This window comes from Ursus americanus, chromosome 15 (genome assembly GCF_024610735.1).
Source record: "Ursus americanus isolate L20-20 chromosome 15, mUrsAme1.1.p, whole genome shotgun sequence".
Taxonomy (NCBI): domain Eukaryota; kingdom Metazoa; phylum Chordata; class Mammalia; order Carnivora; family Ursidae; genus Ursus; species Ursus americanus.
In genome coordinates, this window is record NC_142141.1 from 64,530,734 (window position 1) to 64,745,120 (window position 214,387).

At 55.3% G+C, this 214,387-nt stretch overlaps 3 protein-coding genes across 7 annotated transcripts; 1 reads left to right on the plus strand and 2 right to left on the minus strand.

The window, feature by feature from the left end:
• The first annotated feature begins 61,435 nt into the window (after nucleotides 1-61,435).
• On the plus strand, nucleotides 61,436-110,397 carry SLC9A3 (solute carrier family 9 member A3). Of its 3 annotated transcripts, XM_045808025.2 has the most exons (17): nucleotides 61,438-61,825; nucleotides 90,539-90,841; nucleotides 94,381-94,541; nucleotides 96,429-96,507; nucleotides 97,129-97,306; nucleotides 97,956-98,176; nucleotides 99,037-99,239; nucleotides 99,666-99,755; nucleotides 99,878-99,948; nucleotides 100,978-101,107; nucleotides 103,161-103,276; nucleotides 103,804-103,933; nucleotides 104,193-104,369; nucleotides 104,619-104,691; nucleotides 105,268-105,381; nucleotides 105,722-105,965; nucleotides 107,585-107,672. In XM_045808025.2, the coding sequence occupies exons 1-17, from the start codon at nucleotides 61,612-61,614 to the stop codon at nucleotides 107,586-107,588; spliced, it is 2,508 nt and encodes an 835-aa protein (XP_045663981.2). In that variant the 5' UTR covers nucleotides 61,438-61,611; the 3' UTR covers nucleotides 107,589-107,672. The 3 variants fall into 3 exon arrangements, with proteins under 3 accessions (XP_087724130.1, XP_045663982.2, XP_045663981.2); XM_087868004.1 differs by lacking the exon at nucleotides 105,722-105,965 and having other exon boundaries at nucleotides 61,436-61,825; nucleotides 107,585-110,397; XM_045808026.2 differs by lacking the exon at nucleotides 107,585-107,672 and having other exon boundaries at nucleotides 61,437-61,825; nucleotides 105,722-105,969.
• A 2,556-nt stretch (nucleotides 110,398-112,953) lies between these two features.
• On the minus strand, nucleotides 112,954-134,132 carry EXOC3 (exocyst complex component 3). Of its 3 annotated transcripts, none has more exons than XM_045808027.2 (14): nucleotides 134,075-134,132; nucleotides 133,229-133,286; nucleotides 132,149-132,339; nucleotides 130,376-130,595; nucleotides 124,058-124,739; nucleotides 121,895-122,012; nucleotides 120,938-121,063; nucleotides 119,736-119,836; nucleotides 118,014-118,124; nucleotides 117,770-117,920; nucleotides 116,309-116,431; nucleotides 114,731-114,892; nucleotides 114,294-114,421; nucleotides 112,954-113,454 (listed from the first exon to the last, which is right to left on the minus strand). In XM_045808027.2, the coding sequence occupies exons 3-14, from the start codon at nucleotides 132,290-132,292 to the stop codon at nucleotides 113,283-113,285; spliced, it is 2,238 nt and encodes a 745-aa protein (XP_045663983.2). In that variant the 5' UTR covers nucleotides 132,293-132,339; nucleotides 133,229-133,286; nucleotides 134,075-134,132; the 3' UTR covers nucleotides 112,954-113,282. The 3 variants fall into 3 exon arrangements, with proteins under 3 accessions (XP_045663983.2, XP_045663985.2, XP_045663986.2); XM_045808029.2 differs by lacking the exon at nucleotides 134,075-134,132 and adding an exon at nucleotides 133,757-134,000; XM_045808030.2 differs by lacking the exon at nucleotides 134,075-134,132 and adding an exon at nucleotides 133,617-133,756.
• A 5,072-nt stretch (nucleotides 134,133-139,204) lies between these two features.
• Nucleotides 139,205-214,059, minus strand: AHRR (aryl hydrocarbon receptor repressor). The gene is made up of 10 exons (XM_045808054.2): nucleotides 213,919-214,059; nucleotides 206,293-206,474; nucleotides 186,978-187,093; nucleotides 162,458-162,547; nucleotides 155,820-155,949; nucleotides 151,111-151,244; nucleotides 147,627-147,826; nucleotides 144,076-144,137; nucleotides 143,777-143,915; nucleotides 139,205-142,950 (listed from the first exon to the last, which is right to left on the minus strand). The coding sequence occupies exons 1-10, from the start codon at nucleotides 213,981-213,983 to the stop codon at nucleotides 141,891-141,893; spliced, it is 2,178 nt and encodes a 725-aa protein (XP_045664010.2). The 5' UTR covers nucleotides 213,984-214,059; the 3' UTR covers nucleotides 139,205-141,890.
• Between the last annotated feature and the right edge of the window lie 328 nt (nucleotides 214,060-214,387).

A 214,387-nucleotide genomic window follows, 5' to 3' on the forward strand; every position in this document is an offset into this window, starting at 1 on the left:
TCCACCTGTCCCCATTTGTTTATGGTAATAAATCTAGTGGGATATTAGCTTGAAGTTCCTTCTGAAGTGCTTTGCGGCAAGCCAGGAGCGTTGGCGCCCGGAGCTGGCACCATGCAACCGCTGAGCAGGAAGAATGCAGTGAAGGGGAGCAGGAGTCAGGGCCGAGCCTCAGCCCCTGGCTCAGGTAGCCCCCACCCTCACCCCCACCCCAAGGTGCTCCGTGGCACCTTCTCCTGGGTCCTGTCACATCTGACTGCACTGGACTGGGTCTTCGACAGGTATGTGAGGGAACACACCCCTGTCCCAGCTCAGCACCTGCCCATCCAGACAACCCCAAGGTGCTGCCTTTCAACCCTGGGGGTGCCTTTATCTAGCTCCTCATGTGGTCCCAACCACCCAGGGAACCTAAACCCTGAAGACGTGCTTGTGGTTGGTGCAGGGGCTTCATGGAGAAGCTTCATGGAGAAGGTGGCCATGCACTGGACACAGCGGTGGAGGATCCCCCTGTGCACCGAGCTCGCCACTGCATGCAGCCCTCCACAGCTTTCTAGAACATTCCAGGGAGGCTTCTGGGCCTCTCAGTCTCAATCCCCAAACTGTAGGCAGCAACCACAAGGTCATTCATCCCTAGAGACAAGGCCAGAGAAGGAGACAGTAACCTGAGGCTGGGTCCATGTCCAGTTGGCTGGGCAGCTTGAGGGGTCCTGTGGGGTGCTGGTGGCCTGAGACATGGACTTTTCCTGCACTATGACGGCCCTTGCCAGGAAAGGGGTGGGGGCTGGACAAGACCTGCAATGTGCTTAAGAGGAACATAGGGGGCGCCTGGCGGCTCAGTCGTTAAGCGTCTGCCTTCTGCTCAGGTCATGATCCCAGCATTCTGGGACTGAGCCCCACATTGCATCCATTGCATCGGGCTCCCTGCTCAGCGGGAACCTGCTTCTCCCTCTCCCACTCCCCCTGCTTGTGTTCCCTCTCTTGTTGCCTCTCTCTCTGTCAAATAAATAAATCAAATCTTAAAAAAAAAAAAAAAGGAACATAGGGCTGTTCCCCATTTTTCCCAAGAGAAGGGAGCTCATCCCAGCCCTGGGAGCTGGCGTGGCTGAGGGGTGCTCACTGTGTGCTCCTGGGGCGTGCTGTCAGCTGCTCTGGGGTGTCCCCTCTCCATCCTGTGATGGGAGCTAGCACCACGTTATTTCACAGGCGAGGAAACAGAGTGGCCTGTTTGGAGATCGAAATCGGACTAGAGCACAGCCTCGGCACGCATGCTTCTGCACCAGACCCACCCCACGCAGGGGCTCCTGTAGGACGAAGAGGAGCCACGTGCCAGTCTCTCCCGAGTCCACGACAGCCCCACACACGCTCGCTCATGTGCAAACGCACACTCGCAGTCACACACCCTCCCATGCATAGCTTTCCCCAGCTGGGCGGCAGAACCCCCACCCCCTCGCCCCGGGTGAAGCGCGTGCCCGCAAACGCACCTCATGCAAAGACTTTGTGGAAAAGGCCTGCAGACCGCTGCTGCTCCAGGTTTCTTCACGGCCACTTTGGGAGGGAGGGAGGGAGGCACACCCGGCCCAGCAGGGCAGGGTCCTCCCCACCTCCCAGCCACTCTTCCTGCTGGAGAAGCACCTGACCGAGGGCCATGGCTGGTGCACCCTCACCAATGAACACAGGAGCCCAGGCCCTGGGGAACTTCCAACAGCAGGAGCGGCATTGCCACCTGCAAACTGTCAGTACACCCTTTAGCCAACTACTCTCCCCTCCGTGTGAAACGAGCACTGTTTTAAGGTAAATAGTTGTGGTTATGAAGTGTGGTTTGGGGGGCTCCCGTGAGCATCCTAACCTCGTACCTGGCAAATCTACACACGGAGAATGGGGTGGTGCTGCCTCTTCTCTGTCTGGCGCAGTGTAGTCAGCAACGTGGACGAGGAGGTGGGGGTGCTCCAGGCAGGCTACTGGGACAGGCTGTGGTGGCCTCGACCCCAGGCCGGGAGCAAGTCCAGCTGTGTGGACTCCGCGTGTCTTTTGTCAGTGCTCAGTGCACATGGTCCTGCCCCTCATTTCTGGGAAGGCGAGATTTCAGAATGGGTGGTGCCAGGCCTCTGCTGGGGGGACTGCAGCTCTAGGGGACCTCTCTTGGGGGAGTGGGGTCCTGGTCCCTGTGGCAGGAGTCCTCGATGGCACTCAGCCTGGAGACTGACCCTCATGGGTTATCAGTACAGTGAGTGTCTCCGGACCCCGGGGCCAGGATGCCAGTGTCTGTATGAAAGGGAAAGGAAGGTGGAAGGGGTGAGTGGGCCCACCCCCGGGAGCGTGGGGGCAGGGCTTTGTTTCACCCGTGAGTGTCGGTGAACATTTCATCTAGTTCAGGTGTCAGATCAGATGCAAGGCCCGAAGGAAACACAACCAGTATCCCCGAGGCGGGGCGAGCTCAGCATTGCTGGTCAGCAACCAGACCTCTGTCCTGATGCTCGGCCCCAGCTCAGCTCCCACGAGCCCAGCCATGCTTCATTCCTGTCCGTGTCCAGCTGGGGAGCCCTGCTTCCACACCCCACCCACGGAGCCCAGGGAGCATCCCCCAGGCCAAGCATCTCCGTCCACTGGGTGGGCGCCCCGTGTCCCTGAGCCACCCCTGCACCGGCCAGGGCTGCAGCCGTGGAAAGAGGAAAAGGGGCCGCCGTTTCCTACAGTTGCCAACACCTAAAAACTAAGATTTCTCAGGAAGAAGGGGGCTCCCAATTCCTTCTGGAAGTGGGGACAGAGGACAACTGGGTCTGTGTGCACTGCAGCAATCACCCCCCAGGGAAGGCCCGCAAGCCCCTCAGGCCTCTGAGCCATGACCCTCCCCCGGAGGCCAGGGGCCCTGCCCACCATCTGGGACAGCCAGGTCTACTCCCGGGACACTGCACCCCATATCCACCATGCACCTAGCATCTTCCAAGTGGGAGCTGCCCCTGTGCCCACCCCCTGCCTCCCCTCCCACTATGTACCCACCTGCTTAACCACCAGGAAGAGATGCAGGGCAGAGTGAGGGACAGATCTCACGTGTAACCCCACCTCCATCAGGCCTGGGGACCTACAGCCTGCTCCCCACCTCTGAGCCTCTAGTGAGCACAGGGCTCAGGGCCCCTTTGGACCAGCAGAGTGTTGGTCACACAGCACCCCCCCATCCTGGTCCTTGGCCCAGGAGCCGAGGTCAGTCAGCCCTAATGGCCCCAGACAGCGGCCACCCTCAGCCTGCGCTGGTCCCTGTAGATCCCTGCACCACCCTGCCTGCTGCAGGACGCGGTTCCCTGTTGGGTTCAGAGCCATCACAGAGCAGAGCTCGGCAGACACAAGGAGAAAGGTCAGGTGCTGCCACCTTCTGTGGCTCGTGGATCGCGTCCACCGTAACGTGGGCCACACGGAGAGCAGGAGCACTGGGTGTGAGAGACACGTGTTTCCGCTGGGCAGTGCAGCTGGTGGCAGGGACTGTCTCCCTTGCTGAGCAGCAGGCCAGCCAGCCTGTGAACCAGCAGGTGCCGTGGCGGGCCCACGAGCTTGTGTGGCCAGGGCACGCTGCTCTCTGAACCCCAGATTTCCCCAGCTCTAAAATCATCAGCAGGGTTTGGAGGGAATCCGTGGTTCCCTGCCTCTTCATTTTGCCTGTTTGCATCACCGACGACAGAGAAGCTGTCTTCATCTCTCACAGCTACGGTGGGACACTTGGCTGCCGAGATGGAAGCATGAGACTGCAGTGGCCTTTGGGGTCAAGTTCTGATTTTCTGGAACAAAGAGTAAATGTCGGTGGCACAGTCATGCCCCTTCTCCTTGCCTCGAACACGGTCGTGATGGCTGGGTCGGCAACAGTTATTTTGGGTCAATGAGGGGAAAATGGCAACGCAGAGGTGCTGACCGAGTTCTAGCCTCCTGGCTAAGGGAGAAGACTGGTGCACCGTGACTGGCTACCGCCAGGTGCGTGCCCACCTACTGTCGCGAGGCTGTGGCCCAGGCTATGCCGCCTGGTGTGTTCCTGAGAAGTGAGACTGCATCACGGGGTGGAGACGCTCCCTTCCTGCCAGGGGGGAGGGACAGGGTCCCAGGGGAGGGTCCGAGGGGGCGTGGAGGTGGGCATTGCCAACAGAGGAGTGGGGAGTGAGAGGACCTCCCGTGCCCCAAGGCTCAGTCAGAGAGGAAGGGCCGGGTGGGGTGGGCGTCCCTCCCTCTGCTGGTGGGTCGAACACAGGTCCAGCCTGGCCACGTCCACGCTGTTTGTGTAGACGATGGAGCAGATGAGGGCAAAGTACAAACAGAAACTTGAAACTTGATTGACTGGTTCCCCAACTGCAGAGTGAGTGAGAATTCCAACAGCCAGGCCTCCTGCCCTTCTTCATGCGTGATTGTGAATAGTAAAGATTAACAGTCCAGGACCAAGCCTCCACTCACCACGGTCGGTACTGTACAGAAAATACAACAGAAGCGCAAGGTCTTGCCTCCAAAGAGCTAACCCTTCATAGTGTGCACCTGAAAGGGCTATTTGGGGAAAACTTTTATGGAACTGGAAATACTCCCCCGTCCCCGACAAAATCCATGTGACGTCCCCGGAACCTCAATGCCTTCTATGGCAAACGGTGAGGTGAAGGCTCTTGAGAGGAGTTTCTCCTGGATTATCCCGGGGGGCCCTAAATGCAATCACACAAAAGATAGAAAAGAAGACACACAGAGACACACACACTCTGGACCCCACGTGATGGGGGAGGCCACGGTCAGAGAGACTCCTGGAGGGCAGCGAGGGTCCTGTTGGAGCCACCTCACTCCAAGGGCGTCCACCTTCCTCAGACCCCGGGGAGAAGGCTGAGTCTTCGGTGGCTTACACACTGTTTTCTGTACTCATTTAACCTCCAATAACCAGTTTCAGAACTCAGTCTCCATAAATATTTTTTCAAAGGTCCCTTTTCAGTCTCAAGGAACAGGAAGCAATACGCTTTTAAAAACCAATTAGGCACACATTTTTGCTCATTAAATAAATATTTTTACTTTGGACCCAATTGATTTTTCAGATACACAGAACAATGAGGTTGAGTCACCTATTTGCTGCTCTGTAGCCCCTTTCCTCCCTGGAACTTTGAAGTCCCCGTGAGGCCGCTACACCTGGCCCATGGGTGGGGCCTGGCCCTGTCCCACAGATGCACACCTGAATTCTCACCCATCTCTCGGGTGCTTGGAAATTGGCTTTTGATCTGCTAGCCCATCCCTCTTCTTGGAACTCCAAGGAGGGCTGTGTAGCATGACGTGCCCTGCAGAGGAAAGTGCCCAAAGGTGAAATGAGGGGACAGGAGCCCCAGGAAAGGTCTGCCCTGGAACCCTTCCTGGCAGTTCCAGCCTGCTCCAGCCAGCCCTGACTCACCTTGCTTCCCGACACCTCTCTCTATTCCGTGGCTGCTGGTGCCCATGGAGGACAGGTGAGCAAGGCCAAGACTTCCTTCTGTGGAAGAAGCGTTCGTTCACCCATTCAACAGGTGTTATTGAGACCCACCTTACTCCAGGTCCTGTTCTAGGTGCTGGGCATACAGTGCACTTTTGTTTCCAGTGAGCAGAGGCAAGAATGTGGGTATCAGGAATGCTACAGTATGCCACAAGGTGAACCGTGCTGTGGAAACAAGAGAGGGGAACAGAATGGGAGCATGGGTGCTGGGCACGTTGCGGTTTTCAATACACCCAGAATAGACCCGATCCAGAAGGTGGTGTTTGTGCAAAGACCTGTCCACGCCAGGGTTAGCTCTGCACACTGAGTCTCTGCAGGACAGGGTCCAAGCATAGGGAAGAGCCAGGTGAGGTCTTAATGCAGTTGCTCCAGGGTCAGGTGGGTGGCACTTGGGCCAGCCGGAGGGGGCTGGTGCAGGCAGTCTCTCCCTCACCAACCTGGCCCCCGCTGACCAGCATCAGCACCTCCTGAGACCAAAGTGCCAGATGAGAATTCGCCCTTATCATTCTGACCACTGACTTCTTACCTGGAATGATTCTTCTGCCGACCTCCATCAAATCCCCTTCCCCACCTAATCTTCCAGTGCACTTTTGTGTGGACCCACACATAACCCACATACCAAACCAATGGTGGGTTTTACACAAAAATGTATTTAATTTGGTTTTCTTAAATAAATGTCACATCAGTGATTTAAATAGTCAACTGGTAAGTTTAATACCCTTGCATAGAAATAACTGTAGGTTTCGGAAGAGTAAATAAAGATTTGGGTCAAACCCCAAAGAAGCAGAACAGACAAATAATTGAAATATGTAAGCAGATAGCTTTCAATTTTTAGTAGCTCTCAGTTTAGTTGTTTCATAGGTTGATCTATTATCTTTGTTAATATTGATTGGATTCACCTGGTTCATTTTCTAAGTCTTGAAGTAAACTTGGAACTGGTTCATGATATAATTTCTAACCTACACCGAAGGGTGTGTGTCATTAAGTTCAGTTAGCACATCAGAAGACCATGCTAGAAACCACAGTCTGATATTTCAAAAGGAACCAAAAAGAAACAAAACAGTAGAAGCTATGAAAGAACAACACAATTTAGAATCAGAACAACTGAGAAGGGAAGGCGTGCAGAAGACGAATATTTGGGAAGCTAGATGACCAAACTCAAGAGAGAATTTAAAACACTCTTCAACTTTGGAGAAGCTGACACAGAAGAAGAGCAAATAGAAGAAGTCACAGCAGATGTTGCCTTCGGAGACATGACCGAAAACGCGGGAAGAGGAAGTGGTAGAACAGCCCGGCAAGCAGGACCTCATGCTCTCCCGACCACGCGCACGCCTGTCCCTGGGGGAGCCGCTGCAGCTCGACCAGCAAGCCAAGGCACAGAGTGCACTTCCAAAAGACTCACCTGGAGAAGAAACTTCACGTGAAGGTACACAGTGAAAGAGGACACCAAGCACTGGAAACACAACCCAGAGTGACCGGCACTGAGGCATTTAACAAAACTGGTGAACTTTACAGAAAAAGAGACATGATTTGGTCATAAGACAAGAAGACCAAGTCACTTTTAAAGGAAAGAAAATCAGACTATCCTCTTTTTTTTTTTTTTTTTTGCCAGAAGATAGTGGAATGGCATATTTAAGATAATCAAGGAAAGAGCATATAGGCCAGGGACTTTCTATCCTGCCAAACTGACCTAAGGTGTTAACAGAAGGGCTGCAGGCACTCCAAACCCCTCAGAACTCGGGGACTCCCTGCCCGTGGTCAGCCAATGCTGCCTTAAGGGCTAGATGTAACTGTCTTAAGCTCTATAGGTCAAGAGGCACATTGAAGATATTATAAAGATGCTTACTTAACCATTTAAAATATAAAAAGTGTTCTTCTTGGGGACTCATAAAGACAGTGGTGGGCTTGATTTTGCCATGAATCACCGTTTGTTGAGCTCTGTGCTGAAGAACTAGCCTCAGACAATCAAAATGGCTGGGGAGACATCCATTCCAGAATTTGGAATCTGGTTTTGGATTCCAGATTCTAAACACAGAACTTGGACTTCAGAATCTGAACCCAGAACCTAAACTGACAACTGAGAATCAGGATCCAGGATGAGAATCCAAAGTATAGGCTAGGTCAGCTGGGCGCCTGGGTGGCTCAGGGGTCAAGGTCTGTCTTTGGCTCAGGTCATGATCCCAGGATGCCTTTGATTACTGCGTGTTTGGAAGTTCTTCATATCTTCTGGATACAAGTCCTTTGTCAGAGGCAGGGCTCACAGATACTTCCCTTTAGCCCGTACCTTGTCTTTTCATGCTCTAAATGACGTATTTTGCAAAGCAGAAGGTTTGATTCTCATGAAGTCCAATTTATCCCTTTTCTCTTTGGTGGTGTGTGATTTTAGTGTCATGTCTAAGAATTCAATTTCTATCCCAAAGTAAGAAACGTTTTCTCCTTTTTTTTTCTTCTAAAACTCTTATAGTTTTACATTTTGCATTTAGATTTATGACCCGTTTTGAGTGAATTCTCCTGGATCAGCGCAGATGTGTATATCAATGTGTGTCTTCTTACACGCGGACATCCAGTTGTTCAACACTGTTTGTTGAAGGACGATCTTTCCCCCACTGAATCCCTTTTGCATCCACTGTGAAAATCAATGGGACAGATACGAAAAACCCACAGCGAACATCATCCTCAATGGGGAAAAACTGAGAGCTTTTCCCCTAAGGTCAGGAGCAAGAAAGGGATGTCCAGTTCCCCACTGTCATTCAACATAGTCTGGAAGTCCTAGCCACAGCGGTCAGACAAGAAAAAGAAATAAGAGACACCGAAGTTGGTGAGGAAGAAGTGAAGCTGTCACATTTGTAGGTGGCATGAAGCGCCATCACCACATGGATCCCTCTAACTTAACTCCTGATGTGTGGTCGCTGTGTGTATTACACCCATACGCACTGAAAATCCTGAGACGGCCCTACTAATGTTAGACAGAATAGACATCAGAGCCAGGACAAGCAGTAGGGGTGAAGAGGGGAGATAGCCCACTGCGTTCGCTCAGGGATCTGCTGCTTCTCTTGTTCTTCCTTCTGGAAGTTTGATTTTCCCTCCCGCATCACCTGTTTCTGCCTGAAGGGCCCTGGCATGCCTTTCAAAGCAAGCACGTTGCAACGAGTGCTAAGAGGGCTTCTCCTCCTGAGAGTGTCTGTGGTTCCCTAATTTCTGAAGGATGCTTTTGCTGGACATACAACTCTGACTTGCTGGCTCTTTTGGTTTCATATTTTGAATATGTTCTTCCATATATTCCAGTCTCCATGCTGTCTGATGAGAAATCCACGCTGTTTGAATTATTGTTCCCCATGGGGATCTGTCATTTAGTTAATTTGAGTAATTAATTTGAATAAACTCTCTTCTCCCACAAACATTCTATTGAACACCTGCCACCTGTCACCTCCTGGACACAGCGGGAAGCAGAGCTCCATCTAGGGTGAGGCAGACATGGGACAGACGCTTGGAAATCTCTACTGCTTCTGAACAGGCTGCCTTTACTGGTTGTTGCAAACGTTTTGCTCACATGCTAAGATTGCTAGTGCTCTTTATTACCTTCACTGTGGAACAGAAACCTCCTCTATAGTTTATGGAAAATACTAAGACTATGACTCTTCATTCATTCATTGAGACAGCATTTATCTTCCCAAGAAAGTTTTCAGTTTCTCCTTAAAAGCAAAGGTTGTGCTTTTTTCTTGGAAACTATGTGGGATGAACTAGACATGAATCGGAAACACGCATTCTGATCACAGCCCTATCACCGGTCATTGTGTCTTTGTATCTGGGCAAGCTTCTGCCCATCTCTGGAAGGCCAGTTCCTTGTGCAGCAAAATATGGAAGTTAAACAGTGTAGTTTTTAATGTCTTGCTTAGATAGACGACTTTCCAGCTATATGACTTCTTGTTCTAACATTAGAAACGCATCAGGCGGCTGGTAAATGTTTACTGGCAGTGAAGAAAATGCACCTCACCGGGCCTGCTTTGCTGGTCGCGGCCTCTTGATGGCCCACCACGGTCCACTCCCAGTTTCCTGCCCCATGCGGCTGTGTTCTCATCACACGGGTCCGACCGTGGGCCAGCTGGAGGCGGCACCTCTGAGCGGGGCTGATAAGACCACGTTTCCACCCCCAGTGCCCTCTCTCGGACTGCTGGCTCTGGGAGACGCTCCAGCAGCATCTGGAAAGGAGCTGGTGCCTCCTGCCAAACTCAAGTGAGTGAGCTTGGAGGTGGACCTCCCAGCCCCCGACTGAGATGAAGCCACAGTCGCAGCCAAGAGCTGGACGGCCACCCCGCAGGAGCCCTGAGCGAGACCACGCAGCGGGACTGCCCCCACTCTCAGCCACAGACACTGCCAGAGGTTTGCTGTTTCGAGCTGCTCGGTTTTAGGCTGACTGGTTATGCAGCAACAGACTAGCACTACTCTTCTGGGCAGGATGATGTGGTGGAGAAGAGACAGTGGGTTCAGTTCTGTGAACAGTCGCTGTTGTCCCCTCTCGGTGTGAGTGATGACTGGGGAGTTGTCTTTCTTCAGAACCAAAACAATGTGTTCTTAACTGCATTACTCACAACTCAGCAAAGCAATGGCACGACTGCAAAATGAGGTTGTAGACCCCGGCATCTCAAGGAGGGGTGCGGAGAGTAACATCCCGTGGAGCCTGATGTTTCTGAAGATGCTGCCCAAAGACTAGGACCAGACGCCATGGGATCACTCTCTCTTCCTGAAGGGGGAAAGTTCCACACAGGCGAACCACAAGACAAACCCCAGCATGTCGACTGCTGTGGGGAGGTGGGTGCCAAGACCAGTGCCTTTCCTCAGCGTTCCGGCCAGGAGGGCTGTGGGTCCCTGCTGTTCCCATGGGCGTTGGCTGCAGAGTGAGTCACGGGCTGCTCAGCCCAGCTCCTCCTGGGCAAGCTGCCGTGATGTTTTGTGCGCAGGGGGTTGGGATGGGTGGGGTGCTGTCTCACTCTAACTGCATGGTATGGCTGAAAGCATCGTCTTTATTTTTAAATCCACTCTCCACAAACATTTTGCAGCATTTCTAAAGTAAATAGGTCACAGAGCAGGAGTGCAATGATAAGGATGACAGTGGGGTCCTGCGGGACAAGAGGCAGGTGGGGAGGGCTCTGTGGTCAGTGGAGTTTGGGAAACAAGACTCCTTCTGGAAAAAGGCACTGCACACACGCAGGGAGCTCTGCAGCAAAGAGACTTGCTTCCCTTTGCTCAGCCCACACATAGCTGATACCCAAGACCACTCACTCCAAAGAAACAACTGAGCACGATTACTATGTGGAATGGTTGCCATAGAAATGATCCTATGCCCATGTTTTTCCTGACATCTAACTAAGTGAAAGGAGCCGACGCAGTTTCCCTTTGCGGGGAAAAAACAAAGGCAGAGATAGGAAGATATTCTTCCCCAACAGGAAGAAGAAAGTCTGCGCTTCAGGCAGCTGACAAGGGGTCATCTAAACGTTGTCATTTTCTTTCAACTTTTCCTCTTGGAGAGCAAGGGGCATCAAGGTTTGTTGGAGCCTCAGCTTATGCAGAAGGGTCCAGCTCCCAGTCACCATCCACGGTGAGCTACAGGGTCCGAGGCTTTGGGGCGGGGGCGGACCCACTGGTCAGCTCCGGGGGCGCCCGCAGGGAGGACGGCATCGGTGTCCCACACCACAGCGGGGCTATCTGCCTCGCAGTAGCCTGTCTCGTGTGACCTTTTGTGCTGGATGCAGTTTTGCGTGGACTAAATGAGCTAACACATGTCCAGCCCTTGAAACAGTGCCTACCAATGTGTTAGCTATCATGTGTGTTTCTTTACTTTTTTTAAATTATTTATTTATTTATTTGTTTGAGAGACAGTGAGCCAGAGAGCATGAGAGGGGGAGGGCCAGAGGGAGATGCAGACTCCCCGCTGAGCAGGGAGCCCGACATGGGACTCGATCCCAGGACCCTGGGATCATGACCTGAGCTGAGGGCAGACGTTTCACCGACTGAGCCACCCAGTGTTTCTTTAAACTTTGCTCCAATTTACCTCCTTTCCAAAAATGGTAATTCAGGACACACGCTAGAATTGAGACGACACAGGTAAGCACAGCCTCAAAGCTCTGCACATCCCACATTCGTGCCCATGGGGTGACGTGCAGCTCCAGGGGCTAAAGCAAGGTGTGCCCTCGGTTCCCCTCGGAAATCACACCCTCCCTCTTTACCTGTTCACTGTGGAATTGACCGAAGCAACTGGTGGTCACCACACACCAAACATCAGCCCCCGTGAACCTGAGAACAATCTTCAGAATGAAAAGCAACAGTATCAGAGCAGGTCTGTCCCAGACGGGAGCAGACGTGCAGGCAGGACAAGGGCGCCCGTCCACACGCGCGTAGCCGTGTGAGCAGGTGTTGGTGCAATTGTGCTCTGAGGATAGAAACTGTCTGACATTTAGCATTGAATACCCAAATGTAAACTCTGAAATGCCCGTGCACACGCCACCCACCACTCCCACCGCCTGCTGAGGCCTGCTGGCGACAGCTGGGTGACTCCTTGGAGCAAATGCCCTCCCTGTGTCCCATGCAGCCATCCTACTTTCTGCTATGGCCAGAATCCCTGAGCACCTGTATTTGGGAGCCTGGCCAGATGTGGAAGGCCCCGTGCCTGCGGGTGCGCAAGGGGCTGCAATGTGCTCGGTGCCTCGCTGATGGAGGGCGTCCGGTCACACAGCTCTGACACCTTGCGGAGCTCAGCGCAGCGTCCCTATAGGTTTTCTGTGTGATGGCGCGCCTGAAGACATTGCATCACTGCTCCCAGGAAAAGGTAGTGATTTTAGGGACTGACAAAACAGTGAGTCCAGGGGGGGCATTTTCTAGAAGGCAGTGGAGGAACCCTGACACCAGGACTCAAGCCTGGCTGCACCAACTCTGATCTTGGGCAAATTACCCAAACATATGCTGCCCACACACCGTTTAAGCCCACTTTCTAAAGACCTGAGGTTCAGTGAGATGATCACTGGCCTGTCTGCTGTAAGATAATGCTTTCTCCCCTTCCTTGAGGGGGCGTTCCTCCTCAGGACTGCAGGTGGAGCCCACCCCATACTTTCACCACCTTGTCTGGGAGATGCCCAAGCACCCTCCATGGGCCCCGGCCTCTACAGAAACAGGGTCTCTGCCATCACTGGGCAGCAAACGCTCCCCACAGGGTGGTGGGGCAGCCCTGCGGGGCTCACTGCACAGACCCAAGAAAACAAGGTGCATGCAACACCTTAGTCAACAGAGAGTTGTGAGATCGAAAGAGAAATCTGAGAGGAGATGAAGGTGAAAGGAGAGTACTAGAAAGAACCAGGGGATAAGCCTGAGGGTGACGAGTGGCCAAGGGGTGGGCGGGCTGGCAGCGACCAGAAAGTGGGGAGTGTCTGGTTCTCTCCCATGGGGGGGTCTCCCTGCTCCTTTGCCTCCAGAGGGGAAATTGGGAACGGTGAAATTGAGTCCAACGGTTAAGACAGATGTCACTTCCTGGAACGAAGCTCTTCCAAGATGCCGTGGGGAAGTGGATAGAGTTCTATGCAATCCTGTCAGGGTCTCGCCATCGCTGAGCAGGGGACGACCTTTCTGCCCGGGTCACGTCCCTGAACCCTGGAAGGGGTAGTGTGCTTGGAACGCTTTCTAAAATATACAAGTTTAATTATGAAAGTTTTTAACATACACAAAGGTAGAGAAAATATTATCACAGATACCCAGACACTTAACAACTTAATTTAATAATTTAACATTTTGTTATATTTTCTCTATCTACTGTTTTGGTCAAAGGATTTTGGTCAACTGACAGACATCTTGGCATGTTACCCCTCAGTACGTCAACAGGCATTTCTAAAATATTAAGCCAGTTTCCTGTGGAACCCAGCACCTCAGTCTCCTCGACCACAGAGCTCGCATGGAACCCTGCACTGTGGTCATACTCAACCAAACAAATAGAATCCCTCAGGTCATCCAGCATCCCGTCCACGTCCTCATCTGCCCGTTGTCCCGGGAACCGTAACACGCACCTGTGGCTTCTGCTATCCAATCAAGGCCCATAGCGCATTTGCCGTTTGTGGAGATGGTGGTTCAGTTACTTTAATCCAGAAAAACACAAGGAGAAAATAAGAGCAGACCATGATCTCCCTGTCCAGAGCGCCTATTTTTATTTTCGCAAAGTAATAAAAATGATCAGTGTGTTAGATGAGGAGATCAAACCATGGAGAAGTGACGTGACCCTCTCTGGCGAGGCCCAGTCCTCTTGCAAGCCAGCCCCGCGGAGCAGGTCTTGTCGTCCGCCTTCCGGAGTGCATGTGTGCAAGACTGACACATCTGTGTGCGTGTGTTTCCTGCTCCTTCCGCACCAAACAGCACACTTACCGCTGCCTCTGGCTTTCTCCGCAAGTCCAGAGCGGCAGAGGGAGCAGGCCTGGGTTTCCACCCACAGCTTCCACAACAGTGTCACGTAAGTCCTGTCAGCAGCTTGAAATTTTACCTTAAAAAAACAAACACCTGAGGGCACCTGGGAGGCATTGTCGGTTAAGCGTCTGGTTCTTGGTTTCAGCTCAGGTTATGATCTCGGGGTCCTGAGATTGAGCCCCAAGTCTGCCTGAGTTTCTCTCTCCCTCTCCCCACCCCACCCCCAGTTCTCTCTCTTTCTCTCTCTTTCTCAAATAGATAAATAAATCTTTTTTAAAAAATAAAAAAAACAAACACATCACTCCAAGAGGTAACACACAATGTTAAATTGCACAGTGACTTTGGGTTGTAAATCTGCTAAAAATTACAATTATAAATGGTGTGCATATTTGACTTTCCTCAGATCCCAGCCATTCACTGGTCCACTCAGCTCCTCCACCGTGTTTTCAAAATGCCCAGAGGTTTCACACCTTCTGCACCTGCTCGGGTGGCTGGGGCACAAGCTGGAACGCTGAGGGCAAGGATCGCCGGAGCTTACCGCATGAAAGACGTCACTGTATTTATTCTCTTCCTGCTTTCTAATTCTGTGGCAAACAAGAGCATAATACCCGTGTGAAGGCTCCAGAATTGGAAATATTAAGTCTCAGCAGAAATGAAAGAATTAAGAGCACAGCAGGGAGCACTGTACGTGTGGTGTCACATGAAGCCCTCACGAGGCCGAGCAAATGTAAAGAAATCTTGAACACATAATGAGCCTGGCTGAAATTCAAAACAGGGCAGAGTTTATCAAAGGAAGAAACTGCCCACCGGTGTAAGGATTACAACAAAAGGGCGAAGTGTTTGCTCACGCGCTCAGTTAACGCTTCTGTGCCTTGTCGTGAGGACCTGAGGGGTTTCAGGTGTTCCTCTGCTGATCTTGACTGCGGAGAGCCTTTCTCCTGCATGGAGTTCCAATTTTGGTGAATGCTCACTCTGTTCCTATTGCAAAATTCATACAGTTTTCTGCTTTATTTTGTCGACACGGTGAATTCCATTGATCTGACTTTAATACTAACCTAACCTCGCATTCGCGGAAAAACCCTACTTTGTCATGATGTATTACCTTTTTTATTTTACTAGGTTCAACTTGCTAGTATTTTGTTCACATTTTTTGCATTTCTTTTCATGAAGGATGTTCCTCCATAATTTGTCATATCTTATAATGTCTTTGCCAGGTTTTGACATCAGATTAAGCTGGCCTCATAAAACAAGTTGGGAAGCGTGAAATACCGTCATCATACCCTCATTAACTATTTGATAGGATTTATCTTTGAAGTGCTCTAGCTCGGGTGTGGCCTTTATGGGAAGGCATTTGATAACAAATATAATTTCCTTATTAGACACAGGCTGTCAATAATAGTGTTCAGTCCATTAAAGTTCTCACCTAAAAAAATAGGGCTATTCAAATTTTCTATTTTACCTTGTGTCAATTTTGGTAAGTTGTCTTTCTAAAAGCATGTATTACATAAGTTGTCCAACTTATCAGTATTAAATTATTCATAATATTCTAATATTATCCTATTAAAATATGTAGAGTTTGTAGTGATATCCTTTCATACATTTCTGATATTGGTAACTTATGATTATTTTTCCTTTGACTGGTCTTGCTAGGGCTTTATCAGTTTTATTAATCTTTTCAAAAAACAACTTTTGCCTTTATTGACTTCTCTGTCAATTAATTTCTCTGTCAGTTAATTGTTATTAATTTCTCACCTTCATAATTTTTCTTCTTCATCCTGCTACTTACGTTGAATTTATTTTGTTCATTTTTCAAACTTCTTAAGGTGGAATGTTAGATCATTTGTTTGAATTTTTTAATGTGCATTTATATAAATTTTAAAAGGATTTTATTTACTTATTTAAGAGAGACAGCGCACAGAAGTGGGGGAGGGGCAGAGGGAGAAGCAGAGTCCCTGCTGAGCAGGGAGCCCCACGCAGGGCTGGATCCCAGGACCCCAAGATCACAATCCGAGCCGAAGGCAGACACTTAACCAAATGAGCCACCCAGGTGCCCCAACATTTATATAATTTTCCATGATAATTTCCCCTCTAAGATCACCTTCACCTCATCTTACAGATTTTATTTGTTATGTACTCATTGCCACTCAGTTTGAAATATTTTCCAATTTCCTTTGTGATTTTTTGATCCATGGATTATCTAAAAGTGTGTTCTTTAATTTGCAAAGATTTGCCTAAATGTATAATTATTATTAATTTCTAATTCAACTCCATTGTGATCAGAGAATATACTTTCCAAGATTTCAATTACTGGAAATATCTGAGACTTATATTATGACCCAGCATACGATCTATATTAATCTTAAATTCCAGAATTTTCATTTGGTTCTCTAAAAAATAATTCCTATTTCTCTTTTGAGAGTTCCCATACTTTTATTCTTTATGACCATATTTTCCTGAATATATTAAAATCCTTGTCTTCGAATTTCACCATCTTTCATTATCTTGAGGTAGATTTCTACTGACTGACTGCTTTTTCTTGATAGGTCCCATTTTCCTGTGTCTTTACACGTCTAGGAACTTTTTATTGTAAACTACTGGGCCCCAGTCATTGTTGTCAGCGTGTTGTAGCAACTCTGGATTGTATTATGTTTGTTGGAAGGGTGTTCGTTTCTGTCCTGGCAGGTTGCCTGGCTGCAAACAGCACGTCTGGCTTCTCTGTGATGGAAGCCGCTGCCACGTCTACTCAGCTCTGTCAGCCTTCAGCTGTTGCGTTTCTTCTCCAAGGCCTTTGGCGTCCTCCCCCCCAACCCCGCCATGCATGCAGCTGTGGAGTCAGACAAGGATCTGCATGGAGTTACACACACATTTACCGGCCTCATGGTAGCTTCCCCGGGGGGGCTTCACCCACCACTTCTCCCTCTGCCAGCTGTGTTCTCAGGCCAAACGCCGTATCCCTGCTAGTCACCTACTGCAGCTCCGTCCCTCCCGGGCTGTCTCTATTCAAGTTTGCACCTTCTTTACTTGCTCTCCAATATCTTCAGTGTTTTTAATTTTTTACGGAACACGTAATGATTATCTAAGGGAAAGTTACTCTGACACAAGCTACTCTGCCGTTTACAAAGTGAAACTCCCACATACATTTTATATCTCCCTCAAGTTTTAATTTAATTTAATCTTTTTTCAAGTTTTAATTTTAAAACAATTGACACCATTTACCTTTACTAATAGGATTTACCAATGTCTTTGCTTTTGCTTCTTCAATCCACTCCTTCCTTCCTGACAAACTGTACTTAGTGATTATTCCAGCAAGAGTCTCTGAGTTTTACATGCTCCCTTTTGTCTTTAACTGTCCAAAGTGCCCTATTTTATCCTCACTCTGGAGTGATGGCTTAACTGATAGTTCAGTGCCAATGGTTACTTACCCTTCACACAATAAAGCTATTGTTCCGTTGTTTCTGGGCGTTTACTGCTGCAGATGGGACGTCTGTGGTCAGTCTGATCGCCCCCTTTGTGTGTGTGTTGGACACACGCTACATACCTCCACAGATGCTCTCAGCGCCCCTTCTAGACCCCAACTATCTGCTTCACCTCAGCCTTTGCCATTCTTAAGTACCTGAGTATCTGAGATGCACCCAGATCACACGTCCTGGAAAGAGTTCCTCGGGTATATACTCCTGGCAGTAGAGAAGATTATACTCTCTAAGTTATAAAAAAAAATAAATAAAAGAAAACAGATTGCAGTGTTTTGGGGTATGACACAATTAAGGATGTCATTTCAACCTACATTGGATCGGTTTTGGAGTTCTTTCAATGTAATGTGACAGGTGCGTCAGGCACTGGGAGAGACAACAAAGTCTCATTGTCCCTAAAACTCTGTCCAAGACAACGCTGAGCAATGTTCACGAGCTCCCACCCATTCTGCTGCTTCTGTCAAGGGTCAGATCTTAATGGACTGAACAGTTCTGGTCCTGAGTGAGGTGGCCTGCCAGCAGGGGGTGGACAGGCACAGAGGAGTATTCCTACAGCCTGGAGTCAAGCCCTAGGGCAACAACTGGGCATCTGCCCAGAAAGGAAAAGTGTTCCGGCCACTCTCACATCTTCCTTTAGGGACCTGGGGGCATCCAGGCTTTGCTCTCTTTCTTCACTTGGACACTCAAGAGCTGGTTTCTTCTCGTTTTCCTTTGAAATATAAGTGGTAACGGTGCTATTGGACAGCCAAGGAGAGAGATGCCTGTCTGGGCCCATGAAGCTTTTTCATGCAGATTCCCCCAAATCCAGGCCATACAAACCTGGAAGGCCCTGGGATTTGGTCTCCCTTTTCCAGTGCCATAAGCAAGTGAATCTGGTCAGTGAGGGACATGCCCTACCTCTTCATAAGGCCAAAAACATCTTACGTCAAATACAGTCACCCTGATATTTCTGGTCACCACCTGAAAAGGAATGACTGCTCCTCTTGAAGGGGAAAAAACGGGAATCGAAGGCTGGGTGAGTACTAGCACCCTTTATTATGTTCATTTTTTAAGGATTTTATTTATTTATTTATTTATTTATTTATTTATTTATTTATTTATTTCAGAGAGACCGAGAGCAATAGAGCCCGCACGAGTGGGGGCGGGGGGGTGGCAGAGGGAGAAGCAGACTCCCCGCTGAGCAGGGAGCCCCACTCGGGACTCAATCCCAGGACCCTGGATCACGACCTGAGCTGAAGGCAGACATGTCACTGACGGAGCCCCCCAGGGGCTTCCACCCTCTAGAATGAAGAAAATGTTATGACAGGAGGGAACATTTCTTTTAAAAATGGTTGCGAGAGGACCCTGGGAAGATGGCCAAGGAGGGAGCACCAGGAACCTGTCTCTGCACCCAGACAACAATTGCACTGGCAGAATCTGTCTGAGTGACTATTTTGGAACTGTGGAGTCTGCAGAAGGCTGGCAACTTCCAGGAGATGGCTTGGCAGTAAACAGTGGTTAACTTTGGTCAATTTCAGCTCTTAGCCCAGGACCACCTTCCCAGCACCAGCCCCAGCCCAGCCTGCCACGCATTCCCAAAGCAGCTTGCACATAGCTTGAGGGATCCAGGGTGAGCAAAAAGGACCATGTCCTCCAAAAATTGGAGATGTGTGCTTTAATCACTAATTGCAGCTTCGGAGAACAGTGGTGTAGACACAAGGTGGGTGTTGTTGCTGTGCCCCCACACACACTCTCACACCACTGTAGCAAGCTCTTTCCCCTGCAGTTGAAGGAACTTCCAGGTTTAAAGGGCCCTTCCTCTTCTTCATAGTTATGGAATATACACAAAAAGAAATGAGAAAGAATTTAAACTTTTCACTACAAAAAATGCAGGAAATGAGGGGCAAAACGACTGTAAGTCACATAGAAATAAAATAGCAAAATGACAGAAGTAAGCCACCCATTTTCAGTTCACCCATTGTTTTAAATGTAAATGGATTAAACTCTCCAATTAAAAAACAGAGACTGGCAGAACGGAGAAAAACACAAGATCCAGCCACATGCTATCTGTAAGAGACTCACTTGTGATCCAAAGACACAAACAGGCTGAAATGAAAGGGTGGGAGAAGACATTCCATGCAAACCGTGACCAAAATAGAGCAGGTGGCCCCACTAATGCCAGACAAAATAGACTTGAAATCAACAAGTTTACAAGAGACAAAGAAGGCATCATATGTTAATAAAAGGCTCTTTACAGCGAGAAGACACAATTATACACAATTACACACCTAATGAGAGACCATCAAAACATACAAAGCAGAAATTCACAACACTGGAAAATAGACAGTTCTCTAACAGTTGGCAGACTTCAGTGTCACTCACGGTAGTGGGCAGGACAAGCAGTCAGGAGATAAGGACACGGAGGACAACCACCTCTAACAGACAGACACAGAACACGCCACCCACAGCCACACACACGTTCTTCCCAAGAGCACGTTTTCCAGGATAGACCTTATGTTAGATCACAGATTAAATCTCAATAGATGCTGAAAAATAGATAGTATACAAAGTATCTTCTCCAACCAAAATGGGATGAAGTTAGAAATCTGTAACAAAAAAAAATTGGAAACTTTTCAAAATTGTAGAAATTAAACAACACAGGTCTAAACAACCAATAGATCAAAGAAGAAATCAATGGGTAAAATACTTCAAGACAAATGAAAACAAAAACACAACACGACAAAACTTACGGGCCACAGTGAGAGTGGTGCTAAGGGGGAAATTTATAACTACAAATGCTTACCTTAAAAAACAAGAAAGATCTCAAATCAACAACCTAACTTTACAACTTAAGGAACCGGTGAGGATGTGGAGGAAGGGGACCCTCTTACACTGTTGGTGGGAATGCAAGCTGGTGCAGCCACTCTGGAGAACAGTGTGGAGGGTCCTTAAGAAGTTAAAAATAGAGCTACCCTATGACCCAGCAATTGCACTACTAGGTATTTACCCCAAAGATACAAATGTTGTGATCTGAAGGGGCACCTGCATCCCAATGTTCATAGCAGCATTGTCCACAATAGCCAAACTAGGGAAAGAGCCGAGATGTCCATTGATAGATGAACGGATAAAGAAGATGTGGTGTATACATACGATGGAATGTTACCCATCAAAAACAATGAAATCTTGCCATTTGCCATGACATGGATGGAACTGGAGGGTATTATGCTGAGTGAAATAAGTCAATCAGAGAAAAACAGTTATCATATGATCTCACTCATATGTGGAATTTTAAGAAACAAAACAGGAGCATAGAGGAAGGGAGGAAAAAATAAAACAAGGTGAAATCAGAGAGACAAACCATAAGGGACTCTTAACTCTAGGGAACAAACTGAGGGCTGCGGAGGGCAGGGGGGGGGATGGGGTAACTGGGTGACCGGCATGAAGGAGGCACGTGATGTAATGAGCACTGCGTGTTAATGCAGCTGATAAATCATTGAACGCTACATCTGAAACTAATAACACACTATACGTTAATTAATTGAATTTAAATTTAAAAAAAGGAACCTGGAGAAGAAGAACAAACTAAACCCAAAGCTAGCAGAAGAGAGGAAATAATAAAGATTAGAGCAGAGATACATAGAGAATAGAAACACGATGGAGAGAACCGATGAAATGAGAAGTTGATTCTTCAAAAAGATCAACAAAATTGACAAAATTTTAGCTAAATGAACTAAGAAAAAAAAAGGAAGACTCAAATACGAAAATCAGAAATGAAAGTGGGAAAATTACGACTGATTCTACAGAAATAAAACAGATCGTGAGAATACTGTGAACAGTGGTACACCGATAAACTGGTGACTTAGATGAAGTAGCAAATTTCTAAAAACACAAAACCTACAAGACTAAATTATGAAAAGTAGACGATCTGAAGAGTCCTGTAACTAGTAAGGAGGAGGATTCGGTGATCAGAAATCTGACAAAGCAAAGCCCAGGAACTGTTAGCTCCCCTGGTGACTTCTACCAACATTTAAAGAACTAATACCAGTCTTTCTCAAGCTTTCCCCCAAACGGAAAAGCTGGGGATGTTCCTAACTCCCTCTGCAGCCAGCATTTACCTGCTACCAAGCTGAACACACGAGAAGGTCAGAACGCGACGCGCTCACCTCCCTTACGAACACAAAGCAAAGTCCCTCAACAAACCGCAGCAAACGTAATTCAGCATCTTGTTAGAAGGAGGGCACGCCAGGAACGAGTGTCCCTCGACAGTGCTCTCTGTGCGCGGTAACGTAAGTGCCTGGCAACACACTTGTGATGGCTGAAGCGCTCACTTGAAAGACCTCCATCTCCAACAAACACAAACGTCTGGCTACGCTATGGGATAAAGCGCCAGGCTGCCCCACCGTGAAGGAACGGATGACCCAGGGCACGGGCGGTGCGAGTGACCTCACTTTAATTCCTGCTCTTACGTTTTAAATTCGCCCACAAACAGCGAACCCACAAAACCCTAGGCAGTGCACCCTGGACTCCAGCAAGGGCAGAACTGCAGGCCTTTCTCTCTCCCACTGCGACCTCACTGTGGGGCCCCCGATGCGCCATGTAGCCCCAGCCGTGTGGGTAGTAACCTGGTTTCTTCCGCGCTTCACAACGCCGCTGCACAGGTGTGGCTGGTAATTGTAGGAAGATCCCCCAGGGCGGGTCCGCCCGGACGCTGGCTCTGGTCAAGGAAGCGTGGTGCCGACCCACCCACCACACCTGGTACCGGCCCAGGTGAGCGCCTCAGGTGTTTTAGCCCATAGCACCGCTAGCCACAGGCCAAGACCAGCACAAAACAACACACGATGAAAAATCATTCAGCTTTTAAAAGGAAATGGGGCACCTGGGTGGCTCGGTGGGTTGAGCGTCTGCCTTCGGCTCAGGTCATGATCCTGGGGTCCTGGGATCGAGCCCCGAATCAGGCTCCCTGTTCAGCGTGGAGTCTGCTTCTCCCTCTCCCTCCGCTGCTCCCCCTGCTCGTGCTCTCTCTGACAAATAAATAAAATCTTAACAATAAAGAAATACATAAATAAATAAATAAATAAAAAGGAAAGGCGTTCCGAACCCTGCTGCAGCATGGGCGCACCCGGCGAACGACATGCTGAGTGAAAGAAGCCATCACGAACACACGGATCCTGCATGACTCCACCGATATGGGCCCCCCAGAGTCATCAGATTCATAGAGACGTGACGTGGGACGGTGGGGGCTGGGGGCTGGGGAGCGGGAATGGGGTGTTTCATGGGACAGAGGTCCCGCGTCGGGACAGGGGTGGTGGTGGCTGCACAACCGTGTGGACGTGCTTAGTACACAGAACTGCACGCTTGAAAATGGTTTGAATGGAAAACTTGATGTTACCCATTTTACCACAAGAGAAAAATTGTAAGAAAGAGTGGTTGAGGAGAATAAATCTAGTTTGGAGGCGTAAAAGTAGCCAACAGACCTTGCACCGTACGCTCTGAAGTACATACCCATGAGCAATGAAAGCGCATATCCGCACAACATCCTAAGTGTTCACACCAACGTTGTTTTAGCAGCCGGAAAGTAGGAACACCTCAACGACCACAGGCTGACAGGTGGGTGCGGGAAACACGGGGGTCCACACCGAGGAGCATGGCTCGGCAGTGAAGACAGACGACGCACCGGCACCGCGGGAGTGGGGATGATGCCCAGAGATGCAATGTTCCACGAGGACAGCTCGCCACAGGGGACCACAGACACGTGGCTTCCTTTCCACAAAGCTTCGGAATGGGCAGGTCCCCGGAGCCACGGAGACTCAGAGTGGATTAGCTGCGCCTGGGCGCCTGCCGGGGGGATGGGGGTCTCTTTGCGGCGAGTGCCATGCCCTGGCAGTGGCGATGGACGCGTAGCTCTGGAATGTACTAAAAGCCATTGAATGACACACTTTTAATAGACGAATTCTGTGGTATGCGAGTTAGATCGCAATGAAGCTATTTTCAGAAAACAAAACACCAACAGGAAAGACAACGTGTAACGAAGGACGGTCACTCCGCTTTGCCGAGTCCCGGAACAAACCACATGCTGGCCACGCGCTCAGATCCGAGGGAAGTGAAGTTTGCTGGAAGCAGGGTCCTCATGTTCGGAGGATCTTATGCTCAGAGCCAAGCCTGCTGGCCGGTCGGGAGGAGCAAGCCCGCCACGCGTGGGTTCTCCCAGCACTTCCCCCGTGTCTCCACCAGGGTGAAGAGCAGCTTCCTTTACAGAACGGCTTCTTGGGAGACATGTACGCCACAGACACAACCAGGGACTGGACAGCGCCTGGCCCTGAGGCGGGTGGGGCCGGGCAGAGCGTGGCGTCTGCCAGGGACGGACCCCGGGGCTCGGCTCTGCTGCCCAAGGTGCCGCCAAGGCTCTGGGTCCCACTCTCCCGCCATCCCTTTCAGGGAGTGAGGCAACCGGCAGCATAGCACGTTTTGAAATTGTATTTTTATTTTTTTAACAAAAAACACACATATGTGATAGAAAATTCAAAATGGACAGAAAGGGTTCCTGGAAGAGTGAGGCCCCAGCCAGCCCGCTCTCTGTCCAGAAGCAACTGTTAGGGTTGGCGGCTGGGCTCCCAGAGCTTTCTGGGCTGCCATATTCATTCCCCCTCGTCTCCCACAGAGGACACTACACGCCTTCTCCAGTGGCACAGAAGACGCCGCTGTCATAACTCGATTCCTCGCGCTGGGGCACTGTCAGCTGCGTTCGCGTCTCCGCGCTCGGCCAGGTCACGCCAAGGAACTTGTTCTGGTCGTCTAAGCTTTACAACCTGTCTTAATACGGCAGAGTTAGTCCCATCTCGTTGCCATTTTTATACACTGTCCATGCGTTAAGGATGTTTTTGCTACGTAAAAACTCCCAGTTTGCAGGTTTTGTTGTTTGCATTTGTGGGTTTTGTGGCCGTTCAGTGGAATGCACAGCTCCTGTTGCAAAGGCGGCTAGCGGGCTGATCGGTGCTCCCCGGGAAAATGCGTCTTTTTTCTTTGGTCGCTTTAAAGGTTTTCCCTGACGTTGGTTTTCAGGGCATGGCTGCGTGCTCCCTGGGTGTGGGGGTCCTTAGATGCGCTCTGCTGGGGGCTCGCCGGGACGCACGTGATTGACGTCGTTTGTCCATTTGAGAGATTCTTGGGCTTCACTTGCTCAAGTCTCGCTCCTGCAGCATTCCTTGTCTCTCCTGAGCTGGGCTCCATTTACAAGGGCTTTAGATCACGTGATGATTTTCCTGCTCACCCCCCGCCCCCCGTGCTGGGCGAGATGCTGGCCCCTTGTCCCCCACGAGGGCCTCTCGCTCCTTAGCTCTGACGGGTCCTACAAACGATGCGTTTACAGCTCAGTCAGGAGGTGCCTCTCCCCGCCAGCTGTTGCCACATGGTCAAATGGATAAAAGGTTCTTGTACTGACTTGCAATAATTCTGTCAAAATTAAAAATCGAAAAAATACATTACATTAAAAAATCTACAAATAGAGTTTATACAAAAAAATACGCATTTAGCTTCTGCTTGAGTACGATGCAGGAAGTCACAAGAGACTGTTTTCACCCGGCAACCCAAACAAGCCGGCACCCCGATGCCCCCGAGGCAGGACGGGCGCTTCCGTGTTCCTTTGGACCTTTAATGGAGGTGCTGTGTCCGGGCATCTTTACCGTGAAGTCACTTTCTCCATCATGTCATGAGTGAGCCTTTTGCGGACAGCTTCTCTGAGAATGTAAACATCCCGTTCCTCCTCAAATTTCCCATTTATTAACTTGTGTAAGTACGGACCCACGGGCCCAGCTTTAGTCACTGGGTCACAGCCCAGCTCTATGATTGTTTCCATGAGCCATGGTCCCGTTTCCGCTGGCCCGCGTCCCTTCGCACGGCCTCATCGTTCTTGAGATGGCTCTTCCCTTTCCGACACTTTCTGACATGGGTTTCTGGCTCAACTTCCCAAGGACTCCGGGTTCCTTCTGGGGGAGAACAGCGCCTGGAAACCTGGGTCTGGCACTGGCTGTGCTCCCTGCTGTGGGGCGATGCCATTCCCGCCACGTCCCGTCCAAGGCGGGGACACACATGCTCATTCACATCTATAGTTACGTCTATATACACGATGTATTCTGAAAATGATCAGTTCACACAAATACTATCAGTTCCAGTCCTGACTTTGACCTGGCTTTCTCTCTGTCCAAAATTTGTGACTCCCCTTTTTTGACATTAAGAAACTCAGCTTCTGTCCTTCTCGGTAGACTTACGTATTTCAACCATCCCCTCTTAGGTAACTGGTCTCCTATTTACCGCCTCCCCTCCCCGTCACCCCCATGATGCTCTCTTCGTCTTGCTTGGGCTCTGACAGCCCATGCCAGGTCACCCCGTGTGGATGCCCCTCACCCTGCTTGGGCTAGGCAAGGCCATTGTCTCCACCCCCATCGGCCTGTTGTGCTTGGGGTTGACCATGCAGGATGGCCACCCCTACACCTCGGCCTCCAATTCTGAGGTTAGGGGGTCTTCACCTGCAGGGGCAAGGTCACCCGGGCACAGGTAAGTGGGAAGAGAGATCTGGTACGGGCAAAGGCCCAGGGGCCACTCTGATGCCCAAGGAGGTGGAAGGGGGCTCTGTGCGGTACACGTCCTGCTGCCGACCCTGCAATGGGGACTTTGCTGGTGCTCGGGGTTTGCAGGCAACATTACTGGGCGTGCTTTCCCTATCCCACAGCCGCATTCCAAAGCCCGAAACCCTGATAAAGAACCAATTAAACCCCATTTCGTCATCTCCTTTTATTTTATGTGACAGGCAGAACGTAATCTTGTGAAGGGTTAGGCAGGCCCCTTATCTTCCCAGCACAGGGAAACAGGCAACCCCTTCCCAGCAAAGACTTTGAACTTCTGCGGGGAGAGAGCCAGCTGCAAGGAAGGCCCGCTGGCCAGAATCAAGGGAAGGAAGGAACTAGCAGCTTATCTGGGGATGGATGATGGGGGTCACAGGCTGCCCAGGACAAGGCTGGGCTTATGGTCAGCAAAGGGAAGGCAGTGGGGAGGTTGTGGGCAGAGCCAGCTCAGCTTTGGGACAAGGCAGCCAGAGGGAGGTGGGGCCAGCCGTGCCAGAGACCAGCAGGGCAGTTCCCTGCGGTGACAAGGTCACCACCACAAGTTGAGAAGCCTATAGTGGATATTCAGAGCCTGTTAGGAGCCTGGCACCCCACACCCAGCATGTGGGCGCAGGGGTCTGGCCCGTGTGCCTTCGTGCTGGTGGCCTGGCTCCTGGGCACTGTCCATTCCTTGACACTCATCAGCGAGAGCCAGGGACCAGAGCCCCCCGCCCCCCAGAACAGCACCGGGATCCCCGCGGCCAGCCTGCAGCGGCTCTCTGTGTGGGGCCCCTTCCTCGGCACCCTGTGGACCCTCGTGGCCCTTTCATCCCTCCTGGGTAAGCACACCGTGTCGGTGCAGGGTTTGCACTCTTGCTCTCGAAGCAAGCCTCTAGAAGCATATACTCTGGTTCCATCAACAGAGCTTTTCTGGTTTTGTTTCATGATTCCTTGAGCCTTGGAAATATTCTCGAGAGGGCACTCTTCCTCCAGAATGGCAAACAGCCTCCAAGACCCCTGGGGAGCCGCCGATAGGCACTGGTCAGTCAGCGTCCCCCTCCGTGTGCTCTGAGACTCTGACGCCCCCTCGCCCCGTACCTGGCCAGTGGGCCAAGGAGGAGGGAGGCCGAGGTCTGGAGTCTGTTGGGCTTTCCGGGGCCCGTTTGAGGTGAAATGGCCCATCTGAGCACACAAAGACACTCTCATGGCCAGTGCCATCTGCCTACCGGAGCCCCTCGTGCCGGCCCCCGGGTGGCTGGCCCCCATGCGTCTGTGCACAGATGCTCACAGAGAGGGTTGTGTTCCTGGCACAGCGGCTCAGCTGTCCCCGTGCAAGTCTTGGTGCGTTCGTTTCTCTAGTCTTATACTGAGAGTGAGATGATTAACATCGAATGCCCCATGTTTAACACATTTCAAATTGGCAGAGTCTGACTTTGTGAGTGTTTATCCCTTAGAAAGCATGTCGCCTCTTGGTAAAATTTCACGAAGCAAAAAATTCAGCTCTAAGGGAAAATTGAATTTTGGGAATATAGTATCAAATTACATTAAAAATTGATCAGCGTGTGATCAGATTAAGAAAGACATAGCGTGTATTCAATTATGCCTGATTCCAATGACCTCTTTACAAAGAGAACTGATTTGGCCAGAAAACTCCCGAGGACACCTCTGCCTGGACTTAGGACTGGCCGGCCACAGGTGTGAGCAGTGTGCGAGGATCTGGTCCCGGCCCTGCCTGGCCGCTGACCACCACGTCGCCTTCCTGAGCGGCGGAACTGGCTGACCCTCAGGTAATGTCCTACTGAGCACACGGGCCAGCCTGGAAACGAAGGTTCCAAGCCCACAAGGGCCTGTTGACAGACCACGGGTCATCCCCACCTGGCTTGGGGTGCAGCCAGCTCCCCGGTGACAGAAACCCCCGTGTAAGCACGGACGTGCGGCATCTCTCTGCCGTGGCAGAAGGAAGCTGCTCCCGGGGATTTCAGTGAGAGCCTGGAAAGGCCAGGAACTGTGGGGCCAGGGGCTGGGGGGCCTGGGTTTAGGAATGCAGGCTCCCAGTGGGGGACGCACTCCCGGACACCCAGCATCTCCAGTCCAACGCTGGCCATGTGCTCGTGGGCACAGGATCATTTCATCCACAACCCCTTACCGGCCTTTATGAAATCCAGACAGCACTGAATACCGCAAGTTTTTCTTAAGTTTGGTGCAAACTCTGGCTTGAACTATATCTAGACTCTATTTCTCACTTACTGTGAGCGTCCCACAGTGTGTTTGATTTTCGGGCGCTGTGCAGAGCCCACTGGGGCATCAGCTGACATATGGTGACATATTCAATTTCTAAGACCTGAAGAGGTCTGCATCCCGAAACCACCTGCCCCAAGGGTTCACACAAGGAGGCATGCACACGGTTTCATGTTCCAAAGCAGTGAACTCTGAATTAACGGGGTTTTCAGCACCCTTCAGAAAGTTTCGCTCGTCGAGCAGCAGAGGGGACGCCCCCTTGTAGTTGAGGGGCTTAATCACGTAGCCGCGAATGTGCTTCAAGGGTGGCTTTGGGGCTTTAGAGGAGCGGGAGGCTGTGCATGAGCTGTCCGCGGTGGGCTCCCCAGAATTCCCTAAGGGAGCAAAACCCAGGTTTTGACATCCGAGGACATATTTGGGCTTGGCAGATTTTTCTCCCTCTTGCGGTGTGAACCGGCAAACTCCCAGGAGCTCAGAGAAGCCCACGAAACAGGCCTCAGCCGAAGGACATTGAAGGGCATTGAAGGGGATAGGAGGCCCGTGGAGGCAGGGGCCTAGGGAGGTCTAGACAGCCAGGTGCTCGATCGCGGCTGGGGGAGCAGTGGGGCTGGGGCTCTGGCCTGACTGCCTGAGGCTCCCGCGGCGGCCCTGCGCAGTGGGAGATGCTGCCCGTGGCTCAGCCTGGGGTGCCCGGTGTTGAAGCATGGCCGCCAATGTGGACCTACACGCGGGAGCAGACCAGACAGAATAGGCACTTCCAGCAGCCCGAGGCTCTGGTGGGAACTGCCAGCAGTGGACAGGAGAGGGCACTCCAGGCAGGCCACCCTGACACCGGCACAGGCCAGGCTGGGGGTCTTCAGGGGAGGGCCGAGGGGGACAGGCCTGGAAAGCTGCCCTGACTTGGTGACACAAGGCCAGCCAGGGCACTGACCACCCTCTCCTTCTGGGTGCTGTGGGGGAACCACAAGCCAGGCCCGGTGTGGGGTGTGGCCGGAGGGAAGGTTTCCTTCCAGGGTAGGAGGACTACAGAGCCGGCGTGTGTGCTGATAGGGATCATGAAACAGAGAGGCCTCAAGGAAGGGCGGCGGCCCTGGGGCCGAGCGGGGTGATCCTGTGTGGGCAGGTGCAGCCGGTGGCTGGCAGGAAGAAGACAGTAGGCAACACCAGGGCACAGGATCTGTTTACACACAGCGGTCGTGGGGGACGAGCTGATGATGCAGAGAAATGGGAGGAAGCCCAGGTGGGCCTGGTACGGAGGGATGAGGGCATCAGGAGACAGTGAAGGGCTAAGGGTCCACGGCCTGGAGGCCCTGCTCGAGGTGGTCAGGGAGGAGGAGGCCTGCAGTGGGGCTTGTGCAGGGGGGGTAGGACAAGGTCCAGGGTCAGCATGGGAGTGAGATGTCCAGGTGGGCGGAGGATAGGACCCTTTCGGGAAAGAGCTCAGGAAAGAGCCAACAAAATCCAGGCAGGGGTCTAACGGAGATTGGAGCCAGGAGCTAAAATCCCAGTGAAGGGGGTGTGGCCTGGCAAAGGAAGATGCTGTGTGATGGCCAGGTGAGAAAGGTCCAGGGGCAGCAGAAGAGGAGTCCGGAGGGGAGGAGGCGAGCGGAGCAGGGGTGCATAGGGTGTGAATGAGGGCGGCCAGGCACCATGGGGGCACAGTCGGAGCACAGCCAGGGCTGGTCCCGGGGTTCCAGGCACGGAGGTGGGGCCCCAAGGGCTGGCAGGGAAGGCGGCAAGCCTGTCATTCCAGGGACAGAGCTGGGGTGCAGGGGTGACACTCAGGAATCTCCACGAGGGCCTTCTGCCTTCTGGGGCTGCCACCCGCCGACCACGGCCCTGGGCAGCACGCAGGCTCAGGGCACACACTGCGCGAATGGAGGGCGCGAGCTCAGGCCCTGGTGTACCCGGCGTCAGGGCAGCTCGCGTCCCCGGGGCCTTCCACCTCAAGGCCGCTGGGCATATGCAGTCTTCCAGGAGCCACGTGGGCGGCAGGACCCCTGGCTGGCCGGGCCATCTGCCATCTTCCCAAACCCTGCGCCTTGGGAGCCCCAAGGCTGAGTTGGTCTGGGGCCAGCTCAGCGTGCTTTCTTTCGTTTGCAACCCTCAGAAGTGTGGAAAACAATGCTCTCATCTTGAGATGCGGTCATCTTGTTACTTAAGACGCCCCTGGCCCAGCTCTGCCCCAGACTCAGGGCGTGTCTACACAGCAGGAACTTTGTGCCTTGTCTCCCCTGAATTGTATCAGGGACAGAGAAGACCCTCCCAGTATCACACCATGTCCACTCCTTTGGGAAAACGGCTCCGTCAGAGAGGTGGCGCAGTGATGTGTTTCCTTGCCTACAAAACAGCGAGATAGTAACCCCTACCTCAGTTGGTGTGATGAAGACGAGCATCTAGACCATGGTTAGAGCCATGCCTGGCATGTGATGCCCTCCCCACAGTGTTGGCTGTCCTTGTTATGTCCCTAAGAGGAAGATGCACAGACTCCCTGAGCAGTGAGGAAGGTCTGTGCGGGGAGAGAGGTCTGTGCAGTGTGTGAGGTCTGTGCAGGGAGGGAGGTCTGTACAGGGAGGGTGGTCTGTGCAGGGAGGGAGGTCTGTGCAGGGAGGGAGGTCTGTGCAGGGAGGGAGGTCTGTGCAGTGTGTGAGGTCTGTGCAGGGAGGGAGGTCTGTGCAGTGTGTGAGGTCTGTGCAGGGAGGGAGGTCTGTACAGGGAGGGTGGTCTGTGCTGGGAGGGAGGTCTGTGCAGGGAGGGAGGTCTGTGCGGGGAGGGAGGTCTGTGCAGTGTGTGAGGTCTGTGCAGGGAGGGAGGTCTGTGCAGTGTGTGAGGTCTGTGCAGGGAGGGAGGTCTGTACAGGGAGGGTGGTCTGTGCTGGGAGGGAGGTCTGTGCAGGGAGGGAGGTCTGTGCAGGGAGGGAAGTCTGTGCGGGGAGGGAGGTGTGTGCGGGGAGGGAGGTCTGTGCAGGGAGGGAGGTCTGTGCAGGGAGGGAGGTCTGTGCGGGGAGGGAGGTCTGTGCAGTGTGTGAGGTCTGTGCAGGGAGGGAGGTCTGTGCAGGGAGGCAGGTCTGCAGGGAGGGAGGTCTGTGCAGTGTGTGAGGTCTGTGCAGGGAGGGAGGTCTGTGCAGGGAGGGAGGTCTGTGCTGGGAGGGAGGTCTGTGCAGTGTGTGAGTCTGTGCAGGGAGGGAGGTCTGTACAGGGAGGGTGGTCTGTGCAGTGTGTGAGGTCTGTGCAGGGAGGGAGGTCTGTACAGGGAGGGTAGTCTGTGCAGGGAGGGAGGTCTGTGCGGGGAGGGAGGTCTGTACAGGGAGGGAGGTCTGTGCAGTGTGTGAGTCTGTGCAGGGAGGGAGGTCTGTACAGGGAGGGTGGTCTGTGCAGTGTGTGAGGTCTGTGCAGGGAGGGAGGTCTGTACAGGGAGGGTGGTCTGTGCAGGGAGGGAGGTCTGTACAGGGAGGGAGTTCTGTGCAGTGTGTGAGGTCTGTGCGGGGAGGGAGGTCTGTGCAGGGAGGGAGGTCTGTGCAGGGAGGGAGGTCTGTGCAGTGTGTGAGGTCTGTGCAGGGAGGGAGGTCTGTACAGGGAGGGTGGTCTGTGCAGGGAGGGAGGTCTGTACAGGGAGGGAGGTCTGTGCAGTGTGTGTGGTCTGTGCGGGGAGGGAGGTCTGTACAGGGAGGGTGGTCTGTGCAGTGTGTGAGGTCTGTGCAGGGAGGGAGGTCTGTGCAGTGTGTGTGGTCTGTGCGGAGAGGGAGGTCTGTGCAGGGAGGGAGGTCTGTGCAGGGAGGGAGGTCTGTGCAGGGAGGGAGGTCTGTGCAGTGTGTGTGGTCTGTGCGGGGAGGGAGGTCTGTGCGGGGAGGGAGGTCTGTGCGGGAGGGAGGTCTGTGCAGGGAGGGAAGTCTGTGCGGGGAGGGAGGTCTGTGCGGGGAGGGAGGTCTGTGCAGTGTGTGAGGTCTGTGCAGGGAGGGAGGTCTGTGCAGTGTGTGTGGTCTGTGCGGGGAGGGAGGTCTGTGCAGTGTGTGAGGTCTGTGCAGGGAGGGAGGTCTGTGCAGGGAGGGAGGTCTGTGCAGGGAGGGAGGTCTGCAGGGAGGGAGGTCTGTGCAGGGAGGGAGGTCTGTGCAGTGTGTGTGGTCTGTGCGGGGAGGGAGGTCTGTGCGGGGAGGGAGGTCTGTGCAGGGAGGGAGGTCTGTGCAGGGAGGGAGGTCTGTGCAGTGTGTGTGGTCTGTGCGGGGAGGGAGGTCTGTGCGGGGAGGGAGGTCTGTGCGGGAGGGAGGTCTGTGCAGGGAGGGAAGTCTGTGCAGGGAGGGAGGTCTGTGCGGGGAGGGAGGTCTGTGCAGTGTGTGAGGTCTGTGCAGGGAGGGAGGTCTGTGCAGTGTGTGTGGTCTGTGCGGGGAGGGAGGTCTGTGCGGGGAGGGAGGTCTGTGCGGGGAGGGAGGTCTGTGCAGTGTGTGAGGTCTGTGCAGGGAGGGAGGTCTGTGCAGGGAGGGAGGTCTGTGCAGGGAGGCAGGTCTGCAGGGAGGGAGGTCTGTGCAGTGTGCGAGGTCTGTGCAGGGAGGGAGGTCTGTGCAGGGAGGGAGGTCTGTGCTGGGAGGGAGGTCTGTGCAGGGAGGGAGGTGTGTGCGGGGAGGGAGGTCTGTGCAGTGTGTGAGGTCTGTGCAGGGAGGGAGGTCTGTGCAGGGAGGGAGGTCTGTGCAGGGAGGGAGGTCTGTGCAGTGTGTGAGGTCTGTGCAGGGAGGGAGGTCTGTGCAGGGAGGGAGGTCTGTACAGGGAGGGAGGTCTGTGCAGTGTGTGAGGTCTGTGCAGGGAGGGAGGTCTGTGCAGGGAGGGAGGTCTGTGCAGGGAGGTAGGTCTGCAGGGAGGGAGGTCTGTGCAGGGAGGGAGGTCTGTGCAGTTGTGAGGTCTGTGCAGGGAGGGAGGTCTGTGCAGGGAGGGAGGTGTGTGCGGGGAGGGAGGTCTGTGCAGTGTGTGAGGTCTGTGCAGGGAGGGAGGTCTGTGCAGGGAGGGAGGTGTGTGCAGGGAGGGAGGTCTGTGCAGTTGTGAGGTCTGTGCAGGGAGGGAGGTCTGTGCAGGGAGGGAGGTCTGTGCGGGAGGGACGTCTGTGCAGGGAGGGAAGTCTGTGCGGGGAGATGGTGTGTGCGGGGAGGGAAGTCTGTGCGGGGAGGGAGGTGTGTGCGGGGAGGGAGGTCTGTGCAGTGTGGCAGGTTCGTGCAGGTGGCTGGCCGGGCAGGGTGGGTGGTGCGGGCAGTGTGGGCAGAGGTGAAGCTGACCATAGCGGCATCGACGTCCCTTTCCTCAGGTGGTGCTGTGGAGGGTGGTTTCAACACCTTGCATCTCAGCTGGGGCATAACCACTGGGTGTTGTCCAGAAACCCACTGCTCCTCCCCACTACTTGACCATGGCCAGTGGAGGCTCAGAGAGCAGTGGCTCTCCAGCAGGTGGCAGGCCAGTCGCTCTGTCCCGTGGCCACCAGCCACAGAGTCCCCTCCTTGGCTTGCTCCTTCTCTGCTCCTTTTCAGCTCCACAGCACAGAAAGGACCTTGCTGACCTTTTGTTTATCTTGGAAATGTATACACTCATTTTGTTTATTCTCAAAGCATCTTTTTTTTAACTTAGAATTATGGGCACTCTAATCCATGGAGCAGAGCTGAGAGAACCCCCTAGAGAGAGTGGCTCTTGGCAGCCAGGGGGGACACCTGGGAGGGGACCAGGCAGCCACTAGGGGAGCCCTGAACGTGCCTGTCCCTTAGCTTAGCGGAGGCACAGGGCCTGCCGCCCCACCATCGACCCGTCCGTGCAGCCAGGCTGCCCTCCTTAAGGCAGGCGCGGTTCCTCGGGGGCCTCGTCTGGGAAGGGCCGCCTGGGGAGTAGGGGCTGCGGTTCTTCTGAGGAGGGGGGGTGGGCAGCCGCCCCTCCGTACGGGACCATCCCGTCCTAGTCGCTCCATACATTACTCGCAGGACCAGGACGGCAATGTGAGGAAGGCCACAGGCCCAGCTGTGGGTGGGAAAGCCGAACTGTGGAAGTTCAGCAGCCCCGCAGGGCCACACCGAGAGGAAGCTGCGTAACCTCTGAGCTTAGCTCCGTGCTTATCTGCAGGACCGTCCCAGGCGCCCAGGACCTCGGGCCGCCCTCTGTGTTTGTTTTCTATTTATGGTCGTCGTATTCCGTGTTCAGCATAATCTTCTAAGCTGCCCGAAATTCCTTTGGGAAGCAGATAGGGGTGTATACCCTAAATAAATAAAACGGAGTGGTTTGGTGAAAGGTAATGGCCGGTTTATTTCAGTCATAAACACGCCGCGATAATGTGCCGAGTGAAAATTGACGAGGAGCAACAGGGGCGGAGGCACCTTGCGGGGCTCTCGCACCGACTCCAGAGCGTTCCCGCGAGGGGATGCTGGCGGTGTGCAGGCCAGACTCCAAACTAGGGAAGAAGCAGCTAGAAATGACAGAACTAGACAGCACTCCCCCATTTCCTAACTCCTGATGTTGCCTTTGGATGTTTGTGGCCGGTGGCAGAGCTCAGTCCGTGAAGCAATGCCTAGTAAAGGGCTGAGCAAGGAATCGCTCACCAGAAAAAGACGGGGCTGCACGCGGGGCGGTCAGTGTTCTCGGGCACATTAGAGCAGAAGCATTTCTCACACACCCTCCAAGCTTCCCTGCCTCTGAAGGTAGGGCCCCTGCCCTGCTTTCTGCTGGAGTCGGGTGCCCCCCCTTCACATCTGGCCCAGGCAGCCCTCACGCCCCTGCTCACACCTGCGTCCTCCCCGCGCCCTGCCCAGGCAGCCCTGACCGCCTGCTCACACCTGCGTCCCGGTTCCACTTGTTGTGAGGAAGACTTAAAGATGTCTGCACTTTGCTTCAGACCAGAAACAGTCGTGTACTATGCTGGGACCACCCAGAGCTGAGTATCACCTGAGTTTAGAGGTAATTTTTATAAGAACTAGTGTAAAACTTCTCACTCATCCACTTTTTATGTAGCAGCTGTATTGAGGTACAACTGACACTGAATGAACTGTGCAGTGTCCACGTGATGCACTCGACATGTGTCTACACTCGTGACACCACCACCACTGTCCACATGATGCACTCGACATGTGTCTACACTCGTGACACCACCACCACAAACAAGATCAGGAACACCTCCATCACCCCAAAGATTCCTCGTGCCCCTTGGTGACCCGTCCCTCCCACACCTCCCTAGCCACAGGGAGCCTCTGACCTGCTTTCTGCCACCACTGGTTAGGAGGCATTTTCTACAACTTCCATAGAAACATAATAATACAGTACTCACTTTTTTTGGTCTGGCTTATTTCACTCTGAATAGTTATGCTGAGATTCACCGATGCGTATGCACGGGTCGCGATTTCACTTCCTTTTACAGCTGGGTGGTGTCCCCCTGGAGGGATTCACCACAAATCCCTGCATCCACTACCGTCCGTGCACATCTGAATTGTTTCTACTTTGGTATTAGTTTAGTCACTTCAGCTTTCTCTGGTTATGGTTGGCATTCTGGAACCTTTCCAGTCTTTACTTTTTAGCATATTTGTCTTTATATTTAAAGTGATTTTCTGGGGGCACAAGGGTGCCTCAGTCGGTGCAGCGTCTGCCTTTGGCTCAGGTCATGATCTCAGGGTCCCAGGATCGAGTCCCACATCGGGCACCCTGCTTGTGGGGAATCTCTTTTTCCTCTCCCTCCCCACAATTTGTGCTTTCTCTCAAATAAATAAATAAAATCCTTATAAAAAATAAATACAATGGGCTTCCTGTAAGGAGCATATAGTCAGGTCTTGGCTTTTGTTTTTTGTTTTTTTTCCAATCTGACCACCTTTGCTTTTTAGTTGGGGTATTTAGACCATTTATATTTAATGTGATTAATGATAAAGCTTGGTACATCTACCATTTTTCTATTTGTCCCATCTACTTTTTCCCCTTTTTTCCTGTTTTAAGATTGCGTAATCTCTATGTTTGCATTAAGTGTCCTTCATTGTGTTTTTGGCTGTCGCTCACTGTTGTTTTCCATGGTCCCTTTAGGGTTTATGATATACATCTTTATCTCACCCTGTCTTCAAGTGATATTATGCCAAGCAAGACCTTACAACAGCATACATCTATGTGCTACTTCTCACATACATTTAGTTCAGCGTGCTGTAAATCCCATGATACATTGTTCATTTATTTCCCATATCTCAGAGATCACTCTTCTATGTTGCCTAATGTCCAGTGTCCTGAAAATGTTTGTTTCATATATCATTTCTGTGTTTTTATTTGTTTTAGGCAGGTGGTAAATCTGGTCCCAGTTACTCCACTTTGCTGGTAGGGGAAGACAATCCACTTTTCAAAATACCATTTGTAAGCCTTGCATGTTCACTGCAGAAAACATTGAAAGTCACAGAAAAGTAAGTGAACAAAATAAAACGCGTCCTGAATCCCACTCACGGGAGAACGGTTAAGACCTGCCTGCGTCCCCCCCAGTGCTTCCTCTGTGTGTATCCGTGGGTGACAGGCCCCTCTTGGGTAGTTACAAGCACAGTGTACACTCGTGGGTCCCCATCTTCTTCTCCTGACACCACATAGTGAACATTTTCTCACATCATTAAAGTTCTTTGACATTTTAGAGGAAACACAGCCCCCATTCTGTGAATACACAGTAATTTATGTGACCAGTCCCCTCATTCACATAATTTCCACAGTTTTGCTTACTAAAATGCATTTTATGGACCCAAGTTTGTCTTCACGATTCACAGTTTCCTCTGGGCGGGTCCCTAAAAGTGACAAGCCTAGATTAAAGGAAGCACAAGGCTTAACATAAAAAGAAAACTGTGCGTGTGTGCGTGTGTGCAATCGCACGTCTCAACGGTCAGGAGTGCAGGAGCCCCAGGTTGTCTCCTGAGAACAGAGAGTGGATGGACCACCTCTAGACAAAGTGTTGGGTCTCGTGGTCCCCAGGGCTGCTCAAAATGGTATTAGTGATTCAAGGCTGATTGCTGGGTCCGGGTAGCCCGATCTACAGCCGTAGGAGGGTGTCCTAACTGTAACACCATGTCTCATACAGACTGTGCCCCAAAGACAAGATTATCCTGTAGCAGCACTAAAGTTGGCCTAAAATGGAAATTTATTCTTTAGGGAAATGGAAAACAATTCATTGTACGCTTGCTGCTTAGGCCCTGTGAGTTGTGACAGAAACGGGTGAGGACACCATGCACAGCGGTTCCACTGAGACAAGGCCTGCCTGCGCAGATCTGGCCCAGACCCACAGAGCACAGCCCCAAGGGTATCGAATCTCAGCCCAGTGGCTGAGGGGCCAGCGCTTGGCTTCAACAGCCAGTATGGGCAGAGCTAGGGGCTTCCTCCCGCTGGTGGCTGAGCCTCAGGTGAGCAAAGAAAGAACGGTCCCTCCTGAGGCAGGAGCACCGTGCAGGCAGGTGGTCCCGAGGGCGGCGGCAGGCCCGTGGGGCAAGCACCGACCCAACTGCACCCTGAGCCGGGCTGCCCTGGGCCAGGCCGCCTGGCGGGGGGGGCAGTGGGGTTGCTGCTGGGCCCCGCCTCACAGCACGGGTACAGTGCTGCTGGCACCCCCAGGCGTCCTGGGACAACCAGCACCCTGTGGGTTCCCATGGAGGTCTGGGAGCAGAGCAGGCCTGGGGCTGCCCCTGCCCGCCTCACCAGCCCTTCTCCCAGCCAGGCCCCTTCTGTAAGCCACTGACCATCCGTGTTTCTGGGTTCAGACCTGTGTGGGCTGCACTTGGCCTCGGGGCTGCAGCTGCTGCTTCGGTGTGGGTCTGAAACTCAGGACCACTTGGCTGGACGTCCAGCAGCCCGGAATTGCTGTCTTGGCTGATGAAGCCAGGTTCAAGCAGCCTTGGCCCTGAGCTCCTGACCACCCAGAGTAAGAAGCTGACCCCTTTCCAGACCAAAGCCCCAGCTGCTGGACTGGACAGCCTGGCCAGCACCCCGTGGCCACCAAGGCCACAAAGGTACTGACGAGAAAGAGGGGCTCCTGCTTCTGCTATTTTCTGTACAGGCGGTTCCTCTCCAGTGGTTCTAATGTCTGGCTCTTGAGACATTCGAAACTCCACTTGAAGGTAGAGCTTCCCCTCCCCTGGCTTGGCAGGTCCGGGGGCCTGGGATGGGGTGCACCACGGGAGCGGTGGGCCATGGCACCGACCCCACTCCGTCTCAAGGCCGCTCACTCTTCCAGGACCTGAGTCAGCAAAGGGGAGACCCTTCATCTGGTGAGGGCCTCATGGCTCCTTGGAGGCCCTGCCCTTAATTCTCCCTCTGCCTGGGGGTCTTAGGCCTTCAGAGGCCCGTTGCCCCTCCAGGATGGGCCCCTGAGTTTTCCTCCTGAGCGGGCAGGAGGCAGCAGTGGGTGGGAACTGGGCTCCTGACCACTGGGAGCCTCCAAGACCAATGCTGAGCTATGGAGACACCTCTCTTGCCTTGGCTATCAGGAAGCAGGAAGTCAGCACGACGGGTCTGAGCAGCAGAAATAATCAGATGTCACAAAGTCCAAGCCTGTAAGTCTGTGAACTTTACTGGCAGGAGGGGCCATCTCCCTGTCCCCTCACCCCTATTCTAAGAGTGGTTTTGTCACCAAGGTAAGTCGTGTCTCAGCCCAGAGCAAGGCAGTTTGGGGTACGAGACATCCGAGCTCAGCCTCCAGTGACATAAAAAGCAGAGGACGGTGGAAGGAGGCCAGGCCCTGAGGGGCAGGGGCTGCTGGTGCTGGGGCCACAGTCTGGGAAGGCTAGCCCATTGCCAGGGAGCCCCACGGCTGCACAAAGCCCCAGTGTCAGTGTTTTGAGGTCACACAATGACAGGGCTCAACCAAGAGGTGCAGTTTCCTCCTGATAAGCCCCTGGCAACTGCTCCAGGTCTTGGCTGGGACAGACAAAGTCACTTTCCTCCACCTCCTTCCAGGTACCTTCCCGAGGCTGAGCCTGCTGGAAACTAGAGGAATAGATTGTGGGTCTGTGCAAACGTCCTGCCCTTGTGTCCCTCAGGGTCCAGGCCCGATTTCGCTAGACGGAGGTCCTCATGGCCTTGAGCCAGGTGGGGAGGCAGCAGCCCCGAGGGCCCCGGTCCTCGTCGTGCCTTCAGCTGTTCAGCACCGAGCCAAGGTGAAGGGTGGGTGGTCATGTGCTAGAACCCAGCTGGCAGGCCGTGCTGGGAAGAGGGAATGAAGAGGCGCCGGGAGCACCTTGGAGAGGACATCACCAACACTTCCCGAGCAGGGTCTGCTGTGGACAACAGGCTCTTGTTTTTCTTTTAAAGATTTTATTTATTTGACAGAGAGAGAGCATGAGCAGGGGGAGGAGCAGAGGGAGAGGGAAGCTCCCCGCCGCGCAGGGAGCCCAATGCGGGGCTGGATCCCAGGACCCCAGAATCATGACCTGAGTCGAAGGCAGACATGTCACCGGCTGAGCCCCCCAGGAGCCCCAAGACAGCAGGTTCTTGAGAAGCCCCCAGGTGCAGCTCATTGCTCACACGTCCAGACACCTGCCTCCTGGGAGCCCCTCCCCACTCAGGAAGGCCAAGAGGAGGTGCTCGGGCAGAGCTGTCTCAGCAGAAACCTGACCTCTGCCCCTGCCTGGTCGCAGCGCACAGAGCCGGGTCTGTGGCCCACGGCAAGCACCCACGCCCAGGGTGCCCTGCACTGACCCAGCGGTCACACGCCCGGGGCAGGGGAGGCTGTCTTGGCCATGGGCTGTCACCAGTGGGCCCGGGGGACCCACACCACCCTGAGGTTGCCCACGGCCTGCACGTATGACCTCCAGGCTCTGTCCATTCACGTGTCCAGCCACACGTCATCCAGCACACCCAGTGGGAAGGGGTTTCTAACAATGAGGTTTGAGTGCGAAGTCCAAGTACTAGTTAGTTCTCTCGACTAGTCCTCAGCAGATCACCGGCTTACACTCAGAATCGAGCAAGGCCTCCTGCTTCGGTTGTGACTGACTGTAAGGCAGGCCACCGGGGCGGGCGCTGCTCTTACAAAGACGAGCCCTGTGCATTCCTCGAGAATGGGTGGGGAGAATTTCGACCGGCAGAGAAGCTCCACGAAACGTGTGGGGAATCTCTTTGCTCGGGAGCAGTGGCAAGAGAAGGGGGCCAGGTGGCAGGCACAGCAAACGGGAGCACGGCTGTCTGTGTCCGGCTCGGCCCTCCAGCCGAAGCCTGAGGGACACCCCCACCCAGGCTGATCAGGCCTGCTGGGGTGTCGCACTCCCCAGGCTCACGCCCGGCTGGATGGGCCCTGCGAGTACCAGGGAGGCACCCTTGGGAGGCCACAGCTGGCTCCAGTCTCCCTGGGGAGCAGCCCTGGCTCTGCCCCGAGGCCCCGCACCAGCCCTTCATCAGCTCTGCCCAGGAAGCAGGCCCACGTGCCGCCGACGGCCCCCGTCCGCAGGGAAAGGGCCGCTGTGCACGGCCACTGTTTGCTCACTTCCCAGGGTTGGGTGTGCCAGGCTCCGCGTTCTGGAACCCTAGTATCTGATCATGGCCGGGCTGGCGCCACCTGCCCCCTCTACTCCACTCGCACACTCAGCACATAACAACTAAGCCGGGTGGGGAAGCGGAAGTCACGGAGGCCCGGGCCCAGCTCGGCTCTCCGTGTTTACTTCCCCACACCAGCCCTTCCCGAGAGCCAGGCTGGCGGAAGGTGATGTGATCAGAAAGTGAGGTTGCCCGGGGTCGGGGCAGGAGCCCTGACGGTGAGATGGTCCTGCTTGTCGACCAGTTTCCACCACGGCCGCTTTTTCTTTGTTCAAATGTCACAACATCCAGTTTCGTTAATTGTCCTTGACATGTAACCCTTTCCTTCGCTGATAGGATGGGGGAAACCACAGGAGGCCAACTACCTGACCCCGCTCTGGGTCCTGGCTGGGGGGCTTTGCTTGTGCCCTTCTCTGTGGGCGTGCGCTGGGTCCTTGCCACCATCAGATGGCAAGGCAAGTGTGGTCAGTGGTCCGGTGGGCTGAGGACCCGAGCAGGGCCCTGCCTCTGGGGCTCGTGGGGCCCCTGGAGCATGGGATGGGCGTTCTGGGCTGGTGGCGAAAGACCAGCCCTGAGAAGGCTGCCAACCTCCACCGATGGCCCAGACAGCCTCACAGGAACCCTGGAGTCTCTGCTCCCCTGGAGATGCCCACCTGGCTTCTCTGCCCGCCCAGGCTCCCTGCCTCCACCCTGCATCCAGCACCCCGTCAAGACTGAGCCTCCAGAAACCACAAAGACCTTCTCCACCCTGGGTTATCTGAGCTAGTGGTGTGTCTTCCTAGTAAACAAAAAGTGAAGCATCCCTAAGTATTCCTTCCATAACTTCATGGCAAAGGAGAACCACGGTGCAGACTGATTAGCAGTGTGGGGCCTGGAGCTGGGCCTTCCTGGCACGCTGCGGCCCAGGTGCCCCTCGTCGGCTGGGGACCTGTGCACCATCCTTTCCTCGTTGCTTGTGCATCCTGCAGCATGCACGACCCTTCCGGGCACCAGGGGACCAGCACTACCCACACAGAGAAACCCTGTCCGACGAGCCCCGAGTGAGCAGGGAGACAGATGGTACACAGAGGAGGGAACAGACGCCATGCCCGTGAGGCGGTGAGGTTGGGGGGCACCATCTCCACGGGTGGAGGTGGGGAGGCCGCTCAGTGTTGTGCCCGTCGGCACAGGCTTGAAGGGATGGTGGCTCCCACAGAGGCCAAAGTGGAGTCCGAGGCAGGGGTGCACAGCCAGGTCTCCGGGGGCTCAGCAACAGGAGGCTGGTGCCCACCCACCCTTTAAAAGGACCACTCGGCCTCCGAAGGGCACCAAGATCCTGGACCGGACCAGGGAGGTGGCCCGGAAGCAGGGGCAACTGAGTATCATGTTCCTGCCTGTCTTCCTCCGATGACCACGCTCTCGGACGGCCTCACACCCGTAGCCAAGTTCTGCTCCTTCTTGGGGATTAACTAAACTCCATTATTCCATCCAGACACACCTTTTCTTGTCCCTTCCTATTTTTTCAAGACTTAAGTTTTCTAGAGCAATTTTAGGTTCACCCAAAAATTTCGAGGAAGGTACAAGGATTTCCCATACCGCCCGTGCCCCTAAAATGCACAGCCATTCCCATTATCCACATCCCCTGCAGAGTGGCACATTTGTCGTCAGTGATGAACCCACACGGACACGCCCTAATCACCCGGAGTCCGTAGGTTCCATTACGCTCGCTCTGGCTGGTGCTCATTCTGCGGCTTTGGACAAACGGACAATGACATGTAACTGCTGTTAGGGCGTCAGAGCCCTTTCACTGCCCCCGAAGCCCTCCTTCTCCTCCTGTCCATCCCCTCTGACCCTGCCGCAGCCCGGCAACCACTGCTCTTGCGACCGTCTCCATAGTCCTGCCTTTTCCAGAATGTCGTAGCGCTGGAGTCCTCCGTAGGTGGCCTGTTGAGATGGCTGTCGGTCATACACATCTAGGTCCTCCATATCTTCACGGCGTGATAGCGCTCTTCGTTTTAGTGCTGGGTGACATCGCCTCATCGGCATGACCCCGTTCTCTTGACCTTTCACCTGCTGAAGGGCATCTTGGTTGCTTCCAAGTTTGGGCAACTATAAAGAAAGCCACTGCACACATCTGTGTGTGGGTTTTGTGTGGACTCCGTTGGGAAAATACAAGGAACGTGACTGCTGCTCACATGATTATCCGCCATCTGCCCATCTTCTTGGTGAAGTGTCTGTGAAGGTCTTTGGTCCATTTTTTAATAGTGTTGTTTGTGTTCTTATTGTTGAATCGTAAGAGTTCTTTACATATTTTGATAATAGTCCTTCATCACACATGTCTTTGCCAATACTTTCTCTCAGTCTGTGGCTTGTCTTCTCGTTCTCTTGTCACTGTCTTTCAGAGAGCAGAAGGGTCTACCTTTAGCAAGGTCCAGTTTCTCCGTTCTTTCACGGATCTCACCTTTGGTGGCACATGTAAAGTGTCACCGCCAAACCCAGGGTCCCCTAGGTCTCCTCTTACTCTGTCCTCTAGGAGACTGAGAGCTTGGCATTTCACACGGAGGTCTGTGATGCGTTTTGAGTCCGTTATTGTGAAGGCTGCAAGGTCTGCGTCCAGATCCACTTCCGCACGTGCACGCCCCGCTGTTCCGGCACCCCTTGCTGAAGAGACGGTCTCTGCTCCTTCGTCCGAGCTCAGTGCCTGCACTTCTGTGGGTCTGTTTCTGCACGCTCTGCCCTGTCGTGCTCCTCTATTCGTCTGTTCTTTCACCAGCACCACGCTGACTGGGTTACTGTGCTTTTACACGAGTCTTCAAGGCGGGAAGTGTCAGTCCTGTGCTTGGTTCTCCCTCGATGCTGTGTGGGCTGCCCGGGGTCTTCTGCCTCTCCACAGACACTTTAGAATTAGTTTATCCCGATCCATAAATAGATCGCACACTTGGACGTGTGACACCCCGCTCCGGGCTGCCACTTCTGCAGCCCAGGGCCCCAGCACACTTGCCACCCCCCTTCAGTGCGTGGACTCTGGAAATCGAATCCATCTGAACATTCCCTTGGACAAATCAGGGACTAGCAGGGATTTCTGAGGGAATGAATACAAAGTTTGCTTTGAAGCCAAGCGTGACGTGGACCCGACAGTGCAGGAGGAAGTCTTGGGGTGGAGTGGGGCCTGTGTCTGGAGCAGGGCCAGCCCCTACAGCGGCACTCTGCGGCAGCGTTGAGGGCAGGACACCGGGCACAACCATTCCCTCTGGCCTATCCCAGCCCCAGCGTCCTGAGGAGCCGGGTGCCTTGGGGGCTCTGGCGGCACTCCAGCCTTAGGCCTGAGACCACCAGGTGTCTCACTTCCTTACTGAAAGCCCGTTACTAGCCCCAGGGAAGGTGACCCAGGTCTCGGGTCCACCAGCCACAGCAAACCTCCATAGGACCCTGGCTGGAGCCCCACCTCCCCAGAGAACCGGCAGCAGGAAGGAGGGCCACTGAAGCAGGGGCGCAGGCCAGCTGGAGGGAGGTGGTGCTCCCAGGCGGGGACCCAGGAGGCCTGTCCACGGTCAGACTCATGTCGACATTTCAAGGACAGCCTCCGCTTAGTTGTGGTGGGAAATCACAGCCTGGGGGGCGCCGACCTGGCCTGCGCTGCACCTGGTGGGACCTGTCTTTGGGAACCTGGCCTGGGGCATCCAGCCTGGTGAGGGATGGACAGATTTAGGGCTCGGGGGATGACATGCGCTAGCAACCTGCTCGCTCTGGAATCTTGGGGCCCGTCTCGGCCAGCCGCCCCTCCCGCAGCCCGAGTGATAACAGGGCTGCTGTCCCGGACCCGCGCTCGAAGCCCCTGCTGCCTCTTTCACTGCGAAGCCCCAGTAAACCGCGGCTGCACGGACTCCGCAGATGCAGTGAGACAGAAGAATGCGTCCGACCACGTGCTGTCCTGCTGTCCCGGGCCTGCGCCTCACAGGCTTGGCTTTGAGGGAGACACTGGTCCTCGGCCAGACCCCGCCCGCAAGGCCACATCACCCCGGCCCCGCCCCCTAGCTGCATCTTCCGCACCCCATCCCCAGGCCCTCACAGGCTCCACCCCTAGAGGCCCCGCCCCCACCGGCCCGCACAAGCTCCGCCCCAAGGTCTTCACAGGCTCCACCCTCACAGCCCCCCCCTCTAATGGGGAGGGGGAGTTGGAGGGGGAGCAGGGAGCTGAGACCCGGAGAGGCTGGCTGGACAGAAGGAAGAAGGACAAAGGGCCAAGAGGCAGTGAAGTGTCCTGTTGGGGTCAAACGCTGGATGGGGCGTGTGAGCCAGTGCCTGGCACAGTTCAAGGGCGTCTGTGCGCCCCTGCCCGCCAGCCCTGTAACCCACCCCGGACACCCTGCTTGTGGCAGGGGTGCTCTAGACGCTAGCCCTTTCTCTGTCTCAGACTTGAGAGGACCCTCAGTCAGGGACAGCCTCCAGCCAGACCCTCCTCTAGCCCCCACCTTTCCTCCCCGTTCCTCCCCACCTCCTCTCCCCCAACTCCCAACCCCCCATTTGCCCCTGCCCTAACTTCCACAGCCCTATTGACCCTCACCGCCGCCCCCCCCCCGAAACCCCCACCCCTCCCTCCTTGGCCCACCAGTCCCAGCAAGCCTCCTTACCTGACCACCTCCAGCAACCCCTGCGGGCCCTACCACACGGGGGGTTTCTGCTGACACAGGAGGCAGGTCAGGCTCTGGGTCACCGCTGGGTGCCTTTGCCCTGCTTTCCTTCCTCACAATGTCCTGCAGTCCTCGGCTCCCGGCACAGCCTGAGCTGGGGCTCCTCCAGAGACATCTGTGCCCCAGTGGGCACGTTCCCCAAGCTCCGGGGGAGGGGGGGCCTGGCCTCAGCACAGCCTGGGACGGCCATCCAGAAACAGAGCGCTCCGCTGACCAGACCCTCCCCACAGCGCCCCTGGTGCCCCTGCAGAGGGTCCACTCTTTCCAGGAGGAGATGCTCTCGGAACACCTCGGCCCGCTGCTCACACCCCTGTCTGGTTACTGCTGTTGTTGGGATAATTGCTATTACTGTGGCTGAACGACAGTGTGTCTGGGATGTCTTCAGAACTATTGGGGAGGCAGGGAGGGAGGGGGTGACTCTGGCAGAGCCGGTTCAAGGAGCAGCAGGCCAAGGAGAAATGGGAAATACAGAAGTCAGGCTGGGCCCTGGAGACTCCTGCATGGGTGGGTGGGGGGGCACCGAGGGCAGGACCCAGAGCCCAGATGCGGGCTGGAGGGGAGGTGGACCTTTGGGGCAGCGAGCATAGACAGGCCCAGAGAAGGCCCCCCAAAATTGCTCCTGCTGCTTTCAGAAGGGAGGCCCAAGAAGTGTCTGGAACAACTGTCTCACGGGGGAGGGGCTCCAATGGGGAGGGGAGGGCCCAGCCAGCCTGGGGGCCCAGAGGTTGCAGCTGCCCTGGCCGTCCAGCCCTGGGGCCTGAGTCTGGCGTGCCCCGTGGCTACCTTTGCACAGAAGCTGCCGCAGTGGCTGTGAACAGGGGTCCGAGGCTCCCTCTGCCCTAAACTGCCACCTAAACATTAATTAGCAGAGGTTAATATATAATTTTGCACCCATGGGGATCTCGCCAGCGCCAGGGCTCTTGTTTGATAAGGATTTAATGAGAAGAAGGAGAGAAACACTGATAAGAGCCTTCTCTCATTGTGAGCGACATCAAGGTCAGGGTGGGAGCAGTGGGCAGGGCCACAGGGAGCCCCCCCAGTGCTGCCCAAGCCCTGGGGCTCCACCTTGTCCGGGTCTCTGGGGTGATGTCTCAGCACAGTTTTGGGGTGAATTTATTCTTATTATTTTGTATTTACATATACCACAGGCTGCAGCCTTGATAAGGGGCTTGTCCGTACAGGTCACCCACAGGAGCCGAGGCCTTCTCATGTCTGTGTGCTTTTCCCTCTTGGCTCACAGACAGCCATCCTGGGAGGCAAGGTCAGGGAGTGAGTGCATGGGTACAGAAGATTCCCTTCCTGCAAACAGGTTAACATGGCACAGGCGTTTGGGGTTTGAGGAGAGAATGGGGTATGTCATAGAGGGCTTACCTTCCAGCCTGTCCCAAGTTCGGGGGATGTGGCATACTGCCCGTTTATGGGCCTGGCTGTCATCGGGGAGCTGGGGTGGTGACTCAGTGCTGACACCTGCTCTTCCCCAGTATAATGCTGCCAGGGTGGGGTAGGGCATGACGGGTGGGGCCCCAGCCTTCCAAGTAAGTGGAAGAGGAATAGTTCAGGGCCCCTCTCCCCAACCCCGCCCTCCACCTCTGGTCGCTCCATCCACACGGTGATTCTGTGCCAAAGCCAGGAGTCCTCCACTGTGTCAAGGCCACAGCTCCACCCTCATCCGCCCGGGAGGCAGGCAGAGCTGCCCCGAACCTCTGGGCCCAGCCCCCCTCAGATAGCTGATAGAGGAAGGAAAGGTGGAAGGTGACCCATGGACACACATGTGTATCAGAGAGCAGTCCACGTGGACCATTCCACAGGTGAGCCCCCAGCCAAGGGCCCTGCTCAAAGATGCAGGTGCGCAGAGCTCATCGTCCCCGGTTTCGGGGCACACAGAGGCACAGCTTTGTTTCAGACATCTGGTCCCAGTCGCAAGGACAGCTCTCCAGACAAATGTGTTTGGTGAGTCAGTCCCCCACCCTGCCTGCCTTTGTCTCCTGGGCTCGGCAGGCTGAGAGCGCCAACTCTGGGGGCACGTTTGGGGCCTGGCATGGGGCAGTGTGTGGGTGCTGGGAGCTGCATGAGGGAGACCCTGCAGAAGAACCCCAGGAGAAAACCTGCAAGTGCGCACATGTTCCAGCCCAGCAAAGCTGTCACACACTGTAGATGGCGCCCCAGGGGCGTCGCGGCAAAAAAGCCGCTGTTGATTTCAGCAGATACGGGGATAATCAGGCCGCCAGCCCACTGTTGGTACCAAGTCAGGAAGCCCTCTCCCTCAGTGGAGCCGGTCTCCCGCCCACGCACCTCTCAGCGGGGAGCTTGGGGCGCTCTGTGCACGGGAGTCCTGGGGCATCAGAGGTAATTTTGTCCACAGACAGGGTTGTGGGTAAGGCTGAGCACTGTCCTGGCTCTCACACTCTGTCTCCGGAAACCTGCCTCGTGATGGGTTCTAGCCACTGGTCAAGGACCCTTTGGGGCTCCTGGGCCCCCCACTGCTGCTGTCCCTAGCCAGCCCTCTTAAGCCTTTGCTTCTCCCATCGGGGGCTCCAGGTTTTGGAAACGTAGACGTCCCCGGAGCAGCAGTCCTGTCAAGTTGGGGCCTGCAGGCATGCACCCCAGGGAAGGGGTGACAGTCGAGGTTGGTGGCATGCTGCCCGCTCACAGAACTCCTACGACCCAGGGCCATCTGGGCAAACTAGCCAGCCAGCGTACCGTTAGCTTTCTCCTTGCAATAAACCAGCCACACTCGGCTGCCAACAAGCCTAGTGTTCAGCGAGGGGGAATTCATTCTGGCTAAGCTCTGCTCTCACTTCACACCCGGGCAGTGGCTTCCTTGGGACCGTCACAAGTGGCCTTCTGTACAGGCAATCCTGGACGCTGGACACTCACGTGGAGCTGGCAGGCTGAGTGCTATTGCCATCACTCTGTCTGACAGATGAGGGACAGAGAGGTTCAGTAAGTCCCCAAAGGCCACACAGACGGCCAGCGGTAGGGGCAGGATTCCCCAGGCTCTCTCTGCACACGAGCTGCCTCTGAGGGAGAATGTCCGTGTGTGGGGCTGTGGAGGGGGCCCTGGCTCCACAAGCATGTGATTTGTAGGGAATCACGGAAACCTTCAGCTTCCTTGCTTTAAAATGGGATTAGGGGGTGTAGCTGGTGGGTGTCAGGCCAACCTGCATATGGGGTTCCCATGGGTATCAAGTGAAAGCAGGGTGGGGACGTGGGCAGGGGGTAGGCAGCAGCCAGACCTATTGTTATTTTTCTGTGTATTTAATACCCGATCTCCAAATAGGGAAGTGGGGAGCAGAACAATGGGCATATTCACTCAACGACAGAGCTGGCCAAGTCCTGAGTCGGGAGCCCGATGGCCCCCCGCGCTGCCTGAAAATAGGGAGCACCACGTCTCTGCCCGTGGCAGAATCATGCAGCTTTGAGAGTGGAGTGTGCTGTTTCTTGGTAGGGCTGTGTGAATGTCAGAGGCCGCTCGATAAGGGAGACCTTGGTCCCGACCCACACAGAAGACTCAGCAGACTCTAATGAACCCCCGGGGGCGACAGCATGTGCAGGTGACCTGGTGCCGGCCGAGAGCAGCGCCTTACGCATTTGATACGGCGTCAGAATCTGGAATTACCGAAATAAACCTCAGAGGCATTTTTATGCCAGGGAGGTGATGAGCAAGCCTCCTCTCCTCTCATTTTATGGTGCTTGTCACGTCTGCGCGCCTCTGCCTGCTGAGCCCGCGGAGGCCCCGACGACCCGGCTCTTCCGCACGACTGCACCGTGCACATATCCAAGGGAAACAGCCTGGATTTCACAAGCAGACACAGCAAAAGCAGGCCAGATTGATTTTTGAAAATATTATTCCTGAAATCTAAACTTGGGGCTGGTGTTTGTTTGGGCATCTCGGGTTTGGGGCACCGGCGTCCACCCTGGGGTTTGGCTGAAACCAGTCAAGGAAGCACATGAACCAGGAGGAAAAACCCGAATTTATGCATCGTCTTCCACCCCAAATCCCAACAGCTAGCTGCCGGGGCCTCCGTGCTAGTGCTGGCCTGCCCCGGGGGGCTGCTGGAGGGGCGGGGAGCGGCTCCTGTGCCTCTCACACCTTCCACACCCTCTCCTGGCCACTAAACCATAACTCTGGTGATGCAGATTCCCAGTTCTTCCTCAGGATTACACGCAACAAACCCAGCAACTCCTAGCTCCGGAAAGAAGTCCCGTGTTATATTCATGTATTATAACCCGTGGGGGCCTGGCTTATTCCCATCCCTGGCTTCCATGTCCTCTGGTATGTCTCCTTTACGGTACAAGTGACCTCGGCCCAGCCAGGGCTGGCCCAGGACAGCCCGTAGCCACAGGGCACCTGTGGCCCTGGGTGGGCGCTCGAGGCCAGGCTGTGGGTTCTGCCCCACGAGGTCTTAGGAGGGGTGTGAAAACATGGGCTCGAGGGGCAGATCCAGGACAAAGCAGGTCGTCTCTGGCAGGGGAGACAGTGGAGGCCACAAGAGGCACAGCTGGACTGAGAAGGGGCCCCTGGGCTCCAGTCCAAGCCCCCTGAACCGCAGCGTCCTGCATCTGTGGGGGCCAGGAACCCCAAACCCATGCCCCAAATGGTCCTTGGGTGACGGACTCATCATGCCTGTCCCTCACTCCTCAAGCTGGGCCTTGGCACGTGACAGTCCCAACCCAGCTGGTGTTGGCTCATAGAACCTGGGGACATCGCGTTCCCCCATGCACAGGGCGTGACAAGAAAGAGCAGTGAGGGCCTGCAGTCACCTGCTATCTCTCTGTGCCTCTGTTTCCTCATCTGTGAAAAAGGAGGTGCAGTCCCTGGTTTCAGCTTCCCTCAACCCCGCTTTCACCCTCATTTTACAGATGGGAAAAGTAAGGCAGAGAAAAACCACATGCCCAACCGCAGTGCACGAGCCCCCACGAAAGCCTGTGTCACGGCGAGCCGGTGCAGGGAGCAACCAGCAAATCTTGGTGCCAGGGACAGAGCAGCCGTGCTTCCAGAGCCATGGTGATGTCCCTGCAAAGGGTGTGGACTCACACTCAAGGCCTTTGGGGACGACCCTGGGGACAAGCCTGGGGACAAGCCCAGTGCAGCTGCCCCCTGAATGTGGGGCCAGCGAGGCCTGCACACAGCTCAGCCCGGAGGAGGCGTCCACGGAGAGACCCCGGCAAAAGCGCCGTGACGCACAGTGTGCTGAAACGGTGTGTGAGTGGCCCCAAGGGGACAGGCAGATGCAGAGCGCGCCTGCAGAGCCCGGCTGGGATCCCCAGCCATGGCCGTCTCTGCACCCTTGCCACCTGCAGTCTTGGTTCAGTACAGTCCTGTGGGACATGCATTCTGGGCCACCCGTGGGGGCCTGGCTTATTCCCATCCCTGGCTTCCATGTCCTCTGGTATCCCAAGAAGGTAGGGTCCTTTTATCAGGGCCGAGGCCCGGGAGTCTAGGGGCCTGGAAATGCGCATCTGGACAACAAAGGACTGCCCCTGCCTCTGGCTCTGCCCTGCCCTCTGACCCTTCCCGAAGGAGCCAGAGGCCCGTGCATGCTGCCCACCCTCTCCTGGCCCTGTGGCCTCCACTAAAATGCTGGGTCTTTCGGGACCAGACAGCCTCTCTCGGGTGCTCTTCCTCCAGTGGGGCCGGGCTTCTCTGCTGTGGGGGTGTTTCTCACAAGTGTCTAAACAGAGAGGTATGCTCGGGCACGTCTGGTCCACCCCAGCATGGCCCCCTGCATGGGTGTGCCCCTGTACACGTCAGCAGGACTGGGTTACAGGGACCAGGCCGGGAAGGGAGTCTCCCTGCCGTCCCTTGGACAGGGCGAGGTGCTCATCCCTGCACGTTCAGACCTTTCCCCACATGGCCGGCTCAGGCCTGCCAGGGCCAGGAGGCTCTGAAGGGTCTCGGCGGCCTGAGGGTCCCAGCGAGTAGCAGTGGAGCAGACTGGGTGGGACAGAGGCAGGCCCAGGGCTGGGGGCCACCTCCTGCCTGGGCGCCAGTGAGTCCCCCACGCTGCCCCAGCCCCCGCCTGTGGGCTGGGCTAAGGACTGCACCAGCGGGCACAGGGCTCTCTCTGTCGCTGAGCGCAGCGGAGCTGAGCAAAAGAGCGAGTCCCTTTTCCTAAAAGCCCCCACAGCAGCGCCGGGCAGAGGAGTCCGGGTGCTCGTGCGCAGCCCCCGACCACCCTCAGATGTGGAACGAGCTGGTCGCCCTCTGCCCCTGTGATGAAGGGGGGCCAGCTTCTCGGGGCAGGAGGGAGCCAGGAGTGTGTGCTGGGACCTTGACTCTGTGCCCCAGGACACCGAGTCCCCCAGAAGCTGCTCCGTGCCAGCCAGGTCTTGCATGAGCAGCATTCCCATCTAAAAGGCTAATTTGTGTAAACGCGTGCTCTCCCTAGGAATGTACCTTCCCCACCGCACACACTGCACACATTCCTCTCTGTGAAAACTTTCCACTGTCAGGTGAGTGCCGCTGGGCCAGGGGGCAGGAACCCTTGCGGTCGTTCTCTGGGGGAGCCCCGCTCCCACACTTCTGCTGTCTTGGGGTTGAGGTGACACCTGAGGTCGTCAGAGTGCTTGTGGGGAGGTCAGGGACAGAACTCCCTGATCACAGGGCCTGGGGTCACCTAGCCAGAGGGCCCTTGGTCTCATACTCTGAGGCCTGGCCAAGCAGCAGTGGGGGGGGGGGGCTGCAGCCTCACAATCAGTGGGTTTCTGAGCTTAGACTCTGATCACTGAAGCCTCAGTCCCCACCTGAGCTCCCATGGGTCCCTGACTTGGGCTTACTGTGAACTCCCCTAAGGACAGAGCCCCACCATAGGGGGCATATGACACTGGTGGCATGCTTCCTACGTGGGGGGTCCCACTGGGGCCAGTGACAGGCCTCCAGGGACAGCAGCAACAAACGTACCCACCCGCTGGCCGAGGACAGCTCTCTGGGCTGTGCAGACGGCTGAGCAGACTCCGGGTCTGCCATCACTGCTCCAGCAGGCCACGGTGGAGGCCAAACAGCTGGAAACGGGACATGAGTGGGGCCACGGGGCACACGGCCCCCTGCACCACCCCTCTGTACACCAGCCCCTGCCTGAACCCTGGACAGAGGCAGCTCGGCGTCCAGGCCTGCTGCCCGGCACCTGCCTCCCCACGGGCGCCCACCCCTCCCGGCTTTTCCAGCAGGTTCTCCAACAGCAGGAGCGGGCTCACGACCCCCACCCCACCACAAGGACAAGTCTCCAGCTCGGCTCCTCTGTCTCCAGGTCCCCCCGGTCTCCCCAACACCTTTCCGGGTGCTTGAACCCGGGGCTCGCTTTGAGAACTCCAATTCTTCCTAAATCTGCCCACCAGACTTTAGGCTTTGCTGACACTTGAGAATGCGAGTCAACGGACAAATGCGTGAAAATGTTAACGGCCAATTTTCAGAGCATGCTCGGAGGAGTTCTAAAGTTATTCCCATCAGCAAAACTGCCATTCTTTGTAGAAATCTCCCTGGATTCCTTTTAGAAGAAACGCTATCAGGAGTGAATATGTTAACAAAACTACATCCAAACCAGCGAATAGGGGCTCACCCAAGAGCACCCAAAGCCCTTGGCTCGGCTACAAATGGCAGTCTCTCCAGGAACACAATGTGCATTGTGCTTCCCCCGGGCGGGCAGCACCGGGCTCAGAGGCCCTGAGAGCCTCCTAAATCCTCAGCACACACCGTATCAGCCCTTAGACAAAGCCCAGCTGCCCCACTCACCCCTGTCCGGCTATTGTCACCAGGCTTTCAGGCTGTGTGTTTGCTCTCAGCCTGGCCTGATACTGTTGATCGCCAGGTGAGGTGGGGCTCTGGGCTGGGCAGGGAGGGCAGTGGCCCACCTCCAGCAGCCTCAGTGGGAGCTCTGCAGACGTCTCATGCTGACATGTTAGCTGTGTGTTGCCCCGTTTGGCAGGTTCGAGGAGCAGGGACCTGCCACCGGTGAGTCCCAGTTTCAGAGACAGGGACCCACCGTGGTGCATAGCACGGGGTGCCCACGGGTTCAGCTTGGAGCCCTGTCCACTTCTATGTGCTGCAGCGAGGGGCTACCTAGGGGACACGGAGGCGTGTCGGTATAAACAAGATCTCGCCCAAGGCAGGCGGGGTCTGGGCCAGGTGGGGTCTAGAAAGTGCATCTTCCGTACTAGGCTTCTGACCAGAGACACCTGGGGGCTTCTTCTGGTTCAAGTGGAAAGTAGAGGGTGGGAACATCTGAGCTAGGATGGGGTAAAAAACAACGGCCTGGTTACTCCATTCCCTCCTTCTTCAGTAATGTCTATGGGCCAGAGTGCAGATGGCTTAGAGGGCAGCCCTGGTGGTGACAGGGCACAGGTCCTGCTTCCCGAAGCGAAGGGTGAGAATTCAGGTGGGCGAACGGCAGCAAGAGTAAGATCGCATGCAGCCCCACCGCGTGCCCGCTCTGAGCACAGGCCAGCCGTCAGAGCACACGTGTGCTCCTGGCCCGCACAGCCCTACAACCCTGGATGTATTTTCCATATCCTACCAGAGGGCCTCCATGCACAGAGAGGGCGAGCCGCGCCCGTGCTCAGCCCCCTGCCCCCGAGCTGCCCCCAGCCGCTCCGCTGGGCTGGGCTCCGAGGTCCTCAGCCAGCTCTCGGCCTCAGGCTCTAGCCGGAATGACAGCTGCACTGTCTTCAGGGATGGATTCTCCCTCCCAGACGGTGGGCTTGCAGGACCAGAACGGGAGCCAAGAGCAAGTGTCCTGGAAAATGGGCAGATCCAAAGGCTCTGTGTCCTGCGGGTACAGAACCCAGGGGGCCGCTGGGCCTGGGGGGGAAGCCCGAGGAGAAGAGTGGCATGATCACTCGAGTGTGAGACGCTCCAAGGACACCGTCGGCCGAATTCGGTATGAACAGCGACTTGGAACCAAGTAGAGCAGGGAGGTGGGCAGGCCCGGAGCTCAGGAAGGAGGGTGAGATCCACCTGGGGACGGCCCCTCCGAGGTCCCCTCGTCCGTGTCTGCAGGCGCAGGACTCACTTACGGACGGGGTCCCCTTCCACGTGTGGACCGAGCAGGCGGAGGGCGAACACCTCAGTCCCAGTAAGCCTCGGCTGAAGGGAAGGGAGTCTAAAAGGGACACACGGAGAAACTAACCAGGCCCGAAAGGCGGGGAAAACTTCTGAGGACGTAGGGACACAACGAGCCGGTTTCTCTTTGCGCTAAGACACCGGAGCTGCCCCTGATGGGAAGACTGCCGCCTGCCGCTCCCGTGAGGAGAGGCCGGCTGCAGGGTCCAGGCCTGCGTGCCGCGGGGCCGCTGCTGGGCGGCGTAGTCCAGGATGGCCCTCGAGGACCAACCCTCTCAGGCCCAATGAGAAAACAAAAACGGCACTTTAAACGGAAAGACGAATAGATTGAAGGCAAAAGAATGGAAATGATACACCTTGCATGGATTAACCAAAAGAAAATGGGGGTGGCCGGGTGAGTATCAGAGCAGACTTCAGGCACGAGTGTTCGAGATAGAGGGACATTCCACACGATAACGAGCCAGTTCACCCTGAAGACCGACCAATCCTGTTAACATAGTTAGATCACAGAGAACAAAAGCTAACAAGCCTCGAATGACAAAGCCACCAGCAGAGATGACCGTGGTAACGCGTCTTTTTACCACTGAAATTAGTACGAACGTAGATGTGAACAGCACAACCAACCAGTTTGACCAAATGGGCAAGTATGGAGCCCCCGTTCCGACAACCGCCGAACACACATTCTCAACCAGAGCACATGGGGCGTCCACCATAGCAGCCCAGATGCCAAATCACAAAGTGAGGTTTTTTTTTTTAAGATTTTATTTATTTATTTGACAGAGACAGAGACAGCCAGCGAGAGAGGGAACACAAGCAGGGGGAGTGGGAGAGGAAGAAGCAGGCTCCTAGTGGAGGAGCCCGATGTGGGGCTCGATCCCAGAACGCTGGCATCATGCCCTGAGCCGAAGGCAAACGCTTAACGACTGCGCCACCCAGGCGCCCCCACAAAGTGAGTATAACAGATGTAAAAGGACTGACGTCATCCATGGTGGAATCATGTGGTCCCAGTGACTGGGGCAGGAGCAAGCCACAAGAGTCTGGAAATAAAGAGCACGCTCCCGAGTGACCCACGCAGAGAAGAATCGCAGTAGAAATCAGAGAATCCTTTGACGTGAAGATGGAAAACCCAACATATTAAAACCACTGGAGGCCCCAAAGTAGCTACCAGAGGGGACTTTACACCTTCTGGGAGAAGTCATGAATTTAAAAAAGAGAAACACTGAAAATCAGTGACCAGAGATTCCAGTTCAAGAAGCCAGAAAAAACATCAAAATATGAACAGAGAAGGAAAGGGAGAATAAAGAAGTGTGTGAATCAGAGGCAGAAATACAATAGAGAAAATCAGCAAAATCAAAATCTGGTTTTGTGAAAAGACTAATGAAGTTGGTGGACTTCCAGAAATATTGATCACTAATGAGAAAACACAAGAGTGAACCACCATGAGGAATAGAAAGAGAAACATCAGGGCGCCCGGGTGGCTCAGATGGTTGGGCGTTTCCCTTTGGCTTGGGTCTTGATCCTGGGGTCCTGGGATCGAGTCCCACATCGGGCTCCCAGTTCAGCGGGGAGCCTGCTTCTTCCTCTCCTCCCTGCTTGTGCTCTCACTATCTCTGTCACTATCTCTGTCTCTCTCCCTTTCAAATATATAAATAAAATCTTAAAAAAAAAAAAGAAACAGAAGCATCACAGCAGAGTCTTACAGACACAAAAAGGGCATAACGAACTTTACATTGATGAACATGAAATTTTAGGTGAAATGGGCAAATCTCTTGAAAATAAGATTTACCAAAATGGATACAAAAAGAAGCAGAAAGTCTGGACGGTCATGTATCTAACAGAGAAGTTGAATTCATAATTTAAAATCTTTCCAGTGTTCACTGGAGGATCCTTCTGTATCTTGTATATCTTTTGTTAGATTTTTTCCCTATGTATTTTGTATTAAATAGTGTTTCTAAATGAACTTTCGTTTTCTGAAAAGTGTGTGGCAGTGTATAGAAATAGAACTGATTTCAGAATATTGATTTTGAAGCCAGCAGCCTTGCTGACCTAACTCTCATTAATTCCAATAATCCGTCTCCAAGTCCCCGGGGTGTTGCGTGCAGGCGGCAATCCCACATGCCCCGAAGGGTGGCTTTGTTCCAGCCCCTGCGAACTCCTGTCCTGTCCTTCCCTGTGTGTCCTACAGATGTCTATACAAGCTGATGATTGGCTTAAGGAAATTAGCTTCCATTCTGAGTTTGCTAGGAGCTTTCCTTCTTGTATATGTTGTCTCGAGTGGGTTTTCAGTTTTACCAAAGGCTTTCTGCCTCTGTGGGTACATCATTGAGCTTTCTCCTTCAATCTGTAAACTGAGGGATGACAGGAGTGGCTTTTCCAATATTAAGTCCACCTTTCACCCCTGACATGCTCACCTTGCTGGGTCCCTGTAACCTTCCGTGCGTATCTCTAGGTTCAGGTGTGAATCCTTGTGTTTAGGATGGTTCCAGGTTTATTCCCGAACAGGGTGGGTTTCTCGGCCTAGCTGGCAGGTCCTCGGGAGCAGACCACTTACCAGGCTCTGGGAGGTCCAAGTCTGTGACCTCATCTGATGGGTTTTTTAGGTCTTCCAGGAGGAGCTCGGGGTCAGTGGTCTACACTGGACTGCCAGCTGCAGGTGGCATGGGCTTCCAGGGCTGTTTGTGGGGACGCAGTTCCAGGAGAAAGTCACAGCTGATGGACAGCATGGGGATGTCAGGGGTGCGGTCCACGGTAGGGCTCCCTCCCGGAATAGGGGTCTAGCTTCCAGAAAGAAGGGGGAGCCTGAGGAAGAGGCAGGGCCCAGAGCTGGGGCTCCCACGATGGGGGTTACCTGTGTCCAGGGCTACCGGCATGTGTCCAGGGTCTGTGTGAGTTCGGTGGGCAGAGGGGGCGGGTGGGAGGCCAGGGCGTGATCGGATGTGGTCGGGGGGAGGGGCTCCTGCAGGAGCACAGTGGACTCCCAGGAGCCCCTGTCACAGAAGATCCCCGGTGTCCCGAAGAGCCAAGCAGAGTGGTGTGTAGTGGGACGTGGAGCATGGGTGCTGGGCGCAGAGGGGGGTCCCGGCAGGGCGTCGGATCCCAGGGGAGACAGGAATCTGGGACGCTGGTGGGGGCTGGGGTCCTGGGTGGCACTGTGCGCTGTGCTGGGCCCCCCACGGGAATGAGAAGGAGACCCAGCCAGCAGTGTCCCCAGACGCTCCTTAACTGCAGGCTGGGCATCAGGTTACACGGGCTCTAGGCTCAGCTGGAGTCTCAACGGCACCAGTAGGCCAACCCCAGAAGCGTGATCGCTCCGGTTTGTAAGAAAGGCAATTTTAATCCAGCGATCACATATGAAATGGTAAGTACGCCCTTGTGACGATTTTGGTCGGCTCCCAGAGGGCTGCGTCTGTCTGAATAGCACCGGTGCTCCGCAAACGGAAGAAGAAGGGCCCGTGCAGAATTACTGGCTTGGGGGGTAATGACACAGGTTCCCTCCCCTCTTTAGCCAGGGCTGGTGTGTGATTCTTTGGGTATAAAAATAAGCTTGTGGGGACGATGAGGTGTGTGTGGCCTGACAGTCACATTACATACGTAACGTGCACGTCTTGTGCTGTCAGCAGCAGCATAAACAGACTCAAAACCTTGTCTCCTTATGCGCGGGAGGTCTTCCCAAGCTGCACGAATGAGCTTCCTAACCAGAAGTCAGCACGACGGACTGGACGGGACACCCCTCACTCACCGTGAAGTTCGGTTGCTCACAGCACCTCAGGTGCAGGGCAGGGGGTTGGACTGGTTCCTTGCCTTGTTTTAACTGTTCTGAGTACGTCACATGGTCACGGCCCTGGGTGCTAGGCACTGAACTGTGTCCCCCAAAATTCAGAAGTGAAAGTCCTAACCACCACTGTGATGGTGTTCGGAGATAGGGTCTCTAGGAGGAAAGTAAGGTTGGATGAGGTCTTAAGGGTGGGGCCTGATCGAATGGGGCGGCCCTGTACGAAGACAACGGGAGAGCTCTGCCTCCCTCGCCCCCGTCCTGTGCTCTGAGGACAGACCCCCGAGAACACTGCGGCCCCCCGCAAGCCTCCAGAACTGGACTCAGTCACAACCTTGCTCTTGGACTTGCAGCCGTAACTGTGAGGACATAGATTCCTGTTGTGTAAGCCCCTGTTCACGGCACCTGTTCCGATGGCCCATGCGGCCTAAGACCACGTACGGCCGGCAGACCTACAGGTGACCCAGGTCACTGGGGAGGGGTGGGGAGGGGAGGCGTCCGCGGCTGCTCCTGCCTGCCTGAGGGCAGGCCGGGGAAGGCGCTTATCAGATCGTCATACACACGCAGGGTCCTGAGGCCACGTCCCCAGACGCCCCGCCACACACGCACACACCCAGGCCCCCAGGTACGTGTGGCCTCGCAGTTGTATGACTGCACACAGCACAATAAGGGGCGCCGTTCGTAATCCTGCGGGATGTGGATGGAGGCCTGAGTGCCGGGGGGCCGCACTGTCTGAAGCCACAGCTCAGAGGCAGAGAGGCGCAGGGTTGCCCGCCCACCCTGTGGACCCCGTCCATGTGGGGGGGGGGCACGGATGGAGACGCGGCTCAGCCAGCCGTGGGTGTCGGGGGGCACAGGCACTCCCCCAAGCTGGCTTCCGCGGTGAGGAAGCCTTAGGCAGAGGCCCCATCTGGCCCCGAGCTTCCCGGGAGCACAGACGCACTCACCCTTCACATGCCCACGCATCCTGCCGTGTCGCCCCGTAAGTTCTCACCACTTCGGGGGCTCGCTTTCTGACTCTCCCTGGGTATCCCTTTCCCTTGACCCTGGGCATCTTCCGGCCGCCTCTGCAGCACACGGGCTCATGGCCGATCATCAGCACCAGCCTTCAGGCCGAATCCATGAGTCCAGATGACAACGTGCAGCTCTCCCACCCTTTGAACTACTCCTTGGGCCTCAGAAGCAGCCCCTCCCAGAAGAAATGGCGTGAGCTCTTAGAACAAGCTCTTGGTGAAAACCCCAGAGGGTGGAGTGACCAGAGGGACTTTGGGCATCACAGCACATGCCATTCCGCCGTGAATCTGGCCTTCCCGTGAGAGGCAAGGGCATCATCTTCAAAGAGGGCACTCCTCTACAGGCTTCAGTCACACAGCACGAGAGAAGAGCAGAGAAGCGTGTCTGGGCTGGAGGTGACCATCCTTGCCCACCTGGCACTATCTCTGGGACAGGAGGCTGAGAACGGTGTGGGGGAGAGAAACAGACATGGCCGAGCTGGAAGCAAGCCCACGGCCCTCCATGGCCCTCCACACGAGGCCGTCCCGGCCGTCGGTCACCTCCTCCTGTTGTCGGACACTGTGCTCAGCTCACGCCAGCCCCCTCCTGTCGAGCCTGGCACTCTCCCTCTACCAAGGATCCCTGGGCTACCACAAAGTCCCTTCCATCTGGACAGTCCTCCAAGGACACCCAGTGAGGACCGAAGCCCTCTGCAGCACCCTCCCGAAAGGTCACCAGACATTCAGTGCTCAGCCACCCAGCCAATTCACCTGGCTGGGCCTGATGTCAGTGGACTGTCTCCTGCACTGCTGCTGACCGCCTCCCGTCAGAAGAAACTGGGGGCAGAACCCGAGGAGCAAAGCCATCCAGCTCAGCTCCGTCCAGCTCCACCCTCCTGGCACCCTGATGTACATTCTGATATAAGAAGATGCATCCATCTGCCCACCCCCCATCTGCACCCCCACCTGCCCACCTACCCCTCTGTCCATCCACCCACCCAATTTCCCCTGAGTGTTCCTGGACGCCAGGTACCATTTCAGGAAGGGGGATGCAGCCATGAGCTTTGTGGGCTTCGTGGAGCCCCTCACTCATGGAACAGACATTCCCAGGGACAGAGCAATCATCAGTCAGATTGAGTGGATGGCAAGTCAGATGACGTGGAGGAACACAGCTGGGAGGGAGGGGAGCTCGGATGTCACAACTGAGAGCTGAGAGATCAGCTATGGGACAAGGACCTTGGGAAGTAGAGGGGGTGCACCTGCGGAGGTCCCCAGGAGGACAGCTTGGAGGTCGGAGAGGGACCTGAATCGTGGGGGGACTGGGCCTTCCCCCTGCATTGGAGGCTCAACAGGAAAGCCGCACAGGGCAGGTGCAGGGATGCAGGCAAGAGGCCTTTGCCGCAGCCCAGTGGTGGCTAGAACTGCTGAACAGGGGCTGGGCTTCCTTTGTAGCTTGAAGGTGGAGCAGACCGCTGGACGATAGAGCTGCCCGATGCAGGGGGGCTGCAGGGTGGGCTGGGGGAGGGAACAAGGGGAAATCGGAGGTGCCCAGGTGAGTCATCACAGATGACAGCGCAGGCAGGAAGGGCTATGGGGGACTTCGCTGGAGGCCAAGCCCTCAGGCAGAAAGAGCATTCCACTCTGAGCCCTCACAGGTGTCTCCAAGGTCAGGGTTGGAGGGGCCATCACGCCTGGGGAACGGCCGAGTGCCTTGGATTTCCACCACCCCGGGTTTGGAGGGACAGAACCTCGTTTCTGACAGGTCGTTTCATCCTGTTACGAGGTGCGGGTGTGTGTTGAAGACATAGTCCCAGGCGTTGGGGCTGGCCCCCTCCTGGACCCTCGCGCCCCTAGCGGGGTCAGCCAGCCCGGATCCTGTTTATGGGTAAGCAGCGGCTTGCGGCGAGCTGAGCGAACGCCACTGAGGGGCGCCCGAGGCACCAGGAGCCCACCGTCCCGCAGCCAAGCCTGCAGGGACTCGGCGCTGGGATCCACCCCTAGGGAAGCGGTTGCGCCTCTTTGCGCGGCTCCGCAGACCTCCCGGCCTGCGCCCTCCAGCCCCGGGCTCCAGCACACGCGCGGGCCGGTAGGGGAGGGGGATGGAGGGGACCGAGCGCGGACCTGAGGAGATGAGGTCAGGGCGACCGGTCGGCCCGGGGTGGGCGTGTGCAGGCTGGGCGGGCGTGCCGAGAGCGTGCGACGGTGTCCGCGCTCGCGTGCGCGCAGCGGGGGCGGGAAGGCCCCGCCCCGGGGCTGCAGGATTAAAGGCCACCGGGGCGGGCGGGGACCGGGACAGCCGCCCGCGCCCGGAGTGCGCTCTGCTCCACGCCACCCGGCGCGAGTCCCGAGGGTCCCGCACGTCCAACGGCTCCGGGCGCAGCGCGTCCCGCCGAGCGCAGCAGGACCCACACGCCATGAGCGTCTGAACAGGGTGCTGAGCGGTGGCGGCGATGTTGGGGCGCGGGGCCCCGGGCTCCAGTTGGGGGCTGCTGCTGGCGCTGCTGGCGCTTGGCGTGCTGCCGCGGGTGCGGGGCGTCGAGCAGGAGCCCGGCAGCGCGCACGAAGACAGCCAGGGTTTCCAGGTGGTCACCTTCAAATGGCACCATGTCCAGGACCCGTACATCATCGCGCTGTGGATCCTCGTGGCCAGCTTGGCCAAGATCGGTAAGAGGCCCGGGGCTCGATGGGTCTCGAGGTCATGGCCCCGCTGCGACTTCCCCTCCCACTTGCCCCCCGCCCCGGGGTCTGCGCGACCCCGCCTGCGCCGCCGAGTACAAAGCGGTGCGCCCGCGTTCGCCCTCCTCCGGGTCTCTGCCGGGTCCGCGGTCTTCCCTGTCCGGCATTAGCTGCCCCGTCGTCCGGCCGTGGGGCGCCGCTGCCAGCCCCAGGGAGTCAGGCCTTCGGGTCAGGCAGGGCGAGGCGCGCACTGCGAGCCTGGCCGGGCCCGGAGCGGCTGTGCCGGTCGCCGAGGGTGACGTGATACCGGCCAGGCGGGAGCAGCCTCCGGAGCCCCACGCGCGCCAGGCTCCTGGGTTTCGTGTCCGGCGCTCCCTTCTGCCGCATCCAGGCCCGTAGACCTCGCGCTGCGCCTGCCCTGGGGCGCCCTCAGCCAGCTTTCCTGCCTGCGGGCTTGTCGGGGCTGTTTCACGCAGGGAGACAGAGCAGGTCCTCGCCATCAAGCGCTGCGGTGATATTTGGCTCCCAGAGCAGAAAGAAACACCGTGCCACTCAAGATTAAACCCAGTAAAATCCTCCTTATAGGAGCAAGTTTTCCATTGACAGTGTTTCTCTTTTAAAAATCCTGGTCTGTCAGATTTCTCTTAACTTGCTCCAGTGAGCCAGCAAGTGGGAAGCGCCGGCAACTCGCGGGCAAGGTGATGGGAAGGTCAGCTTTCTTAAGAGCTTATGAGAACCAGAGTTCCAACATGTGGGTCCACCAGGGAGGGTCTTCCTGGACGTAGTGGCCTGTGTGACTTACCAGGTGGAGCCTGGGGGCAGGGTGATGGAGGGGGTCCAAGGACACCCTCCCCAGGGAAGGGCAGGAGGCAGGATTTGGGAATGGGGAGGGACACCGCAAAGAGGCGAGCGCCCCTCCTGCGGCATCAGGCTCTGACGTGTTCAGCAGGACAGGAGGGTCAGGTTCTGGGGAGAACCTGCTAGGGAATTTGGGGTTTGGGGTGCCTGGACCGCTGTGGTGTTCGGTTAGCTCGTGTCTCGTCAGCACTGCCTGCTCTACGTCCTGTCTGTGTCCTGCCTCCGTACAGGTCCCTCTCGTTTCTGCTTTCTGGTTCTTGAAGGCACTCGCCATCCCTCTGCCTCCTTCGGTTTCCTCAGGTGGCTCTCTTTGTCCCTGGCGCTGGCTGCCTGGTGTCATGCTCAGTCGGGCCCGCACCGGGCCCGCCCTGGGCTTTCCGGGGTTCTGCGGTACCGGGAGTAAGACTCCAGCGCCCACGTGAGGTCTCATGTTGTGTACCTTCTGAACACGTCTTTCGTGGGGGAATGGCTGACACCGGCCACTTGCTACCGGTCATCTACTGGACAGGTCCGGCCCCAACCTGGGGCTCTGAGAGCCCTGTCCCAACCTTCACACGAGTGACCCGTTTCTGGAACTGACCTGTTTCTGGGCCAGGGGGCTGGGCTCTTGTCCTCTGCCACCTTCTCTCTCCTGGAAACCACCATAAGGATGATATGTGCAGGGTGAACCTGTGACACTCCGGGGGTCCACACCTGCGACACGGAGCACCCTTGCTTTGTAAAGCAAATGCGTGCTTTCTTTGTAAGCTGGGGCCTCTCCTAGTCCCGCCCCGGCATCCAGACATGGAGCCTGGCATCTGAAATTCCAGTGACAGCCGCCAGCGCTCCCTCTGGCCAGTAGGCCCTGAGCGGCGAGACTGCGGGAGGCTGGCGCCCTGACCGAGTATTTGCCTGGCCCCAGAGTCTGTTATTCACCTAGGAAGGAGCCACGTCCCTGCAAGTCTCCAGCTCCTCAGACTTGTCCTGAGGGCACCTTCTCCAGGGTGGGGTGGCCACGTGCTCCAGCCAGCTCTGTGTCCTGGTCAGGGCAAGCCCAGAACCCGTTTTCTTACCCACACTCATTTAAAAAGGCTGGCTGTATGAGCACCATATCCTCATTCCGTTGCTGTCATCTGGGATTGCAAGAGTCGAGCCTCGGTGGAGACTTTGGGGGTTCTCAGGACAACATGAAAAGGACCCTAAGGGAAGACCCGTGGGGCTGACCCAGCTCCACCTACGGAGCCCTCCTGCTCTGGGCCAAGCCCTGCCCTGTCATGTATTTGAAGGTCCCCGCTGTGGTGGCATTGTGGTCTCACGTGTGAGCAGGCAGCACCTCAGAGACTCAGTCTCCCCGCCTGAAAAAGTAAGCCAGGAATCTCTCCATGCCCAGCCCCACTCCCAGCCTCACCCTCCCCTGTCCCTCCCTCAGGCTCACCACCTTACTCCCATACCCTGGAATTGGCCGTGCTCACCCTGCCCGGGTCCCCTAGGCTCTCCTGGTGGCTCAGTGTGGGCCTCAGGGGACACCCACTTCTGCCCTTTCCTTTGCAGCCCCGCACCCCCTTCCACTCTGGCCCTTTCCCCACTGCCCCTCAGCTGTCTCTCCTCCATCCACCTTGGGACCCCCACCCCCTGCCGTCTCTCAGCCTTCCAGAACTCAAAATCAAAACCAAACCTTAGCAGACAAGCCAGACCCCCCTGCTCCTGTTCAGCCCCACAAACCAAGAGTTACAACAGAGCCCTCGCCCCACCTCAGTGGTGTACCCGCACTCCTGACAGACCCAGTGCGCTGGAGCCCCAGCCCCTCCCCCCCCCCCCGGGATCCATTGTTCTCCACACTGACAAGCGGAGATCTAACCTGGGCAGGGGTTACGCCCTGGGGGTTCCCCACTGCCTAGCCCACCTCCCCGCCTGGAGGGAGGAAACCCCCTGCCATGTGGTTCCTCCTCCCTTCCTGCCCCACAGAACTGGCTCCCAGACCCTCCCTGTACAGCCGACCCTAGCGCCCCTTCTCGCAAACCCCCACAGAGCACTCCCCCACACCCTCCCCTGCATCTGGGTGGGGCCTGGAGGCCACGTGGTGGTGTGTCCGGTCTGTGCATAATGGGGGGAAGGTTTGCATCCTGGTGTGCTTCCTTCTTGACCCCATGGTCCAGGGTTCATGCTCCTGAACCTCTCTGGCTGCTTTCGTCTTTGAAAATGGTCAGGCTGTTTCGTTCTCAAGGCGCAGGAACAGAAGAAAAGCAGGTCTCTATCCATTTCCACGCACCTGCCAGATGTCTTACCGGCAGCTTCAAGTGTTCGTTTTGGTCCACGGCCCACCTTGCGCTGTCCAATCTCTTCCAGCCACGTGTAACCTGCCGGGGACCCTGGGACGAAGCAATAACTCCCACAAATGTGTTGAGGCGGCTTCTCACCTCAAGCAGCTTGGGACAGAGAAAGGCCAGAGGACAGGGTCATGGCCACCAGCGAGTTGGCCCGGGAGTCTGGGTTCACTGGAAGCAGCACCTTTGCGAAGGTGAGAAATAGGTGTGGCTGCTGAACCCATGGACCCCAACCTCTAAGACCCCATGTCTGGGGCTCAGCAAAGGACTTATGGTAAACATCTGGGCCCCCAGGGGCCCCCTGCCTGTTACTGTATCTTTAGGAAATTCAGAAGCTCAGGGAGCTCGCCCACAGGTGGGGCCTGCTGGGCCCAAGGGGTCGAGGGCGCTCCTGCAGTGGGATAGTATCTGCCCCTGAGTGGGGGTATCGTTTCCTCCTCTGGACTCCTGGGGGCTCCTGGGCCTGCAGCTGCCCACACCACGGTCCCTTTGGGCCTTGGGCCAGGCTGGGCTTTCTCCCCTTTATTGTGTTCTCTCTCCTCAGACCTTCCTTGGGGACCAAAGGCTGGGCCAGCACCAGGCTCAGTGGCCCCCATTGGCCATGCAGAAGTCATGAGGCTGTGGAGCACTGGGTAGAGGGCCCTGCTGGGGGTAGGGATCCAGGCAGAGCTCCCCAGGGGTAGAGATCCAGGCAGCTTCTGGAGACAGAGCTCTGGGGGTGGCAGGATTACCAGGACAGTGCTTCTGGGGGAAGAGGGAGGTTAGAATGTTGGAGGCCAGAGGAGGCCAACCAGCAGAACCACAGACCCTGGAGGACTTTGATCTCTACCCAGGGTGGCACGAAGGGGAGGGACTTGAACAGACCTGGGCTCTTAGACTATTGCCTTGGTCTTAGGGCAGAGAATGGATGGGGGGGGGGGGGGCACCAGAGGGGATTCTAGGGGAGGGGGTAGTTCTAGGTTGATTGTGTCCCTTTATTCCCAGGCATTAGGTAGGGGATTTCAGGGGACAGACATGGCTCAGGTGTCCAGCTGACACCCCAGTGGGTCCGGAGAGGTGAGCACTGGCTCAGATCAGAGAGGAGCCTCCTGAGAGGGTGGGAGTGGTGAGGGGGTTGAGACCCTGCCAGGGAGGAAGCCTGAACCATAGGGAGAGCCCTGGACAGAATGGGCTGCAGCGGCAGAGGTCAGGGTGAGGGGCAGTGTCGGTGTGGGTGGGCCAGTAAGTCACCAGTCTGGGGACATGCCCTGGAAGCAGAGCTCACAGTGCTGACGGGCTGGAGGTGAGGGCGCCCCTGTCTTAGGCCAGCTGGGAAGGGGTGGCTTCACTCTCTGAGCCCGAAAGTCTCTGCTTCTCCACCATGGTCTCTCTTGGGAAAGGGGGCAGTCCAGGCTCACACCCCACATACTCAAACCAGGCGGAAACCCCCCAGGAGGACCCCAGTGGCTGATGGGCCCTTCTGGCTTGGAAGGCTGGAGGCTCAGGGGTGGTGGCGAGGTGGTCTCTCCTGGTGCCCATGTCCTCTGAGAGCCTCGAGCTCCTCCCCTGGCACCCTTGGGGCTTTGCAAGCCCTTGTCACCCCTGGTCTTGGGGGAAGAGCTTCTGGGAGTGGGGGCACCAGGGCCAGGTGTGCAGCGTCTGGAACCTCTGAGCAGCCCTGTGCCTCCGCAGGAAGTGCCTCTCCCCAGTTGTGCTCCAGGCAAGTGCAGCCCGGATTGTACCTTTGACATGCAGGCGGCTTATCAATCCAGTGTCTCGAGCCTCGGGGCCCTAGGTTCCTGGGCCCCAGTTCTTGTTGCTTCCAAAGCCCCTTCCCATCATTGTGATTTTGCCCTTGATGGGGGGCTTGTGGACCAACGGTCTGGGACATCTCTGGGCACTCCACCCACGCTCTCCATTGTATTAACCAGGGTGCCCACACCCCCATCTAATCTGTGTATTTCTCTGAGGTACAGTCATGAGGGCTGGGCGTCTGCCCCAGGCGCGTTCCCAGGCTGCGGGGAAAGCCATGGGGTGGTATTTACGTCCTGGGGTTAAAACCAGAAGCTTCTGGTTTGGACTTCGTGTGCTCTGGTCCTAGGACCAGGAGCCCCTGATGCTGGGTCTCACCCTTGTCCTGCTCTTTCCTGTGGGTTCCTGGGCACTCTCCATCCTGCTCTCCTGCCTGCTTCCACTGAATTTCACTTACTCCCCTCAAAGGAATACGTGAGGGGATCTAGAAAAAGATGATCTAGAAGGACAGCGTGAGCAGCAGGAGTCCCCAGCAGGCCCCATCCTCCCAGGGGTAGAAGAGTCAGTGGGCCCTAGTGGACCCCAGCCCCAGCAGCACAGATGCAGTCAGCGGGCGTGGAATTGAGACCCATCATCCAAACCTAGAACCAAGGGCCCCTCCGAGAGCCTCTACCGTGCGGAAGGTGTAAAGTCTCACTTTTCGGGAAGGCCCGTGGGGGACGCAGCCACAGGCTGTAAAACAATCCACAGGCATTTGGAGCTAAGGTATCACACTGAAATATCCCAAGGAAAGAGGGGCAAAGGTTGGGAAGTGCTGATAGCCTCCAGTCCTGCCGGCTCATGGAAGGGACTCCCCGGGGAGGCTTCGCCTGGGCCAACTTCCTGTAAGTGCAGAGTCTTGGTGTTATTCCCAAGGCTCCCAGCCCCAGTGCGGGGTCTGGACCCAGGTCAGCCTCTCGGGGGAACACACAGTGCTCTGTGACCGCCGTCGCCTGAGACCTGTCTGTGTGCCCACCTGACCTGTCCTGCGTTCAGCCCCACACGTTATTTCTCGGCAGACGTGTCAGGATGCCCCTTCCCCCTGCGCCCAGGTCTTGCCCTGTGAGGAAGGGGCTGCAGGTTCCTCTGTGTCCCTCTGGGTTGGAGGAAAGTTTTCCTGCCGCACCTGCCAGGCCCCTGAGCCGGGGTCTGAAGCTCAGGTGTGTCTGAAGTTAGGGTTCCCGGCCATGCATCTCCCCCGTCTGAAGCCCATCCGGCAGCAAGTTTTACCTGGACCTGTGCAGCTGAGGGGGTGGAACTCAGCGAACGAGGGACGGGACTGACCAAGGTCTCTCCTCCACAGTCTGCCACCTGCCCTCCCTCGGCACATGCTCGCGGCTTCCCTCGGAGAAGGGCTCCTTGGCCTCTGCCTGGCTGGGTACTGGGACGGGCCTCTTCCCAGGAGCACAGGGCCCCCTGCTCCAAGGCCAGCAGCTGGCCGCTGCCAGGCACTAGATCTGAGGCTCCAGGTCTTGGGTGATTGGCTCAAGCTGAGCCCGCTTACCCAACCTGTCTGCACTCCGGAGCCCGGACTGGGTGGTTTCCTGCTTGGGCCGTGGGGGCGCAGCTGGGGTCCCTGTTCTCTGCACCAACGAGACCTTTGAGGCAGTTTGGGTGCTTCACTGGGTGGGTCTCTGCCCCCACCCTGTGCCTGCACCTTCGCTCCTCTCCTGCCTCCCAGCCCTCCTTCCTGACCTTACTTATTATCCCCCACCCCCTTCCCTATCTCTCCTTCATACCTTTGTCTTCTGTCTCCTGTCTCTGCTCAGGCCAGGGGAGAAGGGGTGCTGAGTAAGCCCAGGTGCCGCAGTGGCCCTGCCTGCAGAGCCTGTGGGACTGGGGGTGGGGGTGAGCTCCAAGGGCCTCTGGGCTGGGGGCACGTATAGCATTAGTGAGGGGAGGTGGCAGAGGGGCTGGTGGGGCAACAGAGGCCCAAGAGCCTTTGGGACAGGGGAGCAGGACAGCCCCGTGGGTGCATGGTGGGCTCCCACCCGCGCTGGCTGCGGCCCCGCCCTGTGTGGCTTCCCTAGACTACCCGTCCTGCAAGCCCACCCCCGCTCCTGAGGACCCGAGTCCATGGCTTCAACTAGGTCAGCACAGTGAAGGCAGGGCCTGTGTCTGGTGCGTGCCGTGCCCTCCATGCCTGGCACCCGGCCTGCCCAGCACTGCTCTCGCTGCTCTGCATGGATGGGTGGGTGGGAGACTGAGCACAGCCCTGAAGGCCAGCTCCTCCGTCTGTAAGCTTCATCCAGACCCTGCAGGCTCTGGGCCCGCGAAGAGACTCCTTACCTGAATTCTTTCCCCGAGCTGCCACACAGCCTCCTGGGAGCGCCGCGCCCGCAGACAACACCCTCAGTGGGGGGCGGACCGGGGACGAGCAAGACCGGCGACGAGCAAGACCGGCATCGGCCCAGAGCACCTAGGGTGCGTCGGGGCTAAGGGTGCGGAGCACCTCACCCCACGCGGCGCTCACCTGGGCGGGCCAGGTCCCCGGGAGAAGCTGCGCTCACCCCCGCCAGGTCTGGTCTAAAGCACGCTCTGCCACCAGCTGGAACCTGCGGCCGAGTCAGCCCCAGTTGTGCCTCTTGGAACAGGACACCACGAGTCCACCGGGTCACAGCTCACAGGCTCCAGGGACATGGGCGCCCACCCCATGGCTGCCGGCCCACACACGCCTGTGCCGAGCCTGCGACTTGGGTTCCAAGCGGGTCGATACCATCGGCACAGGGCCCACTGCTGGCGGCACGACCAGGCTGATTTACTTGATTAATGCAGTTTCCCAGCTCCAGATTTTTAGCAGCTGCCTCTCTGGCTGCCGGGGGAGTGCTCTCCAGTTCAGTGCTCACTTCACAAACGTCAGTGCCACCCAGCCCTGAATGGTGCTCTGGGCCGCGGGATGCAGGTGCCACAGGACAAATGCAGGTGCCACGGGATGCAGGCTCCACAGGACAAGTACAGTGCCACAGAACGCAGGTGCCACGGGACAAGTGCAGGAGCCACGGGACACAGGTGCCATGGGACAAGTACAGTGCCACAGAACGCAGGTGCCATGGGACAAGTGCAGGAGCCATGGGACACAGGCACCATGGGACAAGTACAGTGCCACAGAACGCAGGTGCCACGGGACAAGTGCAGGAGCCACGGGATGCAGGCGCCACAGGACAAGTGCAGGTGCCACGGGGTGCAGGTGCCACGGGTTGCAGGTGCCACGGGACAAGTGCAGGAGCCACGGGATGCAGGCGCCACGGGACAAGTGCAGGTGCCACGGGGTGCAGGTGCCACGGGTTGCAGGTGCCACAGGACAAGTGCAGGAGCCACGGGATGCAGGCGCCACGGGACAAGTGCAGGTGCCACGGGATGCAGGCGCCATGGGACAAGTACAGTGCCACAGAACACAGGTGCCATGGGACAAGTGCAGGTGCCTGGGGGGCAGACAGAGAGATCATGCCACGGGATACTTGGCGTTATGTACTGTAGTGAAAACAACTGAGGGACGGAGGGGATGAGCCCTGTGGGTGAGGGGAAAGTGTAGGAGTGGAGCAGCCAGAGCAAAGGCCCTGAGGTGGGCGTGTGTGGGTGTGTCTGAGGAGCAGCTGGGGGGAATCTGCCAGTGGAGGGGAGGGGAGGTCAGAGGGGTCCTCAAGGCAACCAGTCCCATGCGTCACAGGGAAGAGGGGCCATGGAGGCTTCTGGGGGGATGTGCGCGCGGCTTCCCTGAGAGAGACAAGACTCCAGGGAGAATGAGGGCAGCTCAGACCTGTCACCCTGTGAGCTGAGCCTTCCTCAGGGGCATTGGGATGCTGGCACAATCCCTCTCACGGTATAAAGTTCTTCCTCAAACATGTTCAGAACAAACAAGCCAGAGACCAGTGCATATGTGCTCTAGGGTCTGACCAGAGGTTAAGGTCACCTCAAAGACTGAAGGCCTCCCCTCTGAGTGTCCATGAGACAAAACATCTGAGCACTGAAGGGCCTCGCCAGGCCATATGGTTTAGCCCCTGTGCCTCCAGCGTCCCAGAGGGCGCAGGACTGGTAGGCAGGTATGGGCCGAGAGGCTGAGTGCACGTGGCACCCCCTCCGCCTGGAGCCCCTGCTCTGCCAGCCCTGCCTGCCCGACACACGCCACCCACTCGGCTGACGATGGGTGATTGTGCTGGCCACTCTCGAGGTCATGCAATGCCCCAGTCAGGTCAGGGGTCTGGCCTGGACCTCGGCCTCACACTGGCCTTCCTTGGAGCTGGCTAGTGTCTCAAGTCCACATCTACAACCCAAGTGTTCATTCATCAGTTCTAGGAGGAATTAAGAGCCCCATGGTTTGCTGGACACAGGGGGTCAGAGTCCAGGCTCAGGAGTCAGACTGTAGCCGGGGTGTAGACTTCCCATCTGGGGCACAGTTGAGATGAGCCACACAGGAAGGGAGGCGGCCAGCCAGAGTGAGAGGGGCTGGGGGGGAGGTGGTCCAAGTGGAGGCACCAGCTCAGGGGGCCCCAGTGGGGGTCAGGGCCACCGGGCTGGAATGGCAGGCGGCTAGGGCCAATGATGGAGGCTGGGGGCCTGCCGGCAGGTGTGGACTTTTCAGGTGGGGGGGTTGAGGCAAGTCCCTTCCCAGGCTCCCCTCACCCAGTGGAACACTCTGCTTCTGGCACAGACGTGTCAGCTCTGGGAGGCATCCTGCGAGCCCCCCCCTCCCCCGCCAGGACCTCCAGCCCCTGGGGGCAGGGAGAGCCCAGTGCTCATGGAGGAAGGGTGCAGGGCTGCGTGGGGGAGGGCTGGGTCCTGTTTCTCCCTTTCCTGGGTGAATCAGGAAGCCTCAGTGAATTCACCACCTGCCGAGCTATCATGCTAAAGTCCAACTGCTTGTGAGTTCTCAGCTGGGGAAGGGTTTCTTCTTGCAAAGGCAGAATGGAAAGTTGAAAATGGTTGTTTCTGACAGCCGTGGAGCAACAGGGCAGAAGGCCACCAGCCCCTAGGGATCTGTTTCTTCTCAGATTCAACAGGCCCTGGCTGTTGGGTGCAGTGGACCTGGGTCCCCCTTAGATCGTAGCCCTCACGTGCTCGGTGCTCGGGGCAGGTCACCCTCAGCCTGCTAGCTAGACGTGGACCCGAACGGGGCAGTGCCACAGGAGGAGGACCCCACGTGCGCCTAGTGCCTCGTGTCCACATGCAGGTGCGCGTGCATGCGCGGCCCCGTGTGTGGGCTCCTCGGAGGTGTGAGGGTGTTGCAGCCTGTGGCTGAAGATCTGCAGTCCGTTCCCCACGTGGCTATGGGCTCCAGGCCTGTTGCCTCCTGGGGTCCTGAGGTACCCCTGTGAGCCTCCGTAGCACCAGCACTCCCTATGGAGGCTCAGGGGGACAGACAGGCAGGTGCTCAGGGGACATGAGGCGAATGATCAAGTTATCGTCACCCCCCCCAAACACACACAGATCCAAGGGAGTGTGTCCACACTGGCTGTCAAGCCCTGGACACAGTGTCTCAAGGGGGGGCTCCCTGCCCAACCCCAAGAGGAGCAGCTGGGCTCCCAGGGGAGTGGGCTGAGGAAGAGCCTGGGGGTGAGGGAGGGAGCTGAAGCCACCTCCTGACCATCCCGTTGGAGGTGGCCCACCGAGAGCTGTGTCGTGGGGTCGCAGAGGCCTTTCCGGCTCGAGAAGCCAGCCGGCCCCCAGGCAGGCCCCCAGAGCAGGCCCCAGGTGTGTGCTGAACACCAGGGCCAGGCGGCCCCCACCCCCTCTGCTACTGCACAGAGGCGCACCCAGAGGCCAGGTTCCCAGAAAGTGTAAGTGAACAACTGAGCAAGTGTGACCGGCATGTGCGCGGAGCTGCTGCCCTCCCCACGTCCTGCAGCAGCAGAGCCTTCGTCCTGCCCCTTAGCTGGGGATCCAGATGGGGACCGGCCCCTGTGTAGCCTGGAGCGGGCGAGTCTCCGGCCTCAGTCTCTCTCGGGCAGCTGAGGAGCCTGGTGAGACCCGTGGCGCTCGGTCAAGCTCAGCCAACTCCAGGAGTCAGAGCTTCTGGGGGCGAGGCTGGTGCCAGGAACCACGCTCGAGGATGTCGGGGGCAGGGAGCAGGAAGGAGGCCATCCCTGAGCAGCCACTGCCCAGTCACGCTTCTGGAGGTTGGCCACGTCACACGTCCACATGCGACTTCAGGGCCTCCCGCGCTGGGGCTCCTGCCGGGTCTGGTGCCGCATCTGGGGGATGTGTGGCGGCCTTGCTGTGGGCTAGCGGCTCTCCCCTCCAATGCCCTGGCCCCGCAGCAGGGAAGTGGCCTGCACCCACATCTCCCGTGGCTGTGGCCGCAAGGGTGGACATAAGCAGGTGCACAAGTGCATGTAGTTTGCTTCAGAGGCGTCCGGTGGCCGTCCCGGGGACGTGGGGATGACCCTGCGTGGTACCCGGTCATAGTAACAGGTCTGCTAACGATGGTTGTGCAGAAACCGCGATGCCCAGACACTCCTGCACGTACAGCTGCCTGTATCAAAGGAGGAGAGTGAGGAGCCAGGACACCCCCCCGCTCTGGGGACCCGTGTCCCTCCGTGCCCAGTGAGAGTGGGACTCAGCAGCCTTGCCCCCTCACGCTGGCTCCTGCAGCCTTCTGGTCCTCAGCTGTCCTTGGGGCAGAATGATTCTGTGGCCTCGTCCTGGTGGGTGCTGGCTTTTACCCACTGAGTCCTCAGCTGGACGGGGCATCTCGTGCACTTGGCCAAGCCTGGGAGGACCACCCTGTGACTGGGCTGTTGGCCCTGCACTGGAGTGCCTCAGACCTGGCCTCTAGTTTACCTTTTCTTCCTTGATTCCTTGCTGCTTCCTGCCCCGCGGCTGGTGTTTCTGGTCGTCTCCAGCCCAGGGCTGCTAGGATTGGGGTGGGGGTCATCCGACTACCATTTAAAAAACACGGTGAGCGAAGAGAGCAGGGCCCAGGGGTGCGGGTGTGGGCCAGGGCACTGTCACCCTCTGCTGGTGTGTGGCCGGTCAAGCTCAGCCCTTCCCCAGGCACCTTCCCCCCTAGAGCTTACCTTGCGGAGGATAACTGGAGAAGGTTTAAGTTTCTGGGAAGGCCCCGGGTGTTGAGATTACAGCCTCTGTTGTCAAAACCCTTTACTCATTAACTCAATAATGCCGAGAACATTCCGATGGCTGAGGTGCCCTCAGCCCCAGGCCAGCATGAGCCGTGCCCTGCACCCTGTATTTCGGGTCCCCAAAGCCTGAGAGGAGCATGTTGTGGCCCGACACCCGCTCTGGCTCACCTGAGGTGCCCCCCATGGGAGGCACTGGCAGAGGTGGGATGGGCACGCGTGGCTAGCTGCCCGGGGACAAGGACGGGCTCTCCTCCCCAGACCAGAGAAGCCACTCCAACCCCTGACCTCCAGTTCGGGGTGGGGAAAGCCGACCCCCAGGCCCAGTGCTCTGGGACCCTCTTCCCACCCCCCACCGCCGCAGCGGCATCCTGCAGTGGCATAAGGGGTGGAGACGAAGAGGCTGTGTCTCCGCACCTCCCCCTCCCCCAAGGCCCCACCTTGCCCTCAGGGGCACCTGACCCTGGGGTACCTCCCGCTGGCTTTCTGCTTAGGGTCCTGGCTTTCTCAGGATCTGAAGGTTAGTTGAAGTGTCCGTGAGCTGAACATGGCGGAGAAGTCTGTGTCTCGCGGCAGAGCAGAGTGCCTTCCCGAGCCAGGTGCTGGCGTGCTGCTGAGCACACCCTTGTCCTTGCAACCCTGAGCAGCACTCCCGGCCTGTGGCCGCCACGGAGCCCAGCAGGATCTCTGGCGTGGTCGTATCTGTTTCCAGGAGAGGAGCGGGAAGGAGGCCAGCTGTCCTGGGGGCGGCTGCCTGCAGAGGGAGAGGCCCATGAGAGCAGGCAGCCCTGGCGGGGAGCTGGGGCCATCATCTCCAGCCCGGCCACCCGCACCAGCCCATGGGGCCACATTTAGCTGTTTTCAGCCTAAATCCACAGAGCCAGGCCCCAATGCCTAACGGTGGGAAGTTAAGATGAATTGTCTGCTTTTCCAGAAATAAGGTCCTCCTTCCTTGTAATGTGCTCTGTGCCTTCATCAAAGGAAGCCGGGGAGGGTCTGTGCTCCGCAGGCAGCCTGACCTGGAGCTGCACGGCTGGGCCACACCGGAGCCCACGGAGGATGTACGTGGGTGCCATGATGGAGGCATGTGCGTGCCCTCACAGGCACGCGGGTCACAGCATCCATGGAGACCTTGTCACCTCCCATGGAGCTCCTGTCCCGGGATGGACACATGTCAGGCTGTTTCTGGGGAGCGTCCGCCCCAGCGGGGGGGACGGGGCGGGGGGATGGGTGGTGCGTCCAGGGGCCTGCGGTGTGCACCATGTCTGACACCCACATCTCGCAGGGGCACGTGGCTGCTGGGCTGCAGGCGGGCTTCTCCCTTGGAGAAGCTCTCACTGACCCCCACTGAGGCGCAGGCCGTTCTCCACTGCGGCGGGCGTCTCCGACTCTGACTCTGACTCCGACCGGCGGGTGGCCTGAGGTGCACGACCACGTGCGCCACACACAGCACCTGCTTTGCCGCTGCCGAGCCTCCAGCTGCTGGTTCCTGAGGCGGTGCTTCCCCTGCCCACGCACACTCACACCCACGCCCTCTTGTGCTTGTCACACAACTCAGTCACACAACTCACACCCACGCACGCTCGTGCTTGCTCACACAACTCACAGTCATGCGTGCTCACACATCTAAAGCGTCACCGCCAAACCCAGGGTCCCCTAGGTCTCCTCTTACTCTGTCCTCTAGGAGACTGAGAGCTTGGCATTTCACACGGAGGTCTGTGATGCGTTTTGAGTCCGTTATTGTGAAGGCTGCAAGGTCTGCGTCCAGATCCACTTCCGCACGTGCACGCCCCGCTGTTCCGGCACCCCTTGCTGAAGAGACGGTCTCTGCTCCTTCGTCCGAGCTCAGTGCCTGCACTTCTGTGGGTCTGTTTCTGCGCGCTCTGCCCTGTCGTGCTCCTCTATTCGTCTGTTCTTTCACCAGCACCACGCTGACTGGGTTACTGTGCTTTTACACGAGTCTTCAAGGCGGGAAGTGTCAGTCCTGTGCTTGGTTCTCCCTCGATGCTGTGTGGGCTGCCCGGAGTCTTCTGCCTCTCCATATGATAAAATATGGAATTTTTGTTGTGTCCACGGATCATGCCAGAAAGAGCTAAAAGCTTGACCCGGCCGAGTCCTCCTATCCGTGTCTGTAGAGTACCTGTCCATTTACACAGGTCTTCTTTGAGGTCTTCATCCAAGTTTAGAAATTTCCCCATGTAGGTCCTGTACATATTGTGTTAGGTTCATACCTAAGGTTTTTTGTTTGTTTGCTTGTTTGTTTGTTTTTGGTGCTGATGTAAATGGCATTCTGTTTTAAATTTCAAATTCCATGCCTTCGTTGCTGGTTTATAGGAAAGTGACTGACTTTGTGTATCCTGAAACCCTGCTGTCCTCATTCATTGGGATTTTCTGCGCACAGGATCACATCACCCGGCAGCAGCCCAGCTCCTGCCCCTCCCTGCGCAGCGAGGCCAGCACACTCGCCCTGTGCTCCTGGCTAGCTGACATACGTGGGGCTATCTTGTCCAGGACCATGCACGTGGGTGTGCAAGGCGGGAAGGAGCGGTGATGTGAGCTTGCCAGCTGTGGGGCTCTAGCCAAAGGAGATGACATGGAAAGCCTGCCTTGCCACCACACGCGTGCTAAGTTCTGGCGTTTTCCGCCCAAATTTCAGTGCTGTACATTACGACCACACGAACTGTCTCCGTAGCCATGAGATCGTGTGGGACCATTTTTCCATTTGCAGTACAGCCTTTTGCTTCACCTGAAGTTAGTGACTGTTTCTGTTGGCATAGTTTTCCATGTATTTAAATGACTCTGCCCGAAACTCCCAGCAGGCTGCTGGGCAGAACAGGTGAGCAAGTGCCCAGGCTCCTGCTGTCTGTGGAGCACAGCTTCAGTTCCTCTCTCCTCCTCTCCCCCACGCCAGGCACCTCCTCTCCTGAATCCCATGCCTTGTGCCTTGGGGAAAACCTCGGTATGGTGGGTTCATTCCCTGCCAAATGTGCCTTTTCCCCTGTTACTTTCGGGTACTGGTTGTGCAGGGGGCGGGTGACAGCCAAACATCGGGAGCAGCCTGACCGCCCCTGGACACACCTGGAGGTCACCTCCCTACCAAAGAGGGAGGCAGCACTCCGGCTCCCTCCAGAGTCAGTGTTGAGGCCATGGACTCCTGCTCCCTGCCCCACGCTTCGTGTGGGCTCTCTGCCCTCTCTTCCCGCCCTCCTCCTGGCCGTTCATAACGGTGTGCTTTGGGGCAGATCTGATTCCGTCCCTGGGAACGTGAGCTCTAGGGGTGTTTGCAGTTGTGAGCCAGTGTGGCCGTGGCCCTGCCGCTCCTTCCAAACATCCCTGTGCCTTTATTCTCCTTCCTTTAGGGTTCCCTCCTGAGTTTGGTGTCTGTGTCTTCTTCCTCTATCTTCTGAGATAGCTTTTCATCTTCATCTTTCACCTCCTCTGCTGAGTACTTCTGCTCTCATGTTTGAAACAAGGTTTTAAACCTCTGGGTGCGTTTTCTCATCGAGGGTGCAACCCTTCGTTCGTGGGTGCAGGTGGTGACGTTCGAGGCTAACCCTCCAGCCTTTCCTCACTTGCTTCCATGCTTCAGCCGTGGGTCCGTGCCCGAGACAGCCCAGCAGCAGACCTGGGCCCACGTGTGTGGGAGCAGGGTGCCACGGCCACCTGGGGAGTGCGGACTCCCAGGTACCGGCATCCAGTGCGCTCATATCCCTCCTTCCTGTTGGCCCGACCAGGGAACTGAAAATATAGAAAATAAGTGACATCTCCCCCTTCTGTTTTCATCGGGCCTGGGGAAAAAGCACTCAATCCACCTTCCTGCGAGAATCTGATTTTCACTTTACAACATCCCAGAAAGTTTTGACTATCATCTTACCACAAGGAAACGAAGTCCAGAGGGCTAAAATAACAATAGCTTGCTAAAGTCCCTGGGAACAGACGCCTTGGAGGTGCCGCTCCACCGGGGGACCCCCAGCACGTGGGCTGATGTGAGGGGGAGGGTTTGGGGGCAGCTCCCAGCCAGGCCACCCAGCAGGCTGTGCCCTCGCCTCTGACCCTCCTGCATTTGGAGCCAATGATGGGAGGTTGGGGGTACAAGAGCCGTGTCGGTGAGGGGTGTCTCGGCTGCGCCATCTGCCCTTGCCCGTCAGTCCAGCTTTTCTCAAGACCTGGTGTCTGTGCCGGGCCCTCAGGCTGGCTGCTGTCCTGCCGTCTTCCCACCTTGGGGAGCCCTTCACCCCCCTACAATGCTGCGTCAGTATCAAAAGTCAATAGTCCCCATCATTTCCTGCTGCTCTGCATCTGGGCAGCGGCCCATGACAAAGTCCTGGCTTCGGGGGCCGGCGCTAGGAACGCCCTGATAGTGGTGACCGCAGCACCGCGGCAGCCGCGTGAGTGGGCACAGGCTTGGTTTACGGCTCCTTGGGACCTTGCCCACACATTATCTGCACAAAAGATGTCCTCAGAGAAAATGGCCTTACTGGAATTTTCACATGAAGGTGTAAAGGTCACTAAGATCTAAACTTGCTCCCCTACAGAGAATCTGTTCACAAAATCCTTGTGGCCTTTCCAGGGCCCCTCACGGCCCCCGGCCCCGCCCCAGAGGGAAGGGTCTGTATCTTTGCTTCCGTGGATTTTCGAGTGGATTTGCTCATGAGGGTCAGTCTCCAAAGCTCCAGCCAACCGTCAGGTCAAGATTAATTGAAAACTCTGAAGAAGGATGCCTTTTCTGCTTTGTCTGGCCTCCAGCGCCCCGGCCCCAGGTCCCTCCTCACTGTGTCCGTGCTGTTCTGCGGCTCTTTCCACATCCTGAACGGAGGAAGGGCTCTGGGATCGTGTGATTCTGGTGTGGACACCTTTCCTGCCACCTTCAGTCCTTTGGCTCCTGTGCGTGTCGCAGCTGGAGTTCAAGGAGTCGCTTTGTTACGTGGGTCTCAGCGAGCCGACCACCAGCTTCCTTCAGCAGCCATGCCCGTGGGCAGTGCACTCAGCAGTCAGCTTGACTCCTGTGGCTCTGCTCAGGCCGCTGCCCTCCATCCTCTGAGGTCCGGGCCTGGCCCCAGCCCCTCCCGCGGCTCTCCCCACCTCACCTCTGACCTGCAGCTTCTAGGCCTCTCCCCCACCCACACTTACTTGCCCTGGACCCTCAGTTCTTCTCAGACCTACTCCAGCCTCACTTGAAGACGGATCAATAGAAACGGAAATGAAATAGAAATCCAATCTGAAGGACTTCTCAAATCTATAAATTTATGTCTTTCACCAAATTGGGGACATTTGGGGCCATGGCTTTTTCATATTTTTTTCCACCGCATCCTCCCTCTCCTCACCTCTGGGACTCCATTTACACACATATTGGACCTTTCACACTGTCCCACTGACCACTGATGCCCTACTCACTTTTTATCTTTTTTATCTTTGTTCCTCAGGTGGGACCATTTCCACCAATGTGACTTCAAGTTCACGATCTCTTCTCTCATCCCTCTCTGCTGTTAAGCCTATCTACTGAATTTCTTATTTCAGATATTGAACTCTACAGTTCTAGAATTTTCATTTGGTCAGCAATCAGCCGACTGCAGCCCATGGGCTGGCCACAGGTTTCTGTAGACAAAGTTTCCGCGGAGCACAGCTGTGCCCAACCGTTGCTGCATGTTGAGACTTCTCACGACGCGGCGGCAAAGCCGAGCCGGGGCCAGGCAGACCGGGTGGCCCGCAGGCCTAAACAATTTGCTATCTGCCTCTTACGGAAAAAGTTTGCCGACTCCTGTTCTTTTCTGCTACTGAGATTTACCATTTTTTAATTCATGACAAGCATGTTTCCCTTTACATCCTAGAGCATAGTTACGTAGCTCTTTTTAAACCCTTGTCTGCTAAATCCAACGTCTGGATCACCTCGAGATCTCGGTTGATCTGTGGGTCCCATTTCCTGTTTCTTCATATACCTGGTAATCCTGGATTGTTGCGGGACCCTGGGGCTCCTGCGTTGTAGGGACTTTGTATTCTGCTGTGTTCCTCTGGAGAGCACAGATCTTTGTGGTGGCTCTTGCTGGGCTGCCATTTGACCAGGAATGGACCGAAACTCCAAAGATGTCTCCCTTGTGGTGACAGGTGCTTGGGACCTGTCTCTCTCGCGTGTAATTCAAGGATCAGCCGGGAATTTGGAAAGCGTTCATGCACAGAATGTGGGGTTTGGCCTCTCACTGCCCAGCTCCTGCAGCCATTCCCATCCCTGTCCTCCACTCTCTCGATCCAGTAAGTAAGACCACAGCTTTCTATCTGAGTTTTCACTGCTCCGCACGACCCTGGCTGGGGCCTGTCTTCGGGGAAAAGCCATAAAGAACAGGGAAGTCAGCAAAACAAATGCAAAAAAGAAAACAGGGCACCCGCCCGTTGCTGCCCCTTCCTTTGAGGTCTGGAGCCCTCCGGTGTCTCTTTCCGTCTCCCTACTGTGTTTCGGTGGTTGTTCCCGGGGAGAGTTGGTACAATGGGTCTATACAGTGTCCGGCCCCACAGTTACAATTGTCATAGACCCTGCTCTCAAACCTTTAAGTTAGAGCCAACCATGAAATCCTAAGAAAGCAAAGCTTTAAGTGTGTGACCCTTTATACTCAGAGCACTTTGGAAGCAACCTGGCGCAGGAGGGTTGAGAAGGAGGGCCGAGCGCCCAGGGAGAAGGATGCGGGTGTGGACGGCCGGCTGGCGCTTGCCCAGCTCTGGCATGCTGTCTGCCTGGACGCCCGTTCATGGGTTCGCTCGACAACACTCACTGCTGGTTATTACGAGTGTACACAGTTCCACGTGCGATTATCACAGCACCTGCCATGTGGCGGGATGGCCCTACGAGGGACGGCCTCTGGGGTGGACTCCCCTGAACCCAGGATGGGGCTTTCGTTTTAAATCAAAGTGCTGCTCTCGGTCTCTGTCCAGCTCAAAGCTGGCCGGGGCCCAGCCTTCCTTCTGTCCTCACTTCCCTTGTTCACAATGGCTCAGTGTTGAGGAGTCTCATGCTTCCTAGGAAGCTATTAACAATTTTCATTTTTTAACTAAAAAATTGAGAAATTTTGCTGGAGTTTTATAAGCCTGCAATGTTTAAAGAGTTTTGTGGTTTGTGAGCAGAAGGGCCAGTCCTGAAAGGGCCCCACTGCTCTCGAAGCTCTGCTCAGGTCCCGGAAGCAGGCGCCCCGGGGAGAGGCCAGGCTGGCTCGTCCCACAGGAACTGAGCGCTCATCCGCGACACCCTTGCCGGCGGGAGGCGTGGGGTCAGCTAGGAAATACCTGAGGATACTCTAGTCTCTGGCTCCTGCCCTGGGCTTGGCGGCTGGCACGTTCGCTGTAGCTCCTCCCTTGGTGCCTCGTGAGGTGGCGTGGGGGTCAGAGTGAGGGGTCTGCTCCCCTCCTCATGGGGGGGGCTCAGGGCCGCCCCATCCTGAGAAAGTGCTGGAGGACCCCACACTTGCGCGTAGAGTTAGTGCTGGGGACACACATGCAGGCGTGCGTGTGTGTCTGTGTGTGTGTGTCTGCGTGTCCGTGTGCGTCTGTGTGTCTGTGTGTCTGTGCGTGTCTGTGCGTCTGTGTGTCTGTGCGTCTGTGTGTCTGTGTCTGTGTCTCTGTGTCTGTGTGTGTGTGTCTGCGTGTCCGTGTGTGTCTGTGTGTCTGCGTGTCCATGTGCGTCTGTGTGTCTGTGTCTGTGTGTCTGTGTGTGTGTGTGTCTGCGTGTCCGTGTGCGTCTGTGTGTCTGTGTGTGTGCGTCTGTGTGCACGTCTGTGCGTCTGTGTGTCTGTGTGTCTGTGTCTGTGTGTCTGTGTCTGTGTCTCTGTGTCTGTGTGTGTCTGCGTGTCCGTGTGCGTCTGTGTGTCTGCGTGTCCATGTGCGTCTGTGTGTCTGTGTCTGTGTGTCTGTGTGTGTGTGTCTGCGTGTACATGTGCGTCTGTGTGTCTGTGTGTGTCTGTGCGTCTGTGTGCACGTCTGTGCGTCTGTGTGTCTGTGTGTCTGTGTCTGTGTGTCTGTGTATGTGTGTCTGTGCGTCTGTATCTGTGTGTCTGCGCGTCTGTGTGCACGTCCGTGTGCGTGTCTGTCTGTGCGTCTGTGTGTCTGTGTGTGTCTGTGTGTCTGCGTGTCCGTGTGCGTCTGTGTGTCTGTGTGCGTCTGTGTGTCTGTGTGTGTCTGCGTGTCCGTGTGCGTCTGTATGTCTGTGTGCGTCTGTGTGTCTGTGTGCATCTGTGTGTCTGTGTGTGTCTGTGTGTCTGCGTGTCTGTGTGTCTGCGTGTCCGTGTGCGTCTGTATGTCTGTGTGCGTCTGTGTGTCTGTGTGCGTCTGTGTCTGTGTGTGTCTGCGTGTCCGTGTGCGTCTGTGTGTCTGTGTGTGTCTGCGTGTCTGTGTGTCTGTGTGTCTGCGTGTCCGTGTGCGTCTGTGTGTCTGTGTGCGTCTGTGTGTCTGTGTGTGTCTGCGTGTCCGTGTGCGTCTGTGTGTGTGTGTCTGCGTGTCTGTGTGTCTGCGTGTCCGTGTGCGTCTGTGTGTCCGTGTGCGTCTGTGTGTCTGTGTGTGTCTGCGTGTCCGTGTGCGTCTGTGTGTCTGTGTGTGTCTGCGTGTCCGTGTGCGTCTGTGTGTCTGTGTGTCTGTGTGTCTGTGTGTCTGTGTGTGTCTGCGTGTCTGTGCGTCTGTGTGTCTGTGTGTCTGTGTGTGTCTGCGTGTCCGTGTGCATCTGTGTGTCTGTGTGTGTCTGTGTGTCTGTGTGTCTGTGTGTGTCTGCGTGTCCGTGTGCGTCTGTGTGTCTGTGCGTCTGCGTGTCTGTGTGTCTGTGTGTGTCTGCGTGTCCGTGTGCATCTGTGTGTCTGTGTGTGTCTGTGTGTCTGTGTGTCTGTGTGTCTGTGTGTGTCTGCGTGTCCGTGTGTGTCTGCGTGTCTGTGTGTGTCTGCGTGTCCGTGTGCGTCTGTGTGTCTGTGTGTCTGCGTGTCTGTGTGTCTGTGTGTGTCTGCGTGTCCGTGTGCATCTGTGTGTCCGTGTGCATCTGTGCGTCTGTGTGTGTCTGTGTGTCTGTGTGTCTGTGTGTGTCTGCGTGTCCGTGTGCGTCTGTGTGTCTGTGTGTCTGTGTGTCTGTGTGTCTGTGTGTGTCTGCGTGTCCGTGTGTGTCTGTGTGTCTGTGTGTCTGTGTGTCTGTGTGTCTGTGTGTGTCTGCGTGTCCGTGTGCGTCTGTGTGTCTGTGCGTCTGTGTGTCTGTGTGTCGGTGTGTGTCTGCGTGTCCGTGTGCGTCTGTGTGTCTGTGCGTCTGTGTGTCTGCGTGTCTGTGTGTGTCTGCGTGTCCGTGTGCGTCTGTGTGTCTGTGTGTGTCTGTGTGTCTGTGTGTCTGTGTGTCTGTGTGTGTCTGCGTGTCCGTGTGTGTCTGCGTGTCTGTGTGTGTCTGCGTGTCCGTGTGCGTCTGTGTGTCTGTGTGTCTGCGTGTCTGCGTGTCTGTGTGTGTCTGCGTGTCCGTGTGCATCTGTGTGTCCGTGTGCGTCTGTGTGTCTGTGTGTCTGTGTGTCCGTGTGCATCTGTGCGTCTGTGTGTGTCTGTGTGTCTGTGTGTCTGTGTGTCTGTGTGTCTGTGTGTGTCTGCGTGTCTGTGCGTCTGTGTGTCTGTGTGTCTGTGTGTGTCTGCGTGTCCGTGTGCATCTGTGTGTCTGTGTGTGTCTGTGTGTCTGTGTGTCTGCGTGTCTGTGTGTGTCTGCGTGTCCGTGTGCATCTGTGTGTCCGTGTGCGTCTGTGTGTCTGTGTGTCTGTGTGTCCGTGTGCATCTGTGCGTCTGTGTGTGTCTGTGTGTCTGTGTGTCTGTGTGTCTGTGTGTCTGCGTGTCCGTGTGCATCTGTGTGTCCGTGTGCGTCTGTGTGTCTGTGTGCGTCTGTGTGTCTGTGTGTCTGCGTGTCCGTGTGTGTCTGTGTGTCTGCGTGTCCGTGTGCGTCTGTGTGTCTGTGTGTCTGTGTGTCTGTGCCTGAGTCTGTGACATTTCAGGTCCAACCCTGACCTGCCTGGGCTCCTAAGTGAACTGGGTCTCCTGTGTGTGCCCCAGGCCCGGGCTTCCCTTTCTCTCTGGGATGGTCTCCACCGCTCGGTCTGGTTACTTTGTCAAGCAGCGTTTAACTTTCCACGGCTCGTACATGTTAAAGTAAAACCAAAGGATTTACTGTGCTGTTGCCTTTGCGTGGACTCAGCTGAATTTTGTTGGGAGATCCTTGGAGGCGGTGGCCACGTAGGGCCTGACCCCGGGTGCCCAGCTGCGTCCAGAGGGGGCGTGACACCCGTCAGCAATGACCTTCCCAAGCCCCCGGCACTGCTTGGTCTGGGCCTGCTCCAGAAGCGGCTGGCGGGCAGGCTGGCGCCTCCTGACCTTTCACACCAGTCCGAGGGTTTGTAATTACAAGGAAAAGCGTGTGTCCCCCGTCGTTGCCACCCTGCAGCCGGGCGTCTGTGCTTAATTAGCTGTAACTCTCCCGGCCGCAGCAGTCCGCTACCTGGGGGTTCGGAAGTCACTTGATTAACATGCCCTTGTTGGAAGGCACTGGCCACGGCAGGCGGGGGAGCCCAGGACCCCACTCCATCCCCGACCCCGGCCCTGTGGTCTGGGCTTTCTTGGCACACTTGTCCTCTGCTGTCCTTGTGGCTCTGTCTTGTGTGTCCTGGGAGTGTGTGCCACGGGCCGTGCCTGCCACGAGCACCTCAAATATTTGCTGGCTGGAGCTGTGCCTCAGGTGTGCGGGGAGCTGCTGTGTTCCTGCAGCTTTGTCCCCGTGGCCGTTCTGCCACAGCTGGGCCGGCGTCCACACTGCACGGTTGGTGTGCGTGCTGGGCCACTGGCTACCCTCTCCCCTGGCGAGTACACAGGGAAAGCCCGCGGCCCCTCAAAGGCTCGGACACCCTCTGCCTTTCCAGCCTACAGGGTTTGGCTTCTCCCCAGCCAATGCAGTGGAATTTTGATGTGGAAGGCTGCACCACCTAATTGCTTCCCAAGGTAACGGCCACCCTCATGGCACGTGGCCTTTCTCTGTGTTCGTGGCTCAGGCTCTGGGACAGGCCAGATGTGGCGGCCCCAGAGCTGTGGGTCCCGAGGAGGCGCTCTGGGCTGCTGCTCAGGTCCTTCTGTCTTTGGAGGTGAAGCCAACAAGGGCTGGGAGGGAATCGGGATCTTTCCACCCACCGTTGGAGCCTTAGTGGCCAAGCCCACCTGAGCACATGGCCCCTGCAGCGTGGACCGAGGTACTGGGGGTTCTGGTGACGGGGCCAGTGACGAGTCGTCTGCCTCTCGGTCCCTGCTCCCCTGCCCTCCCCCTTCCCAGCGGGATTGCAGCAGAGGCAGGGTCGCAGGCTGTGGACGGAGATCCGTGGCCTCCGCCCCACGCCGGTGACTTCCACAGTGACCTGATGATGTGCACCAACCACGGGAAGGAGGGTCTGTCCACGGTGACCTGCCCCACCTGGGAGCCGGTGTCCATCCAGGTTTCCGGCCAGCGACAGGAGCCAGACGCCACAGGGCACCTCCAGCAGGAACTCGGCTCACCGGCTCCTAAAATGCCCGTTATACACTTCATGGCTGAACCGCAGCAAATTGCCACTTAGAATCCATCAAGTGTTCCATTTCATCAGCTCATTACAGCGCAGCTGCCGTCTAGAAGGGTCATGGCTGATGGGGAGAGCTGCCTGCGGGCCTGACCAGTCTCTGGCTGGCTGGACCTGTCGTGAAGAATTCCCATCAACCAGAGACCCCAGCCACTCGACACCGTCACCTCCCCTCCTGACGGGGCTGGGCGGCAGAGATGTGCAAAGCCTGGAAGAAACAGCTCTGGCTGGGAGCAAGCTGCCCACCCGACACCAGCTGAGAGTCCGGAAAGAGGGTCCCAAGAGGGCTCTCCCCACTGCCCACTGCCAAGCTGTCAGCCCGCAGGACAAGGACAACATCCCACTCCCGTCCGTAGCTCAAGAGAAGACACACGGGCCCCTGTGAGACAGAAACCTGACTCGGAAAATTGCCCCACACCCATGAATGCAGAGAAAGTGAGGTCGGGCACCAACAGGACAGAGGAGCACCCGGCAGCCGTGCTGATGTCCTAAGAAGAAGGGGGAGGACCCCACCAGAATAAAATGTGACCCAGGAAACAGAAGGGAAGTCCCCACAGAGCTTTACATCCCAGGAAAGGGTCAACGCAAACTCAATTAGACGCTCCAGGGACGACCATGAAACAGGGAAATTGTTAAAGAGCGTTTCGTGGGGAAACACTCAGGGTTAGCTCTGAGACGTGACTGACTGAGAGCAGGAGGGGAAGCTTCGCGTGAGCGGGACTCTGGCGGGTGGGACAGGAAGGTCTGAGAGATTCCCATGGATATAGGGGGCCGGGAACAGGACGGTCTGGAGAATCCGCACACGGTCCGGGGGCAGCCGAACCCGGAGGGCAGCGTCGCCTGCTGGACAGGTGCATGCCGCCCGGCACGTACCCCCAGTGCCACCTTCTGCCCCGGGGTCGAGGACCGTGCGGGGTGAGAGAAGCAGCCGAGGCAGGGTGAGGGGCCGGCTGGGCGCTGGGCGGGTGGGGAGAAGCCTGCGCAGACTGAAGGGCCGTCCCCAACGCTGGGGAAAGGACATCAGTGTCCTTTGCTACAAGGTCCTTGCTACAAGGGTGTCCTCAAGGGTGAGAGAGTCCTCCTGACAGCGGCAGGAAAAACAAGCGAACACGGCCCATCAGGGTGAGGTGAGGAAAATGCGCGCTGCTCCGTTCCCTCCTCCGTGCCCGCTCACGGCCCCAGCAGCGTGTGTGACCCCAGGACACCAGCCGGCGGTCTGGTGCTGCTGACACAGGCAGATGCAGGAAGATGCGAGGCAGCCGCTCGGGAGCAGAGAACGCGCCGGAAGGCCAGGCGCGCACAGAGAAGTGAGGGAATCGGGGAGCAGACGTCTGTGTGGGAGACCTTCTCTCTGCGGATGGGCAAGTCCTTCCGTGTCACAATTAGTTTTAAATATTTTCTTGGTTAAAACCAAGTTAAGTGGAATGTTAAAATCTGTAATAGGAAACATAGAAGTACAATGGCTTATTCTAAGGCACAAAACTCAGAAGCCACGAAACAGACCAGTAAGGGTACCACGGCCGATGTCTGCACGACATACAGCTAAAAGGGGAACAGCCTACCTCGGTGCGAGGACCCTGCTGCAGGCGCCAACAGGCAGCCGTGCCCCGTCCCCTGGCGAAGGCCAGCAAATGCCGGAGCAAGCGGTTCGCAGAGAACAGGTGCTCACACCTCCCTCCGAATAGGACAGAGTTACACCAAACGTCCCAGCAGACACACCTTCTCCCCTGCCTGGCTGGAGGGCGGGTGTCCGCCACGTGGGCCGCTGTGGCAGGCGCTGCTCGTCGGGTCGCAGGTGAGCTCTGGATGAAGACGCGCACGCCTCCCAGCCCTCCAGAAACGCACCCTGCACGAGACGTGTCCAACGTCGGGACGGAGAGACGGGACCGACGTGCCTGTCCGTCCAGAGCATGGCTGTGCCCGGATTTCGTTCTCGATGAGTCAAAACCTCAAGTCGCCTCTTCCGTGGATTTTTACTTTTGAGCCGAACACCAAGTCTGAGGCCAGCTTGTCCCTCATCCACCCGTTTTCCAGATTCATAAGATTTTATGGTAACGGGCTGCCACACAGGGACCCTCCCAAGGACCGGCCTGCGGTGTCCACACAGGGTCCTCCTGTTAAAGATAAGCCGGGTCCTTGGCACCAGCGGCAAACTGACCAAACCAGGATCCCGTGTGAATCTCTGACTTGGGCAGACATTGTGGCTAAAGGCTAAATACTCAGCAACGACCTGAAGCCAGTTCCGGGGCCAAAACCTGGGCAAGGGGACTTTCTAGAGTTCAGAGGTCGTTTGGTGCCCCCAAGCCTGACCCCTACTGTGGTGCTCAGAGCTCATGAGGACACGGCGTGGATTCCGTCCTCAGAGAGGCCCAGCCCACACCCCAGCGGGCACCACGCACACCGGTGCCTGCTGCTCGACGGCCTTCCCTGGAGAGGCAGGGTCATGACCCTGAAAAGGTGAGAGGAGCATCCGGGAGCTTGTCACAACTGTGACCCCTCCTGCAGCCTGGCCAGGGGGCACACCTTATAGAAAGCAGCAGCTTGGTGGGCCGTAGAGGGAGCCCCCCATGACCCGGGGTTCACCGGGAGTCGTGGGGCCAGGAGAGGGCATGGAGCCCACCCCAGAGAAAGGCACCCCTGCCAGCAGCCCTGCCAAGGACAGAGATGCAGGCAAGAGCTGAGCGTGACCCCAAGCGGGCCCCGCCTGCAGGACCGCGGCTCCGGGCAGGGACCAGGGGCTTCGTTAACACCACTCCTGAGCAGCAAGCCCACTGGGACAGAGGGAATTACAAACCCAGCCGTCTCTGGACATTAGCAAATGAACAGGGAGGCTCCAGATGGAGGGGACACGTCCCCCAACCCTCTCTGTGACAGCAGCGTGGTGGGGTCTGCAGGGCCTTCAGAGCTGGTAGAATGCCGAACCCGTGGAGCCTGGTGTCTGCAGCAGGGCCCAGACCGGCAAGGCCTTCAGGTGCTGCCCCCTGTCTTCCCAAAGCACGGGAGCCCCACCACCACAGGTCCAGGGCGCTGGAGAGCGCCGCCACAGCCTCGCCGGACGCCAGCCCCGTGAGGCTGCATCTGGGGCGCCACGTGCCGCCAAGGACCGGGCTTTCGGGCCCGGTCGTGTGTGAGCAGAGCCAGGTCTGGGGTGTGCAGTGCCGGGCGCGTGCACTGTCCTGCTCACCGGTGCCCTTCCCAGGCTCCGAGAGAGCACCCCTCAGGCAGACATGAGCCTGGACACCCCAGTGAGGCCAAACCCTCCGGATGTTTTCCTGCTGACCAGCTGGGGCGGCCCTGAGGGTTTCCAGGGAAGCTGCCGTCTGTCATTCTGGGCAGCCACCTCCTTGTGCCCTTTGTCACACGTGCCCCTGCATGGTTTGGTAAGCGTCAGTCACGCGGCAATGTCAAGGTGCTGGCCTCCCTCTGTGGGCCTCTCCCTCTGCGGGCCTCCGCTTCAGGGGAGCAGGGATGCCGCCTTCACCTGAGCAGTGTGAAAGTTTTCTGAAGAAAGAACGGAACTTGACAGGAATAGAGATAGTGCGACCATGGCTGAGGGTACAGGAGAGCCAGAGAACCTTCAGGGCGTGTGGGGGGCAGGAACCCCTGCAGATGCTCGGATCCCAGAAGCATTAACCCGTTCTGCCCCTACAAGCGGAGACCTGGTCCTTCCCAGGGCACAGTGACCAAGCTGGTCGGTGACACTGCGGTGCACCTGGAAGGGCCCGTGTGTGCATCTGCCACTCTGCTTCTCAGCCAGACTTGGGGGGCCACGCAGGAGGGAAAGAACTGTGCCTCGGGAGTCTCCCCCAGAGCCAGCATCTGACCCCCATGATGACCCCATCATCAAACAGGCCAGGGAGGGAGAGCAGGGCTCGGGGCAGGCAACCTGGTGGGAAGGGTGGGTGGGACCAGAACCCCACCCCAGGCCCAGAGGGCCAGCCCCCCTGGGCACTCCAGCCCCCCAAGACGGGACGGGGTCAGCAGGGGCAGCCTGCTCTGCGCGGAGCTGAGGTCTTGGCACCTCAGAAGACAGCTGTCCTCTGAATTCCCAAGAAGTCCTCTCAATAAAGAGAACCTCAGTGAATGAAGGAGAGTTACCTGGAACATTGCTGAGGCCACGGGAGCCAGCCTGTCCGGTCAACATTCCAACTGTTTTGAAGTCAGGCTTAACATAGGAATTCTCCTCACTTTTTTCCTGAGTCTTAAAATAGAACAAATAAAATAGAAGGAGAAATGGGCCCCAATCGTTCTGTGAGGCTGCCTCCCTCACCCCAGGGGACCAGCTGTCAACAGGGGGACCCTGGGGCCCACTGCTCCGCACCCCTGCAAGCTCGAATAGGGGCAGTGAAGCCAGTGCCTGTGGGGGAGCCCTGAGACCCTGGCCTCAGAAGGCGCTGTTCCCGGGGAGCTGTGACCTGCAGAGGACCAGGAAGGGGGGACGGTCCCTCCAAGGCCAATCCAAGCAGCAGGGCTTCTAGCAGGGCGCCAGCACCTTGAGACTCGCTGGTCAGCTTAGGCCAGACGCGGCATGGAGGGGTGAGGGCTATCCCTGCTCAGAGCGCTGGAGCGGGCCACGTGGGGGCCGCGGGTGCCCTGCGCTCTGCCCACCCAGCTCGGGCCTCCTGTCCTCAGGACCTGGAGCTGCCCCTCCGGCCTGGCTCTATCATAGGCGGGTCTACCTGCCCCCGAACCCACCTCCTCACCAGCCTCATGGGCTGCCCATGGAAGCGGAGGGGCTAGTCTCCCTGCGGGAGACAAGGAGACCCCCGAGGCAGGTATCCTGGGAGCCGGGTCCCGAGGGGACCACGTGAGTGGGACCAGACCCAGATGTCTGTCCTGTAAGCCAGGACAGCCCCTCCCAGGCCGCTGGGCTGTGTGTCCACAGAGAGGTGTGAGCAGCCCCTCCCGGGTGTGAGCAGAGGGGGCCCAGGAGGTGGGTCCCAGCACCACCAGCACAGCCCACCAGCCCCGTCTGCCTGAGCACCCTCTGCGTTTCCGGAAGGAAACCTGCCCGCTCGGGAGGGGCCTGCAGTGGCCCTGGACCAGCCCACTCCCGCCGGCGGCTGCCCGGCTCAGAGGGGTCCCAGCGCACTGACCGCCCTCTGCCCCTCCCCCCAGGCTTCCATCTGTCGCACAAGGTCACCAGCGTCGTCCCTGAAAGCGCACTGCTCATCGTGCTGGGCCTGGTGCTGGGCGGCATCGTCTGGGCAGCCGACCACATCGCCTCCTTCACGCTGACCCCCACTGTCTTCTTCTTCTACCTGCTGCCCCCCATCGTGCTGGACGCCGGCTACTTCATGCCCAACCGGCTCTTCTTCGGAAACCTGGGCACCATCCTGCTGTATGCCGTCATCGGCACCGTGTGGAACGCGGCCACCACTGGACTGTCCCTCTACGGTGTCTTCCTCAGTGGCCTGATGGGTGAGTGGGCATGGTGTCCACAGGGGCGTCCTCGGAGCGGAGGATTCTTAGGATGAGGTTATCCTCGGGGCGGAGTCATCTTCCGGGTGACATCATCCTTGGGGCAGGATCCTCAGGATGGAGTTTGGGGATGAAGTCCTGGCTGGGGTCCTTGGGGTTCGGTCCTTGGGGCAAGGCCCTGGGGGGTGTTCTCGGGGTGGGGTCCTTGGGTGGGGTCCTCGGGGCAAGGTCCTGGGTGGGGTCCTCGGGCGAGGTCCTGGGGGGTGTTCTCAGGGTGGACTCTGCAGGAGCAGGGTGTGGCAGCCCTACTTAAGAAAGCTCAGGATACAGAATACAGACCCAGAAAGAGGATGAGTGTTTGGGGTGACAACGCTCACTGGTGGGTCTGTTTAACCGGATTGGTGTGTTTAAAATAAGGTTTAATTAATAAACAACAGCTATCTGGGCATCCCCAGGCTGAGGCTTGCGTCCTGCTTGGGAATGAAATCCTGTCCAACCAGGTGAGCAGGTGGGTGGGGTGGGTGGGACAGCTGAGCTGCTGTCCCTTCGCTCAGCAAGACGGCGGGGCTGGGCCTCCCTTCCCTGCACCAAGCCCCCAGGGAAAGGGAGGGGAAGGCCCCCTCTGGCAGAGGCCAGATTGAGGAGCCCCAGCAGACACGCATCTGAGAGCAAAGATGGGGTCCCTCCTACCCGAGCCTGCAAGAGAAGCCACGTCGGCCGCCGCGCGGCCACCATTCATCGGTGTGTCTGCACCTGCTTCCCCGGCCTGTGTCTCCTGCAGTTGGGGTTACTTAATTCAGCCCTGGCGTGGAGCCGAGGTGCACCCCACCCACCTGGGAGTTGGCCATTATCTACCTGGGAAACTGGAGCAGGCGGGGCCGGGGCTCCCCTGAGGCCTTGCACAGAGCGCACACAGCCCCAAACACGGCCGGCTCCAGGGTTGCTGCCCGTCTGCGGCGTGGGCCGGCGGCCCTCGCTCACAGCGCCGGGGGTGACCAAGGAGAAGTGGCGGTCGGCACCACGGGCACCTGTCTGTGCGCTCAGCCTTGGCCCCAAACACCTCCACCTGCAAGAACCAGACTCCTAGGGAGGGGCCCAGTCGGTGGTTTCCATCTGACTGAAGAAAGAGTCTGTGCTTCGCTCCCCGCAAGGATCGGGGCCTTGGAGCCTTGGTGACAAAGGACATGCACTGAGAGAGGCCAAAGGGCTCCTGACAGGAACCCTTGCCTTGCCTGGCCCATTTGTCATCTCAGGACTTTGTCCTCAGCCCGTGGGGAACACACATGCCCCTTTGAGCCCCTGCGGCCCTCTGGCACCACCCCCAGGCCCAACCCAGAGAACCCCCCCCCAAGGTGACAGAGGGCACCTGGCCAGGCCTCGCTGGTGAGTAAGCCTTGGGGGCATTCAGTTGCATTTATTGGCGATGCATGTAGATAGCTGGGTCACAGCTAAGATGACAGGACCACCTCCGGCCACTGGACCCAGGGGCAAGTCTTGGGGTTTGGAACAAGAGTCCCTGAGGGCGCCTGCGTTCAGCCCTCGGGATGCAGGTGGTCAAGGGTGGGCGTGAGGCAAGGTCACGGAGCAGAACAGCACCCAGGGGCCAATGAGTCTCTCCTGTCCCCAGACACCCGGAGTCTGGAGCCTGATGGGGCTGGGGAGGTAGGGGTCAGTTTCTGCAGACCGGTGACCAGGCTCTGAGGTGCAGGTCAAGGCCAGGGAGATACGCCTCTGAGGAACGGTCGGCCTAGGCCAGGCCACAGGTAGGCCTGGCGGTGGGGATCCTGGGTGGGCATCTGGACAGGCCAGCTGGGGTTAGGCCCAGCAGAGGCTCCAGGCCGTCAGTCAGAGAGGCCCCCTCAGATGGGTGTAAACTCAGGTCCTCTTGCCCGTGGCAGAAAGAGGGTCCTGGAGCACACAGCTGGTCATCGGGCACCCACAGTGCAGTCCGGTCCCGGGAAACTTGTTGGCAGGGGGTGGTGGACTGTCCTGCCAGGGAGGAAAGCAGGCTGCTCCCGGACCCGGGGCACTTGCTGCTTGGATGGCTGGCTTCTAGAATGTACCACCAGGTCTGTCAGGGTCTGTGGACAGCGAGAGGCCATCGAGCCAGGAAGCGCTTAAAGACGGAACACCTCAAAGGGGAATGTGCAGGGGAATGTGCATCTGGGAGCCCCTGGCCTCTGAAGCCAGGAAGGACTGTGTTCCCCCCTCCGCCTCACCCGAGGTGTCTGGAGGTGGGAGAGCAAAACCTGTGATTCCTGTTCCAAAACAGACATTTTAAAGTCACTGGAAGCTGGTTCTAACACCTGTCACTGCTTCAACACCCGGAGCTCACAGGAAACCCCCTCCAGAGCCCTGTCTCTCCGCAGACACAACCTTCACCCAGGGCCCTGCCTGGCCCCGCGGGAGAGCCGGGCTCCTGCGGAACCCTCCTGTCCTCGACCTGGAGGGGGCCCACAGCCCTGAACGGGCAGGCGTCCAGCCCACACGGTTTCCACCTTCCCCACCCCGGCGGGCCTCTCCCATGGCTTCCAGGCCTGACAGGCCCCTGGGTTCTGTTTAAGTCCCCTCAGCCTGGGGAAGGAGGCTCCATGCCAAGAAGGCCCCTGGACAAGGCCCTCCTCCAACCAGCCTGCTGAGAGCCTGTGTGTCCCAAACAGAGCTGGGACAGGCAACCATATGCGGATCCCTGAGGTGGTGTCCAGGGCAGACTGCTGCTGGAGACTGAGATGAATCTGGAAGGACAGAGAAGCTGGAAAGTGCATCTCAGCATGACCCCTGCCCCCCAGGGCACCAGGAACCTGCTCCAAGAAGCAGGCTAGGCTGAGCTTTGAGGACCTGTGCCTCCAAGCTCCCTTCCTCCTGTCTGAGCCCCCATTTCCCCTCTTGTCGCTCAGACTTCCCTGGCAGCCCGTCCTGTTGGAGACCCCAGGGTTTCCTCAGACCCTGTGAGGCCTGTCCCTGCCCTGTCCCCCTCCATCACCTCCCCTCAGGCTGGTCCTGGTGGCTCTGATCTGGCCTGAGATATCACTTCCCAGGGAGCCCTTTCCCCCATGCCTGTCGAGGGGGACCACCTGCCACCTAGCACATACCAACCACCCACCTGCCACCTAGCACATACGCCATGTCCATCCCTGGCCTGCAGACCGCCCAGGACCAGGGTCTGATTTCATGCTGTGCCAGGCCGGGTACCCCGGGCCCCCCATCTGCTTGAGCACCCTCCCGGCAGGCTGGCCAGAAGGGAGCAGCCAGGCCCAGGGGAGATGAAGGGAAGAAGCAGGGGCGGTCAGTCCCCGCTGGGGGTGAGACCAACCGTTCCTGAAGGTTGTGGGAGCCCGTGGGAGGGAGGCAGGCAGTCTGACCCAGGTTCCCATAACCAGCCAGCTCCAGACCTAAGAGATTTCGAGTCCCCATCCTGAGGGGCCTCCAACCCAGCCATCAGCAAGACAGCAGCCTGAGGCAGCCCCCCAGAAGGCCAAGGGCAGGAAGGGTGCCTGCGCCCCAAAGGGCTCTCCTTGATGGCCCTGCCTGTCTTGCAGGAGACCTGAACATTGGGCTGCTGGATTTCCTCCTGTTCGGCAGCCTGATTGCCGCCGTGGACCCGGTGGCTGTCCTGGCCGTGTTCGAGGAGGTACACGTCAACGAGGTCCTGTTCATCATCGTCTTTGGGGAGTCACTGCTGAACGACGCTGTCACTGTGGTGAGCGGGTGCCGGGCGGGCCTTGGGACTTGGCACAGAGCATCTCAGAGCCACTGTGGGCGGGAGAAACACGGTCCCCCTGTGGCCCCAGTGCCCCTCGGTGCAGAGGGCAGAGGAAGCGGCCTCGAGGAGGTGGTGCTCGAAGGCCGCGTCTGTGGGAGGGGCTCTTCCTCCGCTCGCAGCTCCGACCGCAGGAGGCTTCCCCATGCCACCCTTGTCGCATGGCTCCCTTCCCTGAGCAACTCCTAACTCAGAATGACCGCCTGCCTGACCAGTTCCTCGTCCATTCTCCCCCGTTGCGGTAACGATCAGTCGGCCCACCACCTCGGTTCCCAGAGCTGGACGGCTCTAACTTCGGGCCCAGACTTGGTGCCCCCGGTTCCTGAGTGCCCTAAGAGAGCATCTGAGGACACACAGCAAGATCTCACCAGAATTCAGGAAGGAAGATGAGCTGGCATGGGTCGTGTGCCCACGAAGGCAGCTCTCTCTCCAGGAGGGCAGGGCCCCCGTGGGCAGGCAGGAGCTGGAGGACCCTGTGTTAGGCTGTGAGGCCACAACCTCTCCACAAAGCGAACAGAAGGTTCATGAAATGTGGGGACACCGTCTCGTCACCATGGCGTCCAGCATGGAGTTTTCGAAACCCGTCCCCAAACTGGGCCACTACGCCTGTGTGAGTGATTTATGGGTAACTCGGAGGCACGCACAGAGCACTTTCCCCGCGCGGGTCAGCCGGGCGGTGTGTCTCCGAGCGCCTGCCCTGGCCCCACCGGCCCCTTTCCCCGTCCCGAGGGCTCTGCAGGCGCAGCGGGATATGAAGATCTGTCTGGGCTCTGAAAGTCCCAGTGGCCTCTCCAAGAAGCTCCCTTCTCGCGTCCCTTCCGGGTTCAGGAGGCTGAAGAGTCCTAAGGTTGGGCTGCACCAGATTCCTTCTGTAGCAGAGAAGATGTTCTCGGGGGAATCTGATAATTAATTGGAAACTCAATCAGAAATGTGACACACGGCTCCTTCGAGGTCGGGCTGCGGTGTGCCGTGGCTCCGCCTCTCCTGACCGCAGAGCCCACCACAGAGGTCTGCGTACATCTTGTGAGAGGCTTCAGCCCGCCCCCCGCCCGCGCTTCCACGGAGATCCCAGAGTGTGGTCCGTTCCCCGGGGCCCGCCCTCCGAGGCCAGGCCCTGCCCACCGCCAGCACATCGTCCAGTCCGCGTACCTCCTGCTGCAGAGACAGCCGCACACCCTGCCTTTTGGGGTCCTCTGTCCCCTTGAGCAGACCTGGAGAGCTGGGCTCAGGGCCCAGAGACAAGCTGCTTCCCGAGGAGCCTGCATCCTGCCCACGGCAGCCCCTCGGCCCGGCCATGTGGAGTGGCGTCCCTGGGAGGGCTTGGCCCAGGAAGCACAGCACTCTCCGCAGCCGAGCCTAGCAAACAGTTCTCGAGCTTCTCATCTCTAATATCTTGGTGGGTTACAGTTTAAATGTCAACGTGCAAAGACGTCAAGGGGTGTGATCCCACAGTCAGGAGTCAATGCGAGAGTGAAGTCACTAAACATGAAACTCTGGCTTCATCTTGGAAAACAAACAGAGTTAAATGCAGTGGGGAGCTTTGTGCTTTGCTGAGAGTAGGAAAGGGCCACGTTTGCTCCTGAAGATTCTAGTTCCTTCTAGAATGTTCTTCTGCCTCTCCTATCCCACCTGCTGGCTCATCCTTGGCCTTCGTCTTATTGACCATTATTACCCCGTGATGATTTCCTCCCAGTGATTTTTGGTGTCCGCCATGGGCTGCTCCATCCAGCCCAAGTCCTCGAGGCCTAGGGCCTGAGTCAGGGAGGGGTGAGCGCTGGCTGAGGGCCGACCTGATGTCATGCTTGCCTCTCTGTCCCCCCACCCCAGGTCCTCTACAACGTGTTTGAATCTTTCGTGACGCTGGGTGGTGACAAGGTGACTGGCGTGGATTGTGTGAAAGGCATAGGTGTGTGGCTGGTGGGTCCATGCACCTGGGGAGTGTGGGGGTCACATCTCCTCTTCAGCATGGGGACCACCTCCAGGCTTCGGCACCAGGCCCCCCGGGACCCACAGCCTGTGTAGGAAAAGGCATTTCCACTTTGAAGTCTCCATGGCAGTTCCCTCCTGTCCCAATGTGTTTCACCAACACAATTTCCTTGGGTCCTGGCACCGTGGGGAGGCAAGGGCTGCTGCCCTGTGAGACCCACCAGCATGTCTGGTTGGAGGACATGGATCCTGGTGTCCTGGGTGGTCCTGAGCAAACATTTCCCTGGGCAGGGACGATGACAGCCCGGCCGTCCTGGGGGCCCAGGGACAGCCCTGCCTAAGGCTACCTTCTTGGGCTTTCTCCACAATGGGGGGAGGGGAGCTAGGCCTCCCGCTCTCCACGTGCAGGCCTCTGGAGGGGGGGGGGGGAGAACCGGCCTCTTGTTTGCTGAGTTGTTGGCGCCTCTGTGGGGGTTACCAGGCAACCCCCGATGAGGAATGGCCTGGAAGGACTGCCGGTCAGCCGCGCCCACGCAGGGGCCAGCCACGCCCGGCCACAAAGGGCCTTTCAGGCAGTTTAGCCCGCGTCCTCGGCCCGCAGTGTCCTTCTTCGTGGTGAGCCTGGGGGGCACGCTGGTGGGGGTGATCTTCGCCTTCCTGCTGTCGCTGGTGACCCGCTTCACCAAGCACGTGCGCATCATCGAGCCGGGCTTTGTGTTCATCATCTCCTACCTGTCCTACCTCACGTCCGAGATGCTGTCGCTGTCGGCCATCCTGGCGTGAGTCCCCTCACTCCCACGGCCCAGGGCGCCAGGGCCATCCTGGCGTGAGTCCCCTCACTCCCACAGCCCGGGGCGCCAGGGCCATCCTGGGTCAGGGCCACTGCTGGTGGGCAGGGGTTGGGCGGGGTCGCCTACGGCACAGCCAAGCAGCTGTGCCCAGGAGGGGAGGGGAGGGGAGGGGGAAGGGAAGAGGGGAGGGAGAGGGGACGGGACGGGGCCCCTCCCCTCCTGGGCACCACCTTCCTGGTCCCTTCCCGGCCCCCATCTGCCTGGCCCGCTTCCCTGTGAGGGTGAGAAGCCACTGTGGGGTGAAGAATCTGGCCTATTCAGTTTTAAATCAGGAGCTGGCGTTTTCACAGAACCATCCTTGAGCTCTGCCTACACACGCGGCCTCTTCTGGGTGCCCTGGACGGGAGGCCAAATCTGCCCCGGCACCCCACCCCCGCCCCGGCCAGCTGCCGCCGGACTGTGGGCAGACACCGAGGCGGCCCACGGGGTGGCTCCGGGTTCAGGGCTTCGAGCGTGGGGAGCCCAGCTCCCAGAGAAGGGCCCTCAGTGGGGTGGGTGCGCGCCCAGGACACAGGCCCACGACCCGTGCGGGCGAGTCTCAGCCCCCAGTCTCACTGAGAGCCCGTCCCGCCCCCAGCATCACCTTCTGCGGCATCTGCTGTCAGAAGTACGTGAAGGCTAACATCTCGGAGCAGTCGGCCACCACCGTGCGCTACACCATGAAGATGCTGGCCAGCGGGGCGGAGACCATCATCTTCATGTTCCTCGGCATCTCGGCCGTGAACCCACTCATCTGGAAGTGGAACACGGCCTTTGTGCTCCTCACGCTGGTCTTCATCTCCGTGTACCGGGCCATTGGTGAGGGTGCTGGGCGGATGGTGGGGACAAGGGGGGATGGGGGGTGGTGACAGGGATGACGGGGAGATGGGGAGTGGCGGGAGGTGGCGATGACAGGGTGGAGGGGAGACGATGGGGGATGGGGCATGATGGGGGGCAGTAGGAATGACGAGGGATGGTGGGGACAGTGGAGGGTGGACAGTGGGGACCAGCTGTGGGGAGTCTGTGGAACTCCCCAGCCCGGTGAATGGCCGGCTCAGGAGCCCCTGGGGAGCCTCAGTGGCCAGGCCATTGGTTATCTTCAGTGAAGGTTCAGGCTTTCTTCACAGCCTTGTCACCTTGAGATGGAGAGAGCACAGCTGGGGGGCAGGGTAGAAGGTTCTAGAACGTAGAGGAACCCATTTGGTTCCCCTGGACTCACTGTGGATACAGTCGCTGAGGAAGCAGATGGAGGCTCATGTGAGGCAGGAGCCCTGCTGCCCGCTGTGACCCTTGTTGCCCGTCCTTGGGGTGCAGGCCAGGCTGGGACCACCACCCGTTCTGCCTGTGCTCAGTGGGGACTGGGGGCTCCAGGGAGGGGCTGCCAGACTGAGGCAGTGTCAGGGGTCCTAGGACACAAGGCCTCCACTGCCACGTGGGTCACAGGGGCAGGTTTGACCCGTGGCCAAGAGAGAGCGTTGGTGTAGACAGGAGGGTGTGGGGAGAGCAGAGCTCCGGGGTGGCGTTTTTGTGAGCCATCGCTCAGAACAGAACCTGTCGCCCTCACTGTCACTGCCCAAGGAGGGAATTCCCAAATGTTGCTCCCCCCAGTGTGGTGGCTGCCGGGAAGGGGTGGGGCGGCGCTCCTGGCGTGTGGGAGCTCAGCGCAGGCCGGCCCGCAGGTGTCGTCCTGCAGACCTGGGTCCTGAACCGGTACCGGATGGTGCAGCTGGAGATCATAGACCAGGTGGTCATGTCGTACGGTGGCCTGCGCGGGGCCGTGGCCTTCGCTCTGGTCGTCCTTCTGGACGAGAAGAAGGTGAAGGAGAGGGACCTGTTCGTCAGCACAACCATCATCGTGGTCTTCTTCACGGTCATCTTCCAGGTAGGGTTGAGCGCGCGCCCTGCCCGTCCTCCCGACCTCACCATGCCAGCCCGGCGCTGTGACGAGCCTCGCCAGCCTCCAGGCCCTAATTGGTTTTTACTATTTTAGTAACTAGGAGCCGTTTTTTAGGTTTTCATGTGGCCCCACAGGGGACGCAGCACGATTTGGCCTAAAAATGTCCTTCCCGTGCCGCTGCTGGCTGACAAAGCCCCAGTTAATATTTCGTTGACCAGACACGCCCGGGAAAGTGTCCCACTTCCCCCTTGCTTTCGGAAAATCTAAGGAGCCAACTGGGGGGCCGTCAGAGCAGGGTCAGGTCCCTGTGCACCTGAGGGTGTCGTGGATTCACACCCTGGGGGCTCAGTGGGCCAGGGTGGGCCCTGGGGTGGAGCCTGCCTGCCACCAGGGTCAATACCCGTCCTCCAGGGCCTGACCATCAAGCCCCTGGTGCAGTGGCTGAAGGTGAAAAGGAGTGAGCATCGGGACCCCAAACTCAATGAGAAGCTGCATGGCCGGGTAGGGGGACCGCCTGGGGTGGGGGTGGGGGCGGGGGAGGGGTGGGGTGGGGTGGGGCGGGACAGGGCCCGGCAGTTGCAAACCCCCAAGTGTTGCTAATCCGCTTCTCTTTCCTGCAAAAGGCTTTCGACCACATTCTCTCAGCCATTGAGGACATATCAGGGCAAATTGGACACAATTACCTCAGAGACAAGTAAGTGGCTGCAGATGCCCGTGGCTGGGCTGAAATGGCGAAATTTGGAGGCATCTTTGTTTCCACTGTCGGCCTCCCCCCCCACCTCTAAGGGGAGGACCCCCAGGGTAGAAAGAGCCACTGATATTCCCCATAAGCCAACCTCACAAAGTGCAGGTAACTGAAGAACGCTGCCTGTGAAGGGGCGGGAAGGTTGCTTGCCCGACTGTCTGAGACCCCCACCCCCTGGGACTCCTGTTCCCCTGAACCCCCTCCTCTCCCGGGGAACCCCCTGGAGTCCCTCTGCCTCTGGGACCCCTCTCCCCGAGGGGCCCCTCCTGCTGGAGCCCCTCCTTCCCCTGGGACTCCCTCCCCTAGGACTCCCCAAACCCCCTCCTCCCACTGGAGCCCACTCTTCTCCCTTGCTCACCATGTCTGTCCAGCTCATGGCCCATTGGGCCTCGGCTAGGTGTTCCTCTTCAATGCTCGCCCAGCCCCCTCCCCTTCCGAGCCGGAGTGCTCGCCTGTATTCTAACTGGATGGATTTAAAGCCTCCTTTGGGCCAGCCTGGTTCTGTCCTAGTGTGGGAGCTCAGGGGTTCCTCCTCCCCCAGCCAATCCCTCTGCAGGTTCAATGTGCCCCTTCACTGCAGCTGAGGCCCCAGGGCCCCGCCCCCATCCGGCCCCACCCTTTCCAGAGTTAGGCAGCCGCTTGGAAAACTTGGCCTTACTGTATTAAATGAGAAGACAGAATCCCGCATTTGACATACATTGTAATGACATGTGCCTTCAGATAGAAAGGTAGGGACAGAGCACGGATGGGAAATAGCACCCTGAGAGCCATTCCTTTTATTCCAAATCTCGCCTTGGTGCTTCTTACAGTAAGTAGAACTCAGGGTTGGGGGACAGAGGGCGTCTCCTGTGTCTCAGTTCCTGGGAGACCATGTCCACTGCAAGTCTGGGCAGTGGGAGGGGGACCCCTACGGCACGGCCCCCCATGCTGCCAGGGTCCCCGTCCATCGGTTGACATCGTGTTGGTTTGACCCCCTAGGTGGTCCAACTTTGATAGGAAATTCCTCAGCAAAATCCTTATGAGAAGGTCAGCTCAGAAGTCACGAGATCGGATTCTGAATGTTTTCCATGAACTCAACTTGAAAGACGCCATCAGCTATGTGGCTGAGGTACCAGAACATTCCGTCTGTTCTGTTGTTGGAGTTGGGGGCTGAAACACCCAGCCACGGGACGTGGACAGCCACTGGGGTCTCGGGCAGTGGGCCAGGGAGGGAAGGCCCCCACACCCCGAGGCCCAGGTGGCACCATGCTGGGGCTGCCGACAAGTTCACGACAAGAAGCTCCTGGGTCCTCCGACACCTCGAGAGTGGCTGTGGGAGCAGAGGCACAGCACCCTCCCCCACGGCCTTCTGTAGGACGCTCTGTGGTCTGCTGGGTCTGAGATCAAAGACCAGCCAGGGCATGATGGAATCATGCCCCAACATGCATGTGTACACATATGTTCATGCATGTCTGCACACGTACAACCACGCACACAGAGGGGAAAGCAGCAAGGATGTCTTGCCTCCTGTGGGGTCAACAGGGGACACACCTGTGGTTCTAAGGTCCCTGCAGGTGAACAGGGCTCTCCTGCATCCACAGTATGGTAGGTAATGAATCCACCCCCGTGTCTGTGGGGCTGATGGGGCTCCCCACCGACTAGCGGCCGGTGCATCCAGGGCGGGGTCACTGAGTGGGCTCGGGGAGCGTGTGGAAGGATGAGGGACTAGCCCTGCCACGCGGGCTGCATGGTGACTCTCCGGATCTTGCTGTCTCTGGTGCCGCATGCCCGGCACAGCCACTCGTCGCAGGTTGCAGGTCAAACCCCACTCCTCCTGGACACGCAGTCTGGCTGGCCCCTCCCCAGTGGCCACATGCCTCCAGGCAGTGCACACGTGTGACAATCACTTGGCCTTTGCCTCCATCGGCCAGCTGCCTTTGCCCCATGCGTATCCCCACACGTGGCCCCTGGCCCCGGAGGTCACCTGGCGCCTCACGAGCTCAGGCCTATGCAGAGCCTGGCGAGCTAGGGATCTGCACGTCCATCTCAGCCAATCCCATGGACCTCATCCAGAGGGCGTAGCCAGAGCCCTGGGAGCAACTTTTCCTTCAGAGGGGAAAGTGATTCCTGTTTCTAGTGGGCTTGTCCACACCAAACGTACAGCCTGATGACCCAACACAACCAGGGGTCACTCCAAGACAGAGGGACGCAGGGTCACAGGGAGATAAGTAAAGAGAAGGGCCCCTACACCATCTACCGAGCTAATGTCGTGCCAACGCTGCTCCCCTGAAACCCCAGCCCACCAGCTCCAGGCACTGGGAGGGACAAGGTCACCTGCTGTCTGCACCTCTGGCCCTGGGCTGGGAAAGTTCAGTGCTCAAATCTCTGCCCTCTGGGACTGCGAAGGCCTTCATGTCCTTCGAGCCTGGATGGGTGGGCAGGAGGGGCTGTCCTGATGGTGTGTGCTGGGACAGTGTGTTTGGTATGTCCCTCTATCCTGTCCTGTCTCCCCTGGACACTCCGGCGCCCCTAGCCCCCACGTGGGAGATGCAGGCTGCTGGCGGGGCCCCCGATGCCCACCACACTGAGTGCCCCTGGCCCATGACGTGGACTCCTCCCTGGTGAGGACTGGCTCTGCCCACTCAGACCGCAGCTGGGTGGTGCGTCCTCCTGGGCTGTGCCTCTGGGTCTCCTGCACCGCCACGTGGGGCCCTGACCCTAGTGCCCTCACAGCCTCATGCCCTCACCTGAGGAGTCCCCACTTCTCCTCCAGCGGCCCCCTTGGCACTCGGCCCCACACTCCCACCCAAGGAGAGTGGCTGTTTTCAACTTTCATTCATGTCAGGCTGGGCTCTACACGATCTGAATATGATTCAGTTCTGGACAGAGGCCTGGGGGTTCCCTTCTTAGGGCAACTGAGGGCAGATGGTTGGGAGTCCCCAGTGGGGACAGGGGACACCTCCCCAGTCCTCTGGGGAGCTGCAATGCTTCCTGATGTCCCGTGCCCACTGAGGGGCTGGGTTAAAGGACCCATGGTTCTGTCTTCGCTTTCCTCTTCAACCCACCAGCCACCAACCGCTCCGCGAGGCCTTACCTGTGGCCTCAGCTCTCCAGGGGCTGCTGGTCTCCTGGCTTCAAGGCACTCCACGGTGTGGCTGACACAGGCTGTCTCCTCCCCACAGGGAGAGCGCCGTGGGTCCCTGGCCTTCATCCGTTCCCCCAGCACCGACAACATGGTCAACGTGGACTTCAGCACTCCGCGGCCCTCAACCGTGGAGGCCTCTGTCTCCTACCTCTTGTACGTGCCCCTGTCCACACGGGCTTCCACCAGAAGAGGCCACCCTGGCCGGGGCCCCTCCCACCATGACCCCGGAGGCTGCTGTGGGCAGGGGTCTCACCTGACCTGCACTCCCCAGGCCCTCCTGGTCATAGGCAGCAGGGCCCCTCTGGACAGACACCGGCCAGTGGGCGACTGTGAGTCATAAATGGCTGGAGTAGAGGCCCCCAGATTGGCCCCCAAGGAGGGCGCGCCCATGGGCACAAAGGCACCTGCAGTAATGCTAGTGTCTGGCCTGACCGGACACCAAGAGAAGGCGGTGCGAGCAGGGCCCTCCTGCCCCTGTAGCGCGGCACGGCTGGGCTCGGCTGGCTGGCGTGCAGGTGCAGGCTCGAGGGGCACGAGTGAGGAGGGCAGGGAGCACTGTGTGTGCCGGGGGGAGGCCTCATGGGAAGTCAGTCCCAGGACTAGCCCCCCAGGACGCTGGGGGTGCCCAGGCTAAGGGGCAAGGGCAGGCAGGGCGGGCAATCACCACGGCCCCCATGCAGGAGGGAGAACGTCAGCGCGGTGTGCCTGGACATGCAGTCCCTGGAGCAGAGGAGGAGAAGCATCCGTGACACAGAGGACATGGTCACTCACCACACCCTGCAGCAGTACCTGTACAAGCCTCGGCAGGAGGTGGGCGTGCGGAGCCGGGCGGGGTGCCGGCCCTGGTTCCCCCTCCGCCTGGGACAGCGTCCTGCACTGAGGGCGGATGACGCTCTGGCTGCAAGGGCTGGTGGGAGGCAGGGGCTCAGCCTCCCGGCCGGGTCCCTGGGCTCTCTCACCCCGGGTCTGTCTGGCTGGGGGCGCTCGTGGGGCCGTGAGGTTTGGGGCAGCCCCGGCACCCAGCCCTGCGTGGTGTCCCACGTGACCGTCCCGGCTGCCTCTCTCCCAGTACAAGCACCTCTACAGTCGGCATGAGCTAACCCCGAACGAAGACGAGAAGCAGGACAAGGAGATCTTCCACAGGACCATGCGGAAGCGCCTGGAGTCCTTCAAGTCGGCCAAGCTGAGGATCAACCAGAATAAGAAGGCGGCAAAGCTCTACAAGCGGGAACGGGCCCAGAAGCGGGTGAGGGCAGTGGGCACGGGGTCATTGGCAGAGGGACCGTGGGGTTCCCTGGGGGTTGGGGTCACACCAGGGCACCCCCCAGGGACAGGACTGGGCAGGCACTCTGCACCTGTAGCCCCCTCACAGAGCAGGAGGGGCCCTGGAGGGCTCCAGGCAGCACCAGCAGGGGCTCCTCTGGGAACTGTTGGGGCAGTCGGGGTCCAGGTGTAGCTGTGCCCTCACCTGTTAACAGTTTCTTTTGTTCCTCAGAGAAACAGCAGCATTCCCAACGGGAAACTGCCCATGGAGAACCCCATGCCCAATTTCACCATTAAGGAGAAAGGTAATACGGGGGGCGAGGGGGCTGGCGGGATGCTTGCCAGCAGGACCCAGAGACACATGCGATGGGGCAGGAGGGGTGCAGAGCGCTATCCTGCCAGAGAGAGAGAGACCCTTCCCCTTGGCAGCCAGGACCCTCCGCGGGGTCCTACTGGTCCCACCTTGGGCTCAGCCACTCGGTGGGCAATGCCCTGGAGGTGGGCCCTACATCCCCTGTCCCAGTCCCCACTCATGTTTTAGCTACAAGAGGAGTGTCCCCTCTGAGCAGACCCTGTTGTCCAGGGTGCTCCTGCCTCCAGAAGGCCAGGCTGGCTGAGGAGGCAGAGCAGGGGCAGGAGGGCTGGACAGTCACCGTGGCTCCTGGGTAGGAGGGAAACCCTCCTGGCATGGGTTTGCTTTGCCCAGCCCTGTGCTGGCATGGCCATCCGGGCACTGCCTCCCAGCAAGCTGCCCTGATGGGGTGGCGTGATGACCACCCTGGGGGTGCTCTGCGAGCCAGCCAAGGGTGTCAGTCAAGGGCACTACACGGGGTGTCTGTGTGCTTACCCACTTCCCTCATGCTGCCCTCCCTTGCCACCAGATTTGGAACTCTCAGACCCAGAGGAGGCCCCGGACTACGATGCTGAAATGGGTGGGGGGATCGAGTTCCTGGCAAACATCACGCAAGACACCACGGCGACAGACTCCCCCTCAGGTGAGGGGTGGGGCCGGCCCTCCTTGGGCCCCAGACGTGAACATGGTCATTGGTCGTTGATGGGGACTGCAGGACCCGGGAGGCCTAGTGCTGGGTCCACGTGGGGTGTGAGTTGGGGGTGGGGGTCTCTGCTCCAGAGAAGGGAGAGGTCATGTGCCCTGCCTGCTGCGTATGGAGAGACAGAATAGAGTGCAAAACATGGAACCCCAAAGACCTCCCAGGTGACCTTCCAGGTGTCGGCTGCGGGACGAGCTGGTGTCTGACCCCCAGGGCCGCACCCTCCCTCCCTGCTGTCCCAGGCTCACCTGGGAATCTGACCAGCCGCTGCCCTTTCTCCTAGGAATTGACAACCCCGTGTTCTCCCCGGATGAGGACCTGAGCATCCTCTCCAGGGTGCCACCCTGGCTGTCCCCTGGGGAGACGGTGGTGCCCTCCCAGAGGGCCCGTGTGCAGATCCCCTGCTCTCCGGGCAACTTCCGCCGCCTGGCGCCCTTCCGCCTCAGCAACAAGTCCGTGGACTCCTTTCTGCAGGCTGATGGCCCCGAGGAACAGCTCCACACAACCCTCCCTGAGTCCACGCACATGTAACTCCTGACCCCGCCCACCACCTGACACCTGCTCTCTCCTAGCTCCTCTCCCCTAGCCAGCTGCCTCTCTGCCTCTGGACCTGAACTTCTGCAGACTCTCTCCAGCAACTGTTCCTCCTTCTAAGCCTCTTTTCCAGCTGCACGTTTCTTAGGAGACCCGTGTGAGTCTCAGCTTCTCCAGCTGAGATGTCAGGATCCAGAGCCGTTTGAGGATTTCTTTAACCCACGTGCTCAGCCCATGAATCTAAGTCTTGAGCTCAGAGGGAGCTGAGCACAGGGCTGGGTGGGGGCTGCGTGGGTAGGGAACATCTGTTTTTCTCCCCTAAAGGCTCCGGGGCTTTGGGAAAAGTCCATGTGACAGAACTGAGTCCAGGAGAAGAGCATCGGGTCCCTTTCAGCCTCATACAGAGAGGAGCTCGGGGAAAGGGTACAGGGAAGCAGAGGGGCAGGCCACCAGCCAGCCAGCCAGCCCAGCACCTCTCTCAGGAGAGGAGGCCAGAGATGGCAGGGGTTGGGGGGGGGGGGTGAGGGGGTAAGACAGGGCTGGGAGGGGAGGGGGCAGGGGGTGAGGCACCTATTCTGCAGGTGCTTCAGGGCCTTCTTGCTGGGGCCCAAGAAGGTGCTGTCCCCCCTTTACCTTCCACAGGGAAGAGGGTTCACCCCTTTGTGCAAGGTTTTGGGCTCATTTCACATTTCCCTTGGGTGTCTGGTGGGCACTTGGGAGGAAACAGGAAGCAAAACTTTCCCCCAGCACAGGAGGGGGCTCTCGGGCACGATGCTTCCCCACTCATTTCAACCGAAGCAGGACCTCCTTGTCCAGCTGGGGAGAGGCGGTCCATGCCTTCACAGAGGGTGTTCTAGCAAGTCTGGTGCCCGTGCAGCATATTCTTTACGCATATGCTGGGCTTTCTCGGGATGTTCTGGGGACTAGAAGTGAGCTCGTGGGAAACACCACGTGGGCAGGGCCTCGGTCTGGTGCTTCCGCTGCTCCTCTGCCTCTTCCTGGCTTCTGCCTCTGAACTCTATAACCATCCCCTGTCTCTTCCTTGAACCCTGCTTGTCCTAGAGCAGGGCACTGCGTGTCCCACAGAGGCCATGTGGCCGGGACCATTCCTGGGCAGGGTGGCTGTATGGGGCAGGCATGATACTGAGCACCATGCTGGAGCAGAGGTGCTGGTCAGGGGGCTGCAGAGGCCCGTGCTCGCCGCACGGCCAGGGGATGGCCTCAGAGAGCCCCACGACACACCCCGTAGTGGGGGTGGGGCGCAGGCTGGGTGCGCTGGGGACCCTCCAGGCTGCAAGGCCACCCTGGAAGATTAGAGGGAAGGTCCCACGGCCTGGAGTGTTCCTATAATTCCCTACCTGCAGAGGGGCGGTGGCAGCCTCCAGAGGTGGGGGCGCCAGCGGTCAACTTAGAAGGTTGGCTATGCCCCCTGCCCGCAGGCATGCTCCGGGTTCTGGTCAACCCGGGGAGTCTTGACTTCGTGCAGTTTGTGCTGAAGGCCTGGCAGTCGGGCACTGGGCCGGGAACCTGACGAGCGCCCCCTCCCGGGCTCCCCCGCCCCCCCAGGGCCCCCGCTAGGTGCCCTCTGCGCTCACGCCGTCTTCTCCCGCAGGTGACACGGGCTCCGACGTGCCGCTGACCGGACGCTCGTCCCCTCCCGCCGCCGAGAAGCCCCCGCTCCCCGCGCGCTCCCCGCGCCCGCGCGCCCTGAGCCCGGCCCCGCCCGCCGAGGGCCCGCCCACCGAGGCCTCGCCCGCCGAGGCCCCGCCCACTGCACCGCCCGACCGCGAGCCGGGCGCCGGGCCCGAGCGCCGCGGGCTCCCGGGTGCGCATGCGCGGTCGGCGGCGGCGCGCCGCGTGCACAGCCGGCGCTCTTTCCAGCGACCCCGCGCGCGCCGCCGCCCCGCGCTGCTCAAGCTCGCGTCCCTGCCGCCCTCGTGCCACGCGCCGCCGCACGCGCTGGAGCAGGAGGAGACGCCGCTGTGACGGCCTGGCCCCGGGGTCGGTGCTGGCCTCGCGCAGCCGGCCGGACTCGCAGGTTTAGGATCCGTCCCAGGGGCCTGACCCCTGGAATTCCTTGGAGCCCCTGCGGACAGGCCACTGCGGGCTCGGAAGTGGACCGTGGCAGAGCCTCTTCCAGCTGCCGGGCCGTGGGTCCTTCCGGACACGTGCCCAGGTTTGGAACCCGGCCGGTACTTGCACCGTCACCCCTGACTTCGTGTCCCCAGAAGTGGGCTCTGTGTTCGAGTTCTCGCCACGCATGTCCGCTCTCTCATCCTCACTGCCAGGGACACAGACGGGATGCCAGCCCGTGGTCCCAGGCCCAGGCAGGGCTCTCACCCCCAGGAGGCAGGAGCGCTGATTCCAGGAGCAATGTGTAGGCCGAGGGGTTGGCCCTGTGTGATGTCTTAACGGACACTTACCTGTCACCTTAGGGACTGTAGGTACAATTGCAGAAACATCTGTTTATCCTTTTTGTGTTGTGACTTGCAGAGCCCAGCACTGGTCTGGCTCTGGCCCAGGCGTCAATGTGGCAGCCTCTGGGTTCCAGGTGTCCCCCACCCCCAAACACCTGGTCTCTGGCCTTTGCTGTCCCACCTGACACTGAGAGATGGCCCGGGCTGTGTCAGAGGCTGCACTGGCCATCTGGGCAGGTCTACACGGCTCCAACTGAGTAGAGTGGGCCTTCACTTGGCAAGCAGGTTAATGGGGCCAGGGCGGGGCGGGGGGAGCTGCTGTTTCATGGAGAGCCAAGGGACTTGGAGCAGGGCTCAGACCTCACAGGACCTCTGGGCCTGAGAATGTAGCACAGAACCCTCCTCACCCCCTCCAGGGTCTCAGGAACATGGCCTTGGACAGAGCTGCACCTTTTGCCCCCCATTCTCTGGAGGGAGACCACTGTCTGGCTGTCCTGGGTGGTGAGGAGGCTGCCACAGTGATCCAGGGAAGAGGCCCTCATCTGCCCTGGCCTGTTCCTCAGACAGGGTTTTCTGTGGGAAAGAGGTGGTAAAGATCAGAGGGATGTGGGCCTTAGGACGGACACTCCCAGAAGCTTTTCTGAAGAGGCCCAGCTCAGCTCTGCTCAGGAAAGGAAACTGATTGTGCTGGGCTGTGACCGAGTTCTGATGGTGCAACTTCTCACAGCCATCACTGGCAAGGCCTGATAGCACTTTGTAGTGTTTTAATAGCGTTGAGCCCCTGGTGGGAAGAGTCTGTGCAATCTGCTGTTCACACCTTTGCTGTTGAGAAAAACAAGGAATAGTCACTGTGATATCTGCTCAGCTCTTGACCCTGATAGCAGCAGACCTGCCCGTTACCGAAATCACACGTACAGGGGTGGTGTTTGGTTTGCCGTAGTTGTTCTCCACGCCATGCCACCATTTTGACCAACTCTGTGAGCACAGAATCCAGCCATTATCTGTGCAACAAAACCTGCCGGTTAGCGAGCCCAACAGAGGCTCCCAGGCCAGCCTGGCCGCTGAGCTGCAGCAAGCGCATGTCCAGGAGGGCCCGCGCCCTGCCCACTCCCTGTGGGGTTCGTCCGCATCAGGCTCCCCAGGGCCTGCAGCCCAGCTGGTCCGGCATCTCCAGCTGCCTTAACAACTCACCTGGACCGCTGGACCCGGATCCGATTCCCAGCTGCGGAGCTAGAGGCTGAGTCGGGGAAAGCGGCTCAGGGGCACTTCCGTCAACCCCAGAAATAGCAAACCGGCAGGTGATGCCTCTGTTTGACAGCTGTCTCATGGCTCAGTTCTTGGCTGGTGTTTTCTGTAGCGGACGAGCAGTTGGCGGAATGGCCCAGGGCCAAGTACAGCCCTAACGGAACTGAAGTTCCAGGTGGGAAAGCCCCCTGGCAGAACCCCACATTGCAGTGCTCACGAGAGAACTCTGGTGTTTCCTCTGCGGACAGTCTTACACACCCTAGCGCTGTGGATACATTTCATAAATGAGAATCCTAGCTCTTCTTGTCGTTGCAAAACAGAATGTAAACAAAGTCTTATGAATGTATTTCCTTAGGAAAACTGCTGTAAAATTTTTTATTATAAAAGAATCCCTATTTATTTAATACTGAATTTTGGCCTACTTTATGGTAGACTGTAAAGAACACAAATGTAGGAGTTGCTAGTTCTCACTTGTGTATTTTCTGGAAAATAATTTTGTTACAGTGCTTCTCTACTGTGTACCAGTGATCTTCTGTCGTGAAAGGAGATTTAAAGAATCTCACTGAGACCCGAAATGTGTGTTGTTAGGAGTGGTGAAAATTGTGTATGTTAATTTTGTGAATGTAATCTTAAGTCAAATTTTGTGTAACCCTGATCACAGAACAACGTGCCTTACAGCGCTCCCTGGATGTGCTGGGCAGGGGCTCCGTCACAGACCCTGTCACGCCTGCACGATCAAGTCTATTAAAAATGTTTTGAGGCACTTTGGCTGGAAAATTTATAAGTGAGAAATCGTATCGAGAATTTAAGGGGCAGTTTGCTGCAGGCAGACATTGCTCTGGCACTAAACATCAGTGCATGCACACGCGTGTGTGCATGCGTGCGTCAGAGGCAGCCCCTTCTGGCTGGTGCAAGGAGGTCGTTGGGATGTGACCGCGGGCACCCCCGAGCCCTGAGACCTGGTTCTTCCCAGGCATAGACAGGTGGGCACCATCACCCGCTCACCTACTCAGACTCATCACTGCAAACAGGGGCAGACGCCCAGAAAGGGCAGATCAGCGCCCACCCAGCCTCCAGTGGAAGGAGGAAACACCTGAGACACCGGGGGTGGGAGGGTGGGCCCAGGGCTGCAAAGAGGTGGGCGGGGACATCAGGGTCCAGAGCCTGAGTGGGCGAGGATGGTCTCCGAAGGCCAAGATGAGGCTGATGGGGGTGGTAGAAGTGCACCTGCCCCCTCTTGTGTGACACATCTTTTTTTTTTAGAAAGAGAGGGCACAAGCATGTGGTGGGGGGGGCAGAGGGAGAGAGAGAATTCTAAGCAGAGTCCCTGCTGAGCGCAGAGCCAGGACTCAACCCCAGGACCCTGAGATCATGACCTGAGCTGAAACCAAGAGTCCGATGCTCAGCGGACAGAGCCGCTCAGGCGCCCCACAGACACATCTTTTAGTAGCTAAAATATCCCTAGCAGAGGCGTGCCACAGACAGGAGGGAGGGCGGAGCAGCCAGGAGCCCCCATGTGGCCCACCTTCCCTGGAAGACTTCCTCTGGACACAAATTAGTGTCCATGCCTACTAGCTCCGTGGTTTGGGGTCACAGCAGTTTAGACTGTACACTGGCAGAGCGCCTACACCAGTTAAACAAATGTGGTCAGGAGCCCCTTTCCCGCCAGGCTCTGGAAACCCTATGACTAAAACTTGAGAGCAACTTCCTGCCTTGGAAGATGCTCTTTCCACTGAACGGCAAGTGTTGTCATGAAGAACCACCCCAGGACTGAGTGAGTCTGCAGTGGTCCAGCATGACCTGTTTCTGGTACGGGCTGCAGGCTGCCGGTCCTGGTAAACCCATTTTCCCCAATGGGCACTTGGCACCAAGTGACCTGGAGACGACCCTCCCCTGGGTGTCACCGAGCCACCAGGACGTGGTCCTCCGCTGTGCCCCCACCCCCACCACATCCTGGCCAATGTGCTGCCTTCGAAATCACATGTCCCCGTTACACGGAACATGCTGACATCGGGCACTCACGAGGCAGCCAGCGCTTCAGCCGCGTTACCGCAGGCATCTCCGAAGCAAGTGTGACCAATGGCCAAGGGCACAGGGGCGACCATCACACAATCAGAGCAAGAACCGCCAAGGACAACGTGCGCCACTTGGGTCTTTTGTCATTATTTGAATATTCACCTTGGATATTTGTTCTTGAAGTAACGTGGAGTGAAAATTCTCCCAGTCACTGGAAAAATAAATGTATTTTTATAAGGGACAACAGACTCAATATCATTAGTTCAAAAAACATTTGGCACTTACTACATGCTAGACATTAAAACACATCATACTTAATATGTATATGAAAAGACAGGACTTTAGCTCCCTATTTATAGAGAAGTTATCCCTCTTCCAAGCCAGGAACATTCCCTAAGAACTGCATCTAGTTTCTTGTCACTTAATTCCATTTAGGTTTTGATTCTTTGAAGAAAAAGTCCTTTGCAAGAATTGTTTACACAGCTGGATGTGGCCACAGAGGAAACAAAGCCTCATCAGACTTGAGCTCAGGTGATCAGAGCAGCCCACGCTGCACTCACTCGGGGCCCGCAGTGGGGAGGAGCACAGGGCACACCCACCACGGGGGCCAGTGGCACAGTGGGGAAGGGGCCGCACCTCCCCTCTCCCACCTAAACCAGCCAGTCCCCGGGGTTCCCTGAAGCAGGGACGGGGGAACAGGGCCACTCTCCATTCCTCATTTTAGCTAGCACTGCACGGTGAACCAGAACACAGGTGCATGAGAACTTCCTCACTATTGCACTGTGGGGAAGGGTCAGGACCCACACCCAGCCCCCCGTTTATGCAGGTGCAGCCTCGGAGTTAATTTACTACGAGATCCAGGACTCGTGCAACACGAGGCCACCACGAAGCAGCTGCTATACGAGAGGGGTCTAAGGGATCCCATATCCGCAATAAGCAGATCCTGAAATGTGCACCAGATAAATGTTTGCGTTCACCTTCGAATTTGCTCTGTCAGACCTGACACGCACGACATCGCACAACATCCCTCACCCGCCAGATCTGCTCCCGGGGGAGGGTGTGGAGTGCCACGCTAGGGGGACACCTGCCTGGCCTCAGTGGGGTTGCGGGGAGGACGTTAAAGAGCCTGTGGCACAAGTCAAGGGACACGCAGCATGAGGGGTCGATGCAGAGCTGCAGGACCCAGGCCCCCACTCCAGGCTGAGGCGCACCTCCGGGTTACACATCGGACGACCTGAGAGCAGCCTCCAGGCACTGGACACACACATCATCCCTAGTAAGAAACCCTTCAATTCGGGCAGTCTGCATTTCCCTGCAGGAGGTTAGACTCTTTATTGAGCAGCAGAGTTTGGAAGTGTTTACACTGTGCAGAAACGAGGGGAGACCCAGGGGTTAAGGGGGATGGGCACATGAGGCCCTTCACGCCAGAGCCTGCCTCATAAAGGACATTACAAACTAGGAGAAAGCCGGAAGGACCATGGCTGCAGAGTGCTTGCTCTTCGAGAAGCCGTGAGCGTGGCCCCGGGAAAGGCAGGCACGTGGTCCTGGGTGTCTCATGTTACTCTGGCTGCCACACATTTCCAAGGCTGGGGTGATGAGCACAGCATCGCAACAAGACTGGGGCCCAAGAGGCTACTTGAGGAGCTTTGCCACATTCAGACTGGGAACCACGATCTCCTTGAAGATGGGCACATAGTTGGGGTTTGCCTGCGTTGGGCCCTGCTCCAGCGTCTCGATGATGGTCTGCTTCATGTCCCGGCTGGTATCCCCTCGCATGGCCAGGAGCGCGCCAATGTGCTCATCCCTGCAGGCGGTAGGGAACACCAGGGAGTGTCAGGGGCTGCAGCTACAGCTGCTCACCCCCCACGCCTGACTCAGACTCCCCCCCAGTGCTCCCCTGGCCTGGCTCAGCCAACACTGAGGCCCCAGAGCAGGGTCAACAGCTGTAGATGAGAGGCGCATCCCCCTTGTCATGACAGGAGAGAAAACGGAGTTCTCCACTCACCGTGGCCTTTTCTTCAACCTATAATCACAAAGTTTTTTAAACTCTGCTCTCCTAAATCTTTAACAGACTGCCTAACTAGAGTGAGAGGACCCTGGAGAGACCAGGACCACCAGTTCCTCCTGCTTCAAGCAAACCCACAGCATCGGCAAAAAGAGAAGACGCTGGCTGACGCAGGATGGTGGCGGGGGTGCCTCGGTTGCGAGTGACAGGTACATGGTACATGTGCTCCCTTCCCTGAATCCATGAGCACAAGATGAGCTTCCTGAAACCACTCTGCTCTGCCACCTCCCCCCCCCCTCAATGCACAGAGCATGGTGACGCCCCACCCGCACTCAGGCCACCTGCTCCCCACCTGTGTTCTGACACCTGGGAGATGCGTGAACCAAGGCTGGGGTCCCACGGGCCCCAGGTCCAACAGCAGGGCTAGGGGACACAGAGGGACATGATGTGTCCATTACTGTTCTCTGCAGCCCACTCTGCTCCTGGCTATCATCCACACAGCCTGTCTTCCCAGGAGCCGAGACCCCCAACAGTGCACATGCCCCATGGTCAGGCTCCACCCCGTCAGTGACCCTAGGAACGAGCTTACTCCTCTGTTCCATGATTTCCAGCTGAAAGAGAGGGCACGTGGCCCTTACCTGATGTCTGGGTATTTGCTGACCAGAGTGGAGACTTCCAGGTAGAGCAGGGACGGGTCAGTCAGCTTAATAACTTCGGCAATGGCCACAATGGTGTCGCAGTGCCCGTCTGCATCCTCGCCAAACCCCTGGAAGACAGTGTGCATGCAGCTGCCAAGCCCTGTGAGGGGACACCCACAGTGGAGCTGTCCTGTGCGCCCTCAGCAGGGACGCTGTGGGCAGGGGGTGGGCAGCCCACAGGGGCGAGACCAGTCTGGCTACTGCCACACCCACGGGGCTAGGAGTAATGCCCGGAAGCTACCTCCAGCCACAAGGTCCAACAGACATTCCTGTGCACACAAGGAGGACCGATTGGTCACTTGGTCCTTGATGGGACTGGCCGTGATCAGCTGGCCTAAACAGCGCTGGGGGGGAAACAGAGCCAAGACAGCACTCACGGAGGCCAGCTTCCGGAACAGGAGACGGAGCTGCGCGGCCTCCCGGACCATCCTCTCTGCGCCCTCCTTGCGCTCCTCTGCACTGCGGAAGGAGATGCGCTTCTGCATGACGGCCCGCAGGTACTCCAGCACCACTCGCCGCTGAGCCTCTGCAGTCATCCTCTGCCGGCAAACACAGGGTCAGCAAGGCAGAGGCTCCCGCTGAGACGCCCAGCCCTGCTCCCGCTGTGGCAGCCCCCTGCTGAGACCCTCCAGGCTCCCCACTGAAGTCCCCCCCGCGCCCTGCACCGCACCCCAGGCACCTGCTGAGACCCAGGCTGGCCAGGCAGCTGTGCACGGCACACGCCCTCCCACCTGTCAACAGATGGCAGAACCTGAAGGAGTGCACGTGCGGGGTTTCTTTCAAGTAAGTGCTGAAAGGAAACTCGTGCCCAATCGCATCAGATGAACCCCCCAGACAAGCCCCCACAGGGAGGGCTGCACCCAGGCACGGGCTCCTCAGGCACCAACTACTGAATCAACATGCCATATGTTTAAAGAAATTAACACTGGAACCAAAACTGTGCAAGCAACAGACCAGACAGCAGCACACGGACTTCCGACCAGCCAGAGGCTTCGGACAGGACAGTTGGGGTTCCAATCACCAGGTCTCCCTATAGATATCAGTCTTATTGGCAGAGCCACAACAATTTCCTTTAAAATGAGGACTTAGACAAGGGTTACACTGGGTCCCAGTCACCACAGCGGGACAAGAAGATATGAAAGGTGTGAGGACCAGAAATGAAAACGGTGTCACTGTTCACACGACACAACCGTCTACACAGAGATCTAAAAGGGTCCTGAGACAAATCCCAGAAACAAACAGAAAGTTTTACAAAATGTTTGGACATGAGGTCAGTATGTTAAAACCACTGCCTATAAGCCAGGAAAAAACATCTGGAAAGCCTGACTTGTAAAAGGGTCACTGGTTACATCAACAACAGCCGACACTACCTAAGGCCCTGAGAATCCATGAGCAGAGGCCCAGGTCCTGCAGGAGGCAACAGGCTACTCCAGGGAAGCCCCAGAGGACATGCACGCGGCTGAGGCACACAGGGGCTCCGTGCGTCTGTGGCAGGGCTCCTGGGTCCTCCAGGGCTCAGCTACACAGAGAAGAGCCCTGGGGCCTCTGCTGTAGTAGGGAAAGGCCAGCAGCCTGCCTGTGCCCTGGACAGGGATCCTGGAGCGGGAACTGCCGCTTATCCCTGGTCCACAGCCGCTGCCCCCACCCTCCCTTCTAGGGGTTTCCGGGGCCGCTGAGGAGGTCCCTATCATGAGCGCGGCCTGTGTCTGCGGCCGTGTGTCAAAGAGGGTTTGGTGGGGTGTCAGGAGGCATAAGGTTAAATGAACAGAAGCACCATCGCCCCCACCTAGCTTCTCTCTAGACACGGATGCCTCCTGCCTGCCTTGGGTTAATAAAACCACCTGTGAACGTCCACTCACAGAAGAACCAATTGGACACTGAGCTCCACAAAAGATGCCAGGTGGGCTCCAGCTTGCAGGTGAGCTCCCACCATGTCACTGTGTCTACACTCTTACCTTTTTATACGGCTTTTTAATTTTGGCAAAATCATTGAAATAGTCCTCCACGGTAACACAAATAATGTCCACAGCGTTGGATCCTAACAGCCACTTCCTTGTCATCAGCTCACTGAGATGTTGCTGAAAAGAACACAGAAAACATCACCTGGACACTGTCCCCGAGTCACGTGTATCAGGAGGAAGGTGCTGCCGAGCTTCGGTGACATTCTGTGACAGCAATACACACGGAAAGACTCCCCTGGCACGGAATCCACAAACACGTACGGTCACTACGTGAGACATTCGTTACACACAACTTCGGTGATGAGCTGGCGTTCACTGTGGAGATCTGTCCGTTCACACACTGCCTTTGCTGTTTGGGTATATTACATGGATATTCTGCATTCAGCCAATCCTGATGGACATTTAAAACTGTTCGCATTTCGCAATTAAAAAGAACAGCGTAATGAACCTGTGCGCATTTCTGCAGGTGAAACCCCAAAAGAAGAACTGCTCAGCCAACAAGTGTGCAAATTAAAACCCCGGAAACTTCCCACACGGCCCTCCAAAACCACAGCTCCGGGTCTACAGAGAACACACGAGAGCATCCCCCTTCCCGCGCCTCCAACACCACCTGCCAAACTGCGAAGCAACAGAGAATGCTCGGTTCCAGTTTGCCTATCTCTGAACATCAGGAAGACAGGGTACTTTGTTCTCATTTAGGACACTGGAGATCCCTTTTCTGTGAAAGGGCTTACTTGTGTCCTTTATCTACTTTTCTGTTATAGTTCTTTAATTTTGAAATAATTTCAAATGCATCCATTTCATCTGTTTTCTAAACCATTTTCGAGAAAGTTACAGACATCACAAAATGATCTCACCAATCATCCCAGAAGCTCCTCTCCAGCTACTTCCTTCCCAGCAGGACCCAAGATGATCTGGTTTTATTTTTAAAATATATTCTGGTTTCTGCCCATACAGCTATATAATGCTAAACCATCTTTGTATTTTTGAAATAAACCCTCCTTGTTCTTAGTGTACTGTGCCTTTGATATGATGCTAAATGCGTTTTGTTAATGACTTTGTTCTGTATTTTTATTCAAAGCTGAGACCGGTCCCCATGATATGTGTGCACACGTGCATGAGTTCTCAATTTGGTTCTGGTATCGAGAATTTGCTAATGAACAGTCCGTCTTCCTTCTACATACTTGTTTCCATTTTGTAATCCACCGAGCAGATTAGTTTCCTTAATATTTCATGGGAGTCTGTTCAACTGTACATCAGAAGGACCTCCAGTCTGGGCCTGTGTCACACAAGGCATACATCACAGAAAAGCAAAGGCCCTTTCACAGTGAGAGAAGTGAACTGGAGTGTCAGCTCCACTCGGGTATGCAGTCACAGGATGTATGTTCCAGACGCACAATGGATGGAAACACTATTTTCAGCCTGGAAATAAAGTAGTAAAGCACCGGCTCCCACCTCCAGGTCCAGGAAGACCTCCTCCAGCAGGCTGCTGCAGCCCTCCCTTGCAATGGCGTCCAGAATCCCATCCATGCTCGGCTGGTTCAGAGACACGCCTTCTTCTACTTCATTTTTCAAATACTTCCTTTTTAAACTGACTATGGATTCTCTGTAAGGAAACAGTTAAGGCTCGATGAACGGCTGAGCGCCCTCACCTTCTGCTCGTCGGCTCCCGGTCGCCCCGCGCACCGCGGTCACCTACTTAAAGGTCTGGCAGTTGTTGACGACGGCGATCATGTACTGGACGTAGCAGTGCGGGCGCTGCCGGTCCCGCAGGTGCTCTTCCTTGTACGACTGAGCTTCCTCCTTGTATCTGAGAACACAGCCCCCAGCAAACCATCAGGAAGGGGGAGCCCGGGGGTGTGCCAAGCACCACAACGAAATCACACCCGATAAATATATTTGGCATCGTTAACATCCGACCAGGTAAGTCTTTACAAATAAAATAAATTTTTGGATAATCTATACTAATGAAAAATCAGGGAAGCTAATCGTTTTAAATGGATTATTGAAAATAAATTTTATATCAGGCTTTGAAACGTGATTCAGTATTCTGAGTATACAAATATTTTGAAATATTTGTGAGTGGAAAATTATTATTTTATCTGACACAGAATCTGCCTAGAAAGTCATACAATAGTGTTGGAAACATTATCAAATATTAGATAAAATGTCACTTTCTGAAACTTTCCCTGAAGAAATCAAATTAAGAAATTACTCAAAAATAAATAACTTATTCACTTGAGGTCAAGCAAACAAGTAACTGAGATCACGACATATTTTACTTTTGAATTCATTACAGAGACTCACGCACAACAGCAGAACACAACACACTGTACGTATGTGTAAAAGACCTGAAGAAAGGAGCAAAGTTGGCAATTAAAGGGAAATATTTGTGCATTTACCCCCCTTTCTGTCCAACGTGTGGTTCAGGTAATCAAACTGCTGAGGCTGACGAGGAAAATCTCCTTTCCGCTAACAAAATGACTGAGGCCACAACCCCCAGGGGCATGTCTGGCGGGATGCTCGGCTGCCCGGGCGGAGCAGAGGGACACGCGTCTCGTGATGTGCGGCAGTGAGGACCACACACACACACGGCCTGTGCGGCTTCTTGCACAACAGTCAGACGGTGAAGAGGAATCTCACAAGCCTTCAGGGCCAACATGTGGCTCACGGGGAAGGCAGCCAGTCGGGGCCACACAAGAAGGTGCCAGGCACTATGACAAATCTGCATGTGTCCACAGGCCAGTGGCTCAAAGAGGGGCAAGGCCACGCTACTGCACCTGAGACCCAGGAGCCCAGACCTGCTCCTGGCCCGGTCTCACACACAACTAGAGCAAGGCACGTCTGAAGCCAAATGCAAACCTGGTGTCAGAAGGCCCTGCAGCCAGAGTAAGGACATAGGGAATGAAATGCCAGGATGTCTGGGATCTGCTTTAAATTACTGGGGGTGGGTACAGATGAGGCGAGGGGGGCCTTAAGGGACAGCTTTTGAAGGTGGACGATGGGTCAAGTTTTTTTACACCACTCTTTCTGCTTCTCTATAGGTTTGCAAATCTTCACCAACAAGTCAAAGGGAGGGAGGAGTCCTGGAGACACATTCCCCAGCCCCGTCGGAGGGCCGACTCCCAGTGATGGGAACGGGGAGCCGCCACCTGATGGACTCCCTCCCAGGCCCTGGGCAGTGGGGACAAGAGAAAGGAAGTGTCTGGAAGAGAATCTAACTCTGGCCCAGCAGGCCCATCTGGGCTCTCAGGAAAACAGTGTAATCCATTCCAAAGGCTTGTTTCAAAGTAACGAAGGTCACGACAGCAAATCCAGGCTTACAGTATTTTTTACTCTCAGGCATATTAGGATCAAAATTTTGCTTTTAAGTTTTAAAAACATACATTTTCTAAACGAGCACACTGGCAAAAATACATACCTACTCAGGAAAGAGTTCATTTGCTGAAGACACAAAACGAGCACCTTTGTTTTCAAATCTTCACTTATCTGAGCAGCAACCTGAAGATTCTGTTCAAACATCTAAAAATTGGAGAATTTATGAATTCTACTATAAACTTACAGGGTGCAAGTTTCCCATATGTAAAACCCCTATCTGCCAGCTGACAGTTACAGTCAGAATTCATAAAGAAAGAAGGAAACCACTCAAAAAATAACAAGTGAGTTAAATGAACAGCCTTCTCACCAGATGAAAAAACCACCCAAGTGAATCTCCTCCAAATTACCTGTAACAAGCTGGTCTCCGCAGAGAGGGAAACGTGTACTGTCACTGAGCTGACAGGGAGACGGGGGCTCGGGGAGGGCAGGTGCGGCTGGGGTTGCATGGGTGCCAGGGGCTGGGCTGTAATCTGACGTGGATTCCTTACGAAGGATTGGGAGCTGAGGGAAGCTACACGTGGCGAGGCGGAGAAGGGCCCGAAGGCCGACCTCACCCCAGGCACGTGGCACGTGCAGTCTGTCATGACACCGGTTTCCAAAATAAAGGGGAGGGTGAGGACCCCTCTGCTACTCAAGGTGTCACCCAGAGACAAATGCCCACGGCGCTCACTTGCACCTGGCTGGCGTCCAAGCACAGGCCAGTGACATGATTCCACACAAGAATGAGACATGACTCAGCCCTCCTCCTGCCAGAAACCTTCCTCCAAGAAGAAAAGCCAACGGACCAGAAGAAAAGGACAGTAAGGAAACCAGAGGACACCAGCAGGTGCCGGGCATCAAAAAGTAAAGGAACCATAAAGAGGCACAATTATGGTTAAAATAGAAAGGACTCTTCCCCAAATCCATCAGGTTATACTCAATCAGGTGGTATTTTAGAAGACAAATCTCAGCCATTTCCAACATCAGAAAACATCAAACAAGCAAACTCAAATCTGAGCGTCACATGCAAATAACATGTGATTCGGTTCTAGTTCAAATTCAAACACTTTAGGAAAACTAGAGTAACTCTGGGCAAGACTGCTTGGACAGGCGACCCTCTGTGTCTTCTGCTCCAGACAGAGAGGGGCTGAGGCACCAGGAAGGGCTCCTTCTGTCTTTACAAAGGGAGGCACTCTATGTTCATTTGTATAACCCTCGGACCCCAGGAGCGATCCGGCAATGAGCCTCAGAAGCACACGATGGTACCTGGAAGACAATGGCAGGGAGTGTCGTCTGGTAGTACCCATCCTGGTCGGCTTCGGGCTCTGTCTCTTTTATCCAGTCTTTCTTGTCTGTTTCTAGTGCTTTCCGCAGCCAGGCAATGATGTTTGACTAAAGAAGTTTGGCATTACAGAAAAAGGAAGAACAGAACATGCCACGCTGAGCAATGCACACGGCGTCTCCTCAGCAGTGCAGCAGCAGAAACCAAATTCAGGGCCCTGGGAGCCGCTATTCCCAAACAAGGGGTTGCCGGAGAAGCCATCCCACAAGCTGCCTCCACGGCAGGTGCTGCCTCCGCCGACCAACTTTCGGACGAGCACTGCACTACAGGAGGGGCCAGGCCGGTCAGCCGTACACGGAAGCATGGGGCAGACGTGCTCCCAGCAGGCTTGTCCACGGAAGACCAGACAGCAGCACCATCACCTCGGGAACACAGACCCCTCCCTGCTTCCCACTGTGGGGCTCAGCATCTCAGGCAGAATGCTGTCTGCTACTCGGGCTCCCCTTGTCCAAGGAAGCAGACCCTGACCTCCTCCTGTTACTCGCACACCACCTGGGGGTTACGGGAGGGAGGGGTGTGGGCACTTGGTCCCCAACTGCCACCCTCCCACTCCTGGGCTCAGCTCTAGGAGGCTGGCAGGCACCACTGCCCATCAGGCTACCGGGGGCTGGACAGGCTCACTACTCCAGCCAGAGGAGGTTTCTATACCTGCAGGACACGCGCTTCAATCTCCAGATCCAGGCAGAGAGTGAGCCGCCCCATCTAACTGGCCAACACACATTTCAAGATCCAATTTCCCAGAAACAGAGCCCACACATCCTTAGGAAGTGAACATCAAAACAGGTTTTTCCCCCGTCTTCTTTTGCCCACTGGCCTCGGTTAAGGCATGACTTAAGAGAGCCAACACAGCCTGGTTCGGGACCATGCAGCACTCTACTCACAGTGAGAGTTGACATGTATGTGTCAAGAAGCTCAGAGACCACGTCTGGAGAAAGCAAAGGCTCCAGGATGCTGACATCCACTTCTGGGGCCAGTTCCATGTTCCCCATCATCTCTGCACTATGGCAAAACCAGGTATGAGAAAGAATAATTACTAGGGAGACAGAAAGCACTCAGCTAAGTGTTGCTATTTCTTCTGACACACAAATGTCCAACCAGATGTGTTGGTCTATCCTCAGCACCTCCCCCTGGGGAAGGCCAGGGCCTGGCAAACCAGAGGTGCTGAGCAGACCAGTCCTATCAAACAAGGGAATGACGAACAAGGACCGTAACTCAGAAACATAAGTGCGGAAGTTAACGTTGCTGATCCCTGCACTTCATAGCAAAATATGAGTCAGCAAAGTATCAATGCATTCAGACAACTGTGCTTAAGAGAGCAGGGATATGGACAGAATTTCAGAAAAAAGTTTCCATAAAAAACAGTTAATATCTTTGTGTGGCTAGGTCCTTAAAAGTCCAAGATTTGAATGTTCAGCAAAATCACACGACTGTTGCCATATTTCCTAAATACGTATTTATGAAGAAAACAATGAGTACTATCAGCTAATCTACTATCTATAAGAAATACAAGGTCTTCCTGAGTGAAAAGGCACTTCATAAAATTCTGCAAGTATTAAAAGACTATTCACTCAACCTAATTTTCACCCAAGAACCTTTATTCAGTGTGAAATGTTTCCTGTATGAAAGCCGCTCAATTTTTCAAACGAGAAAGTCCAAATGCTAGAAGGTGATGGCCAGGGGCGCCTGGGTGGCACAGCGGTTAAGCGTCTGCCTTCAGCTCAGGGCGTGATCCCGGCGTTCTGGGATCGAGCCCCACATCAGGCTCCTCCGCCATGAGCCTGCTTCTTCCTCTCCCACTCCCCCTGCTTGTGTTTCCTCTCTCACTGGCTGTCTCTATCTCTGTCAAATAAATAAATAAAATCTTTAAAAAAAAAAAAAGGTGATAGCCAGTATGCAGGTGTCCACACACAGAAAAACACACAAAACCAAGACACGAAACTGTGCACACCAACAAATGCACACCCAGTTTGGTGGCTGGAGCAGGCACGAGGGCCCAGGGCCCAGATTCTACTCCTGCTCTCCACTTGCTGGCCACGTAAATGCTGGAAACATGGCTCTCTGTGCCTCAGTTTCCTCACGCACAAAATGAAGATGATCCTAACAGTGCTGTCCTCATGGGGCAACGTGAAATCGAGGCCGGTACAGAGAGGGCCACAGGATGGGGAAATGGTGATCACTCCGGACTCGTGCGCTGGGTGAGGGTAGTGCCCGGGAGGCAGGACCCAGGTGTGGCACAGTGAAGCTGCAGATGTGCCAGACAGAGTGACCATCATCATCACGGGTGAGAGACAGTTTCTCCTATTTTTTTATATTAAGATGTACGTATTCTCTACTGTAACCAGTTATTAAAATACAAATAAAACATCCAAAACCTGATTGCTAAAGAGGTTTAACGAATTTCCGCACACGAGCAGCAAGAGAGGCTAAAAATAATTCCAGAACAGTAGTTTATACTGTTCTCTGTTCATGAAACCCTGCAAAATCAAAATGCACCTTCTCAGCTAGCTAATCTTAAAGAATGTCAGAATAACCCACCATTGCCTCAATTTTCAAACCCTATGTCAAACGCATACAAGCAGAAAATGGCTCACTTCCCTTTTGTGAAGTGACAAAACCTCAAGGCGGAAATGTAAAAAGATTTTTCCAGGATACTGGTGAGTAGAAACCAAGCGGGGGGGGGGGGGGGCACTGGAAGCCAGGAGCAGTGTGTCCGTGTGTCCTCCCCCGTCCACCGGGGTGAAACCACACCCTCAGGGAGCCGCCACAAGGAGGAAGCGGGGTGCACGGTGGGCACTCAGTACCACAGAAGCGCCCAATGCTGAACTGCTCAACAGAACTGGAAGTCAGGGGCAGAAACACCACCCAAACACAAGAGCATTCACACAGCCAGAGGCTGGGCCCTGACCTCAAGGTTAAGCCCCCAGATGGACCAGAGGGGAGACTTTCACCAGCAGGAAAACAAAGTCTGAGGGTGCTGAGCACATGCTAGAGCAAAACAACTCAACTCCATGTGAAAGAAAATACAAGAGCGGCTTGGGAGTTACCTCGTGTAGGTGTTTAAGACCCACGTCAACAGGCTCACGATCTCATTGGCTTCCAGGTCTTCGGACGCAAGCTCCTGCATCCGCGTGCTCAGGGCCTGGTGGTACATGTTCAGAAGGTTTCTGAAGATCTCATAATGGGGAGGGAAACACTGAACCATCAGGTTTTTGGCAACGATGAGGTCATCTAGGACGTACTTCCTTATGATTTCCAGGTGGCGGACAAGCCACATCTTGTCGGACTCCCTGGTGTCTGCCTGCGTGCCCTCAATTCTAGTAGTCACGGTTCTGTCCAAGATGGTGAACATTTTCTCCTTCCAATTCTTCGGCCTCCCAGGAGGAACAAAACTAGTTTGTTTTTTTCGGTCAAGGATACGCCTATCGATTTTTTCTTCCCTTTCGATAATTCTAACAACTGAGACCAGCAAGGTGGGGTCACGGCGAACAGTGACCAGTGACCTCTGCAGCACCATCCACAGCTGCTTGGCCAGCTCGTCTGAGAGCCCCTGCGTGCTTCCAAAGTAGCTGTGGATGAGGGTCATGTCACGAGTGTTTCCACTGTCCATGCGGTACTGCTCATACATCAGCCCATCCCGGGAGCACTCCAGGTCCATCAGCTTCCGGTGAGCCTGAAGGAGCGCCCCTTGTTCTATGAGGTCCTGGGTCTCCCTCACAATTTCGGGCACTAGGAAAAAGGCACAAGATGGCACAGTGAAAAATCACACAAAAGGCTGTGTAGGACCCTGGGAAGATGGCCAAGGAGGGAGCACCAGGAACCTATCTCTGCACCCAGACAACAATTGCACTGGCAGAATCTGTCTGAGTGACTATTTTGGAACTGTGGAGTCTGCAGAAGGCTGGCAACTTCCAGGAGATGGCTTGGCAGTAAACAGTGGTTAACTTTGGTCAATTTCAGCTCTTACCACAGGACCACCTTCCCAGCACCAGCCCCAGCCCAGCCTGCCACGCATTCCCAAAGCAGCTTGCACATAGCTTGAGGGAACCAGGGTGAGCAAAACACGTCCTCCAAAAACTGGGGATCTGTGCTCCAACTGCTGGTTGCTGTCTCTAATCAGGGAGCTGCAGACACAGTGGTGGAACCCGCTGTTACTGCACTCAGGCCACCATTGTTGCAAACCCCTCGCCCTAGAGCCAGGTGACTTCTGGGCGATTTAAAGAACCAGTGCCTCTATTCCCCTCCATTTTTATTCCCTTCCCCCTCCAGACATTAAAGACTAGGATATTCAAAAGCAACCTCATACACGGGGGAATTAAAAAGCGCCTGCACATGCCCAGGGAAAGGTCCAGCTCAGAAAAGACCTGAGAAGATCTTCAGTTTACATCTCAGTCTGATCCTCAGCTCAGAGACAGCCTACAATAACCAAAACACAAACAATAAACAAGAATCAGCATACCCTGGGGAGGAGGAGAGCTGATTTTCAGAGTTACTATGTCAGCAGATCCAAATGTCCGACATTCAACAACAACAAAAATAAATCACAAGACATAAAGACACAGGCAAGGATGGAGGTTCAAGGGGAAAGATAACCCAACAGAAACCATCCCTGACAAACACCAAGTGGTTCATCTACTGGATAAAGACTTTATCTTTTAAGATTTTATTTACTTATTTGTCAGAGACAGCGAGTGAGAGTGGGCGGGCACAAGCAGGGGGAGCGGCAGAGGGAAAAGCAGGCTCCTCGCTGAGCAGGGAGCCTGACGCAGGGCCACATCCCAGGATCCTGAGATCACGACTTGAACTGAAGCTTAACAGACACCCCTCTACTGGATGAAGACTTTAAAACAAGTCTTAAATGTGCTCCAGGGACTAAAGGAAAACGTGGGGAAAGTCCAGAAAACGATACAGGAACAAAATGCAAACATCAATGAAGAGATATGAAACCTAAGAAGAAACCAAAAAGAATTCTGGAGGTGAAAACTACAATAACTGCAACAAAAAACCTACTTCAGGGATTCAAAGGCAGATGTGACAAAAAGAAGAATGAATCAGCAAAGATGGGACAATGAAAATTACCAAGCACGAGGGACAGAAGAGTGGACACAGCCTAAGGGACCCGTGGGGCACCATCCAGTGGACCAACATGCACACTGTGGACATCCCAGAACATCCCAGAAGAGGAAAAGAGAGAAAAGGAGACAGAGAAATTATCCGAATGATCAAACTTGCTTAACTTGATGAAAGACAGGAATATAAACATTTAAAGCTGAATAAACTCCAAGTAGGAAAAACTCAGAGACCCAGAACAAGACACATTACGAACAAACTGCTGAAATCAAAGACAGAGAGAAACTGGAAAGCAGTGAGGGGGAAGCACCAGGTCACCTACAAGGGAGCCTCAGTGAAACCACAAGCCGACTTTTCATCACAAACTTTGGAGGCTGAAGGGCAGTGGGCTGGGACTGTCGAAGTCTAAAAGAAAACAACTGTCACCCCAGAGTCCTACATCTGGCAAAACTGTCCTTCAAAAGTGAAGGAGACAAAAACACACTCCCAAACAAGCACAAGCTGAGTGCTCCTAACGCTGGAGAGCTGCCCCAGTGAGTCCTGTGGGTGAGATGAAAGCGTGCTGGATGGTAAGATCACAATAACGGTAGACACACCGGCAGCTGGAAAAGCTAGTGTGATGGTAACTTCGGTTTGTAACTTTACTTTCTGTTCTACATAATGTAACAGACTAATACATTTAGGGGAAAAAATTATTTGTCCAAAGCTAGTATTACTGTAGCTGGTCTGTAACTCCACACTGTGCTTTCCACAGAATCTGAGAGGCTAATACATAAAAAGCAATTAGTCTATGTTTTTGGACAATGTATAAAGATATAATTTTGTGACATCACTTACTGAAAGGAGATGAAACAGCACTGTGTCAGAGCAGAGCTTTTGTCTGTTACTGAAGTTAAGCTGGTGTAAATTCAGAGTATTTTAACTTCAGATGTTAAATGTAACTCCCACAGTAACCACAAACAAAACAACTTCCGAATACATAAAACAGGAAATGAGAAAGGAATTAAAACATTTCACCACAAAAAAATCAACTAAACACAAAAGACAACAGGAATGCAGGAAATGAGGGGCAAAACGGCTGTAAGTCACATAGAAATCAAACAGCAAAACGACAGAAGTAAGCCACCCATTTTCGGTTCACCCATTGTTTTAAATGTAAATGGATTAAACTCTCCAATTAAAAAACAGAGACTGGCAGAACGGATAAAAACACAAGATCCAGCCACATGCTATCTGTAAGAGACTCACTTGTGATCCAAAGACACAAACAGGCTGAAATGAAAGGGTGGGAGAAGACATTCCATGCAAACCGTGACCAAAATAGAGCAGGTGGCCCCACTAATGCCAGACAAAATAGACTTGAAATCAACAAGTTTACAAGAGACAAAGAAGGCATCATATGTTCATAAAAGGCTTTTTACAGCGAGAAGACACAATTATACACAATTACACACCTAGTGAGAGACCATCAAAACATACAAAGCAGAAATTCACAACACTGGAAAATAGACAGTTCTCTAACAGTTGGGAGACTTCAGTGTCACTCACGGTAGTGGGCAGGACAAGCAGTCAGGAGATAAGGACACAGAGGACAACCACCTCTAACAGACAGACACAGAACACGCCACCCACAGCCACACACACGTTCTTCCCAAGAGCACATTTTCCAGGATAGACCTTATGTTAGATCACAGATTAAATCTCAATAGATTTTAAAAGGTAGATAGTATACAAAATATCTTTTCCAGGGGCGCCTGGGTGGCACAGCGGTTAGGCATCTGCCTTCGGCTCAGGGCGTGATCCCGGCGTTATGGGATCGAGCCCTGCATCAGGCTCCTCTGCTGTGAGCCTGCTTCTTCCTCTCCCACTCCCCCTGCTTGTGTTCCCTCTCTCGCTGGTTGTGTCTCTGTCAAATAAAATCTTTAAAAAAAAATCTTTTCCAACCAGAATGGGATGAAGTTAGAAATCTGTAACAGATGAAAAATTCACATATTAGTGGAAATTAAACAACACACTCCATCACTGGATCAAAGAAGAAATCACAAGAGAAATTAGAAAATACTTAGACAAACAAAAGTAAGAACCCCACACACCAGAACTTAACGGCATCAAGGAGAGCAATGTTTAAGGACAAGTGTATAGCTATCAATGCTTATATTAAAGAAAAAGAAAAATACCAAATCAACAACCTAACTTTATAATTTAGGGAATGAGAAAAAGAAGAACAAGCTAACCCAAAGCTACCAGCAGGAAGGAAATCATGAGAAGAGCAGAAAGAAACAAAATAGAGAACAGGAAAACAACAGAGAAAACTGACAAAACCAAAAGGTGGTTCTTTGAAAAGATCAATGACTGACAAATCTTTAGCTAAATGAACTTTAAAAAAAGAGAGAGAGAGAGAAGACTCAAATACTAAAATCAGAAATGGAAGTAGGGATATTACTGCTGATTCTACAGAAATAGAAAGGACCACGAGAGCAGTATGAACAACTGTACGCCAATCAAGAGGTGACCTAGACGTAGCAGCAAAGACCTACGAGACTAAGTCATGAAGAAACAGAATATCTCAACAGACCCACAACCAGTAAGGGGAGGGGAAATGGGGAGCTATCATTTAATGGGTGCAAAGTTTGGTCTTTCTGTTTTAGTTTTACTAGCATGTCACTGACACACACCACCATACGGTTTCAGTTTTACAAGATGGAAAGAGTTCTGGGGGTTGATGGTGGTGACAGCTGCACAACGTGAAAGTAAAGTAACACCAAAAACTGCACACTCAAAAACAATCACGACGGTAAATTTTATGTTAGGTGTATCTCATGTTAAAACAAAGTAGGGGAAAAGGCGGTGTGCACAGTACTACCAAATTACAGGCAATGAATCTTCCCAATGAAGTCTACTCCTAACAAAAATACATATATAACATGGCCTCATTCATTCCTCAAGGGAAGAAAATTATTTTCAACTCTTGTGGATGACCTTCTTCCAGTAAAGTAACTTTTTGGTCATTTGGCATGAGCTTTAGAAGCCTGGAAGGAAATGTTACCAATCAACAGGAAATCGTAAGGAGGGATATTAACTAGCAAGATGCTGGCTCAGTGTCACGAAGGGCATTTGGGCTTGGGGACTACTGTGTTCCAATTCCAGGCAGTTAACAGTCACCAAGACGAGCTGCTTCCTTAGCACCCACTGTGGAGTCGGCAATGCTGCGCCATTCGTGGGAGGAACGCGAGAAGCAACTTGGAATGTGGCCCTAACCATCAGACCCCCAGGAAGACAAGCAAGGGGGCCAGGTACTTAACAACCTGCCTTCAGACGCAAGCGTGAGAGGAGTCCGAGGAGCGAAGCTGGATAGGACACAAATTACCAAGGTACAATGCAGCTGGAGCAGGGCCACCATGATGTGGCTTTAAAGTGGTATGAAGAACTGTGGCACATTATGCTCATGGGTTGAACAGAGTTTAGGGAAGAACAGAAAGAATTCAGAGACCAGACCCAGGAGAAAGGAAGGGAAGGGGTCAGACCACTCCAAGGCCTCTTGCTGGTATACTGGTGACTCTGACAGAGGGGAGGGGATGAGGGCTGAGACGGGCCCTAGACTGTGCTGAGCAGACATGGAGCCCCACCCACATGACAACTGACACTGTTCCAGGATAGGCTGCAGAGCCTCTCACTGGTGAGGTACTGGGACATGGCTCTGAAAGGGCCACCCCCACACTTCCTGTCCCCACACCACCCCAACCAGCCCCAAGGCCTCTACCAGATCCCGCTCATTGCTGACCAAGGCTGCAGTGTGTGTCCCTTCTCTGCTCTCCCCACCCCCGGCCTGTGCACACTCTTCTCCACCCAGGAACTGCCACTCGCCTCCATTACCTCTCCAGCTGGGAACTGGCCCCTCTCTGTCCTGTTCACCAGGACACTTCTCTCTTTTTCATCTACTGGAGTCCCATCTGGTCTACTGATTTGACAGCCACACTGCAGCCCACGGAATGAAGCTCACAAGCGCTTCTTCTCTTAACCCATTTCTGTGCCTCTATCCAAACAGAACTATAAGCATCCTACTTGTTCAACTGGTCCCTTCCACCCTCAGGGCAAACAAGAAGTTAACTATACAGGTGGGAATCAAACCCACTGTCCACACCGAGGGAGGTCTACAAGACACACCGCACAAAAGCTGGATCCACCTCTACATCACCCGTACAGCAAAGAAAAATGAGTCACGGGGAAGAGAACAGACAGCACTTTGCCTCTGACCCCCAAGGCACCCACCACCCCCAGCTGTCCCCACGGGCCACCTGAGAAGATGTTCTTGAGGTTTTCCACAGCTGCGGCAAGCTGGCTGTGCCGCACGACAGCATCCTTCACATCCTTGAGGCTCTCAATGGTGTTGATGCTCTGCCTCCAGTCTTTGCTGACGTCGGCCAGGGACCGCTGGATGTCTTTGACATCGTTCAGTGCGTTGTGCAGCTGGCTCAGGCCTGTGCGCACACCGTCCAACTGGGACTGGATCGCAGCCTAGGGGAGACACCCGGGGACGAGGGGATGGTGAGCAGAGCTGGGACAGCCACAAACACGTCTTCCTCAGGTGTTTCAAGTTCACAGGAGACAAATTTCAGTAGCTGCAAACAGTCAATACTCAGAGAAAAGAGAATACAATTCAACAAGGACTTAACTGATTCACAAAATAGCTTTTTCTGTTTTTCACTGCAGCCGTAGAACAGAACAATGCCTTTTAAACTTTGTTGAGAAAACCTCCTAAACTACTCATCCAGGCCCTCAGCCTGAAGATGCTGGATACCACGACGGGCATGCCTCAGGTCCCGTGGCTGCCCCAGGCATCCCTCAGTTCCCTCAGGCCTCATCTGAGGCTGTCAGGACTCACTCATCAGCTTTGAGGTAGAGGGCTTCCTGCTGCTCAGCCAGGACCAGACTTGGCTCAAGGATGGCTGGCCCTACTGCAAAGAACTGGTACATCTGGGATTCAGACTCACTCCGTGGGCATGCTGAAATGCCATCAGCAAGTGGTACAGCCAAAAGGGAAGGGGACATGAAGGAGGGGCAGCCAGGCGAGGGGAGGGGAGGCCAGGCCAGGCCAGGTGGCACAACCAAAGCCAGGAACACATTCAACCCAGGAGCCGTAACTTACACACGGAAATTATTGATGATGGTAACGGACCACACAAGTTTTCTAGGCCACTAGTGATGATCACCAGTTAATCCCACAAATTTCTGGATCAGATCAAAATGCTAACTAAAAATGTAGCAGATCCAAACTCTTAAATTAAAGTAAAACTACTGTTTTAAATAAGTCTAACCAGTAATTGGATACTTCGTTTTGGTACAAATGAATGATCAAGTCTGCCATTATCCAGATGCTAACAGTGTTTTTAAGTGCCATATGAATGTGAAAATGAACTTTCCTCAAAGGCATTCTCTTCAACCCGGAAGTCTGCTCTACTCCCTGTCACTCACAGCACACCACGGTCTTAACATTTTTATAACTACACTGAATGTATGTGTTTTAACAAAACCTCACATCTTCATACAAATTAAGTTGAAAGTGAAACCAATCATAAAATACCTTGAAAAAGAGTAATTTTCTTTCTTGCCCCACTCTCACATTCTTAATAAATGTGCCTCACTCTCCTTCCTCCCCAGGGCCAGCAGAGTGCCAGGCACATAGCCAGCCAGCTACAGTGTGTGCTGAAAAGTTCTAAACAAAATGCTCTCTGTGGCACTCTATAGACCTGCTAACAAATAAGGATAGCTGCTATTCTTCTAGTATTGTTTAAAATTTAAATGGACACTTCTGGATGCTAGAAAGGTTGTTCCTCAGTGTTTCCAATATACCCACAATCTTCTCTGTAAATCTACTGCTCGGTAATACAGTTTTGGAAGGAATGTGTTAAGTAAAGGTGATGGTCTGTTCTGCCTCTTTCTAGATCATCACAAAATCTAATTTAGCAAAACTACAATGATGATGTTATACAGGAACCCAGAACTCAAGATAAATGGATCTGTCCTGACTGGGAGTAAAGCGGATGGCTATGGCCTCTCTGGTCTCGTACCTTCAGTCTGGCCTCCACGGAGGCCTTTTTCCGGGCCTCTCTTCTTCGGTACTGCTCCACTTTGTCCAGCTGGTCCGGGCGCTGGAGCATTCCAGCAACCCTCTGGACAGCTGTTGCTACAGCCTCCCGGTCCGTCTCCTTCATGGTTAAAAAGCAGGCGGAATCTCAGCACCTGTCATACTAGAGGTATGCTGTGTGGACAAGGAGAGAGGGAGCAGGAGGGGAAGATGTATTAGGAAGGTAGAAAAGGTAGGTACAAAACTCATGCTCCCTGATAGTCTCAGCTGGTCACAGTGGAGCTACAAGGAGAACATCTGAGATCATTAATCCAGTAAACCTTAAAGCTAAACCAGGATTGTGAACTCCTTAATAATAGATACAAGCTTTCAGAACTCAGATACGAAGGCACTTTTACCTTTAAGTAAAGCAGACACATTTACAGCTATAAGCTATGAACAAATGGAGGATGTCTCTACGTGGACTTCACACTCCTCATCCTATCAGATGTCAGTCTCCAAGGTTCTTCTCTCCCCCAGACACAGCCAATTTCTGAAGCCTTCACAGCACCCTTTGGCCACACTGGTGGGGCAGCTGCGCCAGGAGGCTTCAGAGAGGACACAGAGGCATAGGGACAGCACATGCCTCAACATGCCTCACCCACCCCCAGCTCAAGTCCCAGCACATGCCCCTCAAAAGTCACTACTGAGGCGCCTGGGTGGCTCAGTCGGTTAAGTGCCCGACTCTTGACTTCGGCTCAGATCGTGGTTTCAGGGTCGTGAGATCGAGCCCCATGCTGGGACTCTGCACTCAGTGTGGAGTCTGCTTGGGATTCTCTCTCTCCCTCCCCCCACCCCCTACCCCGGCTTGCATGCGTGTTCACTAGCTCACTCTCTCAAATAAATAAATAAATCTTAAAAAAATTTTAAAAAACATATTTAAAAAATCACTACCATCTGTAATATCTGAAATTCTACTTCGTACATTTAACAACCCTAATAAACAAAGATGAGAAGGCAAAAGGCACCTTTGCTCAGGCACGACCTGCAGAGCACAGATGCTCGCACGCCAGAGGAAACCTACCTTCCATCCCAGCTCCAAAGCCCTAGTCCTGGCGCCAAAAGGGGTATCCGGTGAGCGTCTGGCAAATGAGAGGATTTAATAAACATGTGTTCCCCTGACCTCAGACATTACACTATTCCCATGCATGTCTTCTGTATACAACTTCTTAAAGAGATGAAAAAGATCTGTCCTCTCCCTAAGTTCCTTATCCCCACCCCCACGTGCTTTCAGCAAAGCCCTGATCTCCACGAACGACGTCCACGGAGGGCTCTGTATTAAATAACCACCGTCCGTACAGGCTTTTCGCTCCTCTTTCCAACAGCACTGTGCCGCCAGCACGGCCTCTCCTTCCATCCGACTGGTTACTACCCCAACGCACAAAGTCTCAGCGGGACAGCAAAACACGCACATGCCAAAGGCGACAGCCGTAAACCCCAGCACCGGGAGGCACGCGTTCCCGTGAAGCCCACATCCACTCGCACAGGTGACTCTGTGCCTGCACGCTTCTCTTCCCGTTTGCTCGGACACCTTCCCGGCACTGCCACCGACCTGACAAGCCGCGCATCCCCCCGGCCGGCCCCCGCGCGCGGCCCCCGCAGCCCTCCAGCGAGCGGCGCTCTCGGAGTCCAGGGTCACCTCCTCGAGCCGGGAGGCGGGGCGCCGGGAGGACGGGGCCCCGGGAGGACGGCGACGCCACCGCCTCCGCCCAGCCTTCCGGGCCGCGGAGCGCGGACGTGGTCTGGAGCGGCCGACTGAGCTGCCCACCTCCCGGGGCCGCGCGTGCCCACCCCCCAGTCCTCCCACCTCGGCGACCACCGCCCCAGAGCCCGCCCTCCGCCGCCGCCGCCGCCGCCGGCACCCACTCACCTCCCGCGGCCGCCGCCCGGAGCCCAACCGGAAGTGAGCCGCCCGCGGGCACTTCCGCTTCCGGCAGCACGCCGGAAAGGCGGGGCCTGAGCTGTCGGACGGAGCGGTTGGCGACCTGTACAGGGATTCCTGCCGAGGGGCTTGCGCATGGGGAGATGTGTGGCCTGAGGACGGGGCCGCCCTGGGGGTGACCATCAGGACGGGGTCCCTGCCCCGAGGACTGCTTCCGTGGAGCGGAGCGATGCTGGGGTGGGGAAGGTCCCTTTCTCGCGCAGCCCCTCTTATGCCAGCCCTTCCTGCCCTCTCCCCTCGGTGTCCCCAGGCTGGCCTCCGGGGCCCGATTCTCGGGACTCACCTCCACTATGGTGTCTTTCCTCGTGTGGCCTTCTGCCCTGCCTCTCCCTCACTCCACCTCCTTTGTGTGCTCCCCGCGGTTTCCTTTAGGGATGCTCTGCCCTTGTCAGCTCACACCTGTCTTTCCCCTACGGTGTGGCAGGGGCTTTGCCTCCATCCCAGACCAGTGACCGGCATCGGGCAGACGTTCAGTAAATTGATGAGCAAGGTGGATCACAGTTGGTCATCAGCCACATCTGAGTGCAAACCAACACCCCCGTGCTCCTGGGCAGCTTCATGGTGAGCGGTTGCTGTTACCCCCGGAATCAAACATAAACTCGGGCCCTCAGGACCAGCACATGTCACCATTGGCGGTTCTGCTGAGTACGGACAGAACAGAAGCCCATGGGAGACAGCCCACCGTTGACGCTGGGCACGTCTCAGGGACGAGGAGTGTGGTGGGGCAGAGCTTCAGGGAGCGGAGGGAGCCGGTCCCTGCGTTACAGCGTGGAGGAGAGGCCCACTGGTCAGAACTAACGCCCAGAGTGAGAGCGCAGTGCTAAGCCTCTCAGATTTCGGGGTTAGCCTGCTGAAGAAGCACTGTTTGCCTGCGCACTGACTGAACAGGAACCCTTTCGCTGTTACAACCACGAGACTGCAGGGATAAGCACCTCCTGAAAGTCAGCCAAGTTCATACAAACAGGAAGGAGACCAGCACGCAGGAATGGGAGCTAGGGAGTGGGGTGCGCCAGTGTGCGCACACAGCAGGGTGGGGGAGGAAGATGCAGTTGTGGGAGCCCCCCCCCCCGCCATCCGCCATGAGCTGACCCTCGTACAAGGGGCAGTACTTGGGCATACTGACTCTGACGCCAATGCCTTTGTTACTCCGTCTGTACCTAGCAACTTACAAAAATATATGACTAAGTTGAGCAATGAAGAATGTAAACAAAAAGTTGAAATTATGTTTGAAATTATAACTGTAAAGGTATTTTGAAATTAATAAAAAAAATTTGCCAAAATTATCAAAGCTTTTAGGCTTAATTCAAAATATAACAACACTTAACATACCTGGGTGGAGTCTTGTGCTATTGACATTTGTGTTTAGAGATAGGACTCCCTAAGGAGGTAGGAGCCAGGATGGTTAATATTGGGATGGTTGTTAAAGGACTGTTTTTCTCCTTAAAACTAAAAAAAAAACAAAACTTGATTAAAAATTTTTTGACTTCTCTTTTTGGCAGACCAAATAACTAAAAGCCTCCCATAAAACATCGGATGAAAATAGCGACCACCCTTTTAAATCACCCTTTTCTTGAGCCCAAGCAAGCTCAGGGAAGCATAAAGGAAAACTACCCTAGAGCAAGGATGGGTGAGGATGGGAGGGGGCTAATGCCCAGGGCGGGCTTTCGCACCCATGCGTGGGGTCGGGGCTCCTCCATGAAGCAGATGCTCAGAGGATACATCCTCAGAGCAAGCGTGGACCAAAAAAAACAAACAACAAAACCCTCAAAAGCAGCTTCTCCCAGGTCCTGGGCTCTGAGTCAGGGAAGTCCAGCCCCCCGCCCAAGAACTCAGAGCTGGGAGCTAGCACTTCACTTGGGTCTAACCCCCTCCTCAGCCTAGCGGCTCTCACTGAAGCCCTTTGACAGAAGCAACCCCAGGAATATTTCTAGAGAAGCCCCCCAACCTTGGCAGGAGTAAAGAGCAGTCACAAGTTCTAAAAGCCCTGAGGTCCTTGTCTGTTCTGGGAGAATAGAGCTCTTGATTAGCTCCAGCTTAGACTTTGTTAAATATACATGAGGAATAGAACCAGAATTGTAACTTCCAAACAAACGGGAAGGAACAGAGAAAAGAGCGGCAATCCCATTAGGGACACAGGGCAGGAGAAAAACACCAAAGGACGTTGTACCCAGAATGTAGAAATACATTCAAATGTATCAACTATCAGAGCACAAGTAAATGGATTTTAAAACAGGCAAATGGTTATGAGAAAAACATCCAAAACACAAAGGAACAGGGTGGTCAGGGCCATAGAACGCTAGGGAGGCAATGTTAGTATCAGACAATGTGGGCTTAATGTCAAAGGCACTGTCCGTTTTTTAAGATGCTAAATGCATAAGCCATAAAGAAAAAGACTACAATGCTAAAATTTTAAACTCTTGTATATTTCATAAAAATCTTTCAGTGAAAAAACAAGCCACCGACACAGAGAATCCGGAACTGAGGAGATGCTGCTATCCTGATACAAAGAGAACGTGGTCAAATCAACCAGAGGGCAGACAAGTGTGGAGAGACCAGAAAGGGGGCGGGCAGGGCTCCAAGCTAGAGCCCAGGTGGGGGCGGGGGGAGGGGCTTGAGGGCCCCTGCTGCCCTGCATCCCACATGACCTTCAGACTGCAGCTCAGGGCTGTTCCCCCATGGAACCCCTCTATCTCCTCCCTCTCAGGCCTGCGTGTGACCTGAAGGCCCTCCAGGACCTTGTCCCCACCCTCTGCTTGGCCTCTGGCTGCAGCCCATAGGCCACCCCCAGCCCTGTAGGCTGCTGTTCTGTGACTCTCAGTGTGGCCTTGCCCACACACCTCCCCCGGGCTACACTCCCCCAGGCTGTTTGTGTAGCGCCTGTCCCCTTAACGTGCCCTACAGAATTAGGTGGTTCTGTGCTCACGTGTCCCTGTGCACATGCACCGACAAGCTCTGTGTCTTTCTCTCCTTGCTGTGTCCCCAGCACTAGCACAGCCCTGGCACTCAGCAGGGGCCCAACAACAGTGCTGAGGGACAATGGAAGGAAGGAGGACATGCACATAGAACAACGAACGACCATCTCACCCCCAGGTGGACAAGACCACGCGCCTGACAAGGCCAGGTGTTGGAAGGCGTGAGACCAGTGGGGGCTTGCGGGCTGCTGCTGTGGCCTGAATGTCCCCAGTCTTCATAGGCTGAAACCTACCCTGTGAGGCCATGAAAAGGGGATCAGTGCCCTGAGAAAAAGAGACTCCACCGCGCTCCCTTGCCCGTCATTCCATGTGAGTTCACGAGAAGTTTACCACACTTCCCTGGGCCATGCTGGCACCCTGATCACATACCTGCACACACAAACACGCGCGTGCACTCACGGGGACCAGGGTCCGTCCCCTACAGGACAGGGCAAGTCTGGGTATCCTGCACACACACACGCGCGTGCACTCACGGGGACCAGGGTCCGTCCCCTACAGGACAGGGCAAGTCTGGGTATCCTGCACGCACACACGCGCGTGCACTCACGGGGACCAGGGTCCGTCCCCTACAGGACAGGACAAGTCTGGGTATCCTGCACACACACACACGCGCGTGCACTCACGGGGACCAGGGTCCGTCCCCTACAGGACAGGGCAAGTCTGGGTATCCTGCACACACACACGCGCGTGCACTCACGGGGACCAGGGTCCGTCCCCTACAGGACAGGGCAAGTCTGGGTATCCTGCACGCACACACGCGCGTGCACTCACGGGGACCAGGGTCCGTCCCCTACAGGACAGGGCAAGTCTGGGTATCCTGCACGCACACACGCGCGTGCACTCACGGGGACCAGGGTCTGTCCCCTACAGGACAGGACAAGTCTGGGTATCCTGCACACACACACACACACACGCGTGCACTCACGGGGACCAGGGTCCGTCCCCTACAGGACAGGACAAGTCTGGGTATCCTGCACACACACACACGCGTGCACTCACGGGGACCAGGGTCCGTCCCCTATAGGACAGGGCAAGTCTGGGTATCCTGCACACACACACACGCGTGTGCACTCACGGGGACCAGGGTCCGTCCCCTACAGGACAGGGCAAGTCTGGGTATCCTGCACACACACACACGCGCGTGCACTCACGGGGACCAGGGTCCGTCCCTATAGGACAGGGCAAGTCTGGGTATCCTGCACGCACACACACGCGTGCACTCACGGGGACCAGGGTCCGTTCCCTACAGGACAGGGCAAGTCTGGGTATCCTGCACGCACACACGCGCGTGTGCACTCACGGGGACCAGGGTCCGTCCCTATAGGACAGGGCAAGTCTGGGTATCCTGCACACACACACACGCGTGCACTCACGGGGAGCAGGGTCTGTCCCTATAGGACAGGGCAAGTCTGGGTATCCTGCACACACACACGCGCGTGCACTCACGGGGACCAGGGTCCGTCCCCTACAGGACAGGACAAGTCTGGGTATCCTGCACACACACACACGCGTGCACTCACGGGGAGCAGGGTCTGTCCCTATAGGACAGGGCAAGTCTGGGTATCCTGCACACACACACACGCGTGTACTCACGGGGAGCAGGGTCTGTCCCTATAGGACAGGGCAAGTCTGGGTATCCTGCACACTCACACACGCGTGCACTCACGGGGACCAGGGTCTGTCCCTATAGGACAGGGCAAGTCTGGGTATCCTGCACACACACACGCGCGCGTGCACTCACGGGGACCAGGGTCCGTCCCCTACAGGACAGGGCAAGTCTGGGTATCCTAGTGGCACCTGGGAGGGTCCCCCAACCCTCAACGATGGGCAGGAGAGGGACTGGCGGGTGGAGGGAGGAAGTACCCCACAAGCACATGGCCAGTACTCAGTCTCCTCCCTCCTCCAAGCAACTTTTGGCGCCAGCGTGTTTATTTTCACTTTTATTTTTGCCTTCTATCCAGTAGTAAGGGACTGTCTTAGAATGTAAACCAACCAACACGCACTAAAGGAAATACACTTACTTCATCTGGAAAACCAAGCAGACATTTCTGTTTACGGTAAACATTATTTAACATGTGATTTATTTTATATCAATATTGCATATTTAATACAAACCACAGTATCAGAAATATATTTGAAGGCTCTTTCTAAAGGCACTGAGAAAACAGTATTCAAAGTTTCATTATAATATATCCATTTTTAAAAATTCAATGAGTCGGTCTAGATATCGAAAACTTTTTTCCTCCAGTAGAAGCTGTAAAAATATAAAATTTTACTTGTGTTCATCTCCTTGTGTCCATTCCCACATTATATTTGGTCTTAATGTTTTTTTAGCTATATAAGCAAAAGCTACGAGACAACAGAAAACTGTAAGCCTGCAGTTAGTACTGACAATGACAGTTTAAAGCAGAAGCAACCCCATCTGCACCTTCTACATTCCGTCATCGTCCTACACAATCGGTTTTAGGAGGGGCATGTGCTGACTTAAGGACGTTTTGCTGGTGTTGACCCGGCGTGTTCACGGGGCCCAGGGAATGAGGAGTGTGTCCAGATCACAAGACCCACAGAGCCGACTTCCAGGTGTCGCATTCTCTGTCAGCGAAGCGGGACCTGTCCGCAGGGAGAGGATGAGGAACGGGCATCTGCCTGCGGGGAGGGAGCGGCACGGGCGCCATGGCCCCGGTGGGCAGCGGCGACTGTGTGCTTCGGAAAGCCTTCTCACCTGAGGCTCTTGTCTGGAGCTCTTCTTCGGTCACATTGCGGCCTGGCTTCAGCGTGCAAACACGCAATGATGTCTGAATTCCATCTTTCCAGTCCTGTGTTTTCCAGGGTGCACGTCACATGTGTGCGATACTGCCTGTCTGCTGCGCCCTGAGGTGGGGAAGGGCAGGCATCACTCTTGGGGGAGCCCCAGTGCATCTCAGGACACGATCCTGCAGCCAGCCTGGGCCCAGTGTGCGGCCTCTCCACGGATGAAGTGAGAGGGTCAGTGCCCTCCCAGATGGGGACCCCAGGGAGGTGCACGGTCACATGTGAGAGAGGGCCAGGACCTGCGTGCCGGGTTTGACCAGGACAGGAGGAGGAGGCTTCCGAGATTCCACCCCGTGTCTCGGGGAGCAGAGGTGCCGTGCTCAGCATGAGAACCATGTGAGGAGGGCCCAGGGCCAGCCAGAGGGCCCCACAAGGTGTCCCCAGGTGGTTGTGTCACCAACATAACAGATGGGGGAGACTCTGGGAACAGTTCAGCACCAATGTCACCTTTTGCAAGGCCTAGTGAGGTGAGTGGAGGAGAGGCTTCTGGGCCGGCCCCCGGCAGCCACGCGTTGACCGCTCCCAACCCTGGGCTCCAGTGGGTGACCTTCTCTGCCAGTGCCAGGAGGAGGCCTTCAGCTCCTGCCATCCCACAAGGGGGACCCTTCCACAAAGCTGGCAACCTGTGCAGGGGCACCCAAGGGTGTGCCCAAGTGTCCAGAAGCCCCGGTCCTGCCAGCTGAGCCCCAAGTTCTGACAAGGTGCATGGACTCAGCTGAAAACTGACATCCCAAAGCCACAGATGACAGAGAGAAAGGCCCCACGCCGAAGAGCAGAATCTACAGCAGCAAGTCCTTGCCCGGGGGCTCCTGCCACCTCCCGAGACTCCTGGGTGGAGGGGACGTTAGGGATAATGCCCTTGTCCCTGAGAGGCGGGAGTGTGTCCACCACGGTACAGGTGGGCTTGGTGGTGGCCTTCACACCCTGACAGCACACCCCGCACCAGCCGCACCAGCACAGGCAAAGGGGCCCATCTCTGGTGGTGACTGTGGGAGACTTCCACTTTCTGAGTCAAGCCTTCGCATCCAGGTCTCCTACGGTCAGAGTGCGTGACCTTCACAGTTTTTCTAGAAAACATTTCCTGTCCATCTTTTCTCTAATAATTTTTTCTTAGCTGGTGATTGGAATTCTCATTTGAAAACCAATACACAGCCTCCACAGACAACTTGACTATGTACCTCTTTTCTCTACATTTTGTCCTTCTCTCTGCTTCCAAACCCAGACTCGGTGAACTCGAGGTTCACCATGTATGGGAGAAGATTAGCATGAATCACCTTCAGAAACCCCTTAAAAATGCCAGACAGACTTCCAGGAGGAACGGGACATTATCCTGTCCATCTCCACTCTGGGCATGGCCTCAAACTCCACCGTGGGGTCGAGGAGTGCAAGCTGCACATAGTGGTGAGGGCAGGGCCCAGCACAAACAGCCTCTTTTGCCTGGAACCTTCCAGATTCCTTCCATGAATGGGGGCCTGGTCACCTGTGGCTCAAGGGAATTATATCCCTAATTTATACCCAGGGTGTGGCTGCTGTCTGCAGTCCACTCCACAGAGGCATCAGCCCGCTCTCACGGTGCACGTGAGCTGGGAAGTGGGCGTAGGGACCCCTGGAAAACGGCTGCACGACTGGCAGGCGGCCAGGAGCCCACTGCCTCTCAGAAGGTGGGGTGTGCCCTGCTGGGCCGACGCTTCTCACTCTGGCCACTTTCTGAAAAATTTTAACCCTTCAAAGAGCAATACTGTCATACTTGAGCAGACTTAAGACCACTTTGCATTGAAGAACTTGCGCAACACTTTACAAAATACAGAATATGCTATTGCACACGCTGCCCACCCCAACGGGACTGAACTCGCGTCTCTGCAGAGCGCCCCTTAGGAACGGCTCCGATGCTGCACGTGCTGTCCCAGCTGAGTGGTGAGTCTGAGCGTGGACAGGGACTAGCTTTTAGAAACACCCCCACTTTATGGCAGGAAAGCACACTCGGGGGCTTTAGGAGGCATCAGCGTTGCCACGGCACTTTTGGGGAACATTCCGGGCACCCCGCCCTGGCTGTGACTGGCCCATGGCGGGGAGTCCAGGGGCTCCCGTTTGACGATGGGCGCAGTCCCCGGAGCTCGGCAGTCACAGCCCAGTGTGGGGGGCTGGTGACCCTGTGCACAGAAGTGGTGGGGAGGATCTGGCTCAGGAAGGCCATGCCCACGCTCCAGGCAGGCACAGTGCGCGGGGTGGAAGGGGGCCAGCTCCCTGCCAGGTCTGAGTGGAGCCCTGACGCTCGGGTGAGCCTCCAACAAGCTGTGCTCCAGGTGCGGAGCATACAGGTGGTGCTTGGCTTCCGGCTCTGTTTTCAGGTGCATCCTGGTAGGGAAAGTGACCAGCTGTCTCTTGGCCATACCGCTGGCTCCCAGCCACGCCTGGCGCGGGGATAGGGAGTAGCCATCTGTGGCATCCTCAGACCCAGAGTCACTCTCCATCTTGATGGGCACATCAAGTGACAAGATGGGGTTGCACGGAGCTCCCGAGGGCACTGGCCCACCTCGAAACTTGGTGTCCTCGATGGAATAGCCCGCCGCTGTGAGACGTTGCCCTCTGGGCTGAGGGAGCCCACTGTCCAGGCTCCCCCGGGGGAAGGGGCAGCTGGGTGGAGGGTGCGCCTGGCCCTGATCGCTGTCCCGCAAAGCTCTGCTGGTGCGGCTGGCATAGGCGCTGGGAGAATTGCTTCCTGGGTGACAGCTGGGGGGATTCCTGAAAGCAGTTACCCCACTGGTGTTGACGGCACCCTGAACGCCTGGGCAGGGCGCGCAGGAGCCAAGGGACACAGCATGCATGGAGAACGGGTCACTCCTGCCGGGCTCCAGCTTCAGCTTGCTGCCCCCGTCCTGGCCGTGTCGCCCCGTCATCCAGCTCAGGTGCTTCACGGGTCCGGGTGCCTCGAAGCAGCAACTGTGTGCATGTATTTCCCTCCGCCCCCTGGCTGCTGAGGAGACGCCGGGCACCCTGCCGTGCTCTTCTCCTCCCCTGTCCCTGCAGAGAGGAGATGGCCCATCAGACAGAGCGGGGGTAGTGACCCTCTGACCCGCTTGGGTGGGGTCTCTAAGTCAAGGCGGTAAATGATAACTGGCTGAACCTGTAAGGGCTGCTGTGCACTCCTGCTGTTATACCCGCTACACCTCCGTTTTGGACGCCCCCAGCAGCCCTACGACCCTGGAGCCAGCACCCGATCCTGCCGCGGACTGCTGGACGCCCACGCAGGGCTCTGCAGGCCCAGGCGTGTGGTGGGGGTGCAGGGAGTGGCGTGTGCCACCCACCCTTCCCCAGGGAGGTATCTCCACGAGGCCTATGCCATGTGCCAAGGGTCAGACACACCCACCCAGACGCAGAGGCAGACAGATGCCCTCTCCGCAGTTTCTATGAGCCAGGCCCTGTCACTGGACACGCCACTGCGCCCACAACACGTGAGCGGACGGGGAGACAGTGCCCAGGAGGGTGAGGTGGAGCCCTGCCACGCAGCTACGCCGGTCCTCCAAGAGAGGACGAGCCGGTCAGGGCGGGGGCCGGCAGTGGGGGCCCGTGGGAAGAGGAAGTGGAGAGGGTTTCTGAGCACAGGTGAGGACAGAGGACAGGGTGGCCACCCAAGGTCCAGGCTTCAGGTGGAGGGGCCTGGCAGCCTCGGCCACAGGCCAGACGTGGAAGGACAACTCCCGGGGTGGGAAGCGTGTTTGGGCATGCTCCATGTGTGCATGCATGTTCCCCTAAGAGTGAGGTTCACCTGTCATGGTCAAGCCCACCAGACCAGCAGCTGGTGGCTCTCTTCCTCCTTAAGGCCCAGCTGGGCCACAGCACCACTTACCCTGGGGCCCCTTCAGGGTCAGAAATGAGGTCGGGGCCATTTCTGAGGCACAGGCATGGGGCCCTGGCTGGAACCCGGGCCCAGCGTCCCGTGTCCGCTTGTGTCCTGAGCACTGGAATGTTTTCTCCGTTGTTCCTCCCTGTCAGGATTTAGAGAGGGGTGCTCAGCACGGATGCCCACACCCTCCAGCCCGGGTTTTGTAGGCATTCACCGCAGCGCTGGGACAGGGAGAGCCTCCAGAGGGACACAGCACATTTCACTCTTTTAAAACACACGAGACAGGGAATCTGTGAAAGTACCTGCGAAGTAACTGGGTTTCCCACGGAATTCTGGATCGCACTGACTCACGGCCACTCTTGCTCTGTGAAGAACAGATAATAGGAAAACACACGTAGGCGGGTCTGTGCTGCTGGTAGGAACTGACACCGTGCTGATGTCACTGTCATGTCGAGGAGAGAAGACACTTTCTAATTCCGTACAAACTGTAAGTCTTTCCTCAGCTACAGATTTGTTAAAAACTCCAATTTACGTCACTTGTCAAGCCAATAAAGGGCTAATGAATTTGCTTCAGAAAGTAAACATACACATAAGCTGTGCTTTTGTTTTTTTCTGGATGACCACAATGAAAATACAATTTTTGTGATTTCCAGTAGTTACATTTCATAAACTCACCAAGAGCCCTTAATTAGTGAGTAGTAAACCATCTTTCATAGGGCAGCAAGCACACACATACACAGATATCACAGAGCTCATAATCTCAAATTCTAAGCAAACTCACCCTCATAGATACTATTCCATTATTTTCAAAAGAAAAAAAACAAGGCTTAAGGGACTTCAGCGAGGCCACCTCTCTAGCCGATGTCAGTGTTGGGGCTGAAATCCAGGCCAACAGGCCTCAGGGTCAGAGCTCCCTATAGTGCATGCGGGTCCCTCCCCATCCTCTGGTCATATCCGTAAAGACCAGAGATGGGGGAACAGGGATGGGGAATGGAGACGGGGGAGTGAAGATGTGGGAGTAGAAACGGGGAAGCAGGTAGGAATTCTGAAAAACCGAGGAAGTGGAGACGTTGTTTGCTTCTCTCTTAAAATGTTGGGTGGGAGCCTCTGTCCTTCCCTTTTCAGGTTTTGACGGTATTCTGTATGATACGATCTCTAGTACTGATTGAACTGTCCTTCTGTGTGCAAGCTCTATAAGCCCTCGGGGAGGCGGCCTTCCTCCGAGCGAGCACAGGAGCGCTGGGTGACCTGCTGAGCCACACCTGCCTCCCCCAGGTGAGCGTGGCTCCTGCGCCGCCAGCCGGCACTTCCCCGCTCAGGCGCCAGGGGGCAGCCGGAGCCCGCCTTGCACCCCCACCTGAGTGAAAAGCCAGGAGAGGCTATGGTTCCCCTCTTCCTTGATTTCAGGGTGGAAAAACATATGGAAAAGAGGACACTGCCTGTGAGTTTCAGGTATGATAATCAAGACAAAAACAGGCTGAAATCAGAAAACTCTGGGGACGGTATGTGAAGGTGGGGGTGCTGCAGAGTGCGGGTCTGGCCTGGGGGCGGAGGGGGGTGAGAAGGCAGGTGTGGAGACCAGCAGGGGGGACACCCTCTGCTTCCGTGCTTCAAGGGTCAGCTTGCTCCCTCGCCTGTTTCTATAGGCTTTGCCCTTGGGTATTCTGTTTTTCCTCCCTCATGCTCAGGACATGTTATATCTTCAAAAATAAGGGGCACATAGAGTTATTTATAAATGCTCCAGTAAACAGCTATCTCAGCATGCTGGCACGTGTCGGGGCTCAAGGGGGGCTCTGTCCCTGGCAGCCACCCCAGCCCCTGCTCTCACCAGCTGCAGACCGAGGCAGACCATGCTACGGGGCCAGACGTGAGAGCCTGGAATGGGAGCCCTCTTGCCACGGCAGATGCATCAGATTTTCTCATCCTAAAGGTCGGCTTGAATAAGCCAAAGGTGAATGGTGGACATGGGGAGGGAGGGACACTCACACCCACCAAAGGGAGAGTCACAAAGGTGGCCCTGGGGCAGGAAAGAGAAGCCTCCTGGGCACTCCCTCCCATCCCAGGGCCACATAGGGGGGGTGAGCAGGAATCCCCCAGACGGGGCCACAGGGCCCTAGGGCTCCCTCTAGATGGGCCCAGTTGTGGGGGAGGCACGTGGCCGGACATCAGCAGATGTGTAAGCAGAGGCAGGACTCAGAGCTAAGAAGGGACTCCTGGTGGAAGTGATGTTTCCAGTGATGATGTGGACGTGGGTACAGAGGTACGCTCTCGACACTGAACATGACAGGCAGAGGGAGGGAAGCACATGCGTCAGATTTTCGTGCAAATGTGCTGCTGAATCCCAGAACTAAATCTCATCTGCCATCATGGACCTAAGAGCTGAGGAGCTCAGACCAGTCCCTGTGTTCTATGCTCAGACCCCTCACCATCAGGCAGTGGTTTACGGGGCCAGGACCTTCCCTGAGGATGCACCAGGAGCTGTGAAGCCAGACATTCTTTGGTAAGGGAGGTGAGAAGGGGTGGGCTGTGCACCTGCCTCCTGAAAGGGCCCAACCTGGTATTAATGGGGCAGCATCGGAGGCCAAGCCTTTCCTTGTTGGTGGGAGGCAGGAGGGGGGACAGGGGCTTCCCAGAGGAGGAGATGCTGTGTCTTCGAGCTCCCTGGACGGGTCACCATGCGTGGTGTCAAAGGCAGGGTGCAAACACACAGTGATAACATGCTGGCGAGGAGGGTGCTGAGAAAGACTCCCTCCTGGGGTGAGTGCACTGTGGCCCTGGCAGAGGGGACATCGTTAGTGCAGCTGTAAAGCTATACTGGTTGGATTTAAATCAACCTGAGAGCACAGCCCTACTCCAAGGGCTTTGTTCTGAGCCCTGATGGGTGCTGGATGAGGCCCCCCTGCAGCCGGTGAGCGGCTGGCTTGGCTGAGCCCCACTCTAGGGACTGTCACTGAGGGGTAAAGAAGTGGTCGGGCACTCAGAGGTCTTTGACATGTTGTACCAGTAGCTGGTACAGTCAGATGTGAGCTATCCTGCCCCACCCCTTGGTCTCACTCACGTGGTGTGGAAAACGCAGTTCACAGATGCACATTTTTTTTAGAGAGAGAGCGTGCACGGGGGAGGGAGGAGCGGCAGAGGGAGAGGGAGAGAGAGAATCTTGAGTAGGCTCCACACCCAGCACAGAGCCCAACAGGGAGCTCGATCTCACGACTCTGAGATCATGACCTGAGTTGAAATCAGGAGTCAGACACTTAACCACCTGAGCCACCCAGGCACTCCCAGAAGCACATTTTGAATTACTCCCAGGACACTGATCCATGCAACACAGACTTAATCTGTTCCACAAAGCATAGACATGAATCGCTAGAAAACTTGAAACAAAGTGTTTTCTACCATTGAAAAGCTGAGAAAAGTCTGGAGTGTGCAGAAGGGGCAGCTGTGCCATGTCCCCACTGCCCGGGCACTTCTGTCTCCTGCATCCGGTCCCCATGCTGAGCCCTGTGTGTGGAGGGAGGGCCAGCGCAGAGGAAAGAAGTCTGAGGCCCCCAGCCTCCCACGTCCTGATGACCAGGGCTCAGGGCACCTGCTTTGAGACTGTAACTGAGGGGTTTAGGGACACTGTGATGCAGGCAGGACGTAGTAGCACCGTTCAGAAACATTAGTTTGAAAGCCTTTCTGTTCTCTAAGCATTGTTTCCTACATAATGTACTAGCTTTAAAAACACCAACCTTGTCGTGTTATTGCTTGCTGGAAATGAAGAAAGAACAGACAGAGAATACTAAGTGTGGAGGCACCCGTTTTACCCACCAGCAGCAGTTAAGTGTGGCTGCTTTCTAAGGGGACTCTCACTCACTTTGCATCCATCGAGGCTGAGACGTCCACCCTGTGCTTCACCCTCAAAAACGCACTCTTCATTTTCATCTCCGCCACGGAAGGTAGGAGGACAGGCACCACGATGCAGAACAGTGAGAGCCGAGGGGGCAGGACTATCCCCGATGGCGTTTTCCTCTTCTGTCCAAACAGGAATTTTAGTTTTCCTTGAAACTGCATCGTCTGGTGTTTTAAAGACAGAAATGAATGAGTGTCCACAAAGTGAATTAGCGACACCATCCAAGAATGCAGAACCCACATTCTCAGGAAGAGGAACGTGGAGAAGAATCTTATCCTGAGTCACTAAGGAAACACAAACCAATAAGTCTTCCATGTTTGGCCTCCTGGGGATGTGGACCGTCCCAGGGCCTTCAGAGCGAGGCACAGTTTCTCTGCAGTCTCAGTAATGCCCTTTAGCTGATAAGCATGCACTCGTGTGGGCATCATGGGTGTGCAGGTGTGGGAGCCTCACACAGGGGCTACTGTGCATGGACGTGAGCTGTCCTGGCCCATGGCAGAGCCATCAGCCACCCCAGACAGGATTTGCCGGATCAGAAAATCTCGGAGGGCTGTTCCAGCTGTAACTCTCCATTTCAGAATTTGTCATTCCTTCACTCATGATGATAAAGCTCGGGGACACCTTGGTTTTATCTAGAGTATATGGTGTGAGTTACAGACAACAAATAATTTAGAAGTTTGTGATAAAAGAAAATAAGAGATCTTTCTACAGTAGAAAAGCTGATCTAAATTACTAAGTGCTTTCGGGGTATTCCTGCCCTTGATGAAAGAATGACCCCACAATGTGGCCTTCTCTCTCCTTACCCATCCAACCTCCATCCCCTCATCCACCCCTCCACCCAGTCCCTCATCCATCCATCCATTTACCCTCATCCATCCTTCCATCTCCCCATTTTTTATATGGAGGTACTGAATGAACAAACATTTGCAAAACACCTACTGCTTGCCAGTCACGTGCTGGGTGTGGAGAATTCGAGGCAGCTCTGTGCTGGGACGTGTTCAACATCCAGCTCTCCAGAGATAAAAGACCCGATTTGTAATTTTTGCCAATTTCTTCAGTGGAAATATTCTCATCATGGCTGATTTCAAGCTACCACCTAAATGTCAACCAGACCTCTAAATTCCTGATGTAACAATGGGCTCTCATGGGTGGCCTGAGCCAGTCTGGGCAGTAGTGCCACTTTGACCTGACTGTGGAAAGAGGGTGGCTTGCATAGAGTCACAGGGGAATGCCAGGAAGAGCTGTAAGTCATGCCCACTTGCCTGTTCTGAGTGCATTCCTTGTGAATGCCTGAGCCCCTTCCAGTGTGTGCAGTAACAAATTTCATAGATTAATATAATCGAATATTTTCAGACAAATTTCTTTTGCTTGTTTCCTCTATGAAGTGCACTGATTTTTAGTTTCATTGTAACCTATATTTTAGTTTCTGCTTGATTGTATGGTAAAATCCCTCCAATTTTATGTCATCTGGAAATAAGAATTTCCAATTTAGCAGGAATTGGTTATCCAATTTTAAAAAGTGGACGTTCCTTATAAGCCAATAAATAGTAACTATATTAGTTTCCACAAAATTTAGAACAAAATGTTATCAGAATAAAAGCTTTATGGTCAACCAATCATCTAAATAAAAGATGAGTAATCATTGTATGCATGGTGGCAGCAGATCGGGACCACAGTGCAAATTAGAAGCTGCTTCTCTTGTGAAGGTCCTGGTGGGCATGGAAAGGCCTGCAGAAATACGCAGTGTGGGATGCCTCTGCTGTAGGGCTGAGCCTTTCCTGGGTCTTCAGAGCTAGTTCTAGAGACATTCCCACCAGCGACCTTCTTCACTGTCCCCTTGGATCAAGAGAATAAATCCCGGGAACAGGAAGCTGCCATTGTACTGCCAGATGGCTAAGGCCAAAATATTGCCATAAATGACACATGACCACCGAGAGGCAGCCTGGAGTGATTTCCTAAGCTGCCATCACTCTGGGCAAATGTAGAGCAACCTGGAGGGTTGGATGGCGTGAGTGGTGACATGGAACTCTGGAAGTGCAGCATCTCTGCCTGGGGACCTCCAGCTTGGAGAGGGCTCAACCAGGTGAGGCTCAAAGAGAAGCATACATGGAGGCAGAGGGGGTCCTGGGGAGAGTCCACAAGACCAGCACAAGCTCAGCCCACTCACACTGGTCAGGGTAGAACAGAAAGTTGGGGAGGCAGGGTGAGGAGAGCTTCAGGAAGGATAGTATTGGGGTGCTGATATCTGGAAAGGGGTCTGGGTGTGCAAAGGAAGGACATTTTTGTATTTCGTTCTCTGCTCTTCTGAAATGATTGGATATATATTACATATGAGCAATGTATTTATTAAAAAAAAAAAAAAAGACCAGCCAACAGGAGAGAGTTCATGGAAAGTACTCCCCCCCCCACCCCCTTGGTGGGCGGATGAGGCCTCTGTGCAGTGAGCCCGGCCTGTGATGGGGCTATGCAGTCGGCGGTGCTCTGACCTCCAGAGGCTGCTGCTCAGCCCAGGACCCTCAGATGACTTGGATGTGGAATGGCTTGGGTGTGCATTTCCTGAAAGCCACTCAAAGAGCAGTAAGGAAGCTCTGGGGCTTGTGGTCTGCGTGGTGCTGCACACAGCAGGCCCTGGGCTGGAAAAGGCCAACATGAATCAAGAAAATGGAGAGAAGCTCGCATGAGATGGGACAAGCCAGAAGGCGGGATACCCAAGAGCTGGTGTTGACAGGTGAGGGCCGCTTCAGGCTCACACTGGTCTGTGGGGGCTTCTCCAGGGCTCCCTGTTTTCAGAGCCATTTGGAAGACAATCCAGAGGAATGCCCACTGTCCTCTGCTCACCTTTCCTCCAACACAAGCTGAGCACCTACTGGAAATACCCAGCCCGGCCCAGCCCTGCCGAACACTGAGGGTGCAACCCTCCTGGGGACCCCCAGCAGGACCCCAAGGTCAAGGTGAGGGAAAAACTCCTGAGGGCCCACAGTCCAGGTGGGGCTGCGGAGGAGTGCGCACATCCTGAGGGCCCCCCCCATGGCGAAAGGCCTGGGGGTCCTGGGGTCAGAGGTCATGGTGTTGTTCTGCGGACGGCGGCACGTGGGGGGCGCAGCGGGAGCTCCGCAGAGAGGACCCCCTCCCCCACCCTCCAGGGACGCGAGGCCCGCGGAGGTCTAGGTGGGCTGGGGTCCGCCCCCCTCCCCGGGGGCCGGAAGAGGATGGGAGATGGAAATCCCAAGTGTCTGCTTGCAAGACAAGAGGTTAAAACCAACAGCCTGCGCAGAAGCGGAAGCGCACGCCAGGCCGCGGGCTTCGCGGGGCCAACGTGTCTGAAGGAGTCTTACGCGGGGGTGCAACTAAGCCGGTGGAACCGAGCGCAGACCTTCACGCGCGGCTCCGCCCCCGCCTGCCCCCTCCGCGCGAGGGGCGCCTCTGCCGCCAGGGGGCGCGCACTCACCAGAAAGCCCGAGGTGCTGTCCAGCAGGCAGCGCACGCGGCACACGAAGCAGCGCGTCAGGAAGGCCGAGAAGTCCGTGGGCGAGCCCGCGCCTCCCTCCTGCGCGCGCAGCAGCCTCCCCAGGACGGCGTCCTCTGCGGCCGCGACGGCACCGGCGCGGGGGCGCGGCGGAGAGACAGGCGGTGAGTGTGCTCTGAGGGCTCGGGCGTGCGCTTGGGGCTGAGCGCCCCCCCCCGCCCGCCGGCCTGCCGCGTCCGCGGCCACACGGGGTCACGCGCGCGCACGGGCACACAGGTGTGCACACAGTCACACGCGCGTGCACACGGCCACACGGGGTCACAGGCGGGCCTCCCCACACCACCACCCTGCGACCCACCCGCGCTGCCACCCCCCCACAGCCCACCTCGCACACACACCTCACGCACACTCTACCACGCACACACCACACCCCACCACACACACCCCAGCTCACAGAGCCCACCTCACACAGCCCACTTCACACACACACACCCTTCATACACACATCTCTACATAACCTGCGTCACACACAAACACACCACCACACACACACAGCCCACCTCGCACACACACCTCACGCACACTCTACCACGCACACACCACACCCCACCACACACACCCCAGCTCACAGAGCCCACCTCACACAGCCCACTTCACACACACACACACACACCCTTCATACACACATCTCTACATAACCGGCGTCACACACAAACACACCACCACACACACACAGCTCACCTCGCACACTCCACCTCACGCACACTCTACCACGCACACACCACACCCCACCACACACACCCCAGCTCACAGAGCCCACCTCACACAGCCCACTTCACACACACACACACACACCCTTCATACACACATCTCTACATAACCTGCGTCACACACAAACACACCACCACACACACACAGCCCACCTCGCACACACACCTCACGCACACTCTACCACGCACACACCACACCCCACCACACACACCCCAGCTCACAGAGCCCAACTCACACAGCCCACTTCACACACACACACACACACCCTTCATACACACATCTCTACATAACCTGCGTCACACACAAACACACCACCACACACACACAGCCCACCTCGCACACACACCTCACGCACACTCTACCACGCACACACCACACCCCACCACACACACCCCAGCTCACAGAGCCCACCTCACACAGCCCACTTCACACACACACACCCTTCATACACACATCTCTACATAACCTGCGTCACACACAAACACACCACCACACACACACAGCCCACCTCGCACACACACCTCACGCACACTCTACCACGCACACACCACACCCCACCACACACACCCCAGCTCACAGAGCCCAACTCACACAGCCCACTTCACACACACACACACACACCCTTCATACACACATCTCTACATAACCTGCGTCACACACAAACACACCACCACACACACACAGCCCACCTCGCACACACACCTCACGCACACTCTACCACGCACACACAGCCCACCTCGCACACTCCACCTCACGCACACTCTACCACGCACACACCACACCCCACCACACACACCCCACCTCACAGAGCCCACCTCACACAGCCCACTTCGCACACACACACACACCCTTCATACACACATCTCTACATAACCTGCGTCACACACAAACACACCACCACACACACACAGCCCACCTCGCACACACACCTCACGCACACTCTACCACGCACACACCACACCCCACCACACACACCCCAGCTCACAGAGCCCAACTCACACAGCCCACTTCACACACACACACACACACCCTTCATACACACATCTCTACATAACCTGCGTCACACACAAACACACCACCACACACACACAGCCCACCTCGCACACACACCTCACGCACACTCTACCACGCACACACAGCCCACCTCGCACACTCCACCTCACGCACACTCTACCACGCACACACCACACCCCACCACACACACCCCACCTCACAGAGCCCACCTCACACAGCCCACTTCGCACACACACACACCCTTCATACACACATCTCTACATAACCTGCGTCACACACAAACACACCACCACACACACACAGCCCACCTCGCACACTCCACCTCACGCACACTCTACCACACACACACCCACACCCCACCACACACACCCCAGCTCACAGAGCCCACCTCACACAGCCCACTTCACACACACACACACCCTTCATACACACATCTCTACATAACCTGCGTCACACACAAACACACCACCACACACACACAGCCCACCTCGCACACTCCACCTCACGCACACTCTACCACACACACACCCACACCCCACCACACACACCCCAGCTCACAGAGCCCACCTCACACAGCCCACTTCACACACACACACACACTCTTCATACACACATCTCTACATAACCTGCGTCACACACAAACACACCACCACACACACACAGCCCACCTCGCACACTCCACCTCACGCACACTCTACCACGCACACACCACACCCCACCACACACACCCCAGCTCACAGAGCCCACCTCACACAGCCCACTTCACACACACACACACACACCCCTCATACACAATCTCTACATAACCTGCGTCACACACAAACACACCACCACACACACACAGCCCACCTCGCACACTCCACCTCACGCACACTCTACCACGCACACACCACACCCCACCACACACACCCCACCTCACAGAGCCCACCTCACACAGCCCACTTCACACACACACACACCCTTCATACACACATCTCTACATAACCTGCGTCACACACAAACACACCACCACACACACACAGCCCACCTCACACACTCCACCTCACGCACACTCTACCACACACACACCCACACCCCACCACACACACCCCAGCTCACAGAGCCCACCTCACACAGCCCACTTCACACACACACACACCCTTCATACACACATCTCTACATAACCTGCGTCACACACAAACACACCACCACACACACACAGCCCACCTCGCACACTCCACCTCACGCACACTCTACCACACACACACCCACACCCCACCACACACACCCCAGCTCACAGAGCCCACCTCACACAGCCCACTTCACACACACACACACACACACACCCTTCATACACACATCTCTACATAACCTGCGTCACACACAAACACACCACCACACACACACAGCCCACCTCGCACACACACCTCACGCACACTCTACCACGCACACACCACATCCCACCACACACACCCCAGCTCACAGAGCCCAACTCACACAGCCCACTTCACACACACACACACACACCCTTCATACACACATCTCTACATAACCTGCGTCACACACAAACACACCACCACACACACACAGCCCACCTCGCACACTCCACCTCACGCACACTCTACCACGCACACACACACACCCCACCACACACACCCCAGCTCACAGAGCCCAACTCACACAGCCCACCTCACACACACACCCCAACTCATACACACATCTCTACATAGTCTGCCTCTCACACACACACACACACACACACACACACACACACACACATAAACACTCCACCACACACATCCCAGCTCACAGACCCCAACCTACACACACAGTCCACCTCACACCCTCCCCCACACAGCCCAACTCACACACACCCTGACTCACACATACCACACACACCTCCAAACTGACACACACCCCACCATATGCACACACACATCCCAACTCACACCCCACCACACACACTCTACCGCACAGAGCCCACCTCACACTACCACACACCACACACACACAGCCCACCTCACATGCACACACCCCACTACACACACCCTAACTCATATACACATCTCTACATAGCCTGGCTCTCACACACACATGAATACACCACCACCACACACACAGTTCGCCTCACACATACACCTCAACTCACACACCCTCAGCCCTTCTCACACATAGCCTTTGCCCTTAAAAATACTATTTCAGTATAACTGCATGAATGACTATGGATCAGTTGTCTAGTTTTGTTTTGGCCTTTATAAAATGATATTGCATATTGCTACCTGGGGTTTTCTTTTTCACTCAACTCTGTGAGGTTAATCATGCTGTTGCCTGAGATTGTGGTAGAAGCTTTTCTTGAATTGTTTACAACTTCGGGGGAAGTGTGTAGAAGAGCAGGGAGCCCCCAGTGGACACCATCCCCTCCCCTCTGTCTCCTGTCTGCTCCACTACCTCTCGGAGACGGATGCTTGCCGCATGTGTTGCAATGGGGCAGGGGCCATAGACCTGGAGGAAACACTTTGCAGGGGGGCTTGCCCACAAGGGGCAAGGTCTCTGAACAGACAATAATCTTTAGGCCTTTTCTCAGGTAAATCTAATATGGGCCAAAGGAATTTCCTGGAAGATGTGCATTTTGAGGGGGAGTTTGCAAAATGAGAGACAAGTACTGTAGTTTCTTGTGAGGTGGTCTCATGCTCCAGCCAAGTCAGAGATACACATGCATTCAGGAGCCAGAGAGCTGAGTGGGGGCCCCTGGAGACAGGAGGGGTGTGGGGGAGGGGGTCTCTGAAGGAGAGAAACGTCGGGCACTGCATGCAATGTGAAGCAAAGGAAGATGAGAAAGCATGATGGTAATTTCTCAGGACACATCCTCATGTTTACACGAACTGCTCCAAGTCTTGTTTAGGCCCATGGAAGACCCAAAGACCCACCTGTCTCTGAGTGCAGGGGCTGCCCAAACACCACCTGGGGAGGGTCCATGGCCCAGTGGAGCTGCCGGCAGAAGTCCTGGCGGTCGTCCACGTGGATGTAGTCGTAAATGTTTTGGTGCATCACATCGGTCTGCAACATTGCAACATTGTTTTAAACTAAGTGAATCTGCATGCTTTTTATTCCAGTGATTAATAACTGCAAAAACTGTCTCACTCAGCCGAGAAGATGTCTCATGGGAAAGGCAAGAGTTTGGCATCTGACTCATGCAAGGCCCCCCGTCCCCAGCCTTTCACTCACCCAGGCAGTGCTCTGGGGGGGACAGAGCAGGAGGCTCAGAGACCAAATACCTTCTGGGTCCAGGATACCCACTTTTCTCCAGGACTCAGAGAGCTCATCAAGCTGTGTGTTTATGATGTGGGCACTTTTCATCCTATCACAAAAGTTTATTAGGAAAGCATCCTTGAGAAGTGAGGTGGGAACTGCCGGGTGAGAACAGAGTCATAAGGTGAGACAGGAGCTGCCAGGTGAGCTGGGAACCATCAGAGCAGATGAGGGCCTGGCCAGGCCTCCTGGCCAGTGATTTCCTTCATCCCAGCACTTCCAGGCCTGGCTGCTGCTTCCTTCTATGATGCCACAAGGACATGCTGGTGTCCCACCCTCTCTCTGGTCCTTTGTCCTCCCACCTACCTGAGCCCTGAACACAGAGGTCGACCCACAAAAGGACCAGGTCTACACGGGAAGCTGCAGTTCAGGGTGCAGAGGCCACAACTTGGGGCTACAAAGACTGGTTTCCGAGGAACATGACTATTGCGATTGTCAGCAGAAGTGTTCTCAGAGGGCGGTGCACATCTCCCCCTTACCTTCCCTTAACTGAAGCAGGTCGCCCATTATCCACAGTGAGACCCTGTCCCGTCAACACCTGAATAACCTGCCAGGTGCCCTGGGTGATCTCTTCGGAATGGGCCATTTCTAAGTGTGTGTCATTTCCCAACAGGATCATTATGATAATTAGATGGAGGGAAAGTTCCTGAAGAATCAAGACCAGAAATTAGGTTACTTTTAAAGAAAGTAACTAGTAAACTCACCCAGACTGGATGAGACCCACCATCTTTTCAAGGGGCTATACTCTAGCCCATAACTCCGTGTCTAGGGTTCATTGGGACCCCAAATGTCAAACAAGATACAACTGCAGGAAGGTAAAAGGAACATGATCATAACTTGAAAGCTGTACTACAATCATCTGTGCATTTCTTAGTCCAAACAGACTATGTTATCAGAGAAAGAAGTGGTCGCAGAGAGGTCAGAATGCTTGTTGTCCTTGGTCGTTGTCGTCCAAGGTCAGAGGCTCTGGATGTGAACTTGGGGCCAACAGGCAGAGACCAACTCATGGTTAAAGTGGACACCACTCAAGCTCAAGACCTGGTGACTCCCCACTCACCTGCCAGCTCCTACCTCACCTGGCAACCCTATGATCATGAGTGTCCTTCCCACAGGGATACTTTGTTAATAAACTTCTGTGATTCAGTATAACATAGAGGCTGAAAAGTACCACATCAAAAGCATACAGTTGGATGAGTGAGTTCTCAGTGTAACCAACACTCAGATCAGGAAACAGGACACAAAAGCTTCTCAGATTCCCCTTCCCTCCAACCTCCCCGGGGGGGGGGGGGCATGGTGCAGACTACTCGTGCTGTGGGCTGGTTATGTTTGTAAATGGAATGCTGTTTTTGATGTCTGTCCTCTTGCTCAACATCACAGTTGTAACGTGCACCTATGCCGTGTGTGTGGCAGCAGTGTCTCGTGCCCATATGGTGAGTGTTTCCACCTGATTAATCCACTTGGCCTCTTCCACACTCCTCTGCTGTGTCTGAGTGCATCTCTGCTGGGTGCACACCTGGGGGTGGGATTCCTGGGTCCGCAGTGGCCAAGGGCCATTGTTAGTAGACGGCACCAAGCAACCTTCCAGAGTGAGTGCACAAGTACGCCACTGCAGCGGCGATGCCAGTCCAGGCGCTGTACACTCTGGCTGACATGTAACATTCCCAGCCTTCTTTAACTGAGCCGCTGTGGTGCATGTGTCACCGTTTCTCACTGTGGGTTTAACCTGCATGTCATAAAGCCCAATGAAACCGTGCATTTTCTCACATATTTATTGGTCTTCAGGTGCAAATGTGTGTGTGTGCCACATGTCATGTGGGTGTGTGTCTGTTGTCTTTTCTTTGTCCTTCTCCCAGTTCCATTGAGCTATCTTGCTGATTTTTCTGTTCTTCATCTGCTCTGGACATGGGTCCCCTACTGGTACGGCTCCACAGCCAACATCATCACTCCTTGGCCTGCCTTCCTGCTCTCTTAGTGGAGCTAACGCAGCCGACTCATCAGTCTTTCCTCATGGGTGGGGTCTTGCCCTCATCATTCCTCACCAATTTCCTAACTTGGTCCTGAAGCTTCTAGAAACTTCTGCCATCACCTGATATTTACTGGATATTTACAGGATTTGTTTCTTTTCCACATGGATCCGGTTCATCCAACTCCATTTGTTGACGAGACCACCATTTCCCCACCACCGGGCAGTGCCCCCTTTGTTATAAATTCCATACCCATGCATACGTGTCTGCCCTGAGCTTCCAGTCCCGTCCTGTGAGTCTGTTCATCAACCTGTGTGCCAATCCCACGCTGCCCCAGCAACTGGCTTTACAGAAAGTCTTGTGTCCAGCAGGTAAGTCCCCAGTAATCAGCACTCTTGCCCCCTTGCCCTCTCTGGATGGTCCTGGATAGTCACAGCTCTCTGAATTCCCAAAACCTTGTTCATTTCCACCTAGAAAAGCTGCTCAGTTTGTATGTCATTACCTCTATAACATGATCTGACATCTTTATAATGATCATTGGAGCCCTCCAGTTCACGAATATGGCATATCTTTCTGTTTGGTTCTTCTTTAAATTCTATAAATAATGTTTTCTATTTTCTGTGTGAGGTACTGCATACCACTTGATTGACTCATTACTGGGAATTCAGGGTTCTTCTATCCTGCTGTAGATGGATGGCATTTTCCCCTCTATAGTTTTGATGAAAGGAAAAGACCATGCTGACCTCTAAGCACTGGGCAGTCATAGTTCCCATGGTGAGTTAATAAACAGGCACTGTCGTTCAGTTATTCTCTTGTGAGCTTTAGTAGGCGACCCTACACTTTTGTAGAATCCCAGGAGGTGGGTGTCCCTGGATGCTCTGTTCATGTTTCTCCACACCTTAGTTAATTAATGGAAGGGATGTGTGCAATTAACATGCAAGATGGGGGTCTGTGGCTTAACAAAAACAGGAGACATACCAACTCGGGGGGGTCATAATAAAACTGGAAAAGATATTTCTGACTCAGACAAATTTGAAGACATATCAAACATGAATACTTCCTAGGTTGGGCGAGTAAAGGTGTAATAATTAGTGTGGCATGTCTGACTGCCCTTAGTCTCCCTTAATCTCCCAGAGTCTGCTCCCTACAAAGCAAGGTCAAGAAAAATAAACAGTGGGGAAATGTGACAAGGAGTGGAGAGAGTAATATAGTAATTGTTCAAATAGTGGGGCAAAAAACAAATAGTGGAAAAACAAACACAGCTTTAATCAAGTAAAGCCAGCCTTTATTTTAGCTCTAAACCATCATTTATGGAGTTAAGAATAAAATCATTACCAATTCTTACAAACCCCATTCCAGCAGTTGTCATCCTTACTTTCTGTGCAAATTGTGTACACATCTGTTCCCTAGCCTGTAGGACTCCTAACTGCCCCAGTGCCCTCACCCTGGTTCACATGGGGACAGCTTTCCCCCAACTGCCGGCCTTTGAGAGAATGGACCACCTCCTGAATCAATAAACGCCAACGGCAACAAAATATACATCTAGAACCTCCTTGTTCATCACAAAGACTCCTGAACCTGAACACACTAAAATGTTTCCCGAGTTTTGTTAAGTATTTTGCACAAGAAGTTCACAACAGCACAAAGCTGTTCTAATATTTTCCTGAAATATTTTGCATAGAGGCAGTGCCTGATTTAATGGCATTTGGAAACAATTTCCTTATAATAAAAGGTAAAACTTTATTTTACATCTAACACTTGGTGGAAAATAACCAAGCTCTAATAAAACAGAGAATCCAGGGAGTACGTTCAGACCTTGGACCAGAGCTGCTCCTCAGGACACTTGCATCTATCACCAAAGCCACCTCCGGATTATGGCTGGAGGCAGGCGGCTCTGGGTGTGTCTGGAGAATTCACAGGGCAATTCAGCAGACAGTGGTAGGAGCTGAAGGGAATTCTGAGCATGGAAAAGGCAGACCAGACCATGTTTTCCTAGATTTAGACCCTGCACATGCAATCAAGGAGACAAAAACAAAGGCTTCATCATTTGGGGGCTGGAATCACATCGTGTCCACAGCCTGGCGCCGGACATCAGGGGGCCCCTGAGCTCCGTGCTGCACGAGGGGGCCCTACTGCCAGGGAGCTGTGCAAACTCGGCAACCCTGAGAGCACGTGCAGAAAGCTAAAGTGGGGAGGAAGGGCCTCAGGCCGCCAGCGCTCCAGGTGCTCACCTATCTGGGGTGGGTGATGCATTCCCAACCACTTCACATCTCCTGACACCTGCCCCACTGTCTTCAGGAGGTGGAGATGGACACAAGGACACAGTGATGGAGCCCTCCCGTCACCCACTGCCAGGAGCAGCCAACAGGCAGCCTCCCCTGCGGCAGGGCTGGTGGTGGGGACCCTTCCCCCTGAGTGTCATCGGGCGGCTAATGCTCCGTCCGGTGCTCTGTACGCGGAGGAGGAAAAGGAGGCTGAGAGAGAGCAGAGCTGAGGCTCCACCCCCTGGTCTGACGGGGCAGCCCTGGGAGTGCCTCTTGGTGGTCACGCCCACCACACTTCATCTACTAGCCACTCGCTGGCCCCATCTGTGGGGTCCTTGCCGGGGCCACACCTCCATGCGCTGCAGGGGCTGACCCAGGCCACGTGGTCGGCTGTCGCCAAGGGCTGTCTTGTGGAAGAGCCAGTGGCAGGGAAGAGGCCTGATCAGGGTGGGGTGTGTCAACCATTCCGCCCTGGGTTCAGGTGGTAAGAAAGCAAATGTAGAGGTGGGTGTAAGAGGAATTGCTTCGCAGAATCATCTGTACCGTGGCAGCCACTTCAGTTTTGGAAATGAATCAAAGTGACAGTTTTCATGGAAATTAGATCAAATGCTCCAATCAGCTTCAGGGGCCTTAGGTCAACTTGAATTTTCACATGTGTCAGGGACCCACATTCTCTGATCTTGGCTTCCACAACCCTTTGCTTCTGGGTACCCCCTGGCTCTTCCACCCATCCAGTGAGATTTTTGTTATTAACTCCACGTACTGCCTCTCAGCTTCATTCATCACTTGGCTCTGATCCTGGATCCTGCACACATTTCCCCTCTGCTGGCAAAGGTACTCCCGGCACCATAGGAGGGCCCCTCGAGTGTCAGCCACACCCAGCCCAGGACTGCCCGCCATGGGTAGCCTCCCCAAGAGTCTGGTCAGCGTCCCAGTGGGCAGTTTCCCGCTGGCTAGCCCTGGCCTGGGGCACCTCCGTGACCTCTCCATCACCCAGGGGCATGGCCTCACCCTCAACAATGAGGTGTCTCCAGAATGTGCTCCTTGCTGGAGCGCCAAGCCTCCTGCGGGCTCTGTAGACCCTCCATCCCCTGTGTTCCTGTGTTCCTAGTTAATGATTCTTTATACTAAACTTGCATCAATTCTTTATATTAAGCTATTCAAATCACTTCCCAGTTTCTGCCTCCAAACTGGATCCTGACTGACAGACACTGTATGCCTCATTTTCCAAAGTTCTATTTTGTTCTTTCTCTTATCCGCCTATTTGTATGTTGAATGGAGTGTGTTCATAATTTTACATGGTGAACCCCTCTTCGGGGGGCATATTTTTATGGGAATGGCTGTGGCCCTGCTGCTGAAGGGTCACATTTATGTTTCCCTGGGGCCCCACGATCTCATTTGTCCACCACCAGCTCTGGACTTGGGGGCCTGCACTATGCAAGAGTGTGAATTTGGATTTGGACCTCAAGCTCAAGCTTTGGATTTCTCATGAGCAACTTCTTTTCCTTTGCCCTCCCTGGGCCATGGGTGGGGGTCTTATTGCACCTTTTCTTGGAGGAGGATCCCAGTGTTTGATGGGTCTCAACCCCAGAGCCCTGCCCCAATGTCTAGCATCATCCAGCCTGGGCAGGCCTGGGGTAACGGACCAAATGAATCATCTGTGAATCAATAAGGGCATTTCCAGAACACGGTATTTCCTGCATGTGCCCCAAATCTGGGGTTCCAGACAGTGATGCTACAGTAAGGAGAGGCGCCTTGGTGCTCACCAGCCCCTCACCTGAATGTGAGATGCATGGTGGAGGCACAGCCAGCAAAATTCACTGCCCCGTAAGCTTGTGACACCCTGGACAATGTCATATCTCTTGTATAACCCCAAGCCCTAGACAAAGCTGGGGTATGAAAATCCTTACCTGATAAAAGCTCTGTGATAAGAAAAGCCTGATTTTGCAGACGTGTAAGGCTGGAAGACAGTAAGCACGTGCAAGACAGTGGGACCCACTGCAGAGCAGGTCGAAGGGCTGTGTTTACCTGGTGGAAGCCCAGATAGTCCACGATTGTTGCTGAAGCATAAAATATCATGCCTTCCGCACTCACGACCAGGGCGAAGCCATCGAGAGACTAGAAGAGACAAGAACTCGAATTGGCTCCAGCAGACATTCTCAAAACCCTCACAATGAGAAAGTGCAAGCATTGTTTTTACTGCATTGTCAACCATTTCTCATTTTGTAGTCTGTATTCATAACCTCCAGAAACACTCACTTTTAATTCATTTATGACTATTTTGCAACAGGTCCCAAGTTAGCAGATGACAGGGGAACTTGGTCATGGTTTATAAGCCTCAGGACTGTGTTCTTCTTTTTCTAGTGATTATAAAACTTGTGTTTTACAAAATAAAACTTTCTTCATGACGAGATGAGACTCCACCAGTATCTGAGACGTGACAGGAAACCTGTGGACTTCCCCTGTTCACGCACTTTCTTCCAGCCTATGTTCTGGTTTTCCTAAGAGTTTTTAACATGAAAAAGTGTTGAACTCCATCAAGTGCTATTTCTTTTCTTTTTTAAAAAAAAATATTTTATTTGTTTATTTGACAGAGAGATAGAGACAGCCAGCGAGAGAGGGAACACAAGCAGGGGGAGTGGGAGAGGAAGAAGCAGGCTCCCAGCAGAGGAGCCTGATGTGGGGCTCGATCCCAGAACGCCGGGATCACGCTCTGAACCAAAGGCAGACGCTTAACGACTGAGCCACCCAGGCGCCCCCATCAAGTGCTATTTCTACATCTACTGAAATAATCACATAGAATTTATTTTGTCTATTGTGGCAAATTTGTTGATAGGTTTCTGATGATGAATCATTCTTGTGTATTATGGGGTAAGCCTTATAATTTTAAATACGTTCTTGGGATTGACTCATTTCACTTAGGAGATATTCATCTGTATTTAAGGAAAAGCTAGCCTATGAGCATGTCTCCTTATTTTGGTGTCAGGATCACCAGAAATGAGTCAGACCCCATTCTCTGTTTCCCATTTCCTGAACACACTTTTTTAAGGCAAGGATAACCTGCTCTTTGAAAGTTTGGTTTCACTTCCAAGAGCAGCCAGCTTGGGCGCATTCTGGGGAGAGGGCAAGTGAAAAAAGGCAGATGTTAGCACCACGTCAATTTATGTAACGGTTGTTAGTGTATCCAGGTTTTTTAATTTTTTTCTTATATCAATTATAATGCTTCTTAAAATATTGTCTAGCAGTGCATCCATTTCCTCTTGATTTTTAATTTGTTAGTGTATGTTATTCATAATATTTTTATGATTATTAAATCTCAGTTGTATCCATAACTTGTGTGTGTGTGTTTGTGTGTAGAAAATTAGGCCATGCGGCTGTGTTGTGCCTGACTTCAAGTCTTTATTTGAAAAGCAAGCTTTGCGGCCCCATCCTGCAGTGGCTTCCCAGAACCACCAGTAGTCAAGGTGCCCAGGGGAGCACAGCCACTGGATTGCATGATCAATGAGCATTTCATCCATCTATCTATCCAACCATCTATTATCTTCTTCCTCCTCCTCACCATCATCATCATTATGATAAAGAAAATGACATTCATGCCGTGTAGGTCCTCATGAGTGTCAGGGGCTCTACGGGAAGCAGCTCGTTCGATTCCGCGTCACCTCCACGGGGTGGGAGGTTCTGACTCTACTTGGTCAGCGTGGAAACTGGAGGTGAGGGAGGCACCCGGACAGTGCAGTTCATAAATATTTCAGTTTGTGTCTTTAAAATACAGACATTTAGGGGCACCTGGGTGGCGCAGTCATTAAGTGTCTGCCTTCGGCCCAGGGCGTGATCCCAGAGTCCTGGGATCAAGTCCTGCCTCAGGCTTCATGCTCCTCTGGAGCCTGCTTCTCCCTCTCCCACTCCCCCTGCTTGTGTTCCCTCTCTCGCTGGCTGTCTCTCTGTCAAATAAATAAATAAAATCTTTAAAAAAATAAATAAAATAAAATAAAATAAAGAAAATACAGACATTTAGAGGCTAAATTAACCTCTATAAGTTTGTGGTTATTAGCAATGTATCACAATACTCATTTCCCTTAATTATTGACCATGTGGGATACTTTTTCTTTCTTTCTTTTTAAATTTTTGCCAATTTGTTTAGTGATAAATTTTTTACCATTATTATAATTTTCATTTCTTTGACTTTTAATGAGATTGATATTAAGGAGATCTCATACATTCATTGTTAGCCTGTAGTTCTTCTTTGGTAAACTGCCCGTGCATATCATGTGCTAATTTTTCTGTTAGGGTTTATAAATATCAATTTCTAAGAGCTTTTAAATTACTGAGATTGAAGATTTCTAAGGCATTCTAGGAAAACGGCAGCCACTTAAACCCAAATACCCTCACTGATAAATGATGGAAAACAACACAAATTTGTGTAAAACTACACAAATCTATGCCCTTGTCATGATGAGAACACAGGGAGCTGGTAACTTCCAAGTACATATTAGCAGAAAAGACAGTACTATGTCCCAGTGAGTATGAAAGGAAGAAAGTGTGCAGTTTCTCCTTATGAAACTGGGGGGGGGGAAGCCAATTAAATCCAATGTAAGTGGAAGAAAAAGTAAAAACAGGAGTGAAAAAATCAATGATATTGTTTAAAACTGTCAAATTATAAACATCATCAAGAAAGTCAAATTCAGTTTTTTGAAAAGATTAATAAATTGATAAACCCCTAGCAAATCTGATCAAGAAAAATACAAATTACTGACATCAGAGATTTAAAATCATTACAGATCTACAGCCATTAAAAGGGCAGTGAGAAAATATTAAGAATGAAATTCAAAAAATTAAGTGATTTAAATGAAATGGACAAATTCCCTGAAACACACTAACAAAAGTGATATAAGAACAACTAGACGGAGCACCTGGGTCGCTCAGTCGGTTAAGCATCCAACTCCTGATTATGGCTCAGGTCGTGATCTCAGGTCATGAAATGGAGCCCTGTATGGGATTCCACGCTGGGCATGGAGCCTGCTTGAGATTCTCTCTCTCTCTTTCTCCCCCTCTGCCCGCCCCCCACCGCCATGCATGCTCACTTGCTCGCTCTCTCTCTCTCTCAAAAAAAAAGGAACAACTAGAAAATCTAAATAGCCCAATATCTATTAAACAAATTGAACTTATTTTTTAAAAAGATTTTATTTATTTGAGAGAGGAAGAGAGCATGAGCAGGGGGAATGAGAGGGTGAGGGGCAGAGGGAAAGGGACAAGCAGACTCCCTGCTGAGTGGGGAGTCCAACTCGGGGCTTGAACCCAGGATCCTGAGATCATGACCAGAGCCGACGTCAGATGCTTAACTGATTGAGCCACCCAGGCACCCCTAAACAAGTTGAATTTGTAATCAAAACCTTCCCACAAAGAAAACTCCAGTTGCAGATCAAAAAACATAAAATGACTAGGAATAAATCGAATAAAAGATCTGCAGGGCCCAAATAATCCAAGAGATATGCAATGTTCTTGGATTGAAAGACCCCATTCAGGTAGAGTCCAGTTCCCTAAATCAGTCTGTAGATGTGATACCATCCCATTCCCAATCTCAGGAGGGTTTCTTCTCTCAGCAGAAATTGTCAAGCTAATTCTAAAGTTTGTATGTGCTAAGGGCCCAATTTACCAAAGCAACCATGTTAAAGAAGAACAAAATTTCAGAACTTATGCAGACTTCATGACTTAGCGTAAAGCTGTGGTAACCAGGTCAACATGGCGTTAATGAGTCTGGGACAGCTGCTTGTCGATGTGGAAAAAATGAACACTGACTCCTATCTAATCCCACAAAAATTAATTTAAGACATAGCTTAGGCCTAAAGATAAACCCCATAATCATAAGGTTTCTAGAAGAAAACAAAATGTCTTCCTAAGTTGGAAATAGGCAGATTTGGATAGGACACAAAAACACTAGTCCTTCATGGAAAACTGATAAATTGGGCTTTATTAAAAGACACCATTTAAAAATGAAAAAGACAAGCCACAGACCGAGAAAACAATATTCACAGTATATTGACAAAGGACTTTATCCAGAATAAATAAAGAATTTCCATAAACCAACAGTAAAAAGATGAACAACCCAATTTTTAAAAATGGGCAAAAGACTTGAACAGATACTTTACTAAGGAGATGGAAGAATGGCCTGTCTACAGATGAAAATTCATCAATATCATTAGTCATCAGGGAAATGCAAAGGAAAATCACATTAAGATAGCATTTCATACACACCGGGATGGTTACAGTCAAGAAAACAGACAACACTAAATGTTGGTGAGAATATGAAGCAGCACTGGTCAGAACAGAAAATGCGACAATCACACTGGGAAATGATTTTGTGATTCCTCATAAACATGAACGTGCATCTCTCCTATGACCAGAAATTCCATTCTTAGTGCTTACCCAAGTGAAATGGGTGTGTTCACAAAAAACACCCAAACAAGAATGTTCATAGTGGCTTTATTCACAATAGTCCTGGAAATAACTCAGCATCTACCACCTAGAGCAGGCACTGCAGAATAACCCAAATGTGGGAAGAACCACACAGAGAAAAAGAGCACCCCGCTGATCGTGGGGCCTGTGCATCTATTTACATGGAGCCCAAGAGTAGGCCAAACGAATCAAGGGGATAAATACCAGAAACCAGTTCCCCGGTAGTGGTAGAGGGGAACAAATTAAATGAAAGTAGGAGAAAGACCTCTATACAAAAAAATTTGAAAACCTAAATAAGTATATGTTTTCCTAGGAAAATATAATTTACGAGAATGGACCCATTAGAGACAGAAACCTTAAACAATTGATTTCTGTAGAAGAAACAGAAGTTACCAAGGAGCCAGCCCACAAAAATGTACTAGGCCCAGATGGCTTTAAAATGTAATTCCACCCAGTGTTAAAGATCACATCACATCAATGCCCCATAAATTGTCCCAGAACATAGAAAATGAGGGAAATTTTTAAATTATTTTTAGAAATATAACATTGACACTTAACTCTGATAAGGAAAGTACAATAAAAATAAAATTACAGACCTTTCATTATTAATGAGAATGTAGAAATAAAATATTAGCAAACAGACTCCAATTTCACATTAAGGAAATATGGTACACATGAACAAGTAGATTTATTCCAGGAATGCAAGGTTGACTCAATATTAGGAAATCCGTTAGCATAATACACCACATTTATAGATCTAAGGGGTAAAGTCTTATAATTATCTCCATAGATGGTAAAAGGGCTTTCCACAATATTCAACGCTTATTCTTTATAAAAACTCTTACGAAAATGGGAATTATAGGTACGTTCTTAACATGATGGTGTGCGTGTGTGTGTTATTCCTAAGGCACCAACTTACTTAGTGGGAAAATATTCTGTGTGTTTCCAGCAAGATCAGGAAGCAAGGCAAAGATACCCATGGTCTCCCATCCAGCGTGTGCAAACTATGGCCCCTAATGCGGCCTGCCCCTTGATTTTGTAAATAAAATTTTACTGGGACACAGCCAACCCAATCATTACTTATTGTTTGTGGCCACTCTTGCACTACGACAGCAGAACTGAGTAGTTGTGACGTAAGCTGAAAATATTTACCCTCTGGTCTTTTAAAGAAAATGTAGGCTGACTCCCGTCCCATAGTGACCACTGGAGCTGTTGCAGTAGGACAAGAGAAACCCACAGGGGGTGTAAGAACTGGGAAAAGTAAAATGGTGTCTGTTTACAGATGATCTCACTATTTTTCCAGAAAACCTCAGAAAGCCAATGATAAAATGACTAAAAAAAAAAAAAAAAAAGAATTCAGTAAGGAGGCAGGATATAAAATTAAATACATATATTCAATAATCTTTGTATACTTTATACTAGAAAAATGACTGAATCAGAGGGTGTGATGAGAGAGAAGACCTCATTTACAAACGTATCAAAGAAGATCCAAGTACTTTATAAATAACAAGAAATGTGTAAAACCCATGGGAAGAAAACTTTAAAACATCTTGAGACACAAAATTATATTTGAACAAATGGAAAGACACCCTTTGTTCCCGGGGGTGATTCAGCATCGTGCAGATGCCCATTCTGAACAGGTGAACCCATCAGCAGGCTGCAGCCCCATCTGTGCCCCACTGTTTATGGAGCGAGCAAGTTGGTGCTAAATAGGGGAGGTAACCATGCACTAAGAGCTACAAGACACAGGAGAAGCAGGGAGGGCGGCTGCCGACCTCTGTAGTCACAGCAGCTGGTGTCGTGCTCCTGTGGGCAGGTAGGTCATGGATGGCGCAGGGAGTCCAGAAACAGGCCCCAGCTCAAATGGAAACGTGGCATAGGAAGCAGGCATCATCCCAACCCACTGGGACAAAGGCGGCTTTCAATAAATGACGCTCTGTCCACCGTTTATTACTGCTTTCTGTTCGTCTGTCTGGTCAGGGCTGGAGAATCGACCACAGGGACGTTCCCCTCCAGGTTACTGAGCTGAGGGGTTCCTGTGGAGCATCACCTCATTCCCACGGCCGCCGTGGCTCATTGTTTTATGACACATACAGAGCCAGTTCACTATTGCTCTACTGGAGTTCCTTCATCTACTGTCACAAGCAGACCAGCTGATTCTTCCTTTGCACCCTTCATCAGGCTTCAGTGCAGGGTTCCTGACCTTGCAGAATTAACCGCCTACCCTCTCCTCCATTCTGTGCTCTGCAATGGCTTGGGGAACTTGGTATTTTCTGCTCCTCAGAGGTTTCCTAAAACTTACTTGTAGAAACAAGTGGCGCAGACGCCCCCCCAGCTCTGCTCTTGCCCTCAGTGCAACATGACTTTGTCCAGAGTAACGTCACACGTACCCACGCCCAGATGCCACAGGGCAAAAGCTGGGTTCTGGGGAGCCTCCCTGCTCTGCCCACTCACGCTCCTACATGAATGTAGCTAGTTGGACTGCAGAAGGATGGAGCCGGCCGTGAAAGGGGCCAGAGACTCCCAACATCATAAGCCCTGCACAGGTCCCGAGCTGCCAGGCTCCGTGGGGCTGTGGTCAGGCCTCTGTCTCACGGAGCCACACAGAGCCTGTTCACGGTGAACGTGTCTTCTGGGTGACGGCTTGTCTTTTTTGTTTGCTCCCTACTTTGTTTTCAGATAACTTTGTTCTAGATTTTCTGCTTTTTTCCTTTCAAAGTACAGTGCAACTGTTGTTTCAGATGTGTTTTCTGTGTTGGGGCTAGAGGCGTGGAAAACACACCTGCTGACCTGCACTGGTGTGTTCTTCCCAAAGAGGGTACCACACCACACAACGTTCCCGGGAAAACCCTCAGGGCAAAGGACGAACCCTTCCAACTTCATGCAGAGCGTGCTCTGAGGCAAAGCCACACAGTCAGCCACCGAAGGAAAGTCACAGCACTCACAAAAGTGTAAAATAAACACTCGCCAGAGGTCTTATTCAAGAGGGAAGAAGATTCAAAACCAGTCCAAAAAGCACTTGAGAAGCTAGGTGTTCAGAGGCAGTCAGGATAAGATTTCTGATGCAAAACTACCCTTTCTGATAATCCTAGAGCGGCTTGGCTCCTCCATGACTTGAAAGTTTCCGAATTTTAGACAATTTTCTGATGCAGAGGCGCAAACACCAGGGTAATAATGACTTCACGACAGGACTCAGAATTTGTGCTGAGTTTTCTGGGCAAGAAACCCCAGCCTCATGCAGCCCCCCAGCCGTGGCCACGGATTGAAATGGTCCATTTCCTTGCAAACCCCCCACCCCTGAATCCCAAGGTACTTCTACAGAATAGGAAATTGACCTCATACAACATAGGTGTCTGGCAGAACGTCTCCAGGAGTCAAACAAACTGCATTAGTTGCCATTTTAACACCTGGGCAGCTCCAGAGAAAAGCGTCTGGTCCCACTCTCCTAACACCTTTGAGTGGTGAATGCAAAGTCCAGTATTTGCCTGGATCTCATCCTAGGGGCTATACGAGAGTTTGTAAATAGCCCTAAACACCGCCCCCCTCGCCCCGGTGCCTGTTCTCAGACACATAGTATCTGGCGGGGGGGGGCATCTATAAACGTTTGGGGTTGTTTATATCATTTATCAAAAGTCCTGCCTCCCCTGCCTGAGATAAAAGAGGTACGGAAGCATGTGATGACATTTAGACACGCTGCCGTCCTGCAGGGGTGGGAGTCTTGCTAAGAAAAGAGGGCACCTGGCACCCACTATCCCCACTTCAACTCGGAAGTGCTGGAGCTCCTTTCTGCCTGGGTGTGACCCGGCCTCCCTCCTGCCCCACGCTCAAGCAGGGCAGATGGTGTTGAGGCCCTGGGGACTGGTGCCCATGGGGAATGGTGGGCTTCAGGGCGGCGGCAGGGAGAACAGGCCGGTACCACCCACTTCCCATGCAGTGACAGGGACACTTGGACAAACCAGGGCACTGTCACCACCGCGGCTCACACTTCATTGATGGCGGTGCAGCATCCCAGGACGGGAGCCCCCAACCACAGATGCCGGTGCAGCCCCACCCTTGGGATTTGGACAGAGGTGGGTGGGGTTGTGAGAAGAAGGGCATCAATTCTGCTAATGGACTATCAGAGCAACTCTGTGCTGTCACCACCACAAGGTGAACCTAAGTCATCAGCAGGCCGCGAGGCCGGTGACGTGCTCAAGGGTGGGCCGTCAGACCAACTGCCACACGGTGCTGGTGATGCTGACTGCGCAGGCAGGGAGTGCACGGTCTTCAGCCCCCCCACCCCCGGCAGAGCAGCCAGAGAGGAAGAGGGGCACCCGCTGCTCCGCGAGCTCCCCGAACGGCTTTTCCCAGTGCAGAGGCTGCCGCACACGGTGATGCCCCCCTAATGACAGTTCAGAGACCAGAGGACAGTTCGAGGCTGAGTATATAAAATGCCTTCTTAAAAAAGATTTTATGAGATTAGTCACAACCAAAAACAACCTTAATTTTAACTCACAAGGCAGAAATTTGGAAAAAAAAAAAAAAAGGAAAAAGACCATAAAACGCTATTTGCCGAGTCATATGGATTCAATATCAGATTGACATTCTGGTCCAGAATCATCATGCCAAATACTTTTACACATGTGGGACCGTCTTTCAAATATGCATCGCCAACGTTTGTTTTCTCCCGGTCTCTTTTTAATCCTACAAGAGTTTTGTGTTTTTTTAAACATGGTACATGGAAAATGAGGTCACTTTTCCAAGTGGAAAAAAGGATTCGGTCCCAAACTTGAGACTGAACTTTTTTTACGGGGGAAAAAAAATCACATCTCTGTTCAGTTGCTGAAAGTCACGAAACGTGCACCTGCCACTCAGGAAGGCAGCGGGGTCACAGCAGGTGAGGGTCTGCGGGGCCAGCGCCTCCCACTCTGCTGGCCTTGCCAGACACTGCCACCACCCGCAGCCCCTCTGAGGGGATAAAGGCAAAGGTTTGAAAAACCCAGGACTTCCTTTGGCAAACCCTTTGAATATCCTGAGCTCGTCCAGTCCCGTGGCAGAAAACATAGCCAGCAAGTACTTCAAAGATCATTTTGTCAAGGTCACAGCAGAGGAACAAAAATTCTAAAGGGCCCCTCATTATTGCTCCTCCCTGGAATAAAGGGACTAGGGGAGCGGCGCACTCCCCTGAGAGCCGTCGCCATGGTTACAGAGCAACAACACAAGGCCAAGCCCGCTAGTCACTAGTCACGCGAGCGAGGGGGCACCGGGCAGCTGCTGGGCCTTGCTGGAGCCAGATCACTCGCAGCCTCTCCATGGGGCCTGTGTGCGTGCGAGGCACGTTCCTGCTCAGAGAGCGGAATGACTGGCTGTTTATAGATCCCACAAACAGTAAACTCAGCCTTGAATTTCTGCCACGAAGCCGCAACGGCACTTGAAAACGGTTCTTGAAAGATGCAGTTGGCTGACCATGGCAGGACCACAGAGATGGAGGCGGGCGTGGACCCTCAGGCCTCCTCGCTCTAGCCGGGGCCCCGCTCTGCTTAATCCACTGCCCCTGGGCTCCCTGGGCCTTCTCTGCCACGGAAGCCACTTTCCTGATGCAGGCACCAGGGGAGGGGAGGTGCCGGGACAGGGTGGGTGGGTTCCTGGGCCATCAGCAGGAACAACTGCTCTGGAGCCCTCCCAGCTTCGCCGTGCCCAGGGGAGGAACCCAGAACTGGGTGCAGGATGCCATGTCAAACATCTACTCCCCTTCCCTGGTGCAAGGCTGCTGTTTCAAAGACACTCAACCGTGTGCTGCCTTTTCAGCTCTGTGACCTTGGGCAAGTGAAGTAACCTCTCTGGGCCTCAGTCTCCTCATCTGAAAAATGAGAATGACCGCAGTGACCACCTGTGAGGGTTAAATGGGCCCTGCCCCACATAGAGTGAGCACAGAATCAATATTGGCTATGACTACTACTGATGGTAATCACAATTACAACCAGAATGCAATATTTTGTGCCGGACATGTGATTTTGATACCGGAAATGTTGAAATGATTTCAAAGTGAGAATAAAGCCTATGTTTTAAAACGGATCTACTTCCTGAGTACAAATATCTTAGTATGAAGTTTAGTTCATGAAAAGCCAGCCCAGTTAGGGACAATCAATAAGTAAATGCTGTTGGGGCGCCTGGGTGGCGCAGTCGTTGAGCGTCTGCCTTCGGCTCAGGGCGTGATCCCGGAGTTCAGGGATCGAGTCCCACATCGGGTTCCTCCACTGGGAGCCTGCTTCTCCCTCTCCCACTCCCCCTGCTTGTGTTCCCTCCCTCGCTGGCTGTCTCTCTCTGTGTGTCAAATAAATAAATACAATCTTGAAAAAAAAATAAGTAAATGCTGTTGATGAGTCTGAGGGTCCGTTTAGAGGAAGCAGGCCTGTCTTGCCAGAGGGTCCTGATGGTTGCAGGGTTGCACCCTGCTGACCCCCAAAATCTCTGAGCACTGCCTGGACCACCTGCCTCAGCCTGGCTACCACGGGTCACTCCAGACCTTCTGGGTCAGAGCGTGCCTCTGGACAAGTTCTGGATCTTTCCTCCACACATGGGCAGCTCTACACTCAGGAGAGTCCGAGCCTGCTTTGTCCCCCACCCCCACCACTTCAGAGCAGCAGGAAGGAGGGGGTAGCCCTGGGGGGCTGGGGTGGCTTGGGGATAAACCCCTCACCAGTGGAAAAACACAGTCAGGAAGCAGGGCCACTATGGCCAACCCTATAGACCTGGGAGGGTGCTGGCCGCCTCGTCCTAAGGAGGAGTCGGGGTGTGAGCCTGGGGTGCTGGTGGCACACTCCAAGACGGAACAAGTCAAGGGGTGGGGGTTCCCACCAGGCCCTCCAGAGCCCAGGTGACAGGCAGGTTCTCAGGCTCCCAGAGGTTAAGCCGCTCCCCTGTGAACCCAGGATGAACCAGAGCTGGCCCGAAGGTCCTCCCAAATGCTGGCTCTTCTTGTAGTCATTAAAACTTCACACAGAGACTCCGGTTTGCAATTTCTCAGTGTTCACAGATGAAGACGTTAAAATGGCGAAGTAAACAAGAGTTACAACATGTGGCCCAGCACTGCTGTGCTCCTTCCACGGGCTTCCCTACCAGGGGCTGGCCCAGGACCTTCACCTTGTTCTGGAATCACCTGCTGGGGACCTTCCCAGTGACTGTGAGCTCAGTGGGGGCAGGGCCTGTGACACAGGTGTCTAAGCCTAGGAGACCCCAACAGAGCAGGGCCAGAGTGAACACACTGATCACTAAGCAGTGAGAGTGACCCAGTGAGCCCCACTCAGTGCCACTCAGCCCCACTCAGAGGGTGGTTAGAGGCTTATGGGAATGGTCAGAAGTTCATGGTGCATGGTGGAAGGTTCACGGTGGACGACTGGGGGCTCGTGGTAGATGATGGGGGTTCATGGTAGACAGTCAAGGGTTCAGAGTGGAAGGTCAGGGCTCATGGTGGATGGTCAGAGGGCTAATAGACAGTGGGGGGTTCACAGTAGGGAGTCCCTAATGACCTAAAAGCCACAAAGAGGCCAAGCCTGTTCAGGTCCCAGACACCTGATCCATCCGCAGAGATGGGGCCAGGAGCCATGCACTTCTGACCCCACAGGGAGGTCACTGGATGGGCACAACCTCTTGGGCCAGTGCAAGACAATGTTGAGAAGTGGCACGAGCTGGTGGGCACTGCGCTCAGGTCAGCCTGGGAGGCCGCATGCATATCGTCAGGCCGGCAGTGGGGCCTGGGGGTGAGGTGGAGGGGCTGTCCTAGGGGGCTTGCCTTCCTAGCCTGAGGGCTCTGTCGAACACCTGAAAGAAACTGAAAGGGGCTTCAGAAGACTGGGTCCAGCAGGTTCAACAGAAGATACTCAAAGGCAGATTTCTCAGAGCAGAAAAACCAAAGAGCAAGCAGGAGGCTGGGGACCAGGAGGTGCAGCCACAGGGGGACACTCGAGGGTCGCAGGGTCCACGGCCTATGCCACAGCCTGCGCCACAAGGGGAACCAAGATAAGGGGGACACTCGAGGATTGCGGTGTTCACAGCCTGTCACCTGCCATGGGTACCCAGAAACACACCAGCACTTGCCCTGGTCTCCCCACTCCCATCTTTCAAAAGTCGGGACAGAGGTGGTCACGGTATCACCCCTCCTGAAGCCAGTCGACCTGAGGGGGCCAGCCTGAGCACACGGTGGGGGGTGGGGAGTGGCCCCTGCCCTTGCTCCTGACCAGAGTCCCCCTGTCCAAGTCCCAGTCCCCTCTCAGTGGGCTGGGACACCCCCCCCCACTCCTACACTGTGCCCCCATGCCTGACAGCTCTGCCCTGTCCTCCAGGTCTATTTCTACTGTGCCCCCCTTTCTGTAGCAGCCAACCCCAAGTTTTGGTCATGAGTTTGCTGGGGTTTTGTGCCTGCTCTTCCCAGCCTGTGTTTCTGGGGACTGGTCTCTTAATATAGCCAAGTACCAAGTGGAGGGGCCACAGAAGGAGACAGGCTCTCTCGTGAGGTCTAGTGGGAGGGTTAGGGTTTGTAGGTGTTTCTTCAGAAGAGCCATGGCCTGAAGGTGAGAGGTCTCTGTGCTTGCTGTACTTTCGGGTCTTGGAACTTGTCCAGAAATCATGCCAGCATGGCTCTCGGCTCCTTGCAGCTCCCTCCAGGCCCCCCGGACAGTGCCCCGCATGAGTCACCATCCCCAGGCCCAGGAGTGCCGGGAGCTGCTGGGACCCCTCCGAGGATCCTGTGGCAGCCGGCAGCTCAGTACACGGAACACAACCGGCCTTCACCCACATTCCCTCCCGGCAGTTCGTTCAATCAAACATGGACACAGGGCTTCCTGGCCAGCACAAGCTCTGGCTCCTCCTCCCCAAAATCAGGCCCAGGAGGATAACAAGAGGAACCCCAGAAAAGCCGTCGGGGGCTGGAGAGGGAAGGCGAGGCAGGGGCTGGGGCTTGGGGGCAGAGAATGGTGGAAGGAGGAAATCTTCTGTTCTGTTGCTGCCCAGGGACCGCCTCCCCTGGTGGGACAGGGAGAGGGCCAGCTGGAGGGGGCAGCCCAGGCTGGGGCTCCCGCCCAAGGTGGGCCAGCACCCCCTCCCCTCCTTGAGCCCTGCCTGCCCAGCACACAGCTCATCAGAGCGGGGACAGAGCACGTGGAGCAGCATGGGGGGCTCAGAACAGAAAGAGGGGTGTGAGTTTTAAAAAATACATTTCAGGAGATAAGACAAGACATCAGGAAAATGAAATAAGAACAAGAAATGTGACGAATGAATCAAGTGGCAATACTAGGTATGAAACTGTAACCGAGGAAATAAAACAGTCCAGGATATGGCGTGACGGACACGCACACAGGGCAGCCGCCAGGAGGAGCGCTCTCCTGAAGGGCGCTGGGGAAGGAAGACCAGACAGAACGTGGAAGAAAACCCAGCAACGGGAGGGTGGACGAGGGAGTGCCGACATCTGGGTAAGAGCAGCCCCAGAAGACAAAAGCAGGAGTGGAGAGGCGGTATGTGACAGAAAGACAGACTGAGGACTGAAGACCGCAGACGGAAGGAACAGGGCTGCACGTAGCCGAAACGAAGAGCACACAGCACAGCAGGCTTCTGGAAGGTCAGAGCCCCTGGCGAGCAGGCGCACTGCATATGCTCCCACCGGCCACTCTGCCACGGCCGCAACAGGGGGCTGCACACAACGGACCCAGTCCCTGACCGCGAATGGAAAGAAGTTCAAACCCCAAATCCTATATTCAGCCAAATTATCCAAATGTGAAGGCATAACACGCTCCGGCATGAGACCCGGGGAGACGTCACACCGCGACCCCCAGCGCTCACCCTCCAGGGAAAGCTCTCAGGAGAGAAACACACCCAGGCCGCAGACGTGGCCAGGGGGGCGTCCATACAACGTGAGGACCAGAGGCAAGAACCCGGGCCGCGCAGGATTCAACTTCGAGACGGAGTCGACACACGGTATCGGAGAGCAGAGGCCTGAGACTGCGTGTGAGCCCGAGAACTGCAGAAAACCAGCTGCTTGCTCGACAGGCAGTCCCCATAAGGACAAAAGCAGTTTTAAAAACTAGCGTTAGAAGGCTCAGTCTATTAACTGGAAAACCGGAGAGAAGGGAAAAAAGAAGCCAAAGAAAGTGCTGTGAGGGGGAAACACAAAATATGACGGCAGAAACCAGCCCCAAAGGAGCGTGACTACACGCGGTACCAAGAGGTGGGCGCCCTCGACAGGACGCAGCGCGCGGAAAGGACCGTCCGTGTGTGTCTGCAGGAGACACGCTCAAGAAGAGACCCAAGAGCTGAAACTCAAAGGTTGGGAGAGATCCACCCGGGAGCGAGATGCCCAGGAAGCTGGAGAGGCTGTAATTCTGATGAAACGTACTTTGCTGGGACGAAGCGTGAAAGCCGGGGGAGCGAGGTGTCAGAGCCTGTCGGAACTGGCCCACCAGGCCCGCTCCAGAGCCGCTGCAAGACGACGGCTCCTGCAGGCTCACAGACGGTCGCTCTTAGGTTCCCCTGGGCTTCAGACATTTTCAGAGGGCAGCTGCTGGCCTGGAACCGCGTGTACCCACCCACCGTCCTCACGCGGCTGTGTCACCACCCCGCGTAAATCCACGAGCGGCAACTGAATGACCACAAGTCTCCTCAGCTGAGCCAGGTGGGTACCAACCCACGTACCCAGACCTCTGGTGTCCAGAGGCCCCCTCTTCCCCTGCCGCTGGGGCCTCGGGCTGCAGGCCCCACACCGCTCTTCTCCACCTCACGCTAGGACCAGACAGGCATGTGGGAGACAGCACCTTCCTCCCTCATCTGCAGGCACTTCCCCGTGGCCTTCCAGCCTCCAGCCTTCCGGGTGAGACCCAGACTCCTGAGGCTCGGTGCTTCGCCTGAAACCTGCTCCTTCTCTCTGGGAACATTTGGGATTTTCTCATTGCCACCGGGTAGGGGGGTGTAGGGACGGGGTGGAATTTCAGAAAGGCGAACACCCTGGTCCTTTCCATCCACTGTGCTGGCCACACAGGGGGACCTTCAGGCCGGAAACCCAGCCCTCGGTTCTGGGAAACCCTCCTGGACAGTTTCCGCCCCTGATCTTTCTGGAAATGGAGCCTGCAGGCCTCTCGGGGCCTATATTCTCCACCTAGCTTCCTTTCCCTCTTGGTGAAGCTGAAGTGACCCTTCAGCGTCAACTCTGGGTCTTTCCACGGTTCCTAAGTTTGCTCTCATGCTTCTAATTCTTGAGGTCTCTCCAAAACCTCTGAATATTCCCTTTTGCGGCACCTGTTTTCATTTCATGGACGCTGGGAGGAGGTGCCCGACATCAGCTGGTTGGTTTGTTTCCCTTGCTCACCCGAGCTGCCTCTCCTTGCCTGAAGGGTCTGCGACCCTCTTGTGTGCTGGAGTTTAGGGGCGGGCGGGGACAGCCGCCAGAAAGTCCCACACCCACGACGGAGCCGCAAACTCTGGTGGGGACAGCCCCGACGTGGGCACTTCTGGGTCCTGCTAGGCTGTCAGGCTCCGCAGAGGCGCTGGGCCCTTCCTCGTGCTGTGGGCCGAGGTCGGGTCAGCAGCTGGAGCGCAGCACCAGCACCCACCCCAGCCAGGCCCCCAGATCCCGACCGTCCTGCACAGCGTGGGAGGGGCCGGCGGCTCACACCACGGGGCTGCGGGGCGGTGTGCCCCCGCGGGGTCTCTCTTGGACCAGAGGCGCCCTTGTGCTGGTTCTGCAGTCGTCTCCGAGGACAGGCGTCTAGGGTCCTGCGCCCGGTCACCACTGCTCCGAACGATTCCCATAGCTATTCCCCTTACTCCGTTACCAAGGACTTTGTGAAACTGTGACGGAACCACTGACTCCCTGATTCACAGCTTCTCCTTCTGAATTCACCCACTTAGGCTGTTGTGCTGGTGACTCCCATTCGTTCCCCAAGGGGCCACTCACCCCGCCTCTCGGCCCCTACCGCCCTCAGGCCGCCCTGTGTCCCCACACCTGGGCTTCACCAGGACCCTTACCCACATCGTCTCTGAACTCCCATGAGGGCTGGTTTGCCTGAGAAGCCCCGCAGTGCACCCTCGCTCTGCCCTGGGTCGGCCCAGCCAGCCTTCCCTTTGAAGCGTCAGATGCTTGGGGTCCTTTGCTCTCAGGTTTCTGACAGAGTTCCGTCTTATCTTCTCTGTGAAATGCGTGGGGAAAATCCTCTACGATGCTGGTTCCGCCATGAGAACCAGTGTCCCTCAGACACCAGCCCCACCAGCCACAGCTCCCTCCTGCCACCTTCCTGTTCAGTCTGGCCAGCGGAACGCAAGGCCACCCCATCCAGCCATCCCCAAAGGCTTTGAGGCTTGAAACAAGTCCTGAAAATGCTCTGCGTGTATAGAGTGAGACGGGCCTCTGGCTCTGACACCAGCCCTTCACCAGCCAGGCCCACAGGGTCGCCTGGACACTGGCCTGGAGGGAGTCCCACAGGAAGTGGCAGTGGGGGCCAGTTCCAGCTCTGCCCTCGCTAGTATGTAACAGTGAGCAACCTATTGAACCACTCTGTGCCTCCATTTCCCCATCTGTAAAATGGTCCCAATGACAGCATCTGCCTCATAAGACTATCCAGGATCAGGGAGTCCTGGTGGCTCGGAGCAGCCCCAGCACACGGTGCCGAGCACTGGCTTCAACAGCAGTGCAGGGCCTGGATCTTGGAAGGGAGAGAAGCCTGAGTTTCTGCCCCAACCTGCGCTCTAGCCTGAGGCTCTCCCCTGCAAAATGGACAGTCGTACTGTGCTGAGGAGTGGCCCCCAGATTCATGTGCACATAGAGCCTGTGAAGGTGACCTTCTCCGGAAAAGAATCTTCGCACCTGTGATTAAATTAGGGTGAGGTCACTCTGGATTAGGGTGGCCCCAAATCCAATATGACTGGTGTCCTTATTAGAGGAACACAGGAACACAGAAACACAGGGAAGACCGACTGTCAGCAGCCACAGGGGAGACTTGGGACATACTCTAGAGCCATCTGAAGGAACCCACCTGCCCACACTTGCTTTTGGCCCAGTGACACTGATTTTGGACTCCTGGGCTCCACAACGGTGAAGAGTCCATTTCTGTGGTCTGAGCCACATTCAAACAGCATGAACTTGAACTGCCATCACCGCCGTGCCCTGTTCAGTCCACTGCTGTCGGGAGCTCGAGCTGAGGCGTGTGGAGGCCAACGCCCCAGCTGTGTGCCCTCTGGGAGGACAGGCCTCACTCTGCCAACCAAAAAGCTCAAAAGGCAGGTGAGTAGGTGTGCGTGCACGCAAGTGCCTGAGGGAAACTTGCCCCTCCCTGAGGTCCCCTCGGGACCTGCTTTCTCTCCCGTCCACCCTGACCGTGTACTCACGCACAGAACCACCACAGGGCAGTGGCGGCTGAGCTCCAAGAGAAACGGAGGGGTTGTAGCGGAGGACCGAGAGGGAGCAGATGTGGGAGAAGGAACCCCAACCTCTGTGTGTGACCTGACACAGTCCTTGCTCAGCCCGAGGGGTGTGTGTGAGTGGAACACACCCAGAAAGGCAGAGCAGCGGCTCTGAGCAGGGCTGTGCTAGAAACTGCAGACCCGACCCAACGGTACCTGTGCGGGGAGCCCAGCTGGCACGGCAGTACGCTCTCCGGGAAAGAGCCTTCTGGCTGAGCCCACTGCCCCAGGGCAGCTGCCAACACAGGATGGAAGACAAGCGCCTCCCTTGAGGGTATGAGAACGTCCAGGACTCAGCCTGAATGAGTTCCGCTTGCTGGGATGACAGGTCACTCCAGACCTAGAGGCTGAAAACCACACACCTGAAATATGTTAGTATAAGTGAATTAGAAGTAAAACGATGGAGCAAGATACGCCAAGCAAACAGTAATCAAAAGAAGGCTTGGGTGCCTATATTAGTATCAGACAAAGTAGACGTCAGAGCAAGGAAAATTACCAGAAGAAGGAGGCGTTTTACATAATGGTAATGACAGAGGGTCGATTCATGAAGAAAGCATAGTCACCCTAAGCGAATATGTGCCCTACAACAGAACTTCTTAACACGCACGGCAAAACTGATAGAACTGAAAGGAAAAGTACAAAACCCCACAATTACACCAGAAGATGTTAACATTCGTCTCTCAGGTTGAGATGAGACAGAAAATCAACAAGGACGTAAAGGACGTGAGCACTGTCGGCCAACCTGATGACACTGATGTTTACAGAACACCTCACCCAGTGACAGAGGTCAAGTGGGGGCCCACTTCCTGGTTCGTGGATGGCTTTTCACTGTAACCCATAGGGCAGACGGGCCAAGGGACCTATCTGGGGTCCCTCTTGTAAGGCAGAAATCCTATTCATGACGCTCTATCCGCACGACCTAAGCTCCTCCCGGAAGCCTTGCCCCCCAGCACCTTCACACTGGGTTTCCGGTCCAGTATGAACGTAAATCATATTAACTGGGCAGGGGAGGAATACAAATATTCAGTCCATAGCAACAATCAATGAAACCAATAGTTGTGTCTTTGAAAAAAAATCCATTTGAAAATAAATCAATGTAACCCATAATATTAACAGACTGGAAGAAAACAGCCGTGATCACAGATCTCAATAGATGCAGACAAAGCATGTGACAAGACTTAGTACCCGTCTGTAATAAGAGCTTTCAGAAAATACGGAATAGAGGGAAATTTCTTAATCTGATATAAGGCATCTACAAAACCTGAACAAAAACAAAAAACAAAACCTGAAAAACCAATCTAAGCTAATATCAGACTTCACTCTGAAAGGCTGCAGGTTTCTCCTTACGACCAGGAACAAGACTGACAGACATGTCCCCTCTCCTCCTCTATCTGCTCAGGAAGCCCCGAAGGGCAATGAGGCAAGAGAAATAAACTGTGGAGACTGAACAAGTAGATACAAACTGTCTCTATTTTCAGACAACATGATAATCTATGTTAAAAATTCCCGCAGAATCGACAAAAAACACAAAAGCTCCCAGAATTACTAATGAATCCGGCAAGTTCACAGCTACAAAGCCAACCTAGAAAAGTAAGTCATTTCTATGGTGTTCTATTTCTAGATAGTAATGGACTTCTATATAGTATTGGAATACAGTATATTTTTATACACTAATAGAAATTGAAATTAAGCAACAGTTCTGGTTATGATAGCAACAGAAACAGAAAGTATCTGGGTGTAAATCAAACAACATACACAGGATCTCCACGCCGCACACCACAGACACGGATGAAAGCAGCAAAAGCCCGAACACTGTGCTCGTGCAGGAGGGGTCAGTCCTGGCAGGTGTCCGTTCTCCCCAGCTTGACCTACTGATTTAACCCTAACCCAATCCAAAACCCACCAGGAAGTTTTATAGATAGCAACAAGCTAACCGTAAAATTTGTATGGAAAGACAGAGAAACCTAGAGAAGCCAAAACAATTTCTGAAAAAGAACGCAAATTGGAAGATTCACACTACCTGATTTCAACACTTGTTCTAACACTGCCGTGGCTGAGGCAGGTGGTGCCTGTTTGTGAAAGGTCGTGCACACAATCAACGGCAGAACAGACTCACAAAACTAGGGCAGACACGAGGATATTAACATGCAAAATGAGTATATCTCAGCCCAAACCTCACACCTTGAACCAAAGTTAACTAAAAATGAGTCATAAGCCTGAATGTAAAACAGGAAACTCTAAAACTTTGGAGGCAAACACAAAATAAAAATCTTTTCAACCTAGGTTAGGTAAAGAGTTTTCAAGTGTGACACCAATATAATGATCTATTTAAGAAATTGATAAGTTGGGCTTTGTCAAAATTAAGTACATTCATTCTCTGCGAGACCGTGTCGAGATAATGAAAAGACAAGCCAGACTAGAAGCAAACACTTACAGATCTACCTGCAACCAAGACCGTGTGTCCAGAACGCACGAAGGACTCCAACGTCGGAAGGAAGGAAGCAAACGACCTGATTTTGCAAGTGGGCAAACATTTGAACAGACAGCTCACAAAGGGGCTCTATCGGCCAATACGCACACGAGAAGATGCTCACTCACAAGGGTTTGGACACTCCCGTCCACGCTTACCACACGACCCAGCAACCACACACGTGGTTATCGCCCAGACAAAACCAAAACCTATGTTCACAGAAAAATCTGCACGTGGATGTTTGGTGCAACTTTATTCACAAACACCAATCCTGGAAATCAAACATCCCTCAACGGTTAGGTGGACAAGCACACTGAGATGCGTGCACGCCACAAAATGACACCACCAACCACGCTACACGCAGCCACGTGGTGGGGTCACAGCTACTCTTGCTGGTGCCCAAGCTCCCTGCTGTGGGAACCCACCCCGGGCATCCTGAGAACGGCAGCTGAGAAGGCCACAAGGGCCGGAGAACGCGGGTGTGGCGGCCGGGATACTGCACGTGGGCAGCCCAGGGAAATGTGGGCACAACGGAACTGTGCATCTCCGTCACGATGACAGCCACAGCACCCGCCAGTAAGAACAAATTCTAGCGTGCGTGAACTTAAAGATGAATGTTAGAAATGTACCCATGGTACACTTGAACTCCAGCCAGCGTCAGGTGGCCAGCAGACCACAGCTCCCACTAGCCTGCTGCCACGTCCACATTAAACACTACAGCCCACCACCTTAAAAGCAGGAATAGAAGCTCAGGACACTGCTTTTTGTGACCTAATATGTATGTTTCCAGAACCTGCCTATCCTACCTCACACCTCCCCTGTCACCCCATGCCCAGCGCCTTTGCCAAGGTGCTCGCTGGGCGGCCCCCCTGGCCATCCATCCTGGCTTCTTGAGGGGGTCACGGGCCCAAGAGCACTAACCACGGACAAAGAAACACCAGGCCCTGCCCCAAACCCAACAGGGACCCTGGACCCCCAACAGCTCCGAATCTTGGTTTTTTCATCTTAAAATAGCAGACATTAAGACCACAGGCCTTTCAAGTGAGTGCCAGCTCTAAATTTTTATGAATTTATGATGCCTGCCATAAACCTCTCATTTTTTCCAGTTTGTCTTTAAGAGACTGAAGATTGGAAATAAAAGCTAGATTTTCTTGTTATTGTGGCTTGATTTGTTTATTTTGCTGTTAGGGAATATTTTTAAACTTCAAAAAGAGTCTCTAATTCCAAAGTTTGAGAACCCCCGCACTAGAAATGCAGTGAGGAGAACACTCACCATACAGCCTAGCCTGTTTCCATTCCGAGGGAACTTCCAGAAACTTCTGTGGTCACAGAGAACGTGTTACAAGAGGTGGCAGAAGGAGACTTCAGTCTACACGATGGAGTGGGGCAGGGAGCCAGCGGGACAGCCCCTGTGCCAGGGCAAACTGACCCGCAGCCTCGGGTCCTGGCCCAGAGGGTCACTCCCCAAACACTCACACCCTGGGCCAGTGGCAGGTATGGGGCCAGCACTGCCCCTCCTGCCCTCCCAACCCTGAGGGAACTGGTCTGCTTCCCAGGCTCAGGCCTGGTCACTTCCTGGGCTTCAGCTTCCTGCCTCAGTGCCACGTCCACGTCCACATCCTGAGGCCCTCAGGGGAGACCTGGTCTGTGTGCAGAGGGCAGGAGAGCTGCTGGGGACCCACAGAGGGGCCAGTGGGTGGTGGTGTGGACATGTGCGGTGCGGACATAGCAGTCCCCTAGGCTCCCAAAAGGAGACCGGGGCTCTGTGTGCACAGGCTTCCGTGTTTGTAGTCAGGACACAGTTTAAAGATTTCATGTGTAAGATTTTATTACCTTAATTTTGAACATAAATTAGAAAAAGAGCAATGCCAGTCATCTTTCGCCAAGAATAAAACTCAAGCTGGCACAATATTTTCCAGCCCCAAGCTTACTAGCACTGACAGAAAAATCCAACTTTAAAGGAAAAATTAATATTTAAGAATCCACTTCCGAAAAACATGATAAATAATGAAGTATGGAAATCCTTCCTCTACGGAAACCACAATATTTCTAAGAGCTCCTCTGTTGCCAGAAGCCATGCTCTGCTCCAGACAGGACTGAACCTGCAGGGACTCTTAAGAACGGGGTCCCCAGTCACCCACCACACTGAATTCTCATGGAGATTAAACACAAGTATGTACTTCCTCATATTTTTATTTTTTAAAAAGGAAGTGATTTATAAGTTCCTTGATCTTCATGAGAACAATCACGTCAGCAGGGGTGAAGGCCTTGGGGGGATGTGGAAGGTATGTGGGGTTGTGGGGGTCTCTTGGGGACCGATGGGGGTCATGGGGGATCATGGGGGCCATGGTAAGTCATGGAAAGCCATGGGGTCGTGGTGGTCCCTTAGGGACCATGGGGGGGGGTGTCATAAGGGGTCATGGGAGGCCATAGAGGGTGGAAGGGTCCCTGTAAGGACTGTGGGAGGCCATGGAGCTGTGGGAGGCTGTGAGAAATCCCTGGGGACCATGAGGGTCCCTTGAGGACCATGGGTGGATTTGGGGGGCCATGGATCATGGGGGTCTCTGTGGGGATTATGGGAGATATGGGGGTCATGGGGGTTCCTGTGGGGACTATGGGAAATATGGGGGTTGTGGGGAGCCATGGGGAGTCATGGGTCATGGTGAGCAAGCAGGAACCCCCAGATTGCAGACACAAGCATCTCTGGCTGCCCTCCAATCAGCCCAGACGTTTTCCATCTGTCCATCTGTCAGACGGCAGATGGTAGCACCGCGTCCTGTGCCCTCCCTTCAGGTGAGGCAAAGTGAGGTCATCTCCGGCTGAGGTGCCCGAGAAGCATGTCCCCACCACCATAGCCTACACGCCAAACAGCTGAGCACCCAGGAATTCGCACGCAGACAGTGGGAAGCTGCTGACATGGTCAGGGAGAGCATCGAGGTGAGATGTGGACTGAAGGATGGGCAGCAGGAAGCAGGAGGGGTGAGCCTAGGGGACAATCTCTGTCCCCTGTCCTCCATGAGGGTACCAGCACCCCCTGGGAGGACACGGCAAACAGCAAACCACTGAGATCATTCCCGTGGCGAAGGCGCCAGGGCGGCAGCCCAGCCGCGGGGCAGCGCCAGGCCAGCTGGCGGGTGAGGAGCGGGGCTCCACTTCAGGAAGTCCCTTCAGGACCCACCTGCAACAGGTCAATCTGGCTGCCACGGGGCAGCTGGGGTGCAGACAGAGCACCTGAGCGAGGCTGCTGCCAGCACCCACAAAGGGGGCTGATGGGCTCCAAGCAGACTCAACGTCATCAGCGTGAAAGGCGCCGGTACGCCGCCATCTCTGCCCTTCAGTGTGTCCGCCTGACAGATGGGTGGGCACGTGCAGCCAAGGACGCTTCACCTGGGGGGATGGAACCGCCCGCCAAACAGGGCTGGAGGCGGAGGACCTGGCATAGGGGTCCCATGAGGACACGCAGGGGGACGTGGGGCCCGGCCCTTCTGGGACCGCCAGGCAAAGCACAGCCTCAGGGGCACCTCAGCAGCTGGTTACGGTCAGCCTGCACCCTCCAGCCCCTCCTGAGACGGGGCAAACCAGGGCCCCCGTGTCTGGCTGCTGGTGCAGGCAGCGACCCCCTCACTCTGGGCACAGCAGCTTGACCCAGCCCAGAAAGCTCCGTCTTGCCGTCCTATCTTACTTGAGAAAGGGAGCCATGGCTTCCCCTGCCCCACGGGAAGCAGACCACACGAGAGGGTCAGGAAGGGCACAGCACCTCAGAGTCACCAGGGGCGGGAGGCCCCGTCTTGGGGAAAAGGCTGACCTGGGCCCCTGATGCCCTGTGTGTAACACCAATAAATGGACCAGCTGGGCACACCTGCCGGATCCCAGGAAGCTCAGTGTGCAATTCTCTATCATTAATTCAAAAAAACAAAAAAACCTGCTTGATTTTTATTAGGTTCTTCCGCTGACAAGTCAAACCAGAGAACGCAGAGTGAAAAACGGCTTTCAGATTTCACCCCTGTTCTCTCGTCCCAACCTGCCGGACCTCACCCGGGCACCAGTGCCTGATCTCTGAGGCTCCCAGGGCTGTCCTGGGGCTCATCCTGCAACACTTCTAGTCAATTGTCAGCGGTCCAACCTGCCGGCGGGGGGCGGGGGGGGGGACAGAGCTGGCCTACACAGCGTGACAGGAGTGTGATCAAAGGGCAGTGGGCTCACCTCCAGCAGCAGCCTTCCCTCCAGCACCGCGGATCTTCCGCTCAGACCGCTGTCTTCGGCTGAGGGGGCAGGTGAGGGGGCACTGGCCGCCGGCGTCCGTGGACACTTCTGCACGGCTGTCAGAGAAGAACAGAGCAAGGCTGTTAGCATCCTTCCTGGGCCCAGACCTGCTTACTTTCTCGTGTTTCCCCAGTTCTTGGCTGCCACCCTCCACAGGCAAAGCCACACTCCCGAGCTGACCCAGGGTCTCCTTGGCAGGGCGCACTGGGACAGCACGGCCTCCTGTGTGAGAGGAGCTAGGCCCCGGGCCAAGCAGGGCAGCCGGTGGGAGCACCGGTGTGATATTCAGGAGATCAGGTCACCTGGGCTGGGCCTGACCCTGAGGACCCCACCCTCTCTGCCCCCGAGAAACTGCTCAGAGTCCCACCCTGCCTCAGGGACAGCCCCCCTGGGGTCCTCAAAGCTCCTCTCTGGAGACCCAAGCTCCAGCAGGTGCCCGAACTCACCACTGCTGGTCTACGTAACTCTGACCACCCTAGGGGGTCCCGCGTGACCTCATCATGCCCCCAGCGCCCCCAACCCCTCCCCGCCCCCACCTGGTGTGGAGCAGTCCACATGGCATGGACTTCCCAGCTGGGAAAGAAGCCCCAGGAAGGCCTGCCTGGCACGACTCAGGTGCCCCGGGCTGGCAGTTTCCTGGTCCCCCCGACTCCCACCCCCAGTGCGGCTTCATCTCCGTCTTGGGGTGAAGAGCTCAGACATACAGACATGCAGGTCACACAGACAGACGTCATCCACATCCCAGCTCACAAGCCCCTGTCGTGGGGTCCCCCTCGGCATGGGGAATTACGGAGGATCCCCTGGGGTTAGGGAAAGGGGCCTGGAGCCTCTGTAGAGGGCACGGCAGGGCATGGCAGGGCAGGAAGTGCCTTCCAGCTGCCCCTCGTGTTGGTTTCCAAACTGAAGCTGCAGGTAATGTCAGTGCAACTCAGGGTCAAAGGGCCATGACGAAGCAGACAGAACCCCTGGTCTTGGGAGAAAACAAACACGGGAGCTTCAATCTCCCGCATTTTCTCTTTCAAAACCATCAAGCTGTGCTGACCTTCTCCCCGGGGACGTGCTGGTCTGCGGTGTTTGTGCTCTCCAGGTGGTGGTGTGTCCCCTGAGCCACCCTCAGACCCAGCGTCTGCTCCACACCCCTGCACCCTGCACCCCCGCCCCGCTACTAGTGAGCAGTGGACGGCATCTGCCCCACTGGCAAGGTGGACAGAAATATGGGCCCCCCGAGGCCCAGAGCCCTGGGACTGCAGGGCCCCCAATGCATGCACTCCAGGTAAGATGACCTGTCTAATCCCCCGGCTTGGTGGGACGGAGACCCCCTGCCCCTCACCCCACACCAGCCGCTCTGCTGGACTGGCAGCACCCATCCCCCGAGCCGAGGCCACGCTGGGCCCCCGCCCTGAAGCCGTGTACTGCCAGGTGCAAGTTGAGCCACGTGTCCATGGGGGTGAAGGGGTGGATGCAGAGAGGTGGCCCTTGGGAGAGCCCCACACACAGTGGCCACATCATGGCCTTTGGTCTCTGTCTGGCCTCCCTGCCCCGCCCTCTCTCAGAGGCTTTCGCTCTATCAACCCCCACCCCCCGCAGCTAATAAGCCCTGCACCTTTGTTCTCTGCACTAAATATTCCCAGAAATGAACCCATTTCCTTGGCCAGAAGGCAGGTGTATCCGGGTAACATGGTCACACCTGGGGGTCCCCGGGCAAAGGTGCAGAGACGGCTGGTGCCCCAGACGGCCCAGGCCTCTCTTCCGAACGGACAACCCCCCCTGGCAGCCAAGCCCCCACCACTCACTTGTCGTCAAGGCCGCGAAACACTGAGCTTCGGGGTATGTCGGAAGTCAGAGCCGCTTAGAGGTGCCTAATACTCCCTTTGGGCGCGTGACCCCGTTGACTCAACACTCAGAACGCCGCGTGCTCTGAATATAGCGAACTCATGCGGCTCTGCCCCCAGCACCCAGAAGCAGAAGATCGACCCTGGAGAAGCCAGCGCTGCCGTGTTGTGCCGGAGGGAACCCTGGGAGGCTGAGGTGAGCCTCTGCCAGAGGTCACACACGACCCCATGTTCTCAAAGGCCAAGAAGGGTAGCGCAGGGAGAAAGGAGGGTAAGTCCCACCCGACCCCCTCCACAGCCCCTAGATGACATCACAGGGGCCAGGCCCAGCTTCCCAGCCCAGGCAGAGGGTCCTGTCCTGCTGCCACACCAGGGAGGCCACAGCTCTTCCCCAGGGCAGAGCCACGCGGCACCTGGGGCGTATCTGGGACTCAGTGAAGGCTGGACAGGGACAGGACCCCACCTCAGTGCACCGTGGGCTACGTATGCACACACCGAGGCCACCAAGCCTCCACAAAGCAAACTCCGTTGCAGGGGTCATTCCCACCCCCACCCCAGCTCGAACCAGCTCCCTGCCCCCAGCCTTCCCTAACAGGCCCCTCAAGTTAGAGGAGGGGAAGTGTGGGGTTAGGCTATCCCTGCCTGCCTGTTCTTTGCCCCTGCAGACCCTGTGGGGGAGTGATGACTCCCACAGCTGTGAGGCTGGGGTGGGGGGATTCCCAGCACAGTGACATCACCACGCTGTGGGATGCTCACCACCCCCCCCACACCCGATGGGCTACGCCCCATCCCACACCCACTAGAGGCAGAAGTGTGGGGCGCCCCCCAAACTTCTCTCCCCTCCCTACCATGTCTCTGTACAAAGACACCAGCCCCCCAGCATCGTGTGCCCCCCACCTAGGGAGACCACCCCCCTCTAACTTCTCTCCCCTCCCCACCACGTCTCTGCACAAGGACACCAGCCCCCCAGCATCGTGTGCCCCCCCCCAGGCGGACACCCCCCTCTAACTTCTCTCCCCTCCCCACCATGTCTCTGCACAAGGACACCAGCTCCCAGCATCGTGTGCCCCCCCCAGGGGGACACCCCCCTCTAACTTCTCTCCCCTCCCTACTACGTCTCTGCACAAGGACACCAGCCCCCCAGCATCGCGTGTCCACTCCCAGCTGGGCACCCCCACTTCCCCTCCTCCGCAGCCACATCCCGGCGGGGCACGCCCGGCGGGGCCTCCTCTGGGCTCCTGTCACGCGATGGGGCCGTCAGTGCCGCAGTGACAGCCACCTGGACCCTGGCCAGGGCCTCGCGTGCGAGCAGAGCCGCCAACGCGCCCCACCCCCAGGCCTGTGGCAAGACAGAAAGAAACCAAATGCAGAGCCGGAGCCGGGGGTGGGGGCCAGCTTTCCCGGAAATCCATGTGAGCTGACAGCGCCTGCCCTCACTTCCCAGGTCCCCCAGTTAAGGGTAGCAAACTCCAGTGGGGTGTGGGTCACAGCCAGCATCCCGCCACTCCCCTTATCAGCCAGTGCCCAGGCGATGGCCAAGCAGCTCTGCCACGGGGGCAGCCCCGGGGGTGGGGGGGGCAGGCAGCAGCCTGTAGGCTGTCCCCCAAGCCCCTCCTGGCTCCACTCTACCCTGGATCAGCTCCTCTCTCCTGGGTCCTGCTTTCTTTCTGCCCTGTGACTGCAGGTCTCACCTGCGGGCCTGAGCCGGGAGTGAAAGGAGGCTGGGGCTGTGGACGGGGGCTGCCAGTGCCCTGGAAGCCTCCGCAGACAGACCCCAGCCCCTCTGCTGGGCGTGCCCTGGGGGGTGTCCTACCCTCTCCATGCCCGGTCTCCTCCTCCATGCCCAGCCCACAACCTGGTCCCTGTCACCCCCTCATCTGCCCCTGATTGCCCACAGTCACAGGTCAGGAAGCAGGGCTCTCAGGGAATGGGTGGGGTTACAGGGTCTCCTTCTGGGGAGCTGGTGAAAGTGTGGGGAGGAGTCTGCCATGGGCCCCTCGAAGGCTTGTCGAAGAGGAAATTCCAGGGATGAGCGGCACACCAGGGCCTAGGGTGTGAGAGCCCCCAGGCACCATCTGGGGATCGAGAGCCCAAGTGCCCCACGGCCCTCGTGAGCCGCTGCTGCTGTCCTGCCCGCAGAAAGAGGCCAGGCCATAGTCGCTAGCTCCTGCCAGGGCCACGTCCCATCGGCCCCACCCTGTGGGCAGCCAGTCCTCTTGCCTGGACTCTGAGGGGCAGCTGGGGGCCCCTACAAGTCCCGGAGGTGGGTCTGAGGCCAGCATTCGGCACCTGGTCTGTCACAGAGCTCGGGGCCACACAGCAGGAAGGGGAGGCACGGGCCAGGCTGCCCACTCCCAGGAATGAATGGACTCCCTCGGGCTCGCTGCTCAGCCTGAATCCTGATGGAAGCCTGCGTCACTCTGTCCTCCAAGTCCCTCCCCCACTCTGAGTCACCCAAGGACCCCGGAGTGCCAGCCACACAGAGACTCTTCCTGCTGTCCAAGCTATCCACCAACTGGCTGCAGAGTTCACTGCGCCAGCGCATCCCACTTCAACGACTCCTTGCATCCCTAAGAAGGTCCATTTGGGACAGAGAAAATTGGAGAAATGATGGAGACAGTGGCCATCCCTGTATACACACAGGCAGGGGGTGTGGGAGTGCTTAAGAAGGAAGGGGTCACTTCCCTTTGAGGCTCGGCCTGGGGCTGCCTGCACCCTGCCAGCACCCCCACCTCTTCGTTAAGAGACCTCCATTTCCCCCACACATGGGACGTTCAGGGCAAGCTGCCACTGTGGGCCAAACCACGTGCCCCTGGGGCCCAGTGTCCCACCAGAGTGGCTGCTTAGTAGTCGTGTGGCTGGGTCTGGCCGGTGAGAGATGCCAAGTGTCCTTGGTAGAGGAGAAGCTGGAGGACTCCCCCATCTCTGCCTCTGGATGGTGCTGTGATGCGCAGAAGGCGGCAGCCACTTTGTTCCCAGCTCCAGTGAAGCCAACTCCTTGGCAGATAGGACAGGTGAGCCAGGACAGGTGGGTCCAGGATGTAGGATGTGCTGAATGTGGGACGCATGAAGTTGTCTAGGGGTTGGGGCAGGACTCCTGCCATGAAGGGTGATGGAAAGAAAAGCCAGGGGCCCCACTGGAGGCTGAACTGGAACCCCAGTTCTGGCCATCTGCAGGTCCTGGAGTGGACAGGCCCATGTCCACAGACCAGCTGAATGGAACACATGCCTGATAAAACCTGGCACTATTTCAGGGTCAAACCAAGAGTCCTGGGGCTCTGCACTGTGTGCCAACTTTCATGCTCTGGGTGGCACCCACAGCACGTCTCATCTGGGTCATTTCCTCCTCCAGCCCCGGTCTAGCATCATGCTGCCCCAGGCCTTCACAGGTCAGAGCCGACCTCCAGCCTTGCCTGTGTGTACCATGGAGGCAGACGGAGTGACCACAGCTCCGCTCTTCCCCATGCTATGCCCAGAGGTCAGAGGCGGAGGGCATGCAAGTAAGCTTGAAGCACCCCGGGGACCCCCGAGCAACAGGCGTGCCCTCCTATTTCTGGCCACTTATCAGAAGCTAACATCTGTCCCAGACCCCTTCGGAGGCATGCTTAGCAGAGGAGAGCAGACAGCTTAGAGAGGGGGGTCCCAGGAGCCTCAGCTCCCCTGTAAGACAGGTCCAACGCCACCTGACATGCTGTGTGCGGGACCTGGAAGTGAGTGGCACCTTCCTGTGTGCCCCCTCTCGCATGCCACCTGGGGGCCAGGACTGCCCACCTGCAGACTGACAGGTGCAGGATGTGGGGGGCCCGCCGTGAGGGAAGGTCAGCTGTTCCCCTCTCCACCAGGCAGGAGCTAACACAAGGCTTCTCCCGGGCCCACGTGTGTTCAGGAGTGGACAGGTGCCCTGAGGAGCCCCAGCTTACCTCTCGCAACACCCAGTCTCTCCAACCAGACTAAGGCCCTGGCAGAAAGAGCCGGGGAGAGCAAATGCTTCCCAGGAGCGGGGGGCGATGGTGGTTGTGGAGCTGCCGCTTACAGGGGGGCTCCCCACCCCTAAAGGGTCTACAGGCCCCTCTGCAGTTTCTACAACAAATTAATGGACCGACCCTCACAGTTTTCAAACTCTCAAACCATCCCTCCCTTTACTTTTCAAGGACTAAAAGATTAACTCCTCGTTTTGCCTTTGGCAGACGCAAAGGGACATGCGTGCTGGAGAAAGGAGTATACAGTGATTCTCAAGGGCCTCGAACTATGCACAGAGGAGAGTCCTGGCCGCTCCGTCACCTTCTGAACACCCGATGCAGAGAACAGATGCGTTCACTTCCTTCCCTAAGAGGCTTGTGGTTTGTGGCACTCTGGTGCCGGAGGTCCCCCCAGCTCCTGCATGGGGAAGGGTAAGAGAAAACTGGAATACCACCTCGGGTTCTCTGTGCAGGAGGCTGCTGGCAAGCACCGCCTCATCTAGCCATCGGAAGGAGGTGAGGTCCCGACAGACACATGGGGAGCGCGCAGGGGGGTGGCAGGCTGAGAGGTAGGAGGACAAAGTGCAGACCGTGGGGCATAGGGGGCTCTGGGAAGGCCCTTGGAAGGGCCACACAGTGGGCTGTGTGCAAAGCAGCTGAGTCCAGCACATGTGGGGAAAGGCCCCTGGTCTGGGCGGGTGTCTGGGGAGGGGCCGGGACGATGAGAGTCCTGGAGAGCCCCCAGCCATCCCCAAAACAGGCAGCACCAGCTGCGTGCCAGTCAGGCTGCTCCTGGGAGTGGGGGCTTTCCCCTTCCTGGGGCAGCCACAGAGGCCCATCTGTCCACAGAACGAGGAGGAGCTGGCCCTGTCTCCGGGAGGGCAGGCCTCTCACACCTGGGCGGGGGGCAGACAAGACCTTCTTATGGTTCCCGAGAAATGATGCAGTGGTTCAACCTGCACGTTCCCTCCGCAGCTCTGTGGGGACCTCGCCTGCCCCACACGAAGCGCACCCCCCCACGATCTGCTCCGACTCTGCCCACGGATGGGGGTTTCTGGAGAGAGGTTCACAGGGACACTTCATTTCACCAGGGCTGCGGGCATGGCCAGAAGAGACCCCCAATGGGGCAGCACGGGGCCGAGGTGGGGGGCAAGCCTGCCGGCATCTCCTTCCCGGGGGTCCACTCGTCAGAGCCTGGATGTCTCCCCATACCAGTGAGGGGGTGCACCCCAGCCACACCCCCCATGGACCTCCCAGGCAGTGCCCCCTCCTGTGAATCACAAAATGATGTGATTACACACAGGGGCCCCCATAGGCAAGGCCCATGGAGGCCAACATTTACCTCTCTAATCCCTGCATCACGCCGGCCAACCAGGTGGACCCAACACGTGAGACAACAGGCCTGGAGGGGCGGATGGAGGAGGAGTGGAAACATGGTGCGTCCTGTGCGAGGGTGTGTGTGCTCTGTGTTGGGACCTGGACAACGAAGGGGAGTCTGAGGAAGGGAGGGAGGAGCAAGTTACTTTACAGAGCTTGCTTCAGACACATGGTGTGAGGGCATCTTAACAGCAGGGGAAGATGCCTGTGTCCTGCATGTGGGGAACGAGAGCCAACAGCCCGGGCAAGGGTCCCAGCAGGTGCGGACAGGAGGGTATGTGTCCTTCCAAGACCCTTGCAGTGGGGGAAGGGACTAAAGCTTCCATTCAAAGCCTCTAGTTCCCGACACAAGAAAAAACATCAGGAGTATAAATAAACATGCTCATTTCTCGCAAGCGCTGCATTTCGAAAATACGGGAACAGTCGAGATGTATGCTGCATCAAGTTGTTGATTTTCTAGAAACGTTTTCCATACTTTCCAGAACGCAGCAGGCAAGCTTTAGAGATTTCACACTCTGATACTGCTCAAAGAACATCAGAAAAGACACATTTCCTCAGAGCCGGTGATGACGGAGAGGCTGCGGCCACCCCATCCACTCTCTCTGGTTCAAAGAACACATTTCCAACCACTTTCTAAGGCGCTCTCGTAACTTGCACCACACGCTCCGCACAGAAAATGCTCTCTTTCCTTAAATCCCCAGAGCAGGATGCAACCAAAAATAGCTCTTTGGGAAGAAAAAGAAAAAGGAACATTACACATTGCAGATCTGTATTCTCTTCGTGGTGTGAAACATCTGAACAAGCTAGCTTGCTGGGCATTTTCGTCAAGTTTCAACACATCAGCAGAAGCGTGCACCAGCATCAAGCCAAGGGTTCAAGAAACATTTTGTGAAACACAACAAAACAAAACCCAAAAAGGTGCCACTGCTTTTAAAAAGTCCAATACTCACTCAGTGAATAAGTGTGCGGCGTGAGGATGCAAGACAGCGTGTGCACGCCGCCGTGCAGGACCCGTGGCACGTACGGCCCCGGGATCAGGGAGCCCGCGATCCGGCAGTTCCAGCCTCGGGGGCGTGCCCGGCCGCCTCTTTGCTAGCAGTCCCAGGGCTGTACCTACAGGTCCAGTGTCCCGAGGTTTGGAGGAGCAAAGCTGCCAGAGAACATCTGAATCATGTATAAAGAATGAATTTATAATAAATTTATAAAGAAGCCTCCAGTTACATAACCTCGAATTTGCAAATAACCCGACTTGAGGTTGGCGTGTGAGTCACCCTCACACGTCACCATGAAGTGAGCGGTTCCTATCAACCATGCGTCATTCGCGGTCGATGCTACAGACTGAATGGAGGTGGAAGGCCTCGGTGCCCAAAGCTGTCCACGTGCTCGGGGGCCTCTGCAGGACGTGGTCATTCACTTGCTCATGCAGGCATCCCTGCCCGTCTTGGGGGCGCACCTCCTGGGGAGGCTCTGCCAGCAGTTTGGGGGAGTCGCGATGGGAGAAGTGTGGCTGGGGAGGCAGCCTGAGGTGACACTGAGTAAGGACCTGAAGAAGCTGAGGGACCAGGGGGGCCTGGCTGCAAGAAAATGAGCCCAGCAGGTGTGCAGGGCTGTCAGGGAAGCACCCCCAAGTGAGACACAGGCAGGCCCCACCTTGTGCTCCACGGCACCCTGTCCTACCACACGATGTCCCAGTCTCACAGCCGCCCGCTCGCCTGCTGCCCGCTGACCAGGCAGCGCCGCTCAGACCCAGTCTGCAGGAAGTGCTGGCTGTTCTCTTTCCCAAAAGACTGGGTGCCCGAAGAGGCCAAGTGCTCCTAAAAGGTGCAGACATGACTTGCCTGAGAAACACATGCATGTGCCGTGATCGCCCGCCATCGCCCCCGGCTCCCCAGGGACTCACTCTTGCACCCACTCCTGAGCTGCCACGATGCTCGCCTCAGAGCAACTTTTCACGTTTGCAGTTTTCTCTCTCCCTCCTTCTGGTCACGTGTTTATGTTTTATTTCGAGACCATGTCCAGCGCACAGAAAAGCGCTAAGAACAGCACAAAGTGCACAGATACACTTTGCCCAGAGATTCCAAAAACTGTCCCATAAACACTGTTTCAGCCAGGGTTGTGTCCCTGGGCCCCTTCCACCCCAGGCTCCTTGGTCCTCCTCAACTTCTGCGACCTTGACCCTGAAGATCATTGCCAGTTACTTTGCAAACCGCCCCTCAGTTTGGGTTTGTCTGGTGTGCCCTCATGGTTAGACCAAGGTCTATCCCTCCTCAGCAGGAACGTCACCCAGGAGGAAACGTGTCCTTCTCTGCCTCCTGGTGCGTGGCACACGACGCCAACGTACTCCACTGTTAGTGGGGTCGCAGTTGGTCGTCCGCGACAGTAGTTTCCATTCTAAGTTTTCCCTAAGGCATAAATGCATACTTTGCTGGGAGGTAGTTTTAAGACTACAATAATCCCACTTCTGACCCCACTTTCACACACTGATTTTAGCGTGGACATTTCTTCCTGAGGTATTACTACAGTGGTTAGTGATCACTGACTTTATAACTCATCTGTCTCCAGTCACCTACCCACAGCGCTTCCTCCTGTCTGTATCAGCAGTCTGCCTTAAGGAGAGCTATCTCCTATCATTCATTCATTCATTCATTCATTCGTCCGTATCAGTGTGGGCTTATGGAATCCTATTTTATTCACTGGGTTATGATCTATTACCCTCTTGTTTTGTTTTAATGCTGAAATGGTCCAGGCTCGGCCAGTGGGAGCCCTTTTGGGATGGCTGTGTCCTGTGGCATGTCTCTAACCCTCTCTGAGCGCTGCCTCCCTTTCTGGCCCAAGATGCTCTAAGCTGACCTATGCTCTCCCTGCTCCAACTCTGGAAGGAGGCCTGAGTTCCTTTTGATGGTGAACAGTGTCTAGAAACCAAGATCTGAATGTGAGCTGTGCTCGCAGCTACCTCGGACCTTGCCAGTGGGCAGAGCAAACACATATACGTATATTTATGTCTACAGCTATCTTTATATTTTGAAAACCATGAGCTCACACCAGTACCTCCAATTCCAGTTCAACACCACAGGAGTCAGTAAAGAGTAGAATGATTTTCCCTTTAATATCTGGTAGAAATTGCTTTAAATCATCTGGGCCTAGATTTTAACTACTGATTCAACTTTTTAAAAAGAGTTTGTTTATTTATTTATTTATTTATTTATTTATTTATTTATTTATTTACTTATTTACTTATTTATTTATGAGAGAGAGAATGCAAGCAGAGGGCGGGGAGCAGAAGGGGAGGAAGAAATGGGGGAAAGAATCCAAACAGACTCTGTGCTGAGCATGGAGCCCAACACAGGGCTCCATCTCACGACCGTGAGATCATGACCTGAGCCAAAACCAAGAGTCAGACGCTTAACCGACTGAGTCACCCAGGTGCTCCTGATTGAACTTCTTTAATAGTAATATGACTATTTGAGGTTTCTATTTCTTCTTGAGTCAATTTTAACGAGCTAAATTTTCAGTAATGTATTCATTTATGTTTTCAAATTTATTGGCATAAATGTGTTCATAATAGCCTCAAATTATCTTTTTTTTAAAGATTTTATTCATTTATTTGAGAGAAAGAGAGAGACAGAGCACGAGTAGGGGGAGAGGCAGAGGGACAAATAGACTCCCCACTGAGCAGGGGGCCCAACGCAGGGCTTGATCCCAGGACCCTGTGATCATGACCTGAGCCAAAGTCAAATGCTTAACTGACTGAGCCACCCAGGAGCCCTTCAAATTATCTTTTAAATATCTGTAGCATCTATAAGCATGTTCCCTTTACATCCTTAATCCTGTTTACTCTGTTTCTCTCATTCAGTTTCACCAGATCTTTACAAATTTTATGATTGTAGAGGAATTCTATTATGTTTCTTTTCCATTTCACCAGTTATCTTCACTATTATTTCTTTCTTTGACTCTCTTTGTATTTTACTTTTCTTTATCAGAACTACTAAACCAAATATTTAGTTCATTAATTTTCCACCTTTCTTCTTTTATATATAAACTCATAAGGTTATTTATATCTGAGGATTACTTTAGCTGCATCCTACACATTTTGATTTGTAAATATTTTCTTCCTTACATAATGTTTTCTTCTTTAATCTACGAGTTATTTATGAATGTGTTTATTTCCAAATATAAGGTTTTTCAAGTCATTTTTCTATTATTGATTTCCAGCTCAACTGCACTGAGGTTTTAATATGAATTTGTCATAATTTTTTCTTTTGAAATTTATTGAGACTTGCTTTACTGACCAATATGTTTCTGTATATTTACAAATTTCATGTGGGCTTGAAAAGATGTGAATGCTATAGTTTCAGAGTATAGTGTTTTATGTGTGTCCTTTAGATTAACCCTTTCGCATTGTTGAAATCTAGAATCTTTACTGATTTGTACTTATTTGATTTACTAAATACGGAGAGAATTACTTAAAATCTTTCATGATGATGAATTCATGTATTTTTCTGTATAGTTCTGTCAATTTTTGTTTTATATTTTTAAGGTTATGTTACCAGAAGCCCACAAATTTTAAATTATTTTAGTGCTTGATAAAATTTTTTTGATTTAAAATTTTAATTGATTTGAATTTTTAAAATCATTATATAGTGACTCCCTCATGATCTCCAGTAATGTTTTTTAACCAAAAATCAAATTTTTTACATTAAAATGGCTTCATCAGATTTCTTTCAGTTAGCACTCTTCCAACATATATTTTCCCATCCTTTTCCTTTCACCCTTTCCTTGCCGTTTGTAAGGTGATATAGTAATCCACTCTAATAATCCTTATCTTTTAGTTGGCATGTTTAGTCTATTCACGTTTACTGTAATTTGTGACACACTTGGGACTTTGTGTTTTCTATTCCATGCTTCCATCTCTGTTTTCTCCTTTCTTGTCTTTTTCCTTTGATGACATTTTCTCTTTCTACTTTTTCTCTCCACTAGTTTGAAAGGAAACCCCATTTCTTTTATCCTGATGAGTATCCTGGACATTATGATGAATTAGCTTGTCAACTTTCCCAGAAAATTAATATATGAACCACTGAAGTCTGTGCCTCTCCACCTTTATATGCTTTTATGGTTAGGAATTTACTCTCCCTCTTGTTTTGTTCTTATAACACACCATTATTACTGTTTTATACAGTCAATGTCTGCTTCAATTCGCCCACATAGTCATCACCCTCCTGTTCTCCCTTCCGTCTCCACTCCAAGTCTCTACCAGGAATTCCCTTCCTTTTGCATAAAGTCCTTTAAAATTTCCTTTTATAAAACTCTCTTTGGGTTCTCAGGTTCATGTGGTTTTTGGTCTCTGAGTATTCCTTAATTTCCTGCTGTCCCACTGATATACCATAACAGGTTTCAGATATTTTATCTTTGCATTTTGGCTGTTAGTAGCAGAATGACTGATTGGTTACTGATCCACTGTATTTTTGGAAACCGAAGAAACCATGTATTTGGTAGCAGAATTCCCCACTAGACTCTAAATGCCAAGGGGATGGGGACCATGTTTGCTCTTTTGTTTTCTTCCTTATAAAGGTTGTTAATATGGAACTCTTTCTGTCTGCAAGAGTTGAGGCCCCAAAACAACAGGGTGTCAACTATACCCAAGTCCCAAAGTGAGATTCCAGGAGACCTAGGCAGGGTTGCAAGAAAGGTGTCAGAGATGGAGAGATGCTCAAGGCTGAGAGGAGGGTCTCCTTGGAGGGGTTGTGTTGTGAGTCCGATGCCCCCACTTGCACCAGGAGGCCAGTTGGGGCTTTCTCTCCTCACCTCGTGCCCAGTGAGAGGGGCTTCATGAGGACCCCTATGAGGGCCTGCCATGTGCCTGCTGGAGCGGGCAGAGGCTCTGAAGGCTGGTGTCTCTGTACACTCAAGAAATCCAAAGGACAAAGGCAGGGCCTGAAGCTCCCGGTAGGCACCCAGGCTGCACCAACATGGTAAGTGCTACCTGCCAACCTGGTGGGGCCAAGGTGCACGTTTCCTGGAGAGCAGGTAGGACCACAATGCCCCAAAACTGGCCTAGGACGTCTCAAATCTTCCAAATCCTCCCAGAGACATGAGCAGAGGCCTGAACAAAAGAGGCTAGAGGCACCAACTGACACCCAAGGCTAAGAAAGGAGGTGCCAGGGACCAGCCGGAGAGGATGGAGCACCAGGGTTACCAACTTCAGTAGAATGCTCCCTGGGTCCCTCACTGAGCCCTGCCTGCCAGCTTATGGCAATGCTGATCACATAGGACCTCACTGAACCCTCACTGAACCCTCACCTCTCCTCCCTGCCGCTGCTCTGAACCAGAGGGCAGGAAACCACAGCTACCACTGGGGCAGGAGCAAGAGGAGAAGCAGCCAACCTAAGCCCCAGCCCTCCTGCCTGCTGCAGCCCCAGGTGAGGGTGGGGAGAAGGCTCACGCTTGAAAGACAGATCATACTAACACCAAGCTCAGCCTGCTTAGGGAAGCAACGTGAAGAGGGGCTGTTGAGGGTTGGGGGAGAGACACTGAATTCCCTGGAAGGGACCAGAAACACAGGGGCTATCCTGGTTCTTCCAGGGGTGGTGGGGGAGCCAGCCACAACGGAAGTTTGCTGGGGCAGCGAGAGAAAAAAATCAAAGCTGTTTTGTGTTGACCCTGAGTTCTGGCTCCTTCCCGGTCCTGAGCTGACACAGGAACCAGGAGGGAGGGAGAGAATCAATGCATGCACGGACCAATGAATGCCTGCTCCTCTTCCTGGAAGTAATTTAGATATTGCAGGAGCAATAAAACGGCACATAAAATAATCAAGGATGATCTGACGACGACTGAGGGACCTTCCTGGGAGCTGGGGTCAGAAGCTGGTGGCCACAGATGTTAGGACACGGCAGGTGCTCCATCCTGAATGACTCAAACTACTGCGTCTTTGCTGGAAATGCCCCTGGGAGCCATCTTCCAGAAAGCGTTGGTGATGGAGAGGAAGGGGTAAGGGAAGGGGGCTCCAGGGGCAGATGGGGAGGTAAGAGGCAGCAGTGACCCACATCCACATCCCTGGGGGATGAATCCACTGGACGCTCCACATGACAGGAGAGGAGGCAGGTCCCAACCCTCCCGCCCCAGAGGGCCCTTCTCAGTCAGCTCGGGCCGCCATAACGAGACACCGTGCACGGGTGTTTAAACAGCAGACAGGTATTCCTCACAGGTCTGGAGGCTGAGTCCAAGGTCAGGGCACCGGCAGATTTGGTTTCTGGCATGAGTTCCTCTCCCGGCTTACAGAAAGGGAGAGCCCTCTGGTGAGTCTTCTCAGATTGACACTAATCCTGAGGGATCAGGTCCACTGTGGGGCCTGATTAACCCTTAATACTCCCGGAGGCAACATCTGCAAACACAGCCCCACGGGGTAGGGCCTCTGTATGCACATCTGTGGGGGTGCAAACGTCCAGTCTGTGACAGGCCTCACCCAGAGAAGGTAACTCTAGTGACAGCTGAAAACAGGTACAACGCACCTAAGCAACCAGGTAAGCTCCAGTTGGGGGTCACAAGACCACCTAGGGGCGCTGCCCTCCTGACGCTTCCCGGCACCACCGCCCTTGGAGGCTCTGGGGACACACCTCCCACCAGGGGAGCAGGGCCCGAATCCACCCCTGCAGGGCTCCAGATGGTGTGTGCGGAATTGGCCCCATAGGCTGTGCACAGAGAACGCGAAGGGACTGGAGGCCCAGACGCGATCTACGGGCAGCCCTGCCCCAGGGTGAGAAATCTCCACGTTCCCGCAGAGCCAGACTGCTCGTCCACCTTCCCCTTCGTGCCGGGTTTTGTTCGTCGACACTGTTCCTTCTCTGACACTTCTCTCCACAGCATCAGGGCCCGGTCTGCAAGACTCAGGGTGTGGACGCCGCGGGCGGACCTCGGGCTCTCCGTCACCTGTGAGCAGTGGTTCTCCACCCCAGGCGCTTGTCCTTCTGGCCAGTGAGTCTCCCCGATGAGCCCACACTGCAGACCTTCTGCCTGGGGAGAGGGGCCCTGACTGACCACTGGCCTTAAGTGACGGGGTGCTGGGACTTCTTGGACCCCCACGTCCTGGGGGAACCAGCTTTGCTCTGGCCCCATTTCAAGGGCCCTTATGCGTCTCCTCTTGCACCACCTTCCCCCCTTCGGTCAGCCCTCAATTTCCTTCTTCGCAAACAGTGACATTCACAATAGTGGAAAATCCCCCTCTCCTGCTGGAGCACAAGGGTTGATAACGGAAGCACTGGCCCATTGCCTATGCGAAAACCAGATAAATAAAATGTAAAAACCCTGCTGCTTTCAAAAATCCACAAAAGCCAATCCTAAAGTAAACATTACAGGCAAATTTTGAGGCCTTATTACCCTTTGAGGCTGAAATTTTCCAGGTCACATCCTTTCCCAAGGTACCATTTTATGGAAGCTTTAATGAAATTAGCTCATCTATTTCTGAGTCAGGAAGCGCAGATTAAGGTCCAATTTTTGTAGCCTGACTTTTTTCTAACTACAGTGGAAATGAATCCAGGAAAGTTTTTAGAATTTCCTCTAAAATGTACAGCTGAGGGACATCACAAAGTTCAGAATCCTTGGTAGAAAAGGCGTTGTGGAGAAATCAAGTTTTTTTGACACCCAACCGTGACAGTCGCCGTGTAGCTGTGAGCTTTGACTGACGAGCCTGCCCCAGGACTTGGAGTTGGCCTCTGAAGGCGCAGGCTGACCCGCAGGGCGTCCGCTCGCACCAGCGGGAGGCGTGGGGGGCAGCAGGAGGGGAACCTCACTTGCTTTTGGTTAAGAAGAGCTACGCATTCAGGTGGCTCCCCGGACAGCTGCCTGAACCCTTGGAAACACTAGATGGGAGCCCTTCTGAGACCACCAACCCTGGCCCGGCCGGGCACAGCCGGATCTGTCCAGAGAAGAAGTGACCGGGTCCCCTCCCAACCACCCAGCCAGGAGGTCGAGTTGGCGAGGGTGTGTCAGTAGGAGAAGGTGAACCAGCCCCCTCACCCGGGGCAGCCCCAAACCCGCCCAAGCTGCCCACACAGGCCACTGTGGAAGCTGGGGTCGCCGTCTGTAACAGAAGTGCTTCACAAAGGCTGGTCTGGGGACCACGCCCTCGATGTGTCCTGGCACCCTCGCCATGGCTCTCCATCACACTTTGCACGACTTTCTCAATTTCATCACATCACAAACCTGCTGGAAAAGCACACTTGTGCTGCTCAACTTCTAAAATGTTCCAAGTCACCCCAGTAAACTGACCTCCACACCACTGGGGCTCAGAGTGACCCCAAATAGCCCCGGGCATGGGGATGGGGCCTCCCTGAGGGGACACAGGAGGGGCTCCTGAGAGGTCTGTGCAGTGCCCCCACCCTGGTACAAAAACCTGGACACAGTCCCTCGTCTCCTTGAAGCCCCCAAGGACGCAGTCACCAGCACTGAGCCCATGGTTGGCCGGGAACGATACACCCTCAACCCCACTTGGAGATCCCGCTGGCTAGGTAATTACTGATTTTTAATTTAAAAAAGTAATTCAAAACCCATGAGCAGGTGTTACTCTCAGCTTCTGCTCAGAACACAGAAGAACACTGTCCTGCCTTTCAGTGAAGTGTGGTACCATCTTCTGATCTGTGGGTTTTCTTGGCCCATCAGAGACCCGAGGTCGAGGGCAACCAAGACCCCGAAATCTAAGATACCGGTGCTTCAAGAGAGGCATGAGCCAGACGTCGGGCACGGGGAAGGAGGATGCAGACAACATTCCGACGCGAGAATGACGTGACGTCACGCGAGGTGAACGTGACAGCGAGAGGACAAGAAGCCTGTGGTTACGGAGGTGGGGGACAGGAATCTGCCCTGCATACAGGTGTCCACAGAGGAAAGAGCCGTGAGAGGGTCCTGGCGCAGGCCAGGGGAGGGCACCAAGCCCTGTGCCTGGGGATCCCCCAGTGCTGCTGGGGAAGGAGCACAGAATCCCTCTGTCCCCGGGGAAGGGGCCCCGACCTAGGGGCTCCCCCCGAGACGCAGGACCTGGGCAGCGAGGGGCCAAGCCCTTAGACGCCTGGGGTGGGGGGCTGCCTCAGCCCAGCCTGCAGACAACACCTACCTGCCCTCTCACCTCCTCTGGGAAGCCCACCAGCCCACAGGACCCTCCTGGCGACCTCCACTGAGGGCCACTCCACCCCATGGCACCCACCATTCTCTGCCACCCTCCAGACTGCCTTTTCGCCATCAGACATTGACGTCTGGGTGATAGACACCCGGATGGTACCCTTTTAACCCAAAGAAAAAGTGCATGGTTTAGTAAGGAGGACCGGGCTGAGTGCTGGGTGAACTCCAGGCCTGGGCTGCAGAATCCCACAGGCCCATGTCAGGGACAGAAGAGGCAAGTAGCAGGGGGAGGCATGGGGGCACAGGGGAATGGAGTTGCCCCAGAGGAGTCCTGGGCATGGCCGATGCCTTGGCCACCAGCCCCAGGACCAAGCCTGGCTCACCAGACCCGATGGCCATACAGCTTAGTGTGCTCGGCCTCCCCTCAAGGGCAGGTGGCCTTTCCATCGTGGCTCAGGACCCACCTGGGGTCCACACCCAGAGCAGAGCGAGGCTATCCACGGGTGGGCTCCCAGGGTTCTGGGATATGCGACAGAGGTTGGGAGGGAGCCCCATGGAGAGGAGAGCTGTCACACACGGAGCAGGCTCTCCGAGGCCAGCAGTGCTCAGACGATCTGGGATTCCTGCCGCATATGAGAAAATGGAGGCCAAGGTGGGGGCCCAGCTGGGGTATGCACTGGGCAGAGTTTTCCGCAGGCCCCTCATCTTCCCTCCCAATGGGCTCTACGGAGGAAGTCGGGGTTGAGGGCAGGCTGAGTCCTCAGGAAAACCACCCTCCCTCTCCTGGGGGGCTGGAGAAGGCCGGCAACACGCAGTGGCTGAGTCATACCTCAGACACGTCTGGATTTACAAGGAGGCCAGGCCTGGCCAGTCGTCTCAGCGCAAACTGCCCCCACCAGTGTGGGAGGTGGGAGAGACCCGGTTCATATCGCCCCAGGGCCTCAACCCTGGCCAGCTGTCCTCACTGCAGCCCCAGGCATTTTGTTCAGCAATGTGAAGATGTACAGATGGGATGCCCAGCGCCTTCAGGCCGAGCACGGACTCTGCTGTTGGCCACAGCCCCCCACTCCCTAGGGCCATACCTGCCCCTTTACACATTCATTTTACTCACTCCCAAAGACATGTAGTAAGTCATGACTGTGTAAGACGTTCAGACTTAGTCTGAGATGATGGCAACAGTCATGGGCTCTGAAAGAGGGTGGTGACAGTCAGATTTCTTTCCCAGGAGCTGAGCCAGGCCCCAAGGAGAATAAGGCCTGGCCAAGAGCATCCCATGTAGGAGAGCACGCGCCCACAGCTACTGCGAGGCTCTGACACGCCAGGGACCCCTTGTGCAGAGGGGCTGGTGTCTGGCCAGGATCACAGCATCCCCAGGACAGGCAGAACAACAATACAGAAGGCTGGCCGCCCAACGGTCATGCTGGCTAATAGGGGAACATGGCCTCCTGAGCTCAGCGCTGTCATGCCCTCCCACGGAGCAGGTCTGCCTGGTCTTCTAAAGCCTTGAGGCCGTGAGGAAGCCAACCTGCCCCTCCCACAGAGCCTCTCTGGTTCATTAGCACTCACTGACTGCTCCTCTGAATGACTACCGAAGACAGGGGGTGCAAACTGGCCCATCCCAGCAAAGTAGGGTGGGACCCAGGTGGGACCCAGGTGGGTGACACCCAGCCAGCCACACGTGGGCACAGGCAACACGCAGCCAGGCACACGTGGGCACAGGCGACACGCAGCCAGGCACACGTGGGCACAGGCGACACGCAGCCAGGCACACGTGGGCACAGGTGACACGCAGCCAGGCACACGTGGGCACAGGCGACACGCAGCCAGGCACACGTGGGCACAGGCGACACGCAGCCAGGCACACGTGGGCACAGGCGACACGCAGCCAGGCACACGTGGGCACAGGCGACACGCAGCCAGGCACACGTGGGCACAGGTGACACGCAGCCAGGCACACGTGGGCACAGGTGAGAGTCCTACCTTGAAAGAAGCTCTTCACCCTGAGGTAGCTGACACTGAGACGCAGAACGGAAAGCTTGTCCAGCTTAGACACGATGTCTGGAGGAAGAGGCAGCAGGCTGGCCAGGTGGTCCAGCTCGGCGTTGAGACGGTCCCGGTGCCGCTTCGAAGGGTTTGACTTCTCAGCCCCCGTGGCAGGCCTCCTGTGGGGAAGCAGCCACAGTCAGACTCAGGGCTTCCCACCAGTGTCCGTCACCCCAGGGACTGCAAACCAGTCCCAGAAGTGACCTTATGGTGCAATCAGCTACATGAAAAAGGTGTTGAGAAGGACAGAAGTCTCCGGATTCTGTGCACATAAGGAAGCAGGGACCCCATTACCAGGAAGGGCACTCAGAGACAGAGAACAGGCCTTTCGGGAACACGGCTGCAAGCAAGCTGTGTGGCTCCAGCACGTTTCTTGACTTCTCTGTGCTCTTTCCCCCAAGTGGGAGGAGGACCCCCGGTCCCAGGCTGCATGAGCTCAGCCCGTTTCAGGCTTTTTTTTAAACAGACGACCTTTTTGGGACCTGCAGTACAGGTGTGACAGGCCCCTCTGGGCTCAGTTTTTCCTCTACACGGCGGGGCTGAAAGGGGCTGAGGAAAGAGAAATAATGAGGACCTTGGGGCACCTAGGCGCCATCCCGCCCACCCCTCAGAGGCCCTGAGGTCATGGGCTGTGCCTCTTTGAGGCGAGCGGAGCCCTGGGTTCCGTCTCCCCTTGCTCTACAACAGACAAGCTCCCCCACACATGGGGGGGATCCCCCCGCCCAAGGCCTCCCTGTCCACCATCCCTGCACAGAGCAGAGCTAACCTCAGACCCCAGCCGCTTCCCAGTGACCTCCTTCATCTGACTCTCTTAGCCCCTGGATGACAGCCCCCTTCCTCTGACCCTATGCCCCCCTCACAGAAGCAGCTCTTTACAGGCCCTTCCTAAATATCACCCACAGAAAAGCGTCTGAAGCTAAAAGGCGTCGGCTGGAGTAGCCAGCATGAGGAGGGGCCGCTGGCAAGCTCGGCAACGGGGTGGCCTGACTCCCAGGGCCAACCCTCCCGGGGGTCATGGAGCCTGGCAGGCAGGAGGGCTCCTGCTGCTCTTGGGGCTGGGGTCTCGTTTGTCCGGAAGTTCCTACTTGTCACTTACGAGGGTGGTGAGGTCGAACAGTCGTCTGTCAGGAGGAGGCCTGTAGCATAAACCTGCTTCGCAGAGTCTGAGGGCCCAGGCCACAGAAAACACGTGAAAGCCTGCCGCTCCAGTCCCAGAGGCCACGTCTTTGTCTCTCTTTCTGTTTCTGTTTTTGGTTTTGTTTTGTTTTTTCTTTTTTTTTTGAGGTATAATTCACGCAACACTAACCATTTCAAAATGTATATTCACGGAGCTGCATAACCACATCTCTATCAAGTTCCAAACCGCATCATCACCCCAAATAAAATCCTATACCCATTTATCAGAATTTCCCCGTTTTCCCCTTCACCAGCCCCTGGCAACCACAAGCGGTCTTAGGTCTCCATGGCTTTGCTGTTCTAGACCTTTCATGCACCTGGAATCCCACAAGGGGAGACTTTCCGCGTCTGGCTTCTTCCACGTAACGTCGCGTTTTCAAGTTCCCCCGTGGTGTAGCACTGGTCAGGACTTGGTTCCTGCCCCCAGGTGTGTGGACGGACCACACTGTGCTCCCCTGCTCCCCAGCGGACGGACGTCTCGGCATCGTACGGACGCCGCAGCAAACACTGACACTACGACTTCGTGCGACCTTCATTTCCAGTTCTCTCGGGCACATGCCCAGGAGCGGGCAGCCGGGTCAGTGTGCTCACCCTGTTCTACTCGGAGGAGCTGCCATAGCGCGTGCCACAGCGGCCGACACCCCCACTGGCAACACCAAGGGCTCCGTGGTCCGCATCCTCGACGACACATTATTTTCCTTTCCCATTGAACGGCCGTGTGCACAGGAGGGAAGTGGCATCTCTGTGGTTTGATCTGTATTTCCTTAATGATGAATAATGTTGAGCGTCTTTTCACAGGTGTCTTCTTTGGAGAACCGTCTACCCAAGTCCTTTGTGCATTTTTTCCTGGGGTTATTTGTCTTTCTGATGTGGACTCACAGGAGTCCTTTACGTTCTAGATACAAGTCTTTCACTAGGTATGCTATTTACAAATATTTTGCCCATGTCTTTCAGTGTCTTTTAACTTTCTGCTGGTTTTCCTCCTTAATGAGGCACTTGCCCCCAAATCACTCCTGCTGCGAGCCAGAATGTAAACGGGCAGGAGTCCTGGGGACAAACAGCAGCTCCAGTGGGGCTTGCTGGTGGGAGGAGAGGGACCCCCCCATCAGTGAAAGACACCCAAGGCCTCCCCAGAGACGGGGCCTACCAAGGGCATTACCAAGGTGTGGGGGTCAGAGAAGGGGAGACGCCCCCCCCCCGAAATCTCACTTCTGTGTAGGGCTGGGGCAGCTGCCTCCCCGGACAGCCTGGGCCTGAGAATGAGCTGAGCGGTGATTGCACGCAACCCCTACTCTCACCCCCACGGGGCACCTGGGGGAGGGACACTAGCCTGCTGGAGAAACGGGTGTTGGAAGAGCTCCTTCAAAGTGTCTCACGGCACTGGCTGCCCCTTGATGCGTCTCTACCACCCCTCTCCCCAGCCGCATGGGCCAGAGCGGGAATCATCCTACTCCATGCATGAGAGGGGATGGGGGTCGAGGGTCCACGCGCAGGGGAACACCCCACCAAGCTGGCCTCAGGCTCAGGCCCAGGGGCCCGTGGAGGAAGCTCCAAGTCCCCGGGGGAAGAGACTCAGCGGGGGGTGATGGGGACAAGAGCCCAGGCCATTAGCAGCATGGAATAGTGCAGAAGAGCCGCCGGCTCAGACGGAAGAAAAATAGAGAATACCTGGAGTGAACATGGCAATGCTCCCCCAAGCTGACCTACAGTTCAGATTCAACGTGCTCGCAATTAAAATGCCAGCAGGACTTGTTTATAGAAACTGACATGCTGAGTCTAAAATGTACCTGCAAATACAAAGGACCAGGAATAGCCAATTAACAAAGAAGAAACTAGAGGACTTACCCTTCTGCTTGTAAGCTTCCTACAAACCCACAACACTCTACCACAAAGGAACAGAGCAGGGAGTCCAAACACACCCACGTATTTTTGGCCAACGTATTTGACAAGGACATTATGGCAGTTCGATAAGGAAAGAAAGTCCTTTCAGTAAATGGGGCTGGTCAGCTGGACACCCATGAAAACAAGTGAACACCAGCCCTCACCTCACACAATCCCGCAAACTTAACTCCAAGTAGATCACAGACCTAAACCTATAGCCTACTCTAAAACTTTACAGGACAATACAAGAGAAAATCTCTGGGACCTTGGAATAGTCCCAGGACGCTTAGAAGACACACCCACACTCAAAATCATAAAAGAAAAAATTGATACATCGATCTTCATCAACACTTCTTAATGTCTTTTGGAAAATCACCATTAAGAAAATGAAAAGGGTCTCCTGGATGGCTCAGTCAGTGGACTGTGCAAGTTTCGATCCCACAGCTGTGAGCTCGAGCCCCACACTGGGCGTAGAGATTACCCTCCCTCCAAAAAAAGACGGACAACAAAATGAAAAGGGAAGCCACCGTTGGAGGAAAGTGTCCATAGAGCTTATGTCCAGAATACATAAGGACGTTCTCCAATTCAGTAAGAAGACAATCCAATATGAAGAAAGGCAAATTATTTAAACAGACACTTCACCAGAGAAGACACGTGGATGGGAAATAAGTGCAGGAACAGACGCCCGGCACCGCTCGGGAAGGGCGGACGGGGGCCTCGGGGAGGCCGTACCGCAGCCCACCGGAGAGCTGGATGGGAGGCCGAGGAGCCGGAGCTCCGTGCACGGCTGCTGGGAACATAAGAAAGCACACAGGCTTTGGAGAACAGCTTGGTGGTTCCCTAAAAGTAACTCGCATGATCTGCAGAAGTCGAAAATCCCACTCCGCACAAAGCCTGTACGTAAACGTTCGTGGCGGCTTTACTTGAAACGGCCCAACCCCGGAAGCGCCTGCGTGTCCGTCTGCAGGTGACTGAACAAAGCGCTGCATCCGGGCGCTGCGGCTCCGCCCGCGGTGAACGGTGGTGCTCTCGGTGCACACAGGCCGCAGATGCATCTCAAGATCGTGCCCAGCAAACGGACATAGGACTCCATTTATAGAAAATTCCAGAAGCACAAAGCAGGCTACAGGACAGAGCACATCAGGGCTGCCTGGATGGAGGTGAAGGCAGGAACGGCACTCAGGACCCTCTGGGTATGATTCGCCGTCAGTGACCTTGATTTCGGTGATGTTCTGTGGTACTTCCACGTGTCAACCCCGACCAGACTGCATCTACACAGGCCCAGTTCCAACTCCTTCAGTTACAGCCCAGCAAGGAGAAAAGTGCAAGCAACGAACACCTCCAGGAGCTCATGGTGCCATCCCCGCAGAGCAGCCAGACCCCCATGGGGCCCACGCCGCTCCCCACAGCCTCGGCACCCAGTTCTCCAACCTCAGCCTGAAGGGACCGCTCAGCAGTGGGCTCTCCCCCAGGACCAGGCACTTGTGTGTCTCCTCAGTCCACCCCACACTCCACACGCACAGAGCCATCAGCTACCAGCCCCAGAAGAGCATGGGGCCCACTGCAGCACCACAGCCCTCTGGCATGGCAAGAAACACGGGCCACGGAGCAGCTGGTACAGACAGAGCCGGCAGGGATGCTGGCTCACATCCCAGGAGGGGTGGCGGTCACGGGTGCCCTGCACTCAGACATCAAAAACAAAAGTCGTTTGGCCTCCAGTTTCCCTAGAACATGTCCCTAGAGAGCTGTCCTGCTCACAAGCACGTGGCCAGCAGCTCCCCCAGTGCAGATGGACACAGCAGCCGTCAGGACACACAGATGTGCCAGGTGGCCACTTCCCTGCACCTGGCACGCAGAGCCAGGCGGAGCGGACGTGCTGGACGCATGCATCTGCAAACATCCAGGGACTGTTCAGTTACCCACGGTCTCTCATCGCCAACCCCCCACCCAGTCCCCAGGCTTAAATGCCCAAGACCCTTTCAAACCAGTGAGGAAGAAACCGACTGTCAACCAGCAGTGGTCGTGGGAAAAGAAGAGACAGATTGCAGACCCTAACCACAAACCAGGAAAAATTCCAAGTGCTTCAAAGTTTAAAATATGTATTAGGAACCCATAAACACTTAGAGAAAATACTGGAAATTCCCTCATAAGCTTATAGCAGGGAGAACTTCCGAACTGTGATGTGAGATTAATTAGCTACAAGGGAAATGATTAATAAAATTAAAGAACACCATGAGTAAAATCAAAACTGGAGGAAAGTGTCTGAAGCACTTCAAGAATAGAGCTGCCTTCTAAGGCTCGAGAAGCACAAAAGCCCAAACCACCCAACAGAGAAATGAGCAACAGTGATCAGCACAGTTCGCAGAAAAGGAAATCCAGATGGTGTTCTAACCTGACTTATGGGACGAATGCAAATTACGACGACCGAAGTCTGAGATGCAGCATGTGCACGGGCAGGAAGGAGGCGTGCTCCAGCAGAGACGAGCACGCCCGGAATGCTGGGCAGCTGGTGGCGCCCTTCACAGGCCCCAGCGCCCACACCCTCGGACAGAGCAGCCCTGCGGCCAGGGACGCGTGCTGCTGGGCCGGCTTAATTCACCCCCCTGCAAGGCAGTGACCCACCACTGCTCCGTGGGCGCTGGCAGGAGGCATGAGTCTCCCAGGTCACAGAGGGCTCATTACTCACCCCACGGCAGGCAGCACGCCCCTCGCATGTCTGCGTCATTTACCACGTCCCCGAGGCCCATGGGAGCGACCCGGACGGGCCCCACGCAGGTGCTGCCGTGTAGGGTCTGCGGCCGGGGAACCCCAGCTCGGGGAGTCCACCCCTCGCATAGTAAGCAGTAAGCATCTTCCATCTCCCGAGGGAAGAGTCCACCTCCTTCCCCAAGTCTGCTCACTCCAAACACAAGGCGAGAGGCAGCCCAGGGAAGGGTGGCGCCCACGCGAATGTGCCAGGGTGTGTGGCGCCCACAGTGGACCGCCGCCCCACGGTGAGCACGCACAACGATGCAAGAGGTTCTGGGCGCCTGTGAAACGGTGTAACCAGGCGCTACAGGCGGGCACGGGTGTGTAGCCAAACAGAAGGACAGCTGTGCAGACGCCGTCACTCGGAACGGGCAGAGAACGCTCTCGCTGTGTGTCCATACCTGCGGCTTTACGCAAGAGCGTCTCAGGACAGGCTCACAAGAAACTGCAAGTGGATGCCAGTGACTGGGCGGGAGGGACCTGCTGGGGGTCTGGTTCTGAATCAGATGAACATGAGACCTCTTTAAAACATCAATAAACAAAATGAATTACTTTATAATAAATGCCTCCAAAGCTCATTATCTCACACCCTGTTGTTGGAACAAAAACATAACAAAAGCAGGAAAGTTCGCTCCCTCGCCCCAGGTGGTCAAGCACACAGAACATGGTGTGCACAGCTGTGTCGTGAGGGTTTTCCTTCCTTACTGCACACGGCAGTGTGTTCACCAGAACGATCCTGTCCAGCACATGGCAGCAGGGCTCCATTCCGCCCCCGCCCCGCCCTGGGCCCTCCACCTCGTCCGGGGCGCACTCAGCTGCCTCCTGTCCCACTCTTCGCCTGCACAGCTGGGGAGGCCCACGGCAGCCACGTGACTGACTCAGGTGACAAACCCACTTTCCAAAGTCCAGCCCCTCAAGCCCCTGCTGCCCCCCCCAGGGGGTGATGGCTACATCCCTGCAACCTCACAGAACCCTGCAGCCACCAGGGTCCAGGAGGGCAGCCTGGGTCGCAGAAACACAGGCCCACACACAGTCAGCACTGAGTTCTGCATCACACACACAGAGCCCCGCACACACGTGCTCAGACTCACTGGGAGCTGTGTTACACACACACACGCACACACACAGAACCCCAGCTGACGGTGGGACGTGCTGTAGGACCCCCACTGGAGGAGGCAGAGGAGCCCCTGGGCGCCCCAGGGCAGCTGCAAAACCCCGTAATTCCCGCCACCACCGCAGACTTCACACCTGGTGTCCTGGACACCCCTGGGCCAGTACAGAGGCCGTGTCCAGGGCTCGAGGGCCACCAGTTCCCCTCCCTGCCTGTAGGCTTCCCGCGTACTCTGTCCATCACGAGTGGTGTGTCCTCGTGAGGACAGGCTTTCACCAGGGCAGAGAGGGGATCTGGTGCTCACCAAAAATCATGCTGACATCTCAGGCCCTCGTGTTGACTTCTGGCCAAAAGGTGTCACTCAGCTCTGACCTCGCCTTCTAACCAAAGTTAGGAAAACAGTCCAAAGCCATTAAGGCTGCAGTGGATTTCCAGCTGTGCAGAGAGCCTGCAGCTCACCTGCCAGCCCCAGACCCTGGTTCTGCTGCTGCTGCTGCCGCTGCGAGCCCCTCTACTCATCAGGAAGACTCGGCAAAACCTCTTCCTCACTCACTTTGGTCCTAAAGTTCACTCCTTTCAATGAAAACACAAATACCTTCCCCCTTCCACACGAACGATCAGCAAAAACAGAAGACGTGATACTTTACTGTTTCTGAATGGGCTTCCTTCTTTTCCTTCCAGCATACATGCACTCCCCTGGTGGGATCATCATCTCTGGCCCTAAAAGAGAAAGGGAGCATAAAGTTGGTTATGTTGAAGAGGCCCCAGTGCCCACACAGCTCTCCAAACCACCAAAGTCTGCTGTGCTAATCGAGGAGTCAACGCTGACCCCACACTGGGGTCCCACTCCTCCATCACCAACTGAACAAGATGACCCACAAAGCCTGCCAGTGTGAACCACTCACACCCTGTCTCACTCAGCAGGAAGACGCCGAAGGGCCCAGTGAGGACACACAGCCCTGGCCATGACATCTCCCCTTTGACCAGCAACGTCATGGTCCCCAAGCCTGGCCTGAGGACCCGAGTCACTACACTCATACAGAGAACAGCCCTGTGCTCTTACAGTTGGTTCAGAAAGCTTACGGTAGATAAATATCCTGAGCCTGTGCTCAGAAA

Excerpts from the sequence above, each read along its gene's own strand:
- SLC9A3 (XM_087868004.1), top strand. The coding sequence starts at position 61,612 with ATGTTGGGGCGCGGGGCCCCGGGCTCCAGTTGGGGGCTGCTGCTGGCG. Across the intron at positions 96,508-97,128 it reads GGATTGTGTGAAAGGCATAG|TGTCCTTCTTCGTGGTGAGC; the intron begins GTGTGTGGCTGG and ends CTCGGCCCGCAG. Across the intron at positions 99,949-100,977 it reads CACAATTACCTCAGAGACAA|GTGGTCCAACTTTGATAGGA; the intron begins GTAAGTGGCTGC and ends TTGACCCCCTAG.
- EXOC3 (XM_045808027.2), bottom strand. The coding sequence starts at position 132,292 with ATGAAGGAGACGGACCGGGAGGCTGTAGCAACAGCTGTCCAGAGGGTT. Across the intron at positions 119,837-120,937 it reads TCCCTGCCATTGTCTTCCAG|ATGTTTGAACAGAATCTTCA; the intron begins GTACCATCGTGT and ends TCCAATTTTTAG. Across the intron at positions 116,432-117,769 it reads AGGTCTTCCTGGACCTGGAG|CAACATCTCAGTGAGCTGAT; the intron begins GTGGGAGCCGGT and ends TGTTCTTTTCAG.
- AHRR (XM_045808054.2), bottom strand. The coding sequence starts at position 213,983 with ATGATGATCCCACCAGGGGAGTGCATGTATGCTGGAAGGAAAAGAAGG. Across the intron at positions 187,094-206,292 it reads GGTGAAGAGCTTCTTTCAAG|CCGTGCAGAAGTGTCCACGG; the intron begins GTAGGACTCTCA and ends CTTCTCTGACAG. Across the intron at positions 151,245-155,819 it reads GCCCCTGCACTCAGAGACAG|AGGACGCCGTCCTGGGGAGG; the intron begins GTGGGTCTTTGG and ends TCGCGGCCGCAG.